Genomic DNA, 274,965 nt, shown 5'->3' on the forward strand with positions numbered 1-274,965 from the left:
AAAAAAAATGATTTCAACACCCAATTATTTGTCCTAAAGCAGCCGAAGCATAACGTCCCAAGATGACTAAAGTGTGGTATGCACCACCCTGGGGGAGAGAGTCTCTCACGGTGAAACTGTGCCATGAGCTGAGCAGAAAGAGGTTGATCTTATTGCTCTAATGGGCCTCTCTCACAATAAGGTGAGAGGAAGTAGCAGAGGCAAGAAGCAGCTTCCCACGAGAACAAGAGGAAGGAGGGGCAAGGCTCCCTCATATTATTTCTTATAACAGCTCATTGGGGTCTCAACGGGGTCCCGTCTGGCTTGAGTTGTCTCTCCCGCGAGGAATCTTACGTTGTTAACCGCAGACCCTTCTCTTGAAGACCACATGGAGAGACTCAGGATATTATAAACTCAATCCTAGAGAGGAACCCAGAGAGTCCCACAAATTCTTCTTTCCTTAGGGAAAGATTGCGGGGGGGGGGGGGGGGACAAATGGCTAGGCTGCTGTGTGACCACATCTCCCCCTGTTTGTTTTTGTAGTGTAAGAAACACAGACTGTGCCGTCTCTTCATTTAATGCCCTTCAAAGGGAGGCCTGTCCGCATCCGAGGACTAAACAAAACAAACAAAATATAACAATTAATACAGCAATAATACCAATAAACCCACCACCCAAATTTTTTATCCATTTAACAGGGTTTAAGGTGGAAAGTCTCTCTGCGGCAGCAGACAGGATATCTTCTGGGAGAAGTTGGAGGTTAACATTAGACATTTGATCAACTTCCTGTTGTAACTGAACAATATCTACAGTGAGATCAGGCATATGTCCTAAAAGGTGAGCACAAACCTCACCCCAAGGGGTACGTGTTTGATTATATGAAAATGGGGTTACACAATAAGTGGATATATTCCAATCACATTTAAGAGTAATCATAGTACGCAAATTTTCCAATTGATCACCAAGAAAAACAACAGTTGTTTCTAAATCAGTTAATCTACCATTAATTTCTTGATCTATCTTAACTTGTTGATTCCAGGTTTTACTAGCATTTTCATGCCATTTTTGTACAAATTCAACGGTTTGAACTGTTTGATGAAGAGCAACACCAGAAATAGCAGCAACAGTGGTTACAGCAATTATTCCCATAATAGCAGCAATTAACAATCCAATAAATCTTTTAGCTCTATGTACAATCTTATGAAGCAATTGAAGAACAATATGAACAGTGGGACAATATGAACACCCAGTGGGACAATATGAACAATATGAACACCCTGGGGGCTTGGACAGGAATCCACAGACCCCATCTTTTTCTTAAAATCATAACCTTATTTACAGAAGAATTATAAATTGAGGAATCAATACAGGTAAACAAACGACATTGAAAACATTTAACAATACTAAGAGAATTTTCTACGGTAAATTTTCCTACCAAAAAAAATAAGGAATTTTAAGACACACTTGTAAATTAAGCATCTGTGTCTTCTCAAATCTAAAGGTATGTTGTTTATCATTATCTTTGGTTAAATTTCCATTCCAAATTTTTATTGGACCTAGGGCTAAGGCTACTTTCCACAAGGTCTTTTGAACTGGACCCCGAATGGGAGTAATCATTTTTAACTGAGGCGGAGCCAGAACTTTATCTATCCAATAAACGGATAAATCAAATGGGGATTTAATAATTTTAGGAAAATCTCGCAACACTAATTTATCTTTGAGAGATTGAGGATCAGAACATCTTCCCTGGGAACAGGTACGCATAGCAATGCCAAAAGGTCCCCAATCAACAATTGTACCTAAAGAGGTACGAGTTAACACTCTATCTAAACTTCCCCTGCATTCTTCCCAATGAACGCGGGAATGAGTGTCAACCCACTTGTCCTGAGGACAAGGATGGATGGAAGGAGGAAAAAGGTGGGTACTTAACCCGTCTGAAATCCTTTTCCTGAAAGCATAAACAAATCTTTATAGAAATCATTTCCTTTTTCTTTTGGGATTACCCAAACTTGCTCAAAAATTGGAACACAGGAAGAAATGGGGCCAATGCAGATTGGGGGATATATATATCCCAAGGCTGAGGCACCAGAAAGATTAAACTCTCTGCCTTCTTCATTAGGAAATTCTGGGCCCCTTTGATCTTCCGGTCCTGGAAACCAGGAGCTGTCATTTATATAAACTAAAGGAGGATCATCATTCCAGGTCACAGGTGTCAGCAATGGGGGGTTGGGAACATAAGCCCAATATGTAAAATTATCTGCTTGAACACCCAGAGGAAAGCAACTTACAGCTGTGAGAACAGCCATCATGGAAACAAACATATTGGTGGCTGTTCTAGGGAGCCTTTCCTCATTTAATTTTTTCTCTGCCTCACGAGACAATTTTCTAAGTTGTCTCCAAGTTGGGAGTGCAGTGGATCCACGAAGAACATGAGCTGATGATGGCACAGGATCCGACGGCTGGGAGGCGCTGCAAGGCTTAGGCTCAGGTGACAGAGGAGGAGTCGTCACAACTTGGCAGAGGCGTTGGCGCCTGGTTTGGGCCGACTTGGTGGGCGCATCATCTGAGGAGCTGGAGCCCGATAACGGGTGGGGGGGAGGGGGGGCCATGAAGCGATTCGTTCAATGGTACGGGTTGCTCAGAGGCATTGCTCAACTAGTGGCATACACGCGAACAACTGGTGGTGATCTGATCTGGCGAATGATGGTCACATTGGGCGGGGGACCGGACTCCATGATGTGGCTGATGCACCGACTTGGCACCCACAAAGGACGTTCTTTTGGTCCTGGGGAAATACAAGCAAAACCTCGTCCCCATGTTAACAGAGTCCCTAACTGCCATTGATTAGTCTGAATATCCTTCCACCAAATGGGCACATCCTCCAAAACTTTAGGGCTATGGAGATTATTAAAATGTCTTTCTGCAGCTGTGTGCCCAAGGTGTGGCTCTGACTCACTTTTCTGCTTCCAAAAGCTTTCTCTTCCCTTCAAAACCTCAGCCTCTTTGAAGCACATGCCAATAGACAATATACCACCCATTACCCATTCTTCTTGCAATCATCTTTCACCATCTACTAACTTCATCAAAGGCTTAAACATTTGGCTTATGTTGACTTCTCCATTAATCATTTCATTCATGTAGTCTAAGACAACCCACTTAGACAACCCATCCAACACCCCAACTTCTCAGTGACTTGTCCTCTGCAATCTAGTATAATCTTCTCTTCCACCTCACCTCAGCCACATACTCCAACAGCCAAACCCTAGTACCCTGTTATTATCAGTAACTGCACCATTTCCAATATCCTGATTTCAAGCATCCATCCTTCCAGTCTACTCTCTGGTACCCTCAGTTCAACAATCCTTCAACGCTTCAGGCTCTTTAGTCCATTGTCCTGTCCACATTTTCACTGTCCACACCCTCTTCATGACTTCACATTCCATCTCAGCCAGTTTAGATCCAATTGTTTATTACTATAATCATTCCTTTGCACACACTCTTAATTCTCTTGTCCTTCTCCTTCCATCACACTTGCAAAACTGAAAGCGTGATTAAACCAAACTTACAAACAATGAGACTTTCCCTGAGCTACTGAGCATAGCTGGAGATAAACAACTATGCTGACAGATCTCACTTTGAATTTATAATGACGAGTCACAAGTAGGCTCTTAGTACTGCCCAGCAATCCCCGTTTCCCTATGCAATTCTATTTCCTACTCTCTGACATGATGACTTCATACCCCTTCTCTCCTCAGATGGCAACCGACTCCCATCCTCAGCTAATGATCTTAATTTTTATTTTATAGAGAAAAGAGAAATAACCAGAGAACTTCCTCATCTTTCCGCCAGTGATTCTTATGTCAATTCCCTGCAAGTTCCTTTTTTTCTATTGTTTTTAGGTCTTTTGTGTTGAATGTGTTCCTCAAATGTCTAGTCATCCTTTCTTCCCCATTCACATCCCCACCACTCCAATGAAAGCACCTTTATTGAGATAATACCAAATCCAACAGACAGTACTCACCCTCTTAGCAGCGTTTAATGAAGTTGTCACTTCCTCCCTGAAACACTGTCTTGGCCTCGAGAACATCACACTTTCCTGGTTTTCCTCCTACCTTGCCAGGGGATTACTTGCTGGCTTCTCCTCTTACCAGTTTCTCTCTGTCTACCCTTTTCTCTGACTACACTCACTCTCCCACTCCTGCCTCACACGCCGTCTTCCCCATGCTTCCTCAGGTTCATTAATGACACTAACCATGCCATCACTGGGTCCAAATCTTAGGGTTTGTCCGTACATGCAAACCCTCAGCAGGTCTCAACGTCTCTATCTTCAAACTGTATCCCAAATCTGATCATTTTTCATCGTCGCTACCACTATCCCTCACCTCAGCTGCTACAATAACCTCCTTACTGATCTCCCAGCTTCCGTTTTGCCCTTCTACGATCCATTCTCCTCATAACAAAAGATAACAGTATGCCAGATCATGTCAACCACTGCTCCAAACTCTCCAGTTGGCTTCCCCATGACACCTGTGACAACACTCAAACTCTTATCGTGACCAACATGGGTTAGAGCCCTACATCACCTCTCCACTCTTCTGTTGTCACTCACCATGCTCTAACCCCTCAGTCATTCTTCGTGAGCCTACAGCAGGCCAAGCCCATTCCCTCAGAGCCTTTGCACTTGCTATTGCCTTCACTGAAACACTCTTCCTCTTAAATCTCACTTCCTGAAAGTCATTCCTCAGAAAGACCTTCCCTGACCTCCTGAGCTAAAATAGACCTCAATATCTGTAAGTCTATCTTTTTACTTTGTTTTGTCTTCATAACACTTATTATCACCTAAAGTTGTGTATTTATTTGTTTATTTATTTGTCAACCTCTCCTAACTGAATCCCTAGCATGTTGAACAATGCCTGGTATAAAGTAAGTACTCAGTAAATCTTTGGGGTGGTAGGTTTGCTCAGTGCTTAGAACACAGTGCCCATACACCAAGGAGCTGCGCCCTCCACAACTAGATTGAAAACGACTTGGGGGGTGGGAGATGAGGGTAAGGGGGATCAAATATATGGTAATGGAAGGAAAACTGACTCTGGGTGGTGAACACACAATGGGATTTATAGATGACGTAATACAGAATTGTACACCTGAAATCTATGTAATTTCACTAACAATTGTCACCCCAATAAATTAAAAAAAAGAAAGAAAAAGAAAACAATGACTTGACAAGGAGCTGATGGGTCCTGGAAAAACACATTGTTTCCCAATATTCCCCAATAAAAAATTTAAAAAATAAAATAAATCTTTGTTGTATGAAAGAAAGAAAAGGAAAAAGGGAAGAAAGAAATAACAAGCAGATATTCAAAAAGCCTCGGAAAACTGGTTTTGTCTAAAGCCAGCTTAAATATCAGCTCTTTCCTCTGCATATTTTTTTAAATGTTTTGTTTTTTTTTGTAAAGATTTTATTGGGGAAGAGGAACAGGACTTTTTTCCAAGTCCAGTTGTTGTCCTTTCAATCTTAGTTGTGGAGGGCACAGCTCGGCTTCAGGTTCAATTGCTGTTGCTAGTTGTAGGGGGCGCAGCCCACCATCCCTTGCGGGAGTAGAGGAATCGACAGCCTTCAGAGTTAGGAGCATGGAGCTCTAACCGCCTGAGCCACTGGGCCAGCCCCCTCCTTTGCATATTTTATCAGTTGTGTTGATCACGCAGCACAGCAATGACAAGCACGGGAATTAGAGTTTGACAGGCCTGATTACAAGTCCCAGATTGACTAGTTTTAGCTGGGTGGTCTTAAGCAGGTTAGTTCATCTGTCTGGGCCTCATACACTCACTCAGCAAGTATTCACTGAGTGCCTACTTTGTAACAGGGCCACTAAACTATGTCTGTTGTGAGAATTATGTAGGGTAATATATGATAAGTCTCTAGCACCAAGCCTAGCTAGTCATTAAGTACTCAATAATCTGGTGTTATTTATGCCCATTTTTCAAATTCTGCCAGGATACATTCTCATTGTCTGCGTATAATCATCTACGTTTGCAATTTGTATGTTCTTGTCGATCAAAGAATTATTTAGGACTGTTTTGGGGGTTTTAAGAGGTTGGGTTTTGTTACTTAAACATTTGTGAATTTCTGGTTTATTGTATTGTGGTCAGAGAATGTGACCAGTGCAATTTCAGGTTTGGGGAATTTGGTATTTCTTTTAGAGCCTAATATTGGACCAATATTTGTAAATGTGTTATTGGCATTGAAAAAGGTGTGTTCTCCATTTATGAGATACAAAGTTCAACAAATATCATTTGAATGCAAGCTCTAGGAGGGAAACTTTATGGTCACTGCTGTATTCCTGGTATCCACCAAAAGGGCCTGGCACACATTACAGATATTCAATAAATATTTGTTGAATGACTGGCTAATTAATCAATCAACCTTATTCTCATTTAGAGTCTCAATATCTCTGTATATTTTTTCTTATTTCATCTGCCAAAGACAGATGATTTATGTTATAGTTTCCCACTACTATTATATTTCTGAAAGTTTCCCAGTGTATTTCTAACTATTTTGGTTTCACATATTTTAATACAATATGATTTATTACCTGAAGGTTTATGGCTGTTATATAACCACTGTACATATATTCTATGTCAATATAAAGTGACTGTTTAACAAAACACTATCTATACAATATGGTTTAATTTTATTATGCATTCATTTTTTTAAAATAACACATAATGATAAAATTCAAAAGATACAAAGTGAAAAGTAATTTCCCTTCCTGTCTTTTCTCCCATCACCCCATTCCCCTCTTCTGAGGCAACCAGTGTTAATCGAATTTTGCTGATTAGCTCAATCTGAAAACTTTAATTTTTTCATAGTTTAAAATATTTACATGAATTGTTCTGAATCATACATTTAATATAATTAGTCATCTTATTTTATGCTTTCTGTATTTTATGCTTCCTTGATGCTCTATCTTCTGCTATGTGGATTGTTTTCTTCCATTTTATCTTCTTTGGTGTTTGGAAGACATATACCCCATTTTTTAATTTCTCCAATGTTTTCCTTTAACATTTTCAAAACTATACTTAACTTGTATTTCCTGCCTTGGAGTCAAGAGTAAAACAACATGCCATGAATCTACCCAATTAAATCCAGAAGTTAACCATATCCCTTTTCCCCTCCTCAGATAGTATTGATTAAATTAGGGGGGTGCAGATATAGATTGTTATAGTTCTAACATATGGTTGTAAGGAAGATTTATCCACCTATTATGGGCTCAGCTGTGGCTCCCCAAAATTCCTATGTTGAAGTCCTAACCCCCAGTACCTCAGAATGTGACTGTATTTGGAGATAAGGCCTTTAAGTAAATTAAAGCGAGGTCAGTACAGCGGGCCCTAATCCAAAATGACTGGTGTCCTTAGAAAAAGAGGAAATTTGAACACAGACATGTACAGAGGGAAGATCATGTGAAGACACAAGGAGAAGGAAGTTATCTATCTATAAGCTGAAGAAACCAACCCTGCTGACATCTCAATCTCGGCCTTCTGGCCTCCAGAACTGTGAGAATATATTTCTATTGTTTAAGCCACCCAGTCCATATTGTGGCAGCCCTAGTAAACTAATACATCCCCCAAAATATCTCAAAGTAAAGGGGACCATGTGGCAAGCCCCCTCTCATCTTCCCACAGGGTGTCTCTAATGACACCCTAGAGAGGAAACTATGGAGAGAACAAAGCATCATGTGCTCCCTGCTGGGCTACCATTTGCTGGTAGTTCTTCCTTGATACTTGGTGGTCCCTAATGAGGACATAGTGACTAACGCCTCTTAGATGACATTGACCAGAGAGTGCCCTCCGGTGCTCAGGATTCCTCCTTGCTAGCCCCTTCTGAAGTGAATATACACCACATTAATAAGGAATTAAGCAGTCTTGACTGCAATGTTTAGATATCTTCTCCTGGGGATAATGAGGAGAGACACTGAGCAAGGAGTCCTGCTCTAGCAACTTTGTTCCTTGCCCCGCAGTCAATATTGTGACTCACTCATAGATAATCACAGATGGCTCCCTATTCCTGATTCTCCACCTTTTCTTATAATCCTTTCTTAATCCTGCTGAGTTGGCACGCTTTTCTCAGGAAACACAACCCCTTCCTGCCTGTGGAAAAAACCTATTTCCATACCTTGTTAGACCTTGCAAATATTACAGTCAATATTGCATTAATTCCCCCTCACCTCTGCTCCTGGTATCTCAGTATCTCTCACCACAAACACATAGTAAAGGGTGAGGGGGGACAGTCAGCTCTGGTTCCATGGTCTCCGTTGGTCTCAGCTGTGACAGGGAAGAGCAGAGAAATATTGAGAGGTTATATTCACAAGTTTTCTACTGAAAAATCTGAATTCAAACACTCTTCATCACCTGAGAATTACTTCCCTTCTAAAGACTCCATCTGGTCCTCATTTGGACCTTACTTCTCAGGAGATGATAAGCCAGGCCTTCCCATGCTAGGAGAGCATTCCACCCCCACTGCCACCCGAGGTTACATTACAAAATATCCTCAATGACAATTCACAGGGTGCTCTAAAAAGCTTCTTTCTTATCCCTGGGTCTCCCTTCACATTTTTCACTTCCATGGTTTTGACTTCCTCACTTCAGGAAACAAAACCACTGTCCATTCAGTTACCCAAGCCCAAGATTTAGAAACCATCGTTGGTTTTTTTTTTCTTTCCATTACCTCCACATTCAATGTATCAGTAACCCAGTGCCCTCCCTACACATCCCCCTGGTCCACACCTACATAATTTCTCACCTGAACCACTGTGATAGTCCCTAACACCTGGTCTCCCTGCTTCTACCCTTCCCCTCTACAGTCCACTCTCTGGACACTACCAGAACAGTCTTTTAGAAAATAAATAAAATCCTGTCACTCTCTTGTTTAAAACCCCTCAAAAGTTTCAAAAGGCTCTGTATGATCTAATCCCTGCCGACCCCTCTGCCCTCATCTTGGACCTCTCTCCCCCACCCTAATCACACTGGCTTCCTTTTGGTCCCTTAATGCAACTCTTCTCTTTCAGAGCCTTTACCTATTCTCTCAACCCAGAACATGCTCTGCCTCCAGCTCACCACGTGGCTCTCTCCTCCTGGTTTTCAGGCCTTCTCTAAGAGGTTCCCCTCCTAAGTGGAGGCAGCAGAGCATCATGGTCAAGAGCACAGATCCTGGAGCCAAACTGCCTGGATTTGAATCTAGGCACTTCCAGTTTTCTCATCTGCAAAACAGGGCTGATGATAATCATTCCAATTCCTCACAGGTTTGTTATGAGAATTATGGGAGTTAAGACAGCTTAAATACTTAGAACAGAGCCTGGCATACAGGTTAGCCATTATTATTATGTCTGTTGTTGTTATCCTGCAGGCCCACTAATACCATTTGTAGGCCCAGGATAGTGGTTCAAATGAAGACCCACACATACCATAAATCTAAACATTTTAATGTATTTTAATCAAGCTATGCCCAAGGCCTGGCCCACATTCATACTATAGCCTGCTCACCTCCTCACAGTCCAGAGGCTAAAGGAGCCAAATTGTTCCTTGAATAACAACTGCCACCTGCAAGCCTGAGGGTTAACCTAGAACGGTTGGGGCAGGGTGAGCTGATGCTGCTTAGACCCCTATTTGGTAGATGAGACCCACCCACTGACACACACACACACCTGCAGTCTCAGCCTCCCATCCACTTCAGTTGACACACTGCTCTCTCACAATTCCTATTTGCTCAGTCAGTTACTGAACTTTCCAAAACTTTCTACCAAGGCCAAAAGAAGGGGAAAGGACTTTGCGTTTCAGTATTTGTGATATGCAGGGCTCCCCACAGCCTTGCTACCCATAATGCAGTCCTTGGTACAGGAGTATTAGCTATCACCTGGGAACGTGTTAGAAATGCACCCTCTCTGGTCCATCTCAGCCCTCCTGAATTCTAATCTGCTCCTAACAAGATCCCCAGGAGATATGTATGAAGGTAAAGTGAGAGAAGCACTGAATTAAGCAGAGAGCCAGGTGAGGGCCCCTCTTGCCCATGTGTCAATGTGGTTCTGACTCCCTAACCACTGAATCTAGACTGGCCACCCTCCCAGTCACTCTCTATCACATCCTCCTGTTTATTTCCTTCATAAAATTTAGTAAGGTTTCTAATTCCTAGTTGATTGCGTGTCTCCCCAAACTATAATATGAACTATAATACAGGGAGGAACCCTGTCAAATTTAGTGCTGCATCCACTGGTCCAGAACTGGGCCTATAAAGAGATGGTACTCAGTACTGAATTCACTAAATCTAACACACCTTCAATTGTAACACACACTATTTTTTTATGTACCACAAAGAAAAAAATGCTGCCAGTGAAATTATAACACACTGCTTTCTTAACACTTAATGTGTTTATTTTACGCTAATTAAAAGCTCTTTCAGACCCTTTAAAAATTATTCTGGTACATACATGAAAAGAAAACTCTAAATAAAATAAGCTAGTTAAAATATTCCAGGTTTCTTAGGGTTTGACTCTTCTGAATCGCTTTCTGAGTTATCAATGTCTGTGCTTTCCCACACAATACTGTCCTCCGTGCCATCAAGGGCACTGGTGATACAGCATTTCTCAAGAGTGTACCACTATTGTCTCCAAGATGTTCTCCCAAACTGCTGGTACTTTCTGTTTTTACCAGACGGGGTCAACAGAATTGACCTCTTCGCTTATGTCAAATTTTGTCCCACTATTTTGTTTCCGTGACTTCCTAAATACATCATTAGCTTTTTGTCTCAATTTTAAAACACAATATAATTTTCTGGAGATTTTAAAAAAATTGAGTAATGACAAGTGGGGAAAAGATGGAGGAGGGACACATGCAAGAATGGGGCTAATTAGTTTATTTAGCAATATCTAATCAATTTATTTAGTAATATACAATAGCAAAAGACAACGGCAAATAATAGAATGTGCTAATGTCAGAAAGTAAAGGTGGTTAAGACTAAACTATATACATTGATAACAATGTCATGTTAAAGGAGTACACATACATATAAGTTTAAGAGATCTCAACATATGTTTACTATTGATCAAAAATCACTTGGCTAAATACACAAATAACATCAGTAAAGGGTATCCAAAAGCAGTAATAAGCTTTATAGGATAGTAACTATTACAGTAGATGTCAAAAGCTCACCAAACTGGGGGAGAACAGAACTGGGAAAGTCATAAATCAAAATCTTGTTAGGTCTGTAGCTGAGGGAAACTCAGGCTCCTCCCACACCACTGCTTGTTAGTTCCCAAGAGTGCTGCTGCTGTTGGCGTTGTTGTTGTTGTTGTTGTTGTTGTTGTTGTTAGAAGTCAAGGCGTCCTCTAATGCTGTAAGCTGCAAGCTGCATGTAATTTTCAAGGTGTTGATGCTGAATGTTGCTGCTGTTGTCGTTGCTATTATTGTTGTTAGAAGTTAGGACGTCTTCTGATGCTGTAAGCTGCAAGCTGCATACGAGTTTTCTAGATGCCAACAAGTTCTCAAGAAGGTTAACCGTGGAGAACAACACTGCAGAGGTCGGGAACCAGCCAGCTCTCACCAGGTTCTCGGCTGGAAGCCAGGACATCCCCTGGTGTTGTAAGCTGCATGTTGCTGGAAGGCTTCAAAATGATGAAGCATCACCAATGACAAATGACCAAATGATGAAATAATAATAATAATTACACTGCCAACTGAGGTCTGTCTTATATATTTTCTCAGATGTACCTTAGAGTCAAGTTGTTTGTTCCTGCCTCCCCCTCGGGGAATGGCAAGTTCCAGGAGGGTCCGGCAGTTACTGATATGAATGTTGCCCATCCGGCTGAAGGGCCAATTCATCCGGATAAGCAATATCTACTGTTCCTGCTTGGGACCATCAGCCCAAGGTCTTCCAAAGCCTGGCAACGTGCCTGTCACGTCGTCCTGATATAACTTAGCTACTTCTTCACTTCATCTGCTGATGTGGACGAAACAGATAGAACAAAAAGGGAATTCTCTCAACCCCTGATCAAGAATTTCTTTCACCCTAAGGTACCATCATTTCACAACATGGACAGAACAACAAACATCATCTTATATCTTCCCTACTCAAGAGAATGAGACCAAACAGAAAACCTCATCTCATGTCTCCTCTGCTCGGGAGAATGAGACCAAAGGGGGAATTTACTCAACCCCTGATCATAGTACAGAAATCACCTCACATACAGGAACAGATAAAAACTAATAGACAAAAGCTCACACCAACCAATGAAGGCAAATTTTCTTCAACATCTTCCCTACAATTCGGCCTCAAAATTTGTATTCATTGGTAATCACATGTAGTCTCTTACATGTGAGAACAAAGAGTCAACAGACAAAACTTAACCGTCACCTCGCATGAGATCTCTCATGTGAGGGAACAAAAAGCAAACCAAAAAGCTAACCATTGTCTCACAGAGCCTCTCATGTGAGGGAACAAAAAGCAAACAGACAAAAGTTCACATTACCAGTGAAGGCAAATTTTCCTCAACATCTATCCTACGTTGAGTTATAATTGACACATAATATTGCATAGGTTTTAAGTGTACAACATAATGATTTAATATACGTATATATTGAAAAATGATACCACAGTAAGTTAACATCCATCAATTCTCATAATTATACATTTTTTTTTCTTGTGATGAGAAATTTTAAAATCTACTTTCTTAGGTTGGAGACTTTTTTTAAAAAATAGACTTTTTTAGAGCAGTTTTAGGGTCACAGCAAAATTGAATAGAAAGTACAAAGAGTTCTGGATATCCCCTGCCTCACACACCCACAGACTCTTCCACTATCAACATCCCCTACGAGAGTGGTACATTTGTTATAATTAATGAACCTACATTGACATCATTATCACCTAAAGTCCATAGTTTATATTAGGGTTCACTCTTCGTGTTGTATATTCCATGGGGTTTTTTAATTTAATTTTTTATTGGGGAATATTGGGGAACAGTGTGTTTCTCCAAGGCCCATCAGCTCCAAGTCATTGCCCTTCAATCTTAGTTGCAGGGGGCGCAGCCCACCATCCCATGAGGGAATTGAACTGGCAACTTTGTGGTTGAGAGCTCCCGCTCTAACTAACCGACCCATCCGGCTGCCCCCATTCTATGGGTTTTGACAAATGTATAGTGACTCTGTGTTCTGCCCATTCATCCCTCCCCTAGGCCCCCAATCCCTGGAAGTCACTGACCTTTTTACTTGTTTCCAGAGTTTTGCCTTTCAAGAATGTCATATAGTTGGAATCACATAGTGTGTAGCCTTTTCAGATTGGCTATTTTTCACATAATAATGCATTTATGTTTCCACTCTGTCGTTTCATGATTTGAGAGCTCATTTCTTTTTAGTGTTGAACAATATTTTATTGTCTAAAATAAACTGTTCTGTACCACAGTTTATTTCCCCTTCACCTAATAAGGACATCTTGGTTGCTTCCAAGTTTTGGCAATCAAAAACAAAGCTTCTATGCAAGGTTTTTGTGTAGACATAAGTTTTCAACTCATTTGGGTCAACACCTAGAATCACAATTGCTACATCATATGGCAAGAGTATGTTTAGTTTTATAAGAAACTGCTAAACCTTCCAAAGTGGTTTCATTTTCATCAGCAATGAATGAGAATGCCTGTTGTTCCACATCTTCATTAGTATTTGATTTTTGTCAGTGTTTTTGGATTTTGGCCATTCTAACAGGCATACTCGTATAGTGGTATCTCATTTGTATAAGGAAATCTGAATTTCCCTAATGAAACATGACGTAGAGCATCTTTCCAGATGCTTATTTGCCATCTGTATATCTTCTTTGGTGAGGTGTCTATTCAATTCTTTTGCCCAATATTTTAATCAGGTTGTTGTTGTTTTTTTCTTACTGTTAAGTTTTAAGAGTTCTTTGTATGTTTTGGATAATAATCCTTTATCAAGATATGTCTTTTGCAAATATTTTCTCCCAGTCTGTGGCTTGTCTTCTCATTCTCTTTACAGTGTCTTTCACAGAGCAGAAGTTTTTACTTTTAATGAAGTCCAGCTTATCAATTATTTCTTTCATGGATCACGCCTGAAACTTAGTTCTGCCTTTGGACATTTTCATTACCTGAACCAATAAATTCACATTTTGTTTTGGTAGAGTTGGGTTTCCTGATAAATTTCCTTAAAATGGACTCTGGGCATGGCAGGCAAAAAAATGAGTGACATCTTTACTACTGTTAATATAATTTTTAGAATTTACATTATATAGTTTATCTTTAAAAGGAGTTTTTGAAACTTACATTCAATTTCATAACCAGATGTATAAAAGTTCTTTATAGTTATTCCAAGACTTCCCCATTGTGGAGTTTTTATTTTATTTCATCTCTTAGCGAGTTAAAAAAAAAAAACATAAACAAAAACAAAAAAGGAGAAGGAGACGGTGGTATTTCCAAACCCAAGTATTCTCAGAAATGCAATTCTGTTGCTCTTCATACACAAAAAGTAACTTAAATGCATACATAATAATTGAGTCATAGCTTTATTTTTTTTTCTGTCATAACTGTAGATGTTGCTCTTTTGTCTTCTGCTGTTTCACACTGCAAAATAGTCTCAGGCCAGACAGACTTTTGTTCCTTTCGAGGTAGCCTTTGAATTCTGCTGAGATATATCTTTTAATTCACATATTCTGTCAGGATGAATCTTGGTTCAGTTCACTTTTAATATTTTACCTGAGATATTTTAAATATTTTACTTGAATTAATAGACCAACCTGCTAACTCAAGTGGATCTATGCCCAGGGAAGCTTTCCCTAGGACAGATTTATTAACTGTTGTGTCACTTCCACTAGTTCCATTCTTGTCTTGGGGAACAGCTGGTTTCCTTACCTGACATCTCTGTTTTCTCTATTATCTTCTACTGTTTTAATTGCTGGTGCTTTTTTGTAATCTTTGGTCCTCTTTCTGTGAATTCAAGCGTTTTCTCAAGTTTGTCCTCTGTATCTCTCATTCACTTTGTCTCAGCTTTAGTTCTGTTCTTTATTGCTTCTGATGTGGATTTTAATTCTCTTTGTATATTTTGAATTTCTATGTAATTCTTCCTCCCCCTCCCCCCATACATGCTGGCACTTTTTCACCACAGCCTTTACTCTTTCTTTCTTTCTTTCTTTCTTTCTTTCTTTCTTTCTTTCTTTCTTTCTTTCTTTCTTTCTCTTCTCTTCTCTTCTCTTCTCTTCTCTTCTCTTCTCTTCTCTTCTCTTCTCTTCTCTTCTCTTCTCTTCTCTTCTCTTCTCTTCTCTTCTCTTCTCTTCTCTTCTCTTCTCTCTCTCTCTCTCTCTCTCTCTTTTTTAGGGCACAGCTCACAGTGGCCCATGCGGGGATCAAACCAGCAACTTTGGTGTTATCGGTACCACGTTCTAACCAACTGAGCTAACCAGCCACCCCAGCCTTTTCTTTCTTAAAGTACTCTGCTCCCACTTCCAGGAGCATTCTAGTGAAAACCTTCCTGAAAAATTCCCTTCAAATCCTACAGTAAATATTTCTCAAGAGTTCTGTTTCTTTCTCTTAGTCTTCAAGATGATGTGCCCCTTCCCTTGTTTTGAGAATAATTTTCAGAACCCCTATAATGTTTTTAACATTATATGCATACAGACTGTATAAAATGTAACAATGAATACCTGTGGACCACTCCACACACACAATTTTTTTTTTCTCCTCAGGTATCCTAAAAAGCAATACCATTGCTCAGACTCAGTATTGATGAACTTATAGACAAATGTGTGGCTTGGTCTCAGCCCCACTCTCTGTCCATTGGGACAATGGCTGAACCCCCTTCAGGACTATGATAGTTCAACATTACTTCTGCTGATTCAGCTGAACTTCTTGTCACCTGCCTCACCCAGGATCCAGATACTCTACGTCTACTCCCCAGTCCTTGTTCTTCTTCTCCTTCACTATTTCTGAATAACTTCTCTCTACACAATTCTTTGTCTTATGGCTTCTGCTTATTTATGGTTTCAGTTGTCTCGTGGCTTTTGCTCACTCCTTGCTTTCTCATGTCTCTCAGTTTTGGGCCACACTTCCCTCTGATGACTCTCATAGTCAAGTTTCCCAAGAATAAAGATCTAATTCATTGATCAGTCATCATTCAGTGAGGGTACCTCTACTGGGCAAAGCTCTTGCCTCAAGTTACCTCAAAGGTCTCTGGCTATGGGTCAGCTACTCATTCCTGGATCAATCATCTGTGGCCTGGGTCATGAGGTCTGTGTCAGTCAGCTATTGTTGTGGAACAAAAAAATCCCCACAAAGTCTTAGTGACACATAAATATAAGCATTTATTTCATTCATACATGTATGGGTTGGTTGGAGGTCAGCTGATAATAGGCTGGGATCTGATCTGGGCCTTTTCCTTGTGTCTTACCCCTTCATTTTACCAGTGAGCTAACTTGGACATGTTTTTCCCATGGCAGTGAGGGGCAACAAGATGTCACACAGCAACACACAATGCCTCTTAAGGCCAAGGCTAAGAACTGGGATATTATTGCTTCTGCCCACATTCCATTGTGCCCATGTGGTAGGAGGTACAGTCTACCTCTAGTGGGAGGGACTACAAAATGTCATAGCAAAAAGCACAGAGGATTGAAGAACTGGAGCAAACTGGTAAACTGGAAAAAAATCAAGTTTACCACAGGATCACAGGGTCATATAGCTATAAGCTATAAAGCTAATAAGCACAGTAAACCATCTGTACAGACCCCTCAAAGGAGGCTGCAGGAATGACAGGCAACCTGAGACTTCTCAGAGAGAGGTAGGGTTAAAAGTTAAAGGGTAATTTTACAATACTTGCAAGTAACCACCACCAGGATTAAAATTATGCCTTCTAAAACACAAGAGAATGCAAAAACCCTCATGAGAGATAGAAAAATTAATCAAAAGACATCAGAAACAATATGGAAATATTTAAAAAGCATTTAAACAATACAATAGAAGCAAAACAAAATATGAGTTATTACAATAACTGTGTATATGAATCAGAGGCAGACAGTTGGGGGAGGTTCATTTTCTTTTTTCAGGAAACCTCTGACTCAAGAGGTAGATTCTTCACAGATTTTTCTCCATCTAGCTACCCTGTCTCAAAAATAGTAGGAATTCCTCTAAGAATCTGGCATTCATTTTGAGGGGTTTGTTTCCTCAATTTTCCATGTCTCTGTAGTGCTTCGAGTGGGCTGCTGGGACAAGCTACATCAGAGGCCACTGTCTGGATTCCACTTTGTGGGTGACAACCTCCTAGTGCGCCCTCTTAAGTCCTGCAACACTTCCTCATTTCTTCCACGGCACTGCCACATGCTACTTGGGCCTTCACTCTTTTTTGCTCCTGAGTCCCATACCTGGGTCTCATGCACAACTTTAAATGCCCGCAGTCTCTAGAGCAAGGTCCTGTCCACAGCAAGAGTGTGATGAATTTATCTTTGTATCAAAAAACACTCTTGACATTGTAGTTGACAGGAACAAGTCAAACTGATTCACGTAACCAAAACTTTCCAAGTGATGATCAGGCTTCAGGCAGAGCTGATCTGCACATTCAAATAAATGTCAGCAAGACTTAGTGTCTCTCCATCCTTTGAGTGTTCTTTCCTCTGGATTGACTTCACTCTCCAGCAGGCAATATGCCACCAGCAACTTCAGGTCCCCAACAAAAACAAAACTTCTTTGACCTCAGATTGCCAACAACAAAACCCAGAAATTGACTCTCAAGGGATCGGCTTGGATCCTGTGGCCATCACTGAGTCAAGCACTGAGGCTGAAGGAGGGAAAGCTTTAATGAGGGCCCACCCTGAGATACAGGTGGTGACTGCAACAGGAAGAGGGTTTGGGAAACAAATATGGAGAAGAAATGAAAGAACAACGAATGGCCACTACCATCTTCTTAATTTCTTTCCAGAAGGAGCCCTCCCTGTGGGACTAATAGAAAGGATGAGCTGACCAGATATCTGCTTAGTGCCTCCTAGTTTACAAAGTCCTTTTCACATTGTCCCATTTAATCCTCACAACCAGCTCATAAGCCCGGTGGCATCACTATACCCTTGATACAGATGAGGCAACTGAGACTTAAAGACGTTAAGGGTTTTGACTAAGTCACAGAGCAGGTAAGTAGCAAATGGAGGGGCTGTGGAGAGGTGTGTGCACAAAAAGAGGAAAAGCACACTGAGTGCTCTTCCCCTGTGTTCAGCTCCCCCACCTCTTGCACCACATCCTCCCCTTCCCCTCACCTCACAGGAAGCAGCCCCTCCACCTCCACCTCCTCTTTGCGTGTCTCCGGCCTCTCTCCCTTATTATCTGATTTTGCCAGTGCAGTTTCTGCCACACCTCTTCCCTGACCTTTGCTCCTTGCTCCAGGCTTGTTTTCCTTTCGACTGGGTAGCCTCGGGCTCACTCACTCACTGCCGGCTCTTCCCAACCGCTTCACCATGTGCACAGGAAAGTGTGCCCGCTTCGTAGGGCTTTCCCTCATCTCTCTCTCCCTGGTCTGCATCGTGGCCAACGCCCTCCTGCTGGTGCCTAATGGGAAGACGACCTGGACCAACTTCGACCAACTCAGCTTGCAAGTCATGCTCCTGGCTGGCTTCATTGGCGGGGGTCTGATGGTGAGAAGGCTGGGGAGGGAGCACAGGCCAGAGGGCTGGGTGCTACTCTAGGGAATTCCAAACGAGAGGGAGAGGGAGAGAGGGAAAAGGACGGCTCCCTGGGGAGGGATGGCAGCGGCATAGTGGGGACCTGGAGCCTTCTCAATCTGCTCCCAAACACTGAGCACTTTGTAAAGGTCCTGGAGGAGCCCCAGCATCCTGAATGTCTGAGGGGAACAAAAAGAAAGGGAGCCTCACTTCTCTAAGCAGCTTCTCTTCTGGGAAAGGGACTATGTCCTACCTGCCCCTCCCCTTCCCCACTGCTGAGCAGATGCTGGGAACACCTCAATACAAGGGTTGAGGCAGAAGGAGCAGAAGGTTGTGTGGGAGTTTATCAGGGCAAGTTAATAATGGGCATAGAGAGGGAGGGGTGCAGTGACAACGTCTGGAGACAGGGAGCAACGTCACTGATCAGCCATTCTACTTCTCAGCTTGGTGTCACCCTCTCTGGCTTCCATGTCTCTTCACTCTCAGCCCACATTTCTGGATGCCCCCTCTGGGCTCGGGGCTAAGGATAAATTCAGAACCTAGTCAGTATGGTGGAGAAGGTGCCCCCACATTCTTCCTGGAGACTAGAGTCTGTCAGGAAAAGTGGAGAAAGGGGAGACAGAGATTTCAACTCCCTCCACATTTAGGGGAACTTTTGGTTTAAGGTAGTTTAAGTCTTCATGGGATGAAGACCAAAGATCTACCCAGCACAGTCCCACACTTCTCAGGATAGCTGACTAACAAAATTCTCCGGGAGAGGTCTCTCCTTCATCTCTTTCATAGGTCCCACTTCTTCTCCTTTATCCAACAATCTATGCTTACCCTCTGGGGTCTTTTCTTTTATTCCCCCTCCTACATGAATTAATGGCTGTTGGACTCTATTCCATCCCTCTGATCTCAACGCTCTCTAAGGTGTCACATTCTTTGCAGGGCTACACACTCACCCAGTGTCACATCTCACCCTCCTCCAGCCTAAACCACCTTCTCCTCCCCACAATCATGCTTCAGAAGAGATCCCAGAGGATACCCTCCCAATATGCTCATTCCCAGCTGCCTTCTACCCACATCCCTACCCTGAACCACTCTTGAGGTCTTCTCAAACGTATTCACGTAGTCTGTGCTGTGCCACAGGGACACAGGCATAGTCCCTGCTCTCCCTGAAGCTGGTGTTCCCACTGGAAGACACACCGTATCAAGAAAGGAAGAATTTAAGCCCCACTGCGTTAGGTACATTACATTACCCTGGCTACTGTGTGCCAGGTGCCAAGACCAGTGCCTTGCACTTAAGAGGCACTCAATTAATAGTGAACAAACAAAGTAAATACACAAGCAAGATGAATTCAGATAGGAGTAGGTATCATCAAGAAAACAAAGCAGGGTGCTGTCATAGAGAGCTCCTAGGGCAAGGTTAGGGGTCACTTCTTACAGTGTTTTCAAAGAAGGACTCAATGGTGATGTCTGAACTGAGACCCCAAAGACGAAGGAAAGAAAGAAGGAAGGAAGGAAGGAAGGAAGGAAGGAAGGAAGGAAGGAAGGAAGGAAGGAAGGAAGGAAGGAAGGAAGGAAGGGGAAAGGAAAGGAAAGGAAAGGAAAGGAAAGGAAAGGAAAGGAAAGGAAAGGAAAGGAAAGGAAAGGAAAGGAAAGGAAAGGAAAGGAAAGGAAAGAAAGAAAGAAAGAAAGAAAGAAAGAAAGAAAGAAAGAAAGAAAGAAAGAAAGAAAGAAAAGAAAGAAAAGAAAGAAACAGTAGCATTGCAGACAGCAAGCAGAGCAGGCTGACACAGCTGAGAATTGTCTAGGCAGCCAGTGCAGCTGAGGTTTAATGAGACAAGACCTGGGGCGGGCAGAGGCCAGAGCATGTACACCCTTGAAAGCCACAGTGGGGAATCTATACTTACTGTAAGTGCAACAAAACGATTGAAGGACTTGTTACCCTTTTTTTTTAACTTCTTAAAACATTTTTTTTGAACTTTTATTTAAGTCATACAGACAAATGTCCAGATCCTTAGTATACAGCTCAGTGAATTTTTACAAAGTGAACACACCCACATACTCAACACCCAGATTAAGATACAGGTCATTACCAGAATCCCAGATGTACCTCCCAACAGGCACTACCCCCACACACACAGACAAGGGTCCCCACTATCCTGACTTCTACCCCATGGATAAGCACTTTATATAAATGGAATCATACAGTATTTGCACTTTTGAGTCTGGCTTTTTGAGCTTAACATTATGTTTGTGAGGTTCGTCCATATTATATAGTTGTAGTTTAGTATTTTTTATGCATTCCATTGTGTGCATATACCACAATTTATTTAAACATTCTACTGTTGATGGACATTTGGATAGTTCCTAACTTGGGTTTATCACAAATAACGCTGTCATAAACATTCCTATAAATGTGTTTAGGTGATTGTGTTTGTATTTCTGTTGGAAGTATACCTAGGAGTAAAGCTGCTAATTCTTAAGGTGTGCATATATTCAGTGCTCCTACATATTACCAAAGAGCTTTCTGAAGCTTTTATACTAATTTCATTCCCATCAGCAAAGTATGAAGAGTTCTAGTCACTCCATACCCTAATGTATTTACAAAGATTGCTCTGGCTGCTATGTGGAGAACGAACTGTAAGAAATCAGCAGTGGATACAGAAAGAGCAGATTAAGGTCACGCAGTTGTCCAGGAGAGATGGTAGTGGCTTGGACTAAGCCGGTGGCCATGGAGATGGAGAAAAGTAAGCAGATTTGAGCTATAAACTCAGTGTTTCCTCCTGCATTTACCATTAGCCTTCTCTTTTCGTTAAGATGGATAGAGAGCAAGAAAAAGAGACTCAGATAACAAAAGGAAACAAACACTTTGACTAAAAAAAGTTTTAAAAACCTCAACTATGTAGGTCATTCAAAATTGGGAAATCCAAAAGGCAATTCTAAGTATCTTTTGATCCAGGAGCTTCCCAGTAAGTGATCTAACCAGAGAGGCTAAGCTAGAGGGTCGGAACTGGCCCTAGACTTGTCATGACACGTGGAAGAGGGGAGAGTATCTGATGAAAAGTCCATTCAACTCTGCAGCTGTTTCTGTGAGGTTGCTGTGGGTGATGTAACAGAACTAAAACACTGAGCCCCTCCCCTGGAAAAGAACAAAACATTGCTTTGTGTAGTGGAGGCCAGACAGGGTACACAAAGAGGCAAAGATCAAGACAGCTGTGGAATTCCAGACATGGGAGATAGGCAGAGAACCTTGCCTGGTGCAACGAAGATAAGGCTGGAGCTAAAGTGAGGAGCCTCCAATGTCTTTCGAGAGTTGAGTCTTGATGGGCTACTCTTTGAGGAGACCCTAAAGGATGTGAGCAGACAAAGACCAGTTGAAAATTAAGTTTAATCTGAGCGGTGGTATGTAGGATGGAATGTGGGGTGGCATGGGGCAAGAGATATGGGAATCCAGTAGGGAGGCTGAGAACATCCTCGCGGGAGGTGATTAGGAAAGAAGAAAAGACTGACAGATTCAACAACCATTGAAGAAAAAGTTAAGAGGACTTGAGGTCTGGCTGGGTGTGGAGGATTCAAGTCTTGCAGCCTGGTGACCTGGAGACTATCTCCACTGATGGAGACAAGTCAAAGGAAAATGAATTTGAGGAATAAATTGTGAGGTCAGTATGAAGCTAGCTGAATTTGAGCTAAAATCAAGACATTCGAATGAACATGTACTTTGGGCAGTTAGATTTTAATTTGGAGGCATGACGTAGGAGGCAGTGGGAATGCTGATGTCCTGGGAGGGGATGGGCTCTGCGAGGAAGGCCACAGGGAGAAAGACAAACAGGTCCAGGGCTGTATCCTGGAGATTCTTTCACTCCCCATCAGTGCCTCCACTAACATTCTCCTCCACCCTCCACAAAATCCAACACCACTATTCCTTCCTGAGGGAATTTATAGTTACTGAGCATTTACTTTGAGCCAGTCTCGACATCAAGCCAACCTGTCATTTCATTAAACCGTGAGAACAGCCCTGTGAGGTAGGTCTTGCAGACCCATTTTACAGAGGACAAAACTGAGGCCCAGAGAGATAAATCAATTCATGAAGTGTGAAGTGAGCACAGGGTTGACATTAAATCCAGGCCTCCTGACCCACGTTCAATTGGGCACCTACCGTGTGCCACGAGTTATGGGGAATATAATGATACTGGGCCCTACCCTCCTGGAGACTACAATTTGAACAGCAATAAGTTGGTTATATAAATAATGATAAATGAAGATAGAGACTGACAGTGCTCCAGGAAAAATACAGATAAGGTCTTCCTGCAGTGCAAAGGGCTGAGGTCGTCAGTCACAGTCCGGTTCCAGGAGGAAGTAAGCACTGATGCAAGTACGTCTTACAGATCTGGGGTGTACTCGCGCTATCGCACTGTCTCTTGTTCCACAGATACTGTGCCCGGGAATTTCAGCTGTTCGGGCAGGGGGCAAGGGCTGTTGCGGTGCAGGCTGCTGTGGAAATCGCTGCAGGGTAAGATCCAAATGAAGGCGGAATTCAGGATCATCCTTTGAACAGATCTTCGAAGAGCCAACGTAAAGCCGCGGCCTCCACTACAGAATTCCTAACTACATGAGCTCCTCTACAGAGTCCCAGGAGCCATCCCACCCCACTCCACCCCCTCTCCCCCAATCTCGGCCTCAGTGGGCCTGACCAGCGGGGACTACAACCCCCAGGAACCTCTGCAGCCACCGGCCCATAGGGTTAGCCTAACTCCAAGCCGCAGGGTTTGATGGGAAATGCATTTTAACACGACTAGAGAAGAGCATGGTAACAGAGGGGCGGAGCTAGGCGCGGCTAACCCACGCTTGGGAAAGGGTGGCCCTACTCGCTCTCCTTCTCCCCTGCATGCAGATGCTGAGCTCGATCTTCTCCTCGGCGTTTGGGTTGCTTGGTGCCCTGTATTGCCTCTCGGTATCAGGAGCTGGGCTCCGAATTGGACCCAAATGCTTAAAGGACGACAAGTGGGACTACCACTTCAAAGAGACCTCGTAAGGCTTAGCCTGTATTTGCGCCCTCCCTACCCCATTCTGTGCCTCTCCTCACCTACCTTTCCCACGTGGACTCGGAAACCTGGGCAGGACTTGCCTTCGAGAGATCTTTCTCCACGTGGCCCAAATTAGCCCTTTTCAAATCCCATCGGCCCGTGTGAGGGAAAGGGACCCCAAAGTGGGGCTCTCCCCGTGACTACCGTCTCTCATGTGATCCTTACCCACCCACAGAGGCTCTTACTTGCTCAACCGAACCCAGTGGAGTTTGTGCGAGGAGCCGCCTAATGTGGTCTCTTGGAATGTGACGCTCTTCTCACTGCTGGTGGCCGCCTCGTGCTTGGAGGTCCTGCTGTGTGGGGTGCAGGTGGTGAACGCGTCCATTGGTGTCTTCTGTGGTGATTGCAGGAAGAAGCAGGTGGGATGGCGTGGGGAGGAGCTGTGGAGGGAACCTACTAGCTCCCTGGCTGCGCCCTCACGTTCTCTTTTCCGCAGGGCGCCCCTCACTGAGGCTCCACTGACCGCCCTGCCGGCTCCTGGACAGCCAGCCACCTGGCCCTCCCGACCCTGGAATAAACTGTTTTGAGCTCTCATGAGCGTCTCAGATTGTGGCCTATGCGACGAAGCGAAGCGTCTGAAGACCTCCAGATACACCGGGGTTTGGGGCTCTTCTGTTTGGGGCCCCTGCACCCCGCTTGTTACTTTCTTAACAAATAGTTATTGAGCTGTTAGTGTGCGCTGGAAATGAAATACAGTCGTTAACAGACAGGCAAATTCTATGCTCTCAAAGAATTTAACATTCCAGGAGTGGAAGATGGGCAGTTTTTAAGAGGCAATACAATAGATTACTTCAATTGGTGATACGCACTTTTAAAAAAACACATGTACATAATGGGATAGATACTGACTGATGGAGGGACTTTTTAAAATAAGTCCGAGAAAGTGCAATTGGAGCTGAAATCTGGTGGATGAACTATAACCATCCCAGCAAGGACAAATCCTAAATGGGAAACAGCATATAGAAAAGCCACTGTTTTGAGTTTTGTAGAGTGTGTGAGGGTGCGCGTGGAGATGGGGGAGGAGATTATGGAAAAGACACGTTAGCCAATTAAACTCTAGATAATGAAGCCTGAAGGTTTTATAACCTGTCACCTAATTCGGCAGAAGTTTCTTAATCTGAGGTGGTTCAGAGTGGGGATGGTGTGTCTGCAGACGCCCTCAGGAAGCCAGGGACTTCCTTAACTTGTACGCAAAATTGTATTTAAGAGTTTTTCTGGACTATGAGTCGGTAATTTTCAGTGGGAGACGTGCCATGGACTCCTGAGACCAAACCTGAATTTCAGCTTGGCCCAATGCTAGGTTAGGAGGAAGGCAAGGAAATGCAGTTTTCTACTCCTTAAATAAGTGAGACCAAAGCCAAGACGGAGAAGCTTTAATAGCTGGGGGTGGAACAAGCCTGAGGTGGGGCCGGGGAGAGGACAGCGAAGGGTCAACTGCTGCAGCAGAAAAAACGCACGTCATTAACTGCGGTGTCATCGGGGAGACCTCTAGGCTGCTGGATCTTGATCTGCAAACCGCACATGCCTTTAGAACACGGCTCACTCCATTCTCCAAACTCTCCCCAAGCCAGGCCAGGCCCCTCTAGCTCTGTGCCGTCAGAGCAGCGGAAGCGCACATTGTTCGCAGCCGTGTTATCCCCAAGGGTCACGGGTGCCTCCACACGAAGCGAGAAAGCCACGAGGAAGCCTCCATCGGGACACCACAGCGGCTCGCTCCACGCGCCCCACCTACGAGGGAAGGGGAGACGCGTTGGCTCCGCGGGCGCCCCCTACACACCTCCAGCCTGACCTAGCTCTTGGGACTTTCCAGCCAGATGCTACAAGACCCGGGTGGTTTGGGTGTAGTCACCTGACATCCACCGAGGAGCGGAGGGGGAGGTCTCCCGCCTACCATACTCCCCAGGTCTAAACTGCCCCACAGCTCTGGAGGGACCTGCTAGCTGAGTGGGTGTGTGTAACAGAAGGTAAGCGGCAGACCCCGACCCTAAGGGGTCCTTGGCCCCTGCCCCTCACCTTCCGTACTGAGATTCCACCACGCGAGTGTTGCGTTCCGCACGCCCCCGCGCGCAGTGCAGCCGGATCCCGTTCACTGCCGTGTCGTCTCCAGGAATGCCTTGGGGGGGCTCCACCTGGGCAGCGAGGATAGGAGGGGTAAGGACGAGTTAGAAGACTACCGTCCTCCGTTCTGGGGTCTTGAGCATCTCCGTCCCCTTTCAGACCTAGGTCTGAGCCCTCACCTTGAGCGAGAACCCGCTGGCGAAGAATCCGTCGGGACACATCTCGGGCCAGGCCCAGTCGCCCCACGGGCCTCCGTTAGTCACCTCGATGACTGACGTGTGGCCACTCGACTCATCTGCTTGTGCGTGTCCGAAGCACGTAGCCCACAACAGCAGCAGCTTGGCTCCCGCACCCCGCTCCATCCCGCAGTCTCTGTGAGCCCCGGCCCCTTAAAGAGGCTTATACCACTTCTTCCCCTAGGAGGGCTCCGATTACGGAAGGGCCACCCGGATTAAGTGACACCAAATATTCATCCGCTCCCGGAACCCTGCAGACTGTATTCTCTTCTCTGGGAGACAGAGGCTTCCAGTGCCAGGGGAGGAGGGGTAGAGGGAGCCAACAAGTTGAAATCTCCATCACCTACTGAATGTTTACTATAGGCCACAAATTGTGGCCAGCATTTTGCAGGCGTGTTTTATTTAAATCCTCACAACAGTTTTAGGTGAGAATTACCCTTCCTATTCTGCAGATGAGGGAACTGGGACAAGCGACTTGCCTAAGGTCACCGTCAGCAAGCCTGAGAAATATTCCAACACTGGGAAATGGGAAGCCCAGAGCTAGGGATAGAAGTGATGGCTCTGGAATCCCACTGGACAGGATTGGTCAGGAATAAACTCAGGGACTGCCAGGCTGTGAGGGAGCATCAGAGTGAGAGATGGAGCAAGAATTCATGAACTGTGGGAGCTAGGAAGTGTCTTCTTAGCAATTGGGGCCCTGACTCCTTGAGAATCTGGGATACTCCTTCTCCCCCCCTCCCCTTGGAAAAAAGAAAATATAGACAGCAACAATTCTATTAAGTTTATGGACAAGGAACTAACAACAGGAGATGCTGTTTCTTTCATTGCATGCCATATCCTTTCCCCAGTGATCACTGGGTGGACTCTTAATTTGCAAAAACCCAAACCAACCAACCAAACAAAAAAATGGCTCAAATTTGTCTTGGGGAGAACCACCCCTGATTTGCCTGCCCTTCATACACATTCCTTTGTTTATTCAACACATATTTATTTAGCAATAATGTATTTTGGTCCAGGCAATATTCTAAGTGCTGTAAATAGAGTAGCAACCAGGAAACAGGGCCCCTGTCTTCATCAGAACTCACATTCCAGTGGGGGAAACAAATGATAAATAAATTCTCCAATGGACGTTGAGCTCTGTGAAGACAACTTTGTCTTCTTGAAGCCTAATAAAGGTTGGTTTTATAAATAATTGAGGAACCGACCTAGAGTTTAAAAAATTAAACCACAAAAACGTAAAAGGATAAAGCCTACAGTACATAATCAAGAGATCATGTATCCAGAGCAAGACAAGCTCCCCTGGGGATAGGCTAGAGAATTTAGATGTGGGTGTTCCCTGGATCCCAGGTGCCCCATGCTTGAACTTAATAGGTAAGATTTATGGAGCAATTGTGGTAAGCTTTTCCATTCACAGTGTTTGCACATACATTATCATTTAATCCTTGCAAAGTACCTATTATTATCTTCAATTTACAGTGGAGGGAACTCAAGCCCAGAGATAATTTAGGGCCCACATCCATTGCTCAGTGGGCAAGCTGGTTCTGACCCCTTGGCTCTTCCCAATCTCTAGGCTGCCTCTTATCACGACCTGGCCCTACAGGGAAGGAAAATGCAGGGACGTGTCACTGCTACCCAACCTCCCAAATCCTCTTACTCGGGTTTCTCACACCTGGGATGCTGCCCTCTGGGGCAAAGAGCACAGGGGAAGGGGACTTAGTAGGTTAATTATCAACCCTTGCACCTCAGGGCACTGCAAGCTTCTTTCCCCTCCCAGAGGCTGAGGGACAAGGACTGGCTAGGGTTCGGTGAGGGGACGGTGGTCCCAGCAGCAGCCATGGGGGTCGCGCTGCCTTCACAGGTCCCGCGGCGCTGGTTCCGCCATGCAATTCTTCTTGCCATCTTCGCGTTGTTGCTTTTTTATCTCTGTGCTTGGAGCCTACGTGAGTGGCCTCACCTGCTCTGGGAGGAACCCAGGAATCCAGGTCCTTGGGACCTAAGGCCCCTCTTCTAGCCCTCACCGCTCGCCTTGCCTCTCCCCAGGCGCGCTCTCAGGCTGCGGATCCGAGGCACAGTCCTGCATTCCCAAGGGATTGCTGCCCTTACAGGTATACTCGGGGCAGGGCGGGGACTGGGAGCTCCAGGTGGGACCCTAAACAGGGGGAAGTGGCGCCAGGCCGAGGATCTGGTGAAGGGTGGGTCCTCCTTCCTGTATCCCCTCTCCCGCCAGAAGCTGAGAGTACAGCAGGAAGGACACCAGCTAGACCTTAGGAATAATTTCTTCAGAGCCCGACTGGGCTGCTTGGCGAAAGAGGACCAGGGGTTCTGCTCCCGCCCCCTTCCCCTCCTATCTACCCTCTCCAGATCCAGCAACAGTCGGGAACCCTGGAGGCCCCGGAGCGGGAAGAGCCTCAGTGTCTGGGTCCCCAGGGGATGTTGAGCCGCATGATGAAGCCGTTCCACGCCAGTCTGAACCCCGAAGGGGATGTGGAGTTGTCGCAGTACCTGGCGGGATGGAGGGAGCTGATTAAGTGAGTGGTCTCCCTCCCCTAATCTAGCCCCCGCTTCGTGTGCCTCCCCAGCTATCTCTCGAACCATCCCACTCTCCCACCACCAAACAAACAGGTTCCTAACTCCCTTTGGCTCCATCTTCGCTTTCGCCACAAGCGAGGCCTTCACCAAAGTGCAACACCTCGAGGCTCAGGTGCACGGCCCAGATGCCGCGCATTACACGTCGCTGGTGGGCATGGTGGCGTGGGAGCGGCGGGCGGGACTGCTGGAGCGGCCCGGGATCGCCCCTCAAGACTCCGCCAGGCCCTCAGGTTCACGAACGATGCTCTTGCTGCACCGTGCGCTACGCTGGTCCCAGCTCTGCCTCCACAGGGTGGCGACCGGGTCGCGGGCAGGCCCGGACGCCGGCGAGCAGTGCAGCGACGCCTACAACACAGCCCTGGGCCCGCACCACCCCTGGCTGGTCCGTCAGGCCGCCCACCTCGCATTCCTCGCCTTCCCCGGTCGCGGCCGCTTGCTCGAGCTGGCGTGTCCGGGAACCAGAGAGGCGGAGGCGCGGGCCGCGCTGGCCAGGGCCGCGGGCACCCTGGAGGATGTCTACAACCGGACTCAGGGATTGCTGGCCGAGCGCGGCCTGCTCCAGCTGGCCTGAGGCCAGCAGCCTCTAGGACCCGTTAGGAACCGAACACACTGGGGTAGGGTCAGCAGAGCTCAGGGTTCAGGGTGGAGCCCTCGGCTCCAGCTTCCGGCGGGGGGCGGGGCACCCGCTGTCCCTCCTCTTTGGTGACGCCACTGTCTTCAAAGCCCGCCCCTGGCGGCGTGGGTTTTTTAGGCCCTACCTCTATTCGCAGTCTCTGGAAAAAGGGAGGAGCTGTGGAGAATAAAAGGTATTCTTTGGCAGCCGACGATTTAGGGAGTTTTGCGTGATGCCAGCAGGCGTTTAAGGGAAATAGAAAAAAAAAAAAAGGATGTATGAAGATGTGTCATCCCCATTCCCGGCAGGGGAGACTCAGGCTCACCCGTGGCTATCTCAACCACTCCTATGGCTTCAGTTGCCAACTACATGCTAAGTCTCCCGCCCAGACCTGTCCCCTGAGGTCCAGCCCCCATAAAGCCAATTCTTTCCTGGACACCTCCACAGACACTGCAAATGCAACACGTCCAACTAGAATCCAACCGCCTCCTCCCAGAACTGCACCTCTTCCTGTGTTCCCTGTCTGCATGTATGGCACCCTCTTCTGTCAACTATCCAAGACTAAAACCGGTGCACCATGCTTCACACCAAACAGGTGCTCAGCTCAGTAATGTATGTTTATTAAATGACTCCTTGGCCACTCCCACTATAGTAAACATGACAGACCTTGGCCCTTTCATACACAGATAACTCCCAAATTATAACTCCAACACACTTTCACATATGACTCCAGAACGCTATCTGTACACTTCCTCATTCAACATCTCCACTTGGATTTCAACTAGGCAGAGCAAACATAACTTGCTCCAAACTGAGCTTCTAATACCCTTTCCTTCCAAAGTACTCCCTTCATAGTCTTTGCTATCTTAATGAATGACAACTCCATTCTTCCAGGTCCTTAAGCCAAAAACCTGACTCTTCCTTGTTTCTCTTTCATCGTACCACATCCAAACTGTCAGAATCTGACAATTTACCACCATCTTCACTGCTACCACACTTTCAAGCCAACTTTATCTAACACGTGAATTATTGCAGTAGCCTCCTGTCTCCCTGTTCCATACTTGGCCTCCCTACAGTGCATATTCAATAGAGCCAAAATAATCCTTTCAAATGTAGATCATATCATGTCATTCCCTGCTCAAAACCTTCCAATGGCCTCCTGTTGAACTCAAACGGAAAAAAAATTAAATTTAAGAAAGAAATTTTCTGGATCACATTTGCAGTTGATAATAATGAAAAGCTTCATAAAGGTCCTACCTGATCTGACTGCACTAGCCAAATTGATCTCCGCAATATTCATTGAACATGTCAGATTTGATCCTGACTCAGGACCTTTGCATTTGCTCATTCTTCTGTCTAGAATGTTTATTCCCCTCAAAGACCAATAACTTTCCTCCTTCTTTCTTTCTGGTTTTTATTCAAATGTATTCTCAGTGAGATCTTTCCTGACTATTCTTTCAAAATTTCAACACACATATTTCCTATCTTTCATCCTTGCTTTGTTTTTCTTCTTATATTATTCACTCAAACACACTATGTATTATAATTATTTGTTTTGTTTTGTTGTCTCCCCAATAGATATACGCTCCATGGGGCTAGAAATTTCTATTTTGCTCCCTGATGTACCTTTAGAGCCTCAAAGAGTGTTTGGTACCTAGTAGATATTCAATAGCTTTTTGTCGAATGAATGTACGAGCACTAAACATAGTTCAGATGGCTAGAGCCAAAAGTATCACAAAGAAAAGGGGATGGCACAGCAATGTAAATGTACTTGACGCTATTAAATTGTACACCAAAAATGGTTAAAATGCTAAATTGTATGTTATGTTACTTATATTTTACTAAAATAAAAAAATTAAAAAGAGGAGATGCCTTCTAGTGGACATGTGCATCCATATGTTCATTGCAGCCTGGATGTCCATTGATGGATGAATGGATAACGAGTAGGTGGTACATATATACAACTGCATATTGCTTGGGCATGGAAGGGAATGGGTTCTTGCCATCTGTGGGGGCATGGATGGACTTGGAGGATATTGTGCTGAGTGGAGTACGTCAGACAGAGAAAGACAGATGCAATGTGATTTCGCTTATATGTGGAATCTTACAAGCAAAAGAAACAAAACAGAAATAAACAAAAAAAGAAGAGATGTGATTCTGGAGAGGTGGGCAGGAGCAAGTTCATGAAGGGCCTTATAAACTATGTTACAGAGATGGGATTTTATCTCAAGCATTAATTTGAAGCAGAGAATTATCTGGATCATAGTTTCAACTCAAAAAACCAGCTCTAGCTGCAGTATATAGAAAAAGTATGGCAGATTCGTAGGAGGACCACTCTACACAATAACAGCAAAATACACATTCTTCTCAGGAGGCCGGATGGCTCAGTTGTTCAGAGCGTGAGCTGGTTCAATTCCCACATGGGATGATGCGCTGCGCCTTTGAAAACGGCGACTGGACGTGGAACTGAGCTGCGCCCTCCACAACTAGATTGAAGGACAACGACTTAGAGCTGATGGGCCCTGGAGAAACACACTGTTCTCCAATATTCTCCAATAAAATAAAATAAAAAATACACATTATTCTCAAGTGCTCATGTGACATTCTCCAGGATAGATCACGTTAGGACACAAAAAAAATCTCAATAAATTTAAAAAGCCCAAAGTCACAAAACATTCTCCAACTAGGAAAATATGTTGAGGTTAGTGAAAATGAAAACAAAACATACCAAAATGTAGTGATGCAGAGTAAGCAGTGCTCAAAGGGAAATTTGTAGCTATAAGTGCCTATATTAAAAATGAAAAAAGAGGGGGCCAGCTTGGTGGCTCAGGTGGTTGGAGCGCTGTGCTCCTAATGCTGAGGTCTGGTTCCCACATGAGCTACCACTGGTTGCTGTGTGCCACCATGAGTTACCGTGTGCCGCCGTGAGTGGCCGGCAGCCATCGTGAGCAGCGAGCAGCTGGCAGCCATCGTGAAAGGCCGGGAGCCTGTGAGTTGACATGAGCTGCTGTGAGCGGCCGACCGATGACTGGTGACCGATTACCTCAGCCAGGGGGAGCGCAAGGCTCATAATACCAGCATGGGCCAGGGAGCTGTGTCTTACACAACTAGAGTGAGAAACAACGGCTTGAACCAAAGTGTGGCAGGGAGGCGGAAGAAAGGGTGAAGAAAAAAAATAAAAAATAAATTAAAAAAAGAAAAGAAAAAAAACCTCAAATTAATACCTGAACATTCCACCTTAGAAACTAGAAAAAGAAAAGGAAACCAAACCTAAAGAAAAGTAGAAAGAAGGAGAGGCTGGCCGGCTGGCTCAGGCGGTTAGAGCTCCACGCTCCTAACTCCGAAGGCTGCTGTTTCCATTCCCACAGGGGCCAGTGGGCTCTCAACCACAAGGTTGCCAGTTCATTTCCTCAACTCTGCAAGGGATGGTGGACAGCGCCCTCTGCAACTAAGATTGAACGGGGCACCTTGAGCTGAGCTGCTGCTGAGCGCCCGGATGGCTCAGTTGGTTGGAGTGTGTCCTCTCAATCACAAGGTTGCCAGTGTGACTCCCGCAAGGAATGGTGGGCTGCGCCCCCTGCAACTAGCAACAGCAACTGGACCTGGAGCTGAGCTGCGCCCTCCACAACTAAGACTGAAAGGACAACAACTTGAGTTGGAAAAAAGTCCTGGAAGTATACACTGTTCCCCAATAAAGTCCTGTTCCCCTTCCCCAATAAAAATCTTTAAAAAAAAAAAAAGTAGAAGGAAGGAAATAATAAAGATCAGAGTAGAAATAAATGAAATAGAAAATAGAAAAACAATAGAAAGAATCAACTAAATCAGAAGTTGGCTCTTTGAAAAGATCAAGAAAATTGACAAACTTTTAGCTAGACTAACCAAGAAAAAAAGAGAGAAGACTCAAATTACTAAGATCAAGAATGAAAGAGGGACATTATTACTGATGTTACAGAAATAAAAGGGATTATAAGGGAATACTATAAACAACTGTAGGCCAACAAATTAGATAACCTGAAAGAAATGGACAAATACCTAGAAAGACAAACTACCAAAATTGACTCAAGAATAACTAGAAAATCTGACTAGACCTATAACTAAGAGATCGAGTTAGTAATAAAAAAACTTCCCACAAAGAAAAGCCCAGGACCCAATGTTTTCACTGATAAATTCTACTAAACATTTTAAAAAATTAATGCCAATCCTTCACAAACTCTTACAAAAATAAAACAGTGACTACTTCCCTACTCATTCTATGAGGACAGTATTATCCTGATAGCAAACATATAAAAAATAAACAACAACAACAAAAAACACAGACCAATATATTGTATAACTGGAAATACAAAAAATCTTCAACAAAATACTAGCAAACCATATATAAAAAGTATAATACATCATGGTCAATTGATTTTCAACAAGGGTTCCAAGGCTATTCAAAAGGGAAAGAATAGTCTTTTCAACAAATGGTGCTGAAGCAACTAGATATCCACATGCAAAAGAATGAATTTGGGCCCCTACTTCACATTACATACAAAAATTAAGGAAATAAATCATAGAACTAAAAATATAAGATTTAAAACTAGAAGAATTTTATAGATATAAATCTTTGTGGCCTTGGATTTGGCAACAGTTTGTAGGACATCAAAAGCACAATCATATCCAAGACATGGAAACAACCGAAATGCCCATCGGTAGATGACTGGATTAAGAAACTGTGGCACATTTATACAATGGAGTATTACGCAGCCATAAAGAAGAAAGAAATCTTACCATTTGCAACAACATGGGTGGATCTAGAGAACATTATGTTAAGTGAAATAAGTCAGAAAGAGAAAGACAAGTACCATATGATCTCACTTATATGCGGAATCTAAAGAAAAGAATAAGTGAATGAACTAATCAGAAACAGTTTTGGGAGCAAAGAGGAAAAACTGAGAGTTGTTAGATGGGCGGGGGGGGGGGTGGGGATAAGGGGGAAGGTGAAGGGATTAAGAAACAGTTGGTAACCACAAGATGGCCTCAGGGTTTTTGAAAATTAATTTGGGTAACGTAATCAATAATGTTGTAAAGATTTTGTAGGGTATCCGATGGACACGTGTCCCATTTGGGAGACCACGTCAGGGATACTGTAGATGCCTGATCATGGCACTGTACACTGGAAGCTAAACAATAATGAATGCCAACTAAAATTTTATATATATAATGTGATGGCTCGGTGCGAGGTCGGAGGGATAATGGATGGGGGGAGGGGGGTTCACAGTGTGAGGGATATAAATGATGAACGTCTAAGTATTACCTTGTCTTGTACACCTGAAACTAGTAAAAAAAAATAATAATGAGATAGATCTATATGTATTAACTTGGAAATATTTCCCAGATTCAAATGAGAAAAACACCATACAGTAATTTCATGTTGAGAAAGGTGCATGTATAGATACATGTATGTAAAAATAGCATTTATAGTGTGACATACATATGAATGAAGAGTCACACCCCAAACTGTTAAAATAGTTTTGGAGGAGCCATATTAAAAAAAAAAATGAAAAGGTGGGGGGCAAGCACAATCAAAGGAAAAACAGACAAATGGGACTTCACCAAAATTTAAAACTTTTGTGCTTCAAACGACACCAGTGAAGAAATTGAAAAGACAAGCCATAGAACGGGAGAAGATATTTGCAAATCATATATCTGATAAAGGTCTAATATCCAGACTATAAAAAAGAATTCTTAAGAATTCAACATTAAAAAGATAATCCAATTTAAAAATAGGCAAAGGGCAAAGGACTTCAAAAGACATTTCTCCAAAGAAGATATACAAACGGTCAATTAACATATGATAATAGGCTCAACAACACTAATCATTAGGGAAATGCAAAAAACAATCAAAACCCCACAAGATACCAATTCACAACCACTAGGATGGCTAAGGTATAAAATGCACAATTCGTGAAGATATGCAGGAATTGGAATCCTCATACACGGCTGGGGGGATGTGAAATAGGGCCACTGTTGTGGAAAACAGTTATCACTTCCTCAAAATGTTAAACAGTGACTAGTATATGACCCAGTAATGCCAGTCCTAGTTCTGTATATACTCTTAGGTATACATCTAAGAGAAATGAAAACATAGTGTGGTCACTGTAAATCCAAGGCTGCAACTCCGATCAGATACGCAAGTCCTGCGCAGTCCCACAGGAAACGACAGTCCTTACAGACTATTTGGGGGGTATTTTTATGTGCCTATCTACCGGCCACGCTGCCATCAAGCACTCACTGTCGCAAACAAAACCAAACCCTTACACATTCCTTTCCCCTTCTGCCGTCAACCGTCGCCTAGCTTCTCCCCAAAAGGCCTCAGAGCACGACTAAAGAGGGTGACAGGGCGCTTTACGACAGTTGCTTTGCGGCAGTAGCGGAGGAGGAAGATGGCGGCCACCTTAGTAGCTGCTGGAAGAGCGGGGCCAGCACCAGCCTGGGGGCCGGAGGCCATCAATCCCGACTGGGAAAACCGGGAAGTCTCCACAGGGGTGAGGAAGGACTCGGGGTTCAGGAGATGTGCACAAAGCTTGATGCGATGGAAAGATAAGGCCTGAGTGGGCTGGGAGAATTTGGGGGTGGGGGCGGGAGGTGGTCTTTGATGTGCTGGAGGCAGGGGTAGAAGTATCCTGAGGATGCGGCGTGGTATTTTCGTGGTGGGAGGTCAGCCTGGAATTCTGGAATCCTGAAGGTCGCAGGCTTAAGGCTGGGATGGGCCTTTGGGGATTTGAGGATTGGAATTCTGGTCTTCTGGGTGTTGGGGCCCCTCTGAAATTTGACCACAGGTCAGTGGCACAGGACTTTCTTAGGCTTGGGACTGGATAAAAAGATCATTGAGGTTTGCGTGTGCTGGAGAATGTGGACAGGCCCAGACTCACTCACCCCTTTCCTTTTTCCCAGACCACTATCATGGCCGTGCAATTTGACGGGGGCGTGGTTCTGGGCGCCGACTCCAGAACAACCACTGGGTGAGCTCAGGACAGACGTGTGAAAGGTCTTCCCATCTTCCTCTTCCTTCCTTGCTTGACAGCCTATCTTTACCCTCCCCAGTGGGAGGGAGGTTTCTCCCCTCCTTGGAGATAAAGGTTTGTTCCAGCTGGTACTACTTCCCAGTTGCTCCTCACCCTTAGGTGAAATTCTTGCAAAAAGTCTGTTCTCCAGCCTGCTTCAGTTTGGATGAGCACTGATAGGGAATAGTGGAATTCCTAGTCCTGAGCCCCAAGGGAATGGATAGTAATGGGATGGAGGTGGGAGACAAGAGAGGTCCTTTCCTCACTATTCTGTCATTCTGCAGGTCCTACATCGCCAATCGAGTGACTGACAAGCTGACCCCTATTCATGATCGTATTTTCTGCTGCCGCTCAGGCTCTGCAGCTGATACCCAGGCAGTAGCTGATGCTGTTACCTATCAGCTTGGTTTCCACAGGTGCTTGTGGGCAGGGGAGAAACAAATATCTAAAGGAAGTTGGGACCTGAGGAGCTAAATGGTCTCACTCCCAGATCCTGACACTGCCTTCCCTATGACTCCCCTCGCCCTCTAGCATTGAGCTGAATGAGCCTCCACTGGTACACACAGCAGCCAGCCTCTTTAAGGAGATGTGTTACCGATACCGGGAAGACCTAATGGCAGGAATCATCATTGCAGGCTGGGACCCCCAAGAAGGAGGACAGGTTAGACACCCCCACCAATCCCCCCAGAGCACTGGAGCCATGCCTTTGATTCTCACCACACCCCAGCCATTTTTTCTTTCCAGTCTCTGCCTCACTTATTATTAACTCTTCCCAGATCGATCCCACAATGGACGGGTGAATATACCTGTATTGTGGGGAGGGTACAACTGATGACTCTTCTCCTCCCTACACCTGGCAGGTATACTCAGTGCCCATGGGGGGTATGATGGTAAGGCAGTCCTTTGCCATTGGAGGCTCCGGGAGCTCCTATATCTATGGCTATGTTGATGCTACTTACCGGGAAGGCATGACTAAGGAAGAGTGTCTGCAATTCACTGCCAATGGTGAGACCTTGGGCTTCTTGTCCTGTGAGCTTCAACCCCCATACCCAAGCCACGCCAATTTTCATCACTTCCAGCGATCCTAGCATCTGACTCTGACCTACAACTTTCTTCTTTTATCCACAGCTCTCGCTTTGGCCATGGAGCGGGACGGCTCCAGTGGAGGGGTAATCCGCCTAGCAGCCATTGCAGAATCAGGGGTAGAGCGGCAGGTACTTTTGGGAGACCAGATCCCCAAATTCACTATTGCCACTTTACCACCTCCCTGAATCCTGGGATTCTAGGACACAATGAGAGACATCCCATACTGATGCAAAATTCAATAAACAGTTTGTCAAAGAGAGTCTTTGTGCTCTGGGGTTTTTGTTTTTGACTCCAAGCCTGAACTTGTCTGGTCTACTGCTCTTTGGACAAACCACTGCTCTGAGCCCTGAGAGTCAGAGAGGAGCCTTTATAAGGGTGGTTTTCAAACTTCTTTCTCCAGGCTACCTTCTCCATTTCCTTTCCTCTACCACATTCAGGTCCTTGTGACACCAGAGTGTGGTTGATATGAGGGCTACCACCGTTGTTCAAGCCTGAGGTAGAACTCAGAATTCTGAGTGTGACTGAGGTCACCTCCCATTAGCCTGCCTCCTACCTGTCATGGGTGGCTACTAGCCCTAAAGCCTCCTCTGACCCAGGCTTATGATCCCCTCTCTCCACACTCACCTGTATCACCTCATCTTGTTAGGAGCAGCAGTGTGACTTCCTTGGCTTTTGGGAGAAAAGTGGACCTTGTTGGCAGATGGTAGAGGGCAGCCACTGGGAGTGCTGTGGGCCAGCTCTGGAAGCCACCATTCCCAAGGGAGTGTAACAAGTCAAGTCTTTAGCCCCTTGGATGGGAGGCAGAGAGTGGACTCTGGACCCCCCAAGGCTGTCCCCACTCAAGCCAGGGACCTAAATGAGCTCAGTGGTGCTCATTGACAATAACTAACATTCTCAATTTTGCCTCAATCTTCCCTCTCCACTCACCCTTTGGATCAGGGAACTAGATAAGCCATATTTGAAAACCTGGTTCTAGAATATAATCCTGCCCTGGAGGATTTCGGAGGGTACAGCGAAGCTTCCTAAGGAGTGGGGGTAGGGGAGAAATAAAGAAGAGCAGAGAAGGATCTCTGTCCACAAACATGTGTACCTCAAAATAACCAATACACTTTCCTGTAAAACCTGTTCTCCCAGTTCACCCTATCAAGGCATCTTTCATTCCTCTCTGCCTTGACTCCATATTCAGTCTAATAGTAAGTTCTAAAAACTCCTAAGTATACCTAGAAGCCATCTACTCTCCCCATTTCCACAGCACCGTCTTAAGCCACGCCACCATCATCTCTTGCCTGGAGGATGGCAACACCCCCTGCTACATGGCCTTACTGCTTCCATACTTGATCTACAATCTTTTCCCATTCAGCAACCAAAATGATCTTTCAATGTAAATGAGACCATGTCGTTTCCCTTTAATGGAAACATTCTTCAGTGTCTTACCATTCCATCTAAAATGATATTTTACCCACTTACCGTGGCTTAGAAGACCAAACACTCCCCCTCAAATCTTGACACTCTGGTCACTGTTTTTTTCTGTTTCCTAGAATCTAAGGGGTTTTGTACTTAACACTTGCTGGTTTTTCTGCCTGGGACTGTTCTTCCCTGATTTAAAAAAAAGCTTTTTAGAGCAGTTTCAGATTCACAACCAAATTGAGTGGAAAGTACAGAGATTTCCCTTATACCCGCTTGCCCCCACATATATGGAGCCTCTCCCACTATCAACATCCTGCACCAGAGTGGTACGTTTGTTACAATCAGCAAACCTACCTTTGACACATCCTTCAGGTCTCAGCTCGAATGTCTCATCAGAAAGGCCTGGCCTAACCACCTGAAATTTAAGAAACACCACCTTCCCCTCCTCCATCTTGCTCTCACATTACCCTGTTTAATTTTCTTCATAGCAGCACTTAAGCCTTATCTCATATTATCATGCTTATTTGTTTATTTATTGTCTGGCTCCTCTACTAGAAAGGTCAGTGAGATGAGAGAATTCTTTCTGCTTGGTTCACTAATATGTGCCCAATGCCTGGATACATTTATATATTTATTGAGTGAATATGCTCCCTAGTCCTATCTGCTGTCCTGCCTAGGCACCGACCTTTCCAAACTGCAATCACCACACTCAACTCTGAAGCTTGATTTCAGCAAACTTCTGGCTAGCACACCTGGGCTCTGCATTACATATTCACCACGCCAGTGTCCCCTTTCCCACCCAGTGCTGCGTTTCCCACCTCAGCTCCATCACCCAGTCTAGTGCTTGGCCCCATCTACTCCCCTACCCCAACACCCAAGCACATCCACACAACACTTGGCGACTCTGAATATATTTAATGAGAAGGTTATGAGCGATTTGGGGAAGCCAGAAACTGAGAATTGTGGGGAAGGAAGGTTGCCAAGGCTTCCTGGAAGTTCAGCCCCTGGTTGTCCCTTCAAATGGTGGAGTCATTGGCCGATGCTATGTCATGCAGCTGGTGGCGGAAGGAGAGTCGGGCTTTCCTGCTAAAGTAGGCACCAGCCCCTAGGGAGGGTATCCCTCCCTCAGCCACGGTGGGCGCTATACCTGGGCTGGGATCTGGACCTGTAGGGGCAGCTGGAGCCAGACCTAAAAGGGAGATTGGAGGAAAAAGGGAGTGGTGGGTCTGGGTCCTCCTTCCCTCCCCCATGCCCATCCCCAACCCTATGAGTAGGAAAGAGGCCAGGGAAGATACTGGGGGTCTTGGGAGGGGTGAGTGTTGATAGCATCAGCAGGAAGAGGGAGAGGGTATCTTGGGAGAGGAGGGCTGGCTTCACTGCCCTTCAACCTGTGCATTGGCCCCACACTCAGGACCCCCATGCTGGATGTAACGCTCTGCTGTCACCGACATGGAACTTCTTAATCATTTTTTAACAAGGGGCCCCACTTCTTCATTTTGCATTCCTGCAAATTTGGCTGTCCTGCAAATTATTTAGCTAGCTCTGTGGGGAAGCAATAGATCCACCAGGGAGACAGACTATCCTTTTCCCTTCACTGGTTTAAGAATTTACCTTTCTCCCAGTGTAGCTTATCAGTCTGCCTGACAACCCCCCTTTTCCCTCAGTCTCCCCATACCTGCTCCTCTTTCAGTCCCCCGCTGTCTTCGGCACCCACACCATGGGAAACACCATGCCCCCTTGAGACCCATCTCAACAATGGAGACAGGGTGCTGGGAATGGCCAGGAGGGCCCCAGGAGGAGGGGTGTGGTTTCCAAGCCCCCCCACTGTGGGCAAAACTACCACTTAGCTTCAGACCGCCTGGTGATTACAGGCGCCAGGGGATGGAAGGGGGAGAAAAGGGAGGAGGGAAGAGGTGGAGGGATTCCCTACTCAAACACCTATCCATTTGTGCCCCCTTAATGTGGGGGCTCTCTTGATCCTCATGGAGAAGCAAAAGGAGACTGGGACAGGTGTGATGGCAGAGACAAACACAGAAGTGCTGGGACATACAGGTGCAGTGAAAATTCACTACAGCGTTCTGGGCCACTTGGTGCCAGCCTGGACACTGCTGGGGAGTCATTTGTATTTTACAATGACAATTTAGAATTCCCAAGATGTAAAAATTTAAACAATAGTCTATTTTTTTAGAACAGGAAACTTTACTAGTCAGGGAAATGTTATGCTCTCATTAAATGGTCTGGTAGCTCTGGTCCCCTTTTAGGAAGACAGTTGTAATTGATTAATAATGCCGTGCCAGGTAAATTCTAGGGATTTTACATGTTATCTCATCTCATTTAATCATGTCAATGACGCTTTGAGGTGAGTGTTATTACTATCCTGATTTTACAGATGAGGAATTGGAAGCACTGAGAGTTTGGGTAACTTGCCCAAGGTCCCACAGGCAGTTATCAGCAGAGCAGGAACTCACCCCCACTCCCATCAGACTGACCCCAGAGTCTACTCTGTTTGCAACCACACTGAGCTTCCCAAGCATGTCCCTAGTAGGCACTGATGCCCCTGGCTAGGTCTGGGGGCGGTGGTGACCTGAGCCTGGGCTGGGAACCTAAGGTGCAGAAGTCCCTAGCCAAGGACCCTAAATGCCCTCCAGTAAAGCTGCACAAATGTTATATTATTCCCCATGGATGCCATGATGTGTGTGGAAAGGTTGGAAAGCACTGCTGACTATACTGCCTGACTTAGAAATCTGTTTTTTGTTTTTAAATTAACTTTATTGAAGTAAACATTTACATATACTGTAATGCACACTCTCAGTGTACAATTCTATGAGTTTTGACACGTGTATATACCCATGTAATCACCACCCCAATCAAGATATAGGACATTTCCATCACCAAGTTCCCTTGTGTCCCCCTTCACAGTCAATCTTTCCCCACCCCTGCCAGAGGCAACTATTGATCTGATTTTCATCCCTACTGATTGGTTTTGCCTATTTCAGAACTTTATATAAATGGAATCATATAGTATTATTCTTTTGTACCTGGCTTCTTTCAGCGTAATGGTGTTGAAATGCATCCATGTTACATGTATTAAATTTGTGGTGCTTTCTTGTGTGTAATAACAGCTTTATTAAGAGATAATTCACATATCATATAATTCACCCTTTTAAAGTATACAATTCAGGGCAGACAGGTGGCTCAGTTGGTTAGAGCGTGAGCTCTGGGCAACAGGGCTGCCGGTTTGATTCCCACAAGGGCCAGTGAGCTACGCCTTCTGCAACAAGAATGAAGTCAATGAAGTCAATGAGCTGCTGCTCAGCTCCCAGGTGGCCAGGCGGCTCAATGGGTTTGAGTGCGGGCTCTCAACCACAAGGTTTCCAGTTGGACTCCTTGATTCCTGCAAGGGATAGTGGGCTGCGCCCCCGGCAACTAATGGCAACTGGACCTGGAGCTGAGCTGTGCCTTCCACAACTAAGATTGAAAGGACAACTTGACTTGGAAAAGTCCCAGAAGTACACAACGTTCCTCAATAAAGTCCTGTTCCTCTTCCCCAATAGAATCTTTAAAATAAATAAATAAAGTATACAATTCAGTGATTTTTAAATGTCTTTTTTTTAATAAGTGTGTTTTTCCAGGACTCAACTCCAAGTTAAGTAGTTGTTTGAATCTAGTTGTGGAGGGCGCAGCTCACAGTGGCCCACGTGGGGATCGAACCGGCAACCTTGTTGTTAAGAAAACCACACTCTAACCAACTGAGCTAACTAGCTGCCCCAATTCAGTGATTTTTACTGTATTCACAGAGCTGTGCAAATGTCCCGACCAATTTTATAACATATTCATACCCTCAAAAGAATATCCATTAGCAGTCACTCCTCTGTCCTCCTTTTCTTCAGCTACTAATCGAATCTATTTTCTGTCTCTATGGATTTACCTATTCTAAACATTTTACATGAATGGAATCATACAAAATGTGGTCCTTTGTGTCTGGCTTCTTTCAATCAGCATGTTTTCAAGGTTTATCCCTGGTGTAGCTAGTATATCAGTACATCATTCCTTTTCATGGCTGAATAATATTCTGTTGTAGAGATAAACCACATTTTATCTATTCATCAGATGATAGATATTTGGGTTGCTTCTACTTTTTGGCTATTTGAGTATTACTACTATGGACATCCATATACAAGTTTTTGTACATATCTAGCATGGAATTGCTGGGCCACATGATAACTCTATGCTTAACGTTTTGAGGAACTGTTTTCCAAGGTGACTGAATAATTTTATACTTTATTCATTTTTCTTGCTGAGTACTAGTCTCTATACCACAAATTAATCAAAATAGAAAATTTCTCTTCAAAAGGCACCATTACTCTACAAGGAGAAGCCACATTCTGGGAGACAACGTTTGCAATACATATTTGTGATAAAGGATTTGTATATGTGTACATATATATGCATGTATGAATCACAATATCACAGTAGACAACATGGTTTTTTAAAAAGTTAGCAAAAGACTTGAACAGACACTTTACAAAAGATCTACAAATGGCTAATAAGCACATGAAACATGGTCAATATCATTAATAATCAGAGAAATCCAAATAAAACTACAGTGACGTACTATTTTACTTATTAGAATGGCTAATAAGTAGACTGTAAAGATTGACAGTATCAAATGTTGGCCATGCTGTGGAACAACTGAAAATGTAAGAAGGAACAATTGTTTTGGAAAACAGTTTGGCAGTTTCTTCTCAAGTTAAAGAACACTTATATAACCCAGCAACTCCACTCCTAGCTATTTGCCCAAGAGAAATGAAAACATACAACCACACAAAGACTTATACCGGAATGTTTACAGGACCCTTGTTCACAATAGACAAAAACTAGAAACAACCGAATGTCCATTCAAAGAAGAGATAAATAAACCTGCTTTAAATAAATTTTGCATAATATTACCTTTTGGAACCTGAAAATGTTCCGGTTTCCCCCTAGGATGTAAGTTGCAGGACATCAGGTTCCTTGACTATCTTGTTCACTACAATAAGGACACTCAATGTCTGGCACCGAGCAAGTGCGCAATAGATGGTGAATGAATGAAAGGCTGCAAGCTTACGTACGTTAATGAATTTGTGGCCACCATCCATCAGGCCTTTTATCATGCCTTCCATCTACAAACGCTGGCCAGGACAGGCCCAGTGTGGCTCGCAGCCCGCCTGGGAAGGGGACACCCACAGGTACCATCGCCGAGGCGCATCTCCACAAGGGCGGAAAAGGCCCCAGGGGCCACGCCGGAGGGGGGTAAAGTGTGCGGCGTCGAGCATCCACAGGGTGGCGGCAAGGCACACTTGGACCGACGGCGCGGGACAGACGGACAGACCTGTTGACTGCGCCCGCCGGGTACAGGCAGCGGGCCGCTCAGACGCGCTGCCCCGCATCGCAGAGGAGAGACCCCGGCCAAGGGCTGCGCGCAAGACCGCGGGGCGGGACGAGGGCGGCGGGGGCGGGACAGGACAGACGAGAATCCCGCGGAGGTGAGGCGGGGGGCCGTCCCGCCCTCGAGGGCTGGCCCTGAGGCCGCCCCGCCCCAGCTTGCTGGGGTGTGGGCTCGGGCTCAGCTGGGCGCTGTCTGCACGCGACCCCGCGTCGGCGCTGGTCCGGGCTGCCCAGGTGAGGGGGCCGGGGAGGGGGTGCCGCGGAGGGCCGGGACCCAGGAAGTCGGGCGGGGACAGGAATGGGCCCAGGCTGCGGGGCCTCCTGATTCAGCTGCACGCTCAGATTTTGGGTTTTCCCTCCCGGGCGGGGAGAGCACAACTTCCTCTTTTCCCGCCTGGATCACCTCTCCCAGCCAGCCTGGCCTAGCTTGAGTCCCGGCGGCTCCCGGCCCCTTGCGACCCGCGGGGCCCCTTCCCCTGGCTTTTGCTCTGCCCCAGTTCTGGGCCATCGGAGCCTGGCTTGGTGTTCCTGGCTGGGCGCCCTGGTTACGGGACTGGAGGCGGGGTTCAAGGGTTCTGGATGAAGGACTGAGGTAGGGGATGAAGTTAGAGGTGGGTTGGCAGGGCGTTGCAGATGATGGGGCTATCATCAGAGAGAGATTGGGAGTTAGCGGGAGACAGGCGGATGGGGAAGAGGGAGGTGGAGGATATGGTGGAATGGGGGGCAGAGTTCTGCAGGGCAGATCACCTCTCTGAGGCTTCCCCTTATTCCTAGGATGACGGCGAGCCCAGAGAGCCCCTTCCCCTCTGGGAGCGACCTGGACTCCAGCCAGTTACAGATGGAATCCGATGAGGTGGACACTCTGAAGGAGGGAGAGGACCCAGGTATGCAGGGAGGATGGCCCTCAGGGAGAGGAGGACTGGCCTGAGACTCCCTGGCATCTACACTCTTCCACTTTCTTTCCTCCTAGCGGACCGGATGCACCCCTTTCTGGCCATCTATGACCTTCAGCCTCTGAAAACGCACCCCTTGGTGTTTGCCCCTGGGGTTCCTGTCACAGCCCAGGTGGTGGGCACTGAAAGATACACCAGTGGATCCAAGGTAGCTGGGCTGGCCCTGAGGGTGGGAGTAAAGGGGAGACTGACCAGCGTGGGCGCTGCAACCCAACCAGCGGACCTCCATTCAGTTCCTCACACCCTCAGGTGGGAACCTGCACCCTGTATTCTGTCCGCTTGACTCATGGTGACTTTACCTGGACAACCAAGAAGAAGTTCCGTCATTTCCAGGAGCTGCATCGGGACCTCCTGAGACACAAAGTCTTGATGAGTCTGCTCCCTCTGGCTCGGTGAGGGGGACCAGACTGCTTCCTGTGAAGGGCCCCTCACCCTGTGGCATGAGATGTCACTGCCTCAGGCCCCATCTCTCCTTTCTGCCCATCTCACCCCCATACTGCAGCCATTCCTCCCCCAACTTCCCCTGCCACTGGGCCCCCTCTTCTGACCCTGGTTACCAGGAAACCTTCCCTGTTCAGCTCTCCCTGTCCATGGTTCTGTGCCAGTATCTTAGCCGGGCTAGATGCCCAAAATGCCCTTGGCAGCCTCCCCGATTTCTTGTCTCTATTCTCAGCGTAGGAGGCCTTCCTTCCGCCAGCCTCTAGGCCTCCTTCCTTGCTCCAAGACCCTCTCCAGTGCTTCAAGAACACAAGCACTCAGCCTCCCACCTCTTACTTGATCCTCATCCCATCCCTTTCACAGCTTTGCTGTCCCCTATCCTCCAGCCCGAGAGGCAGCCGACAGAGAGATGCCCTCTCTACCCCGAACAGGTCCTGAGGGCTCCACCAGACATGCATCCAGCAAACAGGTGCGACCAGACACCAGGTATTCTGGGAAGGTGTTTGGTTTGCAAATGGTTCTGGTCCCATCTATCTCTGTTTCCTATTCCTACTTCAGAAATACTTGGAGAATTACCTCAATCGCCTCCTGACTATGTCTTTCTACCGCAACTACCACGCCATGGTAAGGTTCAGGTGCTGGATGCCTGCGTCTTTTTAGGTGGAGCAGAGTAAGCAGGTCCCCAAGGGGCAGAGGACCAGGATCAGTAGGGTCTGAGGGGCTGAAAGCCTGAGTCTCTCCCCTGAGCCTTTGTTTTCCTCTGCAGACAGAGTTCCTAGAAGTCAGTCAGCTGTCCTTTATCCCAGACCTTGGATCCAAAGGACTGTAAGTTTCTGACACCCTTCACCCAGCCACCTGCAAACATCTGGATCTCTCCCTGCCTGATGATGGGGAATGCAGTGCAGGGCGGGCTGGGGGTCTGGATTCCTCATCCAGTATCTCTTCCTGCCTTTTCCCACAGGGAAGGGGTGATCCGGAAGCGTTCAGGTGGCCACCGCGTTCCTGGCCTTACCTGCTGTGGCCGAGACCAAGTTTGTTATCGCTGGTCCAAGAGGTGAAGCCTAGAGTGGGGCAGGTGGGCCATGGGTGGAGGGTGAGGAAGGAGATCATGAGGGCAGAGGAACAGACCGAGCCCTTCTGCTCCAGGTGGCTAGTGGTGAAGGACTCCTTCCTGCTGTACATGTGCCTCGAGACTGGTGCCATTTCATTTGTTCAGCTCTTTGACCCTGGCTTCGAGGTGCAGGTGGGGAAAAGGAGCACAGAGGCACGATACGGGGTCCGAATTGACACCTCCCACAGGTAAGGCCTTCTGGTATGGACAGACCCTTGGTGAGTGAAGAGCCAGCCTAAGGCCCTGAGAGGAATTGCATGAAAGAGCCCATGGAAGAAGGGAAGGCATTTCCACCCCCCTGGAGCTGGCCGTGATTTGGAACTAGGGAACTATTCTAGCCAGATACTTGGGACTGCTCCTAGAGTCTGGGCCCAGAGAAGGGGGTTGAGTACAAGCTTGGGGGAGGGACTCTTGATGTAAAAGAAATGCACTCCATTCATTCATTCATTTATTCATTTAACAAATCTGAGTGAGTGCCTGGTACAATTAGGTGCCAGGAACCCAACTGAATAACCCAACTGAATGATCGTAACTCCCTGTGGAGTTACGATTCAGGGACTAAGGGAAGTGGGAAAGAGGTGACCGCTAACGGGGGAGAGCTTCTGGGTCAGAGCAGAAGTACTGAGAGGGTGAGGGTTGTGGTCTCTATTGCTTCTGTCTAGATCCCTGATTCTCAAGTGCAGCAGCTACCGGCAGGCGCGGTGGTGGGGCCAGGAAATCACTGAGCTGGCCCAGGGCCCGGGCAGAGACTTCCTGCAGCTGCACCGGCATGACAGCTACGCTCCGCCCCGGCCTGGTACTTTGGCCCGGTGGTAAGACATTGATGTCCCTTCTGAGCTTGTCTGTGGCCTTCTTGATCGACTCCCTTGGTGTTCTCTGACCTCTTTTATCTCCTCTGACCCCTTCTGATCTCAATAAGCCCCCCTTTGACTTCTCAAATCTCCTGACCCCTGACCTCTTTATCCACATCTCTCTGATTCTCCTCTGATTTTTCTCACCCTCAAACTCAGTAATCTCTTCTGACCCCTGAATTCTCTGACCTCCTGTGACCTTTTGAACCCCCTTTTACCACACTGACCATACTCTCTGTTCTCTATGATCTCCTCAAATCTCTGATTTATTTGTTCGTTTAATGAACATTTTCTAAGCACTACTGTCTGCCAGGTCCAGTGGCAGGAATAAGGCACAGTCCAGTAGGTGATTAAATCACAAAACAATGGGAACTTGCCATGTTGGTGGTAGATACAATGTACCGAGCACAGAAGAGCAGAATTTGCCCCAGCGTGGGGATGTCAGGACTGGCTTCCAGAAGGCAATAACCTTCATGTTTGCCTTAACAAGATAGAGAAAATGGAGAAGGGCGGTCCATGCAGAGAAGCTAGAAATAGCCTGGTGTGTTTGGGAACCACAGGACTGACTGTTGCTGCAGAGTGAGGAGGAGTGGTCAGAGAAGAGATGGGATTTGTGCCCTGCGTGCTAGGCTGAGAAGGTTGACCTTTATCATAGGCAGAGGGGAGTCATGGAAGGTGGTGTTGAGATTTCTTTTTAACATAAGGACAATAATAGCTAATACTTATGTAGCAATTACTATGTGCCTGGAAGTGTTCTAAGAGTTTTACATGTTTTAACTTACAGAATCCTCACAACAACCCTCTGAGGCAGGTATAGTTATCTCCATTTTATAGATGAGAAAACTGAGGCAAGGAGAAGTTAAGTAAGTTGCCCAGGGTCACACCTGGTAAACAGTGGAACGAGGATTCAAATCTAGGCAGGTTGTGTCAAGACCCTGCTCTTAACCATCACACTAAACAGTTATTAAAAAGTCAAACAATATGAAAACACACTAAAAATGAAAAGTTCCCACACAACCCTTTATCTCCTAGCTCTTATTTCTTCCCCACACTTCTTCCCAACAATCCCATTTCTGTTCCCAGAAGTAATCCTGGCAACAGTTTGATATTTACCCTCCCAGGTCTTTTTTTGCATTTTTTCTTACACTTATGCATATAGTATGTTACTTTTTGTTTTAACGTAAATAAGATCATATACTCTCTTTGTCGTGTCCCCTGCAACTAGGGCAGTGAGGATGCGGGACGGTGGTTTGGGTTAAGTTTTTAAGCAAGAAACAAACAGAGGCTTAATACAGTTAAATCTCTCGGAAGGCCAGGGGGTCTCTCAGTCTCAGAGGACTGGAGCCCAGAGTAAAGCCGGAGGCTTTTATTGATAGGTCTACAACTACAAGAAAGTAACATTGTTTCTAACAGTCTGTGAAGCTCAGACTTCTTAACAGAAAAATGTTTATTCCAATCACCCTTTGTCTGTAAACAGCCTAAGCACAAGGTCCCAGGATGTTTTTACTTAAAGTATGTACCTTTTCAGGGTCGAGTCTCTCACATTGTAACAACTCCATTGAGAGAAGTGGAAACAGGTGCAAGGGGAAAGCAAGAGTCGGCAACAGACTTTCCCAAGCAGGGGAAAAGGGAGGCAAGGCCCTTTCCCATATTTGTCTAAGGCAGCTCATTGGGGGTCCCCACTCGGTTCCGCCTGGCTTAGGTTGTATCTCCCAGGAGATATCTTACCCGTCTTTGACTGCAAACCATCTTTTGGGGACCAGACAGAGAGACATAAGGTATAAACAAGGATGGAACAGAGTCCCAGAAAGGCACAATCTCACAAACTCTTCTTTCCTTAAGAAAAGACATGAAGGGACACTTGGCTAGGCTGTTGTGCGACTACACTCTTCTGTGACTTATTTTTTCATTTAATACGTGTTAAAGATTACGCATTAGGTTATTTCCCATTTATCACTCTTATAAACGATGCTGCAATGAATAGCCTTTGCGTAAGAATTTAATAGGTCGTATTGCTAGAAATAGAATTACTGTGTGCATTTCGTGATATTCAGGGTATATGCATTTAATATGCTAATAGATACTGCCAAAGTGTCCTCTGAAAAGGCTATAAGCAATGTATATTTTCACGGTTTATGAGAATATTCACTTCCCTATGTGCTGATATTGAATGTTACCAGTGACTTTAATTTTTGCCAATCTAGTGAATTTAATGTTATTTCATTTTAATATCACTTTGCTTGTTTACTGGTAAAATTGATCATCTTTTCCTATAGTTGACCATTTCGATTTCCTCTGTAAACTGTCAGTTCTTATTCTTTGCTCCCTTTTCAGTTGGCTTATGTCTTACTGATTTGTTGGAACTCTTTATGTATGATGTATTAATCCTTCCAATCTTTAGTCATTTTCCTTTTTTTTTTTTAATTGGGGAATATTGGGGGACAGTGTATTTCTCCAGGGTCCATCAACTCCAAGTAGTTGTCCTTCAATCTAGTTGTGGAGGGCGCAGCTCAATTCCAAGGCCAGTCACCGTTTTCAATCTTCGGTTGCAGGGGGCACAGCCCACCATCCTATGTAGGAGTTGAACTGGCAACTTTGTTGTTGAGAGCTCCTGCTCTAACCAACTGAGCCATCCGGCTGCCCCTCCAAAGCTCAGCGGCAGCTCTTTGTCTTCAATCTAGTTGTGGAGGGCACAGCTCACTGGCTCATGTGGGGATCGAACCGGCAACATTGTTGTTCAGAACTCCCGCTCTAACCAACTGAGCCATCGGGCTGTCCTCTTTTGTCATTTTCGTTAGTTTATTGTATCTTTTGTAATTTTTAATTTTATTTAGCTCATGCTAGCAAATTTATTCCACTTTGATATATCTGATAACACCTAACCTCTCTGACCACTCTTGATCTTTGATCCTGCTGTCACCTCTGACCCATGACGTCCTCCAGTCTTCACTCTCCAGAGCTTTCTCACTTCTGACTCTCCTGACTTTCTTGGGTTGGCCTCCCCCCAGGTTTGTGAATGGGGCAGGTTACTTTGCTGCTGTGGCGGATGCCATCCTGCAAGCTCAAGAGGAGATTTTCATCACAGACTGGTGGTAAGTGGAGGGAAAGAAGGCCAAGCAAGAAAGGGTGGAATGGGGCCTACTGCAGATCAGCTTATAGGTCAGAGGAGGGAGTGGAAGGAAAGGAATGGCTGACATCTAGGGCTTAGCTTACCATCCTGACCCCCTGCCCTGAATCCCAGGTTGAGTCCTGAGATTTACCTGAAACGTCCGGCCCATTCAGACGAGTGGAGACTGGACATTATGCTCAAGAAGAAGGCGGTGAGGAGAGTGGTCAGCCCGGAAGGGAGGTGGGGGGGGGTTGTCTGTGGGTGGAGGTTGGTTAGAAGGGACTACAGCATGGGATACTGTAAGGAATCTGAGGCTTCAGGGGAGGAAACGTGCCCATCCTGGCTCATGTCCAGCAAACATTACCTCCTCCTCTTCCCTAAGGAGAAGTGACAGCTCCCTCTTCATGTTCTTCCTCTACCTGGTATAGACCTCCCTCCCAGTACCCATTGCACTTTATTGTATTACCTTGGGGTGTACGTGTCTCTCTCTCACTGGATAGATTAATATCATGAGTTTTAGTACAAGGTACAGTGTCTGCCATGTTGGAAGCATCCATAGACATCGATGGATAGGAGGAAAGATACGTAGATGATGGAGAGTGGGTGGGTACATAGATGGATAGATGATGGAAAGGGAGATAGATGAAAGGATATGAGGTTGGAAAGGTGGATCAATAGGAGGGTAGGTGGGTAGATGGATGAATGATAGATGGCATATTAGGGGATGAGTAAATGGTTGGGAAGATGGAAGGATAGATACCGTGTTTCCCCAAAAATAACACCTAGCTGAACCATCAGCTCTAATGTGTCTCTTGGAGCAAAAATTAATATAAGACCTGGTATTATATTATGTTATATTATACCCAGTCATATTAAAATAAGACCGGGTCTTACATTTTTGCTCCAAAAGACGCATTAGAGCTGATAGTCTGGTTAGGTCTTATTTTCGGGGAAATACGGTAATGATAGGTAGGTGGGTAGATGTGAGGATGGATGAATACGTGAACGGATTGCTCACCCATTACTAAGTGTGCTGCAGGCATCAAAGCAGCATGTAACTGACAGCGTGGAAGATCTGGCTGGGTGGAGGGGTATCCAGGAATCCTGAGCATGGGAAGGGTTTGGGAGGGTAGAACGGGGCCATTCTGAAAGAGACATTAGATCTGATACCCTACTTACCACCAGGAGGAGGGTGTCCGTGTATCTGTACTGCTGTTTAAGGAAGTGGAGTTGGCCTTGGGCATCAACAGTGGCTATAGCAAGAGGGCTCTCATGCTGCTGCACCCCAACATAAAGGTGACTCCGACCTCAGAGACCCCTCCCACACTACAGCCTTCCTCACCATACGTCCCCATTTCCTCAACTCGCCCCTTCCTTAAACATCTCATCTTTCCATCTTCCCCTGCAATGCAGCCTCTGTCTTTCTCTCACCTAAGCCCTCCCTTCATGAACTCCTCCATACCTGCTCCAGGTGATGCGCCACCCAGATCACGTGACACTGTGGGCCCATCATGAGAAGCTGCTGGTGGTGGACCAAGTAGTGGCCTTCTTGGGGGGGTTGGACCTCGCCTATGGCCGCTGGGATGACCTTCACTACCGACTGACCGACCTTGGAGACTCCTCTGAATCAGCTGCCCCACAGGTAATCCCCCCGAGGCCTTCCTGAGCTCCTCCAAACTCAGCTAATCTAAATCCACACCTCTTCCCAGCTCTAGCCTTCCCCCTCCAATCATTCCAAGCACTGCCCACATTCAGAGTTCCTCAGACTTTCTGGGACCCCAAGAAAGAATCCACTTTGAAGATACAATGACCCAGTCTCTTCCCCATTTCTACTAAGTCCCCTACCCTGCAATTTCTCTAGGAAGTGCAGGTGAGGGGCTGGGCTGGGGAATCAGGTTCTCTCTGTTTCATTCTTACTGTCGGTATCTCTGTCTCTGTCTCATACTCTTTCAGTGTTCCTATCTTCTCTTTGGCCCTGACTCTGTATGGTGCCTATGACCTCTCCTTGCCCATGGCTTGGGTGTGTTCCTCTCACAGCCTCCCACCTCGTGCTCAGACTCTCCAGCCACCCCAGACTTGTCTCAGAACCAACTCTTCTGGCTGGGCAAAGACTACAGCAATCTTATCACTAAGGACTGGGTGCAACTGGACCGACCTTTTGAGGGTGAGGGTGCCCTCAAAGTCCCCAAGAGCTGGGAGCAGGGGCAGAAGTTGGGGTTGGGACTGAGAATGGGACGAGCTGGGTCAAGGATAATGCAGCCTTCCTTCCGGTCAGCGCCGCCTCCTTGCCCCAAGTATCTCCAAGAGACCGCCCCTGACCTCTCTCCTGACTATCCTGGGACCCCCAGATTTCATCGACAGGGAGACCACGCCTCGGATGCCATGGCGGGACGTGGGGGTGGTTGTCCACGGCCCACCCGCCCGGGACCTGGCCCGGCATTTCATCCAGCGCTGGAACTTTAACAAGGTGCTCACTCCCTCCTCTGGAGAGTGGAGGTTGAGAGGGAGCCGGGGGCAGCTCGCCACCTCCCACTGACTTTGCCATCCCTCCACCACAGACTACCAAGGCCAAGTACAAGACACCCATGTACCCCTACCTGCTACCCAAGTCCACCAGCACCTCAAACCAGCTCCCCTTCATACTCCCAGGGGGGCAGTGTGCCACTGTGCAGGTGAGGCCCTGACTTCAGCTTGCCCCTTCCTCCCCCTCCCTTCAGCCCACTGTCCTTGACCTGAGAGCGCCCCAGACTTCTCTCCTGGGGTCAGGAACCACGTCATATTTGCCATCCCCTCAGGTCTTGCGGTCAGTGGACCGCTGGTCAGCGGGGACTTTGGAGAACTCCATCCTCAATGCCTACTTGCACACCATCAAGGAGAGCCAGCACTTCCTCTACATTGAGGTGTGAATGGGGGCAGGAGGAGAGAAAATAGAGGGAATGTCCCAGGGGAGAGCCTTAGGACATCAGCAAGATCAGTGCTTTGGGCTGGCATAGCTGGGCCTGGAGAGAAGCTGAAGCCTGGGGCCCAGGCCTGGAGCCTGGAGGTGGGGATGGCGGCTGGGAGCTGAGGGCAGGGACAGTGGCCTGGCTGCTGATGTCTGTCTTTGGTCCATGCCCCAGAATCAGTTCTTCATTAGCTGCTCAGATGGACGGACAGTTCTGAACAAGGTGGGCGATGAGATTGTGGACAGAATCCTGAAGGCCCACAAGTAAGGTGGACTGGCAGGAGGGTGGGGATTATGGGCATGGTTTAAATCTAACTGGAGGGGTAGGGCTTTGGGGAGACGTCACACTTCTGACTCTACCTCCTTCCCAGGCAGGGTCAGTGCTTCCGAGTCTATGTGCTGCTGCCCCTGCTCCCCGGTTTCGAAGGGGACATCTCCACAGGTGGCGGTAACTCCATCCAGGCCATTCTGCACTTCACTTACAGGTGACTCCGGTGGGGTCTCTACGGCCCTATTCCCCCTGTGCCTCTATCCTGACTCGATCCTGATCCCTTCCTGCTGGACTTTTAAGGTCCATCGCTCTCCTGACATCCCCCGTCCCCTTCTCCAGGCTTCATTTCCCTCACCCATTCTTTTCCTTCAGGACCCTGTGTCGTGGGGAATATTCAATCCTGCATCGCCTCAAAGCAGCCAGTGAGTGCCGAGGACGGGAGGTTCAAGCCCTGGATCCCTGTGGAAGGGGAGATTGGGGACCTGGACCTGGGTGGAGGGAAGGAGGCTATCATTCCTGCATGCTTCTGGGGCTACTGCCCTGAGACCACAGGTGGTCTTTCCCTGCAGAGAGAAGGATATAGACTGGGCTCTAAAGAGCTTCTCAAGTGAGGAGGTGTATGGGACAGGGCTCCCTCTGCCCATGGAGGGCACTTCTCACCTCTCTTCCCTCTCCCTGTATCTCTCACTTATAGTGGGGACAGCATGGCGGGACTATATGTCCATCTGTGGGCTCCGCACCCATGGAGAGCTGGGCGGGCACCCGGTCTCAGAGCTTATCTACATTCACAGCAAGATGCTCATTGCAGATGACCGGAAGGTCATCATTGGTCAGTGCTGGGTCTGGGCCCCTGGCAGCAAGAGGGGTGGGGAGGGGTGGGGAGACGTGGAGCAGGGCCCAGCCGGGGACAATGGGATGAAGGGACGTGCCAGACTGATGTGGAAGCCCAATTGGGGATGGAGGCCAAAGAAGGTGTGTTGCCCACTGTCAGGTGTGATGGGGTTGCAGGGGGTCCCCCTGGGCTCGGCCAGACATAGTGTGTTCTGCACCCACTCTAGGCTCTGCGAACATCAATGACCGGAGCCTGCTGGGGAGGCGGGACAGTGAGCTGGCTGTGCTGATTGAGGACACAGAGATGGAACCATCCCTCATGGATGGTGTGGAATATCAGGCGGGCCGGTTTGCCTTGAGTTTGCGGAAGCACTGCTTCAGGTATTGCTGGGGCGGGTGCTATAAGGTGTGGCAGGGAGGTGGACGGGGGTCTGCCTTTTAAGCAGGTGGGAGGATTGCTTAGCTGTAGTACTGGTTTTTACAATAGGCAGACTAATCCAGTTTGGGGTACCAGCAAAGTAGGGACACCAAAAAAATGAGAAAAAAAGACTTGCAAAAATAATTTGGTATTTTTTTTTTTTAGAGCACCAAAGTAGTTGCCAAAGTAGAGACAAATGAAGGCTCTGTTGGACTCGTTGATACTATCTTACTGTTTAGCATTGCATCCATTTTGAATGAGCTGGGTAGGCACAGCAGAACTTTCCTGGTATTCGGGTTTTCTAAGGACCTTAATCTGGCCCTGCTGGGACCCCTTTCTCCCATAGCGTGGTTCTTGGGGCAGATGCCCGACCAGACCTGGATCTCCGAGACCCTGTCTGTGATGACTTCTTCCAGTTGTGGCAAGACATAGCTGAGAGCAATGCCAACATCTATGAGCAGGTGGGTGCTGAGAGGGGCGGGCCAAGGAGCAATTCATGGATTATCCTGTTCAGGGTGGGGTGGAGAGAAGCCCTATCACACAGCCATTCTCAGAAGGGGCATGAGGCTCTGAGGGCATATCATGGGCTTCAGTGGCTCAGGGTCAGTGTGGGGGGAGATGATGTGGGGATGGAGGTGTCCAGCTCAGTTAGGCTTGGGCTCTTGGCAAAGTGTCCCCAAGCTTTATTGGCTTCCATGCCCCGCGCCCACAGATCTTCCGCTGCTTGCCGTCCAACGCCACACGTTCTCTGAGGACACTCCGGGAGTATGTGGCAGTGGAGCCACTAGCCATGGTCAGCCCTCCCTTGGCCCGGTCTGAGCTCACCCTGGTCCAGGGCCACCTGGTCCACTTCCCCCTGAAGTTCCTGGAGGATGAGTCTTTGCTGCCCTCTCTGGGTAGCAAAGAGGGCGTGATGCCCCTAGAAGTATGGACATAGCTGTGGCTTCAGCCAGAAGAGGTCACCAGCCGCTGGGCTCCACTGAGTCTGGCTCCCTGCCCCCCTGCCCCTGAGGACTGAGGGCAGTGCCCTTTGCCTTTGAGACCTGAGGGAGGCAGCATCTCTGAAGGGGATGAGAGAAGTCACAGAGGACCCTTTCTTGAGAAGCAGCCAAAAAGGACACTCCCAACCCTGGGTTAGGGAGGCAGGCGGGGGTCCCATAGAAGTTCATTCTTCCTGCTGCCCAGTTCAAACCACTGCTACAGAGGAGACGCAAAACTTCTGCCAGGACGCCTGGAGCAAGCCTTCCCATCTCTCCTTTCCTCCTCCTGCCCCAGGGCCTCTCCCAGCCCATTGCTGCCAAGGCGGAGGGAAGGATGGATGAAGCCAGTCCTGGTTTCAGCCCCCACAGCGGGAGGGGTGGGGAGTACACACTAACTCCCCCACCAGCCTGCGCACAGACACTAACTTTGTATCAGTTCAATAAGCATTTCATAAATAAAAGCATAGAAAAAAATCTGTGCCTCTTCCTTAGCGGAACTGAGTACTTGCCTCAGCCACCACTTCCTGTCTACACATATGTAGTAGCAGGCCCCTTCACCTTCTCGCCACCCCATTTCTTCTTTGTGCTGTCTCCAGCTCCACTGTAATTATCTGTGGCTCCTGGAGCTTAGTCACCTAGCTGTGAGGAGGAGGTGTTCACCCAGTGCTTGCTGCCTAGGTATAGGGAATGGCAGGGCCAAACCAGGAGACCTGGAGAGCAGTGGAGCTGATGTTGCAGCTGCAGGTGAGGGAGATACACAGAAAAGGGTCTGCCTTCTGTTCCTTAAGTGACCGTGCTGGGAGAGGCTCAGGGAAGCCCCTTTGGGAGTGGTTAAGGGTATGTGCTTAAGATCAGAAGAACTGGGCCCAAATACTGGACTTGTCCCTTACGACCTAGGTACCTTCTCAAGTCACATCACTTCTGGGCCTCAGTGGTCCTAACTGGGAAATGGGAATAATACATAACTGGCTTGCTGTAAAGATTCAGTCCTTCATTTAAATACTTACTGAGCCCTTGCTATTGGCCAGAAATTTAGACTCACAGAAGTGAGTACAAGTCCCCACCTTTGTGGAGCACTTAGGCACACCTGTTCTGGAGCTTCACTAATATAGTAGTCACTGGCAGATTTGGCCATTTACATTTAAAGTAATTAAAATCAAATCATTAAAAATTTAGTTCCCCACTTGCACTAGCCACATTTCAAGTGCTCACTTGTTGCTGCAAGTGGCTAGCATATCGGACAGTGCAGGCAGGTATAGACCATTTCCATCATTGTACAAAGTGCTATTGGATGGCACTGCTCCGAAGGAGGAAAGAGAAAATAAATGGTATAGCCCATAAGAGAGTATAGCACACACCAGATTGAGAAGGGTTACCTCCTATGGCGATGGAGAAAAGGGGTTAACAGGTATACAGAGAGACCTCTTCAAGTGAATCTGTGACTTGTTTCTTAAGCTTAGTGATGGATATATGAGCTTTTATATATATATATATATATATATATATATCTTTATATATATATATCTTTTCCACTTGCAAAATATATATATATGTATATATATATATGTATATGTATATACATATATATATAAATATTTTGCAAGTAGAAAAATGTTTAGGACAGGTGCTGGCTCTTGCCCTTCATTCCCCCAGCCTCACTCCACAGTTTCAGAATTGACAGGAATGGGAGTCGAGTGAGGAGTTTAGGAAGCCTTCCTGGAAGAGGGGTATGCTGGTGAAAGATGATTTGGAGAGAGAAGATGCTGTTCCCTTGCTCCCATCCTTTCGAATCCCCCCTCTGTTCCTCTGAAGAAGCCACTTCGGAACATGAAATTCCCTATCCCACATTTAGCGGTCCCCTGGTACTAATTGGTATTCTGCTAATTAGCCTCATTGTCAGCACTAAGTGCCTCTTTCCCTAGGGGACCATTACCTCATTAACTGTAGCGTGGGGTGGAGGCAGCAGCTGGATGAGCCAGGGGTTTGGTGGGCTCCTGCTTCACATTGTTGGTCTATCTGCCCCCCACCCCACATTAGTCCTGGAGTTTCTTCATTGGAGGGCATGACAGTGCAGGGAAAAGAGCAGTGGGCTTGGAATCAAAAGAGTTGGCTCTAGACCCAGGATAAAGAGAATGAATCCAGCCTCCTAAAGTGGGTGGGAGACCGTGAGGGTGACTGAGCTTGTGCAAAATGTTCACTCATCCCCCAGGGGTTCTACAATTTGTCTTTAAAAAAAAAAAATTCTTTTTTTCTTAAATGTTTTTGGGGAATATTGGGGAACAAATGTGTTTCTCCAGGGCCCATCAACTCCAAGTTGTCATTCCTCAATCTAGCTGCGGAGGGCGCAGCCCAGCTCCAAGGCCAGTCACTGTCCTCAATCTTTAGTTGCAGGGGGCGCAGCCCACCATCCCATGCAGGAATCGAACCAGCAACCTTGTTGAGAGCTCGCGCTCCAACCAATTGAGCCATTCGGCCACCCCAATTTGTCTTATTTTTAATATATTAACTTTTCTTCCTGCCTGATCCAGGACTTCTTCCACCTCATTGTCTTTAAGATTTTATTATGGATATATACATATATATATACACACACATATATATGAGATATATGTTATATATATATGTGTTATATATATATATATATATATATATATATATATATATATATATATATATAGTCAGCATGGGGCCAATCTTGTTTTTCTATCCTCCCCACCCCCCTGATTACACTGTCTCTTGAGGTTTGGAGGTTTATCCTGTCCCTATGATCTTAATTTGCTCATTCGTCAATTCAATATCTCTTTATTAAACACTGCTTATGAGTCAGGCATTATTAGTAAGTTTATTAAGGAACTAGTATATGCCTAGTGCTTTACATACCTAATTTTATTTTATCCTACCCTCCCTGTTATTATCTCTATTTTACAGATGATAGAATTGAGCCTCAGAGAGATTTAATGACTTGTCCAAGGCACTAACTTCAAATTCTACGTTTTTTCCTACTATCCCATGGTCTTGACCTTGAATTACTATGTATCACAGTACCTACCCAGACAACAGAGGGCTTCATTCACTTATGTGTTACTGAACCTCTAGTGGGTGCCAGGCCCTGTGCTGAACATAACTCGCATAATTTCTGCCTTTTCTTTTTTAAGTGTTTTTCCAGGACCCATCAGCTCCAGATCAAGTAGTTTCAATCTGGTTGTGCAGCTCACAGTGGCCCACATGGAGCTCGAACTGGCAACCTGGAGCTAAGTGCTCCAACCAACTGAGCTAACCAGTGGCCCCATAATTTCTGTCTTTAAGGAGATTTAATAGACATTTACAATTCAAAGCGATAAATGTTACCATGGGTTTAAGACAGGCAAAAACAGAAGAGCCAAATTTAGTCTTAGTGAGTCAAGAAAGGTTTCATGGTGGAGGTGATTTAGACATGTAGGACAAAGCAAAGGACAGTGAGAGTGAGCATGGTTAGCCTTCCAGGAAGAAGAAACAGAAAGTGCAAAGGCTGGAGGATGGTCTGTTGAATTCTGAGAACTGTGAGTAGAGAATGTCAGTATGGCTAGAATATGAGGGATTTGGATGGTGGAATGTTGAAAAACAAGGCAGGAGAAGCAGGCAGAATCTTGAAGGCTTTGATACTGCACTTTAACTCAAAAGACAGTAGGGAGCCAGTGAAGTCTTAAATAGGAGAATAACATCAGATTTAGATTTGAGTTTTAGAAAAATCACTCTGGGTATGGAGAATTGATTTAAGGAGGTTGGGTAGGGAGACCAAGTAGGAGGCTGATAAGAGTAATGGAGGTGAGTGGGAATTGATTGTGCCTTGTACAAAGGTAAATGGGAGGGCAGGGAAGCAAAACTGAATGAATGCGCATCTGAAAGTGCTAAAGAGGAGCGTCCAGAAAGAAGGGTGGTAGCCCCTTTCGAAGGACTTTTTATTCAAACTCTCCTAAATAATGTTTACATTAAGGCTGGTGGTGGACTCTTACAGAGATAATATTGTTGCCGGAAGTGATTTTGGGATCAGTCTTCTCCAACAGGGAAAGAAATGCCCAGAGAAGCAAAGCAACTTGCTCAAGGTCACACATGTCAATGGCAGAACGTGACTCCTTGTTCTTTACATAGCATTACTCAGCCTCCAGTGAAGCTAAATGGCTGGGGGTGCTGTGCCAACATGACTAGACCTAAGATTTGAAGGGGTTGGCCATAGATTCCTTCTCCTCTCCTCCCTCTCTCCCTGCCACCTTTTCACCCACGCGGGGCTTCAGTGATCAGGCAAGGAATAACTTGAAACAGTTCCTGTATGCATAACAAGAGGTGCAGAGATTAAGGTCTGCGGTAAGAGTCCCTATCCTGAGATCTGAGATTCCCCTCCTCAACACTTCACTCCCCACTCCAGCTCTGGAAGGGGATAAAGGGCTTTCTGGAGGCAGCCAGCCCCACCCCCTCCAATCCCCAACTCCCAAGTGGTATCTTCAGCCAAGTTCTCACTGAGAGGCTCCTCCCTCACAGGCTCCAATGTTGCCATGGCAATTAGGTGGGTGGACAGCCCATACTATCTAGAGGCCACCTAACCCTCGCGTGGGGAGTTACCATAACAACCCCCTCTGGTACTAGAGGGGGTTGGGTCCCGCCCCCTTCCTCCGCAAGTAGAGAGGTGGGTGGCTTGATTGGCAGCTGGGCACACGAAAGAGGAGGGAAAGATAAGGAAAGGCGTCAACAGAGAGCTAAGAAGGAAATGGGGGAGAGAAAAAAAGCAAAAAATAAGGAAAGGGAAGTGAACGTGTGTGCGCACGCGCGGGAGCTGGTGGGCGCGCTCGCCTCGGCCGCCGCCCACTTTTTTCACGCCAGGCTCGCGCGGCCGCTCAGTCCTCGCACGCGCCTTTCTCGGTCTCTCCTGCGCCTGCGCGCAGGTGTCGGTGCCTGGGGGTGGGGGGAACCCGGCGCGCTCGCGTCACGTTCGGCCGTCCGCCCTCCCGGCGCTCGGCTACACCGCGCCTGCGCAGGAGAGGCGGGAGGCTCGGGTTGCAGGCTCCCGGACGATAGATAGCTCCTGTCAGCCTGTGGGTCGGTCCTGCCGCCGGCCCTCCCCCTCCCCGTTCCCTGGGGGAGGCGCGGTGGAGTCCGCCCCCAGGATCCCCCGATGGGGGAGAAGCGGCGACGGCGGCAGCGGAATAACCGATCCGGAGCGTGAGCGGCCCCAGGCCCCCATTCCCCGCGGAGACCATGGGCGACCCAGCCCCCGCCCGCAGCCTGGACGACATCGACCTGTCTGCTTTGCGGGTGAGCGCGCCGCCCCCCAGCTTCGCTCTGGTTCCTGTCCCTGCCGCAGGGGAGCGGGTAGCTGCACGCCTCCTGTGCTCCCCGGGCGCCCCCTGCGCCAGCCCAGTCCCCCCGGGTGACCCCCGCCCCTTTCCTGGGCGCCCGCCGCTGCTGCGCCCCGGGCCTCTGCTCCCCCTTCCCCACCAGCTGCAGACTCGGGGAGCCAGTTCAGCCCCCACCCGGTGGGGCCCCGCCCCCACACTATCTGCCACCTCCACCTTTGCTCAGGTTCCGGACCCCCTGCCTCCAAGGTGATTGAGGGTCACTCCTCTGGTTCCCCTAAACTTAAGCCCCCATCATCTGCAGAATCTTTATTGTGCTGCCCCTCCCTGGCCCCCCACCTCCTCTCGGGCCTCTTTCCACCCTTGCCTTACTTCTGTCTTCTTCCTCCCCCTCCTCTTTCTGGGCTTCTCGAATTTTGACTTTGCGACTGCCTTGACAGCCTCCCCCTCATCAGCCTTCCTCCTGCTCGCCCACCCCCGAGTGGCATGTCTCCCTGGTCGGAATTTCAGCCTCCCACCTCCACCCCACACCTCCGACCATCGCCCTCATCCCTGTTCCGCTCTCCTTATTCCTTCTCTCGTGTTTCAAGTGCAGCAGTCCAGACCCAGGCATTTCCGGTCTCAGGGTCCCTGAATATTACATTACCAGCTCGGCGGTAGTGTGGAGCTGGGAGGAAGACAAGTGCACTGGGGGAAGAGGGCGAGCTTTTATTCACTTCAGAAACTCTGCCACGGGCTAAGAAGAGGATGTTTATCTGTATGTACACTCACAAAACACAGGCTGCATGGAGTCAATCCGGAGGTTTGCAAAACCTGCTGGAGAGAGGAGGAAATAATGGAGATCTCTCAAGGGAGAGGCTAATTAGAAAACGGATGAGAGGAAACTAAGCAGCAGGAATTTCTTCGAAATACCTATTTATTGTTCTTCCTGGGGCGCTTGCCTGCCCTCATTTGGGAGCTTTCAGCAGCATTTATGTGCTCTTTCTTCAGCAAGGAGCTCTGTCCTAAGGGGCAGCTTAGTGATTTCAAGGTGAATACTCCAGACTGGCATTCAAGTGGTGTTTTTTTGTCCTGTGGCCTCTGGGCTTTCTCAACAGGCCAGGGTGTGAGGGGAGCAGGATTTCCCCTCTCTCGGTTAGTTTTCTCTGGAGGCCCTGTTTAAATTGTCTTCTGGCTTAAGAGTTAGCCAGGGAATATGGCCAGTATCGTGAAAAGGCGGTCAGCCACACAGGTGCCCCGGATATGACTGGAGGGGAGACGGGAATTGAAGAGAGCAGAGTCATGTCGTTAATTGGGTTTCTCTAGGTGACACAGTTTTTTTTTTTTTTGCCATTCAGGTCATAATTTGTCTGGTGCAGTGTTGGGCTAGGAGACCTGACTTGCTCAGATAAACTGATAAATTGTTGAGGAGGGAGACTGAGCATTGAATTTCTGTGTGTGTGTGTGTGTGTGTGTGTGTGTGTTGGTGGGGAGAGGGTCTGAAGACTTTAGAAGGGAGATTCTTAAGGTCACTTAAAACTGTGATTCTCAAGTTAACCTAGTTGGGGCATAAAATGGTAATCCAGGCTCCCCTTGATGTGCTGCTCTCCCCACCTTGTCTTCCCACTTTGGTTGTTGATTAACTCATGCTACAGGTCCTGTGGCTGTGGTGATTGAGATACAATAAAAAAACGGGTGGGTCCAAACCATGACCTTTGGTTTAAACCTTGTGGGATTGTGCTTGGGCTTCTCTTTTCCTGTATCCTCTTCTGGTGGTTTGGCCTGGACCCTCAGCTTGGGATTTCCAGCAATCCTGCAAACACCCTCTGACCTTGGATGTGGTATTTCCCTTCTGGACTTCTCTGCTTGAAGCAAGGTTAGCCTCCTTTCTCTGTCGCCTCCTGTCTTATTCTCCTCTCTCTCTTTCTAGACATCCCACTGACATGTTCCCAGTGCTTCTGTCTTTCCTGCTTCAGGCTTCTTAAGAAAGCATCCCCCTCTCCCCACTGCCGCCCCAGTAATCTAGGGCTTGTGTCTTCTTTGAAATGGGGCTAAAGAGGGCCTGCATCCTCCTTGCCGCTGACCTCTTCTCAGTGCCTGTCCTCTCTCCTCTACTTCACAGAGCTGCTGTGGCATGGAGCAGCTAACTCAGTCATCTCCTGTTCTGTTCCTGTTTTTCAGTGAGAAACTGGTAACCTGAAGAATTAATGGCAAAGCATGTTTCCCCTTACATCGTGTGGCGTTGGGGGCCTGGGAAGAGGGATGGGAGAGGAACATATTCAGCATTTATTAGCTGGCCTTAAAGAGCCTAAGTTGTCCTGCTCCTCTTGTTTCAAGATAAGGCTTGATTTTCAACTGGTGATGAGAGTAATCGTCTGATATTAGGGAAGATTGAATTGCACTAATCTCTAAGCCGTGTGTGGGGAGGCCAGGTGAAGCTGCCACTTTGTGACCACAGGCACACTTGACCTCTTTGAGGCTCCATTTCTCCATCAGCACAGTAGCATGAGGTTGTATTCCTGAGTTCAAGTCCTGGCTTCCTCAGTGTGTAAACTTGACCTTGCTCCTCCTCCTCCCCTTACTCGCTATAGATTCTGCAGAGAGCCTTAACCCCTCTAAGGCTGTTTTCTCCTCTGTGTAAGTGAGGATGGTGAAAATACTGAATTCGGAGTTACTGAGGACGCTGTCTACTTAGTTCAGTTCCTATAGGTAGTGACCACGTGCTGGGCCTTATTGTTGTTAATTGTTATCAAGTGACAATCGGAGAAGCCTTCCAGGACAGCTGTATCTCAAAAAGCACTCCCCTCCTTGCTTTGTTTTTATATAAAATTTTACATAGCTCTCCCTTAGTCTGCTTTATTTTACTTCATAGTATTTATTACCAGCTGACATGTATATTTATTTTCTTCAACTTTCTAAAATGTAAGTTCAGTGAAACTATGATTTCGACTGTTTTGTTCATTTTTGCATCTCCAGTGCTTAGTGGGGGCTCAAATGCTTGTTGAGTAAATGTATGTATTAATAACAAAGGAAAGCTCTTAGCACAGTGCTTGCTTAGAGACAACATTCAATAAATGTCATGCTTGTTAGGCTTCTTCTTACCCCTCTTTTATAAACACACAATTAAGAATATATCTTTTCTGGGTTGTTTTGGAATCAGACCTTATCTGGTGGTGGACAGAGTTCTGGAAGCCTCCATCTGAGTGATGCCCTTGAAGTAAAGTTAGGATCATCCAAGAGAAAATTTGGGCCTCTTGTTTCAAACATTCTCTGTGTCTAAACTTGATTATGTTCCAGAAGAATCTTCTGACTTGGAACTCTTGGCTTCTCACAAAGGACAAGTATCAGTGGAAGTTGACAGGACTAGGAGGGAACAGACCCCAGGCTGACCTCTTTCCTTTTGCATCACTCCTTTTGGTCGACCCATTTGATAAATCAAACAGCTTCTCTTTACGGTCCACCCATTTGGAAATTTCAGACTGCAGTGGCCTTGAAAGTGGGGAGCTATGCTCAGTGTTGCTGCATTGAAATAATAGCATGGAGTGAGTCAGGAGGAACTTGTTGCTAGGAGGTAGTGCTGACAGAGATGTTCTTTTTCCAATGATTTTGTGTTGTTGTGTCTGTTCTTCAGAGAAGTCTCTTTCCCTTCCTTCTCTCTTCATGAGGCTATGGAGCCAGCACCACTTGGAAAGCTGGCATTTCTGGGCATGCGTTTCTAGGCTGCTGAGCAACGTGGGACTGCTGCTGTGTTCTGATGTGCTAGTTGTCCAAATGTTGATGACAGATGCCTCAGGCAGGGGAATGAGAAACTGACCTCCTACAGCAGAAGTAATGGCATTAAGTAGTGACATTTTTCTTAGAGAATTGCAAATGGGGAGTGGGGCTGTTTTGGAGTGAAGTGAAATACTGCTTTGGCAAAATGATGGAAGGAAGATTCCCCAAATGAGGGAAGAGACACCACCACCCTTTATGCTGTGGATAGCACAGATTGCCATAGCCTTTAGTGATACATGGAGGGGAGGGTCTTTGGAAAAGTGAGGTTTTGACATTTAAGATAACAGTAAGAGAGTTAGTAAGAGAGCCAGTTGGTGCACCTTCTCACGCTTGCCCCAAGAGCTCGGTTAACACTATACTGTGCAGAATTCTGATTTCAGACTTGGCCTCTTCCATTCCTTTCAAATTTGAACGGAATGCCTGAAACAGTGTCACTCACACAAGCTTGCATATGTAAAGTGTCCTCACTTGTCATCTCGGGGACAAGATGACAGGAAGTGTGCAACTGTTCTTTTCAAGTTGGCACTCTGGCATAGGTCTGTAAATAAGGAATGCAGTAACTTCTCAACCCAGAAGCATAAAACAATTCTGGGACTGGAGAGCATCTCCAGAAGCCATCTGAGAGTCTGTCTGACTAATCTTTCTGTCTCCAGATAAAGTTGTGCCAGAGAAGGTAAATAATGTCCTTTCCTGCATCAATCAGTCACGAGCATTGTCAGTCTGCTGTATTGAGAGTTAGGTTCTAGATACTATGGGAAGGATGTAATATTGTACTCAGTACTGTACTAAGAAGCTATTTAATCAGAGCTCTGGGAGCATTCACCTCAGAGATGCCTTTGCAAGCTCAGGCTCCCCTTTTCTGAACTGTCACTGCTTTACTCAATATCTTAGAACCCTCGAGGTCAGGATGTTTTTGTTAAATCTGATTGCCATGAATTATACTCTTTTTTTTTTTGTCATCCTGTGGTCAGTCATCTTGAAGTATGATAGCCAGGCTTTTCCCTATCCCAGCACCCAGTTTACACCCCCAACTCCCTTAGTCTTTTCTTTTCTAGGTTGAAGAATAGAACAAAAAGTGATCAAGTTAATAAGTCTACTCTCAAAGCATTTCGTGAATGCCCACACGACATACACACAAGTCTTCCTTACAAGTGGAAGCTTGGACCCTGTCCACAGCCCACATTCATTGTCTCCTTGCTCCTGTTCTTCCTGCCATTCTCCTCCCAACCAGTAAGCCCTTGACTTGAGTCTGGGATTCTCCCATTTACAGGAAGCTCCTCCAGAGGGTAGTTGAAAAGATACTTGAGGTTCTTTATAAGGTAGGGAATGGTAGAGGGAGGAGAGAAGAAAGGGATAGAATATGGTGACTCAAGGAGCCCCTGGAGTTTTGTTCAGTGGCCCTACAGCCTGAAAATGTACTTGCTAACTGTGGGAAGGATTTCCTATTCTGTTTGAGGAAAGATCTAGAACTAGGCACAGAGGACACAGTGATGAAGAAATAGTTTTCCTATAGTGTAGTAGTGTAGTGGGAGAGACACTAATTAAAAATCATATATAATTACATATATACGTATATATGTGTAATTACATATGATTTATATATAAATATATTTTATATCTTTATGTTTTTATATAAATAAATAAGTAAATAAGCATATATATATACATACACATATATATATATATTGCAAACCATGCTAAGGACTGTAGCAGAAAACTTTTGTATACCATGAGAGCATATAACAATTGTTTTTAATTTTTACAAAACAAATATTTGGTTGGTTGATTGATAGTGAAATAAATCACATATCAGACAACCAAGTTGGCATTGCCACAGAAAGCGTAAATAGGGGTGAACCAGCAGGTAGAGTTTGGTGATGATCAGAATTGGGAGACCCTGGAAGGGGCTATTCTTAAGGCGGAGCATTTGGTCAAAAACCAAGGGTTCGAGGCCTGAGGATGGGGTGGAAACTCGAGGCTTAAATTTCCAAAAGGATTTCTTCTGAGCCTTCCTGTGGGAGGAAAAAAAGTTTATCTGTTTCAAAGGGTAAGGGCTTGTGTATATGGAAAGGACATATGACCCTCATTTTTATTTGTGGGGGGAGGGTCTCTGAGTCTGGAATCTGTGGCCCCACATGTTCCCTGTCAAGGGGGGGTGAATGTGCTTGTTGTCTAGAGAGGGCGTGTGAGGGAGAAGGGCGTATCACTAGTATTTTATCTTTTAATAAAAATGGTATGTATCTGGAGTCTACAACATGTTTTAATATACACAGTAAAATGGTTACTGCAGTCAAGCTCTTATAATTACCATTCCATCTCCTCCACGTTCCCTTTGTGTGTGTATTGCTAGGTGTTCTTAGCCTGAGTGGTGGCTGGGGTTGGAAGGTAGGTAAGTCTCACAGAAATAAGCACAAGTAGGCCCAGCCTTGCTTGGGCTTAGCTCTTGTGATCTGTGGGAAGTGGGGTTTTCCTAACAGTTAGATAGATAATGTATATAAATAGAAGAGACTTTCAATTTACATTGTGTACAAATAAAGGATGTGTGGGGTAGGTAGGGGGAGTGTTACTGATTTTGCATGTTTGGAATGAAACAGGGTTGGGGAAGCCAGTCTCGGGCTGAATATGTTCTTGAAGGAGCCAGACTCCAGAAGCAGCTTGAATGTCAGGAGGGTGGCAGAGTAGAAGACAGTGGGATGGGCTGTGAGAAGTATTTGGGGCACAGCCTGTGGGAGGGACCTTAGTGGCTGGAGAGAAATGAATGAATGGAGGAAGTGGACACTTTGCCTAAGACAAATGGTGATGGTTGGTAAGCGAGGAGGCAAGCAGACCTTTGACAGAGGAGGTAGGTAGGACCTCAGACTCTCCTGGAAAGTGCATGTCCCCATAGCAGGAGAATCTTACGGGGTCACAAGTGACAGGTGAAGTGGACAGCTTCTGTAATCATAACCAGGAACCCCCTCCAACTCAGTCCGACTGAGCCAGTGCATGCGGCGAGCACGGCCTGGCCTCCTTAAAGCAGCTGCCATTAGTTTGTCTTCTAAAGGAGAATAGGACATTTTTCATACCCTCTCCCACCCAGGAACCATTTGAGATGTGATCTGAAAGGTTTGGAGTGCAGAACTGCTCCTGGAACCACAAGTTTGGGGGAGTTTTTCTATGAACAGTGGTCCTTGCAGGAATTTTTCTCTGAACAGATTGAGGATCAGTAGGGCTGAATGAAGAAAATTCCAGTTCCTTTAAGAATTACTGCGACTTCTTCTTTTTCCATGAAGCCTTTTTAGACTATGCCAGCCCTCACTGTTCATGTTCTCCACCTTTCCACACACAGACCTTACAGTTTAGCATTTGGTTATATATTGCCTTGTGTTGAATAATATTCTAGGATCTTGTTTTTCCTGTCACTTCCTCAGATATAGGGACTGACCATCCATAGTTCCCATTGATTCCTCACAGTGCCTACAAAAATACCGAGCACATAGAGGGATTCAGTAATGACTTGCTCGGTAAGACATACAGGTGTAAATATTCCTGTGACTTGTCCTTTCCTACTAGACTCAATCCCCAAGCAACAAAGCATGCCTTGCACAGGAGGTCTGGCAGTTAAGTTTGTGAGCTTGTTGCAACGATGTCGCTCACCTTTTTTGATATCAGAGGGATTATTCATTATGAATTTGTACCAACTGGACAAACAGTTAACCAAGTTTACTATTTGGAAGTGCTGAAAAGGCTGTGTGAAAAAGTTAGACGACCTGAACTTTGCGCCAACAATTCATGGCTCTTGCATCACGACAAGGCACCGGCTCACACGGCACTGTCTGTGAGGGAGTTTTTAGGTAGTAAACAAATAACTGTATTGGAACACCCTCACTACTCACCTGATCTGGCCCCCAATGACTTCTTTCTTTATCCAAAGATAAAGGAAATATTGAAAGGAAGACATTTTGATGACATTCAGGACATCAAGGGTAATACGACGACAGCTCTGATGGCCATTCCAGAGAAAGAGTTCCAAAGTTGCTGTGAAGGGTGGACTAGGCGCTGGCACTGGTGCATAGCTTCCCAAGGGGAGTACTTCGGAGGTGACCGTAGTGATATTCAGCAGTGGGGTATGTAGTACTTTTTCTAGGATGAGTTCGTGAACTTAATTGTCCAACCTCGTATGGTGGGCACCTGCGCAACACAAAACAACACAGGTACTTAGTGCTTTTCAACTGTGGTGGCACTGCCTTCCAGGGGGTGTATGGAAATGTTGAGGAGGGAGGTCTTGGAAGTACTAATAGCAGTTAGCATGTGGGGATCGGCAATGTTAACCACCATGCAAAGTCTGGGCAGCACATTGAAAAATCGTGTTTTCACCCAAATTTCCAATACTGCCTCTTGTGAACTTGTTAGGGACGAGGGAAAGGTCAGGTGAAGGGCTAAACAGGTTTCTTGCATGAAGTCGGAAGTAGTTCCAAAGTCACCTCTTTGACTTCTTTTGGGTGGGAAGGAGAATGTAGGTTCAAAATTCCTTTTATGCATGGCACACATCTCTTCCAAGACCATTTATTTGTCTGCCAGCTCACCTCAGGAGGTAAAGTGGGCCAGCTCCTAGCCTGTAAGGGAGAAGATTTTCATGTTCTCTGTTCACCACCCACCCACTCTTTCTTTCAAGGCACATTTGTAAGAAAGTGGCTGAAGCATGTAGTACTTGGTCTGTCATTCTGAGTGGCTCAGGAAAGAGTTTTCAAGAAAACAACTCGACAGGGGCACCCCAAAGCCTAAGCAGCATGAGGCAGAGATAAGGTGTGTGCACACAGTGTTTGAGAGAGGCCAGCACATTTATTTCTCTTCTCTTGGGTCTTTTCGTCTACCGTTGTCTCCTTGAAGACAGAGGTGTCGTGAGTTAGTGTCATTACTCAGATTTCAGGGGAGTCACCAGAGGGTAGAAGGTAACTTGCCTACTGTATTCTTTGGAGAAAAACAGCTTTGGGGTGGGGGTGGGGTGGGTGGGTGAGTGGCTGGGAGTAGAGATAATGGGGACAAGCTAATGAGCTGTCCATCCACTTCTCTCTATCTGCTAATCTGATTTAGGAGAATAGAGCTTGACTGGCTCTTGGTCTTTGTCTAGCTCCGGTTTGGAGAAGCTGCAGAAAGTCCCTGTAACCTTAACAAGGTCATTCTACTCTGTGGAAACTACCTGGAGCCACATGTCAAAGTGGTGCTGGGGGTCAGGCGGCATGTGGCTCAGAAGTTTGTCAGTTCCTTTTTCCCTTTAGACCTGTTGTAGGCCCTTTTCTCTCTCTCTTCAGTTCAGAAGAAGTCATTTGTTTTAATGTGTATTCGCTTCAGAAGGTGTTTTGGGGTTAGAATAAGAACAATAATGAACACTTACTATGCAGTGGATTCTCTCCTTATGTAATCCCTTTATCCCTCACAATAACCCTTTGAGGCGGATGATGATATCCTCATTTTCCAGACGAAGAAACCAAGGCTTATAGGACTTGGAAGTTTCTAACTTGCCCACGGTTGGACGGCCAGTAAGCGGCAGAGCCCAGGTTTAGACTCAGACTCCAAAACTTGAGCTGCTTCACCCTGTGCTGCTGGAGGCCTGTTCCCAGGTGGCAGGGTGTATGCGTATTTGGGGTGCGTGTTGAGGGGAGGGCAGCGTGTAGCCAACATTCTAGACTATGTACTTTGAGCAATATTGCTTGCTGCTTGCTTTAATTGTAAATTGTGAGCTGTGGCACACAGGCTTTGTGGGCTTAGGGATATCACACCATCCATAATGTTTCTGTGGTAAAGTATTTGGAGATTTTTGGAATAGGGCCTGTTTCATGGATTGGAGACAGCCTGTGTGAGAAATGGTTACTGCCCTCCAGGAGCACGGTCTGGCTCTGTGTCTTGGTAGAGGACTGGTTTTATTCATATACCTGGGACAGTTTTTGAGAAGAAGAGGAAATAAGTGACTTTAGCCTGAGCCTTTGGGAACTGCTAGTGGGTTGGCATTGGTGGGCCCATGCTGGGAATACAAAGCTTCTTGGAGCTGTGCCCAGAACTGAGAGATTTCTGGATGTTAGACTGTTGGTCAGAGGACTCTGACCACAGGATGGGAAAGATACAGAAGAATTCAGAGTCTTTACTCAGGAGGAAAGAGAGGTGAGTGATTCAGAAGAAGGCCTGTTCTTCAGAAGGAGGAGAGGAAGGTTGTCTCACCTTCCTCTACGCTAACTACACTTAAAAATGGTTAAAATGGTAAATTTTTTGTGGTTAAATATACACAGTGTAGAATTTACCATTTTAACCATTTTTAAGTGTACAGTTCAGTGGCATTAAGTGCATTCACATTGTTGTGCAACCACCACCATTATCCATCTCCAGAACTTTCTCATGATCACAAACTAACTCTACCCATTAAACATGAACTCTCCGTTCCTCCCTCCCCTGGCCCCTGGCAACCACCTTTCTGTGTCGCCTCCCTTTTTCTGTGTGCCTGACAGAGCAGATGCTTAATGTATGTTGAGTCAGGTTAGGTGACCTCTCTCAGAAGTCCATGTGTCATCAGCCAACACAGAACACACCCCTCCCTCGGGCTCCAATGCAAGGTGATAGCCTTTGAGAGGGATTTTAAATGAAATGGCTCCATATAATAGAATCACAAACGGATTAGGCAGGGGAAAGAAAAATGAAGGGTTTCTTTTCCTTGTTCAGCTCCTTTTGTCATCTCCCAGCTCTGACTTGCGTTCTGGTTCTGTTGTGCTATACTCATCATCTCGTTTGCTCTCAGCTCTTACTTCTCATCCTGGGGATCTGGTGGGTAAGTGCTAGAAGAAGTTGGAAAGAGGTTCATTTAGGGGATGAAGATAATAAAATGTAATAGCACTCCTGCATGTGTGTGTGAGGGGTATATACGTGTGTTAACCAGCGTCTCCCTGGTAGTAGAAGGAAACCAACCTTAGATGAGCACCTTGGACCCAGTCGAGGGTCCCTGTCCCTTCTACGTTCCTCCTTTCCCAACGGGTGGCCAGTGGTGTATCTCTGGCTGGAAGCTTTATTCAAGAAACACGTGTTCATGTATTGTTAGAAGCTGTTCTAGGTGCTGAAAGCTCATATGTGGGTGACATCAAGTAAAGGGAGGGTAGGTTTTTAATATCAGGTAGTGTGAGCTTGGATGCTTGTCTCCTGTGGGATGATGGGCAATGGAACAGGCTTAAAAAATTAGAAGAACGTGGTTAATTGCTAAAGATGTTTTGGGGAAACCACAGGCAGCCTTTTAGGCCCCTTTGATGTTCTCTTCTGGCCCTCCAGGCCTGCCCAGTTTGGAGCTGGGCCAGGCTCTTGTATCCTTCTGTGGTGTGCACACCCCTGAACAGACCCAAAGCATGACCTGGAATTGAGTTGGGTTTTTAGAATGGAGGTGACAAATTCAATGCCAGCCTGGCCTCCTTACTTTCCTTTGTCCACACCATTTACAGTTTATTCATTGACCTTCAGGGGGAAAGGGGAAAAAAGGAAGTAGACACTGGCGTGGCTCTCAAGTCACCCAGGAAGAGAGGAAGGCAGGAGAGCCCCATGTCGAAGAGATGCTGGTCTTGCAGGTCAGAATGCAGGCCACAGAGGTCTAGAGCTGGTCGGTTGTTGGTGGCAACTTAGGATCCACGGGTCAGGGCTGTGTACCTAGATCACCAGTCCTTGTGATGGTTCCCAGGGACTGAGGGAAAGCTTGAGGACTCATAAAGCAGAGACTCTGCATACTTAGCATTATCTTCCAGGGTCTGCCCAATAGCCGATGGCCCTTCGCACCACAACCCCTCTCACTGCACTCTGAAACCTATTTTTCTCTTAGATTCAGCCAGGTATGAATTGAGGTTGATTGTTTTCCTTGGTTTGAGCCTGTTTTACGTAACCCTGGTGCTCAAAGTTTGCGTGAAGGCATGCTCCCCTCACTCAATCTGCCTCCCGTGTCCTGTGTAGCCTGTGTAGCCTGGCATTACGCTCTGCCTGCAGGTGATTATTGTCACCACCACTAGTAAAAGGAAAAAGTAACTGAAGTCTTGTGTTTAAAGCAGAGCATCATGCATGGGCTATCTTACTTTTTCTTTTTTTAAATAAATTTTATTGGGGAATATTGGGGAACAGTTTGTTTCTCCAGGGCCCATCAGCTCCAAGTCATTGTCCTTCAGTCTAGTTGTGGAGGGCGCAGCTCAGCTCCAAGTCCAGTCGCTGTTTTCAATCTTTGTTGCAGGGGGCGCAGCCCACCATCCCATGTGGGAATTGAACCGGCAACCTTGTTGTTGAGAGCTCGCGCTCTAACCAACTGAGCCATCCGACCGCCCCCACCTTACATTTTTAAGGTGCCAGCAGGAGGTCAGAGTCTCAGAGCTAGTCTTGTGCTTGACCACTCTGCTGCATTGCCCTGTCCTCACCAGGTAGAAGGGCTCCAATGTGAATGGTCAGCCTGGATTTAAGTTGCGTTCTGTGTAGATGAGGTGTGTTCTACAAGCCAATGATGAATGCCCTGCTACCGCCCAGATCCTCTCCCAGCCTCCTAACCTCCTCAACTGGGTAAAACTGATGGTCTCCAGAGAGCTCCCAGCTGGAGGCCTGCTGACAGGAGTGGCTGTGGGAGCTTAGGCAGTGTGATAACATGGAGTGAGTGTGGCATTAGGAACTGGGCAACCAGGTTCTAGTTTCATTCCCATCTCTAGTTTGCAGGATAAGTGTCATCTCTCTAGGACTTGGTTTCCTCACCTGCAAAATGAGGGGACGAGCATAGTGGCTCTTAATCACAGACAGTCTCAGTTCGAATGATCTCTGTAGCTTGTTAATCTACATCCGCCCAGGCCTGCCCCCGGAGGTGATTCAGCCATCCAGGGTGGGGCCTGGCTGTGTGTGTCTTGTCCCAGGTGATCCCATGCAGATTTCCTTCCAGAACTACTGGACCAGATGCTCCTCAAAGTCCTCGACCCAAGAGTCCTCTCCTGCTTTCCTTCCTCCCTCCCTCCCTGAAAATCTTGGGAGTGCCGACTATGTGGGGTGCTCTGTTTACAGCACTGACTTAAACATGTAACTATCAGACGTGTGATTTGCAATGTAGAGTCTGTAAAGAAAGGTGTACTTGTGGGGTGGTGCTTGTGTGGGTGACACGGGGCCAAGGAGGAGCTACGGGAGAGCAGGATACTGAGGGAGGAGGTGGCCAGGGTGGGGTAACAGGATGAGGACTCTGAGCTTGTCTGGCAAACAGCAGCACCTGCTGTGCAGAGATCTCAGGTGGGGGTGCAGCTGGGCTGTGGGCATGGGACTGGGCATCTGGGAAGACAACAGATAAAGGGAAGGTTCAGCAAAAGGTGTGAAGGACTGTTCCAAGTCTGAACTTCAGAATCTGAGTACTCCAGAGACCATTTCCTGAGTCTCTCCTTTCCTAGGGAGAGGAGTCAGACCAGCTGAGGATTCACTGGGGAAGAAAGGGAATTTTCGCTTGGGTTTTAAAGCTAGGGATGGGCCAGAAGGGTGGGGCCTTCCCCATCATCACTTACCCTCCAAAGCATAGCCCTTGGAGACAGACTTGAATTTAAACCTCAGTTTCGTCACTGAGTGTGACCTCTGGCAAGGTCATTACTACCCCCATGCCTCCTTTTCATCATTTGTCAAAAAAGACCCACCTAATTGGGCTGTTACGAGGGTTAAATAAAAATGTAGGTAAAATATGGGTCCTGGTAACTGCTCATTAGATAGGTGGTAACTGCCTGATTGCTCTTGTGAAAGAAAGTGCTCAGAAAGGCTGTCACTGCTGGGGTTCTGTTAATATTCTTCTCCTCTATTTTCTTTGGGAAAGAGAAAATCACCCAATTGAGTTCTCTTAATACTGTGGGTGGGTGAGTCACTGAGCCCCCGGGTGTGGGCATAGAATTTCGTGAGCCTGGCTTCCCTTTCCCTGCCCTAGAGCTTTCTACCATCTCCTGAAAGTCTTCCAGCTTCATTGGAAGAAAGAGCAGCTTCAAAATCTAATATCCGAACTTGAAACTCCTGTTTGTCCTGCCCCCTGATTCAGGAATCCTGGCAGTCGCTGGGCCCTCACTGTGGCCCTGCTTACCCTTCTGTGTAAAAACTCTCTGGGCCCACCCAGAGGAAGCACTCTGCCTCAGAGGGGAAACCTGTGCCTCACCCTTGGGAACATTCTGATGGGGATACCTAACTTTATTTGGATGTGACAGACAGCACAAAAATGTGTCAAGTGCTTTGTGGAGAGGCACAGATTCCGCGTTGGGTGGCTAGGGCCTCTTGACTCTTCACAAGGCTTTGCCTGAGAGATTTAAGACTTTCCTGCCTCGGAGCTTTGGGCCTTCCTCACTCCCTGCCCTTTGCTTGCTTAACTCTTGCTTGTCCTTTTGGTCCCAGTTTCAATATCATTTCCCCAGCAGGCCTTTCCTGGTCCCTCTCCCCCATCATGACCTCCCTTTAATCTTTGTAATAGTGCTCTGTACTTTTTCTTCGTGGTCTGTCACAGTTGAATTTATGTAATTGTTGTGTCATTACGTCTTTAGTGTCTGCTTCCTGTAAGCTCCTCGAAGGAAGGGACCCTTTCTGTTTTGTTCATTGCCACAGTCTAGTATCTAGCAGGCACTCGCTATTTGTTGAGCTGAATACGCGAACTGGTTTAATGGGCCCTAGAGTTGATAAGAATCCAGGCAGTAAAGGTTGCTTAAGAGAATGAGGAGAGACAGGCTCGGTGAAAAGTTGGATGAGCCTATTTGCTCCATCCTGCTGGTCATGAAATTTCCATTTCCTGTCTCACGTTCATCCCTTGGGCTGTAATTTATTCTGAGTTGGTCCTTGGTGGGGCCAGAGACTATCTGGTCTCTACCCATAGGAAAATAATCCTGCTCTTCCTTTCTAGGTCTGTGATTCAGACAGTCCTTTCTCCCCCTCCCTGCTGGCCCTACCCTTCTCCTGTGCTTCTCCCGTGCTTCTCCCGACTGACTCAGCTTTGTGCCCTCTCCCCTTCCTTCCAGGTTCTTTTTTCATAGTCCTCTTGTCTTTCACAAAATTCTTCCCTAAGTTCTCTCTTATGGTGGCTAGTTGGTCTCCCATCTGGAATTAGAAGTAACATGGGGGTAAGACAGATCACGGGTGTCCTTGGCCATGAAGCTTCCCCGGTCTCTTGCCTGGGATTTGTGGACACCTGACTCCCACAGGAGGAGGTTGCAATGGGGTATAATGATTTGTTTGTGCTGCAGTTGAAAACCGGCAGTGAGAAGCCTTGTTATTATCCAGCCCTGATGACTGCTGTCCTCCTCCATGAGCTTGGTGTGTACCAGCCTGAATGGGCTTGGCATCTCCTCCCCTCCCTGCTGCCCCCTCCTGCTTCCATGCTCTGCCTTTCCTTGCTCTCCCCAGTGTCTGCTTCCCAGGGACTCCGCCCTGCTCCTCTCAGCCCTACCTCCAAAGCCATACATCTTACATTTTCCCTTTTCTTTCGCCTGCCCTCCTTTCAATTCTATTTTTTCATCTTGTTTCTTTTCTCCCGCGCTGCCACTCTTCACTCTAAGTCCCAACAATCTTAGTAAATGATATTGTTTTTACACGTGATTTTTTAAAAAATTGGGACATTGGTTAATAACATTATATAAATTCAGGTGTACAACATTATAATTTGATTATCTGTATACACTATACCATGCTTACCACCAAAAGTCTAGTTTCCATGTATTTGACCCCCTTTACCCATTTTGCCTTCCTCCAGTCACCCCCACTCTGGTAACCACCGATGTGTTGTCTGTATCTATGAGTTTGTTTTTGTTTTGTTTCCTTTTTGTTTTATATTCTACATATGAATGAAAATATAGTTTTTGTGTTTTTCTGTCTTGACTTCACTTAGGATATAATAACCTCAAGATCCATCCATGTTGTCACAAATGGCAAAATTTAATCTTTTTTATGGCTGAGTAGTATTCCATTGTAAATGTACCACATCTTCATTCATTCATCATCAGTGGACATTTAGGTTTGACACAGTTTTTTCTTGTTCAGTGGGAGGCGGTCTCTTCATCATGACTGTGCAAATTTGTAGCACTTCATGGATTTCAAAATGTTTTACATTCATGAATTCTTACGAGATGGGATTGGGTAGATCAGGAAAAGAGGCTCTGAGATGTTACGCGAATTTGCTAAAGCACACGAAAGAATCAGAACCAGTGGCTAGGCCTTCTGATTCTTGATGAGGTATAAACACTAACCATACCCTGTTGTTCCATTTTACTGCCTTTCTTTCTGCTTCAGCTAAGAAATCTGTCCCTGTGTTATCCTTTTACAATTTTGAACTTCCCTGTATAAGTTGTCCTCTGAGGTGGGACCACCTTCTGCCCTTCTCACCTAACCCAGCCTCTGCATACTTCTTTCTCCTTTCCAAAATGCTTAGCTCCCTTTTCCTCCAGGAAGCCTTCCCTTTATCTCTTCTTGCCCTGTTGTTTCCTGTGGTCTTTGGGTCCTTTTTAATGTTCCCATGTGGGTTTTGCCAACAATATAGGAGTTCCCTGTTTTAAGTATTTTATTTTTTTATTTTTCAATTAGAGTTAACATTCAGTATTATTTTATATTAGTTTCAGGTGTACTGTGTTCACTGCAGCACTATTTACAATAGCCAAGATATGGAGGCAACCTAAGTACCCATCAGTAGACGACTAGATAAAGAAAGTCCACTTTCTAATGATACATATTTACCAAGTATATAAATTATGGAGTGCTGATTCACATGACAAAAAAAGGATTCATTTTTAGTAGCTGCCTTAGTGCATTGCTTTTAAGTAAATATTCAGGGATTATTTTGGAAGAATGGAGATAACGCCCAAAACTAGAGTTAGAGAAACTAGAGTTAGTGTACTAGGGAGAGTGGAAGGTTTTTGTAGATAACACCAGCTTCCTTTATTTCTGTATTTATTAATTCAGCAGACAGGTATTGAATGTGGCCCTGACCTCCAAGAACTTAGTCTAGCAGAGAAGACAGACCATTAAAGAATCAATCACAAAAATGTAATTGGTCCCATGAAAGGGGCAGTACAGAGTACTGTGGGAGCAGAGGATAGTCAGGGAAACTTCCTGGAGGATGTGATGTGTCCACTGAGATCTGGAAGGATGGGCATGGGACATCTGGATAAACAGAGGAGTGATGCTTGGAAGAGTGAACAGCATGTGCAACGACCCAGAGCCGAGAAAGGGCATGGTGTGTTAGAAAACCAGGAAGCCCAGTGGCATGTAGGGCTCCTTCCCCTCGTCCTCTTTCCCACACTAGGAAGAAACAAAATGACCCTAAGATGGGAACTGGCAAAGCTCCAGATAAACTGCCCCTGGGATAATCATCTGTAATGCAGTCAGATCTGAGCCTGAGGAAGAACCTTTTGGCCCATGGATAGTGAATAGAATCTAGTGGACAGAGCTCGAGGGTGGGAGTTATAGGGGCTCCAGACCATGGGAAGCCTCCTTGGCTTTGCCATCAGAGGACTAAACAGGCTTGGGTTCTAGCTTCACCTTGGCAAACATTTAGTTTCTTGGAGCCTTGGTTTTCTCATCTGTGAAATGGGGTAATAATTTCTGCCTGGCTTCCCTACAGGGCTAGGTGCAAATGAGATAATGACTATGAAGGCACCTTGTAGATTGTAAGGTGCTGGGCAATTGGGTGCTGGCCACAGTGAGGTGATAAAATTGATTCTGTTGGCCGCAGAAAGCAACTGATTCTTGTGGCAGACCCAAGATCAAACTGCTCTGGCAGCTTATAACATTAAAAGCAAAGGCCTTAAAAAGTTGAGACTTGGGAAGTAAGTATTGGGGAGGAAAAGGGAAGATACTGCCTCAGCTGCCTAGAAAACTTTGCAAGATCTTACAAGGACAGGGTGATGGCTAGAATGACGTCCAGCAGTCTTTAGACCTCTTGGGGTGTGCTTGGCCCCAAGAGTGGGCTGGGCTTGTCCTCCCGGGCCTGTAGTGCTTGCTCTGTTTTCCTTTAGTAGGCTCTGCAGGCAGGCGGAACTTCAGAAGCAAGCTGTTTATCTTTTAGGTTTTTGGGTTTATTTTTAAATTTCTGACTGTGATGGTATTTATTTTTTCCTTTTCCCTTTCCCCACTTCTCTGTCTCAGCACCAGGAAAGGACCATCTGTCCCCTGCCTCGCCTGCGGCCATTTTAGAACCAGCACAAGGCTGCTTGAATTCTGGTCCCTCTTCTCCTTCCTTCCCTCCCCCACTGCCAGACTTTGTCTCCTCTGCACTCTTCCAAAAACCTCTCTCATCTAGTTCCCTCCATGTGTCAGCCACCCACCTCCTGGGGGCCTCTTCAGCCTTAAAGACCTCTGGTCTGGATAAAGCACCAGCCCAGGCCCCCCCCCCCCTCAGAAGCAGATCTGTGGGGATCCTGGGCATGGAGGCATGGAGGGGAGCTGCTCCCAGCCTCCGTGCTCAGGCACTGCCCCTTCTGACTGGTTTCTGATTAGAATGGCATTTGTGTTCATGTATGTGTCATGTCTGAACTTGTTTCTGCTTCTGCATGTGTCTGTAAGCACGTATGTTCTTGTTCATGTTCGTGTCCTTCTGGGAGGAGTGCCTTAAAAACTACAGCCCCCCAGCACGTCTTCCCTGGGTTCTTTCCCTCCTCTCCCCTCTCAGAGCCTACGTGGTTTCCTCCCCTCCTGCCCTCCATTCCCATCAAAACACTTCAAAACATGTCTAGCGGTCAATAGATAAACAGAGGACTGGGACTTCCCAGTGTGGAACCAGATAAAAGGGTCCGATTCAGTTTCACAGTGGGAGAGGCAGGGTTAGCCCAGAGCAGAGTGGAGAGTGAGTTTTACAATGATGATGTGGGAAAAGTGATGGAAGCTGGGAAAAGGAGTTTTGTGAAGGCTTTATTAGAGTCCAGTTTATTTTTGGACTTGATGGACAATGGGGAATTGATGAGGGTTTTTACCTTCCTTTTGTTCTCTCTGCCTTCCAGTTTGTTGGCTCAATGAAGAGGTGCTCTGATGATCCCTCTCCATCGACTTCCTTTCTCACCATAGGAATATTTATTTGTTTTCTGCTTTGGCTTTGGGCCTGCTTTCCACACTAAGCCCTGTGGGGTAGGAATGGGAGTAATGGGACGTTCTTTCTCTGGTTGGCTTAGGGGTAGACGGAGACTGACCCCGGCCTCGGAGGGCCACTTCCTGTTGATAAAGGCAGGCATCTGGACCAGTGGCTCCTTGGGGCTGTGTCTGGTTTCTCTGCTTGGGTAGGAAGGAAGAGGTGACATAATGAAACCTTTCCTGCCACTTCCCTATCCCCAGCCCACATCCACTCCCATTTTTTTCCTCTTACACACATACTGTCTTACACACACACACACACACACACACACACACACACACACACACACACACACACCCTCCTGTGTTTTTTATCATGTGCACACCTATCCTGTAGCTGCTCACAGCTAATTGAAAGCTGTCTAAGTCTCCACCCCTCGATCAGAATACTCCCGACTCCATATCTGTGGCCAGGACTGAGTAAGGCGTTTGTCCCTGTGGGACTTGGAATGTTGGATTAACCCTACCCGCCCCTCATCTCTCAGGCCCTGAGCCCCTCCCCTGGTGGTGGCTTCACAGTATCTCCTATGGACGGGTTTAGGGTTAGTAACCTGGTGGGTAGTAGGACTAAGGGATGGGGTTTAAAGCTGCATTTGCATAGCTGTCACTGTTTTAGCACTTAGGTTATTGGGTTTTTGGGTGTGGCTTTGAGGCCACTGAGGACCTTCTGGGAGGTGGAAGGCCCCTGCCCCCAGGCTGTGCCTTCCTACCACACTGCCTTTGCCCCCCTCTTCCTCTTTGTGTGGGCCTTCTGGGTCACAGGAAGAACTCAGGAAAACAGGCCTATTGTTTTCTTGGGGCGGGAGGGCCTCTCAGCCCAGCCCAGTCTCGGTACCAGATAAATAGAGGCTCCACAGGCCCTGGCAGCCCTGCTCTTCCAGGGCAAGGGAGTGTTTGTCTTGGGACTCGCTCATGCCAGCTCTTGTTGATTCCCTGGTAGACCACAAGTTCCCATTCTCTTTCCCTAGTGGCCCTGCCATTCTTTCCCCCCCTTCCCCCATCTGTTTGTCTCTATCACAGGTTTCTCTTGAGTCTCTCGTCCTCTGTGGAGTCCTAGTGTGCTTGGCAGTTGGAGTGGGCCTGTCTCCTGTCAGTGGGAGGAGATGGGGCTGTGGCCCCCTCCCCCAGCCCTCATCCTCTTATCCCCCCACACCCGGGCAGCCCCACCTCCTGGCACTGCTTTCCTGTTGGGGGTAGGATGGCACCTTGCCGAGGTTTGGGAATGGCACTGGTTACAGCAGCAGGACCTGCCAGGGCATATTCGAGTGAATAATCATTACGTGTCTTGAAGCACAGGAGAGACCAGTCCTTCCTCATCTCTTTCCCAAGGACTTCTAGCCCTTCCCAGGCTTTATGTTTCTCATTCTTTCTGCCATTCTAACAGCCTCCTAGGATCGCCTGGAATTCTCAATGGTTGGACCCTTCTGGCTCTTGAGATTCTGTAATTCTGAGGCTCATGGGTCAACAGAAAAATGGGGGATTCCTATTCTACCTGCCTCTCCTGCACTCGCCTCACAATCTTACCTTGTGTATTTTAGCATATGTAACTCTCCTCACCACGTTAATTCTGTTCTCTGTGTTAATGTCTGACTTAGAAGCGCCTAGAAGGTAGAGCCAAGGTTTAAGAAGGCATTCTTGGACAGACACTTTAAAAAGATGCCAGCTAATATTGATAATAAGTTTGCTGTTGTTAAAGTACTTAAACAAAAAAACAACCTGTATCCCTCAGGGGGTTTCATGTACATGCAAAGCAGACATAGGACAATGACTTTCTCCATCTGGAGATGGCAATCTGAAAAACCGTGGGAAGAGGCATATTGTTCAAGGAATAGGACTGGAGGCCAGGGTTCTAATCTGCCAGCTCTGGGCCACTTCCAAGAAATGTGGCCCCAAACCTCAGGGCTTGCCTCCTTTTGCCCATTCCGACTCCCACCCTTTCCTCCTGGTTTCCAGTAAGACTCCAGAGCTCTCCTGCGCGTCCTTAGGGAGCCACACACTAATTGTAAGCCAGTCGTTAGCATTTTCGGCTTCTCTCCTTCAACTTGTCCTGCAGCCTCAGTCACTGCTCCCTTATTCTTGAGCTTCACGTTGTACCCACCCTGCCACCCCATGCCAGCCTCTGAACGGGATGTGGCTTGGTAGTCCTGACACAGGTGATACACAAACTGTTTCGCATTTTCTCCCGGGAAATAGTCATGGCCTTCATTTATAACCTTAGTTCAGTCTGTCCTACTGCTGCATAGAATGACTTCTCGGTTTCATGGAAGGGAAAGGAAAATGTCAGTTGGTGTTGGACCCCAGGCATCAGACTAACTGCCTTGCTGTTTGTCAGAGCTATGCCCGCCATTTCCCTGTAGTTCCTTCTCCAGATAGGAGCTGTGGGAGGGGCCCAGGGAGCTCCTGGAGGGTCAGCAGAGCAAGGAAGGACAGACCCAAGGCCAGTTTGTGCCCAGTACCCTCCTGGCCGGTCCTAGTGAGCAGAGCCTGTGATGAAGGCGTAAGTCGGCATCTTGGAAAGGATCAAAGCGCTGTGCCTCATCATTTTTCAGCTTACCTTTATTGAGCACATAACGTGCCAAATGCGGGGTGATTCTGAAGCCTTCGGTGGTGCCTTCCTGATGTCCTTGGACTATAGCTGGGGAGATCAACACACTTGAAATCATTAAAGAGGAATTTAAGACAGAGGGGAAGAGTCTGAATGGACAACTCGTCCTCTTTCTGCCCCCTTGCCCGCCCTGAGGCGAGGTCTCCTCTTTACCCACCCAGCTTGATGCCTCTTCTCTCCTTTGAGCTCTTTATCCTCAGCTTCTTCCAGAAAGCTTTCCTTGACTTAACCCTTGCTCTGTCTGGCATTTAAACGTCAAATCAGCAGGCATCTGAATACCTCATGCACACTCAGAAAAATACCTGGTGCTGCGAAGAAAACAGTAGGTGACAGGCATTTCCCAAGTCTTGTGAAGGTAACGTCCTGAATGAGCTGCCTGTCGGTAACTGCAGGACAAGTGCACGTGGAGTTCCGTCTGCCTGGAGAGCTTTTCAGGTGCCATCAGTGCTGTCTCTTCAGATCTGTATTGTATTATACAGCAGAAATGACACCGTCCAGTGTAAAGCACAGTGCCATGTAACAGAGCCCCGACTTCTTGACCTACATGAGGGGGTCTGTCAGTTGTCTCAGAGCCCTACTCTTTAATAATTGATTCCAACACTTTTATGGTGCCTTCCACAGCCTCTCCGTCAATGGAAGGCTTTATCAAGTTTTAATGCATATAAAATATGGAGGATAAGAAATGCTTAGTAACACCAGTTCTAGTGAGTGAAAGAAAGCAGCCACAGACTTAACTCCACATGCTCACTGTGCAATAAGAGTAGTTTTGTGTATGACACAGAGTCTGACCTGCACAGGTACCATAACTGCTGTTATTTTCCGTTCAGACACCCGGAGCAGCACAAGACCGCATAACTCATACTGTGTAGTACCCAGGTACCACCTGCTTCCTGCCTTTCAAGAGCTTCTGTGCTCTTTGGGGAGTTGAGACATAATCATGTGAAAAGTTAAATACTGATACTGTGGTCTGACTTGTTTGATTACAAGGAATCTGCTCAAGCTTTGTCAAATAAAGGGATATTTGTAGTACAGACTCTGGAGCCAGGCTATGAGCGTTCAAATCCTGTCTCTGCCACTTAATTAGCTGTTTGGTTTGGGGCATGTTACTTACCTTCACTGAGCCTCAGTTTCCTCATCTGTAAAATTGGATTAATACTAACATGAATGTCATGGAGTTTTGGTGTTTGTAAAGCTCTTAGAACAGTGCTGGCCACCTCTATGAGTTTTTATTTGCTTTGAGGTCCAGGATCTCCTTGGCATCTGAGCAGAACTGCAGCGTAGCCAGTTCCTTGGAACTGGAACTGTGGGGCTGTTCTGGATTCCGTGACACCGGGGAACAGCTAGAACAAATCAGGCAATCTCTCTCCCACTGCCATCCTACTGCTCTCATTCCCTCTCCCTCTGCTCCGCTTTGTTCTCTGTGCTTTGTCCTCAGCTTTCCTTTACCTGAGATAATAATGGCCTCTCCAGTCCTGGCTCTCTGTGTACTATCTGGCATCTTCCCTCTGGGTTTTAATTGGAAAGTCTGAGGGGAGAATTTGTCCTCGCTAATTTGTCCTCGTTCATCCTTTCTCTTCAGTCTTGGGCTGGCTATCCTTGGATCAGGAACCCTTTCTTTGGACTCATGAGCTACGTCTGGGGCAGCAAAGGGACCAAATGGTTGAAAACATAGTCCCTTAGACAACAGGAGCTGTGAGCAGGGTGAAGCAGGTATTGGAATCAAATTTTTGAGGGCAAACCTTGGCTCCACCACTTCCTGACTGTATGTAACTGGGCAAGTCATTTTATTGCTCTAAACTTCCTTTACCTGTGAAAATATATGTATCAATAGCACTAACCTCAAAGTTTTCTTATGAGGTGATACCTCTAACGTGCTCAGCAGTACTAGAAACAAAATGCTCAAAAATTGCTAGCTGTTTAATTATTGAGATATGGGGAGGGTGGGCAATGAAAGACAAGGTCAGGGAGAGCTCACCGGGTAGTAAAGATAAGGGCCACAAGGATGGGACACATAATAGCATTCATTGCTCAGAGGAGAGCAGTACTGAGAATGCTTTTAAACCCCAGCTTAAATACATGTATATCGTCCTGAGTGAACCTTTCCCTGATTCCCCAGACTTGGTCAAGTTTGTTCTCTGTGTGCCCAGTACTTCTCCATAGCATGTTAAGATGTACAACAGTTAGAATTAAACAATTGATTGTTGAGTTGCCCCATCAGAATGTTAACGCCATTACGACAGGGACTGCTCCATTTTATTCACTGCCATATTTCCGAGCCTAACACAGCTCCTGGCAACACAGTAAGGAAGTAATACATAGTCATTAGGTTGGCAGCGTCTTGGAGTGTGGACTCACTTGAGCATTTAGAATCCGAGTTAGAACGAGAAAGTTTTCCTATCTTGTTGAAAGGGAACCCAGAGAGGTTAAGTAACCTGCCCCCAAACACACAGCCTGTTAGTCACAGAGCCAAGAATAGAAACCAAGTTGACTAACTCTTAATCATATCCGTGATTGTATTTCATCATTTTCTGTGTTTGTCTTGGGGACTTTTTCATTTGTGTTATTAGACCAGAAGCGCTTTGAGAGCTCCTTTCATGTTAGTGGGGTAGCTTTCTTAGAGTAGAAACTGTCAGTAATCAGTAATAATTTATTGAGTGCTGTGTTTTATGGGAGGTGCTCTTGAGATTATTAGTTTTTATTGAAGTACAATTGACATACAACATTATTTTAGGTTCAGGTGTACAACACAATGACTTGACATGTATATACCAGGAAACAATCACCATAATAAGTCCAGTTAACATCCGACACCATACATAGTTGAGAATTTGTATTTTCTTGTGATGAGAACTTTTAAGGTTTACTCTCTCAGTAAATTTCAAATATGCAATACAGTGTTATTAACTATAGTCGCCATGCTGTCCATTACATCCCTATGACTTATTTTCTAACTGGAAGTTTGTACCTTTTGACTCCCTTCAGGATTATTATTATTATTTTAAATTAAAGTTTATTGGGGTGACAATTGTTAGTAAAGTTACATAGCTTTCAGGTGTACAATTCTGTAATACGTCATCTATATATCAAATTGTGTGTCACCACCCAGTGTCAGTTCTCTTTCCATCACCATATATTGGATCCCTTTTACCCTCATCTACCACCCCCCTCTTCCCTTACCCTCTGGTAACCACTAAACTATTGTCTGTGTCTATGAGTTTTTGTTTCTTCATTTGTTTGTCTTGTTCTTTTAGGATTGTTTTTAAAAGATTTTATTGGGGAAGGGGAACAGGACTTTATTGGGGAACAGTGTGTACTTCCAGGACTTTTTCCAAGTCAAGCTGTTGTCCTTTCAGTCTTAGTTGTGGAGGGCGCAGCTCAGCTCCAGGTCCAGTTGCCGTTGTTAGTTGCAGGGGGCGCAGCCCACAATCCCTTGTGGGAGTCAAACTGGCAACCTTGTGGTTGAGAGCCTGCGCTCCAACCAACTGAGCCATCTGGGAGGCAGCTCGGCTCAAGGTGCCATGTTCAATCTTAGTTGCAGGGGGGGCTGCCCACCATCCCTTGTGGGAGTCAAACTGGCAACCTTGTGGTTGAGAGCCTGCGCTCCAACCAACTGAGCCATCTGGGAGGCAGCTCGGCTCAAGGTGCCATGTTCAATCTTAGTTGCAGGGTGGGCTGCCCACCATCCCTTGCGGGAGTCGAGGAATCGAACTGGCAACCTTGTGGTTGAGAGCCCACTGGCCCATGTGGGAATCGAACCGGCAGCCTTCGGAGTTAGGAGCACGGAGCTCCAACCGCCTGAGCCACCGGGCCAGCCCCAGGATTATTGTTTTTAATAACAGCTTTATTGACATATTATTCACATACTACAAAGTTAATCCTTTAAAAGTATATTTACAGACCTGTCATTACCACTATATTATACCAGAACATTTTCATCAGCCCCAAAACGCAGAACCCATTAGCAGTCACTACCCTTTCCCACCTCCATCCAGCCCCTGGAAACCACTAATCTACTTTTTGTCTTTATGGATTTGCCTCTCATGAGCATTACACATACATGGAGCCATACAATATTGGGCCTTTTTTGACTGGCTTCAATTTGACGTGATGTTTTCGAAGTTCATCCATATTGTAGCATGTATCATTGCTTCAGACTTTCTTATTTCCAAATAATATTCCATTGTATGGCTATATCACATCCACTCATCAGCTGGTGGACCTTTAGGTTTCTAGTTTTTGGCTATTATGAATTACGCCACTATGAACATTTCATGTACAATTTTTTGTGTGAATATATATTTTCAGTTCTCTTGGGTATCTACCTAGGAGTAGAATTGCTGGGTCACATATGTTACTTTTTGTTTTACATTTTGAGGAACTGCCAAACTGTTTGGCAAAGTGACTTTGTCATTTTATTTTCCCACCAGCAATGTGTGAAGGTTCCAGGTTCTCCACATCCTCACCATTGCTTGTCCGTCCTTTTGGTCCTCACCATCTTAGTGAGTGTGAAGTGGTATATTGTGGTTTGAGTTTGCATTTCCTTAGTGACTAATGATGTTGAACATCTTTTCATGTGCCTATTGGCCACTGTATATCTTCCTTGGAGAAACATCTTTCAGATTCTTTGCCCATTTTTTAACTGGGTTACTTGTCTTTTTATTGTTAAGCTATTTTATCATGGGAGTCCTTTTTATATTCCGGATACAGGTCACTTATCAGATATGAGTCCCTTATCTAGATACAAGTCCCTTATCTGATACATCATTTGCAAATATTTTCTCCCCTTCTGTGGGTCGTCTTTTCACTTTCTTGTTGGTCGTCTTTTTACTTTCTTGTTGGTCGTCTTTTTACTTTCTTGTTGGTATCCTTTGAAACACAAACGTTTTTAATTTTGATGAGGTCCAGTTTATCTTTTTTTGTTGTTGTTGCCTGTTTTGTTTTTGTTGCTTGTGTAAGAAACGATTGCCTAGTCCAAGGTCATGAAGATTTACTCCTATGCTTTCTTTTAAGGCTTTTATGGTTTTAGCTCTTGCATTTTCAGGTCTGTGATCCATTTTGAGTTATTTTTTATATGGTATGAGGTAATGGTCCAACTTCATTCTTTTGTGTATAGATATCCAGTTGTCCTAGCACCATTTGTTGACTATTGAATGGTCTTGGTACTCTTGTCAAAAATCAATTGACCATGAATGTAGGAGTTTATTTTTGGATTTTTCATTCAAGTCTGTAGCCACACAACAGCCTAGCCAACTATCCCCTCTTGTCTTTCCTTAAGGAAAGAAGAGTCTGTAAGACTGTGCCTTTCTGGGACTCTGTTCCATCTTTGTGTTTACACCTTATGTCTCTCTGTCTGGTCCCCAAAAGATGGTTTGCAGCCAAAGACGGGTAAGATATCTCACGGGAGATACAACCTAAGCCAGGCGGAACTCAGTGGGGACCCCAAATGAGCTGCCTTGGACAGGTATGGGAAGGGGCCTTGCCTCCCCTTCCCCCTGCTTGGGAAAGTCTATTGCCGGCTCTGCCTTTCCCCTTGCACCTGTTTCCACTTCTCTCAACGGAGTTGTTACAATGTGAAAGACATGATCCTGAAAAGGTACATACTTTAGGTACAAAACATCCTGGGACCTTGTGCTTCAGCTGTTTACAGACAAAGGGTGATTGGAATAAACATTTTCTGTTATGAATTCTGAGCCTCACAGACCGTGTAAGAAACAATGTTGCTTTCTTGTAGTTGTAGACCTCTCAATAAAAGCCTCCAGCCGGCTTTATTCTGGGCTCCTGTTGCGCAGGTCGCCAGGAGCCACACAAGTCCAATGATCTGTATGTCTGGCATTACGCCCCTATCACATTGTCTTGATTTCTGTAGCTCTATGGTAAGTTTTGAAATTGGGAAGTGAGTCCTCTTTGTTCTTTTTCAAGATTGTTTGTCTCTTCTGGAATCTCTTGCATTTCTATGTGATTTTTAGGATAAGCGTGTCAATTTCTACAAAAAAGCCAGTTGGGACTTCGATAGTTGAATCTGTAGATCTGAGCAATATTGTCTTCTGATCCATAACATGGCACATCTTTCCATTTCTTCATTTCTTTCAACATTTTGTAGTCTTCAGTGTACACAGCTAGTACTTCTTTGGTTATAATTTATTCTTTTGATGCTTTTTGAAAATGGAATTGTTTTCTTAATTTTATTTTTGTATTATTCATTGTAGTATATGTAAATACAGTTGTATCCTGCAACCTTGTTGAACTTGTTGATTAGTTCTAATAGATTTTTAGTGGATTTCTTAGGATTTTCTACATATAAGATTATGTCATCTACACACAGAGATAGTTTTACTTCTTCCTTTCCAATCCAGATGCCTTTTATTTCTTTTTCTTGCCTAACTGCCTTGGCTAGAACCTCCAGTATAACATTGAATAGAAGTGTCAAGAGTCAACAACTTTGTCTTGTTCTTAGATTATTTTTTAAAAACATATCCATTTGGTGCTGTTCTTTTTTTTTTTTAACTGAAGTTTATTGGGGTGACAATTATTAGTAATGTCACATAGGTTTCAGGTGTGCAATTCTGTAATAACATTATATGTCACATTGTGTGTTCACCACCCAGAGTCAGTTCTCTTTCCAAATTTGGTGCTATTCTTGAGAAACTTTAAACTCACAGTGGAGATGAAATCATGTGAAATTGGGGTTGAAATTCATGGGTGGGATAGTGTGTGGTGTGCTAGAGTAGCTAGGGAAGAAGGACGTCCTGAGGAAAAAACAACTTGGGATGTGGCGTGGCTGGCAGGAGAGAGGTGATCTTTCGGCGGATGGGCACGTGAAGGCCCTGGAGCCTTCTGTACTCGTAGGAGAGAGCAGTTGGTGATCACCCAGCGATGCGGGTCTCCTACCACCGCTCAGGCTGCCTGACTTCACACAGGTCCCTCTGCTCCGCAATAGTCCTAAACACTTTCCATTCACCTGTTAGCTACTCCCTAAAGTACAGCGTTTCTCAAGATGAGACCACTGCCCTCTCCATTAGAATCACCCGGGGGATCTGTTAAATACGCAAATTCCTTCACCCCAGATCTGTGGTGCTAAATGAGAATTTCTGGAAGTGGATCCTAAGAGTCTGCTTCCCAAGCGACCCTTGCGTACCATGGAGTATTTCAGAACCACTACCCTGAAGCACCTCGAGGCGTCTGTTCCCTCCTCATTCAGGCCCCCTACTCCTGCTTAGCCGGTGGTCTTCCCTCTGAAGGAATCATAAAAGTCAAGGTCATTAGGTGTCTGTGGAGCTCCCTCATCTTCCTTCTTCTTTACCCCAACAGACCAGTATCTCTTCACTTCTCATCTCTTCCTGTGCTCTCTCCTTCCTCTCATTAGTTACCCATAGCCTGGTCCCCATCCCTTCCCACCGCCCAGCAGCTGACTGGACAAGAATCATTGCTGAGAACGGTCTGCGCGCTGTGATAGAGCGGAAAAAGGCCTGCAACAGCAGCGTTGGTACAGATTGTGTCCACGTGCAGAGAGCCAGCCGGGACCCCCTGGTGGCTTCCCAGGAGCTGTGTACCTCCCTCTGCTGGCGCCTCTTCTAAATCACCATCAAACAGGGTGACCGAGCACAGGCGCATATTTGAAGGGCCCACATGAAGCCAGATCAATGCATAAATCATATTTGAACTGTAATGCATTTCTGGGCATTCTGAATCTTTGGGTATGTGTGTAAGAGAGACTAGGCACTGTTGTATTTTATCACTGTGTTAAGCAGTGGACGATACAGTGTATATACTATGGAATACATCCATGCGTACATACATATATCATTAAGAAAATCAATTCATCAGACATCACCAGTCTCCTCTCTTTCTGGCTCCTTCTCTTCCACAAGCATGAGAGATCCTCCCGATTTTGAAAACCTTTTTGTCTGGCCCTGCTACCTCCTCGAGCCTCGAGCCATCACCTGATTTCCCCCCTTCCTCTCTGAGTTAGCCTTCTCCAGAGAGGGTGCTCCATCCAGAGCCTTCACTGCCTCACCACCGTCTTCTCTGGCCTTCTGCTGTCTGTCAGCAGCGGTTCCCACAGAGGTTCCCAGTGGTTGCTTCGGTGCTAGGGCCAGTGCTGTTTTTCTCAGGCCTCTCTGACCGTCTCCTTCTCCGGTATCTGTTCTGCTTTCCAGTGTGTAGCATGTGCCCATTCCTCAGAGGCTAGCCTTGACTCTTTTCTTCTTCTTTTCGCTGTGCACTCTCCCTGGATATCTCGTCTCCTGTCTCATGAATATCCTCGAAAGCTTTATCTGCAGACCCTTGTTTCTAACTGCCGGAGAGGCATTTACTCCCATGCGTCCCCTAGTATCTTGGACTCACCAATTGAATACTTCGCCAGCCTCCAAAGCCCAGCTCAGACACCGTCTCCTCTGGGGAGCCTGCCTGACATTTCCGACCTGAATTGAAATCTGGGCCCTGAAACCATGAAAGAGACTTTTCACCCAGTCCAGCTCCCTCTTAGTTTGTGTGAGGAAGATGAGGCCCCAAACGGCGACATACCTAAAGTTCTTCCTAGAAAGTCACAATGCAGTGCTCTTGCCGCTATGCCAAGTGGGTTTTTTCATGCCTTGCGTGCTTTCAGTTGCTATTATGGTATCTAATCCTATACTGCCGCGTGTCCACATTGGGGTACTTGGCCTGTCTGTAAAGTTAGAAGGTCCGTGAGGGACTTTCCGTGTTTCTCATATATTGCTGAGCTCCCCGTTGTGCCTAATTGAGGGGTCCTCACTCAGTTGGGTGCTCAGTAAATATTTAATGGATGAACGAAAGAAGAGAAAGTTGCTTTATAGATATTCCCTGATTAGGGCCTAGCCAAGTGCAGGGTAGATATAGACACTCACTCAGGAAATATTTATTGGTAGGCTAATATTTAATATTAATAATAATAATAATAGTAGTATAAGGCCACTTTACTATCAGGCTGAGGTGTCTGAACCCTCTTCTGTAAGCATTGGCAAATCATGCTGGTTCTGGGCAGAAGCATAAAATTAGGAAAGCATCGTGTTAGGTTAAATCTGGCAGCAGCAGCAGGAGGAAGAAGAGTGGTGAGTCAGGAGCTCCAGGAGGGAGAAGAGAAGGGATTGGTCTGTGTTGCACCTTCAGGAATGGAGAGGAAGAGACAAATGGGCATTTTGAAGGGAGAAAGGATAGGGTGACTGATGTGGAGAAGGAAGGAGGAAGGGGAGTAGAGGATGGTACAGGGCAGGATTTTGGTGTGGAAAGTGGTGCTGTTCTTGAAAAGTGGAGAGGGAATGGCTTCTGGAGGATGTTAGGTACCATAACCTCTGTGTCCCATGCATGGTTTCAGCCTAATTCTCAGAATAACCCTGTCAAGTAGGTGTTATCCATGCTGGTGGGTCAGGAAACAGGCTTGAAACCATTAAATCAATATCTGAACCCAGTGTGTCGACCTCATGGTTCTTTCTCCTCTCCGTGCCTCCCAGTCATAGGGAAGGAGACAGATTTGGAGCTAAGATTATAAAAGTAAATCTGTTTAGGCTGATTTGAGGTTAAGGTGGGGTATCATTATGACTCTAACAGGCCCATCATATTTTCTCTCTTAGATTAGGAGCATCTAGAAAATCATGACCATAGGTCCTTTTTCCTGTCTCTGCACATCTCAGAAAGAACTAAGTTAGATGTAAGAAAGAACTTCCCAGGAGTCAGAATTAAGAGGACCCAAAGTGGATGAGCCTTTCTTTGGGGGAGATTTTTAGGAAATTGTGTTCCTTTCCTCTTGCAGAGAGACAGGATACCTTCTCCCAGGTTCCTTGCAGCTCTCAGGTTCAGACAGACGTCTCGTTAGCCCCTCACACTGCAGTGACGGTATCTCCCTTTCCTGTGGCTCCTTCGGTGGTTTTTAGACCTGTTCAAGGCTATTTGTTTATTATTATTAACTTCAGCTGGATCTGAATAACTGAACATAGAACCACGAATTCTTGGTCTGGTCAGCCCCAGGCCCCTTCAGAGCTCATAGAAGAACCCTTTTCAACTTGTAGCCAGTCTCCCGCTGGAGCAGGTTTGGGGCGTTCTTTGAGGCTGCTGTGTGTGCCAGGCCTGGGCTGGGCGCTGCACACACTGGTGAGCGAGGCGGGCTCCGTCCGTTCTTCCAGGAACTTGCAGACAAATAAATGCACAATTGTAGGGCATGACACATGCTCTGACAGGGGAAGTACAGTTTTGATCCTGCAGTTCCCCTGTGTGAGAGAATGGACGGACTTTACAGTGAGGACGCTGGAAAAATGAACAGCTTCGGGCTGGTGTCGCCCTGGTCTCCAACATACCCAGGTTGTTAAGTTCCACGTGTGTGGCTGTGAGGGAAGGGTTCTTCTGGTTTGCTTGGGGGATTTTTGGTTTAATCAGAAATGCTACATTGGTTTTCAAAATCAGGGAGAAAGGAGTTTTAGATGATATACTTTTAGAGTTATTAGCATAGGGCCCAAGCATTGCCTGGAGAGTTTGTTTCCTAAGTGACATTCTCCCTTTGTTGCCTCTCCTCTCAGTCCTGCAGGTGGCAGGAGGGGGCCTGCTCGGTCTGTGGGAGCCCGGGAGGATGGACAGCACTGCGCCAGCCTAGCTCTCAGCTTGCAGCTCCACCTCCCAGCTTGTCTCTCTCAAAAAAGAGGTCCTGCCAGGAGGGTGTGGGCGGCCCTGTGCTGCCCAGCCAGGCTGCCTGCTCTCGGCCCCGCCGGCGATCAGCCTCTTTGGAGGCTTTGTCTGAGCCCTTCGGGCCCTCTCCTCCTGGCACTGCTCGGCTCAGAAAAGCAGAATTGAAAGTTCTGCCTTCTCTTCTGCCTCTCCCAGTGGCCCTCTCACTGTCACCTGCTCTCCCTCCCACCTGGAGGTCCCTTCTATCTCCCAAATGCCATGGACACTGGCTCAGGGAAACCCTCCATCTCAGGAGGACTGAGAAGGGGAAAAAGGACAACAGGATGGTGGCTTTCAAATTCCGACTCCCTGCTACCTTTCCTCATCCCTGCTTTTAAAAAATAAAATAATAATAATTGTAAGTAACTTTTATTGCACCCACGCTCTGTGCCAGGCATTGTCTTAAGCATTTTATGGGCATTGCCTCATTTAAAGTTTACACCACCCCCAGAGGTGGGTACTTGGGCACCCTGTTTGGCAGAGAGGCTACAGACTCACAGAGTTGGTCATTGAGTTTGAAATCAGGAGCATATCTTTGAAAAACCGGCTGGGCTGTGGCTTCTGTTTTCTCTCATCTCCTGACTTTCCCCACAGAATATGAACTCTGAACCAATCCAGGAAAAGGGGAGCTTGTCATCAGGACGCCCCCCTGTGGGCCCCTCATTATGTACTAGTATTCACTCTCCTGATTGAATACCTCTTTCCCCCACCTAACTACAGAGCTTTTTCTGAAGTCCTGACACCTTATTCTTTCTCTCCTCCTCCTCTTCCTTTCCCCCAGGACCCTGCTGGAATCTTTGAGCTGGTGGAGGTGGTCGGCAATGGAACCTATGGACAGGTTTACAAGGTGAGACTCTAATGTTGGAGGGGCGTCACTGTCTTCCATGGGGCCCCCTCAAGAGGAGTGGAAGAAGTGGGCCCCAGATCAGGAGATTTGAAGGGCTGGGGGAGATTGCACAGGCTGGGGGCCCTGGGAAAGGGCAGAGAGAGGAGAGGAGAATAGAAGTAATGAGGGAAGAAAGCAGCAAGAGGTGGGGTGTTTTTGTTGGCCCCTGCCTGAGTTTAGAGCTAGTCTTGGGTACAGCAGGAACAAGTGTGGAGCTGAATGGGGTGTGAGAAAGGGACTTGTCAAGGCAGTGGGAAGGGCATGGGGACGTATGTGTAAGAGCTTACCTGGGAGTTCGGAGCAGAGCTCAAGCCAAAGGTGCAGGTTGGGCTTCTCCCAAGACCACAGAGAGACCCAGGACTTGGAGTGGGTGGGATCTAATGGGACCTTCTGCAGAGGGGAAGTGGCTTTCTTGAGCTCCCACAGCTGGCCTGCAACGGGGCTGGAGCCAGCGCTCAGGCCTTCTGCTTTTGAAGCTGCCTCTTTCGCACAGAAGTGGCATTTCCTCGGCTACTAATTGTAGTGTTTAGCCTGGCCAGCCCAGCCCTCTCACTGGCCTGACCACGAGTCACACTTGAATAGGGGGAGAGAGATGATGGTCCAGGTGGATACTGCCCCAGAGCTGGAGGCCCCCAGAGCATACACCCGCTTCCTTGTCTCCAGACATGATGCTGGGTCTTTTCACAAGACTCTTCTGCATCTCAGGGGCCTCTTTCCTGGGTCACTGGGACCACGTGCCTTACTCTTATCCTTCTTCCATGTAAGCTTTGGGAAAAAAGTGCTCCCCTCCCCCCACTTCCCCATGTCTTGCCTAGTTGTTGCCATGGAAACCGTAGCTCTGTGTTCTGCCTCTCTGGGCTTGGGGTCTTGAATGACTGCTGAGGATAAAAATAATCCATGGGCTGGCAGTACCCATGTTCATCCCCAGGAGGGGCTACCTTCCCTCACCCTGCTCTTCCCCAGGAAGCCTTGGACTTTCCTGCCCAAGCCTGAAATGGCTCCTGCTAGGAATTTCAGGAGGAGGGAGAATGTCCGGGATGTACTCTAAAAGGAGACGTTTCTTCCCATTAGCACTGGTGATGAGGCCATCGACACATGTCACTCGGCCCTTCTGTGTTTCCCTGAGCTCCCTAAAATCTCAGTTGTCTTTATTCTTTCCCGTCAACAATAATAAAAAGCCTGGAGGTGAGAGGGGCGAGGCAGCGAATCCTGGGAAAGGTCTCCTCTCCAGAGGGAGCTGGTCAAGAAAGCAGCTTGTCTTGCATAGAAGATGCAGACAGAGGCGAGGTCCTCCCTCCTCAGCCTCCTTCCCCAGCTCCATCTGAGGATGGAGAAGGGATCTTTCACTTCCTGCTCTAACTTTCAAACTGTAGGAAGTCCAAGCTAGAGAGGCTGGACTAGAACATAAGTGTCTCTCACTCGTCTCTCTCTTGAATGTTTTAGGGGAGGAGACCCTTCATCTTTATCAAGCACAGTGCTTAGAAATCCAGGCTCGGTAGTTTTTCTATAGCCCACTGCCTCCTTTTATGACCACCCCATAAATTGAAGTGTCTAACCATAATGAGGGTACTTTCTAAGACAGAAAACAGCCAGAAGGTGTGGCATCTCCCAGAATTGAGCCCTGCCTAGCACAGACCCAGATCCCTCCATGCCCATCTCTCTGTCTGCAGGGTCGGCATGTCAAGACTGGGCAGCTGGCTGCCATCAAGGTCATGGATGTCACGGAGGTAGGGAGTGTCGTGGGGCAGGGAAGGGTCAGAACACAGAGAAAAGGGCTCACGTCCTCGCATTCACCTAGGACGAAGAGGAAGAGATCAAACAGGAGATCAACATGTTGAAAAAATACTCTCACCACCGCAATATTGCCACCTACTATGGAGCCTTCATCAAGAAGAGCCCCCCTGGAAATGACGACCAGCTCTGGGTAAGTGCCTGCTGGCCTGCCCCCTGGCCCCTCCTTGCCCTTCCCTGTTTCCAGGCTGCTTGTTAGGAACTCAGCATCAGTGCTTAGAGTCTCCTCTCGCCTGCCCTCCTTCAGTCTACTGTGTCTGGATTGAGGAACCTCCAGACCCACACAGACCACCCCCACACTTCACAGCCACTTATTCCTCTGGGTGTTTTGATGGCAGGGGTTCTGGGGTTTGCCCCCACCTTTGCCCTGACCAGTATCTAACCCTGTGTCCAGCAGGCACTTCACAAGTAGGGAGCAATGTAATCCTAGCAAGGGCTGGGAAACCACAGGGAGGTTAGTCCAGCAGTTCTCCTGCCTTGGCACAGCTCCTGGGAAAGCAACATATCAAAACATCTGTGGGAGGCAATGAGGCCTGAACCCCTTTTGGCAGTGCACAGCCCTTCTGGATGATTGTTCTAACCAGAGCTTGCTGTAGCTCTTTTGGCCTCCCCCAAATTCCCTCCTGACCCAGAGCATTCCTAGGTCATTACCTTCCTACCTAGGCACCGGTGCCAGCTGATTCCTCACTCTACCCTTCTCTGGTGCTCAGCCAGTCCCAAGGACAGAGCAGCAGGGAACATGGCAGTGGTGATGGCTTGGGGTGGGGGTTGGAGCTCATGGCAGATCTCCCCTCCCAGCAGTTTCCAGATGAGTACTTATTGAGCACCTTGTGTATACCCTGCACAGATAAGCATAAGTGATGGTCCCTGCCTCCTAGGCACTTACTCTTTTTGAGCTATCTCTCACACAAATAAAGGTGAGTAACATGTCAGGTAGGTTTACCTACCAACTGTGTGTAGTGAGAGATCCTTTAAGACCGGAAGCCAGGCACTAGTGACCAGGCACCCCTTCCTGGACCTATTGGGCTTTGTCCTCCCACTGTGGTCTGCTGTCCACAGGAAAGCCCGGATGTAGGCTTTTTTGTATATGCAAATTACTTTTATTGCATATGCAAATATCCATGTCCTCTAACCATTTTCTGTGTTGGGTGTGGCTTTCAGAAAACTTACAGTGAATACATTTGGACAGGCATGCTGATTCCCGGGGGGACTTCCCATTTAGCACCTGCCTCTGGGTCTCAGTGGTTCTAGAGGTGCCATAGGGAGCCTGCCGTGGCGCTGTCACTGTTTGTGGGGTTTCTCCAGGTGCTACCAGCTTCCCTCCTGCAGCTCCCTCCTGCAGGACCCCATGCACTGTTTTGTCTGTAGCAGACTAGAGAGTTGCTGATTCTAGCCCCTTTCCTGTCTCTGTCAGAGGTAGAAAACTTTTTCTGTGAAGGGGCAGATAGTAAATATTTGGGGCTTTGTGGGTCATACTGTCTGTCACAACTACTCAGCTCAGCCATGGTACCATGAAAGGAGTCATAGACAATACAGAAGTGAATGGGCATCACTATATTCCCCTTTATTTAGAACACTTTTATTTAGAACACTAAACCTTTATTTAGAACACTAAAATTTGAACACTAAAATTTATTTATTTTAATAAATAAATTGAACACTAAAATTTGAATTTCATGTGGTACTTTTAATTTTTCCCCCAGCCATTTAAAAATTTAAAAACCACGCTTAGCTCACTGACCATAGTTTGCCAACCCTGCTCCAAACCCCATTTTGGGGTTTTAGGTCCCAGTGAGGATCTGATGAGAACGTTGGATCCTTCCCCAAGGAAAATGCACATCACTGTCTACAATTTCAGGGATTCCTTGGGCTCCTACTCTGGACCCAGACTATCGCCCCAGACCCACCTTCCCTATCTTTTCCAACTGTATTTCCTTTCCCTTTTTCTCTTAATCTCAGGAAATTCTGTGGCCTTTGTGATGGGGTCACGTGGCCCCTGCCCTCCAGTTCGTACCAATTTGGGCCCCAAGGCCTCTGGTTCCCCTCCAGGGGGAGGGCAGGAGAAGGAGGCCTTGCCTGACTGACCCTTTTCCTTCTGGTGCTCCCTGGGACCATAGCTGGTGATGGAGTTCTGTGGTGCTGGTTCTGTGACAGACCTGGTAAAGAACACAAAAGGGAACACCCTGAAGGAGGACTGCATCGCCTACATCTGCAGGGAGATTCTCCGGGTGAGCAGCAGGCCCCCCGTCGCCTCCTGGGCCACCCCTGCTGGAGCGTCTCCCTGGGCATGGACCCTCCCTGCACTGATGGGGGTGGGGTGGAGACAGGATCCTGACCTTGGGGATTCTCAAACTGTTGGAGACAAGCACCTCTGTTTCCAAGCTCCGCCACTTCTCCACTTGCAACCATCAGCTGCTGGGCCTTCTGGGAGCCAGCGCCCTGAGGAAGCTCCCCCGGGAATGGTCAGCCTGCACCAGGTGGCATGTGGTGGAGAGGAGCTGCTCCTGCAGCCCAGCCCCGTCAAGACTGATGACCTCCCCTCCCTTCAGCCCCATCCACGTCCTGCTTTCCCACCACCTCCAACACCAAAGCTAATTTTCCCCCCTCTCCGCCCCAGGGTCTGGCCCATCTCCACGCCCACAAGGTGATCCACCGAGACATCAAGGGGCAGAACGTGCTGCTGACGGAGAATGCCGAGGTCAAGCTAGGTGCGCTGATCCCGTTTAGGCAGACGGGGCCCTCTCACCCCCAGGACAGAATGAGAGGCCCCTTGTCCCCTCTGGTGGCTTAATTCCCACTCCCTGTAGGCTGGGAGACAAGCTTGCTTCTCCCTTTCCCATGTCCTCCTCTGGTATGCCCTGCCTCCTGCTGAAAATCACTCAAGAAATTTTCTCCCTGCTGTTTGTTATGTCCCAGGTGCGGTGCAGGTCCCTCTGGGTAGATGAGATTTTTGACCTGGGATGTTGTCCCTTGGTCCTTTCACCTTGGTTTTCCCCCGAGATATAGGAAGACTAGGTCAGGTTCTTCAGGATGTTGATGGGATGGAAGAGGTGCCGGGGAGTGTCTGGTCTGGGTAAGGCAAGGACCTCAGCTGCCTGCGACGCGCTCATGCTGGGTCTGAGATGAGGGGAGTAGACGTGATGCTCTGTTATGACCCCCCTCTCTCCATGTCTTCCCAGTGGATTTTGGGGTGAGTGCTCAGCTGGACCGCACAGTGGGCAGGCGGAACACTTTCATTGGGACCCCCTACTGGATGGCCCCGGAGGTCATCGCCTGTGACGAGAACCCTGATGCCACCTATGATTACAGGGTATGGAGCATGGGGGCAGCCAAGGGCAAGAAGTGACGTGAGGGTGATGGGTACATTGAAAATATCGGGGGCTTGAGCAGTTTGGAGAAAACGAAGGTCTAATGACGTGTTAGCTGTGAGAGGTTGGGGACCATTTTGTGGCAAGGAAAGTGAATGGGGATATTGGGTGAGTTGGGGGACAGTGCAGGGTTAGAAGAGAGGGGCCTCAGGAAGGGATATGGACCAGGAAGTGGTCCTGAAGACACCCGGGATGGTAAGTGAAGAGAGTTGTCGGGAACATTCATTCACCTGTCCCTTCCTCTCTCTCCTCCATAGAGTGACATTTGGTCTCTAGGAATCACAGCCATTGAGATGGCAGAGGGAGCCCCCCGTAAGTACAGTGTGTGAGAGAGGAGGGAGGGCCCAGAAAGTGGCTATTGGGAGGAGGCGGGGCTCGGGAGGTCATGGTAAGAAGGGCTTTCAGGCGCTCAGCAGGGCAAAGGGCCTGATGGTGTCCCTTCCGTGTCCTAGCTCTGTGCGACATGCACCCCATGCGAGCCCTCTTCCTCATCCCTCGGAACCCACCACCCCGGCTCAAGTCCAAGAAATGGTAGGTCTTTCGGGTTTGGTGTCTAGGAAGGTCTCTGGACAAGGCCACCTGTCTTAACCCTCTGTGTTCAGACTTGGTTGGATCTGCCCGATCATAGCAGAGGTTTTGGGACGGGGTGGCACTGCATTGGGGGCACTTGTTAGGATGTGAAGACAGGAGGGAAATAAAGTTGGCTTTTGAAGGAATGTTCTCCCCTCTTCCTACTCTGACCTCCCCGGGCCCTCCTAGCTGAGCCACTGTCATTTCCAGGTCTAAGAAGTTCATCGACTTCATTGACACGTGTCTCATCAAGACTTACCTAAGCCGCCCACCAACGGAGCAGCTGCTGAAGTTTCCCTTCATCCGCGACCAGCCCACAGAGCGGCAGGTCCGCATTCAGCTCAAGGACCACATCGACCGATCCCGGAAGAAGCGAGGCGAGAAAGGTCAGTGTGTGAGGAGGAAGGTGGCTGGTCTCAAGACCCATTTCAGCCCCTGCTCCTCTTCAGCAGCCCTGCTCTTCCTGGCTCCTCTTCAGGCTCCCCACCCAGGCCTCAGGTCTCCCTGGCCAAAAGGATCTCCTTTTCCAAAATTCCAGTCCCAGGGGGGTTTTCTCTTACCTCCGATCCAAGTCAGCCTTCCAAGAGAGTGTGGCCCTTTTGCATCCGTGCAGAGGCTTCCTGTTGAGCACATGCACGTGTCAGTGTGTGCACACACTCCACCACATCCCAGCTGCTGTGGGGTCTAGTCCAGGCCCAACCTGGGGTCCACTGGCACCCCGTTGCTCCAAGGAAGTGGGCAGGGACCCAGGTGCATGGTCATCCGCACAGACCTTATCGGTTGTCCCCACCTAAGGTTTCCCTAGCCCAGGGTGGGGTCTGGGGCACTGCGTGAAGAAACAGCAATGATCTCTCCCCTGCAGAGGAGACGGAATATGAGTACAGCGGCAGCGAAGAGGAAGATGACAGCCATGGAGAAGAAGGAGAGCCGAGGTGGGCTTGGGCAGGTGGAGGTTGGGGGCACATGAGTGGTCCTTGGCTTGGGGACTCTCAGTCTGGGGGTGGTGGGCACAGAGTTAGAGACCCTAAAACAGTCTGAACACTGAGGAAAAATGGACCAGATGAATGAGCAAGAGGTGGGGAGAAGGTGATTCAGGGCCACAGGAGGACAGGGCTCAAAACTGGGCAGGGGATCGGGCAGTCCTCCTGGCCACCTGGGAGTTACCTGAGGTAGACTATCTGCTCCAGGTAAAGCGCCCACTCAGGTGACTCCCCAAGCAGGCTCCCCAGGCATGGGAGAGGGAAGTGGCAGGGTTCTGAAACCAGCCTCCCGTTGCGCTCCCCCACCCCATCCAGCTCCATCATGAACGTGCCTGGCGAGTCCACACTACGCCGGGAATTTCTGCGGCTCCAGCAGGAGAATAAGAGCAACTCAGAGGCTTTAAAGCAGCAGCAGCAGCTGCAGCAGCAGCAGCAGCGCGACCCTGAGGCCCACATCAAGCACCTGCTGCACCAGCGGCAGCGCCGCATTGAGGAGCAGAAGGAAGAGCGGCGGCGAGTGGAGGAGGTGTGTGGGCTCCGCTCCTGGTTCCCTGAGGTCGGTGGGGTGGGGTGGGGGTGAGGGCGCGGAGCCAGCAGGGGCTTGTAATCTCTTTCGTTCACACAATTGGGGTAAGGTTCTGTCCTGTTAGAAGCCGGGCCGCCAGCCGCGCTGTGCCGCCACCAGCCCTGTGTGGATGCTTGGGCGTGATTGTGCGGTCAGCATCCCTTCAGAACAGAGCCACTTCTGAAAAGCCATACTGGCTCCCCACGGACAAGACCGTCCCTGTCCTTGTTTCTACATATAAACCTCCACTCTGGGTTTGTCAGCCCCACTGATCTTAAATCTCCAGGAGCGAGGGGTCTGTACAAACATTTCAGGACCCTGGGCATGACTGTCAAGCAGCTATCTGGTCTGAACGTGAAAAAGATCCTTCTAAAGACCCTCCTTTAATATTAGTTGTTTTGGCTTAGATTTGCTGGAACGTACTGTCTTGTCAGTTGGGCTAGTTGGAGGTGGGTGGGAGAAACTCATTTTAATAAAGAATCTTATTTTTTAAACAGCTGCACTTTTTAAACACAATTTTAAAAATACGCATCTGTATGCATATGTATTTAAATGTATTTATTTTGCAGGGGAGCATGATGGAAAAGGAAAACTTTGTTTTAAAAAATGACTTAAATGATGAGATTTTTGTTGAAACAATTACATGATTTCAAAGTTCATGGAGAGCTGGGCCCAACAAAAAAATTATCTGAGTAATGGAAGCATCTGTTCTATCCACGTACTGCTTCCCAAAGCAGGCCCCTATCTTTGTTGAACAAACACTAATTTGCAAGAATGCTTCCCACCAGAGAATCTAGTGCAGATTTCTTTCAGTAAATGTTGTTTTCAGGTAGTTGAGTAACAGAAAATCGTGTCTACCAGGGTGTTTCCTGGAGCCAGATCCATGTAGGAATAAGCAACAGCGAAGTTCCCCCAGCTGTAATGGCCCTTTAAGGGCTTGTGCTTTTTTCTTTTTCTGTATCTTTTCCTTTTTCTTTCTTTTTTTCCCCTTTCCCTTTCTTTCTGTTTTTCTGAATGTGAAAGAAACTACTTTTGAAGACTGACTCTCCTTTTGCTTTTGTTTCGGCTTAGATTTACTGGGAAGTACAGTCTTGTCAGTTTGACTAATTGAAGGTGGGTGGGAGGAATTCATTTTAATAGAGATCTCTTTCTTTTTCTTTGGGCAGAGGCTTGGTCTGAAAGATTGTGCAAGTGCAACCTGAGCTATTGATGTTTGCCAAGGAGCTGGTGAAATCCCTCTCCTCTAGGTTGCTCTACTGTGGACCCCTGCTGCCCTCTTGTGGCCAAAGGCTATCATTGCAGCACACTATTTAGACTTACAGGCAGAGGTTGATTTGAGAGGCCAGGAATGTGTGTAGCGTTTGTTGTTACTGTCTCTGTGGTTCGTTGGTTGGTTGGTTTGGTGGGGGAGTGGATAGGAGAAGACATTATCCAATTCGGCCCACTCCAGGGGCAGTAGTCAGCCTCTCAGACTCTGGTCCCAAGCCCACAGCTACTTTAGACGAGCACTTTTTCCCAAGCCCAGACACTCCTGTGGAGGGATAGGTAGGTTTGTCAAAACAAGCCAAAGCCATTCTCTCGCCATCATTCCTTAAGACCACACCTTTCTTCACCCACAGCAACAGCGACGGGAACGGGAGCAGCGGAAGCTGCAGGAGAAGGAGCAGCAACGGAGGCTGGAGGACATGCAAGTCCTGCGGAGGGAGGAGGAGAGGCGGCAGGCGGAGCGGGAGCAGGTACAGCGCCCCCAGCGCACACCGCACTCACCCTTTCTGCCCCCGGCCTCCCTGCCCGCACCTGCTGCCTGCCCCCCTGCTCCCCAATACCCTTTCCCCCTTCTTTCCCTACCCCTAGATTCCCCCTATCTTTTCCAGCTTCACTCTTTCTCTCTGTTTTCTCCCACCCTTCAACCCCAACCCTGGCTCCCTGCCCTCCTGTCTCTGTGCCTTCATTCCCCATCTCTTTACCCACTCCTGACTCCTTTCGCCTGCACCTTCCCTCATGGGTCTCCACCCTCGCCTCCTCTTCATTCCCTGCCCTCTGTGGGGCTCATCCCATCCCTGTCCTCTCTACTGCTCTTCCCTGCTCTCCTCCTCATCCTCACCCCATTGATCCCTTCTTCCTCCAACTCCTTTGCCGCCGCTGCTCCTCCTCCGCCTCTTCCTCTTTCCCTGCCCTTTGCCCCCCACCCGCCCCCCGCCCCCCAGGAATATATTCGTCACAGGCTAGAGGAGGAGCAGCGACAGCTCGAGATCCTTCAGCAACAGCTGCTCCAGGAACAGGCCCTACTGCTGGTAACGGGGTCCCCCAGCTTTCTCTGGGAAGATTCGTACTCAGAGCTTCTCTGCCGGAATGGGATGGGAACACTTCAAGGGAAGGGACTCTCCTAAGCATCAAGGGAAGACATCTCTTCTCTAGGCAGTTGGAGAAAAGAAAGGGCATGCCGACTCTTAACTTCCAGGGCCACCCCCTGCTGAGCCCTCTCTCCCTACCCTTGGGCCCAGGAATACAAGCGGAAACAGCTGGAGGAGCAGCGGCAGTCAGAGCGTCTGCAGAGGCAGCTGCAGCAGGAGCACGCCTACCTCAAGTCCTTGCAGCAGCAGCAGCAGCAGCAGCAGCTTCAGAAACAGCAGCAGCAGCAGCAACAACAAATCCTGCCTGGGGACAGGAAGCCCCTGTACCATTATGGTCGGGGCATTAATCCTGCTGACAAACCAGCCTGGGCCCGAGAGGTACTCACTGCCTCCTTTGCCACCTAAGACACCATCCTCCCAGCTCCACTGCCTGAGGCCTGGGAGCTGCAAGAAGCAGCCCTGAGAATGGGGAGAGGGGCACGCAGCACAGGCCTGAGGCCTGGGGCAGTGGGGCAGGTGGGGACCTAAATTTGAGAACAGGGAAGCAAAAGCTGGCCTGCTTGGCATCCTGTCATATCACAGGTAGAAGAGAGAACGAGGATGAACAAGCAGCAGAACTCTCCCTTGGCCAAGACCAAGCCAAGCAGCGCAGGGCCTGAGCCCCCCATCCCCCAGGCCTCCCCTGGACCCCCAGGACCACTTTCCCAAACTCCTCCTATGCAGAGGCCGGTGGAGCCCCAGGAGGGACCACACAAGGTGAGTCTCTCCCCATTCCTGTCTTAACACACACAAGTAGAGAACCTTACTCAGTGCAGATACACACGTGCGCGCACACACACAGTCGTACATACACTCTTAGCCAGGGATCATAAACCTCAGGGTACATGTGCAGAGATGTCACCTGTTTGCTGCTGTATGTCTGTTCCTATGTCTTACCTGTTCTTGGACTCTAGGAGCCCCTTTCATTCGATGGATAATTGGAAACCAGAGGCTTTACTTACCCCTTCCTCCCAGCCCAGGCCCCAGCTCACTGGTGGGGATATGCACAGAGCGGGCAGCCCACCCTCCCTGGTCTCTCCCGCAGAGCCTGGTGGCACACCGGGTCCCACTGAAGCCATATGCAGCGCCTGTACCCCGATCCCAGTCCCTGCAGGACCAGCCCACCCGAAACCTGGCTGCCTTCCCAGCTTCCCATGACCCCGACCCTGCCGTCCCCACACCCACTGCCACGCCCAGTGCCCGAGGAGCTGTCATCCGCCAGAATTCAGACCCCACCTCCGAAGGGCCTGGCCCCAGCCCGAACCCCCCAGCCTGGGTCCGGCCGGATAATGAGGCCCCACCCAAGGTAAGGATAGCCCTGTGGACCCGGAAAGAGCAGAAAAATACAGTTGATCCTTGAACGATGTGGGGGTTAGGGGCACTCATCCCCTGCACAGTCAAAAATCTGTGTATAGCTTTCGACTCCCCAAAAACTTAATCACTAATAGCTTGCTATTGACCGGAAGCCTTACCGATAACATAGACAGTCAACTAACACATATTTTATGTTACACATATTTTATATACTGTATCTTTACAGTAAAGTAAGCTAGAGAAAAAGAAATGTTACTAAGAAAATCACTAGGAAGAGAAAATACATTTATAGTATTGTACGTGTTTCTTGAAAAAATTCTGTGTATAAATGGAGCAGTTCAAACCTGAGTTGTTTGAGGGTCAACTGTGGTAAGAGAGGAATTAGAGGGAGCAGCAAGGTGGACATGGGTTCAGGGTTGGAAGGAAAGAGAAGGGGAAGGCCATGGCCCCTGTCCCGCAGGGGTTGCCCTAACGTCTGGTGACTCCTGAGTGTCACGGTGATGCCTGTGGTGAGTGTAGGGGTGGAAGAACGCCCAGGGTTTTGGAGAAGCACTAGGGGCAGACTTTCTGGGTTCGAATTCTAGCTCTTCCATTTTTCAGATTCATAATCTTGGACAGATTGATTAGCTTCCCAGACCTCAGTTTACTTCTCCGCAAAAGCCTGGGGAGTCCCTTTCAGAGCCTTGGGAGTGGATGAAATGTTTGTGGAGGGCCCAGCAGTGCCCGCCAACCGGACTCCTCTTTCTTCTCCTCTCAGGTGCCTCAGAGGACCTCATCTATTGCCACTGCCCTTAACACCAGTGGGGCCGGAGGGTCCCGGCCAGCTCAGGCTGTCCGTGCCAGGTAACACCTGGGTGGAGTTGGGCAGCAGCCTAGGGAGCAGGGCCGGGGACAGAGGGGATTTTGCCAGGTTACCCACTTAGGGGTGGGCAAGCCCCAACCCAGTCACCTTAGCCCCCTCCCTGCCCCTGCCCCCGGCACCCCTGTGCTCCCTCCACAGACCTCGCAGCAACTCCGCCTGGCAAATCTATCTGCAAAGGCGGGCAGAGCGGGGGACCCCCAAGCCTCCAGGGCCCCCTGCTCAGCCCCCTGGCCCGCCCAACGCCTGTAGGTAATGGAGTTGTCCCCCCACTCACTCCCACCCTCACTTCTGCCACCTGTCTCCCCTGGTGATGGCTCCTTGGGTGCAGCTCAGCCCCCCAGGGAGGGGAGCACCTTGTCTTCCTGACCTTGCCTCTGCGTTCCCACAGCAACCCTGACCTCAGGAGGAGTGACCCTGGCTGGGAGCACTCAGACAGTGTCCTCCCCGTCTCTCACGGGCACCTCCCCCAGGCTGGCTCGCTGGAGCGGAACCGTGTGGGAGGTAAGTGAGCTGGGCCTGGCGGCCTGCTCTGTCAGGGTGGGCCCTGCCCTGGGCAGCTTGGGACTGAGACAGCCTTGGAGGTGGGTGGGGACTGGGCTGGGCATGGAGCATGTCAGGCCCGAGGGGGTCAGCCCAGGATGGCCTGAGGCCATCCCCTGTCCAGGTGTCAGTGACCTCCCTTCTCCCATCCTGCCACATCCAGCCTCCTCCAAACTGGACAGCTCCCCAGTGCTGTCCCCTGGGAACAAAACCAAGCCTGATGACCACCGCTCACGGCCAGGCCGGCCCGCAGTAAGTCTTCAGGTGGCAGCTGTAGCCCTGCCTTCTCCTGGTCTGGGGCTTTGGGGGGCCGGCTGGGGAGCCTGTTGAGCCTGGGTGCCAGGGGTAGGGCCTTCGTTAATCTGTGTGAGAGGGGCTGTGGGGTAACAGGATGCACTTCTCAGTTACTAACCTTTCTTAACCTCTCTCCTGCCGTCTCCTGGCTGCCCTTCTTCCCCTGTGGCCCCTCCCAGAGCTATAAGCGAGCCATTGGTGAGGTTAGTGAGAAGGGGCCTGCTTGCCGGAGCCCCTCTGTTACCCTGCCTCTTCTCCTCTGGTATCCTTTGTTCTGTCGCCCTCTCCCCTCCCCTCCTCATGCAGCTCCTCCCCTGCAGGATTTTGTGTTGCTGAAAGAGCGGACCCTGGACGAGGCCCCCCGGCCTCCCAAGAAGGCTATGGACTACTCATCATCCAGTGAGGAGGTGGAAAGCAGTGAGGATGATGAGGAGGAAAGCAATGGTGAACCATCAGAAGGGAGCAGAGATACCCCTGGGACCCGGTATGGGGGCATGCTGGGGCGTTCCCACGTTGGGGGTACCCAAAGAGAAGGGTTGCAGGTGGGGGCGGGGCTCTCAGGCAAGTCTCAGGGAAAGTGGTTCCCCTTTTCCCGCGTGGAGGACCCTGGCTGTCAGTGCTGCTCAGTTCTTCCCTTCCTTCTCTAAAGAATGGGGTACAGGGCCTGGTGTCCCCATCTCTTTCCCACGGCCCTGTCAGTGGGGGTTGGGCCTGTTCAGGTTTCTCTGTTCAGCCAGCCTTCCCCAAGTGCTGGGCATGGAACACCCAACCGTGAGGCAACAGCTGCTCAGTGAGTGCTGAGTGCATTGTGTTTTGAATAGAGACGGAAACCTCAAGGGCTAGGCACCCTGCTCTCACCCGCTCCTGTGGCACTTGGGTGGCAGGCAGGGCCTGGAGGGCTCATGACCTTCCTCTCTCCCATAGCAGCGATGGGGACACAGACAGTGTCAGCACCATGGTGGTCCATGATGTGGAAGAGATAGCCGGGACCCAGACCCCCTACGGGGGTGGCACCATGGTGGTCCAGCGTGTGAGTAGACACCTCATTCTTCTCAGTGCCTGCTGTGCACCCTCTTTGGCCCCAGCACTGGCCCTTCTCTCTGTTCCTTTAGACTCCTGAGGAGGAACGATGCGTGCTGCATTCTGACAGCAATGGTTATACGAACCTGCCAGATGTGGTCCAGCCCAGCCACTCGCCAACTGAGAGCAGCAAAGGTCAAAGCCCCCCCTCGAAGGATGGAGGCAGCGATGTAAGTGGGTGCAGGCAGCGCCACGGGGCCAGGGGAGAGCCACTACGGTGGCTGGGCGGAGCACCTGGGAGCTAGCTGGCCAGGGTTCTTGGGGGAGCGGGGGCCTGGGAACAATAGCAGGGGGAAGGCCACAGGATAAGGTTCGTGCTTGCCTGACTACCGCCCCTCCCCCCACAGTACCAGTCTCGTGGGCTGGTAAAGGCCCCTGGCAAGAGCTCGTTCACGATGTTTGTGGACTTAGGGATCTACCAGCCTGGAGGCAGTGGGGACACCATCCCCATCACAGGTGAGGATGGCAGGACAGGTCTGCCCTGAGTCCTTGAGAGAGGCACAGGAGAGCCTCTGATGACATGGCTTCACGCAGCAGTCACAGCTTCCTTTTGACCTGAGCATCTGTCCTGGCACAGAGGCAATAAAGGCTTCTGGGGCCGCTTTGCCCCAGTGCTCAGAGCAGCCCAGGGACCTGCATGACAGAACAAGGCCTTTACCAGGCCTTGTAGCTGTTTCAACTCCTCTGTGCACCTCCTCCGTTCTCCAGTCTTTCCGTCTCCTTCTACGTATTCGGAGAAGCCGAGACCAAGTGTAAGGGTGGGTTGAGAAGAGACGGTAAGGGAGCAGCAGCCCACCTCCCTTCCCTGTCTCCCCGGCAGCCCTAGTGGGTGGAGAGGGCAGTCGGCTCGATCAGCTACAGTATGACGTGCGGAAAGGCTCTGTGGTCAACGTGAACCCCACCAACACCCGGGCCCACAGTGAAACCCCTGAGATTCGGAAGTACAAGAAGCGATTCAATTCCGAGATCCTGTGTGCAGCCCTTTGGGGTAAGCCAGGGCCAGGAAGGAAAAGAGGGATCTGGTGTGTCCCTGTGCTCCTGGTCAGGTGAGGGCCTGGCTCTGCCTCTGATCTGCCCAAGGGCTCCTATTGTAGGCGTCAACCTGCTGGTGGGCACAGAGAATGGGCTGATGTTGCTGGATCGAAGTGGGCAGGGCAAGGTATACGGACTCATTGGGCGGCGGCGTTTCCAGCAAATGGATGTGCTGGAAGGACTCAACTTGCTCATCACCATCTCAGGTGTGTGTGTGGAGTACAGGGGTGGGGGCAGGGCTGGGAGGAGGGGGCTCAGCTCCTCCGCTCTCTTCCACCATCTTCAGCCTGGGCGGAGGGCAACCTTGGTCCAGGAGCCAGAAGGTGGGGCCACACTTTCTTAGCCCTTGTGGTACGCAGAAAAGGATGGCGGGGAGGCAGAATCTGGACCTCCAATGAGGGAGTTTGTGTGTGTGTGTGTCCGTCCGTCCTCACCACTCAGGGAAAAGGAACAAACTGCGGGTGTATTACCTGTCCTGGCTCCGGAACAAGATTCTGCACAATGACCCAGAAGTGGAGAAGAAGCAGGGCTGGACCACTGTGGGGGACATGGAGGGCTGCGGGCACTACCGCGTGGGTGAGGAGGTCACAACAAGAGTGGCCGGGGCACATTTATTTATGAGAAGAGAGCAACGGGGGTCTGGGCTTAACGTCCTTGAAGACAGAATCTTGGGGCCTGGGGTTGGGGTGTAGTGAGACCTGTGGGAGGGGGCCAGCAGCCCAAGAAGGGGAGTCCCCGCATCCCTCTTCTTCCCTCCCCCGCCCCTCAGTGAAATATGAACGCATTAAGTTCCTGGTCATTGCCCTGAAGAACTCCGTGGAGGTGTATGCCTGGGCCCCCAAGCCCTACCACAAATTCATGGCCTTCAAGGTAATCCCCGCCTCAGACCCCAGCACTGTTCTAAGGTCTGACTCCTCCGCCTGTGTTCCTGAGCCCTTCTGTCCTCCACAGTCCTTCGCCGACCTGCCTCACCGCCCTTTGCTGGTTGACCTGACAGTGGAGGAGGGACAGCGGCTCAAGGTCATCTACGGCTCCAGCGCCGGCTTCCACGCTGTGGATGTCGACTCGGGCAATAGTTACGACATCTACATCCCTGTGCACGTAAGCACGGCGGGGCTGTGGGCAGACCGGGACCGCCAGTCGGGGCCCCAGACGCAGGGCCTCCAGCCCACCTTCTCCTCCCCAGATCCAGAGTCAGATCACACCCCACGCCATCATCTTCCTCCCCAACACCGATGGCATGGAGATGCTGCTGTGTTACGAGGACGAGGGTGTGTATGTCAACACGTACGGGAGGATCATCAAGGATGTGGTGCTGCAGTGGGGAGAGATGCCCACCTCTGTGGGTGAGTGAGTGCCCGCCCCGAAGCTGTGGGTCCCGAGCTGGGCCAGGAGTGGGGCTGGGCTGGAGCCCACTCACTGCCCCTCCGCTCCCGTCTCCCCCAGCCTACATCTGCTCCAACCAGATAATGGGCTGGGGCGAGAAAGCCATTGAGATCCGCTCCGTGGAGACGGGCCACCTGGATGGGGTCTTCATGCACAAACGAGCTCAGAGGCTCAAGTTCCTGTGTGAGCGGAATGACAAGGTGGGTGCCCCTTGCCCCCTGGAAGGCGCCCAGGCTCCTGCATTGGGCTGGCTTCCACAACCCTAGGTCCCCGCCAAGCAGGGGACAATTGTGGAGTCTTTCTGTGGCCCTTGGGGAACACAGCATGCAGTCACGGCCTGCCCTTGCCTCGCCTTCAGTTTCTGAGAACTCTCCAGAGTCCTTCACCCTAGAAGTCTGCTAGCTACTCTCTTCCCCAAGCATTTTCTGCCCTTCAGAGGGGATGGGGCACACTCTGAGAGACTAAACTCTATAGTTTTCCCCACTCCCCATTAATTAAGCCCCCCCCCATGTCCCCCATCCCTCAGTGACTTCTTCTCTGTCCCCACCCAGGTGTTCTTTGCCTCAGTCCGCTCTGGGGGCAGCAGCCAAGTTTACTTCATGACTCTGAACCGTAACTGCATCATGAACTGGTGACGGGCCCTGGGCTGGGGCTGTCCCACATGGACCCAGCTCTCCCCCCACAGCCAGACTTCCCAGGCCGCCCTTCTTTCCCCTCCCTGGGCTTTTGCTTTTACTGGTTTGATTCACTGGAGCCTGCTGGGAACGTGACCTCTGACCCCCTGATGCTTTTGTGATCACGTGACCATCTTCTTCCCCAATATGTTCTCTCCCCAAAACTGTGCCTGTCCCAACTTCTGGGGAGAGGCACAGCTTTCCCTTACCAGGAATTGAGTGGGCCTAGCCCCAATCCCCCTTTTCTCCACTTTAAGAGGAGAGTGCTTGGGGCTTGGACCTGGTACCCCACTGCTGCTGACTGGGCAGGGCCCTGGGCCCCTTTATTTGCACGTCAGGGGAGCCGGCTCCCCCCTTGAATGTACCAGACCCTGGGGGGGGTCACTGGGCCCTAGGTAAACGGGGAGGGGGGGGGGTCACAAGCCACTCCAGGGGCAGGGACCATTTCCTCATTTTCTGAAAGCACTTTAATGATTCCCCTCCCCCCAAACCCCAGGGAATGGAGGGGGGACCCCCGCCAGCCAAAACATTTCTCCCCTTTCCAATTCCCATTTCTTTTAGCCTCTGCCCTTCCCTGGTGGATGGAGGCAACGGAGCTCTGACCCCCCACCCCCTTGCTTGCATCTGTATATAGTGTGAGCAGCAAGTAGCCCTGTCCCCTCCCTGCCCCTACTCCTCCTCAATGTAGTGGCCTTGGATATCCCGTTTGTTAATAAAGACAATTCAACCAGCTTCCATCTTTTCAGGCCCCATTTTATTCTGTTTCCTTTCACAGCCCTGGATACTAGCCAAGGCAAGCCGGCAGAGTTGGTATGAAGGGCCCGGAGGTGAGGGGGGTGGAATCTGCAGTGAGTGAGTCTGGGGGCCGGAAGGTGGGCAGAGCTCAGTCAAGAAAACCTAGAAGAAACAACTGAAGGAGGGCCAGGGACCCTCAGCTTTAAACCTGTGGACCTGTGGAGGACCTGTGCTGAGGGCATTTGGTTCCTGCCCACTCCAGCAGGGCCAGGCCAGAGAGGGACCTGGCTTCCTGGCTCCAGAACTCCAGAAGTGCCAGTCCTGCAAAGGGATCTCCTGTGTGGCTATCAAATAGAGTTGGAAGCTCATAGGGCTAGAGCATCCCAGGGGGCTGGGGCCTGCGCAAAACTGAGAAATCAAGGGTGGTCCTTGCTTTGCAGAGGATTGGCACCCAAGAGCCTGCATGAGCCATCTGCCCTCTTTCTGATCCCTGTGCGGTGGTCAGACCTACACACTTGTGCACACACGTGTTTACAAACTACTGCTTTATTATCGGCAGTGAGAAAGGATCATAATATAGCAGTGGCAGCAGCTTGTTTTCAAAACCTACTTCCTCGTGGAATAGGTGTAAAGTTGAAGTCAATGTGGCCACGGGCTCCGGTCTACATACACGGCGGGTAGGGCAGTTCGGGCACTTGGTTTAAGTAGCCCCCAAGGAAGATGAGGCTGGAGCCCACGCTGAAGAGCACCAGAGCGGCCCAGAAGCAGATGTTGTCAAGGGCCTTCCCCATGCGCAGCCAGTCGGACACCTCCTGGGGAAGAGGAGGCCACACGCTGAGTCTAAAGGCTGCAGGAACCTGGGGCACAAGAGCTAGTGGGGGCCCTCTGCAGCACCCCACCCCGCCTCTGGCTCTAGCCCCACCTCGCCAGTGGCCTCCTGGTCTCGCGTGCTCTCGGCCACGAAGTTTATGGCATCCACACAGCAGCGGATTTCGGGGGCGGCGGCGCCCAGGCTCTGGCAGAGAGCAGCTGCGGGGGAAAGAGCAACCCCGGGGGTGATTAGGAGTCTCCCGTGGTGGGCACCCGGGTTGGCCTGCCCAGGCCACTGCTCACCAGTCCAGGTCCCGTGCCGATGCCTCTGTCCCTCAAACACCAGCTCACTCCGCGGCTTTTTCAGTATCAGCTCCTCCGCACGGAGCAGTATACCCACCGACGACGCCCGTCTAGGGGGCGAGGCGGCGCGAGGGGTGTCCGGGGGAGCGCCGGAGCCCAGCAGCCGCGGCAGCAAATCCAGCAAGACCTGGAGGGGCGGGCGGGGCGGGGCGGGGCTTAACTCGACGCCCCGCCTCCCACCCCGGAGCCGCCCACCCGGCGCTTACGTGGCGCAGTCGCGGGGACGTGGCGTGGGTGGTCGGCGTCCGTAAAGACACGTTGAGGACGATGACGCAATTCATAACAATAAGCGTGGCAACCACCATGACGAAAATCAGGTACCTGAGAAGTCCGGAGTGCGTGGTATCATAGCCTCCCCACGACCTCGGAGCCACAGGGGGTGGAGTGAGGCCCCCTCAGCTGCTCCTTTGCGGGGACAGACGCGTGTCCCGGTCCTTCAACCCCTCCTACCACCCTTGGCAGCCATGAAGGGGCCTCCCAGCTCCCTGGAAACTCTGCTGTGGGTCTACCACTTGCACAGCTCTACGGAGGTGAGGCGATGCCAGTGGCCCCACCCAAGAGTGGCACCTAGAGACCCTCTGAGGAGGTCTCCAGCACCCCCACACACACCATGACCTCTGTCCTACGAACCAGTGCCTCCACTGCCCCTACTCCTTCTCCAGGAGGCCCTCCAGCCCCCCTTTCTATCTTCCTTGGAACTCGCCGTGGCCGCAGCTCTTGAGTATCTGGAGCAGAGGTTCAGAGAACTGAAGTCCCTGGAGCCGCGGGAGCCAAAGAAACCTCCCGCCTCGAAACCCACCCTGGGGCTGGTGCAAAGAGAAGTCGCAGCCAGCGTCTTAAACTTCGGCCCACCTTGTTAGAGGAGGGGGGCGCTGTTGGGTGGAGGAGAGGCGGGGAAGAGGGATAGGGGCCTCCGCATCCATCCTCACTAACCCTGTACTCCCACTGCACTTCTCAGCTCTGGGGCTGCAGCAGGAGGTGCGCCGACTAGACGGCGACAACGGCAGCCCAGCCCCAGACGTCGGGGATCCGGGTGGAGGGCTGGCTCGGGTAGCCCAGGCCGTGGGGCAGGAGGCTCTGCAAGCCCGGGCTGCGGCGGACGCGAGCGCCCGGCTCCTGCTCCAGGGTACGTGGCTATGTCTGTGTGGACGGGATCTGCAAGGGTCCGCCTCATTTCGGCAGCAATGCCGATGCCAGCTGGGCCTCGAAGCGCCCGGGGAACCGGTGAGTTTGGGAGCCAGAAGAGGCGCGGCTGGGGAGGCAGGCACTGAGCCGGCCCGCCCCCAACAGAGATACTCTAGACTAGAGACCTCAAGGTGGCGTCCAGCAACAATGCTGAGGACGGGGAGCTAGGGCATCCATCGTCATCCTAGCCCCACACGCGTTCAAATAAAGCCCAGGCGAAGACCAAACCGCTGAAGCTACTCCCAGTATCATTTGGTTTTGGCCCCGTCCCGACCGCGCCCTGGGTCAGTCTGACGGCTTCGCCCTTGGCGTTAGCCAGGACCCGGTGTGGGCCCCTCGGGGACCCGCTGTGCCCTCACCTGCCCAGCAGCGGCACGCTCAGAGACGTCTCTGGGATTTTCTGCGCAATCAGGAACAAGAAGACAGTCTGGGCGAGCAGGACGTTGATGGAGACGGTGCATTTCTGTCCGCCAGCTGGAGGAGGGCCCAGTGAGAGCAGCCCCTAACCCCTCCGGAGCAATCCCGGGTTTAGGGTTGGGGTGACTCCTCACCCTGCGCTGGCAGGAAGTAGGCGAGCAGCACCAGGCCTGAGATGAGCACGCAGGGCACAATGATGTTAATGACGTAGAAAAGCGGCTTCCGGCGAATGATGAGCGTGTAGATGATGTCAGTGTCCCCTGGACCATCAGGGGAGACACCGTCGTAGCGACGGATCACACCGGGGCAAAAGTCAATGGCCCACTCGCCGTTCTCTGCAGGACAGGTGGCATGGTCAGCCCGCTCTCGGGGGATGGGGTGCCCTACTCTGCTCTGCGGCCCCACAACTTGACGGCGGGAACCTGCAACTCCCGGCTGAGGAGAGGATGCAGCTGTCTGGACCAGAGTGGGAGGGGCAGGTGGTCTAGACTGCTTGGGACATGGGCCATCGGCATGAGGGCAATTCGGGAAGAAAGGGGCATTCCCGGCGAGGGTACAAAACGACTGCGAGGAAGTAGGACTAGTCCAACAATCGAGAATGATTTCAGGAAAGTGGCACGTTCAAGTATGGTTGCCCAAGTCAATCCCCAGTATTGACGGTCTGGGGCCGCCCCATTCTGGACTCCCCTCTCTGGACTCCATCTAGAGGCCGGTTTTTTTCGGAGCAGGAGGGGGCCTCACCAGTATAGGCCTCGGTGTCGATATCGATCTTGCTAATGGTCTCGCCATCATCGCCCACAGCAAAGACGAACGCCACCTCTTCGGCATTGTACGTCTGAGAGCTGCGGAGCCAGGGCCGGGGCCCCCACCCCAGAAGCTCAGACCCAGGCCTTTGCCTCAGGCCCTACCCTGTAAGGTGGGATCTGGCGGGGTGATAACGCTCCAGCCTATTACCAGACCACCCTTGTTTCCATGCCTACTTCTAACTCGGCGGGCGGCCCCACCCAATTCCAGTGTCTGGCTCCGCCTCCCGCACAGAGCCCCGCCCCCAGGTTAGAGTTTCCCCCCATGTAGCCCCGCCCCCCGCTCCCATAATCCCATAATCGTCCGGGCCTCTGAGTAACTCTTCCCACCGGAAAACGAGCGAGCAGTTCTGCCAGTCGAAGGGGAAGTAGGTAACTTCCACGGCGCAGGTGCTGCGGTAGATAGCCGGGGGTAACCACGTCACGTAGCCACCCTCGTAGACCAGCACGTTGGCGTCGTAGGCCACGCCGAACTGGCCGTCAATACTGTGGGCTCGGGGAAAGCCAGCGTTTGCGGAGGGCCGTGGCTCCCCGCCCTCCCAGCAGCCCCCCCCCGCCCCCCCCCGCCCCAGTCAGGCCCAGCCCAGCACCCCCAGGCCTCGGTGTCCCTCCCGCCTGACTTCCGCCCGGTCCTCACTTGTTTTCCAGCACAATCTCTGGTAGCCACACGCGTTCTGCAGGAACCCGCAGGGTTTGTACGCCCCCAAAGTCGTCCTTGCTGTAGTTGAGTCGGTAATCCTGCCAATCCTACAGTAGGGACGGAAGGTCCTGTGCCCTTCATCTCCCACCTGGTGCCCGCGAGGAGTTTGGGAGAAAGGGGTCCCCTGGACAAGACCTCTCACACTGTTCCCCACATTTCACTCACGATTCCAATCCAGACGCTGGTGGTGAGGGTCTCCTCTTTCTCATTCTGTGGATACAGTACGACGGTAGTGGATTTCCAAGGTCAGAAGTGAACTTTAGGACAGAGCTCAGCGGCTGGGGCCAGAAGTGGAATTTTAGGCTCAGTGGTGGTGCTTGGGGTGGAAGTGGGGTATCTTACCAGTGAGATGAGGTTGGTCAGGGTGACCTTGAGGCTGATGGTGACAGTATCCTCAGGCCCCCTCACTGGCCGGCATCCTGGGTCATAGTTGTCAAAGAGATGGTGATAAAGACGCAACTCCTCATTCTTCCCCTCACTTCCGCCTGGGGATGGGGTCAAGCAGTAGAGTCACTAGAGATGAAGAGGCTGGGGGGGGTCTCTCCTCTGTCCCCTCTGGGTCTGTGCATGGCTCTGCTCCTCTGTGTATCTGTCTCTGAGACGTGTTTTTCCGTGTGTGTCTTCCAAATCAGTGATATTGTGCCTGGGGACCAAATATTGCATCCCAGTCTACATCTTGTTTTTGTCTTTGTCCCGTCCCTTTATTTTCGTATCTCTATGTGTCCGACCACTCCCCGAACCTCTGTCCATACCGAGGAGCTGCAAGAGGAACAGGACGCTGAGCAGAGCTCCTGCCATCCTGTTGTCCGGTCCTCAGGGTTATTCTGAGCTTTGGCAGGCTTGGAGTGGGGCAGGCCAGGGTACTGAGTGAGGGGGAGGAGGGTGTTAGTTCCGGGCTGGGTTAGGGGACTGTCACCTAATCCTTTTCCCACCCATATTGCAGCCAGAGACATCTTGGCTTCTTCCAGAGGCAGCTGCCCCATCCCAGCGTCCTTTGTCTGGTCTTCTGCCAGCTCCCCAGCCACAGATATGATCCTCTCATGACGAGCGGGCTCGATTCAAGAGCACCTGGGAGCACAAAACTGGCAGCTGGAGATGGCAGGCCCTGCTTTCAGCATGCACCAGTGTCCTTTGAGTAAGCTCCCCTCTGCAGGTGACATCCCTTGCCTCCCGTATTCACCCATGTGGAACATTACCACTAGCCCCAGCCTGGCCAAGGTCACACTGATACAGTTTCTGCTGGTAGAATTTTGCAGAAGCAAAGTGTCTGTCAGATCTGGTAACGAGACAGGTAGTCACAGGGGATTAGTCTAGAGTAAAAGACTCCACGGGGCAAAGGAGACGCTGCAATATAGGGTCCACCTCTCACAACGCATCTATGTCTACCCATCGCCAGCCCCTCTGGGGCACCTGCCAGACAGGCAAGTTTCTCTTTGCCGCTCCCTGCTGCCCCCTGGTGGCCACATACTATCGTACTGTCTTCCCCCACCCAATACACACACACCTGATTTGATCCTTTCAGTGTTTCTTCAAGTTGCCCTGGGCCACCCTAATCAGTCTCCTGGGATGCTTATTTAAAATTCAGATTCCTAGGCTCCATCTTCAAAGAATCCCCATTTAGGAAGATGGCAGAGATGGGGTGCCAGGAATCTGTTTTTTTAAGAAGATATCCGTTTCCTCATGGGTGGGAGGTACTGGACTAAGTACTTTTTATGCCTTACACATTGCTTTCTCATGCCAATCCAGCAAAGCAGTTACCATTGTCCTGGATGTACAAAAGAGGACTCTAAAGTCAGGTGCAAGGTCACACAAGTAGATTGGCAATAAGGCATGAGACTTGTCAATCAGCTTTATTAATCGTGTACTTGTATACCTGTGTTCATTTTACACTGCACAGAACACTTTCCTGACCATTTTTGGGTCTCCTTCCTCTACTGTGAGGTCCCTCCTAATTCCCCCATGTTACGCAGGAGGACGCTAAACACCAGAAGGTCCACGCAGCTTGTCCATTTCCTACACATCCTTGAAGCCTCTGCTTCCACTGCTAACTGCCTTGTCATTCCACGTTTTCCAGAAAGAATCTGTTTGGCCCAACTCGCCTCCTTGCATGTGGCTGAAATGTATTGACTCTAAAATCTGTGCTGCTGCTTATTCCACAGTGTCTGGGTCAGTGCCTGGGCCTAAAGTTGTGATAAATACAGATATTTATTCAAATATTAATGGGCACCTGCAAGATTCCCTGCACAGGGTCAGATGCTATTATTATAGAGATGAGTAAGACATGGTCTTGAGGTGAAAGGAGAGACCTAGAAGCAGACAGTGACATCAGAACTGTCAAAAGGGTAATAATAATAATAAAAAAAAACCAACAGGAGCCATGAAGTTGTAGGTAGCTTCTTTGTGTTACAAGAATCAAATCCACAGCCAGGTTTCCTGTAGGCTTACACAGACTGGGACAAACTGGACCAGTGTCAGAGGCTAGGACAGCTCTAGGACCAGCCACTCCCGACTCTCCTGTCTCTGCTGTGTTTGCTGTACTCCTCTCACTCATGACCAGTCTGCCTTTTCTCTTGACTTTGTGAATTCTCTATACTGTGGGGCTTCTGCCTCATTTCACCACGATATTGGCCCCAAGTCGACCCCTTGGCTTTTCTCTGCAGATGCAGCCAATTCGACCTTTGCTGCCATCGTTACCTATCTGATGCCATGAGGCTATGGGTTCAGGTACGGTATGGTCAGGTACGGTATGGTCAGGTACGGTATGGTCATGGGGTAGATGTGCCTAAATGTGCCTAAGACAGCCACATTTACCAAGGCTGGTAGGTGTGGCTACATGTCCAGAGCCTTCCACTTCTTACTCTGCCTATATATTTAGTTTCCAAAACACCCTGCCACGACCCTGTTCTCACTACTGTGATTGAAAATACACTATCTCCTCCCCAGCAGGATTGAAAGTTGATGTCTTGCTTCCAAAAATGATTGTGGCAGGGGCCCTTCAAAAAAGCTCTCAACCTCAGAGCCCAGTGTCCTCAGGTCACATACAGTCTCCTCCAGGTGCGATTTTCATCCGTTCTCCAATATATGGGCTAAATCCTCAATTTAAATCACCATCACTACATCATGTATAAACACACACACACACACACACGCACAGCCCACATCATATAAGATACAGTAGGGGGACAAAGCCACATTTGGACTAACAACCTACATGTGGAAGAGTAGTTTGGGGTGGGGGGAGAGTAAGTAGAAATCCTTGTCCCTTGATGCCCAAGCCCCTGTGTTGCAGCTTTAGTTATTGGCCCAGCATGCATCTGTTCTCCAGCATAGTGCCTTGCTGTAGCGTCCCCGACTGGAATGATAACTCCTGGGTGGTGGTCTTGTTCAGATCAGTGAATCCCATGGGCATCTCTTGCAAAGTCAGTACATCGGAAACCCCCTGGGGTGTCTCCAGGAGAGGCTCTTATCCAGAACACCCTCCCCTCCTCCCATCTCTCCACCCCCATCCCTGCCACAGTCCATCCTGCTAGTGCTGGCACAGACTTGAGCCACTGTGGGGTGTGTGTGTGTGTGTGTGTGTGTGTGTTTTCTGTTTGCTCAGGATGACAATTGCCTGAGGGACTGAGACTTCCTGCAAGTTGGTAGAGTCAGGTACCTGACTCAGGCCTGGGTTTTTTATAATGAAAATCCACAGACTTTTAGTGAACTGCCTGACAATTTTGTTTCTGGGGACGCCTTGGCTTCCAAGCTAGAACCAAAGATCTTATTAGCTCAACAGGAAGCCACTCCCTTCACCTACTGATTTTTGGCTGGTATCTCAGAACCGCTGCAGCTGCCCCAGCAGCCAGGCCTGCCAAGCTTCTGTTTCTTAGTCACCAGTGCCCTTACTGTGGAAACATCCCCAAGCTGTTCTGATGAGGGCACCATCTGCAGGCAACAAAAAGAGCCCCTTTTCCCTTTGTGAAGGGAGAGAATGAATTGGCTGAGCTAGGACAGGGAGGGACAGCAGACACTGATTTCTAGACTGTCTCTCTCACTGGAACCTACGCTCTCTGATTGCTCAGAACTTGCTGGTTTACTTTGTTCAAGGCACATAGCACAGAGCCTAGCGCATAGTAGGTGCTTGATAAAAATTTACTGAACAAATGAATAATGGAAGGAAGGAGTGTCTTACCTTCCCAGCATCCTCCCTACTGCTGAGAACTGTTCTTCTCCAACTGTGTGACCCCAGAGAGTTTGCTTGGCACTTAGAGACACCCCATCTCTGGCCGGAGTTGATGGGTCCAGGACAAAACACCAAACCCAAGCCAGGCCAAAGAAAGCCCTTCTCTGAGAATTTTGTCAAGCAGGAATTGAAGAAGTCCGTCTGTTTCTGCTGTAGGAGCTGCAAGATATGAAATTTAGATGTACGAGGCAGCTATGTTCATTCCTCATCTGTTTCATGGCTGAGAGAGAATGCAGCTGATACACGAAAACAAGTAGAGACAAGAAAGGGCCCCCAGCATCCCAGCTCCCGGTCCTAGAAGCTGCAGAGGCCCAGCAGCTCTTGTCTCCACCCGCAGACTGCCTAGTACTTCCTTTCATTGAGGTACCTCAGTACCTCAGTATCTTTCCAGTAAATCGCCCTTTTCCTGGAGTAACGATATTAGGATTTATTTCCAAATAGTAAAGAAATAAACAAAAATGCCTCATAATACAATATCCAGAAAAACCCTTCTGACAATAAAAAAGAAGTGACATATGCCATCACTAGAACAATTGAAGAGTGCAGAAAGACATAATGAAAATCAAAAGCTTTCCTGTTTTTACCCAGTTTCTCTCCAAAGGTTAACAGCTTCAGTTAAATGTAAATCTTTCTAGACCAAAGTCCAGCATATGTGTGTATGTGTGCATCGACACACACACACACACACACACACACACACATACACTTACATACTCACACAAGGTCAGACAATTAAGTTCGCGAACTCATCCTAGGAAAAGTGCTATATCCCTCATTGCTGAATATCACTACGGTCACCTTCAAAGTACTCCCCTTGGGAAGCTATGCACCCATGCCAGCGCCTAGTCCACCTTTCAAAGCAATTTTGGAACTCTTTTTCCAGAATGGCCATCAGAGCTGTTGTTGTATTACTCTTGATGTCCTGAATGTCATCAAAATGTCTTCCTTCCAATATTTCCTTTATCTTTGGGTAAAGAAAGAAGTCATTGGGGGCCAGGTCAGGTGAGTAGGGAGGGTGTTCCAATACAGTTATTTGTTTACTGGCTAAAAACTCCCTCACAGACAGTGCCGTGTGAGCTGGTGCCTCGTCGTGATGCAAGAGCCATGAATTGTTGGCGCAAAGTTCAGGTCGTCTAACTTTTTCATGCAGCCTTTTCAGCACTTCCAAATAGTAAACTTGTTTAACTGTTTGTCCAGTTGGTACAAATTCATAATGAATAATCCCTCTGATATCAAAAAAGGTTAGCAACATCGTTGCAACAAGTTCACAAACTTAATTGTCAGATCTTGTATACTGGGGGGTGCCAAAAAAATGTGTACACATGATTTGTATTCATCTTTTGTTATTGGTCTATATTATATATATATAAATATATATATAAATATATATATATATATATATATATTTAAAGATTTTATTGGGGAGAGGGAACAGGACTTTATTGGGGAACAGTGTGTATTTCCAGGCCTGTTTTTCTAAGTCAACTTGTCCTTTCAATCTTAGTTGCAGGGGGCACAGCGCACCATCCCTTGTGGGACTCAAGGAATTGAACTGGAAACCTTGTGGTTGAGAGCCCACCGGCCCATGTGGGAATCGAACTGGCAGCCTCCGGAGTTAGGAGCATGGAGCTCTAACCGCCTGAGCCACCGGGCTGTTCCATTGGTATATGTTATTAAAATTTTAATACAGTTTTTTTCCTTTCTTAAAATGTGTATACATTTTTTGGCACCCTCTGTAATATGTAATATTATATATAATTATATATATAATACATAATATATGTAATATATATTACACATATATAATATTACATAAATGGATACAAAAAGTATTACACTGTCTTTACTATTCAGCAACTTTTTGTAGAGATTGGCCCATATCAGTACCTACAAGTCTTACTCATTTTTTTTAACTGCTGCACAGTATTCCACTGTACGAATGTCCCATAGATAATTTATCCATTTCCCAGCAGATAGACATTTAAAGTGCTAACCATCTTGGCTTTTGCAATAACATACTATGCAACAGTGAACATAGTTAAGCATTTATCTTTGGCATAGTTTTGCAAATATATCTATAGGGTTAATTCCTAGCACTGAAATTTCTGGGACAAAGAGTTCTTTTTTTTTTCTTTTTAACTGTTGATGTCTTTTGCCAAATTGTTCTTCAAACATGCATGCACACATTTACTTTCACATCAACAGAGTACAAGAATGCCTGTGTCCTCATACTGACCGCAGGAAAGAATATTATCAAACTTTAAAATTTTTGCCAAACCAGTAGGTGAACATTACAAACATTGCTCTCATTGTTTTTTTCTTTTCTTTTATTGGGGAAGGGGAACAGGATTTTATTGTGGAACAGTATGTACTTCCAGGATTTTTCCCAAGTCAAGTTGTTGTTCTTTCAATTGTAGTTGTGGAGGGCGCAGCTCAGCTCCAGCTCCAGGTCCAGTTACCATTGTTAGTTGCACGGGGCACAGCCCACCATCCCTTGTAGGAGTGGAACCGGCAACCTTGTGGTTGAGAGGACACACTCCAACCAACTGAGCCATCCGGGAGCTCAGCAGCAGGCTCAGCTCAAGGTGCCATGTTCAATCTTAGTTGCCGTGGGTGCTGCCCTCCATCCCTTGTGGAAATCGAGGAGTCAAACCGGCAACCTTGTGGTTGAGAGCCCACTGGCCCATGTGGGAATTGAACCGGCAGCCTTCGGCATTGGGAACACGGAGCTCCAACCACCTGAGCCACCAGCCAACCCCGCTCTCTCATTGTTTTGATTTAGGAGTCTTGATGAAGGAGGTTGAGCTTTTTTTCAACAGATGTACTGACCATCTATATGTATCTCTTTTTTCCCCTGACAACTGCCTATTCATATCAATGGAACAAAATAATATTTGTTCCAAGATGTGAGAATCTGCAATACAATGAAGAGAAAATAATACATCAATGTAGAAAATAAGGCATACAAATAATGACCTTTGAGATCATTGGAAAACCAATAATCAAAATAACCACAAGACCCTCATCTCTCTACTTCTATTTGGTGGTAGGTCAGGTATTTGAATGTAAGATAAAGCCAAGAAAGTTCTAGAATAAAACAAGGATGAATATATTCATTATTTTGGAGGGAGAAAGGCCTTTCTTCCCTTCCCAGGGGCCCCATATCAGAGACCATAAAGAAAAAGAGAAAATACAGAAAACTTCTGTAGGGTAAAAAATATAAAACCAAAGGCAAGCAAATGGCAAACCGGGAGAAAATATGTGAAACTGATGGCTTATTTCCTCAATTAATAAAGTGCTCATAGAAAACCATTAAAAGATGAGAAGGTGGTGAAATCACTTGGCCTGCTGGCTCTCTCTTCAAAACCCAAACCTGGAGATGGAGCAAATGTGAAAGCATTGCTGTGAAACTGAGAAGCCCCTGGGAAGAGAGACGGTGGTGGGTCCAGGTGTGGGAGGGAAACAGCAGGCCAGAGCAGAAGAGTGGCTGGCTTCTCTGAAAAGAGATGACAATGGTAAAGAATCATAATAAATAACTTCAAAAAAAGAGGGGGATTAACAAGGGGGGGAGAGAGAACTGATGGGGTCCTCAGGCCCTAGGTGAAGTGTTAACTGTCCCCAGGCGGCAACCTCCTTACTGACTTGGGTGAAGAAGAAAAAATCCTTTGGACTTACTCCTTCATGAAAGAAAGTCCATACTGGTCATCTTGTTAAAGATCTCGAATCAACTTCTCACTTTAGGGGCAGATGGGTGGCTCAGTTGGTTAGAGCATGAGCTCTGGGCAACGGGGCTGCTGGTTTGATTCCCACATGGGCCAGTGAGCTACGCCCTCCACAACTAGAATGAAGTCAATGAGCTGCTGCTCAGCAACCGCGTGGCTCAGTTGGTTGGAGCACAGACTCTCAACCACAAGGTTGTCGACTCCTTGACTCCCACAAGGGATGGTGGGCTGCGCCCCCTGCAACTAACAACGGCAAGTGGACCTGGAGCTGAGCTGCACCCTCCACAACTAAGATTGAAAAGACAACAACTTGACTTGGAAAAGTCCCGGAAGTACACACTGTTCCTCAATAAAGTCCTGTTCCCCTTCCCCAATAAAATCTTAAAAAAAAAAAAAAAAAAAAAACACAAATAAAAGCTTCTCACTTCAGAATAGAGGAAGACAAGAAAATGAGTCAGGAAAGGGAAGTCTCAATGTCTAAAGAATGGACAGTACATTCCTGAGAAGTTTCTAGAAGTTTCTAGGACACCGTGGACTTGGCTTCAGACAGTGAGAAGATAGTGGTGGAGAAGGTGATGGGACAGTAGATGCCTCCAGCAAGGGTTCTGCTGATTCTGATAGTCCAGGAGAAAACCACTCCAAGTCAGAGGAAAACCTTGATATAATTCTTAAAGCCCATTTTAAATAATTACAAAGAGTGTTTCCTTTCAGATGCCATGGGTTAGGTTACACTTCTATGGACTATATCCATTTTTGTAAAGTATGACAATTGTATAAAATGCAAAATAAATACAATTCCCTTCTTCCTTTACATTTACATAAAATCTTTACGGGGAAAAAAATTGTTTTAAGTGTGTTTTTCCAGGACCCATCAGCTCCAACTCAAATAGTTGTTTCAATCTAGTTGTGGAGGGCGCAGCTCAGTGGCCCATGCGGGGATTGAACCGGCAACCTTGTTGTTGAGAGCACTGCGCTCTAACAAACTGAGCTAACCAGCTGCCCATTACGGAAAAAATTTGAAGCTCTTAAAAGACATAAAATTCAGTATAAATGAAGAGATAAACTCTTTGGATGGGCCAACTTAATATTATAAATATGTAAATTCTCCCTAAAATAACATATAAGTTAAATTTTGGGGAACTTGATAAACTTATTCTAAAATGTATATGACATTATGAAGGCATGTGAATAGCCACATCAGTTTTGAAAAGGAAGAGTAAAGTAGAGGGAATTGCCCTGCCAGATATAAAACACCACAAAAGTCAAAGCAAGCAAACACATAAAAAACATAATGGGTACTGTTTAGTAACTGACAAATAGAGAGAGCAGAGACAGCCCTTTTGCATACTTGATATAGGATAGAGGTAGAATGACATCAGTGGAAACAGGTCAGCCTAGCAAATAGGGTAAGTAGCTGACTCACTCTATGAGACAAAAGAAATCAAGCTCTATCTCTACCTCACACCACATACAAAAGTAACCTCCAGACGGAGTAAAGACTTTAGAACAAAAGGTAAAACCATAAACCTAACAGAAGAAACTTTAGGAGAGTATTTTTGTGACCTTAGGGTGAGATTTTCTCATAAGATACCCTAACCACAAACCATGAAAAGAAACATTAATGAATTTCAGTACATTAAAATTAAGAAATTCTGCTTATCAAAGGACATCACAGACCCTCCCTCCTATTGTCTGTTTACATTCCTTCACTTATTCCAGAAATATTGATGAAGGACTATGCCAGGCACTGGAGTGACAACAGTGAACAAAATGCACAACAGTGAACTAGATCCCTGCAGAAATGCAGCTGGATTGGCATCGTTGAGCGAGGGAGCAGAGGGAGCATATTTTTCCAAAGTGGCATTTTTTTTCAGCAAATGTGCACGTAGTATTTTGGCAGGATCATTGTTCAGACAATAATAAAAAACACTAGAGGAAGCATATGAAAGTGAGACATGAGGCACACAGAGAGAAGCCAAAGGAGGGATCTTATTTAATTTGGTTATTCCTCCTTCAGTCTAGGTAAGTTTCTACCACTTAGTGCATGGGCTCTGTTTCTGAGTGCCTACTGTCCCAAAGCTTGCCATCTAGAAGGGTAAACAGACGTTACAACAATGTATCATAATAGCTTTGGCAGGATTGTAGGAATTTATAATAACAGTAAGTAATCCAGTCTAGAGAGCTCAATTTCCCCCCTGGAATCGATCCCGAGCTAGAGCTACCAAATCTTCCACAGCCCCACTGACATAGCGCTGGTGGTTAGGGTCCACAAGACCCCAGGGGACTGCTCTATTAGTAGCTTTGCGGTGCAAACGCTGGATAGAAACATTCCATTCCACCTGCTGACACTCAGGATTAGTTCCATGAAACCCCACTTTTGATTCTAATTTTTGTTTTTGTCAGGTTATTTTAGTTACAAGGAAAAAGGAATAAACTTAAATCACACACACACAAAAATGTTTGTCAACCTTCATGGCAAAATTGATTCAGGCAAGAATCATCAATGGATGCTGCAAATTGTGAGCCAAAATTTGATTAGGAACAATATAGTTACATAGTATTAAAGTATCCACCCCCCCCTCCAAATCCTTAGTTACAAAAGGAAACATAGAATCTTGACAGTGGAGAAACATGGTGCATTTCACCCCAACCAAGTTACCAAAGTTTACATCACTGATAATGGTTTCTTCTATGTGTTTTATTGTTTCAGGGCTTATACTCAAGTCTTTAATCCATTTTGAGTTAATATTTATGTATGGTGCCAAATAGTGGTCTAGTTTTATTCTTTTACAGTTTTCCCAGCACCATTTATTGAAGAGACTTTCCTTTCCCCATCGTATGGTTTTGGCTCCTCTGTTGAGAATTAGTTGCCCATATTTGTGTGGGTTTATTTCTGGGATCTCAGTTCTTTTTAAAAATTTTAAAACATTTCCCCGTGCCTCCACCCCCTCCATTTTGGCAACCATCAGCTTGTTCTCTATATCTACCTTGTTTCCCTGAAAATAAGACCTAGCTGGACAATCAGTTCTAATGCGTCTTTTGGAGCAAAAATTAATATAAGACCCGGTATTATATTATATTATATTATATTATATTATATTATATTATATATTATATTATTATATTAAAACCCGGTCTGATATTATATTAAAATAAGACCAGGTCTTATATTAATTTTTGCTCCAAAAAATGCATTAGAGCTGATTGTCCGTCTAGGTCTTATTTTTGGGGAAACATGTTATGTGTCTATTCTCCATATCTATGGGTTCTCAATTCTGTTCTATTCGTCGGTGTGTCTGTTTTTTATGCCAATATCATACTGATTGGATTGCTTTAGCTTTGTAGTCTAGTTTGAAGTAAGGGAGTGTGATACCTATGGCTGTGTTCTTTTTTTTTTTTTTTCCGGACTGCTTTGGCTATGTGCAGTCTTTTGTGGTTCCATACAAATTTGAAGAGATTTTTGTTCTATTTCTTTGAAAAATGTCATTGGGATTTTGATAGTGATTGCACTAAATCTGCATATTGCTTTAGATAATATAACCATTTTAACAATGTTAATTCTTCCAATCCATAATGTAGAATATCTTTCCATTTCTTTATGTCTTCTTCAATTTCTTTCAACAATGTCTTGTAGTTTTTAGTGTAAAAGTCCTTCATTTTCTTTTTTAAGTTTCTTTCTAGGTATTTTATCCTTTTTGTTGAAATTATAAATGGGACTGTTTTAATTTCTCTTTCTGATGTTTCATTGTTAGTATATAGTAATACAATTGATTTTTGTGTGTTGATGTATCCTGCAACTCCACTGCATTTGTTTGTTGTTTCTAGTAGTTCTTTATGGGTGGAGTCTTTAGGGTTTTCTATATGTAGTATCATGTCATCTGCAAGTAGCAACAGTTTTACTTTTTCATTTCCAATTTGGATGCCTTTTATTTCTTTTTCTTGTCTAATTTCTCTAGCTAGGTCTTCCATTTACTATATTGAATGACAGTGGCAAGGATGGGCATCTTGTTCCTGATCTTAGAGGAAAAACTTCCAGTTTTTCACCATTGAGTATAATGTCAGCTGAGAGTTTGCCTTATATGGCCTTTATTATGTTGAGGTAGTTAACTTCTCTACTCATTCTGAGGGTTGTTGTTTTTTTTTTTTTTTAAATCATAAATGGATGTTGTATCTTGTCAAATGCTTTTTCTGCATCTATTGTTATGATCTTATGGTTTTTATTTTGTTAATGTGGCATAGCAAATTAACTGATTTGTTGATACTGAACCATCTTTGCATCCTGAAACGAACCCCACTTGATGATGATGTATGATCCCTTTACTGTATTCTTGTATTCTGTTTGCTAGTATTTTGTTTAGGATTTTTGTATCTATGTTCCTCAGAGATATTGACCTATACTTTTCTTTCTTAGTGTTGTCCTTGCCTGGTTTTGGTATTAGGGTAATGTTGGCCTTGTAAAACGAGTTAAGAAGTATTCCCTCCTCTTCAATTTTATGGAATCGGTTGAAAAGGATTGGTATTAAACCTTCTTTGAATGTTTGGTAGAGTTCACCAGTAAGGCCATCTAGTACGGGCAGGTTTTTGATGACTGTTTCAATTTCCTTACTCGTGATCAGTCTGTTTAAGTTTTCCAAATCTTCATGATTCAGTCTAGGAAGCTTGTATATATCTGAAAGTTTGTCCATTTTTTCGAGGTTATCAAATCTGGCGGCATATAGCTTTTCATAGTATTCCTGTATAATCCTTTGTATTTCTGTGGTATCTGATGTAACTTCTTCTCTTTCATTTCTGATTTTATTTATTTGAGTCTTCTCCCTTTTTTTCTCTATGAATCTAGACAGAGATTTGTCATTTTGTTTTTCTTTTCAAAGAACCAGTTCTCTTCGTTTCATTAATTTGTTTCTATTGTCATTTTGTTCTCTATTTCACTTATTTCCACTGACTTTGGGCTTCATTTCTTCTTTTTGTAATTCTTTATGGTACAATGTTAGAATGTTTATTTGAGATTTTTCTTGTTTCTTCCGGTAGGCCTGTAATGCTATAAACTTACCTCTTAGTATCTTTTTTGCTGCATCTGGAAAAGTCTGGTATGTCATGTTTTTATTTTCATTTGTCTCTATTATCTTTTGAGCTCTTCTTTTATTTCTTCTTTGTCCCAATTGTTTTTCAGTAGCATGTTTTTAATCTCCACATATTTGTGGTTTTCAGTTTTCTTCTTATAGTTAATTTCCAGTTTCATACCATTGTGGTTGGAAAATATGCTTGGTATGATTTCAGTCTTCTTAAATTTCTTAAGATTAGTTTTGTGCCCCAACTTATGGTCTATCCTTGAGAATGTTCTGTATGCACTTGAGAAGAATATGTATTCTGTCATTTTAGCATTGAGATTTATATAAATATCAATTAAGCTCATTTTGTCTACTGTGTCATTTAAGGCCAGTATTCCTTATTGACTTTCTGTCTGGATGGTCTATCCATTGCTGTCAAAAGAGTATTCAGGTCTCGTACTATAATTGTATTTTTGTCAGCTTCTCCCTTTAGGTCTGTTAATATTTGCTTTATATATTTTGGTGCTTCTAGATTGGGTGCATATATATTGATAAGTATTATGTCTTCTTGTTGAGTTGTCCCCTTTATCATTATAAAATGTCCATCATTGTCTTTTGTTACCTTTTTTATCTTGAAATTGATTTCGTCTGATATAAATACTACTATACCTGCTTTCCTCTGGATGCCATTTGCTTGAGGTATCATCTTCCATCCCTTTGCTTGTGTTTGGAACTGAGATGAATCTCCTACAGGCAATATATAATTGGGTTTTATTTTTTAATCCATCCCACTACTTTGTGTCTTTTGATTGGTGATTTCAGTCCATTTACATTTAGGATGATAATTGATATATGGGGATTTAATACAGCCATTTAATCTTGTTTTCTGGTTTCTCTATATCTCCATTGTTTCTTTCCCTTTTTGATTCTGTCTGCTATGTTGGTTTGGCAGTTTACTATTATCTTTCCTCTGTTTACACTTTTTTAAATGTTTCAAGTCTCAGCTCTGAATTTTTGTTTTATGGTTACCATTTGGTTTGTGTAAAATGTCTCACACATACAATAGTTCTTTTTCTTCAGATTGCCTCTTACCTTCATTCACCTGTACCTGTTCAGTCATTTTCCTCCTCCCCTTTTGTGATTTTGTTGTCACAAATTATCCCTTTTTAGGTTGTGCATTTGATACCAAATTGCAGCAGCTATGTTTTTAATGTCCCCTTTAAACTTTATGTTATAATTATTTAATATCTTATTCTGAAGTAGATTTGCAGTTTCCTGCTTCTGTTTGTTGGTCATTTTACTAAAAGTTTTGTATACTTTGTCTTTTTTGTTTCTGGTAGAAGAGCTCCTTTCAACAATTCTAGTATTGCAGGTCTCGTGGTGGTCAATTCTCTTAACTTTTATTTGTCTGGGAAAGGCTTTATTTCTCCTTCATATCTAAAGGATAACTTTTCTGGATATATTATCCTTGGCTGGTTTTTCCTCTCTTTCAATACTTTGAATAGTTCCTTCCACTCTCTCCTGTCTTGTAATTTTTTTGCTGAAAAATCTTTTGATAATACAATAAGGTTTTCTTTGTAGGTTATAGTAATTTTTGCCCGACTGACTCAAGAATTCTTTGTCGTTGATTTTTTTAAAAAGATTTTATTGGGGAATGGGAACAGGACTTTATTGGGGAACAGTGTGTACTTCCAGGACTTATTTTTCAAGTCAAGTTGTTGTCCTTTCAGTCTTAGTTGTGGAGGGCGCAGCTCAGCTCCAGGTCCAGCTGCCGTTTTCTAGTTGCAGAGGACGCAGCCCACCATCCCTTGTGGGAGTCAAACCGGCACCCTTGTGGTTGAGAGCCCACTGGTCCATGTGGGAATCGAACTGGCAGCCTTCCGAGTTGGGAGCATGGAGCTCTAACCGCCTGAGCCACCAGGCTGGCCAATCATTGATTTTTGACAGTTTGAGTAAAATGTGTCTTGGAGAAAGTTTTTTTGCATCAATATAATTAGGTGTTCTGTTCGCTTTCTCTGTTCTAAAGTCCAGTTCTTTCCATAGGCTTGGGAAGTTCTTATCAATTATTTCTTTGAGTAGGCTCTCTGTTCCCATATCCCTCCCTTCTCCTTCTGGCATATCTATTATCCTTATGCTGCTCTTTCTAATTTAGTCAGATAGTTCTCAAAGAGTTCTTTCATTTTGAAAAAGCTCTTAGTTCTCTCTCTTCTTCCTTCTGGGTCATTTCTAGGTTTCTAACTTCAAGCTCACAAATTCTCTCTTCCATCTGATCTGCTCTATTTTTAGTGCTCTCTAGTGTATTCCTCAGCTCCTTTATTGAGTTCTTCAGCTCCAGAATTTCGTTTTGATTCATTTGTATTGTTTCAATCTCTTTGGCAAATTTCCCCTTTTATTCCTGAGATCATTGAACTGACTCTGGGTTTTCCTGTATATCATTGAGTTTCTTCATAACTGCAATCTTGAATTCTCTGGCATTTAAATCACTATCTTCCAAGACTTTGAGTTTGGTTTCTGGATATTTCATTTTCTTTCTGTGTTCCCAAGTTACCTTGGTTGTTCATGGTATTTGATGGACTGTTTCTCTGCCTGCACATTTGAGGTAGTGAACTCTTTTCTTGTTTAATACCATTTTGCTCTCAAAAATTCAGCAGGTTGGTATAGGCAGGGTACTCTCTTTTTGTTATGCTGCTTGGGACATCTCAGTTTTCTTTACCAGGCTCTCCTGAGGAGTGTAGAGCAGGGGATGTAAATTTGTAATCTCATGGCTCCACCCCCTTTCCAGTAATGGTGGTCAGCTGTGTTATTTTAAGCTTCCCAACCTCCGCTACCCACTCTGCCAGGATGGGGAGAAGAAAGAGAGCTGTCTAGTCAGGAGAGAAACTGTTTCTGCCCCTTGTACACTCCAGGTCATAGTGTGAGGGGCTGCAGCTTGACTTCTCTGCTACCAGTAGAGCTGCAGTGGGTGCTGACTGGCATCAGAGGCCACCCTCTGTTTCCTTCCCCCATTCCACTTTCTGTGTTCATTCCAATTCACTCCCCTTTAAATATCTCAATGTGTGGATCTTTTGGGCATGTTTGTGTGTGGAGCAGGGAATCCTTTATTGAATTATAGTTGTCTGACTTGTAAGTTTAAGTGGAGAAACAATGGAGTCTGCTCTCTCAGCCATGATGCTGATGTCACCCTGGGTCACTCCTATTTTCTAACTTAGATGTAAAAGTTCTAAATAAAATATCAGCAAACAAACCTAGAATTATACTAAAAGAATAATTCATAACGGCCAAGTAGGGTTCATCCCAAGCATTCAAAAATGCAAAATTAGAAAAAAATTCAAGACATTGACATGTGAAGAAAGTAAAGCATAGGATCATTTCAGTAGGTGCCAAGGCATATGAATCTCTTTCCTATGTCTGCAAAATCCTTCAACTTATGAATCTTTGGAGAAGCAGAGCCTGACTCCCATTACAGAAGCTGAAAATATCAGATACTTGCTTTCCTGGACCTCCTTGCAGCTAGGTTACAGGCACATATCCAATCAGACGCACACCCACACTGTGAATCAGAAACTAGTAACACAAAGGAGTAAAGGTGGTGCAGGATTCTCTCTCTGTAGCAGGGAGGTTGTGATAACTATGGATTCCCAGCTCAGCAGCTGGAGTGGTGCAAGCTTCAGTGACCTGGTCTTAAAGCAGAAGCAGAGTTTTGCTCACCGGACTGGTTCTGCAGCCTGGTTTTGGGCACTGTTCCTGGCTACACAGTTCCAAGTCTGGTTCTCTAGCCCTCACTGACAAGTGAAGTAACCAATGTGTTTTTAATAAATTCCTTTTCAGCCTGTATTAGCCAGACCATTTTCTATTGCTTATAACTAAAAACCCTGATAACGATGCCACAAAAATCAACAGCCTCAGGGGCCTTATTCCACATCATGGCCTCTTTCTATGCAACTTTCAACCTTACTTTCTGCTACTGGCTACCTCATTTTCCCCAAATTTTCAAATACTTTTTGCAGCCAGAAAACTATATAAATGGCAAGGCTACAGATTAACTGTATCTGGCTCAAGTGTCCCTCCCTTGTCCCATCCCCAAAGGTGAACAGATAGGGGCAGGTTCATGTGGATGCATGGGAGACAGTAGGTGGGACATTTTCATCATTAGAAGGGGCAGTGGACCAACAGACATGGTGGCTGAGTCTCTGAAACAGGCACCTAACTTGGTGTTTGGAAGTCCTAAAAGGCTTTCTAGAGGGAAAAATTCTAGGCTGGAACTTTCCCGTTAAGTAAGAGTTACACAGAAGGGGATGAAGGGTAAGAAGAGAGTCCAAGTACAAGAAAGAATGGTCTAGCGCATAGGGTAGAGTGTTAAGAGAGGAGGCTGGACAGGTAGGCAAGGGTCAGATCACACAGGACTCTACAGGACACGTTAGGGATCTTAGACTTCCTCCAGAGAGCTCTAAGGAGCCACTGATGAGTTTCATGCAGTGGAAGGATTGGAACAAATTTGAAGTTCTGAAAGACCACTACGGTGGGAAATGGGAAGAAGAAGGGAAGTTAGAAAGCTGGGAGACCAGATGGGAGGCTGTTGGGGAGAAGCAGTAGAGAGAAGCTGGCACTCTGGACTAGGAATGGTGGCAGGAGAAATGGAAAGAATTGGATTTGGGAGAAATTAGGAGGTAAAATCAGTAGGACTTGGTGACAGGTTGGATGTGGGGATGAGGGAGGGGAGGGAGTTAAGGATGACTATCAGGGGTTTTGTTTGTATTGATTGAATGGCTAGATCAATGAGTGGACGATGGTGCCATTCACCAGGTTGGACATCACAGGAGGATAAGCTGCTTGGAGAGAGATGATGAGCTCAGTTTTGAACATATTGTTTCAGTGCCTTTGAGACCTCCAAGAAATCCAAAAGGCAGTGGGACATGTGTGTTTGGATCTCAGGAGAGGAGTCTGGGCTAGAGATAAAGATCTGAGAGTCACTGGAGTATAGGTGGTGGTTGAAGGCAAGAAAGTGGATGAGGATAATCTCAGGTGTTTGTGTAGCATAAGAAAAGCAGAGGGCCGAAGAACCAAAGTCTGGGGGCAGGTTAATTTTCATGAAGGGCAGAGGAAGAGAAATCCACAAAGACGATTGAGAAGGGCTAGCCAGAGAGGTAAGAGGAAAACCAGGAAAATTAGCGTCATGAGTCCTAAGGTGGGTGTGGCCATGGGTATACAGGCTACAGAAAACAAGTAAGATCATAATGGAGAAGTGTTCAGTGGATGTAGGTGTTCAGTGGATGTAAGTGTTCAGAGGAGTGGGAACCACTGGAGATCTTGGCAAGAACAACATGGAGGAGTGGGGGGTAAGAAACCAGCCCAGAGTTGGGTGAGAAGGCAGCAAGAGGTGAGGGTTAAAATTAGGCAACTCTGATAACATGGCTGTGAAGGGGAAGTGAGAGTGGCAGCTGGAGAGGTTTCTAAAAGCTGGATGAGGGTGATGGTTGGAAGAGTCCACTCCCAATCTCCCCAGTGTAGAAGGAAAGTGGGAAAGAATAAAGCCTAAAGGAAGGCTTGGGGGAAAGATGTGGAAGGGGGTGATAAGGGCCTGTGTCCGGGAGGGAGACTGTTCACCAGGTCACAGGAGTCCCTATCAGGCTGGCATTTCCGACCCATCCCCAACCCCTTCCTGCCTCTGACCAGGCCCTCCCTGGAGCTGGTAGAAAGAAGGACCGAGTCACATCTTGGAAGGAGCTCTGTGCCTGCGGAGGATTGTCTTCTGTCTACCTGTAAGCTGGGGTTGGGGCTGGGGAAGAGGGGGTCTGAGGGAGGGAAAAGGGCCAAGGACCTGGAGCTAGCAGTTTCGGCTTTGGGGGGCAAGGGTAGGAGTGGAGAGGATGGGAGGTGTGGGAGCCAAGTTTCTGGAAAGGATGCTGGAGGCTTCAGCAAGGGCTAGGGCCTGTAATGCCGGGGTGCCCACTCAAGCTCCCCTTACACACAGGTCCCCATGCCTCTCCTCCTCTTGCTGCTCCTGCTGCCAAGCCCTTCGTGTCCCCACTCCATCTGCGAAGTCTCCAAAGTGGCCAGCCAGGTGGAAGTGAACTGTGATAATCGGGGGCTGAAGGCACTGCCTCCAGATTTGCCAGCAGACACAACCATCCTCCGCCTGGGTGAGAACACCCTGGGCACCTTCTCCACAGTGACCCTGCTGTCTCTGACTCGCCTCACTCAGCTGTACTTGGGTGAGAGTCAGCTGACCCACCTGCAGGCTAGTGGGAAGCTGCCACGGCTGGAGGCCCTGGAAATATCCCACAATAAGTTGAAACGCCTGCCCGGGCTAGGACCGGCAATGCCAGCGCTCACTACCCTGGATGCCTCCTTCAATGAGCTGGACGTGTTGTATCCTGACAACCTGGATGGCCTGAGCCAACTCCATGAGCTCTACCTGCAAGGCAACAAGCTACAGACTCTGCCCCCCCGGCTCCTGGCATCTACACCCCAGCTGAGGAAGCTTAATCTGGCTGCAAACAAGTTGAAGGAGCTGCCTCTTGAGCTCCTACATGGCTTGAAGGAGCTCGACACCCTCTACCTCCAAAGTAACTGGCTGCGAACGATACCAAAGGGCTTCTTTGGAAACCACCTCCTGCCTTATGTTTTCCTCCATGGAAACCCCTGGTTCTGTGACTGCAGCCTCCTCTATTTCAGTCACTGGCTGAAGGAAAATGAGAAGAATGTCTACTTATGGGAGAAGAATATGGATGTCAAGGTCACGACCCCCAAAGTGGAGAGTGTGCTATGCGTAAATATGCCCAAAACCCCCGTCTTTGCCTACTCAGGGGAGGGCTGCCCCCCCCTTGGGGGTGAGGATGACACAGTCGGCTATGACTATGAGGAGGAGGACCAAACGGGTGACACAGCGCCTGCGATGAGAGCTGTGGTCAGCTTTTCTAGCAGCACCAAAGCCCACACAACCCACGACCCACACGCTACTTCTCCAGACAGCCACATGCCCTACTTGCCTCCAACTCAGGAGTCCACTAAGAAACAGACCATACTCCCAACCACCACAGACTCCATCACATTTTCCAAAACTCCAAGACCCACTGTTGAACTCACCAGGTCCCCGACCACCGCAGAATCCACCACAGCCCCGACCACCCCAGAACCTACCACAGCCCCGACCACCCCAGAACCCACCACAACCCCAGAACCCACCACAACCCCAACCACCCCAGAACCCACCACAACCACAACCACCCCAGAACCCACCACAACCACAACCACCCCAGAACCCACCACAATCCCAACCACCCCAGAACCCACCACAGCCCCGACCACCCCAGAATCTACCACAACCCCAGAACCCACCACAACCCCGACCACTCCAGAACCCACCACAACCCCGACCACCCCAGAACCCACAACCCCAACCACCCCAGAACCCACCACAGCCCCGACTACCCCAGAACCCACAACCCCAGAACCTACCACAGCCTTGATGACCCCAGAACCTACCACAGCCTTGATGACCCCAGAACCGACCACAACCCCCACAACCCCAGAACTGACCACAACCCCAATCACCTCAGAACCGACCATCTTCTTAACTACCACAGAACCCACCTTACTCCCTGCTACCTTAGAATCCACAACAATCATCTCTGAGTTTGCCGACCTCCTGAAGGTCCGTGGGGTGGCTCTAGGGAACGTGGATAGCTCCAGAAACGACCCTTTTCTCAGCCCTGACTCATGTTGTCTCCTTCCCCTGGGCTTCTACATCCTGGGTCTCCTGTGGCTCCTGTTTGCCTCTGTGGTCCTCATCCTGCTGCTGACCTGGGTCCGGCATGTGAAACCACAGGCCCTGGACTCTGGCCAGTCTGTTGCCCTGGCCACAGCCATGCATACCACACATCTGGAGCTGCAGAGGGGAAGGCAAGTGACGGTGCCCCGGGCCTGGCTGCTTTTCCTTCGAGGGTCACTCCCAACTTTCCGCTCTAGCCTCTTCCTGTGGGTCCGGCCTAATGGCCGTGTGGGGCCTTTGGTGGAAGGACGGCGGCCCTCAGCCCTGAGTCTGGGTCGTGGTCAAGACCTGCTGGGTACAGTGGGTATTAGGTACTCTGGCCATAGCCTCTGAGGGTGGGTGATTTGGGGACCTTGAGAGGTTCTAATGGGCATTCCTACTGGCATCTAGCTGGGGGAGGGTGGGTGGGTAAGGAGCACACGATCTGAGGGAGGTCTTACTTTTCCTTTATCAGAAGCCTCCTCTTCACACCACAGGAATACAACCTCAGACCCAGCAAACCAGGATGGGTAGTGAGATGGAGTCGTGTGGGTTACAGAACAAAGCTCCCAATGCTGCATGGGTGTGGGAGGGTCACGTGGGGTTTCTCAGGCTACTAAGTTTTTAACACTTTTGGGACGTTTTCAGGAAAAAGTAAATAAACAGAATACTGTGGTCCTATTTATCTGTGTATTGAAAATTTGAAAAGAAATTCATCAAGATGTGAGCCCTGATTGTCTCTGGTGGTATAAATATGGTTTTTCTTTCCTCGGCTTAGGATTTCCTAGTTTTCTACCACCATATATTATTTGTATAGTAAAAAACTTAAAAAAGAAAAATTGGATTTTTTTGTGAGGGAGAGTGGCTGTGGAACTTGTCACTAGCATTCCCAAAGCCCTAGCTGCCCCCACCCTAGTTGCACTACTCACCCAAAAAAGCTCTAGTTTTAGCCTGCACTTCCCCTGCCTGGGGTGCCTACCTCTCTCCTCCAGGGGTGACCACCCGCCAGGCCAACCCAAGCACGTTTCGGCTCAAGAATCAAGTTTCCCTGGAGCTTAGTGATACTGTTGAGGCGTGCCTGTCTGAGGCCCGCAGGACTGAGTGAAGGTAGGGGCCTGCTCCCACCTGTGACCTGGGAAATGCAGCTCTCCTGCTTTGCCCAGGTGAGCAGGACATGGGATGGGTGTGGGCTGTCTTGTTGGGTTTTACTGAACAGTCTGAGTTGCCTGCTCTCAAGCTAGGATGCAGGCAAAAGGAGTCCACTTCTTTCCCCTGGTGCCATGGTCTGATATTCCCCTTATCAAGTTCAATGGGGCCTTTCTCCTGCCTTGTCCCCAGCCCAAACCAAGGCTTGGGGCCCAGAGAACGGGAGCGAAGACTGAACCTTTCTGGCTCCATGGAGACCCGCTTCAGATGGTGCTGGAAGAATCTTCCTAACTTGAAAACCTGACTGCTTCCCTACAGCTTTGAGCTCTTCTCTGGACAGACACAAACTCTTGAGCTTGGCAATCAAGGACTTCTGTGCACTGACCCATCGGACAATCTGATTTCATTTCTCTCACAAGATTCCTCATAACCCATGCTCCAGCTGTTGCAAATGTCACACAGATCACCTGCTTCCCAGCCTTTCTCCTCTAAGCCTTTGCTCTCCTGTCAGCCAGGAGTGCTGCCCCGCCTCCCTTTCCTGGCCAGTCTAACTGCTACTGTGCACAGTTCTCTCCTCCCTGGCCAGGTGCTCCAAGTTACCCAGCAACTGTCTATTGCTACACTCCCTGTTCCCCAAGTGCTCCTGTGTCATCTTCCCCTCTGGACTTGGAACTCCTTAAGTACAAGGTTCAGGCCTCAAGAGTCTCAACGCGGCCACTATGGCCCAGGTCAGCAAGTGTATGGAGCGGGTAAGAAGAGAGGCAGAGGTGGGAGGGCCCAGCAGGGATGCCAGGCTGCTGAGCTCCACCTCTTCTTCTATTGATGAGGCTCTGCCAAGGGGACAGCTCCCACCTGCTGCCTGCCTGTCCCCTGGCCTGGCTCAAAAGGCTTCAGGCCTCTCTGCCCAACCCTCCTTCCTGTTGACCTTCCCATGCCCTTTTATGCCCCAAGAGGTTTTTAGGCTCCTTGAGGGCAGGGCCTGGGAGTCACACAGCTCCTTCTAAAGAATCAGAGAAGGCAGTCACTCTAAGGCCTATGGCCCAGATCAAGTCTCTGGCCAATACCCTCCTGTTTCCTCAAGCCTCCAGGATTTGGGGGTCCGGCTCCTGTGCTCACTCCCTCAAGCTCTGCCCCTCTCCGGCCCACAGGTCAGCCTTCTTTTAGAGTCTTTATTCCCTCCCTCTTTAGGCCACAGAAGCAGTCACAGACCCTAGAGGCTTTTCCTGGGGATTATGTGAGATGATTTGTGCTGACTTGTGCATCTGTTGCATTCTTGGGTGAGTGGCTGGAAAGCAAGACCCAGGGCCTGGAGTTTGGTTTTCCTTATCCCGTCAGCTGCTGCAACAAGACTGATTGACATATCACTTACATGAAACCAGTGGTGCTTTTTCTTTAATAATTTTTCTTAAAAACTTCAGTTCCTGTTCTCTAAGGGGCATCTGCTTCTTGATTCAATCCCCTCCCACTCTGGCCCCCACAACTGTCCAGATTTGGTGGTGGTGTCATCAATCCAATTTATTGATTACGTCCTCAGTGAGGTGGAGGGCCACATCCTCTCACTGCAGACCCTTGACCATCTTGACAGCTTCTGTTCTCTCCAGTCCCCTCAGTTCTGCCTTAGTTTCCCCACTGAGAACTCTGTTGTCCTATGTACCCTGAAACTAACACCCAAGAGGAGGCTGGAAATTCTTAAGAAGTTTCCCAGCTCCTCCAAGGCACAGCCAAGGACAAAGAGGTCATGAGGGTCAGGACAAGCAGGGCAAGCTGGAGCAGGGGTAGGACAGACCAAAGTCCTTTACTGCAGAGAAGGGAACCACACTGTGGAGGTAAAATAAATAGAGGGGCCCCCTGGGGGCACACTGACTATAGGAGCAGCAGGCGAGTTGGAACCTCAGCACACCCGCTCCAGGTCCCTCGCCTGCTTCAGCCACTGAGGAAAAGACGCTTGTAGGCCTTGTTCATCTGCTCCAAGAAGATGAAGGTGAGGACGGTGTGGGGGCCCAGGCGGGCATAGTATGGTGTAAAGCCCTTCCACAGGCTGAAGAAGCCCTCGTAGCGGACGACCTTCATCAGTACATCCTAGACAGGCAGGCAGGCAAGGTGTTAGGGCTAGGACCGGGCTTCTGGATCTCTGGTCCTTATACCCAGCTACCCTTACTGCCCTCCCAGGGCCTCCAATCCTCTAGCCCAAGCCCCCAGCCCTGTTTCCTCACCAGCCCATTTTTGTATTCCGGCTTCCCATCAATCATTCGCATGTTCTGGATCCTAAAGGAGAGGGTGTAGGGGTATGAGAAACAAAAAGGTGGCCCTCCCATTCCTCCCTAGGTCCAGGCCTGCAGACTCACCGGGTCTTGACAATGTCCACGGGCATGGAGGCAGCAGTGGTGACCAAGCCACTGATCATGCTGGCACAGAAGTGGCACAGGATGTTGTCAGAGAAGTAGCCTGGGGGAAACAGCGTAGGGGGTGGCAGTCAGCACAGAGCTGGCCGAGGCCAGGCTAAGAGCTGAGGGCCCAGCTCGGGTCTCACCTGAGTCCAGTAAGAACTGCTTGGATTGGGAGTAGGAGGCGAGCTGGGCAGCATTGACGACGACAGCCCGAGCCATGGTAGGAATGCAGCCCTAGGTGGGGAGGGGGGTGGGAAAGGGGTCAGAAATGCCCTAGACCTGACCACATGTTCCCCAACTCTCTAGATCCTTCACTCACCCTCCATAGTGTAGGGACCCCCTCCTCCTGGGCGATTCGAATCAGGGCATTAAACACGTTTTTGTAGCCACGGCGCTGGTCAGCTGGAAGTCTGGTGGGAAGGTAGGGAGAGGCCAAGCTCAGGACAGACCACCCTGTCCCGCAGGGGTGAAGAAATGGAGGCCAGAACAGGTGAATGCTCTGCTCTTGATCTAAGAAGTTAGTGCTTAATTTTAGATTCCAGGGAATGGGGCTGAAGGAAGGCTCAGACCTGGAACTCACCGGCCATCGGCAGTCATGCGGATAAGAGCCACCTCAGCTGGTGTTCCCACAAAGGCACCAGTGGCACCTGCAGTCATGCCAATCAGGGCCTTCAGCAGAAAGCCAGGGGGTGTACCATCAGCTCCAGTAAGGCGCTCAAACAGCACGGTATAGATGCCAAGACGAGTGGTGGTGTAGGTGGCCTGGCGCAGTAGGCCAGCTGACAGCCTGGGGAATGAAAGGGTCAGTATAGTAGGCCAAGATCTGGAGCTGCCAACCCGCACCCTATCCCCCATCCTTTGGCCCCAATACCCGGTGTAAATGCCCCTCAGCCCTTCTGCCTTCAGGATGCTGGTGAGGGCATGAAAGCTGGTTTTGTACTCTCGTGTCTTGGCGCCTTCCCCACTCAGCTGCATCCGGTTCTTCACCAGGTCCAGGGGCTGCACAAAAACTGTAGCTCCCATCCTGGGGGAAGACAGGGGTGGAGTCTAGAGCCAGGTGTACCAGATCTACCAATGCCCACTGGAGCCTGGCAACAAGGGGTCACAAAGGACAGGGCCAGCTATGTGACTAAGTGTTCAGGAGAGTGGTAGGCATGTGTATTAAGTTTGCGTGCATCAAGAGGAATGGCTCTGAAAAGTCCAGTGGTCCAGTAGGCGCCATGCAATGAAAGTGCTCCATGCAGCTCCAAGGGGGTCAAGCAATGACCTGGGACTGCATGCAGTCCGATCAGGGAGGGGAGGTAGGCATTCATGACCTGGGATTGATTCCACGTAGTCCGGCAGGAGCCATGCAATGAACTGGGATCTTATACAGCCTGGCATTGCCAAGCAATGTGTTGGGCAACTCAGGAGGCCCGGCGGGAGCCGTGCAATGACCCTGCATGCAGCCCAGTGGGGGCCCTGCAATGGGTGAAAAAATCCTGGCAGCCCATCAAAGACCTCGCAATACGCTGGGGACGGCGCTGACCCCGTGCCAGTTCGGTTCACTGCAACAGACCCAAAGATGAACTGGGCCCGGTTCCTTGCACCCGTCCCTTCCTCCTCCTTTCCCATCCCTGGGGCCTGAGCTTACCCGGCCAGGCCCCCAAACAGGAACTTGACGGACTTAGGGGAGGTACGGGGCTTTCCGTCCATCCCGCCGGTCCCGGGACTCGCCGTCGCCGCCATCATTACACGATGGCCCTGAGCTCCCGGTCTCGTGCGCGCGCGGCCCCGCTCGCGCCCAAGGTGACACCGCGCGCGCAACAGGGGCGAGGGCGCGCGCGCACGCCCCTCGGGTTCTCAAGTCCAGCACCAGCTGGAAGCTAGCGCAGGCGCAGGCGCGTAGCGCAAAGGCGGCCGGGAGTAAGGCGGAGCTGAAGGAGGAGCTTCAAAGATGGGTGCGGGAATGGGTGTGACTGATTTAGGAAGTCAGAGCATAGGCGCAGTTTTTACCGAATGGGAATCGCGGGAAAATAGAGGTTGTTTGAGATCTCACGAGATCGAGTGAGCTAGGCTAGCCAGAGTTAGGAGGTCTCTCGCGATACAGCAAGGTTTCAGCTGGTGGGAGGGAGGTGTGAGGACTCTCGCGAGATCTGAAGGTACCGCGGCGGTGGCAGCCAAAGGGAGGAGAGGTTTGTAAACCCCGCAGCTCCAGGATCCGGGCAGTGAAAGAGAGAAACTCCTGGGTTGTCTTCTGTGGCTTCGGGGCTTGATCTTCACAGGCACTTTCTCCACCTCTAACCTTTTCACCGGCCTTTTAGGACCGGAAGTCCTTCATCTTGAGCGTCCAATGCTGGGAGCGGCCTGACTTTCTTTACCGGAAACCCTTTTCCAGGGCCTAGGAAGACGGCTCACCTGCCGGAAGTCCCACCTTCTTGAGCTCCCCCACCCTTCCAGAAGTTTGTCACCTGTGCTTAACCTCCGTCCCCTTTCCCCATTTTTATCCCTAAAAATCCCGAAAGGATACGTTTAGTGTCTCTCTCCTAGCCTCACTAAACGGGCTGAATATCTCACTCCCCGAGTCGGGGCCCCTTCCCCGCGCCCCCATGTAGCTGGAAGTGGGACCTGGGGGTGACTGGACCCCTGGGATCCTGGAGGGGCGGAGAGGCCGCAGAACTCCGCTTCTTCTCCTGCTATCAGGAGGCCGCTTCCTCATCCTCTCCCTTCCCGCTGCCATGCACCCTGCGGCCTTCCCGCTTCCTGTTGTTGTGGCCACTGTGCTGTGGGGAGCAGCTCCCATTCTGGGGCTCATTCGAGCGGTGAGTCTGAGGGGCCGGTGGGGAGGGCGCCGAAGGGAGAGGTGCAGGCTGAAGGGGAACACGAGCTCTTTGTCCGCAGACCTCGGACCACAATGCCAGCATGGACTTTGCAGATCTCCCAGCCCTCTTTGGGGCTGCTTTGAGCCAGGAGGGACTTCAGGTGATCTTTTTCCCCTTTTCCTGTTTCCCTACATTCTCCATCCTGGGTGGGGTTGAGGAGCCTTGCTCTTGAAGCTAGAGGTAGGAAAGGAGTCAAGTTGGGAAGTGTACGAGCACATCTAGTGTGGAATTAAGAATCTAGAAGGAAAGTCTATCCCTAAAACTCTGAGCTTTGTGAGGGAGACTGAAATTGGACCAAGATGAAAGGCACGGCGAAGTGATACAAGTAGGGTCTAGTTATTAGTTATTGGTTTTATGACCTTGGACAAGTTAGTTATCTCTCTGACCCGTAGTTTGTTTTAGTGTAACATAGGATAATGGAAGTTATCTCAGGATTATTGTGAGGACTAAATCAGATAAACAATTTTGTAGTGCATCACAGAGACTGCACTCAGCAAGAACTTAATTGGGCCATACACACCAGTATACTTGTTTGTAAGATGGGTAATTGGGAAATAAAAAACAAAATTCTACCGAATGAATTTTAAAGATCCTACTGGCTTTATCTAGTGATTTATGAATTGGGTACCATCCCATGTAGCAGGTAGAAAGCTCCGAAGAGCTGTACAAACCGAAAGACTTGTATAGACAGAAGGAAGCAGGACTGGCAGTTATACTAGCAAAAAGCTGGTTGTGGCAAGATCACCCTTTTGTCAGGGGTCTCAGGCAGATTGTCTCACTAGTGCTGACCAGGTCATTCAAGATTGACTTGTTTTAAGAGTCCATTCCTGGGGGAGTCTGAAACGAATTGTTAACTCTCGTTTTGGTGATGTGGGACTTAGCTCGAGTGACTCCATTTTGGGCCTGGTGTCTCTTTTTTTAACAGAAGGGAGTAGGTTCTGCATGAGTATGTGCTGGAGAAGGGAATGTGAAACAGAGCTTGTGAGAAAGGGACGTGGATGAGTGGAGAATCGATTTACAATCAGTGGGAAACTGGAAGGCAAAATAATTTCAATTAGCTTGGAGTATGGGGTGTAGACTGAACAATAACATTGACTAGTTAGTCCATTACCAAAAGGATTTACTTGGAAAAAGGAAAAAAAAAAAAAGGAAAAAGGGCTGTAGTAGCATCAGAACATGCAGACCCAGCGAGCCACAGGCACATTCTGGCTTGTGTACTAAGATGGAGTGTCTATAAGGCAGGGAGGCAGGAAGTTAGAACCGTAGAGTTTTATAAAAAGGAAGTTAGGACCATAGGGTTCAACAAACCCAGCTCCTCCCATAGATCTCTGGGCCTGATCAGTTTCCTTAAAGTCCCAGTTCATCTTTATCAGGGGTATAGGTTAGTTCATCTGGGACAGTAAGAGTGATGGTGTTTGATGTAATTGTGTCTTCAGGAAGCTGAAAGAGAGAGACTTTTGACTTGGTTGGGGTGCTCAGACCCCAGGATTGAGAAGGAAGGGAAGGCTAGAGGACATGCAGTATGTGGGGGCGTGTGCGTGGTAGGCCCTGTGAGGAGCAGACGCTCAGGAGGTGACACCTGTTGTTTACTTCTCTTCCCAGGGCTTCCTTGTGGAGGCTCACCCAGCCAATGCGTGCAGTCCCATTGTCCCACCACCCCCAGCCCCGGTCTACGGGTCAGTCTTTATTGCACTGCTTCGAAGATTCGACTGCAACTTTGACCTCAAGGTTGCTGAATATGGAGTGGGAGCTGGGAAACCGAGGGTAAAAGCACCAGGAATTAAGGGAGGCCAGGCCCATAACGGTTCCTTATCCCCTGCTTTGTCTCTAGGTCCTAAATGCTCAGAAGGCTGGGTATGGTGCGGCTGTGGTACACAATGTGAATTCCAATGAACTTCTGAACATGGTGTGGAATAGCGGTAAGGTTGGGCAGTCTGAACAGCTGGGTTTTCAGTAGAGCGCAGATGGTGTAGGGCTGAAGGCTGGGAGAAAAAAAGTCCTTTGGGTGGGATGGAGCAAGAGCCAAACACCAGCGTTACCAAAGGGTTATGCGCGTGGAAGGTTGGGTCTGCAGTGTGACGCCCTGATCCCCGCAGAGGAAATCCAGCAGCAGATCTGGATCCCATCTGTGTTTATTGGGGAGAGGAGCTCCGAGTACCTGCGTGCCCTGTTTGTCTACGAGAAGGGGTAGGATGTATCCCTCCTTCCCACTCTTCCTTCAGCACTTATATGCCAACCTGGAGCCCAAGCCTCAGGCCCTTTATACTCTGCCCGACTCACCTCCCACCCCCTTCCCCATCCATGGGCCTTGTCCACAGCCATTTACTTTGTCCTTCTTCCTTTGCCTTTCCTGACCTTCTGATACTGGTCTTCCTTTCCCCAGGGCTCGAGTACTTCTGGTCCCAGACAATAGCTTCCCCTTGGGCTATTACCTCATCCCTTTCACAGGGATTGTGGGACTGCTGGTTTTGGCCATGGGAGCAGTGATGGTGAGTAGCCCAGAGAACATGATGGGAAGGGCTGAGGCCTTTAAAGCCAGACTGGATCTGGGGTGGAGATGTGGGGGATGGTTTGTACTGGATGGTCCAGTTTTGTTCCCTAAGTCTGATCCGTCCACTCTGCTTTCCCCAGATAGTTCGTTGTATCCAGCATCGAAAACGGCTCCAGCAGAATCGACTGACCAAAGAGCAACTGAAACAGATTCCTACACATGACTATCAGAAGGGTGAGAGGGATAGGGGAGTGGAAGGCCTTTCCCATAGCTTACTTGATTCTGAAGGAGTTTAAACCCAGGAGATGCCACCTTTCCCCCTTTTACCCATACACAGGAGGACAGGACAGGAACAGAGCATAAGATGGAAAACAAAGATGATTAAATGGAGTAGTTAGGGGAAAAGATGGGAGGACCAACCTTGCTTATAGGGGAGAAGCTGGAGAGAATAGAAAAATGGAAGGAGTAGGGAGGAGGATTCAGTCTGAGAAGACAGGTGAGGAGGGGCTGGGTCTTTAGGCCCTAGAGCCTCCAGTGTCCATATAAGGCAATAGCAGAAGCCCTGCCCCATTTCCGCTCCTCCCACTCCCTATTTCCTCCCCCAAAAAACCCACTTCCCTTCTTACCTCTGCTTCTGTGCTCATCCCTTCTAATATCAATCAAATTTCTCATGTTCTACCCTGCCAGGCCGTCTTAGCTTTTCCACTGGCTCTGTAGAACCAGGGAAAATAAGTTTTGCAAGGCTTAGCTCCACTATGGGCCTCCCATAGGTCTTGTGGGTTCTGGTCCAAGGTGCTCAGTGAAGACTCCTTTTTCCTCCCTCAGGAGACCAATATGATGTCTGTGCCATCTGCCTGGATGAGTATGAGGATGGGGACAAGCTGAGGGTACTCCCCTGTGCTCATGGTGAGGCCCTTGCTTCCTGTGCCCGTGCCCCCACTCCACCAGCAGGCACCAGCTGCCTCACCGTCTTCTTTCTGACAGCCTACCACAGCCGCTGTGTGGATCCCTGGCTCACTCAGACCCGGAAGACCTGCCCCATCTGCAAGCAACCTGTCCATCGCAGTCCTGGGGATGAGGATCAGGAGGAAGCTGCTCAGAGCCAAGACGGTGATGAGGAAGGGCAAGCAAGGGACCATCCCGCCTCAGAGCGGACCCCACTGCTGGGCTCCAGCCCCACAATTCCCACCTCTTTTGGCTCCCTAGCCCCAGCCCCCCTTCTCTTTCCTGAGTCTTCAACAGATCCCCCACCCTCTCCTTCCTCCTCAGCTGCCATCCTGGTCTAATACTCCTCTCATCACCCCCTACCTCTGGTGACCTATTTTGCACAGCCCCTTTTTCTCCCTCTAGTCTTCAGTGTTGAGGGATAGGGGACATTCTCATCCTGGGTTTCTCCCTTACCCAACCCCATCCTTTTGAGGGGGTTGGTGGTGCAAAGGGACTGGGTCTTCACTTACCGGGTTAATAAAATTTTTTGTGGACTAAGGAAGGTAGAGCTCATTCTCTCACAGGTGATGCTCTTAGTTATCTGGGGAATTGGCCTGTTTTGCCATAAAGGAGCAGGGGAGTGCTGGGAGAGACTAACCTATAGTCATGGGGACAGCCCCAATAGGCATTTGTTGTGACTCCACCCACAGGATGACTCAACTGGCCCTACCTTGCCCAGAGGCCTGGACCCAGTCTCTGGTCTGGCTGGCTCTATTCCATTATCCACCAATTCACATAACACACCGAGGACCTAGGGCTGGAAATGCCACTGTGGAAGGCTGGGCAACTGGGCCACATAGGCCTGAAGGAGGTACTTAGTCCTAGACATGGAGGCAAGCTCCAATCCCTAGACTTGGTAGTGCTTCAACCCCTCCGTTCCTAAACCCAAGCCAGGATAAAGGAGCCAAGTCTCAGGAACTATCCTCCACCCTTACACCCAGGCTAAAACCACACAGCACCTTGTTAGTAGAATCTTTTTTATTCAGAAAAAAACAAAACAAAACCAAAAAAAAAAAAGTTTTCCAACCACACACAGGAGGGGTATGGGTAGGGGGAGGTGTTTATCCATCCAGCCCTGGCCCCCAGCCCATGTGGTTTTGGCAGCAATAAGGGGTATGGGGTAATGGCCCAAAAAAATAAAAATGGTGTATGTGTGTGTATGGGAAGGAGAAGGGTGCAAAAGCAGTGGGGAGTGGGGTGGGGAAGGAAAGACGAGGTCAGTACTGGGAACGCCGCAGGTGGCAGGCCATTTCATAACATTTCTTGTTGACTGTACCACCGTGAACACCTTCTTTGCCCATCAGCAGGACTAGCGCTGGAGGAAAGAGAAAGGAGGCTAGGACCCAGGTGTCACAATTTCACCCCCTGCCAGCTGTTCAGCAGCTGTCCAGCCCCAAGGGCTGTAACCCAACCTCATGGCTCCCAACCCCCACACACAGGCAGGCTGTCAGTCACCCTGAAACAATAGGGCTTTTCAAAAGGGGAAAATCAAGGCTAAAGACAAATGAAGCGAACACACTAAAATTTAGGGGTCAAAGGCTCAGACGGTTGACTCATATTCAGGCTAGAATGGTTAGGGATGAGACTGCCACCCCAAGTATTAATGGCTATGGATGAGACTGCCACCTCCACGTTTTAACAAGGACTCCAAAGATGAAAGGTAAGTGCTGACAACCAACAATCGACAAGAAAAGTTTCTTATCTGAAAAGTGTCAAGGCAGAAAGGAACGTAAGAGGCAATACAGTTTATATTACAAGACAAGAAACTGAGAACTGGAGGGACTATCCAGAATCCCAGCATCCAGCAGGCTGGGAGTAGAAAGCGGGTATGATCCCTTCATACTGGGGAACCAGAGAAAAAACCCAAAAGTCTTACAGATGGAGGTACAGTAGGGCTTTTGGAGCTAGAGGAAGGGTAAGACACAGAAACTCACTCTTGGCAGTCATGGTGACAGTGATGTTGAAGGTGGGGGATCCGCCGGTGCTCTTGGTACGAAGATCCATGGTAAATTCCCCATCTTGCAGCAGCGAGTCCCGGATCACAGAACATTTCTGGCCCCCAAGTGTCAGCCCATTCACGAAAAAACTTGCCCGGTCTTTGCCAACCAGGACACCAACCTCAGCTGGCTGGAAGGGGAACCAAGCACTCATCAAGTTAGCCAATACACCAAGGTTCCCACCTTCTCCAAGGACCCACCTGCGTTCTACTTCTTAGGGGAGCTAGAACCGCCCTGGAGAGGAAAAGTGTGTATGTTACGTGCTTTGTACACATCCATGAAATATGAGCTATGAGCTCTTAGGACTGTTGGAAGTTAATGCACAAAAGATCACGATCCTCAAACCTACAGAATGGCTCTGGAAACTCCGATCTCGTTTGAGAGGGAAAGCAAAGCCAGGAAATAAAGGGGGTCAAAAACTAGTGAAGAGAGCGGAGTGGAACGGAGTGGGGAGCCTTTGGATGCTCAAAACTCTCCTTCAGGAAAAGCAGAAGCGAAGAGGGGAAGGGAGGGGGCGGGCAAAGCAGGAGAAGCAACTTTGCCCTTATTTGGTCAAAGGTTCTGAACGAGTTGTTAGGGGCCCGGACGCCTGGGTCTCCAAGTAACTCAGAGTTTAGATCTAGGTGTCTATGTTCCAAGAAGAGGAAGCAGATCCCTGGGGGCTTTCCGGTAAAGTTGGAAAACTTTTGAAGGGGGCCTGGAGCTAGACCCCGCAAGCCAACTCTCGGGTCTAGATACCCCAGGGAAGCTTTCTCCTCCTCCCCCGTACACCCCAAATCCCCACATCCGGTCCCCTCCCGCCCGGAAATCCCCTTCCCCCCTTTCAAACTTCCGCTCCCCCTCCCCACTTCCGGGCAGTGCGGACAGGGGAGGTGGTGATGGGGACAGCAGCAGTCATTCCTTATTCCCTCACTTACACTGTCCTAGAACTTCTCTCAAAGTTCCCCTGCTCCAGGCCCCGCAGGATGGCGGGAAGGGAGGGCGAGGGCACTTCCGGGATTGGTCTCACAGGAATGTTGAGTCTACGGTGCCGACTTAGGGGGGGGCGTGAGGCGGCCTCTCCCTCTCTAACGGAGTTGGGAGGGGCAGGGAGGCCAGAGGACCGGCGTGGGACCCAGGCCACGCGACTGGGGCTCCCTCCCGTATAAGGGGGAACAATGGTAAAGAGGGCACGAGCTGGCGGCAATAAGTGGAGCTGGGGGTCCAGGGGTCCCCAACTCCCTTCTCAATCACAAACCCTGATTGAAATTGCAGCGCGTGTCCGCCCCGCCCTGGACAAGGCGGAAGTGGGCCGCCGCACCGGGCGGCGCGCCCCTCCCCGCCCTGTGCCCCGGATGTAACGCCCCGTCGTGGAAAGCGGGGCAGCGGGCGGGATGGGAGCCGCCGCCTGGGGCGTAGAACTTAGGGGCAACCGAGGGGCCTGCTCACGTGCAGCCGCCATTCGCGCCGCTTCCAGGGCAAGAAGGGGTCAAGCACGGCCTTTCGCTGCACACCCCAAACCGCGCCCGCCCCCACCCAAGTCCCTCCCTCACGGTCCAAGCCCAGCCAGTTCCCCGGACCGCGCAGGCCTCGCAGTACCGTGATGTTGCCTAAGGTTTTCCCGGGGACGGCGGCCCAGACGGAAGGCGAGTCCTTATAGCCCACGATGGCCGCGTCCTGACAGGTCCCGTCCGCCATGAGGTTGTCGATGTAGGCGTTCCACCCGGCCATGGCGCTGCTACTGGGGCTGCTCTTAAGCGCTGCTGCTGGGGCCGCGGGCTGGGCTCGGGCTGCCTCGGGCTGGCGGGCGGGGGGAGGCGGAGAGCTTGGGGCACGCGCTGCCGTCCGGACCGTGGCTCTGCTAGCTGTGCAGCAGTCCTCGCACCGCCACTTCCTGCTCCTCCCCCCCTTCTAGATTTTTATGCAAAGAGCGGTAGGGGCGGGGCCTGCTCCCCATTCCCTCCCTATCCCCCCTCCAACCCAGATACCTAACTTTGCAAATACAATTTTAAAAATCCCTCCCCCTGTTGCAAAATTTGCCGAGTTCAATGGAAAGCAATGTAAAAGAATGAAGGGGGGGCAGGGAGAGAGGTTAGGGTTAGGGTTTGCTCCACTTCGCACGGAATAGAAACCATATTTTGGTATTGGGGAAAGGAGTAAGATGGAGGGAAAAAAGAAAGTGGAACGAGGAAGAATTAGCAAGCTGCAAATTTAGCAAATTAAAGAGGGTTTGGGGAACTCAGGGTTAAAGAGAATGACTCCCCCTTCCCCCACCTCCGCCGGAGGGAAGGAACGGCGGGCGGCGGCGCGTGCGCCCGCGCCTGCGCCGGGGCCCGGAGGGAAGGCGCGTGGGGCGGTTGGGGCCGGCGGCCGGCTTCGCGGGCGCGCGCCGGGGCGCGCCTGGCTGGACCCATTTGGAACCCCTGGGAAGGAAGGCGGCCGGGGACGTGTCTCCCGCCGGGCGGAAGAGGCGGGGGCGAGAGCGAGGCGTGCGCGTTGCGGCTTCTCCACTCTGGATTTTATTTAGTGAAGAAAGCAAAGGGGAATTTGACAAAATACCCCGACCGGTTTCAGAATTGAAGGCATCCACTGGGGACACTTCTGTCCCCAGCATCTGCCTGGTGGCACCAATCGGACGCAGTGGAGTCCACCCCCACTCGAGGGGGTTATCCTAGCTGGATCAGCTCCAGCCCGAGGCCTCGCCCCTCGGTCCCAGACCCGCCTGTTCCCCGGCTAGTAGTTTGGGTCACCGGTCGTGCCCCTTGGCGCCTCTCTGCAGAGGCGGGCACCCGCGGTGCTAGACGGGCGGGCTTATTTTTCCCGGCGGAAGAATACTAAGAAGTTTATAAAGATTTGCAACTTTTTCAAGAAGGGGAAAGTCCCTTCTACTTTGGGCCCGTTGGGTTTTTTCTTTTCCACTAAAACTTAACGCCAAGAACTTGAGTGCGATTAGGTCTCCCACCAACTGGGAGGGGAGGTAGGGCAGGACCTGGCGACGGCTTAGGTGAACTGGCCGCGCTCTGACTCCCTGGGCCGCCTAGGGGCTGGGCCGCTTCCGGTCCCTCCCGGGAGGGTCGCCTCCCGGGCGGGTAGGGGCTTCTGTCTCTCTCATCCTCCCGAGCGGGACGCGGTTCCCTCGCGGATACTCCGCACCCCAGGGGCACCCGACGTCCCCCAAACCCTTGTTCCTCGACAGCCGCCGGGGCTGAGTCACTGGTCCGCTCGGGCGGGGCCTCAAACGGGCACGTGGCGGCGCCCCGCCCGCCCTCTCCTGACCTCTGGCCTGCCGCACCCCCTACCCCCGGGTGGAAAAATCCCTGGAGGGAGCGGCCCGAGATAAGGGGGGAGGGGCGATATAGGCGGAGGGATTCTGGGCTGGGGGCAGTGAGGCGCTATAGGCGGGGCGGGGAAGGGAGCTGGGTTGAGGTCTGCGGGCGTGAGTCACCCGGCGCAGGCTGCTCTGGCGCCGGCGGGAGGGGCCTCCGAGTCGGGGGCGAGGAGCCGAGGCGCCCCCGGAACCTTGCCTGCCCGCCGGACGGCCCGAGCCTTGGCGTGCCTCCCTATCCTGGCCGGGCTGCAGCCAGAACTCAGGACAGACCCCACACTCCCCTCAGACCTGCCAAGGCGGAGAGAGTGACTGAATGCAGAGACCCAGTTCCCTGCAATGCTCCTAGCGGACTGCCGGGCTAGCTCCGGGCGTCCAGATACTCAAGGCCACCCCCTCCTCTCGTCCATTCATTTTGTTCGCTGCTGATTCAACGTCATTCGGTGGTGATCTGGGACCGCGCCCTGAAGCACCGGCAGTCAGTGGGGATAGGGGCTCCTGACTGGCACTCTACACGCTGGGTGATAAGTGCTGTCCCAGCGCTATCTGTAGGGAGCCGCGCCAGTCTAAATTCGTCTCCCTGCCCCCTCCTCCACCCCTTTTGCTGGCCCAGATTGGGCAGGATGGGATGGAGCAGGGAGAGGCCGCTATGAGGACCCTGAGAGGTGAGACCCTCTCACCTTCTTAATGGGGGGTTCAATTTTAGACTTCAGAGCTTGCCCATAAATCTTGGCTCCTTCCTCCACTGAAGGCAGAGGCAGCCCCTGCCCGCCAAGTGAGCTGAGCATGTGTGGATGTCAATCCTGCAGCCCCTCTTTCAGGCCCCCTCCCCAGCCCTGCAGGGCTCAGGTTACCCCTGGCCTTTCCTAAATGGCACTAGTTCCTCTTTAACCTTTACAAAAGGGGAATATAATCCTGGGGAGGCGAGAGACCCCCCCCCTTTTAAAGCCCCTCCCCTGCTCCTTCCCAGGGGTGGAATTAAAAGTAGGGATTTTTATTGGAAACAGAGAGAAAGGACGGATAGTCATTAACCTTTGGGAAGGGGGCTTTAGGCTGTAGTGGGTACTTGGCTACCAGCCGCTTGTCGAGGGGGAGGATGGAGACGGAGAGAGGCGGGGCTGGCTGGGGGACAGCGTGGCTGGGGATAAATGCCCAACCTGAGAGGGGGTGAGGTGACACTGTCCCAGCTGCCACCTAGACTCGGAGCTCACCCCAGGCCCCCAGCGAAAACATCCCAGGTCTGGTGAATCTTCCAGCCCCCAGGGCATGGGAGTGAGGGTGGTGCTGGCTTGGAGAAGACGGGGAAATGTCAGCTTTTTTTCCCTCCTGGGATTGGGGGTGTTTAAGAAAGACGGTGATTTGGAGCAAACAGGATAGGGGTGTCCAAGGATAGGGAAATGAGGATGCGAAAAAAGGCAGGCAGAGATGGATTGAGATGGTAGCTAGAGCTGGGGCCAGTTGGAGAATTTGCACCCCCGCCCGCCCCAGTATCTGAAGAAGACTGAGGAGCAGGAAAATGAAAAACAGAATAACGAGAGAGGATTTTAGAGCTAGAAAACCACCGAGAACAGAATGCTTGACTAGAAGGGTGGAGGGAGAAGGCGTAAATGCAACTTTGCAGGAGATGGGGTTCAGGGAGTGGTGGAATCCCAGGAATTATAAAGGAGAGACTCCTGGATTCTTAGGATGGGGGTGGGGGGTGGAATAAGAGCTTTTTTGAGTGGGGGAGGGGCTGCGCCAGCCTCTATGATCTGTGACCTTTTTGTGGGTATTTTTAGCTCCAGCACCTGCCTTCTTGGGGTGGGGAAGGCTCTTAAAGGGCAAGGGATTTCGGGTTCCTTAAGGGATCAACTGTCCACACTCACTCAAGCCTCTTGTCCTGCAGCCATGGCCATGCAGAAAATCTTTGCCCGGGAAATCCTGGACTCCAGGGGCAACCCCACCGTGGAGGTGGACTTGTACACTGCAAAGGGTAACATAGGCCCATTAAATTGGTTTGCCTTGGAAGACCCCAATACCATCTGGCCTTTGCTGCCCATCTGTTCCATAGCCTCACCTTCCTCTGAGATTCCCTTCCCCAGAGTTCTTCCCAGGCCTTCCTCTTCCAACCTGGTTCCCCTGTGGGGAGAAGTAGGAGTCTATCTGCCCTGCCTTTTGCCCCTGGTCTCAGAGAGGACACCTTGGCCCTTTGGGGGTGGATGGGACTTTCTGTGATCTTCCAATTGATCCTGCCCCAGGCCGATTCCGAGCAGCTGTGCCCAGCGGAGCTTCCACAGGTATCTATGAAGCTCTGGAACTAAGAGATGGAGACAAATCTCGCTACCTAGGCAAAGGTGAGGAAAGATGAATACTGGAGGAGCCTTGTGGGAGTGGTTTCAGGACATGGGCACACAACGTCTGTGTGGAGTAGAGGACTGGAACCCAAAGCTGTTTTGAGGAGCTGGGATCCGCAGGAAGAGACCTGATTGAATAGGAGATCTGAACTTCCTCCCATCTCTCTAGGGGTCCTGAAGGCTGTGGAACACATCAATAAGACTCTAGGCCCCGCTCTGCTGGAAAAGGCAAGTGGGAGGAGCCTGTTCCCCCTAATCCCCTCCCCAGACCCCTGCCGCCTCACCCCATATGGCAACTGTCATTCTCCCCAAAATACCTGTACTTCTTTCTCCCGTACATGCCGTGACTCTTGACAAACCTGACTTTTGCTCTCCCTCCTCAAACCTGCCCTTCCAGAAATTGAGCGTTGTGGATCAAGAAAAAGTTGACAAATTTATGATTGAGCTGGATGGGACCGAGAATAAATGTGAGTGAAGGGCTAGAGGTAGGGGAAGGGATGGGATGTGGAAGGACTGGGGGAGCGACCACGGGGCTGAGATCTGGTTAGGATTATTTCTGTGTTCCACAGTTTGGGGCACACCATAGCTAGATGGACTTTTATTCATTCCACAGGCATTTCCTGATGCCTGCCCTCTGCCAAGCTTGGGCCAGGCTGTGGACACAGATATGAAGCTGACACATTCCCCTGGGGTGGGGGCACCTCGGGCTGCCGGGGAGAGAGCTGTTAAACTCTTAATGACCAGTGGTTTGGAGTTCTGGATTCTTCTTGGGGTGACCAGAGGGGACGTTGTAGAAGATGACCCCAAACCCTGGGGGAGAAGCTCTCACCCTTCCTTGTGCTTGCCTCCTTCAGCCAAGTTTGGGGCCAATGCCATCCTGGGGGTGTCCCTGGCTGTGTGCAAGGCTGGAGCAGCAGAGAAGGGGGTCCCGCTCTACCGACACATTGCAGATCTTGCCGGGAACCCGGACCTGGTCCTCCCAGTCCCTGTGAGTGCAAGTGCCCTGCCAGTTCCCACAGTGACAGAATTACCCCTGCCATCAAGAAGTACTTTCCAGATCCAGCTCCGAAGGAACGGTTTTCTGAAACGGAACCTCTCCTGCTGCGGTCCCGCCCCTCCCTTTCCCACAATCCAAACCTTTCCTTAAGCCTCTCTTGATTCTTTCCCTTGACATAACCCGGTTCCTTCACATTCCAACCCTAGGCTCAATAACTCGAGCTTCTCATGCTGCCCTTTGCCCCAACCTCCAAATCAGATCCAGTTTCTTCATGGCAAGGATTTTGGCATTTCTTCTTATCTAATCCTTATTAAACCACATTCCCTCTTTATGGAAACCATTTGAATTTAATCTCAATAATAATGTGTCCATTTATTGTTACTTACTAGGCAGATTGTGTAAGAGCCTGAGCTCTGGAGACAACCTGCTGGGTGTGGGTCCTGGTTTCTCCCATTTGCTGGCTGTGTGATCTTTGGCAAGTTATTTAACCTCTCTCTGCCTCAGGTTCCTCATCTGTAGAGTGGAACATAATAGTACTTAGTGTATAAGGTTGTTTCGAGAATGAAATGAGCTAATAGAATATATGTAAAACCCGTAGAGTAGTGCCTGGCCTGTAGTGCCGTATCAGTGTTAGCTATTTTTCACCAGGCACATGCTAAGAACTTTACATTCAGTTTCTCTAATTTTCAGCAAAAGATCCTGCAGGAAAGCAGGTGGTATCCCCATTATGGAAATGAGGAAAGAGCCTCTGAGGAGTAAAATTACTGATCCTAGATCAGTCAGCTAGTAAGTAGGGACGCCAGGATTCCACCTGGACCCCTGGGCCCCGTCCCAGGTGTGAACACCCTTTCCGCCTCTCAGGCCTTCAATGTAATCAATGGGGGCTCCCACGCTGGAAACAAGTTGGCCATGCAGGAGTTCATGATTCTGCCCGTGGGAGCCAGCTCCTTCAAGGAAGCCATGCGCATTGGTGCCGAGGTCTACCACCACCTCAAGGGGGTCATCAAGGCCAAGTACGGGAAGGACGCCACCAATGTGGGCGATGAGGGCGGCTTCGCACCCAACATCCTGGAGAATAATGAGGGTCAGTATGAGCACTCTGAGGGGGAGAACCCCTGGGTCTTCACAGAGGAAGGAGCTGCAGAGAAGGGTACACCGGAACCTCAGGGCCTCTCTTGCCCCTCTCCCAGCCCTGGAACTGCTGAAGACGGCCATCCAGGCAGCTGGCTACCCGGACAAGGTGGTGATTGGCATGGATGTGGCGGCATCTGAGTTCTTCCGCAGTGGGAAGTACGATCTTGACTTCAAGTCACCCGATGACCCCGCACGGCACATCACTGGGCAGCAGCTGGGGGAGCTGTACAAGAGCTTCATTAAGAACTATCCTGGTGAGACCCCCAGATGTTCCAGTGCACCTGCCTGAGTACCCAGCAACTGCCCAAAATACTGACTTCAGAGCCTCCATTGCTGCCAACTCGGGCCTTCCAATCCTCAGCACCATCGCAGTCCCCATCCAAACTCCTCTGACCTGTCACCCCTTCACGAGGCCCTCAGATCTTTAACACGACTCTGCCCCCACCCCCCACCAGTGGTCTCCATCGAGGACCCGTTTGACCAGGACGACTGGGCTACTTGGACCTCGTTCCTCTCTGGAGTGGACATCCAGATCGTGGGGGATGACCTCACAGTGACCAACCCCAAGCGGATTGCCCAGGCTGTTGAGAAGAAGGCCTGCAATTGCCTGCTGCTAAAGGTCAACCAGATCGGCTCAGTGACTGAATCCATCCAGGCGTGAGTACCTTCTGGTCCTGGGGTACACCATAGCTTCCCTCCACCCCACGTCTGCCCACGCCAGCTGCAATCCTGCCCACAAACTCCAAGTCTGCCTTTCTCCTGCCTCCTGACCCACCCCCACGCTCCTGACTGACCCTTCGCCTGACGCCAAGAGCTTTGCCATTGTGACCTGCCATCTCCACCAGCACCCCACACCCTTCTTCTCTCCCAGATTCTGCCCTTTCCCCCAGCATCTCAGGAGCCCAAGTTGAAGATCAGGAATCTCTCCTTTCCTACTCTCTGAAGAACTTAGTCATCACCCTCCCAGCCAACTGCCTCCTCTGGAAACAGAAAAGCCCCTCCCAGCTGTTGGGTTTCCCACTGAGGCGGTCCCTTTAGGCCTTATCAAGTGTCCTCTCTCCCCAGCTGCAAACTGGCTCAGTCTAATGGCTGGGGGGTGATGGTGAGCCACCGCTCTGGGGAGACTGAGGACACATTCATCGCCGACCTCGTGGTGGGGCTCTGCACAGGACAGGTACTCTTGGCTCTCTGCAAGTTTTGTTGGGGTCCTCGGCCTCCTGCCCAAGTTGAATTCTACCACATGCTGCTCCCTCGGGGCCAGACCCAATCCCTCCTCTCCAGCCTTATGCCACCTTTCCCTCCTCAGATCAAGACGGGTGCCCCTTGCCGCTCAGAGCGTCTGGCTAAATACAACCAGCTCATGAGGTACAGTGGGTGCAGTGGGCATAGGCATGAGGCATTAAGGGCTCTTGGGTTGGAGGGGCACAGCTCTGACTTGGTCTGCTTTCTAGGATTGAGGAGGCGCTCGGGGACAAGGCTGTCTTTGCTGGACGCAAATTCCGTAATCCAAAGGCCAAATGAGACACTCGAGGTCCCAGGACCCCACAAGACACACCTAGACCTTCAAGTCCTTCTTCCTGAAATAAAGGCTGGAGCCAACCAAGACAGTGCTGTGCTCCTTTGTGGGAGGGAGGGGATGCTGGTCTGGCTGGGTAAGACAGGACATGGAGCGAGAAAGGGAGCATGACTACAACCTGCTGGGACGAGGCAGAAGAGAGGGACTAGCCAGAGGGGAAGTTGGGCTGGATTTACAACAAAGTTCACATTTTAGAAGGAGGCTGGGGGAAGCAGGTGCCACATGTGAAATGAAGCAGGAGACACTGAGGGAACATGGAACCAGCTCCTGGACCTAGGTTCTGACATCACCGTGAGGGGGACATTGGATCAGATCGGCCAATAAGTTGTAGTACGCGATCTGCAGAGCACTGCAGTGCGGAGGATGAGAGTGAAAACCAGAGCAGCTCCCACTTCTATGGAGCTCGAAGGTCGGGAAGTGCTCTAAATATTTGACATATATATTGACCTGTGTAATCTTTCAAACAGTCCTATCAGATCGTTACCATTATTATCCCCATTTTAGGGGTGAGGAAACTGAGGCACAAGAACATTGAATACCTCACCCAACATAACAGAGTTAGTAACTGGTAGAACGAGGATCCAAATCTAGAATATTCGGCTCTAACAACTGTGCTCTTAAATTACTCTCTTATGAAAGAGCCAGTATTTGGCCATCTTTGGCCTACACAAACAACAATTTTATACTGCTCGAGCTAAAATTATTTCTCTTCCTCTCCAGGACCCACCTTTCTCTGTTCAAACAAACCAAGACATGGGTTAAACAGTGTTTATTGAATGTAAAGTAACCCCAGCCCCATGGGGAAGAAAGTTCCAAGGAGAACAGAGAATAATACAGAAGATTAAATACCCACCTGTGCATTCTCATTCTCTCTCTCTCTCTCTCTCTCTCTCTCTCTCTCTCTCTCTCTCTCTCTCTCGCACACATACATCTCCAAGCTCTAACAGTGACAAATGACAAATCAAACACCTGCCTCCTCCAGCCTGAGTGGTGGCTGTTAGGAGGTGGTTCAGAGCTGGGACTCCAGGATGGGTTCCAACAGCAGCAGCCTTCTCCCTCCCTGCCCCCTGCCCCGTCCCAGGGAGCTGGGATGCCTAGGAAGTAGGGGGCAACTCTTCCCCGCTCTGCCGCAGACGCTTCTTGGCTCGGATCTCATTCATGGCCTCCTCTATGGAACGTGTGTCCCTCTTGTTGGCCACAGGCACTGGGGGCAGAGGGGAGGGTGGGAGGGCCTAGGATCCCCGTGCCTCAGCAGGTCCCTTCCCCTGCCCCCATCCAGTGCTCCTCTCCCATGCCCTCCCCAGCCCACGGTGGCCTCACCACAGCCGTAGGTCTTGTTGGCCTGTAGCATATGGGCCGCATCCTTGGCTGCCCCCTTGCCAATGAGGTGGCTGTACTTGTCCTTGTAGTCGCTGGCGGGGCTTATCACCACAGGTCCCCGCTGGGCTGCCTCCTCTTCCTGCCTCTGGGCCAGCTCCTAGGGGTGCAAAGGTGGGGCACATGTGCTCAGGGGCCTGACCCCAACCCCTGCCAGTGGAGGACTGCAGAGCTCCCAGGACTGCCAGGCAAAACTCACCTTCAGCTTCCGTTTCTCCTCAGCCTTCTGGGGGTCCCACTCCTCGCCACGACGATAGGAGTCCAGCTCTTCATCTGAGGGTGCAAACTCCTGGGGAAGAAGGGATGTTGGGGGTCAAGTTTCCAATACACGTTTTATTTCATTTTTCTCTCCATAGGGGTACAGGCTGAAAAGCAGAGAGAGTGGGGAACTCAGGCCTTTCACCTTTTTGAAGATCATGACATAGCGACAGTCATCATCTTCCCCGAAGGAGAAGGATGTCAGGCCAGCCACTTCCACTACATCGTGTCTGGGAAGGGAGGGGAGAGGGGAAAAATATGTAGAGCCACGAGGGGACCGAGTATCCTCGTCTTGTGCATTCCCCTGCTGGCCCTTTCATGCCACCCTGGCCACCCCTAGCCCAAGACACTCACAGTATGCTCCTCTCTATCTTGTTCATCGGCTGAAACTTTTTCTTGATCTGCCCACTGTCTTGGATGAAATCTGACACCTCTTTTTCCATCTTGGGAGAGGAAAATGGGAAGAAGGTATGAGATGATGGCTCTGCCCCAATATCCCTCTTCCCAGCTAGGCCAACGAACCTTCGCCTCCCCACACCTATCCCAGCCTCCATGCCATGGGCTTCCAGGCTTCATCTCTCTTGGGACATTTAAAAAAACAACTGGGTTCTAATTCTAACTTATTGGAAGTCCTTCCTGAGGCTGCCTTTAACCTCTCCAGTTATTCTCACCCTTTTACGAAACTCCACTTTCTGTTGTTTCTCTTGCTCCTGTAGTTTCTTCAGGCGGGCAGCCTGCTCTGGGGGTGAGAAAGGCAGCATGAGGCCAGGAGTGGAAGCATGGGTGGAGAGGGTTTGAAAGAGGTCTGGTGACCCCTGGGAGGTATCAGGCTGGGCAGGGAGGATTACTGTTTATTCCACAAGCATTTGTCGATATTTGCTCTATACCGGTCACTGTGCTAGGTCCTGGAGCACAAAGATAATTAAGACATAGCTTTGCCCTTCAGGAGCTCACAGTTAGTGAGAGTAGCAAAGATTAGAATCATACTTAACCTCACTTCCCAAGCTCACTGTGGAAACGACTAACAAACAATTATTTAATGCCCACAATATTCAAAGAACTATAAGGCACCTGGGAAGCCCTAGCCTCAAAGTTTATCATCTCATTGTCTACATCGGAAAGGGGAAGTTGTTTAACTTCCTATATTTTGTAACATCCCCCCACTTCTCACTTCTACAGCAGGGCAAAACTGAAATGGCTAATCTGACACCTTTCTCCTTTGGGAGCATAGGTGTTCAAAGTGAGCTGCAAAGGAACTCCTCAGCCTTGGGTCTTAATGTCCCCTCTCCTCTCTTCTGCCCTTTCCAATCCTTGATATTCTTAAGGCCACTTCTTCCACAGGATTTGAATCCTTCCAGCTGCACTGAACCTCTTCCCATTTTCCTAATCATTCCATGCCTTTGCACGTGATGTTCCTGCTGCTTGATACGCTTTTCCTCCTCTTGCAAACTTTGAGATCCACCATGAGTCAGAGTTACTCACATCTTCCTCTGGGGACCACACACATTTGGTTCAGACATCCACTATACCATGTGCTGAGAACTAACACAAGGTAACTTTCTGTCTTCCCTACCAGACGCTGAGCTCCTAGGAGGCAGGGACCCTGTTTATCTCCTATCCAGTTAATCTCTGTAGTCCCAGAGCCTGATAATTTAGGAGCTCTCACCTCTCTGACTTCAAGGGCTCTGACCATAACTGCATCCCACCGTGGCCACTGACTGTTCTGTAACTGGTTTGTGAGTCTTCTGAGGAGGTGGCGTAAGATTATGGTTAAGAACATAGGCTTAAAAGTCCCACCTGGGTTTAAAACCCTGCCAATTAGTAACCATGTGACCTCAGGCAAGTGACTAAACTCTGAACTTCAGCTTCCTAGTCTGACAGCTGCTGCTGGCGAACCCCACCTAGACAGTCATGGTGAGCATGAAATAATTCCAGTTGCCGGTTCCCATTATGCTCCCTCCTGCCTCAGCTTTCAAATACACTTCTCTACCTGTAACACTGCTCCCTGTCTCATTTACTGAATTATCTACTCTTCAGATCTCAGGTCACTGCAGAGACCACTAGGTTGCTGCTCTCATAACAATTATTTTTCTTTCTGAGTACTTATCAAGTGGGTTATTAAATCTGTGTGACCATTTCATCAATGCGCATTTCATCAGTGCTCTAGAGTGTGGGCTCTTGAGGGTACCCATGGCCCTTAGGAACCGTTCAGTAAATGCACATTTCGGTATTAAGCAGCACTTGATGAGCACTTGGAAGGCATCAGGCTTGCCCTGGTCACCCTCGGGCGGGTGGGGAGCCAGTGCCCGGGACGGGGCTTGTCCACGGTCAAGGTCCGCAGGGTTGGGAGCCGGGGTCCTCCCCAAGGCAGTCATTCGGTCAGACTCATTCACACGTCACAGCGCAAGCAACCCTCGGGAAACCGGCTCCGCCTGGCCGGCAGCGGAACTAGAGCCAGCCAGCAGGGAAGTTACTTAGGGAACACAGGCGGGGAGACCACAGCTGACCGGCAGGAGCATTCTCAACTCTCCAAACTACATCACGATGCCCCCGGACAGCTCGGAATTTAAGTTACAGAGGGGATGGAGGAAGGCAGGAGGAACCGGGTTAAATCTAATAGGAGGTATATAAAGGCACCAAAAGAACCCAGCAACCAATTGGAGATGCTGGGATGGGGGGGCCCAGAGGAAGGGCTAACACGACTTAATAGGTAGACCTTTAAGTTGAGATGGCCAATAGAGGTGAAAGGATTGTGGATGGGCGTATCCTGAACCCAATCAGAATGGGGTTGGGCTGTGGGCCACAGCAGCTGAGGTAGGAAGGGCCGAGCGGCTGAACACGCCCTCCAGCGATCCGAAGGCGGGCTGAGGAACACCAAAAGGTTGGGTGCGGTAGGAGGCACCCTGCCAATCAGAGCGCGCCAGCAGCGGACAGGCAGGCCCTTCGGCAAATGGAAAACAAGGACTGCGGGAGAGGGAAGAAGCCGCGCTAGGCTTCAGGTAGCCAATCACCGTCCGCTACGAAAGGCGGGCGGGTCGGCAGCCCTTTTAGGGACTCTGGGGGTCTCGGAAGGGGCCTCTGAAGGGTCTTTCAAGGTTGAAGAGGCGGCATCGTCCATGAGGGAAGAGCGCGGTCCTGAGAACCGGGTGAAGAAAGGCGGATGTGAATTTGGGATCCTCACCTCGGGCCTTGCGCCGAGTCTCCTGGTCACCGAGGCTGGGTGGCTTCTCCATGGAGCTCAGGATGGAGCCCAGTAGGTCCGCCATCTTGGGAGTGACTGAGAGGGGGCGGTGCGTCTTAAAGGGAAGGGCGAAATGCCTTTAAGGCCGGAAACACGTCGGAGGTGGAAAACTGCGCACCCGCCCCGCCTCGCCCGTGCGCTCTTCCGGCCCGGAACCCACTGCCGCCTCCCGCCGGCCGAGGCCCCGCCCCCGCCCGTCCCCGCCCCCCCGCAGACAGAGGCCGGAGGCTGGCTGGTGCAGCGATGTTTAATGGCAATTTGTAGAAATCAAGCCCATGCACAAGTAGAAAGTGCTCGTGGGACCGGCAGGAGGCCCCCGCCGCGCTCGGGAACCACAAGTCCGGCCGTGCAGCCTTCCCCGCGGCGCCTTAAATAGATTCTTCACTATACTCTGTATGTTACATATGTACAAGCCCCCTCCCCTCAGGGGACGGGGCGGGACTCCGCAACGTGTTGCTATTTACAGCCCCCCTTTGGCCCCTAGGTTGGCCAGAGTCGGAGTGAGGGGGGAAGACAAGGCCAGAAAGGGAGGAAACGGACGCAAACATGCGGAGTCGGGTGCGGGCACGGTCAGCCCTGAAACACGAGGGGCGCGCGCACAGCGAAGGCAGAGGTGGGGCCAGGCGGATACATTCAGAGACGCATTGAACAAATAAATAAGGCAAGTCAGGAAGGGGTCGAGGCGGGTGCAGGCAGGGAAAGAAATGTGGAGAAGGGGCAGGCAGGGCTCTGGAGGTCACAGCTGAAGATGCAGGTATGTGGGGCGTGGGTCTTCTGGACCCGGGGACCAAAAGAGGAGGCAAGACCCAGAGGGAAGAGCTGAGAGGTGGAGGAGCCGGGGGTGGCGGTGGGAAAGGGAGTTCAGCACTTTGGAGGGGTGGAGGCTGGAGACCTAGGAAGGGCTCCAACTAAAGTGACAGGGAAAGCTGCCGACAGGGGGCTCCCCCTCCCCCAGAGAGTCCTCTCCCTTAAGACCAAGAAGCGGTCCCCAGGGTGGTGAGAAAAGCGTGAAGAGGTCAGGTGGCCAGTCCTGGCTGGGGAAGCCCTTCCAGCTCCTGGTTCTGCTTCAGTTCCCTCATCCTGCAGAGAGACAAAGAAGAGGTCAGAAGAGACCAGCAGATCTGGGTCTCGTGGGGTGACAACGGGAGAAAGGATGAGTACCTGTGTCGGCAGCGCCGCAGGAATCTCATGATCTTCCTGGCTGCCTGGTCCTGCTTCTTGGTGAGAAAGGAACCTCTGGTGGAAGAGAGAAAAGATGAGGAGACCTCACACAACACTCAGGCATCCCCTGCCTTCAGCCCCTTAGGGGAACCTAGCAGGGAAGGGCAGGGGGCAGGACAGTGAGCTGGGAGTTGAGTCCCTGGGCAGTGGGCAGGCACAGGGCTTAAGGGCGGGCCGCACTTGTTGCGAGCAGGCAGGCTGCCCGTGGGCCGGCGGCGGTAGGAGCGGTAGTGCTGCTGGATGAGCACAGCTGCTCGTCGGCTCTGCTGAAATCGCTTCTGTTCATAGTAGCTTCGGAACTTGCTCTGGATCAGGATGGCCGCCTGGGTCATCTTCTTATAGAGTGCAAACTGCAGGGGTGGGGAGGAGGAATAGGGGCCTGAAATGGAGACCCAAACCCCTCAGGGTCATCCCCCCAAGTTCAGTTGATGTAAGTCTTTCTCTAATCAGTCATGGAAAGGCTGAATCATCACAGACAACCTCACACCAGATCTCATGCCTAATACCTTAAGTGCAATCCAGGTCAGCTTGTGGAGAGAGAAGGGGAGTTAGGGCTCCAGCATCGATCTGGATGTTCTGGGCTGGAATGCATGTGTGTGAGTGTGGGTTAGTGGGTGTGCTTGAGGGGGGAATCTCACCTGCTTGTACTTCCGGTAACAGCGCTGGATTACAGCTGCTGCCACCTCCTGCTGCTCCTTCAGCCTCCGGCCCTAAGGGGTGAAAAGGAAGTCTTAGCACCTAAGGGCCCCCCTAATAATTGATGTGTGACCCGTCCTTCCATTCTTGCCTGGGGTCCCCTGACCCTTCACCCCATCTGAGGCCTGTGTGGCTGGATGACTGCTGTTCCTTCCAAAGTCCTGGGAGCCCACAGTCTCCCTTGACTCGAGATTGTGTAATTCATCCTGAGACCGCCCCCCAGCCCTCTGACCTTGTACTTTCGGAAGGCCATCTGGATGACTCGGGCTGCCTCATACAGTTCCCGCTGCTCATGATCCGATAATGTCAACAGGGCAAAATCACTCTCCATCTTGCCACTGGCAGATGCAGAGAGAAACTCTGCCCAGGAAGGCGCTGGGGGGAGAGCCAGGCGACCCCGCTCAAAAGGCAGTTCACTGTAGGGACGAGAAAGCAAGTCAAGGGGTATCCAAAGTCCCTCTTCCTGGCTAGGGATTGCTGTGAAGAGAGACCCCCGGCAACAGAGCCTGGAGAGAGTGACTTCAGAGCTCATTAGCCAGTTCCAACCCCCTTCTCAGAGGCTCTGGGGACTCTGCCAGAATGGAGCTTTGCCTATGGGGAAGTTGCCTTCCTCCCTCCCACCTTCCCCTGAAGAGGAATCTGGAGGCTTTGTCCTGAGCTGGTCACCTGGGAGGGGCTGAGCTGGGGAAATGGTCCACATTCTCCAGATAGCTGGCCAGCCAGGACATGGTCTCGCTGAGCCCCACGGCCCCTGTCCGCTCCCTCACTGGGGCTCCAGCCTCAGGCAGCCCCACGAAGTCCTCTCGTTTAATCCGCTCTGGTGTGGCTTCAATGATCTGCTTGGCCAGTGAGATCATGTCCACCTAGATGAAGAAGCTGGGTGAGCCTCCAGGGGCCCCAACTGCCAAGTGTTCCTGCCCTGCCACAGCTGTAAACTCGGGCCACTTCCTGTCTTGTTCTTCCTCTCACTACCAGCCGGTGAGTTCTCAGGGATTGCTGTCCTTTCTAACCCTGTCCTTCTCGGCCACTTTTCCAGATTCATTCATTTATATTTATTGGCCTGCCACGTGTGTTGAGACGTGGAGCATATAGGAGAGGAAGGACATACTCCAAATGGAGATTCAAGAGCTGAGCAAATGAAGGATTTGGCCTTCCAGGCCAGCTGCCCACTGTCCCACTATCGCTGCCCCATGGCAGTGGGCCTGGACAACCTACCCGCAGGCGTGGCCATGCCTGCAACCCCACCAGGAACCAACTCAGTGCTTACTGACCACATAACAACCTATTGAATGGCTGCAGCCTTGCCTTTACTCCAACCCTGAAGCCAGCAGCACTTCCTGCTGTCTACAGGCAACAGCCTACCTTGTGCAGGTCTCTACGTTTTGGTACTTAGAGTGCTACCCAGTTAATCTATGAGGCTCTCAAAGCAAATACATCCTCAGGTTCTAGAAGAGAAGTATGCTGCTACACTTGAAGATTCACTCTCATTCATTCCACAAGACTTTCTTAGCCTTCACCATGTGCAAGCCTCCTCCTCACTAAAGGTCCCTGCCAAATACCTCCATGTTGGCAATCTCTCTCCTCCACACTTGTCCCAACTTCCCTCCATCACTCTGGTTCCCCAAGAAGCTTGTCTCTTCATGGAGCCAGACTCAGTCTGTTTCATGGACTAGTCGGCCTCACCTCACCCCTGCACCCCCCCCTCTAGCCCTCATAATTCCATCAACATAAGCAGTACCGTACCGGGATCACGTCCACAGCTGGTGGGCTGTCAGCTTCCTCTGGAGCAGCCCCCGCATCTAGGGCTGGTGGGAGAGCAGGAGGAGGGGGTGAGGACGACCCTTTGGGGTTGGTGGCTTCATAGTCCATGAGGAGTATGGGGGTTTCTGGGGCACCAGAGGAGAGCTGGCCTGGGAGCACCTCCTCCATAGTAATCTCAGCAGCCGGCAGAAGAGCAGGGGGAGGACTCCCATCTGGGGCGCTGGAATAGGCTGATGTGACGGAGAAAGTGCCTTCGGACAGCTCTGAGGGGGAGGAGACACTGCTCAGACCTGTGAGGTGAGGGAAGAAGGTGAGGGCAGCAGGAGCCATCTCCCATCCCTGGGTTGTCTACCTGCCCCATCCTTGTACTCAATCTCCATGTCCTTGCTAGTATTATCTCCCCATCCCTGCCTCCTCAGTTGCCCTCCTCACACTTGTCTCCTTCTCTTCAGCTTTCCCCTGACCTATCCTCCCACCCACATCCCCCTCCTAAAAAGGTTAGGGGCAACCCTCACCAGTGTCTGGGCTGGAGGAGGGTGGTGACAGGGCAGGTGGGGGCTCCACTGAAGCTTCCTGTCTCTGCAGTTCCTCAAGGCAGCGGGCAAGGCGCACATGACCCCGGGAATGAGCCACGGACAGGGGGAGACGGCCCAGAGAGTCGGGAATGCTCAGTGCCTGTCGGTTCCAACGGAAAAGGAGCACAGCAGCTTCCAGGTGTCCCAGGGCACAAGCCCACATCTGAGGAGGGGCAGGGAGAGGATGGGAGGAGCAGGAGGGTGGGGGTGGAGGTGAGGCCTGGGGCCCTTCCTCCTGGTGGCCAGGTCTTCAGTCTGTTGCCCTCCCCATTCCTTCCCTGCAGGAGGTCTTCCCTTTAAAGCACCCTCCCCATTTCTCACTGCCCCACATGCACTCAGGAATCTAGGATCCTCACCAGAGGGGTGCAAGAGAAATGATCCACGTTGAGTGGGTCAACCTCTTGCTCTAAGTCCAAGCTTCCAGTCTCCACACTCCTCCTGGAGGGTTTGGGAACGGGACAGAGTGGGAACATCAGAACTGAAGACGGGGAAGCAAGCTGTCTAGAAGCACTATGTTCAGGATGAGGCAGTCAGAGATTAACAAATGTAGGGAAGGCAAGAAGCCATTGTTGTAACTTTGGATATTAAAATTCCCCCCAATACAAGTGCTCTTCCAGCCCCTCTTCCTTTCTCCTACAGTGACCCCAGCTCCCTCTTGGCAGGGCTCCAGGTCCTCCTCAGTCCCCTGACACTGCTGTCCCAGTGGCTGCCCAGTCCCCTCCCTGCTGCCCCTGCTCACCGCCACTGGCTCAGGGTCTCGATGAGGCGGGCGTAGCCCTGGGCAGCGGCCAGGTGCAGAAGGCTCATGCCCCGGAAGGGGCTTCCGTGGGCCAGACGTTCAGGACCCCTCCAGGTGGAGCGTGGGATCATGCTTTCTACCAAGACCACCACCCGTGCCTCGAACCCGGGCCCCTGGCCTTCATCCTGCAGTACACACACCCTTATGCAGAGACCTGAGCATCTGGTCCCTTGGTTTGGGATGGCCTTGGCCACCCCACACCATCTCAGCTTCTAATTCTGCCCCTTTCCACACTTCCCACTCCAGGTTCCCACCACCCAGACCGCTGATGGCCCATCAGTTCTTCCAGTTTGAGTTCTTGGGTGCCCCCCCCCCACCCGCCCATAGCCAAGTTCCTCCAGCGCCTCTGGCAGCCAGACCTCACACACCCTTGCCCATGCTGTGCCTTCAGCTCAGAGCAGTGCCATATCCACAAATGGCTTCTCCCCCTCAGAACCCACAGTCCTCTCCCAGTCTTCTTCCTTTAGAGATCCAGGACCCACAGAGTGCTGAGCACCAACCTTCCTGATCCCCTCCCCCAACCTCTCCTTCACCTCCACCCTTCTTCAGACCAGAAATAGTCTGAAGCCTGTCATGCCAAAAGGGTGCCCAGAATAGCCACTCTTGCCACAGGGAGGGGTTGGGAGAAGGGTGACATCAGGGATTAGGGAGGAGGGGTAGTTGAGGAGGTTGGGGACGGGAGAGTGAGGAGTCATACACCAGAGCCATTTTTTTAAGGAAGACCCTCCCCCTGTTCTCCACTATAGACCTCGTCATGGAAATACCTGGATTGGAGGTACATCAGGACCCTGGCAGGGTGCCTGCCCAGTTGCTGCAATCTCTGCCATCCTCTTCTCCATCTGCTCCAGTCGCTCCAGTATGGACATCCGGAACTGGTTGTCTGAGGGGGAATGGGTATGGGAGACTGAGTGGGCAGTGGCTAGATGATGCCCTAAACACCAGAACTGGACCTATCCTAGGATCTGGGAGGTGAAGACAAAACCATATTCTTTCTTCTCCAAAACAACAGTCCCTTTACCCACCCACCTTTGAAAAATAGCTCATCACGATTCAGCCCTTAAATTCGGGCTCTTAATATTACTTATCAGCCTAGGACTAGAATCCAGAACCACAATTGTGTCTTTTAAGACACAGAGACAGTAGGAATTCCCACATGGCATCCAGCCTGGAGCTGCCCCAGGTCACACATACACACACGCTCCCTGAGTCTTTTCCTAGGTTAACTATTCTGTCTTTTCTTCTTGCCCCAGACACTACCTTTGTCCCCCATGCTGGGGCTGAAAGACTCCAGGGTCCCTGTTCTCTGCTACCTACTGCCCAAAAGAGCTCAGGGACTATGCTTTGAAAAGCACCACCCCCTCCTCCCAGCCCCCCGCAGCTGTCCACAAAGAGGATGGCAGGGAGGGAAGGTGACAGAGATGGATAGCCATGTCCATTCCTCCTCCTCCCCGCCAGCCCATGCACGAATACACACGCACACGCACACATCCCAAGCTATATCTGTCCCCTCTTGAGATCATACAAGGACAAGGAGGGGAGGCGGGAGGGGATCAGAGCCATAGGAAAACAGGCACAGAGAAACAGGGTGGGGATCAGGGATGTTCTGAGATGCCAGACAGGAGGGCAAAAAGGTACAGAAGTGATGGTGGGGAGGAGGGTGGAAAATGATGAGCAGAGAGCCAAGCACCACAGAGAGGAGAGCAGGAAGGAGAAACAAAGTGAGAAGAAAGGACAAAGGAGAGCTGGAGGCTATCAAACAAGCAACAAGGAAGAGAAGACAGACAAGACCCTGGTCCAAGGAGAACTAGAAATAGAAAGAAGAGGGAATGGGGCGACCCACAGGAGAGATGGCCTAACACAGATTAGGCAGGGACAGGAAACTAAGGTGAGGAGCAGTCACAGCAGGACACAATAGGACTAGGAGACCTGGCAAGATTCCAAGGTCGCCTGTTGGAAACACACACACACACACACACACACACTCGGGCTTTGTGAGGAGGCAGCTCTGAGAGGGAGGCAAGCTAAGGGCGAGCCATAAGGGGCAAAAAAGAGGGATGGAAGGAGGCAGGCACACTCAACAGGATGATGGCAGAACTGAAGCAACAACAGAGACACCCAGAGGAGGAGTGGGAGAAGAGCAAACCTTGAGAAAGAAGCAGGAGCAGAGAAATACAATTCTCAAAGCCACAGGAGGGATAACCAGTAAAAGGAACAAACACAGTTCTAGATTTAAATAAATACACACACATATACGTGTACGTACATGTGTCCCTGTGCTTGTATAAGAAAATGTGTTTGTATGAGAAAGTATACCATGATATTCAAGTAGTGGATATTACTGAGTAGTAATATAGGCAATTTTCATTTTCTATTTTGTGCTTTTTTGTAATTTCCAAACTTCCTATAATAAACACGTATCTTTATAATTAGAGGGAAAAACAAAAAAATTAAAATACATACATATATGCATGTAAATATATGCACATATAGGTGTTTGTGTATACACACACACACCCCCCCTTACATACTGGGGGTGCAAAACAATGTATACGAATGGACACTTGGGTCAACGTTGCTCAAGCAGTAGTTCACCGTAATCAGAAGTGTCTGGACGCTGATGGTAACCACTTTGAGCACCTCTTGTAATTGCAGAAGTCAAACGTGACTTGTATTCATCTTCTGTTATTGGTATATATTGAGTATTACAATTTTTTTTCCTTTCTTAAAATGTGTATACATTTTTTGGCTCTCTTTGTATACACACACACACATACACACACACACATACATACATTACTCATGCACATCCCACATACAAAGATGGCTTCAAGATTTACGGGGAAAAGGATATGAAGGAAGTTTGCTGCTGCATTTAGAAATGACAAAGCAGGACTTGAGAAAAGACTGATAAAGTGGGGGCCACCTGAGTGAGGGGTCTAGGAGCATGTCACGCTCATAGGTTGTGGCGGCTAACACTTGGGGTCAGAGGGCTAGGTACTTACCATCTAGTGACAACCAGTCAAGCTGAGTACTAGGCAACGACAGGAATCGGCGGGCTCGATACTCAAAGAGCACAGAAGCAGAAAGGGGCCCCTCCCGCCCGGCCACCTGCAAAGACACCAGCCCTACTTCATGGGCTGGGGAGGGCAGGATAAGTGAGAAGGGCTCTCTTTCTCCAGCTCCTTCCCTGGCACCCTGTATCAGAGCCACAGATGAGCATTTCATACCAAGCTCTCCAGCTCCCCTGCTGTGGGTGAATAGGCCCCTGGCTTTGGTGGCCTTAGCACTGAGAAGGGAGTCCATTCATTCAAGAACTTAGTACATGCTATGGGCCAGAGACCCCTGGGACTCTAAACCCTGTAGTTAAGGATGTTTGTTCCTCAGCACAAAGGCCTGGAAGCTGAGGGTCAAGAGACACCTATACTTGTAAACAATTTCATGGTGGCTAAACAAACCCCTTGGTCTACTAAGATCAGAGTGTGGAGGTCACGACCCTGGGGGAAGGAGCGTTAGCTGCTCACCAATGGTCTCTAGTGAGAGTTATGTCCCAGGGTCTGAAAATAAAACCACCAGGCCGTGGCCCCAGGACTCGGGGCTGAGACTCTCCTTCCCAAGCCGCAGCTTCTCTGGTCTCATCCCTTTTCCTTTCGTGAACCACTGAGCATGGTTGTTGAGATTGGGGGAGAACACACGCACAGGCAACAAAGCCGTGAACCTGTCACTCTGGTGACCCTTGGGGGTCCCACAGTAAGGCTGACAGTTGAGTGCAGGGCAAGGGACAAGGTTGGTGGCCAAAAAAGCAGAGACAAGCCTTGGCAATGACATCTAGACCAGTGCTGTCCAACCAACTTTCCTCAACAATGGAAATGTTTATCTGCACTGTTTAATAGCATAGCACTAGCCACATGTGGCTAGTGAGCACTCAAAATGTGGTTAGTGTGATTGAGGAACTGAATTTTAAATTTTATTTATTTCAATAGGCACATATGGCTAATCGCTACCGTCCTTGTCAGCGCAGGTCTAGAAGCCAATGTTCTGCAGTCCCAAGACTGGTTACAGGATACTAACATCTCTCCCTTCTCATTCTCCCAAGAGCTCCCTCGATTAGAGCCAGAGACTCTGACTCTAAGCCAGAGGCCTGGGTAGACATCAGAGACAAATGACTGACCTTACCTGAGGGGAGGCCAACGACCCAAGAAAGAAGGTGTCTGTAAGGTAACTAGTCAGGTACGGAGGAGATTTCTCAGACCAGAACCTAGACCTTTTGACACCTAAGCCCAGACTCATTTGCCTGCCGGGGGCCACAGGGCTCAGCCTCAGGACTAGATGAGGTCCTTGTGCTCTCAGGAGCAACCCAACACACTGGTTCCCAGTGCTTCCCGGAAGTCCTCACTGCCCATGTTAGTTCCTTCTCGACGATTCCCAATCCCCATACCAGGACAGTAGCAGCGTAAGACACCAGGCTGGACAAGTGAGGCTGGCACTGCGATGTGATCGAAGACACAGGAATAATGCTCGGCGGCCTCTGTCCAGGGACCTGTGATGAGCACCTTGACCCCACCCTGCAGACAGAAGTCAGAGGGCTATGTGACTGGACCTCTGCGGTGTATTCACTCACAGACTCATTCATTAATGCAGACACCCGAGAATATCTACTCCGTGGCGGGCCCTGTGCTAGGTAGTCTGGCGGTACAGGGATTGGACAGGACCCAGTGGCGTGAGGTCAGCTCGTCTGTCCCTCCCCAACCTCTCTGCCGACCCCCTGAATCTGCCAGAAATGGGAACTCACTGCCTCCCCCAGAGGCACTGCAGATCGGACCACCTCATAGCCAGCTCATTTGTAGAGAGCTGTCATTGGGAGGAAGTCCTTTGCTTTGGTGCCCACTGTAGTTCCTCCTTTCCCTCTCTGGGGCAGCATAAAGCAGAACTTCTTCACTGCTGAAGACAGTCTTTTCATTTCCCAAGGTCTGTAGTCATCCCATCCCAGCTGTGTTTCCTCTTCTCCATGCTGAGCTGCCCCAATTCCCTCCCCGTGAAACAGTCACCAAGGGAACCTGGGCACTTGGGGGACTCACACAGCCACAGCTACCACGTAGAAGGGGGAGGGAGGAAGGGAAAAGGGTGAGTCAGAACTGGAAACAGGAAAGAAGCTACACTTTGTGGAAGACTAGAGGCTTGGAGAACAACACAGCCGCAGCCGTGGGAACTAGGCCACAGACTATGGGGTAAGAGGGATGGAGGAGTGAGGAGAGAAGCCTGACACTCACCTCCGGGTAGGACCACTCTGGGGAGAAGTCTGTGATGGTGCTAAGAGCAGGAGAGAGCTGGGGGGTTGGGGCAGGGATGCTTGGCGCTTCGTCACTGATCAGTTCTCCCATAAGGTCTGGGAATGATGAGAGACTGAAGGGCTCCAGCTCGCTGGCCCCGCCAGCTCCTCCAAACAAGGCCTCCCCTCTTCCGACCCGGCTGGATGGCTCCAAGGGGGCAGGTGAGGGCGAGGGTGAAGGAGGGGATGAAGGTGCAGGTGGGGCAGGCCCCTGGGCCTTGAGCTCCTCTGCACTGTCATCATCTTGAATGAAGAAGCAGTTTCCTCTTCTCCCACCTGCTCCCGACTGTGGAGGGGGACCCCGGGCAGCTGCCTGGGGCTCCAGGGCAGCAGCAGGCTCTAGGGCGGAACAGAGGGTATGGGCGGCCTCTGCCTCGGGGAAGTCTGGGCTTACCCCCTGCCCTCCTCCATATGTCTGGCCCCTCTGGGGACTGTTGAGAAAACGATCAGGGTCAAAGGCAGGGCTGGGAGGTGCTGGTGGGGCAGAGGGCTCAGAGCCTACAACCACAGCCAAGCTCATGGAAGGCCGAGGGTCAGGCTGAGGAGCCAAGTGTCTGGTGGGTGTCAAGCCCCCAGTACGCTGCTCCAGTCCCGTCAGAAGGAGAATAGCGGTGCCTCCTCTTGACGAACCCCCTCGAGAGGTGGGAGGGCTAGGTCTTATCTCTAGGGGTTCTGCAAAGCCTGATGAAGAGGAGGAAGAGGAGGAAGAAGATGGGGAGGTGTGTGCCTTGGGGAGCTCTGGGGGAAGTGGGGCTATTAGTGGAGGGGGCTCGGGGGGATGGGGATGGGGAATAGAGGTCAGAGTTAGAGCTCGGGGCTCCACTTTGGGAGAGATGATGCGGTGTTTCGTGCTGCTGCATTTGTGGGTAAGGCTCCCGGAACCTGGAGTGGAAAGAGGTGGGAAGGAGAGAAGAAACATGACACATCTTTCTCCAGCCTTCCCTTACTGGAAGCCTTCATGTATTTCCGGGGACTTCACTATATACCAGAGTTGTAATACTGACTGTGGCCACTGGGAGGCAGCCGACATGCTTCTCCTCCCCCACTTTCTTCTCCCCAAATAAAACAGGACTGGAGAGGCATTGCAGATAGGACTGAGAGCTTGGAAGAGTAGCTGAGAGAAACAGGTGAAAGTATAGAAAAAGGACAAAAGAACAGACACAAAGGGGTACCAAGTAGAAATAAAGCTAAGGCTGGGTGTAAGTGGTAATGCTGCAGTGGAAGGAGTTGCTAAGGGTAGAAGATAAAGAGTCGGGGCTGCCAAGCCTCAAGTAAAAGGAGCTGGGGCCAGTGTGCACCCAAATGGGAAGGCTTCTGTTCATCTGGCCCATCTTTCTGGACTATGCAAACGATATGCAAATTTGCATGCAAATCCCCCTGGCTTGAGTAAGTGCAGTGTGGTTAAGCAAGGAAGAGAGTACCAAGGTCAGGGGTCACTAACCAAGGCCCCCACTGCAGAGACAGGCGTGGGTTCGGGGTGCAGGCTTGGTCGGGTGGGTATCCAGGATCTGCTGCACCAGCTGCTCTACAGAGAACTCCTCTGTGCCGTTCCCACAGCTCCACTTGATGCCATGAACTAGAGGAGAGTTGGGGGGAAGTGCTGTGGGACCACCACAAAACAGTCCCCAGAGCACCTTGATGGCTCCTCCAAGCACCTGAGATGCTCCAAGACTTCTGGCCAGGTGAACAGATGCCAGCAGCCTCAAGACTGCTTGCATCTGTAGCTCACAGCTGTCCCTTCTCCATATTCAACACCTTAGAACTCACCAGGAAGCCTAGCACCCCCGCAGGAAAGCACCCTCCTGGCTTGGAGGGAAATGGTCACCTCACAGGCTCCTGGTGCCTTTGGGAGAACCCTGTTTCCACTCCCCTTGGAGCACTGTCCTAGCCCTGCTGCCTTACACATGGGCTTCAGCTGTCCCAACAGCTCCTCCCGGGACCACTTCAGCCACTCTCGACGGTCGCTGCTGATGGAACAAAAGATGGGGCTGCAGCCCTTTCCACAATCCTCCAGGGCTGGGACGTTCAGGTAGTGCACAAGGACGATGTCAGGGTTCTGAGGGCACAAAGGTACATACACAGAGCACCATGGGGTCCTGAGATCCAGGGGCTCAGCTTCCTAGTCTTCACTATCTTCCTGGGTACCCCCCAACCTCACCCCCAAGTTCTGGCTTTCTCTATCCCCAAGCCCCTCTCTCTTCCCAGGCTCCTGTTCGCACTCAGAACCTAGTCATCCTTCCACTGCATCCTTTTACACCCCGTCTCCCTCAAAAAGCCAGGAAGAGGGTGGCTTCCTGAGCTCTTCTGTCCTTACCTGGAGCAGCCAGTAGCAGCGCCGATGGAATGTGGGGACGATGGAAGAGTGAACGTAGCAGCCATAGAGACACTGCCAGGAGACAGGCTGGGGTGGGGGGAGGGCTAGTCTGCTCCCCAACTCTTCCTCTGTTCAGTCCCTTTGCAGGAATCCCAATCTTTCCACCAGTTCCTCGTCAACCCTCACCCACCCCCACCTATTTCACACACCTTTAAAATCCCAGCACCCCAAGTCACAGATGAAGGATAGGAAAAGGGACCAGGGGGACCAGGGTCCTACAATGAGGACTACGTTTGAGATATGGGACTATCTAGAAATCGGAGGGCAAGAACACATCGGAGATGAGGAGCAATGATTTGGGGAAGAGAAACCTGTGCTTAGAGGTTCCATACGTGGATCCCTGAGGGAAACACAAAACAGGTGAGGGGACTGGGCATCAGTGTCCCCCAGGGGAGGCATGGCCTGAGGCCTAGAGAGTTGGGTCATTGAGAAAAATAGGAAGCAGAGAGTGGGCTAAGCTATCAGCCAGCTGATGCAAAGTGAGTGAAAAGGGAAGAGTGCCTGGGAGGGTGGTGAGGCAATGTCAGCAAGCCCTGGCACGGCTGGAAACCAGCTAAGGGTGAAGAAGGGCGGGCCAGGGCAGATGGGCTGGATGCCTCGCTTACCTCCATGCCCTGGACCTTCAGCTTCATGTGGTCCTCTCGGGTGGTCTTCCCATCCTTCCGCTTCTTCCAGAGGTAACCATCCTTCCGGTACTTCACCTTCTTACGATTGTAGAGGATAATGGAGCCATTCTGAGGTCTGAGGAGGGAAGGGTTCGCCTCGAATTCTATGAACAGAACCCAGGACCCCTGCCACTCCCCATCTTCACAAACTTTCTCACCTTGTCTTTGGGGCACAGGATAGCCACTCATCGTGCTTCTCAAAGGTGATCAAGTAGGATGCAATCTCCTGTAGGAGTGGAGGTACTCAGGTGGATGTCCCCTTCATAATCTCAGCCTGGCCTCTCAGTCTCCCCCTCAGTCTGACTCTCCGCTGAATTCTGCTAGCTAGTGGAGGACGCTGCCAGGTATACGAATTATGGCGTATAATCCATGTTATTATGGATTATACTAATCAGCAAGGCCCACTGCCCTAAGAATCCTAGGTTCCATTCCAGGTTTTATCACAGACAAAAGTCTAACCCCACCTTTTCTCCTTCCCACCTGGGGCTTTTATCTCGGGGGCAGGTCCGTGCTCTTCATCGTGTATACTTTTTTACTCTCTCCAAATTCCACTTTTGTGTCACTTCCTGACTCAAAAAACTTCAATGGTTTGACACTGCCAGGAATTCCAGATTCCTCAGCCTGACTCCAAGATTCTCCCTGACCAGGCGTCAAGCCATCATTCCCACGTTCCCACTATTTACTCATATTGCACTGACCACTCCTGCCAGACTGGTCTACTGATTCTTCCCTGAACATGCCCTGCGCAGTAACCTCCTGAGTGTTAGTGCCCTACGAGTCTGAAGTGCCGTGTGCACGTCTGTCCAAGTCTGGAAATCCTAGTCATCCTGTAGACCAAATTCCCTCCCGGATCCATGAAACCCTGCTCACCCCCCAGCCCTTCCTGCATTTACAACAATAACACACACACACACCCTTTAACTGACAGTTCTTTTCTAATCGAATAATCGGATCAACAATGATCAATCACCAAGTATATACAAAGCACTGTGTGTGGGAAGTACAGAAGGTGTGTAACACAGGACCGTACCCTCCAGAAAGAGCATCAGTGGGGCTTAAAAGCAGGGGATCTCGAGTTAGATAAAGTACATGAGGCAAGTCGGTTTCCTCCTCTAGACCACAGGATAACAGTGCCTGCTTACAGTGTCTTTAGAGGGCTGAATGAGATAACGCAGGTCAAGTGCTTAGCACAGTGCCGTTTGTAAGAAGTACTTTACGGGTGATAGCTATTATTTTTACCCAGGTGGCTATGCCAAGGAGAGAGCTCCTACAAGATGCTGATCTTTAGACCTCTCCTATGACCCAATGAGCCCAGAACAGTACTTTGCACTTGGGAGTGTGGACAGACCCAGGAAGACCCCCATTCACCCTCCTCGCGCCCACCAGGCCTTGCTAGGCCCTAATCCTCCAGGCTCCCTAGAAAACCTCATTTGTATTCCACCGTAGCCGCTCTGGAGGCAGCAGCGGGCAGCGAGGAAGACACTCCAGCAGCTTCTTGGGGAGAAAGATCTTCAGGTGGTGGCTGTTCTCTAGAGGGAATTAGAAGGGAGGGCTTAGTGAGCTGGCCCGGGGCAAAGGGCTGATTGAATCAAGAGCATTGGGGAAAACTGAACCCATGACAAGGAGAGCAGGAATTCAAGAATTACAGGGTCACCACAAAGTGGAGGGAGAAAAAGGCTGTGCTCAAACTGGGAACCTGGATTATCAACTCACCAGCAACCTCGGTGATGTCCTTGGTATTCATGGTGAGGGCTCCAGGGGCAAGGTCACCCCCGGCCTGAGGGGCCGGGGGGAGGGGGAGTCTGTGCTGGGAAGGGAGAGAACAGGTCATGGCAGAAGCCCCCACACTTATCCAGGATGAGGAGGATGAGGTGGGAGAGGGAATGCAGAACTGGGTCATGATATCTGAGAAAGATGAGGAAGAAAGAGGAAGGATGCAAGTAGAGCCAGGGAACGCAGGAGGAGAAACCTGACATGGTGCCAGGAACCAACAACGTGAGTAGGGAGACGCGACAGAAGAGAGTAATCAGGAAGAGTAGTGTGGGGGAGGGGAGCAGGCTGGCAAGGCTGGCGCCCTACAATGGGCTCTTGCGAAGGCTGGGGCTTCGGTGGGGTCAGGTACTGGGGGCTGGGACACAGGGCATGGGGTCCTTGGAGAATGGTGTGGCAAATGAGAGCTTGGATGCTGGGGGTTGGGCAGCAGACCTAAGTCCGAGTGTAGAGCCAGGCCTTGGAAGACACACCCTGAGTTCTCGCTATTTGATTTTTCCAAGAGGAAGCGCAGGCCTGATAACGGATCCTGACCTCTCCCTCTGGTCCAGGTTGGTCAAGGCCTAGTACTATGTGGGCTAGGCACCCGGGAATCAGCTTCCCACCATCAGGAGTGCCCATCCTCCACCGTGCGGCTGGCAGCCCTTTCCACCCGCTCCCCACCTCCCCCCACCCTCCCCAAACGCCTCTGCCTCCCCTGGCCTGCAGGCCGACCCCACACTATCACTCTGGGTCCAGCCTAAGCCCGGACCCTCCTGGGGGAACAGATGGAAGCTGGCGGAGGCTGTCAGTGCGGGCTCCGCCAGGTGTCCGGGGATGAAGAGGGGGAGGAGGCCTGTCGGAGCTCAGCGGCGCGCGGTAGAGCCTGGGTTGGGGTAAGGACTCCGCCCCCGGGCGCAGGTGCGCAGTCCGCGCTAGGCCGCCCGCCAGGGTGCGGAGGTGGCCGGGGACGGCCCCCACGGCGGGGCGGTGGTCCCGGGAGAAGCTCCGAGGTGGGAGGGTCCTGCCTCCCGTCTGCATGGAGGGATGTTCTGGAGAAGCTGCGGGGCAGAGTCGGCGGGCGCGCGGCGGGCGAGGGGCAGCGGGAGTGCGGGGGTCCCCCAGACAGGCTCGGCGCGGCAGGTCAGCCGCGGGGCCCTACGCCGAGCGGCGCCCCCTGGCGCGGGGGACGAGGACGGAAGCGGGCAGTGGGGGCGAGCCCGGAGGAGGGGTGGTGGTCCCCGGCGCGGCGAGCCACGTCCGGGCGGGTGGAGCTGCGCCCCCTGGCGCGGGGGCGGAGAGGCGGGCGAGAGGCCCTGGCTCTTACCTCCTGGGGTCCCGCGGGTGACGGCGGCAGCGGCCATTCTACCCCACACCGACCCCCCCCAGCGCCGGCTGACAGCGGCGTCCGACGTCAGTGCGCACGGGGCGGGGCCTCCCAATTAAGGGGAAGGGGGTCGGAAAGGGAGCCTGGGGGCAGCGCGCGTGGGGCTCCGGGTGGGGCGCCGGCCTAGGCGACCGACTGCCGGGAAGTGCCTAAGGGGGCAGCAGTGCAGAGGGGCAGGACTCCCGGCCCCGAGGCGGAAGCTCGTGGGCTGCCGTGATCCGCGGGCTGGAAAGGGCTGCGGGGGGCTGTCCAGTGCTGGGCGAGCGACGCTGTCCTGGGGGTCAGGACTGTGCTCGCCGGGGGCGTGACTCCTTGAATTTTGTGGACCCAACCCGACTTCACTGTAGCCGGGTCCTCCCCATGAGCCTCTCCATCACTGCTTCCGGAGAGAAGGACAACTCTGGGCTCAACTTGTTTGCTTTTTAATGACAGAACAGAGAAAAGAACACCGTGCTGGGGAGCGGGGCCTGCGTGGCAACAGGCCTTGGCGAGTGCCTGAGAGGTGCAGACTGAGATGGGAGGCCAAGGGGGCTGTTAGTTCAGACGACGGGAGAGGAAGTTGGGGGAGGCTAAGCAAAAGGAAACGCCTTGATGCCAGAAATGGGGGCGATTCCAGCCCCGAGGACGAGGCTTGGACCCCTGAGGAAGCCCTAGCATGTTGGACATGGATGATTTCTCCTTACTCCTCAGACTGCAATTTCATCCCCCACAGGTTGTAAAGGGGGTTCCTACTGCCTGTGGGCAGAGAACTCAGCTGCCTGGAGAGACAAGATCCTTCCTGGCCCACGGGACTCCAGGGAGACCAAAGCAGCTGTAAAGATGAGAGAAATTGAAAAAAGAATGAAATAATGGAAAAGTATGCCTCTCTCCAGATTTCCTAGTGCCCAAACTCAGGTACCGCCAACTCTCTGGCTCCTGCCTCCTTTGTTTTTGTTCCCCTCAAATCCAGCTATCCAACCTGGCTCCTGGCGTCTGCTGTCGCTCCATGTAGGACCAAGCACCCACATCACCTGCCACCACCCCACCAAGCTCCTCTCCAGCCATACCTGGTCCCTGCCGGGAGGGAGAAAGCGGTCCTCTTCCCGTGGGTAGGATACCCTCTCCTCTTCCAGATCAGGGTATGCTGTGGTGCTGGGTAATCCACGGCCCGCTTCATCAGGCACCAGGGGCTCGGGTGCAACCGCAGAGCTGCCCCACTGGGCCTTCTTTAGTCTGTGGAGGCTTTAAGCTTAGGAAAGAGTTACCTGGAGGCCAGGCTGCCCGTCTCTCCACTCTTCACCTTTCTGCTCTAAAATACTTGCTGTTGGGACCCAGAGGTGTTGTTTGACTTCCAGCTCTCCACTCCCAACTTTCTGCTCCCCTCAGATTAAAGTATTTTCAGTTTAAGGACTCAGAGGTGACCTCTAGCTCCCCACTGTCCTCCAGTTCTAAGGAGTGTTTTCCTGTCTTCAGTTGATCCAGTTTCTACTCCTTCCAGTTCATGTGGCTGGTCCTCCATCCCTTGGTTCCCTCCTTTCCACATTATGGAAATTCTGCTTCAATCCCACTAAGTCCATGATTCATTTCCAAACAATCTCAAATTCTCTCAAAACTCTCCACCCCTTCCTTAGTTCAAACCATTCTATCCCCACACCCAGCTTGGCTCCCAGAGCCCAGATGTCTCTCCTTACTCATTGATGATTCTTTGTCGTCTCCTTAGATCCTCTAGGTGATAAGTGACAGCCCTTACCCGGGCTGGGATGCCCCCAGGTCTCTGCTGCATTCCTGCCAAATGTGGCCTCCTTCTCTTTCTTCTGCAAAGCATCTCAGGGGGTGGGAGCCCCTCAGGGGGGTACATGCCAGGCTGGGAACAACCAATAGCTCTTTATGCCAGAGAATGGGGAAAAGGAGCTAGAGGGCAGAACAGGGCACTTGGGGAGCTGGGACAAAATAGGGAGCTTGGTAAGCCCAGATCATGAAAACAGCTGTGATCTGGAAAACATGCTGATTGATTCATAGAAAGGAGGGCCTGGGGACACTAGAGGAAAGGGGTCATAAGGAGAGTTGGGGATAAGATGGCAGTGGGTGCAATTTTAACTGAAAAGTGTTGAAGGGCAGAAAGTTTGTCATACCAGCAGGGGTGGGATGTACTGTTCCTCTATCCAGGTGGGGCTGTGAAGCACAAAAAGGGAGCTAAGTGCAAAGAGGACACCCCCATCCATTATTGTTTCCCTAACGACCTCTCCCCACCACCTATCTGTCTGGCGTTAGGAACTACAATGTCCATCTGCCAGTGGGGCAGCTATCCTCAGACTAGGGCATATTGCTATAAGGCTTTATGGTAGTTTAAAATTGTACTGCCTCACCTGCCTACCTCCAGTTAGTCCCTTTTTTCTCCCTTTCTACCCACCTGGGCCTTTGACTAAGGTTCTCCCAGAAGATGTCTCCATAACGCTGGGGCGTCAGTCTGAGGCTCTGGGAAGGCAAGCTGGGAGGTGGAGATCGTCTCACCACCCTGGAATACCTGAGGAGAGGGCAAGGTAGGCGTGGGTTTGGCTCTTCCCTTACAGCAGAAATGGACTGAGAGGCACTTCCCATGGGACCATACAGATGCCCAGGCTCCCTGAGGCCATGTCCTCCCTTACCCATTTTAGTTGAGGAAGGTGGTGAGGCCTCTGATTTGAAAGGGGATTGGAGCTGGGAGGAGGGCGGAGATTGGCAATTGTTTGAGTGTCAGATCTCACTGAATCTCAAGCTTCTACCACCCACAACCAGAGAACATCATATTTAGCATGCATGGCTGTTAAAGAGGAAGGCCCCAGCTACTCAGCCGATGTGACAGACACGTTCCTTTTGGTCAATGTAAGGATCCAGGAGAGCAGAACCCTCTACTTACTCCTGCTTTGTCTCCCTTATCTCAGAAAGACTCATATCCTAAGGGATGTGCAGGGCTGTTTGAGAACAGTGTTCATCACTTCCAAAGCCCTCAGACTGAACGATGACTGCTCTCCTGATCTCTAGAAAGAGAGTGTCCTAGGGCTCAGACCTGGGCCCTTTTTCTTCTCCATCTCCATCTTTCCTTAGCTGATCTCACTCAGGCCCACAATTTTAAATACCACCAATGTGCTAATGACTCCCAAATCTATATTCCCAGCCCTGGCTCTGCCCCTGGACTCCAGACTCACAGGTTCAACTGCCCACTTAACATCCCCCGAGCCTTCCCTGTCTCACTGAAAGGCCCAGTTGTTAGAGCCAAAAACCTGGTATGCCTCATTTTCTGTCACCTCCTGAATGCAATCTATCAGCAAGTCTTGTCAGTTCTCCATCGAAAATATACCCAAATTTCACCACTCGTCACCATTTCACTCCCACCACCGTATTCCAGCTCATCTTCCCCTGCTGGGACTATTGCAATGGCCTCCTCCTCCTCTTCCTGCTTCCATTCTAGTCCCCTACAAACTATTCTGCACAGAGCAGTGTGAGTAATCCTTTTGAAATGATCATATGAAATGGTATGCAGTTTGAGATTTACTTCAAAATAATCTAAGTAGTAGGAGGCTGGATGGGTGTACAGATGAAAAGATTATCCATATAATGGTAATTATTGAAGCTGACTGTAAAGGGTACATGATCTCTACTTCTGTATTTGTTTGAAATTTTCCATAATAAAAAAAGATGAAGGAAAAAATAAAGTCTGTTCCTGTCATTCCCTTGCTTAAAAACTTCCACTGATTGCTACTGTCCTTAGAATAAAATCCAAATTCTTCAATGGCCTGTAAGGTCTTCTGCCTAACCGACTTTACTCTCCACATTTCCCCTGATCCCTAAGTATCAGTTACACTGGCCTGCTTCCTGGTCCTAGAAGATACCAAGCCTTGGGACTTTTTAAAATCTACTATTCCTTCTTCTCCCCCGTCGTTTTATCAGACTGGGCCCTTCTCATTTTTCAGATCTCAATTCAAATTCACCTCCCCAGAATAGTCTTCCACAATCACCCTATCTAAACTTGTGTCTCCCAGACATTCTTTTTCCATTATACTCCTGTTTTATTTTTTTTTCATGGTACTTATCACTAGTTGAAATTATTTGTTTGCACATTCTGTCTACCCTGCTCTGGAATGTAAACTATGAGCAGGACCCTATTCCACCCCCCCACCCCCCCTGCTTTTTCCACCTCCCTCCCCACACACTCCGGTTCAAGCCCTTGTTTCTCAGGCTAGTTGTGTAGGACACAGCTCCCTGGCCCATGCTGGTATTATGAGCCTTGCACTCCCTCCCTGGCTGAGGCAGTGGTTGGTTGGCCACTCACAGCAGCTCTCGCCAGCTGCCGACCACTCATGCTGGCTGACGGCCATTCGTGCTGGCTGCCGGCCACTCACGGTGGCACACATTAGCCCACAGCAGCATACAGCAGCCCGCAGCAGCACTCAGCAACTGGCTGCCCAGGCTTAGGTAGCTCAAGGCGACCTCCGGCTGCTCACTGCAACCCAGCTCCAGGGAGAGACGTTGTTTACAATCTTAGCTGTAGAGGGCGCAGCTCACTGGCCCACGTGGGAATCCAATCAGCGACCTTGGCGTTAGGAGCGCAGCCCTCCAACCACCTGAGCGACTGGGCCAGCCCAGGACCCTATCTTTCTAATTATTAAATCCCTGGTGCCTAACACAGTCCCTAAAACAATGCAGTGTTCAAAAACTATTTGTTGAATAAATTAATGAATCATCAATCCCCTGAACCCAAGCACTGAGCTTCTTGTTCCTTATTTCCTATTCAGGAAAGAACCCAGGCATACAATCTTCCCTCCATCCGTTCCCCACTCTTGCCACTGGGTGGGGACGACTCACTTGGCAAAGGGGATGAGGGTATCTCCATCTTCTTGTACCTGCATGACTGGACTGGGCTGGGTGATGGCACTGTCTTCTCATTGATGCTGGGAGGATAATGGAAAATGAATCATTCACTCATATAATGGCTGCAGGGATGACACCAGTAGCAGATCTAGAGATTGGAAAGAGGATAGATGGCTCCTGAAAAAGGAAAGAGAGCTTAAAAGGTATTTCTAGTACTGGACATTTCTATTAGCTGGATATACTGGTGGAAGGTGGGAAGCCCAGGAAATGTGAATGTGGTAGAAGATAGAGGAGAAAATAAATCTTCTGAAGCCAAATGTACCGAGTAAGTGAAATCCACAGATGGCAGTTAAGTGACTTCATTGGCCATGTGGGATGATGAGATTAAAAAGGATGACAGGTGGCAATTACATGGGGCAGGGGTATTTGGGGGTAGTGGTATAGAATTGGTGGTTGGGGCAGGTAAAAAATTGAGGGTTTATTTTTTTAAAAAATCAGGTATGAGAGGTTAATGAAAGTTACGTGTGGACGGAGTGGTCAACTGGTGACAGGGAAGGAGTGGGCCGTGGGGAATGTCTACACGTAAAGAAGGTGAGCACAGGTCAGTTGCACAGATTCTGAATTAGGGGAAGCCAAATGTAACCCGGGAGCCGGTTTGGGGGGGCAGAAAAAGCAGCTGAGAATGCTATAGTCGTTAGGAGAGTGCCTGGGGGAAGCGTAAGCGATGGAAAAGGCATTGGATTGGAAACTTCATCCAAGGGCAACTAAGGATGGGCTGAGAAAGCCGCAGGTGAGGTAAGAAGAGGAGAGAGCATTTGGGGCTGAGGTGGCACATGAGCTGGAGCTGGGCTGAAAAGGTAGCAGGGGTTTAACTGGGGTGTCCTAGGCCAGCGCAGGTCAGCGGAACTCAGGGGGCAGGGGGCACCTGAGGGGCACCCAGACCTCAGGTAGTTGGGTCTAAAATGGCGGCCTAGATGTAAGAGACAGGACGGGGCGTGAGGAGGCTACACAGAGTCCTCAATGTTGACCCGGCAGGTAGCCAAGGCCTCGGAGGGCAACCTATGTTTGACTGGTCAGACGAGGACCTGAGGGGTCCGGCTGGTCTGGGGGTGGTGGGGCGGGCGCGGGGGCGCGGGTAGCCCTGCCTGGGGGGAGCGCCACGCCTGAGGCTGTGGCTTCACTAGGGGGCTAAGGGGACCCACGGCGGGTGGACTGGGGCGTGGCCAGGCCTTCGAGAGCAGCCAAGTCTGAAGACAAAATTGGGGGTCTCAGGTATGGATGTGGCTCCCTGGGACAGTCTGGAGCTGGAGGGGGCCAGGCTGCGTTGGGAAGGGGGACGTGGGCCTGAGACGGCATCCAGGCCCGAGGCGGAGGCCAGGGACTGAGGCGGCGGCCCGGGCCTCAGACGGTGGGCCGGGCCTGAGACGGCGGCCGGGGCCTGCCGGGCCTGCCGAACTTGAGGGCCAGGCAGGGGCAGTGCTGGGTGGCCGTGCCGCCGCCGACCGCACTTGTTCACAACACCTGAGGCAGCGGCGCGGCGAATTCTAGAACGACATGCCGTGCCGGGAGCAGGAGCGAGACGCGACAGGACGGAGGGAGGAGCCGGCGGGCACCGCGCGCCTGGGGGCGGGGCCAGCACGGAGCCACCTCCTGGGCGGGGCACGGCGAGCGGTTCCGCCCCCTGAGCGCGCCTCCGATGCGGCAACGTGCGCGGGTGCGCGGTCTGGGTTCCCTCCAGGTTTCGCTCGCACCCTTCCCCGCTCCTCAGGCGCCTGTAACTCTCGCCCGACGTCCTGCTCGTTCTGTTGCGTCCGCATCTTGGTTCTTGCGTCCCCGCTCGGTGGGCCCCACCGTCCCGAGGGCATTACCCCTTTAACAGTAGTAGTCCAGGTCGCTCCCGGGCCCGTCTCAGGGCCGCGCGCGCCCGTCCGCCCGCGTGCGCGCGCCCGTCGGTCCTCCGCCCCTCGCTCGCGCCCCAGCTCGCGCTGCCCCGGCGGGCGCCGGCCGCTGGCGCCGCTCCTGCTGCTGCCCCGGGGCGCGAGTCTGCTGCCCGCCGCCCGGGGACCCGGCAAGGGGCGGGGGCAGCCCCGAACCGACCCGGGTTCTCCCCTTCTCCCATCTCACGCTTCTCGGAAAGTTGTCCTTTTACACTCTGCCGAGCCGCCCCGGGAACCCTGCCGCGACGAGGTGAGAGCTGGGGGAGAGGGGGGGGTTAGGGAGGGGACGCCCGCGGAGGAATGTGCCGGGCTGGGGGAAGGGAGCGGGGTCCTTGTTTGCACGACCCGGCGGGGGCTGCCTGGCCGCGAGAGCCGGGATCATGTGCTATTTGTCCCGCGGAGGCGCAGAGAGGTGCCAGGCCCGGGGCGGCCTTCGGTTGGCTGGACAGGAGGACAGGGTCTGCATGGCCGCCCAGAAAGGCCGGGACGGGGCCTGTGTGAGAACTGCCGCGCGTGCAAGGTGCAGGTGGCCCAAGGTCCCCTTTCGGCTGGGTCGACGCCACCCCAGCCGCGGCTCCTGCCTGTACCCCACTGCTCCTTTACGCAGCACCAGCTGATCCCTGTACCCATCCCCTAGTCCTTTACCTCGCGGTTCCCCAGCGGTGCCACCCCGTTCCCCACCCATTAGCCGCTAGGGCGTCACCATTGCGTGTTCCCACCAGTGTCTCTTCTCCCTCCTGGTCAGGGTCTGGGGGTCAGGGTTGTTTTTCCTGAGAAAGCCTCTGAATTCAGCTACTCCCTTCCTGTCCTGGGACAGACCAGCCCTCTCACTCCGTCCCCCACCCCCATGCCTTGGCCAGGAAGGCTGGTGAGGTGAGACCCAGCATGACAGGGGTTTGAGGTCCTTTGAGGCCACGGAAGGGGGCCCAGCATCCCTGATCTCTCTTCACAACTCTCCACCCTGCTGTCTGTGGGCGTGGGCTGCTCAGCCTCTCCTCCTAGGGTGTGGGCACCTGATCACCCACATTCCTGGGTTCTAGCCTGGCACCTTCCCCAGGGCAGTGGACGCCATAGCACTAGCCCCAGATTGCGGCTGGAACCCTCCTGCTTCCTTTCTCCTCTCCTTTTGCCGGGAGATAGACCCCAGTGCTATCCTCCCCTTCCCCTAAAGACACAGGTATTCTGGCTCCCCCGACAGAGGAGGCCTGGGGTTGATGGATGCAGGATGACCCCACCCTCCCCTGCCTATTGTCCTGGATCCTGAGGAGGAAGTGCTGGGGGCTGGGCGAGGGGTTTGGGGCCACAGGCTGGCCCTATGGATACCAGTCCTGGGCTGTATCTCCAGCTCTTGGACTTTGCTCATTGGCAGTCCCTGCCTCTTGTGTGGAGGTTGTGGGCCTTAGTTGCTACTTCTCCCTGGCTGACTCTATGGGGGAATTTTAGGGTAGGTTTTGTGTTTGGGATTTTCTGTCCTCTTGTTTCTTCTTCTGGGCTCCCAGTTTGTGCTTTTGTCCTGGAGCTCCCCTCCTTGCCTGTTTGACATTCTGTGTTTGGTAGTCTCTGTGTCTCCCCTTCCTTTCTCCTCCCATTATTTCCTTCATAGCATGATCTCTATCTTGCCTTCTCTCTTGTGTCGCTCTCTCGTTTTTTTGATGTCTGTGACTTTCTGCCCTTCCTCTTCTCTCTTCCCACCACCCTCAGTGTCTCTGCCCATGTATCCCTTTCTCTGAATTGCCCTCTGTCCAGCCTCTCTCTCCATTCTCTATCTGACGTTCGGTACACTTGTGAGTGACAAGGAATAAAAATAATCACCGTCCCTGCCCTTGGATTCACATTGCATTTGGCCATTCCAGAGGAACAGACATCCTTATTTTCCTAACAGTACCCCCCATCCCTTGTCCTCCAACCTTGAAACCCCAGACACACTTCTGGAGCCACAGGTTGCCTCCTAACCACTCTTCCCCCACAACCAGGGTTTCCCCCACAGCCCCAGCTGGTGTGGCCAGGCCCCAAGTGTAGGATGGGGCTCCCCCTACGAGGTCCGGTGGCAGCCAGAACTGATACAGCCCCCCTGGTCTGGGGCCAGGACGACAGGTAACTCTGGGGTGATAGCTCATATCCCTGCGAGCTGGGATATGGCTTGGGAGAGAGACAGGAATACCTTTGGGAGTTCCTGAGGAGAGTGACATTTGGGAGGAAGGCCAGGGAACTAGGAACTGGGTACTTGAGGGCCTGGGTAGCTGGGGAAGGGGGGGTGGAGAGACTGGTTCCTGGGAGAAGCTGGGAGGCAATGTCTGGGTCCTGCCAGCAACTCTAACAACCTCTTATGTTTCTGTCCTTTAGCTGAGGAGGGTGGGAGTATCTGGAGCCATGGCTGGTGCCTCGGTGAAAGTGGCAGTGAGGGTTCGGCCCTTCAATGCCCGTGAGATCAGCCGTGATGCCAAATGTGTGGTCAGCATGCAGGGCAGTACCACCTGTGAGTGAGTCCCAAGGGCCTGGCTGGGCACAGGCGGGGCAGGCCAGGCCCACTATACAGGCCAGTCCTGCTGGGCCGAACCGGGAGGAGGGCTATGCCAGGCACAGAGCAGGTGCTAGTTATAAGGGTGGGGGTTGGGACAGGCTGGCCTTTCCATGTTCCTAGTCCCTGGGAGGGGGAATGTTGGCCTGGAGCCCTCCATTGCCCAATCCAAGTAGGCAGCCCAGTGGGGGCGGGTCCTAGGAAGCCAAAATTAGCTTTGGTGGCGGGAGGGGGTGGGGAGTATTAAAGGGAAGAGATGAACTAGGACATAGGTGGGGAGTGGGATGCCTGGATTCCAGGGCTTGTGGAGAGTGGGCAGAGGTTGGGAGTACCTGACCTTGGCCTTCTTCCTTTGCCCTCTCCTGCCCCTTCAGCCATCATCAATCCCAAACAGAGCAAGGATGCCCCCAAAAGCTTCACCTTCGACTACTCCTACTGGTCACACACTTCGGTGAGGTTGTTGGGCTGGGAAAGAGCTAAGCAATGAGGCACAGGGGATTTAGATATTGGGAGGGGGCATTGCTGGGAAATAGGACCTTCAGGGGATTGGTTGAGACTGGGATCAGGATGGGGGAGAGAGAATCCTGTGGGATAATTAGGACTGCCAGGAGACTGGATGGGACCCTCAGGGATGATTAGGATGGTGACGGGGATGAGATGGGGCATACAGGACCTTTTGGCAAGGGGGGCAAGACCCCTGGGACCTAGACACTAAGGACAAAGTCATGTAGGACTCCTGCTGTCTTTCTCTGCCCCCTTTTCTCCTAGGCCGAGGACCCCCAGTTCGCATCTCAGCAACAGGTGTACCTGGACATTGGAGAAGAGATGCTGCTCCATGCCTTTGAAGGCTACAACGTGTGCATCTTTGCCTATGGGCAGACTGGGGCTGGGAAATCCTACACCATGATGGGGCGGCAGGAGCCGGGGCAGCAGGGCATTGTGCCCCAGGTACATGCTGGGACCTGGCAGGGCAGCCAGTGCAGGAGCACCTTCAGCTGCTCTTAGGCCAGGGGTCTGAGGATTATGGAGTAGAGAGTTGGCTTTCTGAGGCCCTTAAAGAGAGGAAATGTGACGGGAGATGGGGGTTGGCTGCAACCTAGACATCTGGGACCCAGTGGGGAGAGTTCTTTGCTTCCACCAGAAGCAACAAGGCTCAGTGAGAAGAGCCTAAGCTTTGGCACCAGAGAGCCCTGGCTTTGAGCCCTGGCTTTGAACCCTACCACTTACTATTTACCTTGTCTCATAATCACTTGTGAGTGTACTTCCCCAGGCTTGTGTACCATAGTCAAGGTAGTGACTACAGAGAAAGCCAGTTGTGGGTAACTGAGAGTTGGCCATAATTCTGCCTGGCTATGCAGTGTAGTGGCCTTGCCCCCAGACTCTGGAGATAGGATGCCTGGGTTTGTTTACTGGCTCACCTATTACGCCTCTGACCATGGGCAAGTGTGAACGTCTCTGAGGTTGCTTTCCCACCCATCTGTAAATTGGGAATGACCATGGTTGGGGTTAGAGTTCAACAGGGCCACCTGAGACAGGGCCTGGCTTGGTGTTGGGTGCCACAGGTGTGCCATAAACAGCAGCTTCTGTGTCCCTTTTAGCTGTGTGAAGACCTCTTCTCTCGTGTTAGTAAGAACCAGGATGCTCAGCTCTCCTATTCTGTGGAGGTAAGCCCTGGTCTAGGTGGGGGGTGGGGAAGGGGCACATTGTTCCTGGGACGGGAGGGGGAGAGCACAGTGATTATGACCAAAGGAAGTCTCCAGAATCAGACAGCTTGGGATCTACGTCTGGCTCTGCCAGTTACTAACTGTGGTTTGGGGCAAGTGATTTCATCTTTCGGCTGCTGAGTATGTTTCATCTGTGAAATAATAACGATGGGCTCCCCATCCTAGGGTTGTTGGGGGTGGTCAGTGAGCTCGTATGTGCAAAGTGCTTCGCACTGTGCCTGGTGCCTCGTAAACGCTCAGTGTATGTTAGCTGCGACCAGCTGTATCATGCCCTGTGGAGCGTAGGGTAAGTTTCGTTGTCAGTATTTTGTTCGCTTGTTACTGATTACTTGCTTCTCCCCCTCAGGTGAGTTATATGGAGATCTATTGCGAGCGGGTACGAGATCTCTTGAACCCCAAGAGTCGGGGTGCTCTGCGGGTGCGGGAGCACCCTATCCTGGGCCCCTACGTGCAGGACCTGTCTAAATTGGCTGTGACCTCCTACGCAGACATTGCTGACCTCATGGACTGTGGGAATAAGGCGCGGTGAGGCGGGCCGACGGAATGGAGGGGAAGGGAGCTGGGTTAGGAAAGTGAGAGGCGGGACCCAGTGACCACTCCCTCCCCCCCAGGACTGTGGCTGCCACCAACATGAATGAGACCAGCAGCCGTTCCCATGCTGTCTTCACCATTGTCTTCACACAGCGCTGCCATGACCAGCTCACTGGGTTGGACTCAGAGAAGGTGGGACGCCCCCCAATTCCTGCCTGGTAACAAAGATAATGATGTCACGGAAGGGCCTTGCATCCTCCTTCCTGCTGAACCTGGGCTTGAGTGCCTTGGGCCTTCCACAGCTCCTTCCCCTTCCCCTGTCAGATCAGTGTGGTATGGTCTCCTGTATGCTTGTTTGTCTTCTTACTAGACTTACTAGGCAGGACTTAGATCCCATTGTGTCCTTTTTCCTGCCACACAGTGGGCACGTAAATGGTCTGTAAACAAATACATGAACCAATGGATGAGTAAACAGCCCATCTGGCTATCGTCTTTATAAATTCCATTTTCTCTTGTCTCCTTTCCTCATCCTGTCCCTTCCTGGCTTTCTCCATTCCTTGCCAACTGTCCTAATCCCTTGCTTGGTGTCCCACTGATTTGCCTGCCCCGCCCCACTGACCCCAATCATCTCGTCTCTTTCCTCTGACCCAGGTTAGTAAGATCAGTTTGGTGGACCTTGCTGGGAGTGAGCGGGCCGACTCCTCAGGTGCCCGGGGCATGCGCCTGAAGGTGAGGAGGCTTCAGAGGGACAGACGGGCAGTGTTGGGGGCTGTGTGTGGTGATCTCTAATCCTAACCTGGGACTCTGGCTGCGGGGAGAAAAAAAGGGAAGTGGATCGGAGTAGGAGAGAGGGGCCTCATTCCCCATGTTCCTCATCCCTTTTCAGGAAGGTGCCAACATCAATAAATCCCTGACTACTCTAGGGAAGGTGATCTCTGCCCTTGCGGATATGGTAAGACCTTGGGGTGGGAAGAGAAGGGGCTCTGGGAAAGGGGACATGGAGTGGCCCAGACTGACCACCTTCCCCTTTTATCCCCCAGCAATCAAAGAAGCGGAAGTCGGATTTTATCCCTTACAGGGACTCGGTGCTCACCTGGCTGCTCAAGGAGAATTTGGGTGAGGGGCTCCTTCTCTCTCTCTTTTTGCTGATCCTGCCACCCTCCCACTAAGTCCCTTTGATAATGCCAGACAAAGCCCCTTGCCACCCCTAGAATCTCAAATCCCCCAGGTGTACATTGATCCTTCCCTGACCTAGGGAATATCCTTTGATGTCCTGATGCCGCGATCAAGGCCACACCCTGCCTGCCAAGCCAGGGGCCTCACTGACCTGGCCCCGTGACCCCTCTCGGACTTACACCCACTGCTGACTTCATCCTCCTCTCACTGATCTCTGTCCCACGGAAGTCTGTCTCTCTGTCCTCACCCCTGCTCCCTCTGACTACCGGAGTTCGTGGTTAGCTTCACCCTACCTTGAGCAGTGACCCTGTCAGACCCCCGCATGGGCACTGAGGACCCCTAACCAGGCTGACTTTTCTTAGGACCCAGCCCAGCTCAAGCTTTCCCTTCCTCTCCATGTACAGGTGGAAACTCACGCACAGCTATGATTGCAGCCCTGAGCCCTGCAGACATCAATTACGAGGAGACCCTCAGCACCCTCAGGTTGGGGCTCTGGCGGGCTGGTAGGGCACATGAGAAGTGCCAGGGGAGCTCAGGAACTTGCCCATGAGACAGGGTTGACCGTCACCTGTACCCCAATATTTTACAACCTAGGAGAGTGAGAAATCGGTAGCAGACCAAGGTGACCTGTGTGTGGGTCTCACCAGTCCCGATCCGCCCTCACACAGGTATGCCGACCGCACCAAGCAGATCCGCTGCAACGCCGTCATCAACGAGGATCCTAACGCCCGGCTGATCCGAGAGCTGCAGGAGGAAGTGGCTCGGCTACGGGAACTGCTGGTGGCTCAGGGGCTCTCAGCCTCTGCTCTGGGAGGTCAGGCTCCAGGGGCAGCCCGCCTCATCCTTCTTCACTTGCCTTTGCCCAGTCCTGGGGCCAGGGAGGGACCACTGACCACAAAGCCCTTCATGTCCTCGCTGACGTGGATACAGATACGGAGAGGGGACTTATCACGCCTTGATGATGATCTTATGAAATGTCAGGGGTTTAGTTGACCATAAGCTTAACAACAGTCAACAGTGGAATGGTTTCTAAAATGTAATGCTCAGCTTCATTGACACAAGACGGTATCTGTTTCAGAGGATGTAGAATCCATGTTGACTGTCAGGTGTGGACTCCTTATTCAGTCTCGGGGTCCTTCCCAGGGTGTTGAGGGACACAACGGAGGGAATAACGGTGTCAATTCTTGGGAAGAGAAGGGTAAGGTAGACATGATGTTCACCTTCCCACATTTGAAGGATAGTCTTGCAAAAGAAAAAGCAGTATAGTCACTCCTCCCAGAGGGCAGAACTTAAAATAATGGGCACACGTAACAGGACTCAGATTTCAGCTCAGCACAGCTAAGAACTTTCTGATAGTGAGTCATCTAACAATGGAAGGAACTGGCTGCCTTGTTCAGTAATGGGCTCTCCGTCCCTACAGTGGAACAAGCAGACCTGGTGCCCACTTGTTAAGGCTGCAGTAGGAAGGCTTTCTGCTTGGTGGAGATTGACCTGCTGTCTTCTGAAGTCCTTATAGATGGTCTCTCTGAGGCCTCCTTATGTCTCCAATTAGCTCCATCTTTCCTTAGCCTCTTTCTTTGACTTCTCTGACCTCCCAGGCCTGAAGGTGGATGAGGGGAGTCCCGGAGGTGTTCTGCCAGCTATATCGTCTCCCCCTGCCCCAGTTTCGCCCTCATCTCCCCCCGCACACAATGGGGAACTGGAACCATCATTCTCCCCCAACGCCGAGCCCCAGATTGGGCCTGAGGAGGCCATGGAGAGGCTGCAGGTGGGAAGCTGGAGCTGGCCAGGCCTGGGGGCTGATGGGAGTGTAGTTCTCCAAAGCCAGAGTTGAAGAGGAAGAAGGAATCCCAGGAGCGGTATGACCCCCACAGTAGGTGCTTATCCCAGACTGTCCTGATTCCTGTCCATCTCATGCCCCCCAGGAGACAGAGAAGATCATAGCTGAGCTGAATGAGACCTGGGAGGAGAAGCTACGCAAGACGGAAGCCCTGAGGATGGAAAGGTGTGAGGCGTAGGGGCAACAGCTGGAGCCCTGGAAGACGTGGGGGTGGGGAGGGAAGGTCAGGCTCTGGAGGGGAGGAGTTCATGGGTGGTGATGACAAGACTAACATTTGTTTCTCTTTGGCTGCAGAGAAGCATTGCTTGCTGAGATGGGGGTGGCTGTCCGGGAGGATGGGGGAACCGTGGGTGTCTTCTCTCCGAAGAAGGTGAGTGAGCGGTTGGGTGAAGAGGCCTCTGGAGGCCTAGGAGACTCTGGATTCTTAGAGAAGATGGTTGGGGGGTGGGAGGGTGATAAGTTCTAACCCTGACCTCCGAGTTCTCTGAATTGTTCCCTCATTATCTGTCCCCGTTCCTGCCACCTCCTCTCTGATGTTTTATCCGGCCATCCCTGCCCTCTCTCTCTCTCCATCTGACAGTCAGTGAGGCAAGAGCTCAGAAATGCTTGTCTCCAGGGACTCTAGGGAGCACAGGAGGATGACGGCCCCTGCCTGTAGGGGGATTTCAAGAGCTGCTTAGACTCTAGGTGTTTACGAACATAACCTCACGTGTGTGTGTGAGTTCATGCATAGAAGTTATCTCTGGATTTGTAAGAAACTGGGTACAGTGGTTACCGCAGGAGAGAGGGAGTTGACCTGGGAGATGGGAGGTTGGTGGAGACAGAGACTTATTCACTGTGTAGTCTTGTCTCGTTTGAATTCTGTACCCTGTACATATAGTACCTACTCAGAAAGTTAGCTAAAAATACGTTTTTAAAAGGATAACTTGGGAAAGCAAAGCTAAAGGGAATAAAAGAGAAGCACCAAACAGCAAGGTGTTGATTGTGAGTGGCAGTGAGAGGTTTAAAGATGGTAGCGTCACTTCAGCTTGGAGGTGAATGGGAACTAGCTTCGTGGAGAAGGTGGTTTTGAAAGTGGACCCTGAAAGATGGTTGGGATTTGGAGGTAGAGAGGAGCAGGGAGAATGTCAGGCTAAGCAAACACGGGGAAGTGTCAGGGAGCAGGGCACACCAGCACCTGTCACGTGCCTGCTTTGTAGCGGGTGTTCAGTAAATCTTTGCTGAGAGGAAGGAAGGAAAGGATGGAGGGAGGGAGGGAGCAGGACAGGAGTGATCAGGCGCAGCTGGAGGTAGGAATGGTGTTCAAAGTCTTTAACAACCAGCACCGCACAGGGACAGACCAGTCAGAATGGACACTGGGTGTAGACAGCCAGCACAGCTGTACCGGCTGTGCATACTGCTGAAGGGATGATATGGAGGCCAGTTTGAGTTCATCAGGAACTTCCCATCCCACTGGAGAGCTAGCTATGCCTGTCTGGTCCACCTTATAAAGCACGATAGGATTAGGCCCTAAGTCAGATACACTGTGCTTGGGGCAAACAGGGTCCTGGGGGCTGCCTGGAAGAGGTGGAGGGTTATTGGAAAGAGGCCCCTCCTGGTTTCATAAGGTCAGGGCTGACTAGGAGACTGGGCATGCAGGGATCGTTGAACAGGGATCTGAAAAGAGGAGAGGGGTTTGCTTTGCCTGGCCCAAGGCACAGTGAGGGAATGAGAGAGCTACTGGTGGGTGATGGAGGGTGGCAGGTCGAGCTGAGGGACCTGGTCTCCAGCTGGGTACCCAGAGCTTTGGGGTCCTTCTGAGGTCCCTGTCTTGGGGAGGGCTACAGAGGGCTCTCAGCATGGCTCGCAGCTACCTTGGGATGCCTTGTACCAGAGGAACTTCCATCACAGTTGCAGTGATGGAAGGAGTTAGAAAGGGGTGGAGAAATTGATGGGTGGATGTTTTTTCTCTGAAGGTCTCCCACTGCACAGGGATGCCGCCTACTGAAGTCCCAGGGACCAACCGGAGGGCGACTTGTTTTGTGTTTGTAATTGTGCTTTTGAAGGTGAAATGCACCACAGAGAACCTTCACATAGTGCTGCGAGCTGTTAATGGTGAAAAAGGAGTTTCCTTCCTTCACACCCTCAGGTTTCGCTCTCAGAGGCAAGCCTTATTATCGATTCCTGATGTGTTCTTCTGGAGGTAGTACATGCACACACTGTATGAATAGCCATGTGTGTACGCGCACGTATACACACACACGCGCACACACACACGGCTTGTCTTTGGAACAGTAGTGGTTGCATACTTTATACTTTACTTTTTCATATAACAGTATATTGAGATTCTGTCCATTCTTTTTCGTGGTGTCAGAATATTCTACTCTCTAGATGTAGGATAATTTTTTAGTCTGCTATCTGAGAACGAATTCCTAGAAGTGGTGATTTGGGGTTAAATGGTAGCCATGTAAAATTTTGACCTATTTTGTCAGAGTGCCTCCAAAGGTGATAACCATGTCATTTTGTACCCCCGGGAGCAACATACAAGGGAGCCCAAGTTCCCTCACCCTCTTCAACTTTTTGATCTTTGCCAATCTGATTGGTTAAAAAGGTATCTTAGGGTAGTTTATTTTTACTTTTGCATTTTCTCAAGGTAGTGAGAATAAATGTATTTTCTCCCCACCTTCTTTTGCCCCACCCCTTCAAGCCATTGTTTCTCAGTCTAGTTGTGTAGGACACAGCCCCCTGGCCCATGCTGGTGTTATGAGCCTTGCGCTCCCCCCGGCTGAGGCAGTCGGTCGCTGGTTGTCAGTCGGTTGCTCACAGCAGCTCTCACCTGCTGCTGGCTGCTCACACTGGCTGCCGGCCACTCACGCTGGCCACCGGCCGCTCATGGCATTACACGGTAGCCCACGGCAGCTCGCACCGAGCTCCGGCTGCTCACGGCAGCCTGGCTCCAGGAAAGGCATTGTTCACAATCTTAGCTGTAGAGGGTGTAGTTTACTGGCCCATGTGGGAATCGAACTGGCGACCTCAGCATTAGGAGCACGGCGCTCCAATCACCTTAGCCACCGGGCCGGCCCCAAAAATGTATTTTCATATGTTTAAAAGGCATGTGTGTTTCAGAAGGGAGAGGGGAAATGGGGACTCAGAAATGGGGAAGTGGGTTTGGTGGGGGTGGTTACAACCTGGGAATGGTTAGGTGGGTAATTGGGTTACCTACCTGCATGGAGAGGAGGGGAAAGCTTGAGCTGGGCTGGGGACTAAGAAAAGTCAGACTGGGTCAGGGGGCCTCAGTGCCCAGGCAGAGGTCTGATAGGGGCACTGCCCAAGGCAGGGTGAAGCTGAGTTGTGGAGCTAACCATGAACTCCAGTTAATTGGGTCCTAGGGGAAAAGCTACAGTTAGTTTTGGAGAGAGCCACGAGCCTTAGGGAAAGTCCCCTCTTTCTGGGATGTCCACCACCAGGCCTAAGGACTTTTAAAATAGGTGATTTTCAAACCTGGCTTGTAACTTCCTTCACAAGGGCTGGGTGGGGGGGTGGGGAGGTAGGCAGGACCAGACTGGATCCTCTACCCCCAGCCTGGGCCTGAGCGGCTCCCTCCTTATCTGCTTGACGTATTAGGCTTCTAGGTAAGGTTTCATTTGAACAAAGGGTTCCAGGGCTGAACAAAGATTGAAAAGCACTGCCCTAAATCATGTCCCCTCTCCTTAGGGATAGATCGCTTTCTGCTCCCAGAGCCCTTCAGTGTTTGCCATTCCTGACATTGCAGTGTTGGGAGGAGCGTGATTATCTCTTGGGAGAAGAGGAAGTGTGGCAGCAGTGATCGTTGGGGTGTCTGTGGAGGGGCAGACACATGGATACACATCGTATCCACCATGGACCCGGACCTGGGATCATTGTTCAGGGGCCCGCCAAAGAAATACGGGGCCCTGACTGTTGGCTGTTTACCTACAGCCTGTGCTTTCCTGCCCCTGTGCTGTTGTTCAAACTCCTTTCACCTGGAACACTTTCTTCTTCATGTCTCTGCCCTCATCCTCAAAGACCAGCTCCCAGAGTTCTTCACTTTAGTCGTCTTTGCATGTGAGCCCCTCCCACAGGATGGTGGCACTCAACTCCTGGGAACAAATGAGTGAATGAACGAATGAGCTAAGTGAGGGTGTGAAAAGATCAGAAATTCTACTATGACGCATACGCTTCTCACTTGTAATGGTCTCTCTGGACCAAGTCTCATCTCCCCAAGTTGACTCTGCTTTCCTTACTGACCGGACAGCAGTGTCTGGGTTTGAGTCATCTCTATCCTGCCCAGCACCACGTGGGAGAAAGGAAATTCTTACAGAATGGAGGCAGGGGATCTTGTGTTCAGTTGGAAGGCTCAGGAAAGCTTCTTGGAAGAAGTGGCGTCTGAGACAGACTGTGAGGGAAGTGAGTGATTTTAACAGGTGGGGCTGGGGTGGGGCTGGGAGGGAGGCTGATCCCGGCGAGGGAACATGAGGAACAGCTCACGGGGGGTCAGGGGTGCAGGAGGTCTGGTGGAGTGAGTCTTAGTGGTCCACTGGGTGGGAGCGCAGAAGGAGAGAGGGGGCCCCGGAAAGGGGTTTGGATAGGTGGACTGGGACCCTGACGTGGAGGAGACCCCGGGATACCAGCATGAAAAGCAGGTCCAAGTCAGGTGGGCATGGGGTGCCAGCTGGGAGGTCTATGTGGAGAAGCGTGACACAGCCATGGTGTGGTGAGTAGGAAGCCAGGAGACCCCTGGAGATGGCAGGATGTCGGGCAGGCCTGTGGCCAGGCGGGCTGCGGCAGCAGATGGTAGGGGGGAGACTTCCCCAGGCTTGGCAGCAGTGGCATGAGGGGGTGTAGAGGGAACAAAGTTTGTATGCTGCCCAGAGTTACATGTCTGGGAAGGGCGGGGTGTCATGAGAGAAACGGTCAGGAAAAGGTGCTTTTGGGGAAGGAACGGGCTGGGTTTTCAGTGTGGAGCAGCATAGTGATGAGCCAGCGGTGTGGGTGCGTTTGTCAGGTCAGGGAGGCCTCGACAGAGACAGCACCAGGCAGCTGCTGCAGTGACCCCGGCCCAAGGTGAAGCCGGCCTGGGGACTGGCAGTGGGTGGGGAAGGGTGGGGAGTCTCCTTTGAGAAACGGGTTTGTTCTGTATGCTTTTGAATTGAACTGACGTTTCGTATTTTTTAATTATATTTGTGAAAGTCATCTGTGCTTCTAAGACATTGAAGCTGGAATAAAAGGTGGGAAGTACCAGTCCCCTAACCTAACTCCTCTTGTACTCTCCAAAAGTGGCAGGATACATTTTGAAGGAAGAAATGATGAGACCTGGGGACAGAGGCAAATACAGAGAAGGGAGAGGCGAGGGCAGGTGGATTCTAAGGTTTCCAGTCAGGGACAAGGGTGCATGGAGGTGCCTCTGAAGAAATGGGGCCTTGGGAAGGGTTGCTGACCTGGGAGGGGGTAAGTGGGTGGGGGCAATTTGTAGGCCCCTTGTATGTGTGGGCGAGGTGGGTCAGGCTATCCTGAAGTGCGACTGGGGTAGTGAGAGTAAGGAGGGGGGGAGTTCTCCAAGTGAGGGAACGGGGAGCAGCGGCAGTGCTGGAGCCTGGAGGGATGTCTGCTGAAGTTCCTTTCCCGCCTTCCCCTTTGTGTCCCCCTTTGGCTGACTCTCATGATCCCTCCCGACCACCTTCCTCCCACCACAGACTCCCCACCTGGTAAACCTGAATGAAGACCCTCTGATGTCAGAATGTCTGCTGTACCACATCAAAGATGGCGTCACCAGGTAGTGTTCCCTCAGTGGCCTGTGTGGCAGCCTCACCCTTTGGGGTGTGGTTGTAGAGGGACGGCCACACTGGTAACTCCCTTTCCCAGTGACCTCACTGGCGACACCACAGCCCTGCTCGCTCTCTTGGCTTCCTGAGAAGGTGCTGAGCCTGGCTGCTCAGTGGCTGTCCTGCCCCTCTCACCACTTCGGTGTGGGTGAGACACCTCCTGGGACTAAACTGAGCCAGCGCTTGCGAGGATGGCTCCTGATGTACTGGGACAGAGGAGTGGGTCAGAAACTTACACCACCTCGTTCTTAGCCCTTAGCACCGCTGCCTTGGCCCCCCCTTGTGGGACCCTCCCTGGGCGGGGAGGGAAACGTGTCCTGGGCCCTGTATTGTTGAGGGGCAGTGACTACATGGCAGGTGGCTTCACTGGTTACTGCAAACGTATCTCTGGGCTTGGTGCCTCTGAGGTCACCTGGAGTGAAAAGGGTGAGGGTGCCTCTTCCTGTCCCACCATAGACATTTTAGCTGTCCTTCGTAGGAAGTGGGCTCTCAGAGGGATCAGCCTGAAGGATGGTGGGAGGCTTGCAGCAGAGGGCGCCCAGCCCGCTGCAGGTTCTCTTTTCCCCTCTGCTGGGTAACCCAGTGACTGAGGACAGGCTTTGGAGTTAGGCGGATCTGGGCGCAAATCCCAGCGTCACCACTGCCGGCTGCATGCCCTTGGGCAAGTTTGCTTTACCTTCTGAGCCCCAGCTTCCTCATCTATGAAATGGGAATAATTACACTTGGCTCACTGAGCTGGATGAACTTGTGTTCAGAAGGGGCTTGGCGAATGTCTGGCACGCACAGAATATGTCGGCCATTGCTTCCCCAGGGTTGGTCAGGTAGACGTGGACATCAAGCTGACCGGGCAGTTCATTCGGGAGCAACACTGTCTGTTCCGGAGCATCGCTCAGCAGGACGGAGAAGGTAATGGCTGAGGGAGTGAGAGTGGGGTGGTGAGAAACGGGCCCCATGTTCCACCCACATACTGAATCAGGCACTGGGTGTGTAGCCATGGAAGAGGAGATGTGTCCTCGCCCTCATGGGGACTTCGAGCTCATGGTCAGCAGTGGGGGACTATCAAGAGCCTGGCTGTGTGCACCCACTCTGAGAATGCAGTCTGCAGCCAGGGGCAGGAACTAGACAACACTGGTACGCAGAGTGTGAGCTTTTGGTGAAGATCCTGCCCTCTTCCTTGATTTTTTTAGCCTAAAATAGCACCCTGGCCATTTTTTATGAAAGATTGTGTTTCTTTCAGTGGGCTATCTGAATTTATCTCTGGAAAACCTGCTTATCTAGCCAGCTATGAGCGCAACGGTTCCTGGGAGTTAATTGGCCTATGTATCCCTCTGGTTCCAAAACTTTCTGAGATTTTTAGTCCTTATATGGCCAGAGCAGCAAAAGGCTTTAGGAATCACTAGGAATCACAAGCAAGGGTGAAGGTAGTGGCCTGTCTGACATCAACAAAACAATACACGTGATTCAGGGTGTATTTTGAGGTCACCATTTTGTGCTGGTTCAGTCATTTTTGAAAAATGGAATGATTTGGGTTCAGTTAGGCCCAGGTGAAGTTGAACTCTGGGAAATGAGCTGGGCAGGGTGGCAGGAGATGTTACAAAGAGCTCTCTGTCAACTGGAGCCCATGCATTGTGCCTCACAAATCTGGAAGGATTGCCTAGCCTAACGCTTTCGAGGACACAGGAAAATAGGGCATGCAAGGTCAGCACATTTTTAAAAATAAGAAAAGGCACTATGGTGTGGCTTACAGTTCAGGTTTAAGACATGCCCGTTGGGCTTCAGTTGGTTCAGGGCCAGCAGCTTAATGCAGTCGTTCTGGTCTCGTTCAGGTCCCCAGTGGCAACAAACGCTTCCGGCATTGTGGGCTGGAAGCTGTTGAATCGGTTCAGCCCAGTGAGTTATTGCCGAGTTCCTGTTCTGTGGTTACCTCAAGCCATGTGCTGGGATGGTAGCAGAATCATCCAAGGGCCATGGAGTGAGCCCACCCTCAGGAGCTGAGAGTGTGTTTGGGGAGATGACAGACAGGCATAAAACTGTTGCATCACAGTAGAAGCAGCTGATGATTCTGTACCCCAGAGATTGGGAGCTCTAAAGGTTCAGTCCGTTTGGGCCTTTGTTCTTACAGCAGTTTTAAGACTTGACTAGAGACAGGCAGTGAGGAGGTGGGTACGAACCTAGAAGAACAGTTAGTATTGATCATCTATACTGATCATCTACTTTGTGCCTTTGCTTTTTCTCATGCAGCTCAGGTGAGGGAACTGAGGCTGTCAGGGTTTAGGGAATTTGACCAAGACCAACGGCTAGAAGATGGCAGAACTGGGTTTGAATATAGCTCTGCCCTAGGCCGCCTCAGTACGGATTGCTGTGGGTTCATGGACGTGGACAAGGCTGCCCTGGCCAGCTGAAGCAAAATCATCTCCTCGCCTGGCCTGTCCCTTCCTGACTTTAGATTACCTCCTGATTTACTCGTTTATTGTCTGTCTTACCAGCTGGAAGTGAGTTCCTTAAGAGCAGGAATTTTGGTTTTTATTTTTGCTGTATTTGTCTGACCTAAAATAGTGTCTGGCAGATAGTAGGGACACAGTATGTTTGTGGAATGAATGAATGAATTTTGGGTGCCATTGATAGCCATGCCATCCTCTCCTCTGCCATCTTCTTTTGTTACTGTTCTGGGACACAAGATAATGCCTTAGCTCCTTCTATCTTTTTCCTTTTCTCCATCGTTTCTGTCCCTTGAATTCGAGGTTACCTTCAAGCATCCACTTAGAAGTTATCACTTCCCCATAATCATTTCCAGTCCTCTGCCCCTAAGCTGAGTTCCTCTCTGCTTTTTTGTACTCCCCTAGTGTCAGTAGTCCCATCCAGCACTGCCCTATCTTACAATTCACTCTGGTTCTCTATTGCTTCTAATATAAATAAGAATTCAACGCTTGAGCTTTCAACCACTCTGTAAAGAAAGACTCCAATTTTATAGCTCACAAAAGTTGCTTGCTCAGTGTCCCTAAGCTTGCTCAGTGTCCCTAAGCTAAGGGATCCCAAAGATCCAGGCTCCCTAGCTGTTGTCAGGGCTCCCTCCATGACAACAGGACACCGCTCCTCGAGGGCTGGAAGCTGCCTCATGAATCTTTGTGTCCCACCAAGCAGCTTGGAGATTTGTACAGAAGAGACCTTGATAGATGTTCGAGTTGGCTTGACTTTATCTTGTCCTGTGAAAAAACTGATCTGTTGGCCGTGGCTTGAGACGATTAGTCAGGTGGCATTTTGCAAGATACTTTAGATAAGTGGGCTGGATGTATGCTGGAGGAATCCAGGTCAGGCCAGGGATAATATTAGTTGGAAAGGAAGGAATGGGCATCTGGAAAGCAGAAATGACAAGACCTGCTGACCAGTTGGCTATGAGAGACAGCCCCCTGATAATTAATGGTTTGTTAAGCTGCTGTGGGGAAGATGATGGGGAGTGAGTACAGAACCCCTGCAGATGCACTTGGGAATTTCAGCTAGGGTTCTAACCCTTCTTCTGCTCTTCCTTTCCCTTACTGCCTGCCACCAGAGGGGCCATGGCACCCCCAACAGGTACTGGGAGGGTGGCACTGGGGTGCATGTATTTTTGGGGGAGGAAATGCAAGATGGGAATCTGACCATAACTCCTCTCCCCTCAGGGTCTAATGCTTTCCTTTCCTCTCTTCCTCCCTCAGTGGTGGTCACCCTGGAGCCTTGTGAAGGAGCCGAGACCTATGTCAATGGGAAACTAGTGACCGAGCCACTGGTGCTAAAGTCAGGTAGAGGATGTGTTACAGAATGAGGGTTCCGGACATGGCTATGTATCGGAAGTGCCCAGGGCAGAGATTCCTGGGTGAATCTTAGGGCAGCACCCAGAAATAAATAGGAAACAGCATGGGGAGATGAAGGAACTAGAAAGTGAAGATAAAGCAGTCAGGTTTTGGTTTCTCTTACTGCCCCGGGAAACAGGAGGAGAATGCCAAGCTCCCCCAGTTCACTTTGGCTGTCAGGGACGGGGTGGTTGCTGTGTTCAGCTGGGGGAGCCTTGGCTTTGACTGCCCTCAGACGTAGGGTCATAAGAGAGATGGTGTCAGGGCCCTTGGGACTTGTGGGCAAGAAGACCCTGTATGCCTTGGGTGTGGGGGTGAATTTGCTGCTATGGATGAGTGAACCCACTTTTCCCTGCTATCTCCAGGGAATAGGATTGTGATGGGCAAGAACCATGTTTTCCGCTTCAATCATCCGGAGCAGGCACGGCTGGAACGGGAACGAGGGGTCCCCCCGCCCCCAGGACCACCCTCTGAGCCCGTTGACTGGAACTTTGCCCAGAAGGAGCTGCTGGAGCAGCAAGGCATTGACATCAAGCTGGAGATGGAGAAGAGGTATGAGGAGAGGGTCTCGTGCCCTGCGGCCCTGATCGTCTCTCAGGCCCCAGCTCCCAGCGTCCTCCCATTGCCAGACAGCCCACTGAGGTGATTCCAGAACCCCACACAGCTCTTCCTCCCTCCCTCCCCAACTCTAGGCTGCAGGATCTGGAGAATCAGTACCGGAAAGAAAAGGAGGAGGCTGATCTTCTGCTGGAGCAGCAGCGACTGGTGAGGGCTTGGCTGGAGGGCAAAGTTGGGCGTGCAGAGGCGAGCGATGGGCTGGTGGGCACGTGAGCACTAGGCCTGCCGTGCCGCAGCCCGACTCCGCTTTTGGTTCACGCTGTCTGAGCCAGAGTCGGGAGTGGACATGGGGACGGGTGGGGGTGGTGTCTAGGGGGAGACAGTGCTGAGAGAAATGTGACTCGGGGAGGACCCTCTGTGCAGGGAACGAGGGTTCCTGCCAGTTGACCAGGGCATCCTGGACTCCAGTCAATCCTGGGGTACCTTTATGATTTTTGCCATAGCTAAGCACCACCTGTACTATTATTTACTTAACATGGTTCTTTACGTGGGCTTACTTTTAAATGTTAAACCTTATCCTGAGCAGTGACACACATGCATGAAATCTAGACTTGATACAGCAATAGCTTGTACTTATCGGACATGCTCCCTGTGCCAGCTTAGTGTTCCCTTAGTGTTTGCTAAGTGTTCTCCACACTTAGCATCCATTACCCCTCATGATGTCCCCGTGAGGGAGATGCTGTTGTCATTTCTGTTGCATAGACAAGCAGAGATTAAGCAGCCCGTCCGACGCTTCGTGGTTCTGATGGGTGTTTCCGGTGTTGTTAGGACTCAAGGGCGTTGGGATGTCCTTAGCTCTTTTCCTGTTCGCTCTCTCTCTCTGGCCCTAGTATGCGGACTCTGACAGTGGGGACGACTCTGATAAGCGCTCCTGTGAAGAGAGCTGGCGCCTCATCTCCTCCTTGCGGGAGCAGCTGCCGCCCACCACGGTCCAGACCATCGTCAAGCGCTGTGGCCTGCCCAGCAGTGGCAAGCGCAGGGCCCCGCGCAGGGTCTATCAGATCCCCCAGCGTCGGCGGCTACAGGGCAAAGACCCCCGCTGGACCACGATGGCTGACCTGAAGATGCAGGCCGTGAAGGAGATCTGCTACGAGGTGGCCCTGGCCGACTTCCGCCATGGGCGGGCCGAGATTGAGGCCCTGGCCGCCCTCAAGATGAGGGAGCTGTGTCGCACCTATGGCAAGCCGGAGGGGCCCGGCGATGCCTGGAGGGCTGTGGCCCGGGATGTCTGGGACACCGTGGGAGAAGAGGAAGGCGGTGGCGGTGGCGGTGGCAGTGAGGAGGGGGCCCGGGGGGCCGAGGTGGAGGACCTCCGGGCTCACATCGACAAGCTGACCGGGATTCTGCAGGAGGTAAAGCTGCAGAACAGCAGCAAGGACCGTGAGCTGCAGGCCCTGAGGGACCGCATGCTTCGCATGGAGAGGGTCATCCCCCTGGCCCAGGTAAGGGGGGCTGCCTGTCTCCCCTTCAGCTCTCCCCTTTCAGAAGCTGAACCTCCTGCCGCGGGGTCCAGCCGCCTTCTCCCCCTCCTTTCAGAAATGTTGTCGACGTGTATCAGCTCTTCTCTGTAGTTGGTGATTGCCTGCCTCAGTCACCGGGATGTTAACTCAGTGCACATTCCTAGGCTCCTCCCCGTATCTACGGAATCAGCATTTTTGAGTCCGCATTTCCGATAAGTACCCAGGTGTTTCTGAGGTACAGTAAACTGAAAACCACTGATACAAAGTGCACAGTTTTTAAGCTACCATCTGATGAACACATACGTGAGCACGTACGTGTACGTTCTCATAGCCACCCCTCTCCATGGGTGAGCATTTCTTTTGTGGTAGCCGCTGTGCTGAGGGCTTTTCCTGGGTCACCTTGTTTAGTCTTCATAATAGCCCTGTCACCACCCCGTTTGCACGTATTCACTGAGCTAATGCTTGAGTGCCTACTGCGTACCAGGCATTGTGCTAGCTACCAGGGCTACACAACAGAATTTCTGCCCTGTTCCAGCTCGCCTTCTAATGGGGGGGGGGGGGCGGCGCGGGGGTGACAGGCAGCCAGTCACAACAGCTCAGGTTACTGACGGCTTACTTCCCCAAATGCAGCTCCTGCTCCTCTCCCCACGCTCTCCACTCCCACCCTCTGGCTTCCTTGCTGTTTCTTGAACTTGCTGGGCACATTCCTGCCTTAAGGCTTTTGCGCCTCCTGTGCCCTCTGCCTAGAATGCCTTTCCTGTGACAGCCTCATAGCTTGCCCTCACTTCCTTCAGGTGTTTCCTACAAGGTACCTTCTCAGTGAATCCCTTCCTGGCCATTCACTGCAGCCACCCTCCCTTGGCCTCCCACCCCCTTCCTTGTTCTGTTTTTCTCCATCTGAATGCATGTAATTTATATAGACTATATAGTCTATATGCTTATATATAATGTAAATAATACATAGTAACTTAAATATGTACACTTATATTTCACTTTTTATTGAAGTACAATGTATGGGCTATACTGTATGTTTTTCTTACTCGTTTATCAACTGTCTCACCCCACTAAAATGATGGCGGATAGTTTTCTTCCCTTTTCGTTGACTGCTACATCCCCAGGGCACATCATTTATTTAGCTGTATTTGCTGAGCACCTACTGTGCACCAAGCAATGTTCTAAATACTTTACGTGGTTTTAACTCATTTAATTGTTAGAACAATCCTACGCAATAGCTACTGTTTTTGTTGTCATCATCTTACATGTGAGGAGACTGTGGCACAGAAAGGTTACAAGCCAAAGATCCGGGCCACACAGCTGTGAATTGGCAGACCAGGATTGAGCTCTGACTCCCTGGCTCCCGGGCCTGCTCCTAAACCACTATTCTAGCTCCCTTATCTCCAAGCCCCTCTGGGGAACCCTTGACATCCAGCTGCTCCAGGGCCTTCTAACTTCTCCCAAACCTCAGGACTTGTCTCTCCTCATGTCGCTTCTCCTTTGCTCTCACCCCCTCTCCCACCCACCCAGGACCATGAGGATGAGAATGAAGAAGCCCATGAAGCCATCTGGACCACACATCCAGGGCCAGAGGCAGTAGAAGAGGAGGCCTCCAGTGACCGTGTGCCCTCAGCCCGGCCCCCCTCACCGCCCCTGTCAAGCTGGGAGCGGGTATCTCGGTTGATGGAGGAAGACCCTGCCTTCCGTCGTGGCCGCCTTCGCTGGCTCAAGCAGGAGCAGTTGCGGCTGCAGGGACTACAGGGCTCTGGAGGCCGGGGTGGGGGTCTGCGCAGGCCCCCGGCGCGCTTCGTGCCCCCTCACGACTGCAAGCTGCGCTTCCCCTTCAAGAGCAACCCCCAGCACCGGGAGTCCTGGCCAGGGGTGGGGGGCGAGGAGGCCCCAGCTCCACCCCAGCCCCCTGAGGAGGTCACTCCCCCAGTGGTCACCCCTGCCCGCAGGCCCCCAAGCCCCCGAAGATCCCACCGTCCCCGCAGGAACTCCCTGGACGGAGGGGGCCGATCCCGGGGAGGGGGTTCTGCGCAGCCTGAACCCCAGCACTTCCAGCCTAAAAAGCACAACTATTATCCCCAGCAGCCCCAACCATACCCAGCCCAGCGGCCCCCAGGGCCCCGCTACCCCCCATACACTACTCCCCCTCGAATGAGACGGCAGCGCTCAGCCCCTGACCTCAAGGAGAGTGGAGCGACCGTGTGAGTCTCACATTCTGGGCAGAGAGGGCCTGGTGGGGCCCCTTGCTGACACGAGAGGATGCCTGGGACACTGCTTCCCCAGAAGCCCTGGGCAGGAAGGCCCTAGAGATGACAGAGAAGGTCCGAGTAGGTGCTAGATGACTTGGGGGTGATGGGCCGGAGGCTGAAGGAAGGAAGAGGGCACGGAGTTGCCAGGAGCAAACCAAAGTGAAGGAAGAGCAATGGGAAGCTGCCTTGGGGCCACCCCTTGCAGGAGGGGGGTCCCACAAATGCTGCTATGGGTGGGGTGGGGGCTGGGGTGCTGCGTAGCCAGTGTTTGACTTTCTTTTCAAGTGGGGGCAAAGGGGAGAGAACCTAGAGTGAGGTGAGTTCTCTTCCCCGGCCCCTGTCTGTCTGTCTGTCTGTGGTGGTTTCTATTTCTAGGGAGGTATGGCAAGATCATAAGTCATTCCCTTCCCCTCCCAGGCCTCCTGCTATATTTGGAGGACCTGTCTGGTTTCTGGTTTGGCTGGGGTCCCATGAGGATGAGGGACCCTTCAATAAAGGATAGCAAACAGAGGGAGCTTCTGGCTCGTTTGTTTGGTTTTGATTTCTAATGAAGATACAGAGTAAGACACGCAGATCTTTAGTGAGCAGCTCTGACTTTTTACATAGGTATGTACCCACGCAGTCACCACCCAGATCAAGATACAAGAACATGTCCATTTGGGTTTCTTGACTTTTCAACATGAGGTCTCCTCCCTTCAGAGGGCATGACCCATTCTTAATTTCCGTTTTTTCATTTTTGCTTACCCAGTGTCTCCATCTCTGCCCTTAGTAGCATTGTCATTGTCCGGGACAAAGAAAAGAGGGAGGGATGAGAGGGGCGATAGAGGGAATAGAGGCCTCTGATGCTCAGCTGGCTGTTCCTGACAGGAAATGGAAGCGGGTAGGGGCAAGGACGCCTCCTCCCAAGTCACCAGTTTCCTCGGACTCGGTTCCATCTTGGATGTGTTCAGTGCATGTGTTGGTCAAACTGACTTGTACCTTCTGATTATTTTCATCCTGTTTGTTTCCTGCCTTTGGGCAAGATGCATGCAGTATTCCAAGCAGTATTTTGTGTTAAGACTTCAAGAAGTATGCTGCCTGCTTGTAATGTTCTGGCTTGGCGGAACAAGCCCATGGCACTGCCATACTGTAAAGGTTTTGCAGGTTAGACTATCCCACTCTGCTTTCACCATGTTAAACTCCAGAGCCCCCCCCACCCCCCATGGTTTCATCCTGTTCTCAGGAAAACACTTCCACCCACTTGAAAATTTGAGCTGCTTCTGTGCACCTTCCTGATGTCAGTCTTGAGGTGCAAGCAGCCAAAACCACAGACATTATTCCAATTGTAGCCAAACCACAGCTCTGGGCAAGGGTACGATTAGGGTTACTTTTGGTTTCTGCACCCTGATGCTGGCTACCTTTATTTTGGCACTTTTGACTGTCAGGTCTTCAGGGACCTGTTGACACTGACCCAAGATCTGGACAGTAATGAATAGTTTGGTGACAGTGTTTACTTGAGCAGTTTATAATCTGGTCAAGGAGACTAAATGTAAGCAAGAAGATCATAGAATAGGAAGTTTTCTGCAGGTCAGAGCAAGCTGAGTGGTACAGACAGTGCTGTGGGGGTTAAGATGGGAAAGATAGCTCATTAAAACAGTTGGATTGTTTTTCCCTGAAGACTGCCTTATGTAAATACCATTTTTACCCATTTCTCGCTTCCAAATCAGTCTTTAAAAATGTGAAGTTTAGATTTTATTCAGAGAAGTGCCTACTAATCTCTATCTGTACGACACACTTGCATGTCATCCTTAAAATAACCTTGTAAAGTAGGTCTCTTTTTGTCCATTTTTAAGATGGGAAGACAGGTTTGAGTAGATAAATGAGTTTCTCAACGTCACACAATTCTTAAGGAGCAAAGTTAGGATTCTAACCCAAGTCAACTTGACTGAAGCCCAGACTCCACCTCACGCCTTTCGGAAACCAGATACCACCTTTTATTCTAGAAACCATGTTGCCTTCTCCTCATGTTAGGCCTTCTCAAGTATTTCATGAGTCTGTCTCTAGTGTCTGGTCCCCTCCAAAGATGCCCTGTGAAGGAGTGAGAGCTATTTGTGGCCTTCCTCCAGCATCACGGGCAGCAGTCACTAACGACCTGCCAGTTTTCTTACTCAATTTGGACATGTCTACAATTTCACCCTTGGTTTCCTCGGAAATTGTTTGCTTCATTTCTTTCGAGGCCTCTCCTTTTGTTATTCATTTGGGCTTTTTGTTCTTTCACCTGGAATTTTTACATCTTGAGTACATTTGGGGATTCCAAGACTTTTTTAAAAAAACTTTTTTACATATACCTTTCTATATTTCTAGCTTTTAATTTGGTTTGGTTTGAAATTGTTCTTTTACCTTTTAAAGATTTAACATCAGCAGCTACCTGGTGACATTTTGGCTCAGGTGGATTGTGGGTAGGTTCTACTTACCATCGCTGCCATTCCTGCTGAATCACAAACTGCTGTCATCATCTAATTCCTTCATATGGAGTCTTTGAAACACTGGGTGTCACGGGCCCTGCTTCCTGTACCAGTAGAATTTTACAGAACACTCCCCAAGTCAGGCTGGCTTGAAGTATCCCACTTAACCTAACTTGGCTCACAGCCTCTCCCTGTCGCCTTAGGATTCTGTGCTGCTTCATAAACATCTCTGGTTCCCCCCACCCCTGCCCCCAGGTTGGCTTAGTGATCACCTCTATTCAGGTCAAAGACCAGCAGCTTCTGCCTCATTATACAAGTTCTCACCCCTACCACCCACTTCTGTCCCTCTTGAAAGGCAAGAGGAGACCATGGCATCACCTGGATCTAGGTCTCATCTAAAATTCTGGTCACCAGATGGGTGTTGTAGAGACTGCTGCTCTCAACCTTGAACAATTCCAGTTGCAGGAGCCGACCTGACAGCCTCTGCAATGAGGATTCCCACCTCAACTTCCCCCGTTTCCTTCTTGAACCTCCCCCTCCTCCCCCTCCCCCTTGCCCTGCCCCAGAGAAGGACTCTGGTTTTAGATACCTGGGAAGGCCTTGATCTGAGCTCTTAAAGCTGCTAGGCTGTAACTGGGTTCCTGCTGATACCCCAGACACATGGACTAGCCTGAAAACTTTTCATGCCTGACAAGCTGAACTTTAAAAATGACCATGAAAACTTCTGGGCGTTCTTGCAGAGCCTTCTCAGCTACAGAGGAAGCTCTCCTTTCTTTAAGTCCAGGGCCCCATCCCCGCCAGTTATGCAACCAACCTTTGGAACACATAACCTGGTTCTAGCCTGGTCGCTGATTAGCTGTGTTGCTCTGGGTAAGTCACCCACCCTGGGCTTCAGTCTCCTCTGTATATAGGACCAAAACCCCAAGGAAGTTGTGAAGATTTAGTGAGATAATACATGTAAAGGGCCTAGCACAATAGGAGCTCAAGGTTGGTGCTTTGCCTTTTTCCCTGTTTGGAACTGTAAATGAATGAAGTCTTGGGAAAGAAGGGAGGTGCTGCAAAATAACAGGTCCCCAAAGATCTCAAAGCTCCTCTCCAGTTCAACCTTCCACCATGTCTGGCACCCCCAACCTGCCAAAAGCTCTTCCCCAAGCCCTGTTGATCCATTGTTGTCCGCTGGGAGGAGAAAATGCGCAGGTTCTCTCACTCGAGCTTTCGCTTGCGCGTTCACACAGGACGGAGAGTGTGGCCTGGCAAGTTAGTGAGTCTCCGGGGAGGGGGGGGGAAGGGCGGGGCGCACGCGCAGGAGGTTGGGTGTGGCGTGAGCGCCAGGCTCCAGCTTCCCTTTTCCGCGTGGCGGGAGCTGGCTGGGGTTGAGAGTAGGATCTCGGGGCCAGAGGAGCCAGGCACGGGATGGGGTCCCTGCAGGCATTCCTTCTTCCTCCAGAGCCAGCTTTTTATCTTTGTTTTCCAGAAGGGACGAGCTGACTTCCTTCAGAGTTAGCTTTTCTTCTCCATCATAGATGCTGTTGAATTCCAAAGAAAGGGAAGAGTGAGGACATTCATTGAGCACCTTCTGCCATAGGGACAGTACAAGGGAAGTGGACCAACCTTAGCGGGAACGATGCCTCCGTGTGAGAGGTTTTGGATTGGGGTTTGTTCCAAGTTTAGCAAATACACAAAAGGAGAGGAAGAAAATGGAAAAATGCATATTTCTTCAGCCCAGAGTATCCATTAATGCGTCCTGAAAATTTATCCTAAATGTTTGCTCAACAAGTATTTATTGAATTCCTATCAATAGTATGTGCTAACACTGTTCAGTGGTGTGGGGACTACAGAGGGAAGAGAATCATGATTTGGAAACTTCAGAAATCTGCAGATGAGCACATGTTAATGTCTTGAGGGCAAATCCCATAGCAAAAGCCAGAGAGAGACTCACTTTTCTAAGAAAGTTTTCAGAAAAGAAAACCCACAGAAGAGAGAAGCTGGGCCGGCCTGATGGCTCAGGTGGTTGGAGAGCCCGGCTCCTAAAGCCGAGGTCACGGGTTGGATTCCCACATGGGCCAGTGAGCTGCGCCCTCTACAGCTAAGATTGTGAACAACCACCTGAGCCACCGGGCCGGCCCACTGCAGGGTTTTTATTTGACTTTTAATCACAAAATAATGCATGTTAATTAACACAAAATTGTAAACAGTGTCAGAATGTTAATACTCATGAGGAAAATGAAGCCCAGGAAAGCTAAATGACTTTCTTTGAATCCAGGAGGGTAGAACTGGGACCAGACCCCTGGATCTCAGATTTCCAGGCTGGTACTGTTTCTGTTGTATCATAATAGCCAAATGTGGCTCAAGCTTTAAATGAAACTCTGACATTATTGAGTTTCAGAGAATTCACCCTGGAGGGGAAAAGTCTATAAATTTAATAACAGCTGGCATTCTCAGATAATAATTAGATCTTGGACAATTCTTATTGAGGAGATAGTCTATGGATGTAATGAATAGCCTTTGGCTGTATCATAACTTTTAGTAGATGGCAAGATTTATACTGGCAACTGGCTAAATACATTTCATAAATATGGCAGAAAGTCAGATGGCTTCTTTGTTAAATTCTAGGGAATTCATATTTGAATTAGCTCCTGTGAATGTTTACAAGTTCCACACAACCAGGCGGGTGCCTATGTCACTGTTGTGACTGAAGGAACACCAGTTTGCTTTCTATGTGATTCAGAATTTCTTAATCCATGCTTCATTCCCAAAATGGGCAGATGTGGCACTGTGAGACCAGAACCCAGCTAGAGGCCCTTAATATCGACCATGTGGTAGGGGAAAGAAGGCCTTTGAAAATACCCTTTCAAGAAGATTGTAGACAGACAGAGACTCAGAGTCAAACTTTTCAGGGGAAATGATTAAGATGCTATAAGATAGAATTCTCAATTTGGTTGTGCATCAGAATCACACAAGAAGCTTCTTAGAAATAAAACCTCCCAGGCCCAATCTCATTCCCTCTCTCCTCTTTCAAATCCTGTGGTTCCCAGGACACTTGGAATGACAGCCGATGAGTCTCCCTACCATGGCCCACTGGGCCCACAGGATCTGGTTCTCACCTTCTATCTCCGAGATTATAAGCACTTTCCTTCCCAATCTTTGCATGACAGTTTCATATCATGTAGGTCTCAACTTATAATAGATTTCATCTTCTCAGAACCTTTCTTCCTTTTCCTTGACTTCTCCATCAGTGTTACCCACCTCTCTATTTGAAGTGATATTTTGTACTTGTTTATTGTCCATCTCAAGGGCTGCTCTGGCCTGCCACCTGTTTTTGTATGGCCTTCGAGCTGAGAATAGTTTTTACATTTTTAAATGGTTGGAAAAAATGACAAAAAGAATCGTATTTCATGATAAATGAAATTTACATGAGATTCAAATTTTAGTGTCCATAATAAAGTTCTATTGGCACATAGCCACACCCATTCATAGTGTTTATGGCTGTTTTCATGCTCAACAGCACAACTGAATGGTTGGGTAAGAGATTTTTTGGCCCTCAATGCCTAAACTCCTTACTATCTGGCCATTTACAGAAAAACTTTGCTGATCTCTGGTCTATCTCCCTCACTAGGATGAAAGTTCTCTGAGAGGAGTTACCTGTCTCTTTTACTACCTACTCTATTCTCAGTGACCATTACATCACACAGTAGGTGCTCAAAGAGTTGTTGAATGAATAAGCCAATGAAACCCTAGAATCTGTGCTTAAACAGACACAAGCTCCCAAGGTGATATGTAACCAGGCTTGGCCGCATTGTTGAGGGAAAAGGCTAAACCAGATCAAAATGTGGTCAAATTTAGGTCCTCATGGTAATACCCAGAAATGGTGTTTTTTTTAATACTCTGAGAGATTTAGAGTTAAAAAGACACTACCCAGCACTTTTATAAGTGCTGATTATATGCCAGGCACTGTTCTAAGTACTTAAAAAATATTAACAAATGTAATCCTCATAGTTACCCAATGGAGTGGGTCCTATCATTATCATTCCATGTAAGCAAGAGGAAACTGAGGCACATGAAGGTTAAGTAATTGGCCCAAGTTTCTGCAGCCCTAAGCAGAGCCAGGATTTGAGCAGTGGTGGTGGTCTGCCACCAGGCCTGTGCTCCTAACTTAGGATACCACTTTGCCCCTATGCCAGAGGCTCCTCCTCCACTATTTATTGTGAATCATTCATTGAGAATTTATGGACAAAGTTACCTATGTGTTAGGGGCCTTGCAGAGGAAGGAAAGAATAAAGTGCAGGTGCTTCTCTTAAAATGAGTCGGAGACCAAAGAAACCACTCTCTCTTTAGAAATAGAGCTCTGAAACTGAAGAGAAGCAGAAGGCTAGAAAGGCCACAACAAGAGAGGCATGACCCACAAGGGGAATCCAGGAGCGGGCTGTGAACAGTTATTATTGGAAGTTTCCCGAGGGGCTGTGATTGCCGGATTATAAAAGCGCCTTTTGTGTGGGGCCCAGTGAGGAGTGGATACTTGAAGTAGGAAGCGGAAGAACCTTACTTAATTAAGAACATCACTGGGCACTGCTATGTCCCAAGGTGAAACTCGTTCATGTCTGGGGTAAAAGCACTGACATAAATGGGAAGAGCGGTCACTGTAGGTCTCAGCAGGAAGTGCTTCAAACCTTGGGCTTCACCAGGATTTTTACAAAACAGCAGAAGCAGGGTTACAAGAAATAAAAGTGGTGGCCCTGGGCAGGGGATTGGGGGCGAGGGTATAACTAATATGCTTCTTGGTGGATGGGCTCACAGTGCCTAAACAGCCCTAAGCCTACCCTAAGTCAGTGTCCCAGAGAACAGACACCTTCGGGAAATAGCACTTCTTAGACAGGGAGTGAGTGAGTTTGAGGGACCTAAGGCTATTCTTCCGCAGCCAAGAAAGATGGTAGCTCCTCGTGCTCCCTCGTAATATACAGTTCAGATGAGTGGGAGGACTAGGGGTAAGGATTTTACAAGTCTCCATCCCCCCTATTTTTCACTTCCCCTAATGTCCTTGCCTATTAGCCACAGAGTATCCAGAATCCTAGCCAATTTCTAGGGTTCCTATTCTGAAGACCTCACATAGCAATTCACATTCTCCTATTGGGGGTGGACACAAAAATCCTCATAGCCTTGTGAGGACTGGGCTGGCCTTGGAGTAAGCCCTGGCCCTGAAGGTCTTTGATTCATGAACTGTGGTGCATGGCGTAAACCTCCTCACTGATTTCTGTGACGTATCCCTCATCTGTGTTGAAGAAGGTCATCACAGATGAATGTTGCCACCTCCCAGCATTTGCCTTCTGCTCGGCAGCAGCCCTCGCTCTCCGCTCCATCTTAGGAACACTGGCCTCAGAGCTCAGAAAAGGTAAGCGCAAGTCAGCCTGAATCTTTGTCTTGCTTATCTTATTCCTCTGTGTCAAACTGGCTCCTTCCGGAACCGCTCCCTGGGGTTGTAAAGGGCCACAGTCTTATTCCTTGGTGTAACTGTCTCCAGCCTAGGGCCTTATTTTGACAACTCATCTGGGGTGGGGGTGGGGTGGGGTACCGCACAAACCCAGCTTTAAAGTGGGTTTCACAATACTCCCCCCTCCCCAAATAGATACTTCTGTGGACCAAAACTTTCTAGGAAATAAGCCCATCGATGAAATTTGATGCTTTCTCATTAGAAACTCACAATATTTGGAAGTCAGATCTCAGAGAGGCCTAGAGCAGCAGCACAGACTTGCAAGGATGGCTGGGAACTTTAGAGAACATTGAATCCATCATCTTACTGTATTTATTTTAAAAAATATTTGTGGAGGGCCTACTGCATAAAACGCATTTTGCTATGTATTTTGGATGACACAAAGACATATTTAATATCTGTGTAAGACCCTACAGGGCCTGGCCTTGTCCTTCCCCTCTGGCCTTCTTTCTAGCACTCTGCCTGCTACCAAATTGCTTATGGTTCTTTGTGAACACTGTTTCCTGCCTCCGAGCCTTTCCTCTTCCTGGAAGGTCCCTCATACCTCGTAGACCCCTTCAACTTGCTGCCTCCTACTCATCTGTGAGTCTCGGCTTAGCTGCTGCAGCCTCAGGAAACCTTGATTCCCTCCGTCTGGCTAGGGACCCTTTTCTTTTCAAGCTTACCCTGGGCGCATTTCTAGCATGGCACTTAACCATAGTGTGACTGTGGTGCTTGTCTTCTCCCTTTGCCTCTGGACTCTTTGAATCTTATTCATCCTTTGAATCAGACCTAGATTTTCCTCTGAAGAAGACTGCGATGTAGAGGAGGGAATCTGTCATGAGGCTTATCACCGATTATATCAAGGTGGGTGTGATAAATACCGTAATAGTAATATGAATGAGGAAACTGAGGCTGTTACTTGTGTAAAGTCACTCTCAGCTTCTCGGCAGCAGGCCAGAGCTAGAAGTCCACCTCCCGTTGAAGGAAGTGGCCTGGGGAGGAGTCTGAAACCACAACAGCCTTAGCCTCAGAGCTAAAGGCCTTGAGTCTCAGGGAGGTAATATCAAGATGAGGAACCCAAGTCGTAAACAGGTAATGCTGATTGATAAGACAAATAGTGGAAAGAGCCCAAGAGGGGCATCAGGAGATGACCTGGGTCTGGCTCGTGCTTTGTTCCATTTGATCCCTTTCCTTAGATCCACTTCATTCCCATTGGCCAAATGAGACTCCCCAACTCATCACAGCTTTTCCTCAGCCTAGAATAACTTCTGTCCTTCCCCAGCTATCTCCTGGTCAAAATACTGCTCTTCTTTAAGATCCAGTTTTAGTACTACCTCCTGAGTAAAGCCTTTCTTCATTTTCTTAACTGTATACGAGGTGAGGGTTCTCTTCTGTCCTCTGAACCCTCACAGAAAAATTTACGAACCTCTCTTCGGAAACGTAATCTTGTCCTGCTTTACCATTTACTTGTGTACTTCTCTTGTTTCTCATACTAAATTACCCCCATTGAATTTTCCCTTCTTTGGGAAAAAGATCACATTTATTTGTGTAGCTCCCTTATTACCTAATTTATGGTAGATGCTCAAATATTTATTGACTGGAGGACTCCCTTTTATCAGTAAGGTGTCATGGCCACTGGCATGGACTCTGAGCCACTCATTAGCTGTGTGACTTTGAATTATTTAAGCTTTTTGTGCATCAGTCACCCCAACAGGAAACAGGCACAATAGTACCTGCCTCATGAGGTGTGTTGAGGAGTCAGTGAGCACTTAGCCCGGTGCCTGGTCTGCTGTAAACGTTAGTGACGAGTCCACTCCACCTTCAAATGTGTCAGAGCTAGAAATGCTGTCCTCAGTATTAAAACGTTGTTAGGTAAGGAGCCTTCTTTCCTGCCTGACTTAGCGGCTTTTCTAATCTGTTGTGAACAAACCACTGGTGAGTTGTGAAATCCTGCCAGAGAGCTTTATGTTGTCCTAGATATGTGTGTGTATTATTTGGTTTGGGTCTGCAGTGTACGGGTGTTTGGAAAAGTAAGATTCTGTGTTGTGTTTTCCAGTTAATCTTAGTTTGCATATTTAATTTGCATTTTTTCTTTTCTTTTCTTTTCTTTTTTTTTTTTGCAAGGGGGAATGCCTTTAGAGCTGTTCCTGAGAACCCACAGAGGTATTTTTTTTTTATTTAAATATTGGTAGAGTTAATTCGAGGTAGATCTGTGTTGCCCTAGAGGGTTAATAACACCTAGAGAGTTAATAAGACCCCGAGTTAAGTCCAAGGTCTTATGTCCAAAGTCTTATGATGACTAACTTTACAACTTAAGTGAACAAAGACAGTTTTCTATATACCAAACACTCAAACAAATGTATATTCCTATAACAATGATAGACTTGAGGTTACAAATGAACAATTCTTAGATTTATGAAAACCACTCTTCTAATATTAATGAAAAGCTCTTTGACCCTTTTAGAAGATGAAAAGAAACTGAAACCCAGTTTTAGCTGGACAAGATACAGAATAAGTAAAGATTTAACTTACATTTCATGGCTGCTCTAGTATTTCCTCACCTTCTTTCTTATCCTTCTGAAAAGCAACGACTCAGAGTAGCCCAGGGCTTTGCATTCTCTAAGCACTTCAATCTGCATCAAAAGTATTTAGTTTATAGGTTTTTAAGTTCCACAGGGTGAGGTGGATGTTCGGATACCGGGTTGAGAAACTGAAGTGAGAAGAGATAAGGTGAATGGTGGAGTAAAAGGGCAGCTGCCACCCAGTGGACGGAAAGGAAACATGTTCTGATTTTGATTCTCTGCTACTTAAACTACAGCACAGCTGGCCCTCTGCCTCGTTTTGCTGCCCTGCGCCACAAATAATTTGTTTCAGAAGCTTTTCCTGTTGTAAGACCCTGGGCCAGAGCTATGCTGCTTTTCACAGTACCTTCATCTGGCACCAGAGGGAGGCCTGCAGGCAGAGGGAGGTTTCCCAAGCCCTGCTTTCTTTCAAGGAGGGGACAAACTACAGACACCATTCTTGGGTGTCTTCCCAGGCACGGGCTCCTTCGGTACCTACAGGCTGGGTGGGGAAAGGAGGAGGCTGCTGGGGCAAGCAGCGTTCTCTTCATGCTGTTGCTTGTCTCCTTTTAAGGACATTTATTTTGTTTCTGTTCTGAAAAACAATAGGATTTTCCACAGAGGACTGGACAATCAGAGGAACTTCAAAGCAGGGGGGCATGTTCCTGCTCTCTGTACAGCTGTGTAAGAGGGAAGGGAAAGATAGGCTTGGAAAACTTAACTGCATCCTTGAGCTGGTTTTGTATTTCCATTAAACAAACATTTCAGTTGACCCTCGACTCGCACAGCACTCCCCCCTGGCTGAGAGGGAGTTCAGAACAGTAACCATGGAGACTAAGTGAAGATTACATGGCACCCCAAACACAGCATTCCGGTGTTGGAGAGCTGAGTGCAAATGTGAAGAAGACAGGCAAGCAGTGTGAGGAGCATGGATGGAAGAAATGTCCAAACTTGCAGAGAATTTTTAAAAGAGTTTATTTGCGTCAAACTGATGACATTCTGGGAAGCAAGATCTCAAACGCTTCAGAGAATAACAGTTTTGCAGTTTCTTTTATGCATTTGAAATTAAGGAGAGAAAATAAGGAAGATTACATGCAGGTGGGAGAAACAAGGCGAAGATGACAGGATAGTTGAGTCTGTGCTCTCTTGAGGGGGTCACCTGTAGAAGGAGGGGTTTGAAGGGGGGCATTTGAAAGTGTTAACCTAGATGCACAGAAACAATGGCCAGGGCTTGCTTAAGGCAAAGATAAGCCTTTTACTAAACAAGTTACATGCCTGAGGCATGACTACCCCCATGACCCGCTCAGTTAGGAATTTCTGATCAGATCACCCTACGAGATGACTTTCCATAGAACCTCTTTTTTGTCCACAGCGGTTTCAGAGGTTAGACTTTTTTGAGGTTTGGATATTTGACTAAGTCATTGAGGCACTGAGTTTATGAGAGACAAAAAGAAGCAATCCTAACATATTGTATGGTCCCATTTATATGAAATATTTAGAATAGGCAAATCTCGAGAGGATGGAGAGTGATTGCTAATGGGGACAACGTTTCTTTTTGGGATGATGAAAATGTTTTAAAAATAGATTATGACGGTGAAACCGTTGAATTGGACGCCTTACGGGGTAAGATTTGTGGTATGTGAATTATATCTCAATAAAGCTGGTAAATAAAAGCCCGCCCGCCCGCCCCCAAGAAAGCAAATTCCAACTCTAAATATAGCTGAGGAAAATATCCCTATTAGAGATGGGGTTATAAGTGAAATAAGATTGGCTGTGAGTTGATGGTTGTTGAATGTGGGAGATGAGTACTTGAGGGTTCGTTATATTATTCTCTTGACTTTGGTATATGTTTTAAAATTTCCGTAATAAGAAGTTAAACACATTTTTAAAAATGAAAAAACACAAATCACCTAAAAATGCTGTGAGCAATTAAAGGACAGAAAAAGGATGGTGGTAAAAGCTGAAACTCACAGAAACACGTAAAGAAGGGTTATCTCAAGTTGGAATCGTGAAAAGAGTAGGCCTGTTGTGGGCATTTAGCACCTGGACAACTGACACAGAGAAATCTCAAATGACGACAGCTGACAATTTACACCCTCACTGTTTGTTCTTTTCTTTATTCAATAAGTATTATTTTATAGATACAAAAAAAGACGGACAGGAGAATGGAGAGGCAAGCATGATCTCTGTTAACTTTTTTTGAGATGAAATGAAGAGATTAAAACAATTACAAGCATACCTTGGAGATATTGTTGGTTCAGTTCCAGACCACTGCAATAAAGAAAGCAAATATCGAAATAAAGTGAGTCACGCAAACTTTTTGGTTTCCCAGTTCATGTAAAAGTTATGTTTACACTATACTGTAGCCTGTAAGTGTGCCACTAGCATTTTGTCTAAAAAACAATGTACATACCTTAATTAAGTACTTTATAACTGGGGCGGCCGGATGGCTCAGTTGGTTAGAGCGCGAGCTCTGAACAACAGGGTTGCCATTTTGATTCCCACATGGGCCAATGAGCTGCGCCCTCCACAGCTAGATTCAACACAATGAGCTGCCACTGAGCTTTTGGAAGGGCGGCCAGATGGTTCAGTTGGTTAGAGCACAAGCTCTCAACAACAAGGTTGCCAGTTCAATTCCCACATAGGATGGTGGGCTGAGACTCCTGAAACTAAGAATGAAAACGGCGACTGGACTTGGAGCTGAGCTGCGCCCTCCTCAACTAGATTGAAGGACAACGACTTGGAGCTGATGGACCCTGAAGAAATACACTGTTCCCCAATATTCCCCAATTAAAAAAACAAACAAACTGTATTGCTAAAAAATGCTAACTATTATATGAGCCTGTTGGAAAAATGGCGCCAATAGATTTCCTCCATGCAGGGTTACCACAAAACTCTAATTTATTAAAAACGCAATACCTTTGAAGAACAATAAAGCGAAACACAATAAAATGAGGTGTGCCTTTACTCTGAATATAACATGGTAAAAAAAATTCACACTATATGAAAGGATATATACAATGAAAAGTGGGTCTCCCTCCTATTGTGGACCCTGAGTTTTATTTCCTAGAGACAATCACCATCACTATCAGCTGTTCCTAAATGCAGAATGTGTTTGTTTGTGTGTGTGTGTGTGTGTATACACTCATCTTTTTTCTTATATACAGAGGGTAAACGCTTTTGTATCTAGTTTTTTTTTCTGCTTAATTTATCTTAAAGGTAATTTAATGATCGCTTTTTAAATCTCACTACGATATCTCCCCCACCCCAAAAATCAGATGGTGATTTTCAGTGACCAAAGAGAAGTCTCAAAATAAATCTCTCAGTCAGGCAAAGGACAGTTCTCCCTTTGCCTTTCATGAAAGAACAATAGGCCCACAAGGTCTGAGATCAGGTCTTGAGGCAGCATTAGGAGAAGAAAAGGACAAAAGACAAGGAGCAGGAGACAGTCAGATTCAAACTCAGACTGTCCAAGCTTTGTTGCTTTCTCCGCATAGGCATGTTTGAACTTATAGGAAAAGCACGATCCATTCCTATATTTGTAGGCCCGATTTCTTCTCTCTGTTATTGTAGTTTTCAAATAACGTGCACACCGAGGTTTGCCCTGGTCGACAGTGTGCATGTCCTTATGTGAGAAAGTTGGCTTTTTTGGGAAGGCTTTTCCTTCAATCTGATATTTTTTCCTCCTTCCCTCCCTTCTTCCCTCCTTCCCTCCCTTATTATAATACGATGTTGACAGGGGTTTCCCCCCCTAAATGTCTTTATTGACAAAATTAAAAGACAACAAATACTTGTGTTGGAAAAAATTTTAAACAATTCTTGGGCTCCAATTTAGAGTTCATGGACAGTACAATTAAGAATAAAAAGGTTGGTTTATTGAATGTCAAGTGAAATTAAAAAATAAAAATAATAATCAATTAATTTTAAAAAAGAATAAAAAGGTTGGAGAAGTTATCACACAACAGACCCCTTTGTCAACAGCCTGTCCACGTAGTGCCTGCAGACGGGAAGGGGAGAGTGGAAGGATTTTTCAATAAGTAAATATTCTTGGGAAATACACCAGTCATATGTGTATGATAAGCATATGGAAAAAGTGCTCTCTGACTACATATCAAAAAAAGGCAAATGAAAACATCAGTGGGATCCCATTTGTCAAGTGTGAAAAGGAAAAAATATTTTACAAGTATTTTGGTTGGTCAGAATTCAATGAAAGTATGAAACCCTGCTGGCATAAATTGGTAGATGGAAGAGGAATTCAGTTACCAGAAAAGGAGGAAAAGAAACACCGGGTAGGTAAAAACAACAAGGGTCCCATTTTATAAAGGTTTTCAAATTTTGGCTCCCCCGTTTTTTTGGATAAATTCCCAGAAATAGAATTATGGGGTGAAAGGGTATAGACAAGTTTAAGGCTCCTGAGACAGAGTTTCAAATTTGTTTCCCACATGGTGCTCCTGATTTGCCCTCCCGTCAGTGCAGGAGAATACTCCTTGGGCCAGCATTCAAAAACAGGCTTCAATACATAAATGTAAAATAACTATCTACGAGTCAAGTGAAAAAAGTACAACAGAACCATGGAGATAGTTAAGCAAACTCTGGAGAGTACATAGGGACCAGAGGAGGCCAGGCGTCTAGTCCTGGCTCTGGGCTCTGGTCTTGGCTTGGACACTAAACTGAGCCATGAGCAGAGCTCCAGTATTTTGTGCAACTGCTAAGGGAGAGGCTTGGACTAGCTGATTGTTAAAGTCTCTAGCCGTATTAATATTTTATAACTCTCTAATAACAGTTTCTTTATAGCTTTAAAAAGGTTTAGAGCATGTAACAGAGGAATAATAGCTGATATTTTGGTACCCAGTGGGAGGAGTCTTGAGCAAGAAGAAATGCAGAAAACATTTGGTGTCAGTCCACAGATGGCCACCTTCTTCATTGGTACATGTAAGACCTCCTTTGGGGACTCCCACAAGTACTTTGGGAGCACTTTGGCTCTATTTGTGGGTCTACATTGGGACGTGATACAAGAGCCAGAGACACATGTCTTATGTCAACATGCCCCAAATTGTACTCACCTTCCCCAACCCAACTCTCACCTGTGGCCTTCCTGGCTCAAGTCCCAGTGTCATTTTTGACTTCTTGATTCTTTTACATGGCCATGGCTATAGCCAGCAAGCCCTGACAACTTATTCATTCAACAGATATTCTCCAGCTCCCAGTTGCTCAGCTGGCAATGATCTCTTCCTTCTTACAGTATTTACTTTTGGTGCACTCAGCTTGGTACTTGATGGTATGTTCGTTTGACATGTGTGCTCCTATGTTTCTTGACTTCACCTAACCTGTTTCCCCAAAAATAAGACCTAGGAGGACAATCTGCTCTAATGCGTCTTATGGAGCAAAATTAATATAAGACCCAGTATTATATTATATTACATTATTATATTATATTATATTTATTATATTATATTTATTATATTATATTATACAAGACCCAGTCTTATATTATACTAAAGTCAGACCGAGTCTTATATTAATTTTTGCTCCAAAAGACGCAGTAGAGCTGATTGTCGGTTAGGTCTTATTTTGGGGGGAACATGGTAGTCTGTAACTCCTGTTAGAGAAGGATGACATCCTTGCACCTCTTTGTATCTTCCCCACAGTCCTGCACATCACTGCAGGCAATCACTCATTTATATTTGTAGGTATCTAGATAGTGTGCTTCTAGGTTCTGGGGCTAAAGAAGTGAAAAAAAAAAAAGACGATAATCCTTGCCTTCATGGAGCTTACATTCTGGGGGGAGGAAACAAAACAATAACTAAGATAAGTAAATAAAATATAACTTATCTTAGATAATGATACCTGTTAAGAAAACAAAGAAAGCAGGAAAGGTAAACATAAAGTGTGTGAATGGAGGGAGGTAGGATGTTGAAATAGTAAATGTGTCCAGACTCTTGAGTTAAACATAAAGGGTGTGAGAGAGTTAGCCATATCACCTCTGGAGGAAGAGATTCTAGGAAGTGGGAATAGGATGTGCAAAGGTCCTGAGGTAGGAGTGTGTCTGATACAAACCAGGAATGGCAAGAAGATCACCGTGGCTGAAATTGAGAAAAAATTTGCTGCATTTAAAAAAATGAATGATTGGGGTGGCTGGGTGGCTGGGGTGGTTGGAGAGCTGTGCTCCTAACACTGAGGTCATGGGTTCGATTCCCACATGGGCTAGTAAGCTGCGGCCTCCACAACTAGATTGAGAACAATGGCTAGACCTGGAGCTGAGCTGCCGTGTGCTGATGTGCTGCGGGGAGCAGCTGGTGAGCGGTTGGTGACTGACTGGCTCAGCCAGGTAGAGTGCAATGCTCATAACACTAACATTGACCAGGGAGCTGTGTCCTCCACAACTAGACTGAGAACGATGGCTTGAACTGGAGTGGTGGGGGGAAGGGAAAGTGGGGGAAGGGAAAAAATAAAAAATAAATAAATAAATGAATGATTGAGTTTCAAGCCTTGAGGATGCCTCACTGTAATATGAGCTACACTGGGTGACCCATCCTGTGCAGATCCCAATCCTCTGGGGGCAAAGAGGCTCCTCACTGCTCCTCCAGCTCACCATGCAGTTTGAAGCCTAGAAAGGATTGGTCTCTGTCTTGGGTAATCCGCAGGTTCCTCCCGTGCCTAGAGCAGCCCACAGGAGAAGGAGGCCACCTCTCTGACTCTCCAGGGCAGTGTGGGTCCCTGGGGTCTCAGAGGAGTTAGAGCTCCAGACCCCACCACCCTGAGCTCTGCAGGGGAAGGGCTCCTTCTTCAGCTTCTGGGTGCTAATAGGTGCTTTACTCCCCTCCACTTTGAAAGGCACCTTTGATTTTTTTTTTTTTTTTTTACCTTTTGATTTGATACTAGTTCATTCCAGTCAGATTTTACTCAGGTTTTTTGTTTTTGTTTTTTGGTCTGTGGTTTCTTGACTGTTCTTTCCTGTTTGGGTTCACAAATTTGTTTCTTATGAAAAAAACCAAAAAACAATCTCTTCTATCTAACAGTGGGTTTTTGTATTTTCTTAGGTTTTCTCCCAGCACTCAGATAGGTGTGGTGTCATGTTATTATTTAAAGTGATTTTCTAAAGTTCTGGCCAATGCATTAAGACTGGAAACAAAACTGCTGCTTTTGATTTCATTGATTTTCTCTATCGATTTTCTGTTTTAGATCTCATTGATTTCTGCTCTAAGTTTTATCATTTATTTTCTTCTGCTTATTTTGGATTTAATTAGCTCTTCTTTTTCTAGTTTCCTAAGGTGGAAGCTTGGATGATTGATTTTAGATCTTTCTTCTTTTCTAAAATATGCTTTTGTCGAATGAATTAAAAAAGAGTCTGGAGGCTTTTCTAGAAATAAATAATAAAGATTTATTCAAGGGTCTTACAGTTTGCCTGCCACTGGAAACACAGCTAGGCAAAAAACTAGAAGTGTTCCAAAGAAGAAAGATAAGTTAACAGTTTTTATAGTAAAAAGGACATTCTTTTTTTCCTTCTTCCCCGTTCTTCCACCTCCCTGCCCTTCCCACTCTGGTCCAAGCCGTTGTTTCTCAGTCTAGTTGTGTAGGACACAGCTCCCTGGCCCATGCTGGTATTATGAGCCTTGCGCTGCCCCCCCCAGGTAGTTGGTCGCCGATCTTTGGTCGGCAGCTCACGGCCGACCGCTCACGATGGATGCCAGCCACTCACGCTGGCTGCCAGCTGCTCTCGGCGACACATGATAGCCCACGGCAGCACTCTGCAGCCCAAACTCCGGCTGCCCACGGCAGCCTAGCTCCAGGTAGAACTGTTGTTCACAATCTTAGCTGTACACGGCACAGTTCACTGGCCCATGTAGGAATTGAACCGGCAGCCTTCGGAGTTAGGAGCACGGAGCTCCAACTGCCTGAGACACCCGGGTGGGCCCCTTTTCCTTCACTTTTGAAGAATAGTTTTGCAGGATACAGAATTCTACATCTGTGAGGATTTTTCTTCAACACTTTAAATATTTTACTCTGTTCTCTTCTTTCTGCCATGGTTTCTGAGGAGCAATTGGTTTTAATTCTTATCTTTGATCCTCTGTAGGTAAGATGTTTTTTTCTCTCTGGCTTCTTTTTTTATTTTTAACTTTCTGTAGTTTGAAAATGATGTCCTAAGTGTAGGTTTTTATTTTGAGGGGCGGGGTTTGCATTTATCTTGTTTGATGTTCTTCCAGTTTCCTGGATTTGTGGTTTGGTGTCTGACGTTAATTTGGGAAAATTCTCAGTCATTATTGTTTCAAATAATTCTTGTACTTCTTTTTCTTTTTTTTCTCCTGATATTCCTAAAACACATATTTTATACCTTTTGTGGTTGTCTCACAGTTCTTAGATATTCTGTTCCTTTTTTTTTTTTTTTTGTGGCTCGCTTTGATTTTCAGTTTTGGAGTTTTCTACTGAGATATCCTGAATCTCAGAGATTCTTTTCTCACCTGAACCTTGTTTATATTTTTGAGATAGTTCCATATTGGTATATAAAGAGCTTCTTCATTCTTTGTCATGGCTGCAAGTTTTCTCATTTTATGGATATATATCATAATTTATTGGTATATAAAGAGCTTCTTCATTCTTTGTCATGGCTGCAAGTTTTCTCATTTTATGGATATATATCATAATTTATGGAATCACTTCCCTATGGATTCATTTAGACTGTTTCAAACCATTTGCTCTTATGAAGAATGTTGTACTAAATACAACATTAAATTAAAACACAACAGTATTATGAACTTGTACACTTGTAATTTTACACACAAAGTCAATCTGTAGAATACATTCTTAGAAATCGAATTGCTCAGTCAAAAGGTACATGCATTTTTCATTTGGAAAAATTTGTTCTTCCTGGAATTTATACCGATTTGCATCCCCCCAGTAATGAACAAGTGATTATTCTTCCACCCCCAACAAAGTTTTATCAATTTTTTTGATCTTTACTAATGAGCTAGGTGAAAATGTGACATGTGTGGTCCCCCCAAATTATGCCATGTTCCCTACTGGATAATTCATCCAGGAGAAAAATCATATAAACATAATTAATCCCAGAAGGTTTTCAAAGGGAAATCAGAACTCATTAGGTATTATTGAATTCATAGTGGAAAAAAATGTCATGAACATAAGGAATGTGGTAGGTGGCCATTTCGACTTGTTCAACCTCAGAGAATTCACAGTGGAGAAATGCCATTGGAATGTAATGAGTGTGAGAAAACTTCTGGAGTTCACACATTGTTCAACACCAGAAAATTCATTTGGGAGAAACCCCCGTGAGTGCACGGAGTGTGGAAGAGCCTTCAGCTACAGCTTAGGCCTCCTTGAACGTCAGTGAATTCACACTGGGAAAAACTCTCTGAATGTAGGCGTGTGGGAAAACATTTAGACATAATTCAGCCTTATCAATGCAGAGACTTCATGCTAGAAGAGAACTCTTGAATGTCATCACTGCAGGAAAGCCTTTCCTCAGAGCACACATCTTATTCTACACCACTGTGTCTACTCATGAAAGAAACCCCATAATTTATTGAATGTGGTAAAAACCTTTAATCAGAGCTTGAGTCTTGTTCAACATCAAAGGATTCGTTCTGGACAGAAACCCCGGGGGTGTTGTAAGTGCTGGAAGGTCTTCAATGATAGTTTATACCTTATTCAACTCCAGAGAATTCATACCGGAGAGAAACTGTTTGAATGTACTAAATGTGGAATCGCTCTCTGGCCTAGGTCAAGCTTTACAACATCAAAGAACTCATTTCAGGGAGGAATCCTATGCATGTAATGAAGTGAGGACACCTTCAGACAGATTTGTCCCTGGGAATCTACTTTGTGAGAAAAGAGATGATAAAAACTTGAGCAGTGCGCATGTATCTGTGTATTTTGTGATGCAAAGCTGCTAACTATGCACCTTCCAGGTTCATATGTTTCTTATGTGAATAATTGATTAAATGGTAAACCTGGAGGACAGTTTTTCTACAGTTCCTCATCAGAAGTGCCACACTAGATCGAAAAGCAGTGGATGCAATTCTTGGACATTAATGGATGCAATCTGACTTGTCATGCCATGTAAGCAGCTCGAATGACCTTGTGGATAAAGGTCAGAGCTCCTAAAATCTCTTATAGTCATTTTCTACCCAGAGTCAGGGAAATGCACGGCAGTCCGAAAGTGGAGGGTGCTGGCCATTTTTCTATCACCAAGATGTAGTTTATAAAGATTCTAAGATGCTGTGGAAAAAGAGCTCTCACACCCCTGAAAGGTTTGAGCGGTGAAGGGGTCCTGTTAAAAATGAGGAAAGCGGATGCTGACCATCAGGACCCACTTCAGTTATTTTATGGCACTTACAGTTAATTGAATTACCCTTTAGGATGGTGCATATTAAAGAGGAGTGTGTGAAGACACATTTATGCTCACTTGAATTGATGCTTGACTCTGTGTCCCAGAACTTGGCCCCCATTCCCTCCCGACACACACAAAACTAAAGGATATGGGTTCCCATGCAGAGACTCTTTCAAGATGGAACACAGGGCCAAGATGAGAGTGAGGCACCTCGGGTACAGAATTTAAGGAGGCACTCACTCTCAGGCACAACCCTGACCTCTAAGGAGGCACATCACCCTCAGGCATGACCCTGAGGGTGATGCCGCCTCAGACGCTGGCCTTGTGCCTCACTTGCCTCATCCTGATCTTGGCCCTGGACAGAAGCCCCGGATGAAGAGCCCGGATGGCTCACTTGGAGGCGACTAAATGGAAGTCTAAATCTTGGGGGTGTTGGAACAGCTGGAACAGAGAGAAAGGGATGGAAGGAAGAAGTGAGGGAAACACTTGGGAGGAAGCTAGCCAATGGAAAGAGCTGTAGGAATGGGCTTAGTCAGAGGGCCACAGGTGGGAAAACTGGGCAGTTCTGAGACACAGATCTCCTCTCTTGAGGGGCACCAGGAAGGGGTCTCCCTGAATTCATTCTCTCATTTATCGAGTGCCCACGAAGCTAGACCCATTGCTGTTAGAAATATGCTTTGGTTGGACCGTTTTCATGCAAGGAGTGGTGGTCTTCAGAAGATAGCTCAGGTAACGGTGCTTTATTACAAAGGTAGTTTACTTTTATTATTGTTTATTATTTTTATGGCTTTATTATAAAGGTAAAGGGATAACTTGGCAGGCCTGGGCTGCCCAAATCTTGCATATTCCAAAGATTTTCAGGAGTGGCTTTTGACCAGCTTCTGGGAGATAAACTCAGCCTTTGGAATATTCGGCCTGATAAGAATATCTTTGTGTACCTGGGGCCTTGGTCCCCACCAGATAGTTTATGCTAACAATGTACATAGTGAACACCTGGTTTTGTATGCTTAGAGGCTTTGGACCACACTATAACAGTTTGATTTCTGGGCTGGACTCTGAATAGCTGAGGTCAGTCACAAGGGTACTCATGCTTACGTGACTGAACCCCCAATAAAAATTCTGAACTCCAAGGCTTGGCTGAGTGTCCCCGGTTGGTAACACTTTGTATGTGTTGTCACACATTGTCGCTGGGAGAATGAAGCACTGTCCATGTGATTCTTCTGGGAACAGACAACTGGAAGTTTGAGTCTGGTTTCCCTTGGACACCACCCTATGTGCCTTTACCCTTTGCTGATTTTAATCTGCATCCTTTCACTGTAATAAAACATATCTGTAAATATTGCAGCTTTTTGTTTGCTGAGTTCTGCCAGTGAACCATCAACCCTGAGGATGGACTTGGGGCCCCTCAACATAGATAGACACTCATGCAGAGGAACGCAGGAAAAGATGAAGAGGCAGACTTCAGATTGCTTTGGATCCAAGGTAGCTCAAAGGGTTTCTTTTAAGGATAATTTTCAGTCACAGAACTTTATTTTTAAACCAGTTGTAAGTCCCAAAGATAAAATTTCAAAATACAAAACAAAACAAAAAGAGAACACAAACAGCTATCGTTGTCTATATGCTGCTAATTCTAGTGGCCCAAGAGGAATTCCACCAAATGTCAAACAAAGGACGTCTCTGAACTAGAGACATCATGATGGAAGTGAGGCGCCTCGGGTACAGAATGAAGGAGGCACTCACTCTCTTGCAAGACCCTGAGGGTGATGCCGCCTCAGACACTGGCCTAGTGCCTCACTTGCCTTAACCTGGTCTTGGCCCTGGACAGAAGCCCCAGAGCCCGGATGACTCACTTGGAGGCGACTAAATGGAAATCTGGATCTTGCGGGTGTTGTAACAGCTGGAACAGAGAGAAAGGGATGGAAGGAAGAAGTGAGAGACACACTTGGGATGAAGCTAGCAACGGAAAGAGCTGTAGGAATGGGCTTAGTCAGAGGGCCACAGGTGGGAAAACTGGGCAGTTCTGAGACACAGATCTCCTTTCTTGAGGGGCACCAGGAAGGGGCCTCCCTGGATCCATTCCCTCATTTATCGAGCAGAGGGCCTTGTTTGTTGTTGGCTGTCTTGGAGGAACCCATCAGTGGCTTTCCCACTTAATGGGCCCTGGTCTTAATGATCAAAAACATCCTTTTCCCAGAGGAAAAACCCAGGACCAGATACTTAAGAATAGTGTATTATCTGATATTGCTTACTATCATCCCAGAAAATCTCAGGAAATATAAAAGTAAACTACTTATTGGGAAAAAGTGCCTGTCGATGGTGACTCAATAACGATTTATTGAATGATTAATACCTTAAACTTTACCTTCACTTATTACCCTCTTATCTCAGAAACTTACGACCTTGATTAGGCCCCACTGGTTACTTGTTTGGTGACTAATTCAAACAGGGCTAGCAGGAGAGCCCAGTTTGTTTCAATAGCAGATTGCAGGTCTTCTCACTCTAGGCGTTCCCATCTCCTTTTCAGACAACACTGAAAGAAGACTCCAGTTAGCAATGCTTTTACTGTATTATTGTCAATATGTCTTCCTTCTTATTCTACTTGTGATGCTACTCCGTCTGAAAATTTGACAATTGTCTTCGTGTCCGTCTTACCAGCTTCTCTACTTGATCTTCCGTTCTTTTCATCCATATTTTTTTTTCTACAAAAAGTGAGGTTCTTATATGGTGTATCAGCTGGATTGTGACCTAACTAATGTGAGTAACAGAGACCCAAAGTAACAGGGGCTTACACAGGATTTAAATTTATTTTCCTGTCACATAAAAGGCCGGAGGAGTATAATTCAGGTTTTCTATGGAGCCCCTGTAGTCACCTGGGATCCTGGCTGCTTTTAGCTTCCCACGGTGTTATCCTAGGGTACAGCCTCCGCCTTCAGGTGCAAGGTGGAGCTCCTGTCATTGAAACCATGTTCCAGGCAGGGAATAGAGAAAGGTACTTGCCATTTGTCTCAAGGAAATTTTCCACAAACTGCCACTTCCACTCATGTCCCACAGGCCAAGGCTTCGGCAGATGGCCACGCCCAGCTCAAGGAAGACTGGGAATTTTTATCTTTGCTGAAAGTGGCCTTGTATCTGGCTAAACCTCTAGGATGCTAAGGGGGGCAGGGCTGATATTGGAACAGACAACCACCAGTTTCTGTCACAGTTGTCATGCTCTCTCCTCACATTTTTCTCTTTTTTGTCTCCACCAGGGCCCCTGTTTCACTGCTGTGTTTGCCAACAGAAATGGCTTGTCTGTTTTAGGATGTGGGTTATGATATTATTTATTATAATAAGTAATATATTAATACTAACATGCTGTTATAACATACAGTAGACCTGTTTTTTCCCCTGCCTTAATAAAATGTTATCTGGTATTTTAAAGGCATATGCAGAGGTAGTTAAAACTTTATAGCCTTGACTTTGCTTAGCTAGATTCTTTACATAAAGGATTCTTAATTTTTCTCCTCATCTTTAACTGATGTGGCTAAATCATGGAGAAAATGTATCACTTTAATTTAGTATCACCCTAGTGTTGTCTCCGTTTAATAGTAGTACTCTCTGGTTAACAACATGAGGCCCAATTATTAAAAACAAACCTATTTATGTCACAGCATACATGTTTTTAACATGTCCCTTGATAGAGAAATAATTCAGAAAAACTCTAAAGGATTGATCTATATATTGAATTTTATGGCTTCATTGAAATGTAAACACTGACTTACGACAGCTTATCTGTACAAAGTGGCAGCTGTGTCAGGTAGACAAGTGCTCCAAGACTCCTCCCTTCTTTTTCATTCCCTTTCCAGGCCACCCTTGGACTCCGGGTTGTAGATTCATGGCGCCATCTGGTGCCCAGCGAGGATACTGTCTGTTCATCCCTGCGCAGAGGACACCTAAATACCAAGGGTGCCAAAAACATGTATACACATGACTTGTATTCATATTTTATTATCGGTATATATTGAGGATTACAATTTTAATACAGTTTTTTTCCTTTCTTAAAATGTGTATACATATTTTTGGCACCCTGTGTATGTAAACAGCTCCTGCTCCTGTGCCTTTCAAGATTCCCTGTCAGCTTAATTCCAATTCAGATAATCTTTCTCACACAGAGGAAAATTACGGGTAGATTTCTTCTACCCCATCCTTCCAACTCCTGCCTGCTACCTCCCCAGAAAATCTTCTCCTTACATGCACCAGCAGTAATTGCCACTGCATGCATGCTAGTGTCTGGCATGTGCTAAGTGTTTTTTGTGCATTATCTCATTTAATCTTTACCAGAACCCTATGTTATTCTGTTTTACAGAGAGGACACTGAGGTCCAAAGCTCAGGTCATTTTCCCAGGTATGCAGAGCTAGTAAGTGGCAGAAGCCCAAGTGGAGAGCAAGGCTGTCTGCAAAACTTGTGCTTTACCAGTGGTTCTCAGTCCTGGAAAACTCTTTTTAAAAAGTATCAGTTTTTAATTTAATCAATCTTGGGGGGGTGGCAGAGAAATGGTATTATCACTTGAATTGTCTCAACAAAATTTGTACGTTGAAGTCCTAACCCCCAATGTGACTGTAACCCCCAATGTGACTGTATTGCCTCCTAAAATAATTAAGATTAAATGAGGTCCTAAGGCTGGGCCCAAATCCAATATGACTGATGTCCTTATAAGAACAAGAAGAGATAGCAGGCATGAGCCTGCATAAAGAAAAGGCCATGTGAGGACACAGTAAGGAGGCAGCCATCTATAAGGCAAGGAGAGAGGCCTAAGAAGAAACCAACCCTGCTGACACTTTGATGTTGGACTTCCTGTTCAGCACTGAGAGAAAATAAATTTCTGTTGTTTAAGCCCTCCAGTGTGTGATACTTTGTTATGGAAGTCCTAGCAGACTAACACACATAGACATCTTTTTTTTTTTTAGTTTCCCAGGCAATTCTAGGGTGTGAATACCTTCTTTGATAAGCCCAAGAGAAAAGGGAGTCTTGGATTTTGGGGTAAAAATGGGCTGACAACCTTTAGAATTCTTGAAAGAATTCAGACGGCTGTCTCAATAACTCCACTTGCCCCCACACTTTCTTTTATTCTCATTCTGTTTATTCAACATCAGCACTTGATGATAAAATATTTTTTCTTATTCATTTTCACTGAATAAGGTCCTCAGGATCTGGAAGTCTGTCTTCTGTTCATCAGAGGAAGAGCCTCATATTTGTGTGGTGTTACTGGACACATTTTATGGGATGTTGAGTAATTTGCAAGCATATAAAATTCACTTTATACACCAAATGTGAAATAAAGCCAATCCCCTCAAATTAAAACAAAATTTCAAGAATCACAATTTGAAAGCTTGTGAGGGAAATTGTACACTGTTCACACTAATGCCTCCTTCACTGGTAAACAAATGCCTGCCTCCTTTGTGAGTATCATGAGAACATGGCAGTTGTTTTGATTTGCTTCCGTATCTCCCATGGTAACATGTTGTGGATCGCCCTGTTATTTTTAAATGTGCTATTATGTCAGCGCCAAGAGGAGCCTAAAGAGACAAGAGTACTACATATAATGTGTATTCTAGATGGGATTCTGGACTAGGAAGAGGATATTAGGTAAAAACTAGAAATCAGAATAAGTTATGGACTTTAGTAACGATGTCAATTGGTTCATTAATGATAACATATGTACCTATTTATACAAGATGTGAATAGGGGAAATTGGGTGTGGGGTAACATTCTATATTAAGCAGTATTTATTAGCATGCTGGGAGGTGTGACCTACTTGTGACCCAATTTGGAGATGTTTGTCCATTTCCTCCTTTTTCCCTTTGTGGACTCTGGTGACTTTCAACAATTGCCCACTAGTGCTGGAAATGGCCCCAGGTTCTTCCAACATCTTCGTACCAAAACATGCGTCCTCCCTTGGCTTCACTACAGTAGATCAAACATCATACTCAATCAGGAGTAGGGAAGAGTCTAGCTTTGACCATCTGGAATGTATAACTTTACAAAATTGATTGTTGCTTATCCAGGGGTGGCCCTATCCAAAAATAAATACTGAAATATATAAAAATAAAGAGATAAAAAAGGTGTGTCCAGTGAGACAAGAAAGACCAAGAAGAACAGAAACCAAGATGTATTTGAAGTATTTGCAAACATCAGCCCCTCACACTGGCTGCCAACAAACTTCTTGATTCTACCTGAGAATCCTCCCCATTTTAAGCTTCCTGACATCCCCAGTCATCATGATCAATCTATGTCATTAATCAGTCATCGGTCTGTTACAGTTTGGTTCACTGAACCTAAGATGTCACATACAACATGGGGACTCAAGTGTCAGCCAACGTTCCTCATCCAACCCTGTGAAAAAGGAATCAACCCTGTGGTAACTACTGCTCTAAAGGCGGGGAAGGGGCCCTGCAAAGCCAGTTGGCTATATCTGCTCTTCTTATTAGCTTTGCCCATTGCTCTGAATACCTGCCATTACTCTTAGACTTCTGGGTTATAGTACTGTTTCTTGCCACTGCTAAAATTCAAGTTAATCACAGAAGACTTTTCCGGTCAATATGTACTGACTATCTCTGGTCAGTACTGTGCGACAGGTGCAGTCCCTAGGTGAAGGTTGGCTTCTTATTGCCAGGTGGGGAGATGGAAAATATTCTTACAAGAGAACACAAGCTATCACAGGTCAGATTAGCTAAAATGCTGAGAGTCAGGAAGAACCGCAGAGGAGTGGTCGGACTGAGAAGAGAGGAATCAGGGGAAGCTTTCTGGATGTGATTTGTGGAACCAGGTCTTGAAGTAGGGAAGCCGCATGGGTAACCCAAACCTCATCAGCATGAAGGGCTTTATTCTTCTAGATGGGAGCTATTTTATGCACAGGTAGGGCATAATGGATTTTTTGAAGATTAGATTTGAAATTTTCTCTCTGGAGCTGACTAATGGTCAAAACAGTGGCAAAACAGATTGGACATGCTTTAGAGCCCCATTAAGGGGTGGGGACAGATTGTGTGTTAAGTGGGACTGTAGGAAGGCAGCCAGGTGGGGGTAAGAAGAGCCTGGAAAGGAGTCTGAAGATGTGGGTGCTAATCTGGCCTCTCCCCTTCTGACCTGAGTAAACGTGGTCAAGTCACTGAATCCTTTGGGCCTCCCTCGTCTAGTTGCCATAGACAACCTAAGTTTCAAGAGACTCTCATCATGGCTGACATATGTGAGAGGGCTTTGTAAACTACGTTAGGTATTTGTAAGGTTTCATTTGTTGTTATTGTTCTTTTAAACCATGCCTCAAAACCTGTACTTTGCCCACGTGGGTAAGATCTATACATCATGATTTCTTATATAGCATTAATGTAGTGAAGTCAAAGAGGATTATTTGAAAGACTCACGACTGCAGGGGTAGAGTGAGTTTGAAGGAGGGGGGAAGGCAATGAGCCCAAGGTGAGTCTAGAAAGAGCATTTGAGGGAACCTGCAGTGTCATCCCAGTTTTGGATTTCAGTGGCAGTGGACAAAGGACAGTATTGTGGGCAGGCACGTGGCGTGAGAGAAAACAGTACGAAGAGCAAGTAAACAGAATGTGGGAGATGGTGAATGGATCACATTAGCCTGATGAGGAAGGCTGAGTCATAGAGAAGGGATCTTGTTGGAGGACCAAATACTTCATCCAAGATTTCTTGACAGATCACATCGTCATCTGGGAAAATGACACCATGAAAAACAGAGTTAGGAGTCACTGGGGCAGCCTTAAGGTTCTTCAGTCACATTGGAAACTTATATGTCCCTGTGATGATGGGCGACACTGGAACTTGATTTTCCTCCCATGTTATTTTCTCAAAAAAGAGCTTCAGAAATATTAATGTAGGATGGCCTTGGCCTAGGGAGGGCAAATAATTTCTATTCATCTGGGGATTCAGACTAATTAGCAGTAGTTGCCTGGAGCATTGTGATGAGGCGGGGCTCTTAGGCAGATTTGGGGCTCAGTGGGCAGGGGCACTATTATGACTCCGTGGTATCTTAGCCCTTGGTGGCAAGTATGGTGATTATTTTGCTGACTTTGTGAAGACTCCAGAGCCTTCCAGAGGAGGAGACTCATTTGTTGGGGTACAGCTTTCTCCTGCTTTGTCCTCTGATCACTTGTTTCCTTGAACATTCTGCTGTTGTCTATTTCCATTGCACCTTCCCCCCCACCCCGCCAGACATACTACTTCCAGCTCCCCTCCCTCGAAGCCCAGCACCAGGGCAGCCTTCTCTTCTCTGCCTCACCTGGTACCAAACCACGGAGTAGTTATAGGGAGGCTGTGTTTTCTGGGTGTTGTTGCACTTTATCCCATGTAAAAGGGGCAGTGATTTCACTTGAGAAAGAAGTGGACTTTATAGGACTTAGAGAACTTGAAGGGGCATTTTAGGCTTAGAGAGCTTGGTCAAGAAGGATCTGCTATCCTGGCACAGTGAAAACATGATGTTGCTGGGTCAGGCTCAGAACTGGTTGCTCAGGGTTCCTTGGTATAATTGTTAACTCTAGAGAAGGAGGTTGCTTTTTGTTTTACTTACTTTTTCCTCATAGATGGAGGTATGAGGAGAATACGGAAGACTTAATTGAGCCTTGGCTCAGCTTTGGCTGGTTGTTTGTGTGTAGAGGTGAGATATGAGTATTTCAGGTAAGCTGGTTTCTACTGAACACGGGCTTTGATGGCCATTGCGTCTTGAGGACATGAACACAGACCTGGCTCTTAAGGAACACTTTGTCTATATGGGGGAAAAGGTATGTTCACAGGAAATGGTTAAGTTACATAAGACAAGCTGCATCTTGGTTCTGAGGCAGGATACTTTTGTAATCTGGGCATCTTTCCTTGGGATGAATGTAGCTGGCACTGAATTGTGATAGTAATTGACTTCTCTTGGATCATGGCTTGAGCAGAATGGAGAAGGTTGAAACAGCAACACAGGAAAGTGGTAGGCAAGCTGACTAGTGAAACAGAAAATGATTTCTGGGCAGCAGAGGAAGACCGCTGGGAAGTAGAAAGCATACTTTTATCTTGGGGCTCTTTTCCAAATGCATATGCTTTCCTACTAGTAACCAACAGCCTGGGCAAGAAAAAAATGGACATTTTAACTGATCCAAACTTCCTGGAGAGTTGCAGACAGTAGGGCAAAAGAGTTAAGGATCTTGGTGTGAGAGTGGCGAACGTGACCGACTTCAGAGTTCAGCGCCTAATCCCGATGATGAACTCAAGATCAAGTTTTCCGCTAGGTTGTGTACTGGATATATATATACACACAATTTCCCTTTCTGAGACTATTCACTCCCTTCCCTATTCCACAGGATTACGGGGAGGCAAATACAGAAGCCTGCTCCCACAACTGGGGCAGAAGGTGAGCCAGATTTGCCTGAGCCTACTATCCCTGTTCCCTGAAGGCAATTACTGGCCCAAGGGGCAGCCCCAGCCCCAAGCAGGACCAATCATCGCCCTTCGCTGCAACTGATACGTAGGAGGGGTAGTGTAGTCTGAGGATGGAAGGCTTCTTCGACATAGTTACCTTTGAATTGATCCCTGAATAACAAGAACTCTGCGTGCAAATGAAGGGCACAGGAAGTAACGGAACAAGTTCAAAGGTGATGAGGCTTGATGGGCCAAGCCTCTTATCAAGAGACAAGAAGGCTATCACAGACCACTGTTCCCACTGTCTGAACCGCTCTCCCCCTCACTCTTCACGTGGGTAACTCCCGTACAATCTTCAGATTTCAGCCCAAACATCACTCCCTCCCTCCAGTAACCCCTCCATGACCTCAGAGCCGGTCTCCCTTCGTCCCCAGCAATTGACAGGTTTCTTCCTGGGATCTAGGAGTCTGTGTTTACCAGACTCATGGATCTCAAGGAAGGAAATGACAGGATAAGGGATGCAGGTTGGGGGAATTAAGGAGGTCCCACAATCCCTTCGCTTTCCCACAAGAAAGCGAAGCGGACTCCCTATTCCTCAAGCCCAGGTTAGTGCTCCGGGAGAGATACCAGTGCGCAGAGCGTCCCGTCGCACGGCGGAAGTGCATCCCTGGAGCCGTTCTAGGAAACCCGGAGGACCCAGCTCGTCAGTGATCCTAGGGCTGAAGTGGGCATCGCTGGGTGCACAGGGGCACTTCAGGATGCTGCTTTGGTAGGCAGTGGCGAGATGGCGTTCGGATTAGGGCGAAAACCCGCATAAAGCAACGCTGGAAAAGGGGAGGAGGCGTTGGCATGAGAACCACCTGTTCCTCCGGCACAGTGCGACGCGCGCTGATTGGCTGGCGGGCCGCCCGGGTACCGGAAATAGCCGATGCCAGTCGCCAGTGAAACCAAGACAACAGCAGCGGGTTTTGTGCGAGCAACCCGAGCAGCGCCGGGAACCCGAGCAGAGCGAGCGTGGGGCGGTAGCGGCTTGCGGTGAGACCTCGTTCAGTCCCGGCGGGAGGGAGGAGGGCGCTGGGCTCCTGACTCCCCGGCCCGGGAGCGGAGAAGAAAGCCAACGTTTAGGCCCGTTCCTGACCCGGGTTCACTGTGTGACCTTGGACTTGATGGTCACCCCGGGCCTCCATTTCCCACCTGCACTCATTCTTCCAACACACATATCCCCAGATTCCCAGCCTGCTCTGGGGCCGTCAAAAGCGTTGCTGGAGAAAGACAGGAAAGCATGCCAGTTGGCTCCTCATCACAGTGATGCTTTCCAGCATTCTTGTCTCATAAGGAGGTTGTGAGGGTTTAACAAGATATTGTCTATAAATTGCTTAGCCTGGACATTGTGCCAGGGTCCATCTTCGCTCTGGTTCCGTGCCTGTCAGCCGCGGTGGCGTGAGAAGCAGGGACACTCACTTCCTCGGTCCCGACTGGGGGCTAGTGGGAGCTGTGATTTTCTCAGACACCATTCCCAAGTAAACTGCGGGGACAAAATGTCGGGCAGTGTCAAAAACATAAGGCCTCCGTGGCAAATTGTGCCTTGTGTTGGCAGACAGGATTTTGGCGTATGATTATTAATTATGGAAAGGAAGCAGGTAACGTGTTTCCCGGAAAATAAGACCTAACTGGGGAATAAGCCCTAACATGATTTTTCAGGATGACATTTCCTGAACATAAGCCCTAATGTGTCTTTTAGAGCAAAAACTAATATAAGACCCGGTCTTATTTTCGGGGAAACACGGTAATAGAGCCTTCTTGATTGTGGGAACCAGGGGGAGAACAGAGGAAAGGAGGATAACAGTGCTTTAAATTAAATGTCATCCAGATTGGGAGAAGGACCTTATTTTTTACAAATAGTTACTGTCATCAGCTGTGTCAGACACCATTCTAGGGTCAAGAGTAGGAAGTGTTTGCACCGCAGGACCCCGAGCATGCCTGCAGCTTCCAACAGTCATGGGAGAGGGTGGAATGGGAAATACGAAGGGAGCCTGGGGCCTGACCAGGAGGGCATTATGAGCCATACTAAGTTTTTATTCTGTGGGTCTTGGGGAGCAATGAACAGGAAGCAACATGATAACTATAGTACAAATAAAGTGGTGAGTGAAATGCTTGTTCAGAGGACCCAGAGAAAACCTCCTTCCTGCAGGTGTTAGTGAAGACTTTAGGGAGGAGGTGATTCTTGTACTAGTTACTGAGTATTTGGTAGGACCTGGCCTTTCAGAAGTCAAGGGAAAGTATTTGTATCAGTTAAAATACTTTCATCTGTAAGTAACAGACTACAACTCAAGGTGGCTTAATGCTTGCTTTGTGTTTTGTTACTTACAGACTCTTCCTTCCTTCCCCCCACTTCATTTGCCTCCCTATCTCACTCAGTCATCTCAACTATGTCCTGGCTAATATCCGCAAGTCCCTTACTCCTGCATTCCTCCACCACACACATCCCCAGATTCCCAGCCTGCTCTGGCTGTAGAAAGACAGGGAAGTGTGCCAGTTGGTTCCTCCTCACACTGATGCTTTCTATAACACTTTCTATAATGTCTGTGGGTGCATGGATTGTTGAATAGAAATTAGTTTCTAGATCTTTGACTTCAATATATATAGCCTTGCTTACCACTGATCTGTTTAAGAATGGGTCTGTGGTCTATAGCTTTCTCTTTTCCTCTTTCAATGTCCAGGCTCCTCTTTCACAATTGCTCTTCTCCTCCTTTACAAGAGAAAGATATACTTCTCATCTATGCCCTCCTTAATTTTACTACGGTGTATCATTCTGGGGTGGAAAAACCTCTGGAGTACCACACAAAGGGACAGTTTATTGAGGGAGTAAATAATTTTGGACCTTTTGTAACTCAAGTTCCGATCTTTGCTTTCAACAAAATTTTAAAAAGACCACATCAGACTCTGAGCTGATCAATTATTTAATATTTTTTTACTGAAAATTACAATGTGGTCTTTGGCAGGTAAATTAAAAGGATTATGTGATATTGCTATCACAAGAAATTGTTGTAAATTCTGATTTAGGCAATTTGGGCAAACTCAGGTCTAGTCACAGTAACTAGGATCAGCCTGATAAGCATAATGGAAATGTGATTTTTTAACTCAAACATGGGATCTAGTCAATTGTATTATATCTTCCCTGTCTGCTCTCAGAAGTTTAGGGAAGGGGAGGTGCAGTCTAGATGTAGGGTAGGAAAAATGAAGTCAGAGCAAGAACTGGCAGTGTATCTATAATCCTGCTTCACACATGTGCTGAGCTACTTGGTAGACCAGACCTTGGGTAGAGATGGATGTACCAGAATGAGAATGTGATAACTTCAGCCTTTAAAACTATGCAACACAGTGGTTTCCAAACTTGGTGGGGCATCAGAATCACCTGGGGGTACTTGTTAAAAATACAGATCCCTTGGTCCACCTCTGGAGATTCTGTTTCTGAGAATTCTGAAGTGGGACATGGACATTATTATTTTAAACAGATTTCCCAGTTGATTCTTATGCGTCTATCCTAGTTCCAGGCCAAGAATCATTATTTAAGAACCATTCATCAAAAAACAACAAAAACACCTTGCTATGATCGCAAGCCTACTAAACAATTTTCAGGGTTTTATGTGGCTTCCCTTCTAGGCAGTGTGGTCCTTTCAGAGTTTTATTTCTCTTCGTAAATTAATAGGTGGGAATCTGGTTTATGCATCAGCATTTTGTGAATGAGGCTTTCTGAGGCTGCCCTAGCTACATTGAAAAAAACGATTCCAGATCTGCACAGTTGAAGATCCTGTTCTGAACTGTGGAGACCCATTAGAGGTCTGCTTGTCATCTCCAGGCTGAGGACGAACAGTCATCAACCTTCTCCTCAGGTGGTACCTCCATCTTATCTATCTCCAGAAACAGCTAATCTCAGATTTAGAAAAGTGAAGAAGTGAGAAACAGAAAGATAGGAAATTATGCTTGGAAATGTGAATTTAGGCAATGAGTAGTGAGTATTTCCTTATGAGGATGAGGTCTAATGTGTGGTTGTGCTTCTGGGAAAATCAACCAAATGGTGATTGGCTTTGAAATGAGAAGGTACCCAGAAAGCAGTATTTAACAAATGACATTCATACAGTGTCAGTGGCAGAATGTAAAGTAAAAGAATGGTCGGAGGGGGTCAAATTTAGTTGGGATTTGAATTTTGAACCAGATCTTGAAGTTGGGGATAGGTATATATACAACTTCTATATCTTGTTTTATTGTGGACAAGTGATTTTCCATATGGTGTACATATGGAGGTTCTATGAGTGATGACTTGGTATAGAGCTAGATGATGAAAAAGAAGATACTATAGGAGAGATGAAAAGGAAAGGCCAGAGAGGGGGTTGGAAGTAGATAGGGACTGAAATATCAGCTTGTGGAATTTGTTCTTAACTGAGTATTAGAGAGAAATTTACTTAAGACCGTACTTCCCAACTCAAATGGTACCATGGATGAAGAAGATAGCTAAATTTGCTACAGTGGATCCTTACAATTATATAGATATGTATTATCTATAATATTCTAAAATTTCAACAAATGTGAGAAATCCAACATTTGGTTGCCTGCCCTTACTCCGTGGGAAAATTGGAGAAGATGCTAAGGGAGGGAAAGTTGAAGAAAATTCCAGGTCATTTTGAAGGGTAACACAAAGAGCTGCCAGAACTTCCAGTAAGCAATCAGGTTCCTCCCAGTTGTGTGAAGTGGGGGTGGGGCGGGCATTACCAGGGCTGCACTGATGAGTGACTAGAGAAGCCCCAGCGTAGGATGGTGGTAATAACCAGCATCCTGTGGATGACCGGAGGCTGGACACAGGAAAAGGGCAGTACAAGGGTCACCCCAAAATTGCCACTTTCCCCTTCCCTCACCACTTGACCCGAGTCTCTCCCACCTCTCAGGGTCTTCATTTCTTTCGTAATCTCATCTTTTTTCCCCTCTTAAACCCTGTCATTCTACTGGCACCATCCCTTCTAATATAAACATGTTCAAAGCTTTCTCATGGGAGAAAATCCTTCTTTGACCCTTCTTTGACCTCTCATGCTACCGCCTATCTTGGTCCTCTTTTTTCATCCTAATTTTTTGAAAGAAGCAGCAAATTTACTAATCAGTGCACTGTTACCTGGCTTTTGTTTCTGTCATTCCACTGAATCTGTTCTCATAGATCATCTGTGACTACCTAATTGTCCCAGTAGATGTTTTCCAGTTCTTATTTTATTGGATTTCTCAACGGCATGTGACACTTTTTAATTCCCTCTGCTATTGCCCTGGTGACTTCTATGACACTGTATTCTGGATCTTCTTCTACTTCACTAACCATTCTTTCTCTTCTGGGCAGGCTTCTCTTCTTCCACCCAACCCCTTTATTATTAAGGTCCTAACAGGAAACAGATACTTCACTCAAATTAGGATAATTTGAGGATGGTTTATTTGCAAAGAGGTTAATTATAAATGATATAGGTGTGGGCAGGGTGTTGAGGGACCTGGGGATGGCAACAGTGGAATCCTGGGTCAGAAGAGACAAGAGGTAGGAGAGGTTACTAAAACTCAGTTGTTGAGACAATTGGGTAGGATAGACTTATTGAGAGGAATAATGACCTTCAATTGAGGGAGACCATCAGCCCAAGGTGATCTCATAGGAAGGAACCAGGAGAATAAATATTCGATCTTACTTTCCTCCCTACTTCCAGCCTCCTGCTGGGCCTCCCAATTGTTGGAACACAACTAGAAGCCAGAGGGCCTGTTGTGTGCTGTATAGGTTAGCTTTCTAGAGCAGAGAGCAGGATGGAGCAAGGTAGCAAGATGGAAGATAACTGGAGTACTCTTTTTTTTTTTTTTTTAATTGAGACATACAACGATTCAAAAAAGTGTGACTCACACACAAATTTGCAGGGTACAAAGTAAATTTAGAAATCAACTGTATTTCTATACTCTAGCAATAATCCAAAAACAAAATTAAGAAAACAATCCCATTTACAATAATATCAAAAATAATAAAATAGGAATAAATTTAACCAAAGAAGAAGCACAAAAGTTATACTCATAAAACTGACAAAAGAGTGTTGAAAAACTAAGAAAGGCCTAAGTAAATGGAAGGATCCCATGTTAATGGATTGGAAGACTTAATATTGTTAAGATGGCAGTACGCCCAAACTGACCTACAGATTCAACTCAATCCTTAAGAAAACTCCAGCTGTCTTCTGTGCAGAAGTTGACAAGCTGATCCTAAAATTTGTATGGAAATTCAAGGGACCCAAAATAACCCAAACAATCTTGAAATGGAAGAACAAAATTAGAAGACTCAGACTTCCCAATTTCAAAGCTTATTGCAAAGCCAGAATAATCAAGACAGTGTGGTTCTGATCTTTGGACAGACATACTTCCAGACGTATGTCCATGGAATAGCACTAGGAAAGCAGAAATAAACCTTCACATTTATGATCAAATGATATTTCTTTCCTTTGTCTTTGTTTTTAAGTTAGTTTTTGGTGTACAAAACAGCATAGTGATTAGACATTTATACTCGTATACCTCACAAAGTGATAATCCCAATAAGTCTATTACCCATCTGACACTGTACATAGTTATTACAATATTATTAATTGCATTCCCTGTGCTGTACTTTATATCCCTGTGACTTTTAAAAAAATTATAGTTGACATTCAATGTTATATTAGTTTCAGATGTACAACATTTAGACATTTATGTAATTTATGAAGTGATCCCCCGATAAGTCTAGTACCCACCTGACACTATACATGGTTTTAACATTATTGACCATATTCCCGATACTGTACTTTACATCTGCATGACTATTTTGTAACTACCAGTTTGTTCTTTTTAATCCCTTCACCTTTCTCACCCAGCTCCCCCGACCACCCTCCCATCTAGTAACCATCAGTTTGTTTGGAATACTCTTAAATGTTAGCTTTGGCTTTTTAGGTTTCTGTCCTCAGTATCTGACAATTCTCACACTATACTCATTACCATCTATGCTGAGTACTCTCAAGTCTGTATCTCTAGTCCTGACTGCTCTAAGCTTTAGACCAATATATTTTGACTGATTCCTTGATACCTCTATATGTATTACTTGAAACTCTTCTAAGTCCAAAACACAGCTCATCTATCATCTTCCTTTCTAAAGGAAGCTACTCCTCCAGTGTTCCCTCAGTGGCACCACTATCCATCTAATTAGCATTCCTCAAATGAAGAGAGACCTGGGTACCACTTTTGACTCCTCCCTCTTCTTTATACCTATGTCCTATCACGTACCAAATCTTACGAAAGTTGTCCTCTTAAGTATTTTTCCAGTATGTCTCTTCTTCATTTCCACTAGTACTGTTGCAACTAGTTAGATTTTATCACCCCTTGTGTTGATGACTGCATCAATCTTCTAACTGATCTCCCTATTTCCAGGCAGACTGCTTTCTAGTTCATCCATTAAATAGCCATTAGTGTGCATCTACCTGAAATGCTAGTCTGACAATGGACTGTGTCACTTCTTGGCTTAAAAACCATTCCATAACTCTGTATTTTCTAAAGGATGAAGTCACATAGCTGCCCATTCCCCACTTGAGAATCACCTTCCACAGTTAATACTTTTACTGATAGGAGGATTATATTCCTCTGATTTGCTGTAGTACAGAAATGCATGGGTGAAGGCAAAGGGCCTTTTCACTGTCAGCTCCAGGTTGTTTACTATATGAACAGAGGCCAGGCTCATTCTCCCAGCATTTGGATGGTACTTCTCTGACCGGGACAGCTAAGTCGCTGTGTCCATTATACCAGTTGGAAATAGGTTTGGCTCCATAAGTAAAAAATTCATAATGGCTTGAGCAAGGCAAAGCTTATTTCTTTCTTAGATAAAAGAAGTACAGAGGCAGATATTCCAGGGCTGCTATGACAGCTCCATGGAATCATCAGGGTCCTAGGTTCTTTCTAGCTCTGGTTCCGTCGTAGGGTATGCTGGTGGACTCATGGGTCAAGTTGGCACTCTACCTACCAGCTCATGCCCCAGACACAACATGGAAGAAGTGGGTAAAGAAATGCATCCTCTCACTCTTAAGGAGACTTCCTAGAAGTTCCATGTCCTTTCATTTGCATCTTACTGTCTTGTTAGCCAGAAGTGGCTGGTGAAACCTAGCTGCAAAGAAGGCTGAGAATTTATTTCTTTAGCTAGGCACATTGCAGTGCTAAATAAATTCATTGTTTTGTTGCTGATGAGGTGGGGAAGAATGGATATTGGGGTAGACAACTAAAAATCTTTGCCACAGCCTTTTAGAGGTTTTAAAAAAGTATAGCCTTTAAGGTCTATAAAAGTACTAAGAAAATTCTATAAAAGGGCCAATTATAAAATTAGGATCAACACTGGATATTGGTATCAACAATGGTGTGAAAATCAATAACATTGTGTATATATATAAATATACACAATAAAATGGCCAGCTAGAAAATTCATACAAAATTCATACAGAGACATGATGGATATGTATCTAAAAGAAATCAGGATAAGTTTGGAAATTTTGCAAAATTATACTGAAATTTACTTAGAAAACTATGAAAATAGGAAATATTTTTAAAAAGACTAATGAGAAGGAACTTTCTTTAACATATAAAAATTTTAAGAAACTTATAGTAAGTTGAACAGTTTGGTATCAGAGAGGGAATATACAGATCAATAGAACTGAATGGAGTCTGGTAATTAACCCAGATATATATAGTCATTTAGACTATGGTATAGGTGGCATTTCAAATCAGTAAGGAAAAGAAAAGTAGGAATTGATACAATTTACTCACCATCTGGAGAAAATTTAGAACCTACTTCATCCAAATATAAGGGAGCGAAGGGTAGTTACTTCTGTGCTACTTATAGCTAAGTCATGTAACCTTTTAAATGGGTACATACACAACCCCCTGTTGTGTAGAGCTGGAGAGATCACAGTACTGGACTAGGGATAGTTCTCTTGATACTCTTTTTCTGGTTATTTCTATAAGCTCCAGAGTTATTCTTATTAGTCATTTTTGCCCTTTTCTCTCAATCTTTCTCATGTATCTTCTATTAATATGGCCATCATTTTCCCTAAAGTTTTTCCTTACCAATCTCAGGTTCTGCCTCAAGTCACTGCTAATATTAATGAACTTTTATCAGCATCTCCTTACCATCCATTTCCTGTTTATCTCCTTAAATCTGCTCCTCTGATAATTTCTGTCACTCTTTTCAGTCATTGCTTGCTGTTTGTTTAGCATGTCCACCATAATCCTAAATCTCTTTCTCTTCAGCAGCATCCTACAATTTCACCGGATACCAAGACTATTTATGAGTGCTGTCCGAACCATGTCAAAGGTCCATACTCCTATAGCATTAGCTTCATTTAGATATTATATAGCCATTTCACATACTTACCCTCTCTCGTTTCAGATTGTGAGATGGGGACAGAGAACAAGGAGGTAATTCCAAAGGAAGAAATTTCTGAAGAATCTGAGCCACCTGGGGCAATATTAGAAAAACTTCCAAAGGTGGTTTATCAGGGTCATGAGTTTGGAGCAGCATGTGAAGAAGACATGTTGGATGTGCATTTGAGAGAGTCCTCAGAAGAGATTATGGAGCGGACGTCTCCTCAGGAGAGAGACTTTGCATCAGGATTGATTATCTTTAAGAAATCACCCTCAAGCGAGAAAGACCAGGAGAATAATGAGAATGAGAGAGTACATCAGGGAGATACTACAGCAGAGGCAGTTAGTACATTTGCTACCTCTAGCCAAAACTTCATAGAGAATTTAGAACCTAACAAAACACAGAGAAGTTCTGTGGGAGAAAAGCCTCATACATGTAAAGAATGTGGGAAAGCCTTTAATCAGAACTCACATCTTATCCAGCATATGAGAGTTCATAGTGGAGAGAAACCCTTTGAATGCAAAGAATGTGGAAAAACATTTGGAACTAACTCAAGTCTTCGCAGGCACCTGAGAATTCATGCTGGAGAGAAGCCCTTTGCTTGTAATGAATGTGGAAAGGCCTTCATTCAGAGTTCACATCTTATCCACCATCATAGAATTCATACTGGAGAGAGACCTTATAAATGTGAAGAATGTGGTAAAGCCTTCAGTCAGAATTCAGCCCTTATTCTACATCAGAGAATCCACACTGGAGAGAAACCGTATGAATGTAATGAATGTGGGAAGACCTTTAGGGTTAGCTCACAGCTTATTCAGCATCAGAGAATTCATACTGAAGAAAGATATCATGAATGCAGTGAGTGTGGCAAAGCCTTCAAGCATAGCTCAGGCCTTATTAGACACCAGAAAATTCATACTGGAGAAAAACCATACCTGTGTAATGAATGTGGGAAAGGCTTTGGTCAGAGTTCTGAGCTCATCCGGCATCAAAGAATTCATACAGGGGACAAACCGTATGAATGTAATGAATGTGGGAAAACTTTTGGCCAGAACTCAGAGATTATTAGACATATTCGAATTCATACTGGTGAGAAGCCCTATGTATGCAAGGAATGTGGGAAGGCTTTTAGGGGGAACTCAGAACTGCTTAGACATGAGAGAATTCACACTGGAGAGAAACCCTATGAGTGCTTTGAGTGTGGAAAAGCTTTTAGGCGGACCTCCCACCTTATTGTCCACCAGAGAATTCATACTGGAGAGAAACCTCATCAGTGCAATGAATGTGCAAGAACCTTCTGGGATAACTCTGAGCTGCTTCTCCACCAGAAAATTCACATTGGAGAGAAACCTTATGAATGTAACGAGTGTGAGAAAACATTCAGCCAGCATTCCCAACTTATCATACATCAGAGAATTCACACTGGAGAGAAGCCTTATGAATGCCAAGAATGTCAAAAGACCTTTAGTCGGAGCTCTCACCTCCTCCGACATCAAAGTGTTCACTGTATGGAATGATCTGCAAAATAGCTGAAGTCAGACTTATTGTTCATAATCTGCACCCCACATTCTGAGATCAAATGAATGGACAAAACCTCCTCTGTCCTTCTACTGATTCTTAGTTAAACAGTTGGTCAAATAGGATGAGGCACTTTTATGAACTATTCATTGAGAAGTTTCAATGTACTGAGTTAAATCATAAAATCATAATTCTCTTCTTTTTCCTTCCCTTCGTCCCTCCTCCCCTAGTGGGTCACATTACATTAGGGGTCTGTACCAGCCATCTAGCTTAAATTGTTATTCTTAAGGAAAAATGGAGGAATGTGATTCCACCACTTTCTAAGAATGAGAGTTGACTCATTGAATGTTATCCTCTGAAATGTTGGAAGGTCACAGCCTAGAAGACATACTTTGTTCTCTTGTCCACTATTTAGCATTGGAATAATTTAGTAAGCTTTTATTAGTTTCAAAAATCTTCCAAACATGCTATCAAGTTCCCTTAGAAAATGGCGGCACTAACGAATAAGTGGGAAGCCTGGGTAAATCCATATCTGCTAGATTTCCTCATTCATCTGAAGAGGGTACCATGATGGAGGAGTCTGACAGGCAACTTACAGGATTGTAAGTGAAGTTCCTTAGAATCCAGAGGCGCTGATAAGTCAGGCCAGGGATAAACAAACATGTGAGGCCAGACCACTCAGCATGGGGAGAAGCATCTCTTGAGCAGCTATTCCTCACTTCAGGCTCCTCATATTGATTGCTCCCAAGAACTCCATTCACTTTTGGCCCCAGCTCCTGCTGCTGACAAATCCTGTGTCAGGAAATAGCAGAAAGGACTGTGCAGCTTCACTGTCACAAGGCACCTGGCCACAGTGATGAGTCAGTTCACCTGATTGATCAGGGCCTCCTTGCCCAAGCACTTAGGCTCTTATGAGCTGGACCTCCCTGGGCTGATAGGCCAGGATGTGATGGCCTCTTCTCAGTTTGCCCTTGGCGTTGTAATTCTCTTTCTTCAGCGTCTCTACATGAGTCTTCCGTGTTTTATGTGTTTTTTTCTTTGAGGAAACATCCTCAATTTTTTGAGTGTCCATGTTTCTGAGGCAGTGGGGTGGTTGTGGGAATTGCACTACTTGGGATCCAGCAGGTTTAGGGTCTGGTCTTAGAGCTAGACCTTGAATAAGGCACTTCACCTGCTGGTCCCTAATTTTCTCATCTGTAAAATGAGGGAAGTTGAGCTAACTGACCTCTGAAGTTTCAACCAACCCAATAGTTTCTTGATTCTTTTTAAAAAATATAACTTTATATAATCTTCAGTGTTCTTTAATCTCGTCTTTATTACACTAATACTAATCACAAGTATTTATTGAGTGTTTACTATGTGCCAGACAGTTTACATTTTTATTTTGACAGCATCTCTATTATCTAGGTACTCTTAAAAAACAAACCGCTTTATTTAGTATACATACCATACATTCACCTGTTTTAAATGTTGAGTTGAATGTTTTTTAGTTGATTTTCATAGTTGCACAACCATCAATGATGTGGGTGCTACCCCAATTTAAAAGATGAAGAGGGGCAGGAGGGATATTAACTCACGTATGATCGCACAGCTGGTAAGTAAGTGCTAGAGCCAAGACTCCAGCCCTCATGTGTGCCCTTCACCACTGTGCTGTTCTGCGGATAGGCAGATGCGTTACTGCCTCACTTGAAATCCTTTGCACATTTTGTATTATTCATTGCTACATGGATTTGAATATAATGGATTTAAATCATGTCCCTGGGAACATTAGAACTAGTCACAGCCAAAACCCACCAACTGGGTTTATTCTGTACCCCAAAATATGTTCTCCCGGGTTCATACTGTTGGCTTGAGGAAAGGGCTGTACAAAAGAAACCATTGATTTGTATGGTTTCCACACAATGCTCGCATCCTTTCAGGCCCTTCTTCCTCTAGCAGTGACTCTTAGTAGTTCTTTGACTTCACCTCTTTCAGTAGGGTGATTACAAGTGCAGTGTGCTCTCATTCCTTTATTCATTTCTCAAGCTCAAATTGAATTATACCCAGACTATATCTTTCTCACTTGAAACTTGGATGTCACCTATCCCTTGACCTTCTGATTTCTGTGTTCTCATATTTTATTTCCACATTCACTGCTTGATACAGAACCTATCACCTCTTCAGGCTCCTGCCAAGCATCCCCTCAGACAAACACATCCATGAGTTAATAGAGACTTTCCTGAAGATGCTGTTTCCTGAAGAGCTGGAGAAGTGGGTTCACATACTATTAGACATTTTGTTCTCAGAAGTCCCTTCTTGGCCAAACCACCCCTAAAGGTTTTTCTCTTTTCCTCCCTCTCTCAGGGCTCAGTTACCTCAGCCCCCTTTTTCTTGCCAGATATCCAATCCCTAGTCCCTTCCCCCCAGATCAATGACCTTCTTAAACCCACTGCTCAGCAAAAGAAAAGGTCTTTTAGTTAACAGTCTGTTCCTTGGAACACTAAAAGGCAATTTAGTGACCATCTTTTGTTGTACCTGAGCATATTCTTATGGGGGTAAGTCACATTTCATTCCAAGAAGAATCAGCATATATTATTAGTACTTTCCCAAGAGGAATTTTTGCAAATGGGATTTCCACTGTATTATATACACTGTACACACATCCTGTAACCTCATTTCTTGCCCATGTCCACCTCTCACCCAGTTAGATTTCTTTCTCTTCCTTGTTTGCCTCCCTTCGTTTCAATTTACTCAGGAGTCAAAATGTGACCATAATTTTGACTGGTAGTCATAGCTTTGTGCAAACAGAATTCTATCAAGAAAGAAGAAACACAAATTTTAAAAATTTTAGACCCATTTAAAAAACTCCAAGACCTGCCTCAATACCCAGAAATACCGGTCAGAATTTTTGCAGCTATGTCCATGTACATTTTCATCTTCTAATTAAACAGTTACTGGTATACTAACATTGGGTAAATAAAATATTTCTTTACAATTTTACTGATCTGATGCCTTTCTAATGGTTATTATTTCAAAGTACATTGTTTCATAATGGTCTTGACATGACTTTGTATGCCAGTCCCTATCCTGTAAGTTGCACCCCTATGTTAGTACCCCGACCTGTGCTGTTAGTTTCTGGTTTTGCATAAGCTGTTCACTCTGTCCTCGATTTGCTTTGCTTGATGAGATCCTTTATCGTTCATAACAGGACCGTGTGTGTGTGTGTGTGTGTGTGTGTGTGTGTAGTTTTCATGATTAACAATGTAATCTATTCTGGACATCTGGATGGTCCAGTTTTTAAATCACCTTATTACTGAGACTTCTGGGCTGGCATTTATTATTGTCTAAAATTTTTTTTTTTTTTTAAAAAAGTGTTCTAAATGACTTCTGGTCTAAGGCAGGCCCCTAAGGTTGGTAGGTCAGGTATCTTCTTTGAAACTCAGGGAAGCTCTGCCTGGAAAAATACGCATGTAGTTTCCGGGAATTCATGGAACGTCTGAAATCCATCCTTGGACCCCTGTGGTCCTTCACACGTTCCTAAAAGCATACTTTTACCTTAAAAAGTTTACCAAGTAACTCGCAATATCCTCTCCCTCATCTCATCCCTTAGCTTTTGGGATGAAGTTGTGTCAAGACAACATGCGTGGGTGACCCTCTGAAAAAACAGGAGCGGGAGCCTCAGTGAAATCCAGTGGGAAGGGGCTGGGACAGTTCTGCGAATAACCTGAGGAATGGAGCCTCCGTGACGTGGCTCTGCACATTCATCTGCCACTTACCGTTGTAGGAGCTACAGGAGCTGGGCTGGGCGCGGGGGCCAAGCGCTAAGAGGCCGGTGCGGACGAGCGATCTATTATGGTGGCGTTCAGCACTGCGGAGCAGAAGGCTTTGGTGTCCTCATCAGGCGCCTGCCTCTCCCCGAGCTCTCAGAGCTGGGAAGGATGCACAGAAGGGAAGAAGGGGGCAGCTTGAGGGCTTGAGGAGTGGGTCAGGCAAAGCCCCCTCCACGAGCTCCAGGCCCCTCTGGCCGTCTCTCCCACGTCCTTGTCTCCCAGCCAGGGGCTTTGCACCGGGACTCCGCAGCGACTCCCAATCTCTCTTGCAGGACCGGCGGCGAGAACACTGACCTTTTTTACTTGTTTGTAACACGCTTTGCAGGCAATGTTTTCACCTGGTGGACCCAACTTTGCTGGCACCCGCCAGATCTCCATGGAGTCACCAAATGCGCCCGGCTGCCACCCTGCCTCCAGGACGAAGAGGTAGGAGCCCCACCCAGAGAGGCGCCGACCCCTATCACTGGGGCTGCTCTAGGAAGGGAGGATCCTCACTTTTGTGCGTGACCTCGTAGGGTCTGGGAGCGGTGGCTTGTGCGCACCGCACTGATTAGTTGAGACTGTGCCTTTTACTGGTGACCAATGGGGTGCGGATACTAAGGCCCGAGGGACCCTGAGGTAGGACACTGAGGTGGGTTGTCTGCCCAGAGTGAGTGCGGGGACAGTTCTCATGAAACTTAGTTCTCATGAAAGCAAACTTTTATCCTTTAAGCTCTTTTCTCAAAGTTCCAAAGTAGACTGCTCCCTAACAGGTAGATCTTATTCTGTAGAATTCAGGTTTACAAATTGGACATTGCCACATTCACTTCTACCCATTGAAGCTCTGAATGGACCCTCATTTCATAAACTGTCTTCCCTCGGCCTCCACTGGATTGTAAACTCCTGGAACAAATGTCTTTCTCTAGCACTATCAAATTACAGCCCTGGCACATAGTAGGCACTCAGTAAGTAGTTCTTCAATAACTTTTATTTCAACATTCACATTTGAAAGCATTTCCATACTGTAACAAAAATGTTCCCCTGCTTTCAAAAGTCCGATACACTCAATATAATTCAAGTTCTATCAGGGATGAAATGAAAAGGTTAGTTTTCGATCTGAGGTTTTCAAGCAATAGTTAATATTTTTAAAAGCTCAAAGGAAATTATGTATTTGCCCACAATAGGGATAAAAAGGCTAATGAAAATGTTAAGTAGTTTGATCTGGGCTGGAGTTTTAATATCTAAGTCTGGTTATGTTATGCCGATCAGAAGCATGATTCGTGGTTATACTTCATGCATTTGAATAACAAAAAATAAAGAACTAATTCATCTTTAATAAATGCAGTTTGGTAAACGAAAGCTTTTAAAACAGAGCCCAGGAGAGAAAAAGAGAGGGCTTCGATGTTTTGATAGTGGGAAACTACCGCATTAAATTGCCTTCAAGTCCCTTTCAATATCCTGTTTATCCTTATAAACACTACTCTCACTGTACCACACTGCAAGTACAGATAAAGGACACAGAGATGGGCTTACGAGAATGAATTCCCAATTCTTTTCTTTTACAAAAATAGAACATTAAAATTTCCTGTTAGCTATAATGGTTTTGATTAGTTAGAATCTGGGATAACTCAAAAAATTTAAGTATCTTTAATTTTTAATCCACGTGTATCACTGATGATGGCTATTTTGAATTCCTTTTGCTTCCCAAATATATTTAAAGATGTTCTCGTGTAAAAATATTATTTGTTTATGTGAGATTATACTAACGAGCTTAAACCTCTGAGACAGGTGATGGGGATAGGCAGGCTTCTGTACCACTCCATCCACAAGCAGCCACTTTCAGGGATGGTGTGGACGGGCTTTTCCACTTCAAGACATCCCACTACTGTCCATAATGTCCCTCTGGGGAAGCCACAGCCCCCAGGCTTTGAACTTTAACAGGTCATATTTTTCATACCAGCCACAAGACAGCACTGTATCTTATACACCTTATATTTTTCTTGTAAATACTTCATCTTCTGTTTTAAAATGATTACAACTCCAGATGCCTTCCTATGTGTCAACAGATTTCAGTTTTCTCATTTAAACCTCACAATTACCCCCATGAGGTAGATTATGTTATCACTATTAACGAGGAAAATAAAGACCAGATGGGTTATATAATTTGCTCCAGTCACGAAGCCAGTATGTCATACTGGATTCAAACTCGTGTCTGTACTCCCTCCACTATAGCAGACTGCCTCTCTTGAAACAATCAGACTAAAAGTTTCTATCAGACTCTGGGTTCCCCTGGTGCTGCACTGCCACTGCTCATAGTACCCTGAAACGTTTGCTTAAATGGCCCCAGGTGACTGATGTTCTAAATATTGATGGGCATGGGTTTCTCAACCATGGCACTAATGACTCATGGGGCCAGATAATTCTTTGTTGTGTATGTGTGTGGGGGTGGAAGGGGACTGTGTATTGTTAAGATATTTAGTGACATCCCTGGTCTTCAGATGCCAAATTTTCTTCCCAGTTGTGACAACCCAAATATCTCTGGACATTACCAAATGCCCCATGGGGGCAGAATCACACCAGTTGAGAGCCACTGATCCCCTCCATCTCACAAGCTACTCCCACGAAGGAAAGATATGAGGTTGAAATTCTCCTTGCCTTACATTGTCCCTTTCATTAACTTTCTTATCTGATGACTTATGTAAACTCTTATGCAATCTGCCAGTAGTTCAGAATACAAGAAATATTTGACAATTGAGTTTGATTGCACAGATAGGCAGGGCCTAATTACCAAATTAGTTATCAGCTTAAGTGATGACTGACCTTTCTCCAGAGTTCTATTTAGACTCTCCAGTTCTCAAATAAGCTGTGCCCAGTTACAAAGCCCTGGTTCAAGACAAAATTACTGCCCCTATGATCACCTGACCTTATACAGGAGATGCTTTTTTCTAATTCCCACCAACTCATGTCACCTAAATGCTCGGCCCTGGCACTCAGTCTAATTCTATTCCCCAAACCTACTGTTCTCCTGTCCCTTTCTCTTTCATTTCCTGATACTACTAGTACTCTTTCTCAGGGAAAACTCCTCACTTGGCTCTTGTGTCCTGGCTTTCAATTACCTGTTGTCAAGGCATTTCTATTAGTTTTTGTTTTCTCTCAATTAGTAGATCATTCCAATTAGTATTTTTCACATATGCATACACATATTTTTATAAGGGAGAATAAAAGGGAATACATGTAAAACACATACCTAAGGGGAAGAATTCATCCCAGAGAAAGATTTAATCACCCTAAAGGACTTAACGTGGATTTATACTTGTCACTAGACTAGGTAGTCGAGACTTAAAGGGCTCCTCCCACGAAGAACTTAGTTTTTAGGGTTGTTGCCAAAGTGATTTCTAATGATTTTAGTAACAGTAGACGTCACCTAAAACATTCTCAAGTAATTATATCCTAGGGACCATATTCCAGTGTCAACTCTGAGGCAGAAAAGGCTATTATGTCCAAGAGCTTTTCTACCTGATTACACTTAAATCCAGTAGGACTCTTCTAATGTTTTCCTACCTTCAAATGGTTTTCAATAATAAAAATCCTCTATAGTGCAATAAGATGTGGTCTCCACCAGGCTTTTCCTACATCTTCTAGGTTTCTGTTACCTATTAGAATGAGTCCTATTTGAAGACTCTCTCACATTCTCCAAGTTCCTTTCCAGTATGAAGTTTCTGATGTTTAAGAAAAGCTGTGTGTCCACTGAAGGCCTTCCCACAGTGGCTACATTCAAAGGGTTTCTCTCCAGTGTGAATTCTCTGGTGACTAACAAGGTGTGAGTTCTGACTAAAGGTCTTCCCACATTCAAGGCATTCATAGGGTTTCTCTCCAGTATGAACACGATGGTGTTTAATAAGATCTGAACTGCCCCTAAAAGATTTCCCACATTTATTGCACATATAAGGTTTTTCTCCACTATGAATTCGATGATGTCTCATAAGGTCTGAGCTCTGATTGAAAGTTTTCCCACATTCTTTACATTCATATGGTTTCTCTCCTATGTGAATTACATGATGTCTGACGAGGCCTGAGCTGCCTTGGAAAGTTCTATCACAAAGATTATATGGATAAGCTTTCTCTTCTTGGTGAATTCTCTGCTCTTCTCTAAACAACTCATTCTTGCTGAATGTTTTCTGACATTCTTCAAGTTTCTCTCCAGTGTGAAGTCTCTGATGTTTGAGGAAAGCCGTGCGCCAGATGAAGGGTTTTCCACATTCCTTACATTCATAAGGTCTCTCACCACTATGGATTCTCTGATGCTGAATAAGGAGTGAACGCTGCCGGAAGGCTTTCCCACATTCATTGCATTGATAAGGTTTCTCTCCAGTATGAATTTTCTGATGTGTAACAAGGTGCGACCTCTGGCTAAAGGCTTTCCCACATTCACTGCATTCATAGGGTTTCTCTCCAGTATGAATTATCCAATGTCGAATTAGATCTGAACTTCCCCGGAAAGTTTTTCCACACTCAGTACATTGATAAGGTTTTTCTTCCCTATGAATTCTCTGTTGTTTGGTAAAGTCCAAGTCAGAAGTGCAGGTTTTTTCACATTCAAGTTCCTTTCTAGTATGCAGTCTCTGATGTTTAAGAAAAGTTGTTCGTCCACTGAAGGATTTCCCACATTCACAACATTCATGGGGTTTCTCTCCACTGTGGAGTCTCTGGTGTTCAGTAAGGCGTGAACGCTGCCGGAAGGCCTTTTCACATTCGTTACATTTGAAGGGTTTCTCTCCAGTATGAATTCGCTGATGTGTGACAAGGTGTGAACTTTGACTGAAGGTTTGTCCACATTCATAACATTCATAGGGTTTCTCTCCCGTGTGAATTCTGTGATGTATTATAAGATCTGAGCTTTGATTGAAGGCCTTCCCACATTCATTACATATATATGGCTTCCCTCCACTATGAATTCTCTGGTGTAGGCCAAGGTTTGAGCTTCCCTTGAAGGTCTTCCCACACTCTTTACATTCATAGGGATTCTCCTCACTATGAATTCTCTTATGTCTAACCAGATTTGAGCTCTGATTGAAGTCTTTTCCACATTCATGACATATATAAGGTTTCTTTCCTGTATGAATTCTCTGATGTATAATAAGATTTGAACTTTGATTAAAGTCTTTCCCACATTCATTACATACATATGGTTTCTTTCCTGTATGAATTCTTTGATGTATAATCAGGTTTGAGCTCCGATTGAAAGTTTTCCCACATTCCTTACATTCATAAGTTTTCTTGGTATTATCAATTTTCTGATGTTCAGTTACTTCTGACTTCTGTTTGAAGCTTTGGCCACAGACATCAAAACTGTGAGATCTTTCTCTGGCAGGAAGTATTTTTCCTCCTTGATTACATCCATGACCACTCTCTCCTGCAATGGCTTTCTTGGGGATGAGATTCACTTCCCTGATACCTTTCTCTTGGAAAGGGGGCTGTCTTACAGTATCCTCTAAGGGGCTTACCCACTGCCTTAATAACCTGCTCTTAGGATCACTGGTTTCAACTAACCCACATTCCTGGGAGATCTGTCTTTGGAGTCTTCCTGATACAGCCCTCGCTGAATCTTTATCTCCAGAAATTTCCATCTTTGACTTCCAGTCCTTCATCTTATTCCTGGTCTCAGAATCTGAAATGATAAGCAGACCATTCAATAATTCCTAAAGTATAAATATCACCTTTCCCTATGCTGAGAAGTTTAGGATCTAGGAGGGAGGAACAAAGAACCTAGAGGAGGACTCTTCCTCCCTTCCAGGGCTGAGATTCAGACATTTTTAGAGATTGTGGCTACCACAGGAACACACACCCTATTGGTGGAGAATAAATTTGCCAGGTGTAGGCTGGAGTTGGTGTGTGGGAATGGCCTGTAGAGTGGTGGATAAATTCACTGAGGAGGCAGGCAATCTGGAGCTGGTCCACAAGAAGTAGCCTGTTTGGTGGGGTCAGAACTTGCTGGACCCTGTGTGTAATAAAAAAAGCACACCAGCACCAGGGAGAGAAGTTCCTTCCTTATTCTATGGTTTTGCATTGTCCCTCCAGCACCTTCTATTGACAAAATCTAAATCTTGTGCCAACTGGCAAAGGAAAAGTGGTCCAGATCCAGTAACACAAGCAAAGCAAAGAAGGGTAGATTTGGAGTTGAGAGGCAATCAATTAATAACTAGCATACTATCCATTCCTCTAAATATACCATGACAATTAAACAAATCTGAAACTATGCCTCAAATAAAAATGTTTGGCTGTCATTTTAATAGAAATCAATTCTCCCTTTCCCAGACCTGGCATTTTGTTTCTGGTATTCTGGTGGAATTACTTCCTCTTTTATGACAATTTTGTATCCTCCTGTGACTGGAAGTTTTTTGACTTTCTGTATCATCAAATCCCTGACACATTTCTGAGCTCCTTGAGAGCGCCATCTCACCATGGCCTTGGTGAGGTGAACTCTCTAGTCATTAATCTTCTGCAATAGATAAGAGGCAACACAACATAGTGGTTAAGAGCACAGACTCTTAAGGGACTGTAGAGCCATCCGCTTGGGTTTGAATCCTGGCTCCACCACTTACCGACTCTGTGAAAGTCACTGGAGCTCTTTGTGCCTCAGTTTCCTTACTCTAAAATAGAGATAATAATAGTATTTAACTCACAGAGTTGTTATAAGAATGAAATATATGTAGACGTACATAAAACATTTAGAAAAATGCTTGCCATATAAAAAGCACTATGAAAGTGACAGCTACTGTTATTCCTATTATGATTATTAATCTTTATCCTTTAAGCCCAAGAATTATCATTAAGTAATATGTCGCTAGCACAAACCTCCATATCCAGGATGGATTTCATTTAAATAACATTCAAATAAAATACTGGAATGAATTGGCTTTGCCATAATTTTCTTTTATAGTGCTTTTTTCGGGTTTGATATATATATTGTTCAAAATTCAGAAGCAGACTGAAAGATGGTAAAGGCATTTCTTAAAACTCATTGAAAACAATGAAAAGAATAACAAATGAGGTGAACTCCATCTTCAAAAAGAGGGGAGGGGTGTCACAGAGAAATAAGGATTGTCTCCGTAGAGATCTAGTTTGACATCTTAGAGTAGCAGGGGAGAAGATGCTAAAGAAGGAACATGTTGGCAGGTCATTTCTATTATCTTGCACCTGGTTCCTAGCTAAGGAACAGTGACAGAGGTGAAGCCAGGTGAAGATAGTGTGACTTCCAAACTGTATTATGAAAAGACTGTGATCTCAAGGGCTTTTTCTTGTGCCATCCTGATCTCTTGGAAACCAAAAGCTGAAGAGATATATCTGTAGATTAGAGGAGAGGGTATTTGTTGCAGCAAATCTGCATGATGACTTTGAAGCACCATAGCTCAATTCCCTCTGCCTCTTCCCGTAGTAGTGAATGGAGAGCCTGCTTCATTCATTGCTGAGTAGTAAATCATTAAGGTAACTTTGTGGGATGTGTGCTTAAAAATAGGTGGTGGTTGTTTTAGGAAAGCAAGAAACACGTGTAACAGAGGAATTAGGAGCATACATCCAAGAGGAATGCCAAAGGAATTAATAGGAAGCATCAGCAGACTTCTCCATTATCTCTGAGAAATTACAGACAAAAATCAATCTTTAAGTAAAAAAACTAAGAAGAGATATAGGCTTCAAAATAGTTTTTAAAAGATTCTAAAACAATTCAAAAAGTAAGAATTTTGAAGAGCTGAGGAAAGAAATGGAAGAGAATCTAAAATGATTATGTTGACGAAATTCATCCAAGAAACAACAAAAATAATCACTACAGGGGCATGATGAGACCTGGAGAAATCATCCAGAATGAAATGGATATAAATGAGATATAAAGAAGACCAGTAGCAATAGAAAGATATTCAAATACACGTAATTAGTGTTCCTTAAGAAAAGAACAAACAGAAGAAAAAAAAAACACACCACAAAACATTCAAGTATTTAACAGAAGAAAATATTGCTTAAATAAAGATTTGAATCTATTGGAAGGGTACACTGTAGTCCATAAAAAGTTGAGACATAACAGTCAACACCAAGACATATTCTGGTGATGTTACCTAAATTTCAGGAATAAGTGAACAAATGGGCATGTAGGCAGAAAAGCAAGTAATGTGCAAGAGACCATTTCAGGCTGACTTTACACTTCTCCAGTTACACTTAATGCCAGAATACCGCTGGCCCTCCGTATGGGAGGGTTCTGTTAATGTGGATTCAACCAACCACTGACTGAAAATATTTTTTTTTTAAAAGTTACACTGTTGCTGACATGTACTATGTAGTTAGGCCCAGGATGGTTGCATCTATACTGAACATGTACAGACTTTTTTCTCTTGTCATTATCCCCTAAATAATACAGTATAATAAGTATTTACATAGCATTTACATTTAGGTATTATAGGAATCTAGAGATGATTTAAAAGTATGTAGGAGGATGTGTGTAAGTTCTATGCAAACACTATGCTACTTTATATAAAGGACTTCAGCATCTGTGGATTCTGGAACGGGGGATTCTGGACTGAGGGTCCTGGAACGAATCCCCTGCGGACAGCCAGGGATGACTGTACGGTAATGCCTATCAAGTTCTGAAGAGAAACAAAGTGTGCTGCAAAAATTTTGTACCCACTGATGTGTTCCTTAAAAGCATAGGCACACATTATCAAGTAGGTAAAAACCTCAGGGATTATGACACCCATGAAACCTTTTCAGAAAGAACTATTGGGGTTGCCAAAAAAATGTATGCAAGTGGACACTTTGGTCAATGTTGCTCAAGCAGTAGATCACTGTAATCAGAAGTGTCTGGACACTGATGGTAACCACTTTGAGCACCTCTTGTAATTGTAGAAGTCAAACGTGACTTGTATTCATCTTTTGTTAGCGGTATATATTGAGTATTACAATTTTAATAGTTTTTACTTTCTTAAAATGTGCATATATATGTTTTAGCACCCTCTGTATTGGGCTGAAATAAAGCTGATAAAGAAATGAATTAAAATAAACATTCAGTAATTGACAGGACATTATAAAAGAATGGATGGTGAGCACTGAATCAATTTAAATGGAGAAGTGAGATTAAACAATGGAAATTATTTTTGTAGAATAGAAAGTAATTGCTTTAAACCATAACAAGGTAAAAATAATTATATTATAAAAATTTCACTGTGAGGAGAAGTGGTGGGAGTAAGTATAAATTGTGCTAATTTACCTATCTTTCACGACCGGGAATCAACAGATACCATCTAAAGGAGAAATGCATAATTTTAAAAATTGACTCAAACCTTTAATGTGTTTCATAATAATTTTTGTCATAATTTTAGAGAAAGAATCTTTTAAAGTTACAGAGAGACACTTTTTCCATGACATTTTTGTTGATTACAAAATAAAAAACAAAGAAAATAATAAGCACCCATAATCCCACGATCCTGCCACCCAAAGACTACCACTGACAATGTTTTGTTGTATACTCTTCAAGTTTTATTTCTGGGCATATGTTTTTTCTGATACAAAAAAGGGATCATATTATACATGCCCATTTTGTTATCTGTGCCTTCCTTACTGGTGATACTGGAGCTGGACCCTGAAAGATTTCTTGCTGGTCAGCCAGTGTTGTCAATAAAGGGTGCTGGAGGAGCACGGTAAGACATTCAACAAGAAAGGGATTTCTCTTCCTGGTATCTGTACGCTGTTGTTTTTTGGTGAAGTTGGCCAAATCAACATATCCGGAGGCTTGATAGCTTCTGGTGGACCAGCTCTGGCCCACCCATGCCCTCCAATGAGTTTTTCCACCACCTGGCAGGCCTTTCCTAGGGACTACATGTGCCTTTCAGTGAATTTCTCAGCCATGTGGCAGTCCATGCCTACAGACCAGCCTCTTCACCACCAGCAGGTTGTGTCCCTTTGGCAGCCGCAACCTCAACAAAAACATCTGAATCTCAGCTTTGGTCTGTGGGAGTCCTCTTCTAAATTTTTGGTTCCTTGCTTATTTACTCTTAGTCCTAGCAGTAAGGCTGCTTCTTGCATTATCTATTTCTATATTTCTTCAAGTCCTCATTTAAGCCTTTTAGTAGTTAACTACCTTTTACTAGTTAAACATTCTTTATATTAAATGTCCCTTATTTAAATTACTGTTACAGTTTTTGTCTCTTGACGGGATCCTGACTTGTAATGGATACAGAATATAATTTCATATTAGATCTAGAACAAAGTGAAGATGATATAAGGAAAGTAAGTAGTAAGAGGGCTAGAAAGGGGAAACAAAAAGTGTTTGGAAACACTAATCGAAGGACTCCTCTCTCTAATAATCGTTAGTATCATACCCAGGCCACAGGCCTGGGTATGGCAGAGGAGACACACAGCACTCTGTTCAGAGATGAGTGGCCACACTGCTCAAATTTTTCATCCAGTTCCACAGGTAAAAGGACTAGGGAGTAATTTAAGGAAATCTTTCCTTGAGAGGATGTCTGAAGTAGAAGGGCACAGCATCTGAAACGTAGGCTCAATCAGAGGTGAGTCCTCTACAGTCCAATCCAGCTGACCGCAGAGTTTCTGGGAAAAGGGCCTCAGTATTCATGTCATTCATCAATTTGTTCACCTAACATATATTAACTGAGCACCAGTGATGTGCTAGACATTGGAGAAAGTATTGAGAATACAAAAATGATCATAAGATATGGCACCTGCCCTCAAGGAACTTACAGTTTAATGGAGGGGAAACATGTGTAAATAGATCATAACAAGATATTGTCACCGGTGACCAATAAGGTAAGCACTATCTACAATGCGAAAACCTAGAATCAACAGAACCCCAATGGTAACTGTATGTGGGGAAAGAAGGAGTCAATAATGACTTGTCAGTTTTCTGACTTGAGCAGTGGGTGGGGTATGGTGCTGTTTATGAAGACAGAGGAGGTTTTAGGGTGGGAAGAGTAGGTCTGAAGATTTGAAGATCAGTTGAGTTTTGCTCATCTATTGGTTTCGAACAGGACTAGCAAGACAGAGATAAAGCAAGTGCAAGGAAAATGAAGGAGCTGTCAACCTCCGAGTCCACAGGTCCTTCAACTAAGAGCAGAAGCATGTGGACTCCAAGAGTCAAAGCCATTGGGAATCCTTAATCCTAATTGCACTGAGCTCTGAAAAGCTTTTCTTGTTTTCAACTGAAACTCAGAGAACTCAGAGTGTATGGATTCTAAGAAGACAGAGCTCTTACCCAGGGAGACCAGCTTGGCTCCCTCCTCTAGCATCTCTTCCTTGCAGAGATCCCACTGAGTGCAGATACCCTTTTGTGATTCATTCACAGCCACATCCTGCAGCATCTTGAATTCCTGAAATAGAAGTGCCTGCTCAATAACTACCCAATGGAGAGCCAGTAGCAGATACTCCATCCCTTCTCTTTTTAAATCTCTGCTACTTCCCACATTATCCTTGGCCTCAGTAGACAATCTTGCCACTCTCTTTCAAAATGTGTGAGACCATGTGGTAAAAAAAATCACCTCCCATCGCCTTGTCTTTTCAATGACACTTTGTTTTTACTGTATTTCTTCTCTTCCATTCTCTACTATTTATCTGCTCTTTAACTGAACCCCCACCCCCCACCCCGTGGGCCAGGCACTGCACCAGGTAGTGCAGTAATGAAAATGACAATACCATACAATAATGAGGACAGAGACCCTCTCCTTGAGGAGCCTGTGGTGGCTGTTACAGACAATGTTAATTACATGGGTTAAGTGCTCAGAAGGGAAGTAGGGGGTGCTGAGGGACCTCAAGGGAAGAGCACAACCTTGAGGGGGTGGGATGGGTAAGGAAACTTCCTCAAGGAGGTAGCTTCTAAGCTGAGGCCTCAAAGACAATTTGGGATAACTAGACTAAAATAAGAAGGAAGGGCTTTTCAGATTGACGCTATGGCATGTACAAAGACCAGTAGGTGAGAGAACTTACAGTGCATTCATGGACGCACCATGTGACTAAAGCCCAGGGTACTAGGTAGTAAACAAGGCAGCTGGTCAAGTCACGGAGGTCTCGTATACCAGGCTCAGAAGTTTGGACTCTCCTGAAGGCAATGGAAACCATTGGGGTTAAAGCAGGAGAATGACATTCTCAGGTTTACCTTTTTAAAAGACTGTTCTGACTACTTTATAGAGAACGGACTGGAGGGTGCAGGCTGAAAGCTGCAGTATCAGTTGGGAAACTACAGCAGTAATCTATGTTGGAGACAGTGAGGGCCTAAATGAGCTGTTGGTAGTAGGGAGAAAGAGAAGTAGACTGAGTCAATCTATTAAAAGAAGCAACATCGGGCAGAACTGGGGATGCCCTAGACAGAGGGGGTGAGGAAAAAGAGCAGGCATTAAGGATGACATCCAAGCTTCTAACATGAGCAACTGCCTAAGTTGGGTAGTTAGAGTTAAAGAGTGGGGATGAGGGAGAGGCAGTGGTGAATTCCATTTCAGACATGTTATGCTTGACGTACCTGTGGGACATCCAGGAGGAAATATACAGGAAGCTGACAGATCAATGGGTCAGAAACCCAGGAGGAAAGTCTAGAATGGAGACAGATTTTGGAATCATCAGCATACCAGCAGTGTTTAATGCTACAAGGCTAGTGGGAGGCTAGAAGTCTGAAATGAAGGTGTTGGCAGGGTGGCTTCCTTCCGCAGCCTCTGAGGGATAACTGCCACACCTCTCTAGCTTGTGGTGACAGCTGGTAATCCTTGTGTTCCTTGCTTTGCAGATACATCACTCCAATTTGTCTCCATCTTCATATGGCTTTCTCCCTGTGTCTGTCTCTTCATATGGCCATCTTCTTATAAGGATACCAGTCACATTGAATTAGGGGCACATTCTACTCCGGTTATGACCTCATCTTACCAAGTTACATCGGTAATGAACCTATTTCCAAATAAGGTCACATTTTGAGGTACTGGGGACTAGGACCTCAACATGTCGTTTTGGGGGGACACAATTCAACCCATAACAATAGCCCTACTCTATTATTTACCCCTAAAGGCAAACCTATGCTCTAGAATCATCCCTAATTTTTCCATATACAGTGCTTCTCCCCAATTCCATCCCTTTGCCCATAACTCTCCTACTTGGGATGCCCTTCCTACTCACCTCTGTCTACATCTGTAATAAAGAACTCAAATGGATGCAAGAGACCAGGTAGTTAATCAAAGTGAAGCAAACTAGGTGATACATGACCCAGAGTCAGTTGTCAGGGAGAAAATGGATTAGTGGGCACAGGGGATCTGGAAATTTTATACTGAGTCTAAAGGATGGAATTGCTACTCAACTCCTGCAAACAGCACCATGCAAAAATGTGGGCCACATTTGGCCACACCTTCTGATTTTTCAAGAAATACTGAAAATCTAGATTTTTGTGTGAGTGGATGTGAAAGAAATTTCCTGATTTTAAAATGTTGGCCACTAATCGAAATAAAAACAAACAGCATGAGCTAAGAAAATGCGTGTACAGACCGATCTGGCCAGGGGCCATAATTTTTCAACCTCTGACTTACACAAATACTTCCCACTGTTGCAGGTCTACTTCAGTTAGTACCTTCTAACCATTTCAACCCTTTTAAATTTGTATTCATGGGAATGCATTAGGTGATGCTAAACAGAGTTCCTGCCTAGAGAGCAGCCTGAAAAACTTACACACACACACACACACACACACACCTTAAACAAGGTGATAAGTCCTTATGAATTAGACACTACATAAACACTAGCTAAATAAGCTTCAAAAAAGATGACAAGCTTAAAGTTGGAGGTAGGGAGGTGGCAATCCTGGAAGGCTTCCCAAAGAAAATGACTTTTGAAGCTATTCCTAAAAGGATATGCAGACCTTTACAAAGAGGAGACCAGCCTAAATCCCTCCCTCCTCTGAACTCCAACAATACGGATATTTTAGATCAACGGTTAGAATATGTCTGAACCATATAGTTCATTCCAGTAGTTCAGTCTACTCTCCCCCACGGCGCTGTCAGTTACTCCTGGTGCGTAGAAACCAGATCTTGTGCATTAAGTTACATCTACAAACGCGCCTGCCACAGCGCTGGGCATGGAATAGGGTCAACTCACACCCGAGGGTTGATTCTGGGTCTCGGGGAGACAGTTAGCGGTACTCACAAGAGGGAACTGGGTGAAGTAGCGGGACGCGGCAGGGGGTGGGCCGTGGACAGGGCACGCCAGAGCCCAAGAGGACCAAGGGTGCAGAAGGCCCAGCACCACGGACCACGCGCCTACGCCCCTGAGACCCCAGCCCTTCCCCACGTGGAGAAAAGAGGAGCTCACTGCCTGCCTCTGAAGATCTCTCCACCCCGCTTCCCGGAGGGACCCAGGCACAGGGGCCCCCAGCTCTGCGAACGCAACGGAGTCTCACCTGCAGGCCACCCCCAGCCTCCCGCTCGACTGGGGCGCCCTCCACAGCCGCCATCGCGCAGCCCCAGCTCCTCACTCCGGCGCGCAGCCAACACCCTGGACACCGCGCCAGGGGCCGAGCGGCCACTTCCGGCGTGCTCCCGAAGGAGGCGGTCCCCCTGCTCCCCGCGCACCCCTTCCCATCCCGGCTGTGCCCACCAATCGGCGCGCGCGCCCCCAGGCCACCTCCCACAGGCTCAGGTGTCTCCTCTGCGCAGACTCGGCTGGCTCGGTCCTCCGCTGGGTCCCGCATGAGTCCACTCCTAGAGGGTCTGATGCTCCGCAGGTTGGTGCACCTGTTGGCTCAGACGCTTTGCGGGCGGGGTTACCACCGAGATGCAGAGTCCTCCGGGAGTCCTAGACCCGCCTGCGGCCGGGCCTCGGGCTGCGTCGGTCTGGATGGATGATCCTATCAAATAGTTTTACGTTAATAATAATATTCTGCCTTTTTAATCGGTTTACTTTCCCCCTTGCATGACTTTGTGGTCTCATACAGAGATAAAGAAGATAGGGTAATGTTTAAAAAGGCAAGGTCTGAAATCAGAAAGACATTCAGAAAGTCAGAAGAGCTGACTCACCAACTGTGGGCTATGTGACTTGGGGCAAGTTACTTAACCTCTCTGAGTCTCATTTAATGGATCCTCACTGATTTTATTTTATTTATTTATTTATTTATTTATTTATTTATTTATTTATAAGATTTTTTTTTTGTTGTTAAGATTTTTCTTTTTTTATTGGGGAAGGGGTACAGGACTTTATTGGAGAACAGTGTGTAGTTCCAGGACTTTTTTTCCAAGTCAAGTTGTTGTCCTTTCAGTCTTAGTTGTGGAGGGCGCAGCTCAGCTCCAGGTCCAGTTGCCCATTGCTAGCTGCAGGGGGCGCAGCCCACCATCCCTTGTGGGAGTCCAACAGGCAACCTTGTGGTTGATCTTAGTTGCAGGGGCCAGAGGCCACCATCCCTTGTGGGACTCAAGGAATTGAACTGGCAGCCTTGTGGTTGAGAGCCCACTGGCCCATGTGGGAATCGAACCGGCAGCCTTCAGAGTTAGGAGCATGGAGCTCTAACCACCTGAGCCACCAGGCCGGCCCCTCCTCACTGATTTTAAATGCTGTCTTTATCATTGACTAAGTTTACATATGTATTCGGTTATGTATTTGGGTATGTTTCTGTTCATTTACATATTTATCTCTTCTTTGATCATAAACTTATAATTATTGCGAGCTTTTAAATATGTTTCAAAATCTGCTAGGGCTAGTCCTCTCTCCATTTACTCTTATTTTTGAAGAAAAATTGTAACCATGAATGTTTCCTTGTATTTCTTATATTACTTTCAAAATAACAAAGATTTCTTTTTTGTTTTAAGAACCAAAATCTGCTTAAGCCAGAAGGATGAAAATGGAGGACCCAGGGAAAGACAGTAGTTACATTTACATTAAGAGTGGTTTATTTTGGCTTTTTTTTTTTTTTTTTTTAAGAACAAAGAACGAACTCTTCTTTGTGATCTCTTCTGGGCTTAACATGCTGTCCCTGCCAGCAACGGGGATTCATTATGTAATTCATTTGTTCTAAAATATGTATGCCTACTCACTCTCTGCCAGGCACTGATGATATAATGAATTTTGAGCAAAACCCAAGGCCCTCTCATGGTAACTGTGGTGATTGCTATGCTGGAGAGTTACGTAGTGCCCTAAGAGCTTATCAAAGATTTGACCTACATAGGAAGGTCTGTGAAAGTTTTCTGGAATTTGGCTTTTCCTGAAGAGTTAGGCAGATGAAGGACAATGAAACAGTAGAAACCCAATTCTAACTCGACCATATCTTGGCTCATGTGTCAGGAAAGTCAAAGGGGTAGACTGGCTTCGGGAAAGGCCAGAATTCAGGAATTTAAACACTGTCATCAGAACTGCTTTCTCTCTCTCCATTTCTTAGTCTTGCTTTTTCTGTATTGACTTCATAGATTTTTTTTTTTTCTAACCACGTGGAGATGTTTCGGTGCCCAGGATTACAGAAGGAGAGCATCTGTAGCAATTACAGGAAAAGGACTCTGCTTGGTTTTGCTTGGATCACATGTTCAACCCTGGACCAATCAATCACTGTATCCAGTGGATGAGGTACTGGATTGGCCAGCTTGAATCACAGTTGGAATGTGTGAAGGGAGCAGTGTTACTACAAGACCCATCAGGTGATGGGAAAAAAAGATAATTTTTGTTTGTTTTTATTTTTACCAGAAAAATGAGACAGCTCTTTGGACAGGCAAAGTAGCAGATTTTTACTATGGGAGAGATGTTTACTATAAAGGGAAAGAATTACAAGCATCAGGAACTACATGTGCAAGGTCCTGTGCCAGTTGACAGTGTGTCTGAGAAACTGACTAGTGTAGATGAACAACAGGAAGGGCTCAAGGTGGCACGAGATGAACTTGGAAAGATTGGGCCATACCACAGAACATCTGGAAAGCCATATGTAGGCTTTTTGGCTTTATCCCAAGGGCAACAGAGATCCATTAGGGGTTATACGGGGCTGGATACTTGGGTGTAAGGAGGGGGAGCCCCTATCCTACTGCAACGGCATTGGAGACCCCCCAAAACACTATGCAACTACATATCTTTGTATCAATTTTCTCTGCCATATTCTCATTTGTCAATCTCTTTGCTTGTGATTCAAGCATTTTCCCCCATCACTTTTATGTACTGTGTGGAAATCCTTCTTTTGTTGGAAGATTTGCAATTTTACTTTGTAATAAATTTTGTACAGTATTTTCATTTTATTATATAATGTTTACATCCTCAGAAGACAAGATGTTAACTTGATAGGTGGGGGTAGATATGAATATTAAGTGGGAAGGGATTTTTGCAAGGGGACTAATTGGAAGTTGATGGGTGAATATTTTCATGATTTGATTAATTTTCCCTATCCAGATTCATAGCTGTGGAGATGTAGATAATGGATATTTGAAAAATGAGGACCCCAGTAATCATGTTTAGGGCAGGGCTGTTTCATTGGTGATAAAGGGTAAGGAAATTTGAATCCCTTCATTGTCAGTGCGATGATTTTAGGTTGCCTTTGAAAGCTTCATGATTCACCATGGCCTCTTTGTTATAGTTATTAATGTTAGAACCATAGAGGTAAAAGGCACTCTGAAGAGCATAGCCTTCTATCTCATTTTTGAACATAATCAGCCTTCTTTCTTCCTGTCCATCTTCTGTCTTTCCCTCTCCACCTTCCTTCTGTAATATTTATTGGACTCCCATGTGTGCTAGGCATTGAGGATACAAAGTTGAACATAGAAAAAAAAACATTGAAAAAAAGGCTATGAATGTTTATGTTTTTTTATTAGCAGCAGACATTTATTGAGCAGTTACTATGCATTGCTATTTTTTTCTGTATGCAGTTTTAAAAATCTCTCACCATGTAAATTAGAAACCAAGCAAAATCAAGATAAGAGGAGAGAAAGAAAAATATATTTACATAAAGAAAATAATCTATTAATTCCTTTTGACCATTGGGTTTACTGTCTGATCTGAGACATGTTAACAAATTATCTTAAGAAAATCCTTCAGTGTAAATGCAAATTACAGGGGTAACAAAGAGATCTATATTGGTTATATTATTTCTAGACAGGCCTTTAAGTAATTGACTCAATTTTCTTACTGAATTACAGAAGCCCCCAAGCAAAATGTGGGCAAATTATTGTTATTTTTTTCTTAACAGCAGAAGCCATCTTGCCCATAATGTGTGTACTCTTCAATGTGTCACTAGGTGGCATTGGTTTGCAGCCTGTGGTAATTAACAAACACATCAAAACGTCTTAAACGTATTCCGTTATTTTTAGACAATAGAAAAAGAAGCTTACTAGTTATACTAGTGTTACTGTAGGTAGGAAGAACAGGGTGGCGGAGTGGTAGGGGGGAGGAAAGGAAGACAGAGGGTAAACAAAAAGAGAGAAGATGAGAAAATTTCTAAGAGAAGGTGTAGCTACAGCTAATTGTAATGGATTATAACACTTAGCATTGCCAACAGGGAAGAATCTCCACCCCCCCGGACCCCCCTCGACCCTCCCACCCCTTGTTGCCATGACAGTCCCTACAAGGGAATCCTTCCTCCCCAGGACCTGAAGGAGTGGTCAGCAAAGACATGCCCTGGAAACACCTCTGACTCCACCCCTGAATATTTCATGCCCTCTTTCAAATATAATCCTAAATTTTCTTTCTTTCTTTTTTTTTTAATTGGGGAAGGGGAACAGGACTTTATTGGGGTACAGTGTGTACTTCCAGGCCTTTTTTCCAAGTCAAGTTGTTGTCCTTTCAATCATAGTTGTGGAGGGTGCCGTTCAACTTCAAGTTGTTGTCCTTTCAGTCTTAGTTGTGGAGGGCGCAGCTCAGCTCCAGGTCTAGTTGCCGTTGCTAGTTGCAGGGGGCACAGCCCACCATCCCCTGTGGGAGTCGAACCGGCAACCTTGTGGTTGAGAGGACGTGCTCCAACCAACTGAGCCATCTGGGAGCTCAGCGGCAGCTCAGCTCAAGGTGCCGTGTTCAATCTTAGTTGTAGGAGGCGGAGCCCACCATCCCTTGCGGGACTCGAGGAGTTGAACCAGTAACCTTGTGGTTGAGAGCCCACTGGCCCATGTGGGAATCGAACCGGCAGCCTTTGGAGTTAGGAGCATGGAGCTCTAACTGCCTGAGCCACCGGGCTGGCCCCTAATCCTAAATTTTCTTTACGTTCACAGTAGCTCTCCTCCCGGGCCTGTCCACTTCTGCATTTTGGGAATATTTTTCTTTCTTTTAATAAATCTTCGGCCTGCTTGCATTTGTTAGCGTGGCATTGTTCATACATCCTGGAAAGCCTTCCTATGATGATACAAGGATCCAGTCTCCAATAACAATTCCAAGATTTGGATTCCCCAGATCACTCCAGGGTGACAATGGACCTTCCTTTGTCAGTAAGGTCACTCAAAGCCTGGCATCTGCCCTGGGGATAACTTATAAACTCCATTCTTCCTGGAGACCTCAATTCTTTGGAAAAGTAGAAAAAGCGAATCCGACTTTATAAAGGACTCTGGGAAACCTTTGTCAAGAGACCTCCGAGCCCTGGCTCCAGTTACTGCCCATTGCTTTACTTGGTTGTTGAGCTGCGCCCAAAGAGCCCCTAAACTTAGCCCTTACGAAAAGTTCTATGGGAGCCCTCTTCTTAAACCTGATCTGCCTGTAGACTCTGACTTCAATTCTGTTATTTCCTGTATCGTTTACTTGGGAGAGGTTCAACAGGCACGCAGGGAATAGGGACCTGGCACCTGCCCCAGGCCAAACCCTCTGCACATCATAGAGTCATAAAACCAGGGGACCAAGTATTTTTAAAAGCCTGGAAAGAGGGGGGTCGCTAGTGCATCAGTTAACTCCTCCGAAATGGGAGGGACCCCATACAGGTCTCCTGAGCACTCAAACTGCTGTCAAGGTACAAGGAGCCGAGAACTGGGTCCACCTCTCTCGATTCAAACTTGTTTCATTCAAGTCTCCACAAGATTCTCCCCTAGAGGAAGACTGTCACCTGTGAGCCAACTGAAGACCTTAAGCTCCTCTTTAGACGAACAAGTCAATCTCCCAAGACTGATAAGTACTATGACTAACCCCAGACTCCTGGGTTTGCCAATTATTGCCTTTCTCTTAAGCCTTATTTTAGCTCTGGTTTTCCTCTTTACATGTGTCCTACCTGGGATCCCCATTGAACCATCGCCAGTCATCACCATGATTTTAGTCCTTTTGGCTCTCCTCTTCCCTGGGCTCCTCGGGGGAGAATGAGAAAATAACTTTATCGTCAATTCTTTTCAGACTGCTAATCTTTAGCCCTTGTCTTCTTTTTTTTTTTTTAAATTAAATGGACTAATAAGTATTTTAAATCTTTCTGTTTTAATTTCCAATAAGGTAAATATCAACAGATATCTTCTGTATAAACAAAATCTCTTCAGTGTCTCAGTCATTTTTAAGAGTGTAATGGAGACCTGGTACCAAAAAGTTCAAAAGCTACTGTTCTAGGGTATGTATCCTGAAGTAGGATTGCTGGGTCACATTTTCAGTTTTACTACATGCTGCCAAATTGCTCTCCAAAGTGTCTAAAGCAGAACTTTAAAAAATCTGTATATAGTTAGACTTTTTCTCAGGCAAATCTCAAATTTTAAAGAATCACAGAATTATTATTAAACTAGTCCAGTGCTACAACAGATTTGATCTATGAAATATTGATTCAATATCTTTTCTAAACAATAGTGAGAAATGCAGGGTAATATTTATTTTTCATGCATTCAGAGGAAGTTTTTCTTGGTCACTGAAAATAGTGTTGCAGAGTGTCAACATTAAATGTATCGGAAAATTTATTTTTGTTTGGTGCCTCATGGGAGGTAGAAATGTACAAGTTATGCAAATTTCTTTCTTTTTTTTTTCTTTTTCTTTGTTTTTTTTTTTTTACCATCAGGGGAATTTCATTGTTCTTAAATAATACCTTCTGCAATTTTTGTTAAAACCTAAGCCATATTCCACTGACACCCAATTTGTAAAAAAAAGTAAAAAGCTAAGGCATCTAGCGTTAAAAAAAAATTCAAAGGCTGTTAGTTTATAGGTCACTAAGTGACCAAGTTTATTTAGTGTTGTTATGTGATTGTAGAATATTTAAAATGTTCAAGCGTAGCTGATCTAAAACTTTAACGGCACTAAAGTTTGGAAATAAAATGTGAGTAAACATAAAAAACTGAATTTTACAGTTGAAAGGCCAAGATGCAATGATACTAATTGGCTGTTTCTTACAATGGTTTTGCATGAAGTGATTTGCACATTCTGTTCTAGTAAAAGGAAATGTGACCACCGTCACTTGTTACCTGTTATTTATGGTGAAGGGCTTTCTGTAATCAAGTATAAATCTAAGTGAGATTTCCTGTGTCTGCTTGGCCATGGCAGAGCACGCATTGGTGCGCTCAGGGAAATGGATGGGATAGGTTAGAAACTGAAACATACCACAGTTCAGGAGACATGTCTGAGCAGTAATAGTACTATTGATGCAACATGCATCACTAGAACAAATGGCAATTGTTTTTTATGTGTTGTTAGGAGATTATCCAGCTCCTGGTGAGGCTGAGGGAACTATGTCTTCAGTTATGTTAATAACCAGACTCCCAGCAGATCAGGGTCTCTAAAATTGTTAATCCAGGTGTGAATGTGTTTGACAAAAAGAATCAAGCAGTTTTTCTCTGGGCGTATGTAATTTGGTTGAGGTTTTATTCTGGGTATCTGTAATGTCCAACATCCAACAAATATTTATTAAATGCCTACTATGTGCCAGGGTTTGTGCTGGAGGCT

General features: G+C 48.1%; 20 protein-coding genes and 1 long non-coding RNA gene across 93 annotated transcripts in view; 11 read left to right on the forward strand and 10 right to left on the reverse strand.

Moving 5' to 3' along the window:
* The first annotated feature begins 18,334 nt into the window (after positions 1-18,334).
* On the forward strand, positions 18,335-24,444 carry TM4SF5 (transmembrane 4 L six family member 5). Its single transcript, XM_081028182.1, has 5 exons — positions 18,335-18,634; positions 23,079-23,159; positions 23,541-23,677; positions 23,909-24,092; positions 24,170-24,444. The coding sequence occupies exons 1-5, from the start codon at positions 18,458-18,460 to the stop codon at positions 24,182-24,184; spliced, it is 594 nt and encodes a 197-aa protein (XP_080884308.1). The 5' UTR covers positions 18,335-18,457; the 3' UTR covers positions 24,185-24,444.
* A 645-nt stretch (positions 24,445-25,089) lies between these two features.
* On the reverse strand, positions 25,090-27,501 carry VMO1 (vitelline membrane outer layer 1 homolog). Its single transcript, XM_081027632.1, has 3 exons — positions 25,971-27,501; positions 25,747-25,862; positions 25,090-25,461 (listed from the first exon to the last, which is right to left on the reverse strand). Exons 1-3 carry the CDS (start codon positions 26,151-26,153, stop codon positions 25,164-25,166), a joined length of 597 nt encoding a protein of 198 aa, XP_080883758.1. The 5' UTR covers positions 26,154-27,501; the 3' UTR covers positions 25,090-25,163.
* Positions 27,502-27,805: 304 nt separating this feature from the next.
* GLTPD2 (glycolipid transfer protein domain containing 2) lies at positions 27,806-31,110 on the forward strand. Of its 2 annotated transcripts, XM_081027623.1 has the most exons (5): positions 27,806-27,967; positions 28,068-28,132; positions 28,389-28,555; positions 28,650-29,230; positions 29,677-31,072. In XM_081027623.1, exons 1-4 carry the CDS (start codon positions 27,862-27,864, stop codon positions 29,185-29,187), a joined length of 876 nt encoding a protein of 291 aa, XP_080883749.1. In that variant the 5' UTR covers positions 27,806-27,861; the 3' UTR covers positions 29,188-29,230; positions 29,677-31,072. The 2 variants fall into 2 exon arrangements, with proteins under 2 accessions (XP_080883749.1, XP_080883748.1); XM_081027622.1 differs by having other exon boundaries at positions 28,650-31,110.
* A 4,518-nt stretch (positions 31,111-35,628) lies between these two features.
* PSMB6 (proteasome 20S subunit beta 6) lies at positions 35,629-37,620 on the forward strand. Of its 2 annotated transcripts, none has more exons than XM_081028712.1 (6): positions 35,629-35,756; positions 36,166-36,233; positions 36,560-36,691; positions 36,807-36,936; positions 37,136-37,280; positions 37,404-37,620. In XM_081028712.1, exons 1-6 carry the CDS (start codon positions 35,655-35,657, stop codon positions 37,544-37,546), a joined length of 720 nt encoding a protein of 239 aa, XP_080884838.1. In that variant the 5' UTR covers positions 35,629-35,654; the 3' UTR covers positions 37,547-37,620. The 2 variants fall into 2 exon arrangements, with proteins under 2 accessions (XP_080884838.1, XP_080884839.1); XM_081028713.1 differs by having other exon boundaries at positions 37,384-37,596.
* A 2,164-nt stretch (positions 37,621-39,784) lies between these two features.
* Positions 39,785-40,516, reverse strand: LOC308488183 (uncharacterized protein C17orf114; the record flags this gene model as incomplete). Its single annotated transcript, XM_081027633.1, has 2 exons — positions 39,785-39,957; positions 40,444-40,516. 2 exons carry the CDS (start codon positions 40,514-40,516, stop codon positions 39,785-39,787), a joined length of 246 nt encoding a protein of 81 aa, XP_080883759.1.
* Positions 40,517-44,114: 3,598 nt separating this feature from the next.
* Positions 44,115-56,568, forward strand: PLD2 (phospholipase D2). 2 transcript variants are annotated; one of them, XM_081027620.1, is made up of 25 exons: positions 44,115-44,429; positions 44,970-45,079; positions 45,166-45,296; positions 45,398-45,540; positions 45,950-46,055; positions 46,145-46,210; positions 46,353-46,411; positions 46,548-46,640; positions 46,733-46,885; positions 47,360-47,509; positions 50,557-50,640; positions 50,790-50,868; positions 51,843-51,953; positions 52,129-52,299; positions 52,695-52,821; positions 53,006-53,124; positions 53,216-53,329; positions 53,453-53,557; positions 53,777-53,865; positions 53,973-54,086; positions 54,245-54,294; positions 54,567-54,701; positions 54,931-55,084; positions 55,468-55,582; positions 55,834-56,568. In XM_081027620.1, the coding sequence occupies exons 2-25, from the start codon at positions 44,971-44,973 to the stop codon at positions 56,056-56,058; spliced, it is 2,802 nt and encodes a 933-aa protein (XP_080883746.1). In that variant the 5' UTR covers positions 44,115-44,429; position 44,970; the 3' UTR covers positions 56,059-56,568. The 2 variants fall into 2 exon arrangements, with proteins under 2 accessions (XP_080883746.1, XP_080883747.1); XM_081027621.1 differs by having other exon boundaries at positions 44,245-44,429; positions 45,382-45,540.
* Positions 56,569-61,035: 4,467 nt separating this feature from the next.
* On the forward strand, positions 61,036-112,014 carry MINK1 (misshapen like kinase 1). 29 transcript variants are annotated; one of them, XM_081028589.1, is made up of 34 exons: positions 61,132-61,387; positions 94,326-94,391; positions 96,101-96,157; positions 96,229-96,354; positions 98,339-98,449; positions 98,839-98,929; positions 99,401-99,531; positions 99,847-99,901; positions 100,042-100,120; positions 100,370-100,545; positions 101,022-101,091; positions 101,455-101,665; positions 103,324-103,440; positions 103,912-103,998; positions 104,209-104,436; positions 104,641-104,814; positions 105,143-105,403; positions 106,169-106,254; positions 106,412-106,522; positions 106,662-106,774; positions 106,977-107,065; positions 107,287-107,310; positions 107,428-107,591; positions 108,032-108,137; positions 108,220-108,357; positions 108,535-108,643; positions 109,008-109,175; positions 109,282-109,425; positions 109,661-109,795; positions 109,989-110,089; positions 110,171-110,320; positions 110,406-110,565; positions 110,666-110,805; positions 111,157-112,014. In XM_081028589.1, the coding sequence occupies exons 1-34, from the start codon at positions 61,331-61,333 to the stop codon at positions 111,238-111,240; spliced, it is 4,119 nt and encodes a 1,372-aa protein (XP_080884715.1). In that variant the 5' UTR covers positions 61,132-61,330; the 3' UTR covers positions 111,241-112,014. The 29 variants fall into 29 exon arrangements, with proteins under 29 accessions (XP_080884742.1, XP_080884743.1, XP_080884717.1 ...); XM_081028600.1 differs by having other exon boundaries at positions 108,035-108,137; XM_081028613.1 differs by having other exon boundaries at positions 61,182-61,387; positions 105,203-105,403.
* On the reverse strand, positions 112,014-117,700 carry CHRNE (cholinergic receptor nicotinic epsilon subunit). Of its 2 annotated transcripts, none has more exons than XM_081028621.1 (13): positions 117,489-117,700; positions 117,045-117,155; positions 116,635-116,777; positions 116,458-116,502; positions 116,230-116,339; positions 115,923-115,985; positions 115,531-115,631; positions 114,924-115,124; positions 114,732-114,846; positions 113,394-113,508; positions 113,128-113,314; positions 112,937-113,043; positions 112,014-112,826 (listed from the first exon to the last, which is right to left on the reverse strand). In XM_081028621.1, the coding sequence occupies exons 2-13, from the start codon at positions 117,088-117,090 to the stop codon at positions 112,677-112,679; spliced, it is 1,383 nt and encodes a 460-aa protein (XP_080884747.1). In that variant the 5' UTR covers positions 117,091-117,155; positions 117,489-117,700; the 3' UTR covers positions 112,014-112,676. The 2 variants fall into 2 exon arrangements, with proteins under 2 accessions (XP_080884747.1, XP_080884746.1); XM_081028620.1 differs by having other exon boundaries at positions 115,923-116,078.
* LOC308489241 (uncharacterized protein C17orf107) lies at positions 113,652-114,540 on the forward strand (the record flags this gene model as incomplete). Its single annotated transcript, XM_081030139.1, has 3 exons — positions 113,652-113,717; positions 113,850-114,042; positions 114,095-114,540. 3 exons carry the CDS (start codon positions 113,652-113,654, stop codon positions 114,538-114,540), a joined length of 705 nt encoding a protein of 234 aa, XP_080886265.1.
* On the forward strand, positions 114,139-137,391 carry GP1BA (glycoprotein Ib platelet subunit alpha; the record flags this gene model as incomplete). The annotated part of the gene is made up of 3 exons (XM_081028619.1): positions 114,139-114,411; positions 134,961-135,046; positions 135,259-137,391. The coding sequence occupies exon 3, from the start codon at positions 135,265-135,267 to the stop codon at positions 137,389-137,391; it is 2,127 nt and encodes a 708-aa protein (XP_080884745.1). The 5' UTR covers positions 114,139-114,411; positions 134,961-135,046; positions 135,259-135,264.
* Positions 137,392-137,486: 95 nt separating this feature from the next.
* Positions 137,487-142,467, reverse strand: SLC25A11 (solute carrier family 25 member 11). Of its 2 annotated transcripts, none has more exons than XM_081030196.1 (8): positions 142,204-142,467; positions 141,442-141,594; positions 141,151-141,357; positions 140,890-140,980; positions 140,714-140,804; positions 140,529-140,628; positions 140,397-140,448; positions 137,487-140,262 (listed from the first exon to the last, which is right to left on the reverse strand). In XM_081030196.1, the coding sequence occupies exons 1-8, from the start codon at positions 142,299-142,301 to the stop codon at positions 140,107-140,109; spliced, it is 948 nt and encodes a 315-aa protein (XP_080886322.1). In that variant the 5' UTR covers positions 142,302-142,467; the 3' UTR covers positions 137,487-140,106. The 2 variants fall into 2 exon arrangements, with proteins under 2 accessions (XP_080886322.1, XP_080886323.1); XM_081030197.1 differs by having other exon boundaries at positions 139,550-140,262; positions 141,442-142,117; positions 142,204-142,452.
* A 15-nt stretch (positions 142,468-142,482) lies between these two features.
* On the forward strand, positions 142,483-147,407 carry RNF167 (ring finger protein 167). Of its 6 annotated transcripts, none has more exons than XM_081030191.1 (11): positions 142,483-142,744; positions 142,874-143,011; positions 143,253-143,371; positions 143,451-143,531; positions 145,034-145,159; positions 145,263-145,350; positions 145,528-145,618; positions 145,815-145,920; positions 146,063-146,156; positions 146,748-146,828; positions 146,907-147,407. In XM_081030191.1, exons 3-11 carry the CDS (start codon positions 143,288-143,290, stop codon positions 147,206-147,208), a joined length of 1,053 nt encoding a protein of 350 aa, XP_080886317.1. In that variant the 5' UTR covers positions 142,483-142,744; positions 142,874-143,011; positions 143,253-143,287; the 3' UTR covers positions 147,209-147,407. The 6 variants fall into 6 exon arrangements, with proteins under 6 accessions (XP_080886317.1, XP_080886319.1, XP_080886316.1 ...); XM_081030193.1 differs by having other exon boundaries at positions 142,483-142,510; XM_081030190.1 differs by having other exon boundaries at positions 142,874-143,371.
* A 467-nt stretch (positions 147,408-147,874) lies between these two features.
* Positions 147,875-154,173, reverse strand: PFN1 (profilin 1). 2 transcript variants are annotated; one of them, XM_081030237.1, is made up of 4 exons: positions 154,076-154,173; positions 150,485-150,685; positions 148,844-149,036; positions 147,875-148,224 (listed from the first exon to the last, which is right to left on the reverse strand). In XM_081030237.1, the coding sequence occupies exons 2-4, from the start codon at positions 150,614-150,616 to the stop codon at positions 148,127-148,129; spliced, it is 423 nt and encodes a 140-aa protein (XP_080886363.1). In that variant the 5' UTR covers positions 150,617-150,685; positions 154,076-154,173; the 3' UTR covers positions 147,875-148,126. The 2 variants fall into 2 exon arrangements, with proteins under 2 accessions (XP_080886363.1, XP_080886362.1); XM_081030236.1 differs by lacking the exon at positions 154,076-154,173 and having other exon boundaries at positions 150,485-151,307.
* Positions 150,256-162,024, forward strand: ENO3 (enolase 3). Of its 12 annotated transcripts, none has more exons than XM_081030224.1 (12): positions 150,256-150,569; positions 154,096-154,182; positions 154,448-154,543; positions 154,713-154,771; positions 154,941-155,010; positions 155,398-155,531; positions 156,402-156,624; positions 156,731-156,928; positions 157,130-157,331; positions 157,740-157,848; positions 157,981-158,039; positions 158,126-158,280. In XM_081030224.1, the coding sequence occupies exons 2-12, from the start codon at positions 154,098-154,100 to the stop codon at positions 158,193-158,195; spliced, it is 1,305 nt and encodes a 434-aa protein (XP_080886350.1). In that variant the 5' UTR covers positions 150,256-150,569; positions 154,096-154,097; the 3' UTR covers positions 158,196-158,280. The 12 variants fall into 12 exon arrangements, with proteins under 12 accessions (XP_080886350.1, XP_080886343.1, XP_080886345.1 ...); XM_081030217.1 differs by having other exon boundaries at positions 150,265-150,531; XM_081030219.1 differs by lacking the exon at positions 158,126-158,280 and adding an exon at positions 159,984-162,024 and having other exon boundaries at positions 150,438-150,531.
* On the reverse strand, positions 159,006-163,272 carry SPAG7 (sperm associated antigen 7). The gene is made up of 7 exons (XM_081030235.1): positions 163,067-163,272; positions 160,557-160,624; positions 160,240-160,328; positions 160,031-160,115; positions 159,827-159,916; positions 159,571-159,727; positions 159,006-159,454 (listed from the first exon to the last, which is right to left on the reverse strand). Exons 1-7 carry the CDS (start codon positions 163,149-163,151, stop codon positions 159,345-159,347), a joined length of 684 nt encoding a protein of 227 aa, XP_080886361.1. The 5' UTR covers positions 163,152-163,272; the 3' UTR covers positions 159,006-159,344.
* An 87-nt stretch (positions 163,273-163,359) lies between these two features.
* CAMTA2 (calmodulin binding transcription activator 2) lies at positions 163,360-179,716 on the reverse strand. Of its 17 annotated transcripts, none has more exons than XM_081030214.1 (23): positions 179,620-179,716; positions 178,257-178,350; positions 177,969-178,072; positions 176,702-176,769; positions 176,484-176,619; positions 175,819-175,905; positions 175,407-175,560; positions 174,946-175,080; positions 173,446-174,386; positions 172,614-172,740; positions 171,181-171,315; positions 168,943-169,058; positions 168,119-168,303; positions 167,736-167,817; positions 167,320-167,542; positions 166,787-167,094; positions 165,710-165,906; positions 165,276-165,459; positions 164,986-165,057; positions 164,854-164,874; positions 164,528-164,697; positions 164,288-164,362; positions 163,360-164,206 (listed from the first exon to the last, which is right to left on the reverse strand). In XM_081030214.1, the coding sequence occupies exons 2-23, from the start codon at positions 178,285-178,287 to the stop codon at positions 164,143-164,145; spliced, it is 3,615 nt and encodes a 1,204-aa protein (XP_080886340.1). In that variant the 5' UTR covers positions 178,288-178,350; positions 179,620-179,716; the 3' UTR covers positions 163,360-164,142. The 17 variants fall into 17 exon arrangements, with proteins under 17 accessions (XP_080886340.1, XP_080886325.1, XP_080886328.1 ...); XM_081030199.1 differs by having other exon boundaries at positions 178,257-178,345; positions 179,620-179,676; XM_081030202.1 differs by lacking the exon at positions 164,854-164,874 and having other exon boundaries at positions 166,787-167,067; positions 175,819-175,890.
* A 363-nt stretch (positions 179,717-180,079) lies between these two features.
* INCA1 (inhibitor of CDK, cyclin A1 interacting protein 1) lies at positions 180,080-186,432 on the reverse strand. Of its 5 annotated transcripts, none has more exons than XM_081030234.1 (7): positions 186,028-186,120; positions 184,501-184,586; positions 182,069-182,182; positions 181,791-181,830; positions 181,350-181,522; positions 180,726-180,891; positions 180,080-180,490 (listed from the first exon to the last, which is right to left on the reverse strand). In XM_081030234.1, exons 2-7 carry the CDS (start codon positions 184,542-184,544, stop codon positions 180,359-180,361), a joined length of 669 nt encoding a protein of 222 aa, XP_080886360.1. In that variant the 5' UTR covers positions 184,545-184,586; positions 186,028-186,120; the 3' UTR covers positions 180,080-180,358. The 5 variants fall into 5 exon arrangements, with proteins under 5 accessions (XP_080886360.1, XP_080886359.1, XP_080886356.1 ...); XM_081030233.1 differs by lacking the exon at positions 186,028-186,120 and adding an exon at positions 186,375-186,432 and having other exon boundaries at positions 180,087-180,490; XM_081030232.1 differs by having other exon boundaries at positions 180,452-180,891; positions 186,028-186,114.
* On the forward strand, positions 186,163-208,754 carry KIF1C (kinesin family member 1C). Of its 2 annotated transcripts, none has more exons than XM_081030215.1 (23): positions 186,163-186,693; positions 188,417-188,537; positions 188,787-188,919; positions 189,336-189,412; positions 189,730-189,909; positions 190,560-190,625; positions 191,032-191,210; positions 191,297-191,408; positions 191,868-191,945; positions 192,103-192,168; positions 192,257-192,332; positions 192,797-192,875; positions 193,061-193,206; positions 193,991-194,160; positions 194,318-194,397; positions 194,527-194,602; positions 199,923-200,002; positions 200,863-200,957; positions 203,744-203,827; positions 204,244-204,430; positions 204,571-204,643; positions 205,327-205,938; positions 207,481-208,754. In XM_081030215.1, exons 3-23 carry the CDS (start codon positions 188,814-188,816, stop codon positions 208,162-208,164), a joined length of 3,306 nt encoding a protein of 1,101 aa, XP_080886341.1. In that variant the 5' UTR covers positions 186,163-186,693; positions 188,417-188,537; positions 188,787-188,813; the 3' UTR covers positions 208,165-208,754. The 2 variants fall into 2 exon arrangements, with proteins under 2 accessions (XP_080886341.1, XP_080886342.1); XM_081030216.1 differs by having other exon boundaries at positions 186,502-186,693; positions 188,431-188,537.
* A 28,992-nt stretch (positions 208,755-237,746) lies between these two features.
* ZFP3 (ZFP3 zinc finger protein) lies at positions 237,747-250,664 on the forward strand (the record flags this gene model as incomplete). Its single annotated transcript, XM_081030168.1, has 5 exons — positions 237,747-237,797; positions 238,359-238,408; positions 238,988-239,185; positions 239,294-239,451; positions 247,877-250,664. 5 exons carry the CDS (start codon positions 237,747-237,749, stop codon positions 249,367-249,369), a joined length of 1,950 nt encoding a protein of 649 aa, XP_080886294.1. The 3' UTR covers positions 249,370-250,664.
* A 3,439-nt stretch (positions 250,665-254,103) lies between these two features.
* Positions 254,104-267,722, reverse strand: LOC308488185. The gene is made up of 5 exons (XR_013991872.1): positions 267,584-267,722; positions 265,670-265,739; positions 265,141-265,252; positions 264,413-264,527; positions 254,104-258,826 (listed from the first exon to the last, which is right to left on the reverse strand). It is a non-coding gene; the product is annotated as an uncharacterized lncRNA (long non-coding RNA).
* A 4,130-nt stretch (positions 267,723-271,852) lies between these two features.
* SCIMP (SLP adaptor and CSK interacting membrane protein) overlaps positions 271,853-274,965 on the reverse strand; it is a 25,387-nt gene continuing 22,274 nt past the window's right edge. For both annotated transcript variants that reach the window (XM_081027635.1, XM_081027634.1), the window contains exon 5: positions 271,853-274,965. This exon is cut by the window's right edge and continues 3,775 nt beyond it. The gene's annotated coding sequence lies outside the window, so the exon portion shown is untranslated.

Source organism: Rhinolophus hipposideros, assembly GCF_964194185.1.
Source record: "Rhinolophus hipposideros genome assembly, chromosome: 20".
Taxonomy (NCBI): Eukaryota; Metazoa; Chordata; class Mammalia; order Chiroptera; family Rhinolophidae; genus Rhinolophus; species Rhinolophus hipposideros.

Coding starts and splice junctions, on each gene's coding strand:
- MINK1 (XM_081028589.1), top strand. CDS start 61,331: ATGGGCGACCCAGCCCCCGCCCGCAGCCTGGACGACATCGACCTGTCT. Junction 98,450..98,838: donor TCTGCAGGGAGATTCTCCGG/GTGAGCAGCAGG, acceptor TCTCCGCCCCAG/GGTCTGGCCCATCTCCACGC. Junction 106,775..106,976: donor GGAGCGGAACCGTGTGGGAG/GTAAGTGAGCTG, acceptor TGCCACATCCAG/CCTCCTCCAAACTGGACAGC.
- SLC25A11 (XM_081030196.1), bottom strand. CDS start 142,301: ATGATGGCGGCGACGGCGAGTCCCGGGACCGGCGGGATGGACGGAAAG. Junction 141,358..141,441: donor CTGAGGGGCATTTACACCGG/GTATTGGGGCCA, acceptor TTCATTCCCCAG/GCTGTCAGCTGGCCTACTGC. Junction 140,449..140,528: donor GTGGACATTGTCAAGACCCG/GTGAGTCTGCAG, acceptor CCTCTCCTTTAG/GATCCAGAACATGCGAATGA.
- PLD2 (XM_081027620.1), top strand. CDS start 44,971: ATGACGGCGAGCCCAGAGAGCCCCTTCCCCTCTGGGAGCGACCTGGAC. Junction 45,297..45,397: donor GATACACCAGTGGATCCAAG/GTAGCTGGGCTG, acceptor TCACACCCTCAG/GTGGGAACCTGCACCCTGTA. Junction 45,541..45,949: donor AGTCTGCTCCCTCTGGCTCG/GTGAGGGGGACC, acceptor TCCCTTTCACAG/CTTTGCTGTCCCCTATCCTC.
- RNF167 (XM_081030189.1), top strand. CDS start 143,288: ATGCACCCTGCGGCCTTCCCGCTTCCTGTTGTTGTGGCCACTGTGCTG. Junction 145,108..145,262: donor CCCCCAGCCCCGGTCTACGG/GTCAGTCTTTAT, acceptor CTTTGTCTCTAG/GTCCTAAATGCTCAGAAGGC. Junction 145,921..146,062: donor TGGCCATGGGAGCAGTGATG/GTGAGTAGCCCA, acceptor TGCTTTCCCCAG/ATAGTTCGTTGTATCCAGCA.
- PSMB6 (XM_081028712.1), top strand. CDS start 35,655: ATGGCGGCCACCTTAGTAGCTGCTGGAAGAGCGGGGCCAGCACCAGCC. Junction 35,757..36,165: donor ACCGGGAAGTCTCCACAGGG/GTGAGGAAGGAC, acceptor CCTTTTTCCCAG/ACCACTATCATGGCCGTGCA. Junction 37,281..37,403: donor TCTGCAATTCACTGCCAATG/GTGAGACCTTGG, acceptor TTTTATCCACAG/CTCTCGCTTTGGCCATGGAG.
- CHRNE (XM_081028620.1), bottom strand. CDS start 117,090: ATGGCAGGAGCTCTGCTCAGCGTCCTGTTCCTCTTGCAGCTCCTCG. Junction 113,315..113,393: donor CGTCCCCGCGACTGCGCCAC/GTAAGCGCCGGG, acceptor CCGCCCCTCCAG/GTCTTGCTGGATTTGCTGCC. Junction 113,044..113,127: donor TCGGCACGGGACCTGGACTG/GTGAGCAGTGGC, acceptor TTTCCCCCGCAG/CTGCTCTCTGCCAGAGCCTG.
- CAMTA2 (XM_081030198.1), bottom strand. CDS start 178,443: ATGACCCAGTTCTGCATTCCCTCTCCCACCTCATCCTCCTCATCCTGG. Junction 175,906..176,483: donor TGAAGGTCCAGGGCATGGAG/GTAAGCGAGGCA, acceptor CCCCCACCCCAG/CCTGTCTCCTGGCAGTGTCT. Junction 175,081..175,406: donor GGGACAGCTGAAGCCCATGT/GTAAGGCAGCAG, acceptor ACTCTCCTCTAG/TTCATGGCATCAAGTGGAGC.
- PFN1 (XM_081030237.1), bottom strand. CDS start 150,616: ATGGCCGGGTGGAACGCCTACATCGACAACCTCATGGCGGACGGGACC. Junction 149,037..150,484: donor AAACCTTAGGCAACATCACG/GTACTGCGAGGC, acceptor TTCCCCTTCCAG/CCAGCTGAGGTTGGTGTCCT. Junction 148,225..148,843: donor TGTCACCATGACTGCCAAGA/GTGAGTTTCTGT, acceptor TCTTTCCTCCAG/CGCTAGTCCTGCTGATGGGC.
- KIF1C (XM_081030215.1), top strand. CDS start 188,814: ATGGCTGGTGCCTCGGTGAAAGTGGCAGTGAGGGTTCGGCCCTTCAAT. Junction 192,333..192,796: donor GCTGCTCAAGGAGAATTTGG/GTGAGGGGCTCC, acceptor CTCCATGTACAG/GTGGAAACTCACGCACAGCT. Junction 193,207..193,990: donor CTCAGCCTCTGCTCTGGGAG/GTCAGGCTCCAG, acceptor CTGACCTCCCAG/GCCTGAAGGTGGATGAGGGG.
- ENO3 (XM_081030228.1), top strand. CDS start 153,477: ATGGGAGTGAGGGTGGTGCTGGCTTGGAGAAGACGGGGAAATGTCAGC. Junction 155,532..156,401: donor ACCTGGTCCTCCCAGTCCCT/GTGAGTGCAAGT, acceptor TCCGCCTCTCAG/GCCTTCAATGTAATCAATGG. Junction 156,929..157,129: donor CTTCATTAAGAACTATCCTG/GTGAGACCCCCA, acceptor ACCCCCCACCAG/TGGTCTCCATCGAGGACCCG.
- TM4SF5 (XM_081028182.1), top strand. CDS start 18,458: ATGTGCACAGGAAAGTGTGCCCGCTTCGTAGGGCTTTCCCTCATCTCT. Junction 23,160..23,540: donor GCTGTGGAAATCGCTGCAGG/GTAAGATCCAAA, acceptor CCCTGCATGCAG/ATGCTGAGCTCGATCTTCTC. Junction 23,678..23,908: donor TACCACTTCAAAGAGACCTC/GTAAGGCTTAGC, acceptor ACCCACCCACAG/AGGCTCTTACTTGCTCAACC.
- SPAG7 (XM_081030235.1), bottom strand. CDS start 163,151: ATGGCGGACCTACTGGGCTCCATCCTGAGCTCCATGGAGAAGCCACCC. Junction 160,625..163,066: donor GACTCGGCGCAAGGCCCGAG/GTGAGGATCCCA, acceptor TCTCACCCCCAG/AGCAGGCTGCCCGCCTGAAG. Junction 160,116..160,239: donor AAGATAGAGAGGAGCATACT/GTGAGTGTCTTG, acceptor CTCCCTTCCCAG/ACACGATGTAGTGGAAGTGG.
- INCA1 (XM_081030230.1), bottom strand. CDS start 182,307: ATGGGTAAGGGAGGACATGGCCTCAGGGAGCCTGGGCATCTGTATGGT. Junction 181,523..181,790: donor AGTACATCCCACCCCTGCTG/GTATGACAAACT, acceptor GGTTGTTCCCAG/CCTGGCATGTACCCCCCTGA. Junction 180,892..181,349: donor CGACAAAGAATCATCAATGA/GTAAGGAGAGAC, acceptor AAGCCTCCACAG/ACTAAAGAAGGCCCAGTGGG.
- VMO1 (XM_081027632.1), bottom strand. CDS start 26,153: ATGGAGCGGGGTGCGGGAGCCAAGCTGCTGCTGTTGTGGGCTACGTGC. Junction 25,863..25,970: donor CCAGCGGGTTCTCGCTCAAG/GTGAGGGCTCAG, acceptor CTCGCTGCCCAG/GTGGAGCCCCCCCAAGGCAT. Junction 25,462..25,746: donor GTGGAATCTCAGTACGGAAG/GTGAGGGGCAGG, acceptor CTTCCCTCGTAG/GTGGGGCGCGTGGAGCGAGC.
- GLTPD2 (XM_081027622.1), top strand. CDS start 27,862: ATGGGGGTCGCGCTGCCTTCACAGGTCCCGCGGCGCTGGTTCCGCCAT. Junction 28,133..28,388: donor AGGGATTGCTGCCCTTACAG/GTATACTCGGGG, acceptor TACCCTCTCCAG/ATCCAGCAACAGTCGGGAAC. Junction 28,556..28,649: donor GGATGGAGGGAGCTGATTAA/GTGAGTGGTCTC, acceptor CCAAACAAACAG/GTTCCTAACTCCCTTTGGCT.